Genomic DNA, 253,345 nt, shown 5'->3' with positions numbered 1-253,345 from the left:
CTGTTCACCAGCAAATGCAACCCAGGCAGGGCCTCTAGAAAAGTGCAATACTTCTTACTTAAATACATTTTAAAGTACTTCTACAGCAGAAAGAGATTTCCTGGCAGTACTGGAGACCGGAGCACATGCTATAAGGGCGAGCTTCCCTGCAGGGGTGGGGGATGAAACAAGCTGTGTCCTGCTACTGTGTGCCTGCCAAGCTCTGGAGGGCTTCATCAGACCTTGGAGTCTTAAGCAGCGTGATTCAGGGGCTCCCTGGCTGCCAGCTGTGAAGCACTTGCATGACAACTGCAAGGAAGGGTGGGAGGGACAGCGGCATCTCTGTGGCAGCTGAACCCCTGTGGTGCTGCCTTCAAATCCTAATTGCATGGAGCTAAATGTGTCTTCCTGCCATTTCTTTTCTAAGTAGGGTTATCTCTTTATTTTCCTTTTTTAATCAAAAGGATGTCATGTAATAAGTAAAAAAATCCCTTTATTTCAAATATTTACATTGACATGGGACCTCTTGGCCTATTAAGTAATTGGCCTCTTCGTTGCCAGTACTAACAAAGCACCACTGCGTTCTGAAATGTGGATGTTCCCTGTTACACGCCTCTTCAGACCAGCTACCAGCCACAGCTACAACCAAGCTCAGCAAATAGCTCTGTAACACACCTCTGGTCCTTTGAATCATCTAGACCTTGTCTTGACAAAGCCCTTGAGCCCGAAGCATTACCTTTCTTTAAAAAAAAAACAAAAAGGAAGGTAGGCAAAGGCTTCGAGTCTGCCTGTGAGCTTTCCCTGGGGAAGTTGCATAGACAAAATTCTGCCTCTGAAACCTTATCTGCAGAGGAGCTGTTATTTTCTCATTACAGGAATCAGCTGGAGGTGTTGTTTGGCTGTTTCAATAGCAGGAAAGAATTTTTCATTTCCTTGAGGTTGTCATGTGACTTGAATGTAAAGAGGATTCCGGGTATGGCAGTGTTAATTACGCCCGATTATGACCTGACTGCCCTTCCTTGGCATTAAATAACCCAGCAAAACGAGCTCTGTCCTGGCGGCCTGGCGATTCCTTCCCTCCCTGCGCACACGTGATTCGGTAGCTTTGCTTTGACGTAATAGCCAAATGGCCGAGAATGCGTGAGCGGATACTGTGACAGAATTCCTCTGCCTGCATGTGTACCAGGGCGACGCGATAATTAAAGGAGCACGGTCAAGGCACAAATATTTTAAAGAGCCCTAATGTGTAACACCCTCTTAGTAACACCTTATTAAAACAACAATAGAATTTTAGAAATGTAATTGCCTTTTATTCTTAATGATGCTAAAAATAGCACAGTCATTTTAATTTCCTGATCTCTGGCTGACAGAGTGATTTTGTTTCCAGCAAAGCAAGGGAGTATTAGGAAAAAAAAATGCATTCTTTTGAAACTAAATTCCTTTTAAACTAGAAGGGATGAAAATAAGGCTGTTCATAATAGCTCATAAATCTTCCCCTTCTTTTCCTCCCCTTACCCCTGCAGAAAAAAACCCCCAACAACTTCAGATGTTGGTTGTTTTTTTTTTTAAAATCAGTGGGAAAATGAGCAAGGATAGCTGCTGTAGCACTGTGGCTAGGCAGGACAGCATTAACAGATTTCTGAATTCAGTGGTAAAGGCAGTACCTAAGGTAAAGGGTTGCAGAGTGAGGGAGAACAAACCAAACCCAGAAAGATGCTGAGGATGTTTGTGGAAACAGGGCAAGAGAGGAACTTTGTATTTTTGCACTTGGGAGACGGTTGCTACGGAGAATTATTTAACCAGAGGGACATGGCACAGCTCAGGAAGCGTCTGTGGTCTTTGTCCCTTTTGAAAATGAGCGATAAATTAAACATTCAGTTGTAACTGTTATTGAGAAGGTCCGATTCCAAGTTGGAATGTGACTCCATGATGTGATTTTTCTTGGGAATTCTTCAGAACCAAGGCAAACAGGACGTTTCACAGGCCAGGCAAGCTACCCCTGCTGCAATGGGGACTGCAGTAGCGCTTTGGTCACCGAGACGGATTCTCCCTTCCTGGTCTACTTGTGTCAGCTCTGAGGAAGACACGTGACATGTGGCTGGGAGAGGCTGGGAACACCATTCTTGGTGTCTCTTCCACTCGTCTGGAGCTTTACTCTGCTCGAAAGCTGCCTTATGTGTGGACAGCGAGAGCCCTTTGCAAGTGGCGTCTGTTCAAGGTGATGGCCTTGGACCGTTAAATATGTGGCCTGTGGGTGCCTGTAGCGATTTTTTTCATTTTCCTCTGAACTAGTAATAGGTTTGGTTTAAAACACAGAGTGCGCAGCTGTGTGTGCTGGCAACTGGCACCCTGTAAACACATACTGTGATACAGTATGTGAGAAAAATACAGACACCCCTGTAACGCTTCTCCGTGCGTGGCTGCTTTAGGGGACTACTTGTTACCATGCCCAGGTATCCCCTCCTACCCCAAAGCAAGTGCACTTGTTTTTTCCTCATTGTTGAGTTTTATTTGCGGAATAAAAAGCCTTGTGGCGCTAGGTGAGCGCCTTCAGCTTGCCAGCGGCCGGCTGAGGCTCAGCCTTTGGGGGTGCAGGTGCCTGCCATCTGGCTGTGATCCGGACAGATGCCTGGGTGGCCCCGGGGACGGTCAGTTCCGCCGTTGTCCTACCCCGGGCAGCACGCAACCCCCGCTTCGGGCCAGCCGCGGCGCCGGCTGGCGTAACGGCTGTCCTGGCGGGGCGGGCCGGTGCGGGGCGGGGGTGGCCATGGCCGGGCAGGCCGCGGCCGCCCTGGCGACTACAACTCCCGGCAGGCCCGGCGCCGCGCCCGGCACCGCCCCCGCGCGCACACCCCCTTCGGCTCACTGGCTGAGGCAGCGCACCAATCCGAAGGCGCCGCCGGGCCCGGCCAACCAATGGAAAGGCTGTTGCTAACACGCCTCAGTTATTTTTAGCACGGCCGCCGCTCGCGCACCTTGCGGGTCCTTCGCCTCCGCGGCGGTCGGGCCGGCACTCCGCTGAAGGCGGAGGCTCACAGGCGTGCGGTGACAAAGTAGTGCGCGGGTTCTGAGCCACGGGGCGTAGGGAGCGGTGCCGGCGGGGCTGAGGCGCCCTCCCTGCCTCGGGGTGCTGGGGCACGGGGCCGTAGGGACAGTTGTGCCTGCTCCTGCCCTCCCTGGGGCGACACCGGCAGGCCTTCCTTGGCCGTGCCCCGTTGTCCCCTGAGGAGATGGGCCTGACAGAGGGCTGGGGGTCCCGAGGCCGTTGCAGTGAGGGAAGGAGCCGGGGCTGCCTGTTCTGCTCACACCCTTCTGGGCGCTTTGCCTCCAAACTCCAGCCCACGCCGTTAGCGGCGCTTGGGGGCTCCAGCACGGGAACGCTTTCACTGGGGTTGTGCCGAGGGCTTGACCCCTCGGGAGTCCGAATCCCCCCTCACCCCGGGGCCGCTCCCGCCACGGAGCCGGGGCCTGACAGCACCAGGCTCCCCGGCCTGGTGTGGCGGCTGCTGCCAACCCCTGTCCTGCGTAGAGGCGAAGAAAATGCCGGCCGCTCCTTCCCTCCCCGCTCCCCTTCGATCGCCTCGATGTGGCCCCCTCCCCTGCCCTCCCCCCGCCTCAGGCTAAGCCGCTTGGGGAAATCCTCAGGTCAATCCTCATCCCATCTAAACCCCCTGCTCCTTCCTTCCCCTGGCGCCCAGAGTCGGGGCAGTCCCCGGTGCCACGCGGCTGGCAGCGCCCCCCGCTACGGCTGCTGCACCGGCTGCGAGGCGGGGGGGGAAAAAAGGGGAGAAAAGTGGAATTAAAGCACCCTCCGTCCCCGGGGCGCTGGGGACGGCGGGCTGAGCGGGCGGCGAGGGGAGGGGGAAGTAGTCCCGGCCCGCCCTCCGCGGCCGCATCACGCTGGGCGGGAGCGCGGATCCCTGCGCGGGGTTGCTAAGGGTGAAAGTTTGCCGTGAGTTGGCTCACTTGGGGCCAGGGCGCGGGCGGCTCCGGGCCGGCGGGGTGAGGAGAGGCGGCGGCGATACAGGCACCGGCACCCGCACCCCCACCTCTGGGTGTTCCGCACCACCTCCGGTCCGCGCCGCAGCCCCCGGGCCCGCCCCGCGGAGGAACCGCACCGCCGAGGATAAGGCGAGGGAGGGGACGGGGCAAAGACCCGCACGTACCGCCCGGGCTCCGCTGGCAGCGCCCACGGCCCCTGGCAGCCGCCACCAGCCGCCGGCCCTGGAGCCGAGGACGAAGTAAGTGAGGTCGGGGGTGCTTCCCTCCCACCGCCTTCTCGGGCCGGGTACCCCCCAGCCCGCATAGCCCTTTGTGGGCTCGGCCTGAAGGGGCTCATCGTCCCCGTCCCCGCCCGGGGGAGGTCATTTATCCGTCCGTGGAGCCACCGTGTGGCTGCCGGCCCCCGGGGGGGTCTTAATGGGGCTTCCAGGGAGGGGGGGGTGTGAAAGTCATTGGGTCGGTGACGCTTTGCAATGCCCCAGTTCACCATTTTGTTCAGGTCCCGCCAGCCCCCCCAGTCTGATGGGGGGACGGGGGAGGGGTGCGGCACAGCCCCAGCAGCCCCGGAAAGGGCAGGCTGGGCCCGGGGGCGGTGGCGGGCACCCTGGGCTGCTGGGGCGAGGGCGGAGGGGGGGGGGGGGGGGGGGGAGTGGTCGCCGGGGTGTCTCCCTTCCCGCATGACGGATCCAGCCCCCGCCGGCTTCGGGTGGGGGGAGAAGCCCGGCGATAACAAAGGCGCTGCTGGGGCTGGGCTGGGCTGCACCCCCCCCCCCGATCCTGCAGGCCTCGGGGGCCGCCGCCGTGCCCCGCGGGGTGCGTGGGGCCAGGAGCTCGCCCTTGAGGCGGTGGGGGAAACATCTTTCCCCCCTCTGTCAAAGGGCTCTTTTGGAGACCTTGTTTGCGACCCGGCGTGTCCCACCGTGGGGACGGGGACGCGGGGCTCGTGGGGCTTCCTGAGCCCCGTCCCGCAGCCGTGGGGCAGGGGGGGGTGGGAGGCTGCTGTGGGGTGGGGACGCGCCTCCCCGTCCCTGCCGAGAGGGAGGGGAAGGGAAGAAGGGGGCGGCTGCCCGGCGGTCCCGAGCGCCGGGCCGCGGGGCGTGTTCCCCGCCGTGGGCAGCGCCAGGGCGCATGTGCCGTGGAAAATTTTGTGCCCTGCCCCGCCGAGCAAAGCGCCGGGCCGGGCCGGCCGCGGGGCGCGACGGGAGGCGTAGTCCGGGGGCGAAGTAGGTCGCGGGGCGGGGAGGGGGGGCGAGGACTACGACTCCCAGCGTGCCCCGCGGGGGAGGGCGGGGGGGGGGCCGCGGAGTGAGGCTGTCCGGCCGGGTCACCAGAAATGGCCGCTCTCCCGGGCAGGGGGCGGCCGGTCGCCTGCCTCGGGTGCGTCTCCGCAGGGCCGCGCGCCTCGAGTTGGGGGAGCCCTTCCGCCAGCCGTGGTGTGGGGGGAGGCCGGAGAGGGGGCCCGTGTGCCGGCCGGGTGTGGCCCGCTCTGGGGCCGCGGGTCGTCGTCGTGGCAGCCGTCTTTTAAAGCCCCTGGGAGCGCCGCTGGTGAGGGTGAGGCGGCAGCCCGGCGGTTCCTGGGGGCCAGGCCCCTCTCGGGAGCTTGGAGCGGATACTCGCAAGGTCACCCGCCGTGTTTGCGTAGCGAGGAGCAGAGGGCATCCTTCTCGTGTTTGCTCTCTGATGCAAGTGACTGTTTGGCCTCTCTCCTTCAGCACGTCAGCGTGCTGGTAAACAAGGGGTCTGAGGGGGCTCCCGCGCTCCCTCCGCAGAGCAGAGGAACAGCCCTTTGTTCCCAGCCGGCACCTCAACGTTCTGCCTGTGGTACAGTAAGAAATGCTGGCAATGTGGGCAAGCCTCTCTTTAGGAAAGACTGGTCAGAATACCTTTACAATTGATATTTAGTTGTTTTTCATCTTGGAGTTTTGGTGCTTAAGCTGTTCGGGTTTTTTTAAATTTTATTTTATTACCAACTTATATTTTGGTGCAGCAGAAAGAGATTGAGGGAGTCCTACTGGAGCACACCATATCGTGTCAACAACAAGAGGGGAGTCAGTGATATCTCTGACCTTCTGTGCCTTCTGCAAGTATCACCTATATCCAGATACCTTGGCATCTCTTGGTATTATTACATTAACTAACTCATCTTTTTTATAGTCAAGGCACAGAGTATTTCCCTTTTAGGAAGGGGGAGTACTTCTTAGAGAAAAGAGGCAATGATTCAATGATTTATAATTGTATCTCCTCGCTGTCTTCTGCAGAAGGTTGATGAGGATGTGGGCTCCTCAAAGTATCTTAAGGCATTTGTGTTGCAGATAGGGTGGTAACAAATTTTCACCTGTGCTCCTTTCCCAATCTGTAATTTCTGATTTCTTAATAGATTTTGGACCTGGATTAGAGTTTATCACATGAGATTAAAAGCTTTACAAACTGGCTGTTCTCTTCTTGCTTAATTTGCTGGGATCCCAAGCTGTCCTCTCCCTCGGATGCCTCGAAGCCAAAGGAGTGAGAGGGCTCCATGTAATTCCTGCTTTGAGGTAGTATAGGACATATAAGATCTAGTTAACATTTAGGTGTGCCCTTTCAGAGATTTGCTTCATGCCATTTTCTCTGGAAGAGGCTCCATCTCTGTGCCGAGACTCTTGCCTTCTGAAAATGGCTTCTCCTTCCTGTTCTCTGAAAAACTCTGCCTGTTTATTTCTTTGCTGTTCATCTGTTTTTATTTGAACTTGATCAGGTCTTGGTGACCTACCGAAAGTTGTTACACTACAGTAATTGCTTAGAGCAGGTTTTAAAGGCAGGACTTCTTTCCCTCTTTTCCATCCCCTCATTTCTGTGTTGTTTCTTGTTGCTGAGTCAAACCCGAAGGGGATTCCTTCCAGAACTGACCACCTTGTTGACAGACTTGAGGTGTGGGATTTGCTTCTGGTTACCATTATTCTGAGGCCAAGCCTCTCTGAACTCAGACTAGTACAGAAAAAGCATAGAATCTGCATCCCCTTTTTTTATAATAAAGCCTCAAAATATTTGAGGGTTTCTTTAAAATTTATTTAATCCTTCTTGCCCACTAAACTAGACCAAGCAAACAAGTCTGGTCAGTTTTTTCTTCCTCCTGACCTAGACCAGCATGGATACCTGGTTGTGCTGCTGGGATTCCCGGTTTTTCACGGGAATGCTGACACTGTATGTTTGTACTCCATCCACACCCCCATATAATTGGCACAAGTCATAAACAATGGCTTGAGTGCTGCGTGAGAGCATCCCCAAAGCCCATTTTAGGAAGATGCTTGAACACGGTGTGTCTGTTTGAGCAAGGTGAGGGCAGCTGAAGACAGAGCGGCCTCTGACTAAGCTGCCAATTAAAAACTGGATATTCTGCTTCCCCCTGGAGAGGTGTGGAGGCTACTGGAAGTGTGCTTCCTCTTAAAATATCCGTGGGATTCATTTTCTTTGGATGGGTGACAGAGCATGGTGCTGACCTACCTGGGGGGTTTTTTTGTACCCAGATGAACATTGTTTGCAAATCTGTGTATAATGGGGGAGTTGAGTGTTGTGGGTTTGCATTGTGCTTTTGTGGGTTCTCTCCATTTCAGAAGCTTCTTCACGAGGGAGGGAGGGAAGGAGGATTACTTCAGTCTTTGGCAAGCATTTTCAGTTTTTATTAAGAAGGTACCTGGTCCTGGCAGAGCTCATCTTCCCTCTGCGCAGGGATAAGCGATGTGAACTGTATTGGACAGGCTGTTGGCACGCGTGTGTTTTGTGACCTTGTGCACTTTTCCTGTCCCCCTCTACCCCACAACTGAATTAAACTGGGATTTTAGGCTTGTAGCTAGGCAGAGCCTTAACTGGATATGCTTAATAAGATATGTGCCTGCCAGTCAAGGAGATAATAAACACGGGCTGGCAGCTGGTGCCTCAGCACCCTCCCTCGCTCCTTCTCATCCCTTCTGCGCTTCTGCCAGCAGGACGTGGCACCCGGCATGACCACCCAGCCTCCCGGAGGAGAGGCTGGCCCTGCCGTCCTGAGCACGAGCAGGTCTCTGCACAAGCTGCTGAGTGAGTCACGAGGCTGTTCAGGTGCTGCGCTTATGTTCTGGGGAGGCTGGTGCAGGTGAACTGTGCTGGAAGCAGCTGAGTGCCAGGGCAGAGAGAGGCGTGTTAGATGTGCTGATACAGCTCTGCCAGAGCAGACAGTTGGCCTGCCAGGTTTCAGCAGTGGTACTTGGCAATGGGGTGAGTATAATGTACATACCTGTGTGAAGGTAGTAGCTACACCCTTATTTCTTCTGTGGAGGAGCAGGGAGACTCCTCCCTACCAGCATCTCTCTGGTTTGAGGGCCAGTAGATTTGGGGTGACTCTCCTAGAGGGCATCAGTGCTTGTTAGTCTTTGTGCAAACTGCTCATTCTGCTTTTGTTAATGAAAAAGCATGGCTGTTCACCTCAACAGGTGGAGAGTTGTTGTGTTCTCTCGTCTTCATCCATCCTTTTCTTTTTTTCCCTAGGTCTGTTTGGAGCCAAATCTTGTCTATGTGTGTGTCATTTTGTCTCTTTTAATACACTGCCCTGACTTGCTTGCCGTGAAGGGAGTATGCATCTGGAGATCAAAGTTGCTCTTAACTTCATCATCTCATACCTGTACAACAAGCTTCCTCGGAGGCGGGCAGACCTGTTTGGTGAGGAGCTAGAGCGCCTGCTGAAGAAGAAATATGAGGGTCACTGGTACCCAGAGAAGCCTCTGAAGGGATCTGGCTATCGCTGTGTTCATATAGGGGAGACGGTGGATCCAGTGGTGGAGCTGGCGGCCAAGCGGAGCGGGCTGGCCGTGGAGGATGTGCGTGCCAATGTGCCGGAAGAGCTGAGTGTCTGGATCGATCCTTTTGAGGTTTCCTACCAGATCGGCGAGAAGGGCTCTGTTAAGGTCCTCTACCTGGATGACAGCGAGGGCTGCAGTGCCGTGGAGCTGGACAAAGAAATCAAGAGCAGTTTCAACCCCGATGCCCAGGTATTTGTCCCCATTGGCAGCCAGGACAACTCGCTGTCCAACTCTCCGTCCCCCTCCTTTGGCCAGTCACCTAGCCCCACCTTCATCCCTCGCTCTGCCCAGCCCATCACTTTTACCACTGCCACCTTTGCTGCCACCAAGTTTGGCTCTACCAAGATGAAGAAGGGCGGAGGAGCCGGAGGAGGGGGTGGTGGAGCAGGGGCTGGGCAGCAGCCGAGGATGGTCAGGTCTCCGACCACCAACCTGCTGAAGCAGAAGGGCCTCTCCCTGTCCATGCACTCTCTGAACTTCATCGGGAGTGCTGGGAGCCAAGCCCCGCAGTCGCAGCTCTCCCCCAACGCCAAGGAGTTCGTTTACAGCGGCGGGTCGCCGGGAGCCAGCAGTCTCTTCTTCGATGGGGTTGCCAGTGAGAGCCAGGCCAGCAGCATCCCACCGACATCGCAGTTCAATGCCGGCACGGGTGGTACCTTTGATATGGCTCAGGTCTTTGGTGGCAGCACCAACAGCCTCTTTTTGGAGAAGTCTCCCTTCGTGGAAGGACTCAGCTACAACCTGAATGCCATGCAGTATCCCAGCCAGTCGTTCCAGCCTGTTGTCCTGGCCAACTGAACACAAGGAAGGAGAGTATTTTGGGGTGGGGAGGGAGGGGGGGAAACAAGAACAAAACAAACAAGAGGGAGAGAATAGAAATATACAGAAAATATTCAAATCTTATAAATATAGCTTCTTGGGAAAAGAGAGAGCCCAGTGTTGTTGCGCTGTGCTGGCAACGCTCCTGAAGCACTGACTTGTTTTTTAACTCAGTCCCTGTGCTTTTTTCCTACTCACTTTTTTACTCCTTAACTGAGTCTTGAGATTTTTTTCAGTTTGTGTTTCCCCCAGCCCAGGGCTGGTGCAACCATAGGTCACGATGCTCCTGATTCCCTGCACCCGCCCCAGCGCTGGACACAGGGTCCTTCCACCTGGGTGTAGGGATGTTGTCTTCGTACCGCTGGAGGAGGAACAGGGAGAGGATGAGTCAGTGTCGGTGGAGATACACACGCTCTTCTTGTGTGCTAGCCAGAAATGGGTGGGTGAGCTTGCTTTTTCTGTTACGGCTCTGCGTGTAGACGGAGAGCATCTACTGTGCCCACGGGCGTAGACTGTTGTGCTGTTGTTGCTCCAGCCCGGGCTGGCATCAGCTGTTCTGTCTGTGTGCTGAAAAGCACCAACTCTTCTCCTTGACCGCCTCCCAGCATGTAGCAGGGAGGGCAGAGCATTACTGTGAAATGGCTTCTTCCTGCTCCCTTCCTCATCTGCAGTTCCAGCCGTGGCTCCAGGAGGACAGCACTTTGAACTGACTATGGTCATTGTCCCCCACTCTGCGTGTGGGTGAGAGGGCCTTTGTGTGCCTGCTCGGGCCGGCCAGTCGGTCGGGTGACAGCCCTGTGGCGTAGAGACACCATCCACCTGTCCCTGTGGCCGGGGGGTGGCGCTGAGCCAGGCGGCACCACTTGGATCCTGCCCCCACTTCCCAGACGTTCTCCCCAGCAGCAGGGGCCAGCATCCACCTGAGGAGGTTTCTGAGGTGTGAGTTCTTGTTCCCTGCTGTGAATTCATCTTTTTGTCTCTGAGAGGGAATTCCTTCCTTTTTAGTTAGCGAGGCAGCACTACTTTTGAGGAAGAGAAAGGGCTATGTTGTTGAAGCTGCTCTCTTGAGTGGTAGCATAAGGATTTGTGCTTTTGGCCAGGTACACACCTGACTGGAGGAGCGGGAGGAGGTGGCTCGTCTGGTGCGGAAGGGAAGCACCTAGCATAAACTCACCATTCCAGCCAGATCATGTCAGCCCGGATAGCGGCAGGCTTAGAACAGAGCGGGGACAGGCACTCCGAAGGCAAGCGGATGTCCCGGCGTGTGAATGTGTGGTGCCTCCCCGCCACGGGGCTGGGATCTGGGAACACTCCTGCAGCTTTCCCTGGGATGATGCGCTGCAGTTGGGCTTTTCAGCTAAGTTGCTTCTGTGTCGGGGACTCCAAAACCCACCTGTATGGCAAGGTTGAAGGAGGACTGCTTCTTGCCCAGGCAGGGTGGAGGCTCTCTGGGGGGGAAGGAGGTTTCCTTGGAGGCTGTTGTGGGAGTATGGAAGCGTGCAAAGAGGAGAGAGATGGAGATGATGAGACTCCAGTCTTTGAAGTTCTCAGTTTAAAAGAAAAATAAGCTTTTTGCTGCCTTCCAAACTTGAGGTTTGGTTTTACTTTAATGATGTCTCTGGAGCACCCTCTGAAACCCACTTCTCCTGTATCTGTTGAACCAATGTGCTCTTTCAAGACATCCCTGTTTCAGGGGAGATGGGCTTGAACTCGTGCTTTTCCCCGCTCCCTCCCTTCCAGCCGAGATGAAGGCACTCCAGCCCTCTTGTAGTTGAGTTGCCGATGAGCCTTTGCAGAGGCAGCGGGCTGTCCCAGGGAGACTGCCACTGCCTGGAGCTCTTTCAGGAGAGCTTCCAGCACTCCCTTCCCCTCGCTGGGTGGCTGGTGGGGAGGCACGGCCCCGACCTCCTGCCCAGCGACCTCGCGACCTCGCGCCCAGCACGGGTTCCTGAGCAGGCTGCTCGCCCTCAGGCTATGACCAATGCAGCAGGTGGGCAAGGAGAGCAGTGCCCAGCTAGCCCCCTGAGACTGGTGCCTGCAGCCTCAACCCTGCAGGTTTCCAGACTAGGACAAGCTGCTGAGGAATGGCTGAGCTGTTGGGTTTTCCTTTGGTTTTTTTTTTTTTTTTTTTTTTGAACCCTCCACTTATAGACGTTACCACTGCCACCCCATCCTTCTCCCCAGGAGTGTGCTGCTGAGTGCCAGCCCACTTGCCACGCTGGACTGAGGGGTGTTGAGCCCCTGATGGCAGGACCCGGTCCACTTGTCCCTGCACTGTCCCTGCATCTGGCAAAGCCACCTGTGAGCCACTGCCGCGGGACAGCGTGCTCCCCTCCGGCACAGGGAGGGAGGGGAGAGGTGGGGATGCCCCCGGCCACCCGCTTATGTGTGTGAAGCTTTGATGCCGCTTTGCCCTGCCACACGTGTTATACCTGCTTTAAAAATAGTGGTATGAGTGGAAGGAGGGAAAGAGGAGGGACCAACCTCTGTATCTTAAAAGGAAAAAAGCGTGCTTCAGAAACGTTCCTCCAGCGTCAGGCAGCAATGGAAACTAACGGCCTTTTCGGGTCTTTTCTAGTCTTGGATGTAGGCGTTCAGCTTCAATTTTATTTTTTAAAAACCTGCACTAATTTACCTGGTTTCTTAGGAAGAGAAGAGAGAAATTTTTTTTTAACTTTTATTTTTTATGGGTTTGTGTTCTTTTTGTTGATGTCTGTTTGTATTGAATAATTTGCTACATTTGTAAAATGTAAGAGGTATATATAATATATGTATATTTCTAACGTAAAAAACTGTAATTTTTTTCTTTTCAAGATTTTTTCTTAAAAAGAGGAGAGAAAAAAATATTTTTTCAGGAAAAAAACTTTAAAAAAAAAAAGTGGTGAAGATTCCTTTCTCCCCACTCAGCCTCCCTCCTTTCCCTCCCACCCCTCTCCGAGGAGTGAATTGACAGTTGCCTTGTGGGAGAGAATGAGTGAAAGAGGACAGAAGTCTGTGTGTCTCCCAGCGGAGGGTTTCCATGTGTGCTCTGCTTGGGTTTCTGAGAAGGGGGCTACTGAGAGGGGGAACCCCGGGGGTTGCTGTCTTTTTTTTTCTTTTTTTCTTTTTTTTTCTTTAGCGAAGGAGGAATACAATCAGAGTTTTGTATTCAGAATGTTGTGCAATATTTTGGAACGGGACATTGGTGTGTCTAGAGGTTTAGTTAAAAACAAAACAAAAAAAAAAAACAAAAACAAAAAGGTTGATCAAATCTGTACAGTTTCTATTGTTCCAGATTTTTTTAAGTTTGTATTAAAAGCATGATATAATAACTGGTTGTTGTGTGGTGTGTGCTCGGTGGGGAGAGAACACCTTGGCCATGCCTGTTCCCAGATGAGGAGGGACACGGCTGCCTTCCCTGCCCACCTTCTGCTGAACTGGCCCTTGGCACCTTCCTCTCGCAGGCCAGATCGCTGATTTGTGGCGTGTTCAGCAGCAGCTTCATTGCGTTAGGAATAGCCCGGCACTGCCCAGGCTTGTGCAACACGGCGAGGGCAGCTGTCTCCCTGACCTCTTGCGCTGCCGAGAATAGCAGCAGCCTAGGAAAAAGTGGCGGTGTGCCTAGCCTGCCGGGTCCTGCCGTGATTCAGCTCCCTGGCGAGGGGGGCAGAGCCTCTCTCCCTGGGGGAGTGGGATGCATTTTGCCTTTGGCGCGTGGTGCCTCGGGGGCCTTCAGTCAGTCAACAGAGTTCCTAAAATACCCGGCTTCTGTGGCCACTTGCCAGGGCTGTCACCTGTGAGGCTGGGCTGGGATCTGTCTGGTGTCATTGCGTGGGGTAGATGGAGCCTTCCCTGGCAGTGGTTTTTGCAGAGGGGGTGCTGTTTGTGGGTCAGTTTCTCTCCCCTCTGTGCAAACTCATTTAGGTTTATCCTGGGCTGTCTGGGGTACTTGCTGAGCAAAGGAAGCCTCAAGGTGCCTGTGCAGGCTGTGCCCTGTCTCCTGGGAATGTTCATCTGGGGTGACTTCTAGCAGGGTGGGCTTGAGGCTGGGTATGAGAACAAGCAGTGGGGATGGAGGTCTGATTTTGTGTTGGTTTTTTTTTTCTAACCTTTCATTGCTCAGCTTTAATCAGAGTTTCTGTCAGAGGAAGCCACTCCTTTTGAACAAGATGGGCTGAGGTGGTCCCGCTGTGTTGAGAAAGGTGCTGAAATGCCAGTCCCACACCACGGGTGCCGCATGGCTGCATGACCCAGCTTCCCCAGCCCCACCGTGCTCCTGCCGCCTCCTGATCGAGGGGCGGCTTGTGGCTCCCCAGCTGCCTCCTTAAAAAGCTGTTGGAGTTGCTCTGAATGTACTTGAGGAAACCAAGGGTGGAGCTGGTACTGGTTACTGGCTCCCACTAGCATCCTTGCCCACACCCCGTCAGCCCCTCTAGCCTGAATTTCTTCCTGGAAGACCTTGGTCTGCCTTGCCCTTGGCTTTGCAAGCCCTGGGAGCTGGGCTGTTGCTCGTGCCTGCTTCGTGCCACGTGACTGTCACACTCTGCTAAGCAACAAAACTATTTTTTCCCCTTTGTGTCTCAAACCCCTTGTAATCATTTATCAAGAGCATGCACAAACTCTTACCCTTAGACACGTTTCTGGAAATGGAAAATCGAGGGCAAGTATGTGCCTTCCTGATCCTTGCCCTGCATTTGCTGGGCGGTAACGCGGGGAGGCACAGAGCCTTTCCCTATTTGGGCACAGGTAGGCCGAGCAGTGGGGCCTAGAGTTAGTTTACAACCGATAGCTGTGCAGCCTGGGCAGGGATTAGGGAAAAGGCTTAGTATAGCCTCGCTCCTCCTGAGGTATTTGTCCCTGTGCTGTCTCAGGGAGCCTGAAGAGTGTGGGGAGGTGAAACACCCACCTGAAAGCAGCGTGCAGGGACACAGGGGTCTGCCCTCTGTTGACATGCAGAGAGGGAAAGAGGTGCCGGAGCCCCACACTCGGCTGGTGCAGGATGGTGCCCAGGGTGGTGCCCAGGCGTGGGACTGTTTGCCGGGTGTTTGGGCAGTGACCGAGTCAGTCCCCAGATAGGGTGCTCCAGCAAGGCACAGCAACAAGATGGGACCTGTCTCTTGAAACCTCCAAAGCGAGGGGCGTGGGGGTGTTGTTTAGACACTCGTCACAGGGGACTCCGTTATTAAGAAGGAAACTTGCAACTTGAGTCACCGAGCAGGCGGGCTCCCACCTGAAAGGAGGAGACAGTTTGAGTAGAAAATGCCATGCTTCAGCCTTGGGCTTTTCAGTCTGTGACAGCAGCAGTTTCTGACACGAATCGGGCTGTTCTGGGAGAGGGAGGGGGCTGGCAGCCCAAGGAAAGCCTTATGCAAGCATGAAAAGCTGCCTGTAAGGCAGTCGTGCCCTGGACCGTGTTTTAAATACAGGCCCAGCGAAACAGCCCGAGTTTGCTCCATCAGGAGAGCATCTCCTGCTGCCCCAGAGTCTCCCAGAGACTTGGGATTGTTGAGACTGAATAACACATGGCGCAGGCACCACTGACAGTGAGTGCCTCCCCGTGCCCCGGCACTTGCTGACGTGCCAGGACCAGAAGGTGGAAAAACACCACTGGTGGGGGGCCAGGACCCGCCGAGCCCTTGGCATCCCTGAGGAGTGCTCCTGCCAATGTCACCTGCTCCCCGCTCACATGGCTGCGGCCCTGGGGGCTGCCTGTGGCCCTGGCGGGTGCAAGGCTGATGCCACGGTCGCAGAGGGACGGCCAGGTCTTCCCACCCCATGTGCGTCCTCCGCTGGAGCGCAGGCACCAGCCGGGAGGCAGGCTGTGGCCAAGGTTATCCACCTCCCAAACCTTGTGCTTTTTCCTTCGGTTTCTATGGCCGGGCTCCAATTCAAACACGGCTGGGAACACGCTCGCCCCGGCCCTTGCAGAGCTGTTCTTCCACTGTCCCCCCTGCTGCCACCTGCGTCGTCACCTCCAGAAACCCTGTCTGCTTTTTATAAAGCTGCCAAGAACGAAGCTTTCACCCCTCGACCTCAAGACACCCCGGCGAAGGCTAAGCCCTGGCCGGCACACACAGTTGTACCTGTCAGTGAAGGGCCAATTTGTGTGATGGCCAGTTTGTGTGTGGCCATTGCCAGCGGCAAAAGTGACTCCAGCAGGGTAAGTGCATGTGCTGGGGAGGGACACGTGATTTTTTTTTTCCCCCAGGAAGCCCTCAGAGGCACAGCAGTGGGACAGGAAAATGAGATCTCTGCGAAGAAGGTTCAGGGTCAAATTTTGCCGCTTTGCCTTGAGGAGGGGCAGGGAATGGTGCAGGTGGAAGCGTGGGGGAACTCGCTCCCTCTTCACAACACCAAGGAGGTCAGTGTGGTCCCTGTGTTATTCCGCACTTGCTGAGACTGAGCTGAGGGGTTTTTTTGCTTATTTTTGTTGGCCTCGCACAACCTGCCACGCTGCTGACGCAGCCTGACTGCTGAAGGAAGCAGATCCCTGGGACGGAGTGTGTCCCTCCCACTCAGCAGGGTGTTTCCACCAAGGGCAAAGTTTTCCTTCGAGTGAATCAGCCAGAAACCGCTTGCAGAAGGTGCAGCTGGGGCTTTCATCAGAAAAAAAAAAAAAAAGCCAAACCCAAAATGACCCACACAAGGTGATATGTAGGGAGGTCAATGGGCGATGTTGCTGCAGCAGGAAACGCTTCTTTCATGGGCCTCAGTTGCAGAGCTCGGCAAATTCACGCAAGGGCCAAGTCCAGCTTCCCTCAGCAAGAGGCACTTTTGCATTTCTTGATCTTCCTGCAGTCAGGTTCATTGTCAACACATGCTGCTCTGGGCTCCTGCAGAGGCCTGAACGACGTTGCAGCAGGCCCTGGGTGCCTTTCCAAAATCTGAGGTCACCCTCCATCCCTGCCTGTGCCCAGCATCGCTGTGCAGCGCCTGGCTGCAGCCGGCAGGACACACCGGTGTCACCCGTGGAGCCCGCTGCCTGCCACAGCAGTGTCACTCGCACAATGCACAGGGCAAGTGAGGGGCCGTGGGCACGCAGGAAAACCAGGGGAGGCCCGAAGAGACCTCATCTGCCAGGGTAGCACTGGGGTTTGCATCCTTGGGACAGACTGGCAGCACAGCGGAGAACAAGGAGAAAGGAGCAGCAGAGGTGTCTGGAAGACCACAAACACGAGCCAGGGATGGATTGAGGATTAGAGAGGGAAGGAGGACAGCACCCTGGGGACATCCAGGGTGTTCACACATGAGTGCAAATGTCACGGGGAGACTGGAACTCCCCTCTTCCCTTCACCACCTGGTGAAATGGTGCGTGTTCCTGGTGACCCAACATGGGTGGCAGCTGCACAGGTCTCCTTCCCGGCTGGCACAGCCCAGCATAACCTCTCAAACCCCACCTGGCTCCCTGCTTGTCACACTCTCATGCATGATTATCCTCCAACTCTCCCTCTGGACTGGTCCTGACATGGTGGTTCCCCTCTGGGGTCACCGCCAGCTCTTGAAGGGCGCTCATGTGTCACAGCACTGTCATTGCCTCCAGCACAGACATGGAGATGCTGGGGCTTGGGGAGGGGCCGTGGCTTTGCCATGCTCATGAGGAGCATGAGTGCCAGGGCTGGCACCCATCGGTCTCTCCTGCCGCCCCACGCTGATCCTGCCAGTGCTGGGAGCTGCTCCGAATGGGAAAGGCAACGACACAGAGGGATGGGCTGGAGACACGCCAGGGAAGGACAGCTTATCCCTTGCAGCCACACCATTGCCAGCTATCCACCAAGGAAGGGAAAGGGCTTGACAAACCCAGACAAAAATAGGGTCTAACAAAATAAACCCAGAAAGGGTGCAGGTGGGCTGTGATGCTCCAAGGCAGAGCTGCTGAGGAGAGTTGTCTCGCTGCGTAAGCAGTTGCTGTTGGACAGGGCATTGAACGCTATAACCTACAGCCTAAGTACTAACACATCAGCATGGGGAACCACAAATTGCTGATTTTTTGGAAACATAAGCAAAGGAACTTTCTTATATTCCAGATTATAAATCACAGCACAGATCAAGTATATAAAACCACACAAGAGAGACCTCACTTGTTCCTTCAAACTAGAAACTTGGCCATTGAGACTGATTAATACAAAGCCAGCTAAGAAAGATTATTTTATTCTGATAAGACTTTATTTTTAATCTTGGTGTGATTCTCTTCTCCAAAGGCACAGTGCTCTTTGAAAAATATTATTTTTCCTCCATGGAGATACTTGTTTGGGGAATTTTTTGACCAACCAGTGCACATAAGTAGAAACCTTCCCAAAGTTAATGGTTACAGAAGTGATAGCGGGGACTACAATAGCTCCATAGCAAGCAGAGAATAATACAGCATCTAACCAGCATGTACTCCATCAAAGTCATATTAGATCAGTATTTATTGCAGGAGAAAGCCACTGACCACATCTCTTTGTCATACAGATATTCAGCACACAGACAACATCATAGCTGAGGAGATTTTCCTACTTTATATTTTTAAGAGAAAACTCCAGGCTTCCCAATGTGCACCTTAAAATGCTACAAGAGGGCCTGAGCCCATCCAACCTTGGTCCCAGTGTTTTGTATCGTGGGGTGCCTGAGACCGAAGCGTTGTCTCCACTGAGCTCACGGAGTAACTGCTAAGGGCTGCTGTGGGGACTTGTGGGTCTTCCAGCAGCATCTGATTGATCCCTGCCCCTATCACTGAGCTTCTCTGGAAAGCAGGATGAACTCGTTGAACGAGGTCATCTGAGGCCCACAACAGTAATCTGCAAAGCATGACTAGGAAGTGGAGGTCTGTGTTGGTAACTGTGCTGACCCTTCCCTTGCCTGGCCAGTAGAGCTTCATAGTCCAGAACCGGTTGGGGCTGGACATCTTCCTTTAACATCCCTGGTGTTCTGAAAAGTTGCGCAAGTGTATTCCCCAGAGCTGCTCTGCCCACATAGGGCTGCAAGAGCCGGCGGGAGCTGCCCATTACCACGGGGAAGCCACAAAAGCAAGACCACAGAACCCCACTGGAAAAGCCCGTGTCGCCTCAGTGGTGCAGCAAAGCTTCCCACAAATGGCTGAAGGTGCCTGTTGGCTTCGACAGCCTGGGAGGTAAAAGGCCGGGGGGCGGGGGCGGTCACTGTGTTTGCCTGGTTGAAAAACCCCACTGATTTTATCCAGTGAGACTTGTTGACCTCGACAGAATTGGATACAGGGAGCTGGCTATGATCTCACAAAAAAACGCCAAACACCTCCCCAGGTATTTTTCTGTGGTACGACTCAAGGAAGGTACAATTAGCAAGGGCACCCCCATTTACTTCACTGTCTAATTTTGTTCCCCTCTCCCTGGAAGGTCTGCAGACAGAAAAGGGTCTTCATTGCAGGCTGTGCCACTGCCCTGCCAGCCAAATGCACAGAGAGCTCTTCCTCTCCTTCCGTGTCTGGCGAGGTTGTTGGCCATCCTCTTCTTCACCTGAAGATGTTGGTGGGGGAATTAGTAACTGCTGCTGCTGCAGGGAGTCACGTTTCCTCCTGGAGGTGCTTGTCACTTGGCAGGATCTTACTCATCTTGTGGTGGCAGTGGCTGGCTTTCCAGGCTCTGCCACTGGCAAAGCAGGCTGCAGGGCCATGGCTCTCCACCTCGCAACCACCCAAAAGCCTCTGGCCCAGGGGCACAGCCAGCTTCACTCCTGCCTGGAGCCTACCCTGCCAAAGAATTTGCTTGTGCTGTGTGAATGCTGACCTCTTCACACCTTGCCAAGCAAAGCAGGCTGGACCTCGGGGAGTGAAATGCTCAGGCTGGCCCACAGCTGAGTTTATCTGCTCTCCCTTGTGGATGCTTTTCACCAAGCAGACTACTAAGGAAGGTGGACAGATGCAACTGCATCTCTACAACGTTTTCTGTTACATGCACCTGCTGCCAGAGGCAATAGGAAGACCTCAAGAGTGTGGAAGGGTTTCCCAGCTCTCTGGCTATGATAGCAGCTAATGCCACCATGGGTGCTGGTATTCCCCAGGTAGGAGCTCATGCACCTGAGGAGCTTGGGAAGCAACCTTCTCTAGAGCCCCAGCCTTCTCCCCTCCCTCACCTCTCTACCTTCCTTGCTCCAGTGAATTATTTTCCCTAAATGCTGTGGCCTGATCCTGGGAGCAAACAGCAGCAAGGTACAAGGGAGACTTCTGCCACCACTGAGCAGCCGTATGTCTCCCCCTAGTACCTTTGCCTCCTGGTGGGCCCATCCCCCTGTGCCATTCACCTGTGATCGACTGATTCCCTTTTTTTCCCCTCCACAGCTCCTCCTGATTTTCTTCACTTTCCACACATGCCCTGCCTGGCTGGCAATGGCTGCCCTCCACGCAGTGAAACAGCATTTGCAAAAATATCTGCATGGCACGTAGCGGCAGGAGCTCATCGCTGCACTGTAGCGCAGGGGACTTCAAGCACAGCGAGAGCGCTGGCTGCACACTGGCACGTTTTGGAGCAGTTGGCTTGACTGGCAGAGGCATCCTAGCTCTGTTAGCGCTGCTGCAATAGCCCAATTAGTAGTTCAGGTGTTGCCACAGTCTTTGGCTACGGCCCAAGAGCTAATGACAGAGCAGGTGGCAGATGCGAGGATTGCAGAAGCGTGGCTGGAGATGAGGGGAGCTCATTCTGAACAGCTCATCGAGACCAGTCTCTGCTGACCAGCTGGGATGATGGGTTTTGCAAGGTGGGTTCTTGCTTTGTGGAAGTCTCCAAAACACCCTTCAGCCTTTGAAGGATGCTACAGCTGCATTTGGCTCTGCTATGCCTCCCAGGATGTCCAAAATTATCTTGAGATTACTGGAGTGACCCTACCCATGGCCACTGGTTTACAGCAGGAGGAAAACTCATTAAACCCCAGAGGTGTTTAATCAGAAGCAAAGTGGCAATGGGGCATTGACACATCATGGATGTTGATGCAGTAGGATGATAGAGGGGCAGAAATGTCATTGTCTGATGAAAGACAGGTTTGTCTGTCTTACCAAATTCCTGCGCTGCGTGTCTACCACAAATGGCCTGAGGCACTTGGGAACTACTGGCCCCAAAGCAAAGCTATGGAGGGAGGCTGGGAGGGCAGAGAGGAAAGGCTGAAGACTGGCAATGGAAACTGTAGAAGTATATGGGCAGCGCTGTTAAGAATGTGCAACCTGACACGCAGCAAGAACTTGAGGAGATTTTTCCAAGCAGGTTGAAGAACTGGTTAAGAAGAGGCTTAGAGCTATGACCAAAGAAGCTGTTGATGCAGTTTGACTCCCGCTGTGCTTACAGAAGCAGGAGTTTCTATATTCTTTGTAGGCAAACAGGATTATGTCAAACTACCTAATGCCATCATTCAGTTCGCTTACTAATGGAAACATTGAGTACAGGCTAATTGCTCAAGTCAAAAGGGAGGCAGGTTTTTGTGATCACCACGCTGTGTTATCTACAAGTACAAACTGCTCCTGCAGTGCTCCATATAAAGCAGGAGTACAGATGCAGCTCTGCTTGCTTACACACACAGAGGAGTCAGGATACACAGACCCTTTGAATCTTTTCCGTCACAAGCTCTTGTTATTGCCGTCCTTCCCCAGGGCCTGCTTCTGCTTGTTGCGCTCAGTATCAGAGCTGACTTCAGTGGCAACATTACAGCCCTTGGGTGTCAGCCCCTAAGTGGGCTACGAAGAAAAGGGGTCAAAAGGTCTGTTCTTGAGTCTGTGTCCACTGTGTCGATGCTTTTTTCCCCTAATGGCTCCAAAAACACCTTCAAGACCACCCATTGTTGCTGAAATACAGCCCCATCTTGAAAAGAGCTGTGTGACAGTGGGTGTCAGGGCAGACATTTTGTACTAATAACAATAATTTTGTACTAATACCGTGTTGCAGTAGGGAAGACAGAAATGACTAATTAAAATGTTGGGGAGATAGTCAAGTCATGAGAGCATTACTCAAGTGCAATTTAGCTGGGAAGCTGCAATTCACAGCTCTGCTATTACAAAAATACCACTGGACTTAATTCACCAGACATCGTTGTCAATGTATCAGGTTATCATCCCACCTGAAAGCAGCTCCAGGCTACCTACCACCAGCCCGGCCATCAGTTCAGAGACATCCACAGGGCACAGCCCTGGCTCCTAAGTGGTCGGTGCCATTTCCAGCAGCTGCAATTTTTTCTGGCCTAATACCAGGCAGGCCCAAGCTTGCAAAGAGGCTTGTAGCTCAGTGTGGCCTTGCTCAAGACCAGGGTAACACTATCATCAATGGGAAGCAGAATCCCAAAGCCCTACCTTTGCTCACATGAATACTTCTTTGTGCCCTATATCATTTTGCAACTGTTGCTCTAGGCCAGGCTCAGAGTGACCTCTACGTAGCCCCTGAGTGTGTCCCATCACTGCAGTGAAGGTCCCAAGGTGTGCAGGAGCCTGCAGCACATGGACTTCAGGCAGCGGAGAGGACAGGCAATAAACATCAGCCTCTGCGGGCCTGATGTAGATTAACAGGAGAGCTGGTGCATGAAGCACGTGTTTTAACAGCTACGATCCCTCCCCTACTGTGTTAGTCCCTGCTTTTACAGCTGTAGCAACAAGTAGCGGAGGTCTAGTGTAGTGGAGCTGCATAGGAAGAGGGCTTAGCTGAGAGGGGTTTGAGCTGCAGATGAGCTTAGAGCCCACAGTCTTGGGTAGAAATGGCGTTTGGGGCTGTAACACGGTTTGTAGGAGTTGGAGGCTCTTTTATTGACAGCTTCAGCACTGCTTTGGCTGGTGGCCACCACTGACTGGTGAATGCAGGGGGGGAGAGATGAGTCAGTGGAGGGAGAGGGAAAAGGACAAGGAAGAGGACAGAGCAAAAGAAATGCAAAGATCAAAGTCTAGCCAAGAGAAAAATTAAGCATAGAAAGCAAAGGAGATGGAAGGAGGGGAAATCAAGGAGTAACACAAAGGGGGAGATGGAAGAGAGACAGCAGCCCTCCCAACAGGCCAGAAAAGGGAGGCAGGAAGCTGCTGGGCATGGAGAGGACAACAGCTCCCATACCTGGCACATTTCTCTCCTGCTGTTGCTGTCTTGGAAAAGATGAGCCTGGCTTTTTCTGGAAATGTTTAATGAGCAATTAGCACAAATACCTTCCTTGATACCTTTTGTGACGCTTTGAAGCTCAGTGACGCATGTAACAGGAGAGAAAAGTGATCTCATTTGGGCTCAAGAAGGCATTGCACCCCTCTGAAAGAGCCTCCCTGAGAGGTTAATGCGGGTCCAGGCCTGTGCAAGAGGCAGCAGAAGCAGCCAGGCTGTGGGGAAGGGCTGTTTTGGTCCCCATGTGGTCAGTCCAAAGGAAGGGAGAATTGTGGACACATCCTGGCAGCTTGGTGCCTGCAACCAGTGAGAGCAGCCCTGCGCTTTTGCTGCCCCAGACAGGGAGATAACAGGCGCTTTCCCTGACCTGAGCCAGAGAAAATCACTCCTGTGAGGAAAGACAGCTGAGATCTTCCGTCCCACTGGCCTGCAAGTGGTCCCCCTGCAAAACTCTGCTCTGTTAGCTCCTCACACTGACTGCCAATGCAGACGTCACTCTCACCAGTGATGCCTCCTTTTCCGTATGCTAGAAATGCCTGGTTCTCACCTCAGCTTGGCCAGCAGCAACTTCTCAAACCTCCTGCCAGGGCACAAGGGGAAGGGCTGACGGGTGTTACTACTGCTCCTTAGTGGGGCAGGATGGCATAGCTGTGGTGAGGCTCAGCCTAAGCACGGTGTGTGACCGGGACCTCAGTTGGTGCCAGCAGGACACAGAGGGAGGAATGAGCTTCCCCGAGCCTGGACTCGTTCATAGGCCAGTGGCCTTGCAGCAGGTCTGGCTGAGTAATGCAGAGCCAGGAAGGACATACACTGGGACTTACTCATTGCTCTGGGATGTCAGTCCTAATGGAAAACAGCAGGGAGTAGTTAGAATATGCCATAAATATTTACTAGCTATGACATCCATTTCCCTAACTGTTGTTAAAAGTCCATAGCTGCCTGAAGTTTCAGGGTTGGACTGCGGCTCATGCTCCAGCACCAGGAGAACCCAAGCACCATCCCAGCGCCATCCTGGCGTCTCCAGGTCATGCCTCCTGTGCAGCGGGTGGCTGCACAGCTGCCAAACCAGCCCCAGGCCTGCCAAGCCCCTGGGCAACAACATGGTCACCACCTGTGAAGCAGGATTGGTTTATGGTTATAGAAATAGTTCGGCATTGTTTGAGACTGGGATGAGATGCATTGTTCTCACCAAGGTGGGGGCTGCTAAGAAATGCCAAGGTTTCCCTTTGCTCTGGGAGAAGCTGACCAGGTCTCATCCTTTCTTTCAGCAGCAGGCTCTCCGTGTCCGGCTCTGGGGCCAACTGCGCTTTCCTTCTCAGCCTGCGCAGCACAGGCACGTGGCTAGCGCTCAGAAGACACACTTTAAATAACTGCACCACAGTGACTCATGCCTTACCCAAGGCAGTCTGGCTGCTGGCATATAAAGCATGAAAGCCGGTGATCTTTGGAAGAAGAGAGGATCCTACAGTGAGCAGACATATGGCTCAGTTCCTGGCCAGAAGGTGGGAGGGGTGGAAATGTTTCTAGATGAGATAGGCTGGGAGGCTGAGGCGCAGATGCAGAGTGGTGGCCTCCCCACCACTGCCCAGCTCTGTCCTCCTGACCTGCTGCCACATGTGCAGCCCCTTGTCTCTGCAGTTTCCCTGAGTCAGCAGTTTTTGGCGCTGGGGCAGCTCAAGGAGGTAGGGAAGAGGCATGTGGGAGCAGCGTCTGAGCCCACTGAGGCTGACATGGGGACGTGGAGCGCTCCTTTGCCCTTTGGAGCATTTGGCCTGTAGCACCAAGGAGGCAGGCAAGCATAGGCAGTCCTGATGGCTCCAATGGACCTTCACCTTTCCCTCAGGCACCTGAATTGTCCTGCATTTCCCCAGCCCCCATGGGTCCCAGCGCTGCCCTTCTCACCCTGATCCTTCTCAAACTCTCCCCATCCACTCAGCCCCCTCCTCACACCAGCTCCCCTCAGCACTGTCCCTTCCTGCACCACCTGTCCCTCTCCTCCCTCCCTAGACCTGCCCTCCCACTCCTCCCACTCTCCCCTTTCCAGTTTCTAATCCCCCTGGGGAGCTGCTCTGCATCCCCTGTCCTCTTCCACTTCCCGGTGCCATCTCTGCATCCCTCCTCCTCCACCGCCTGTAGCCACAGACCACTCTGGCAAAGTCACCCCTCGGAACCTACTGTGGCATTTCCCACAGCCCTCCCCACAGCCCCCGACCCCCTCCCACAGCCATTTGCCCCAGAAGCACCACAGTGGCTCTATAGCTCCTGCCAGCAGCCCGTACCAAGAGGCCAGCCTTCACCTTCAGGCTGCACCCTGTTCTCCCTCACCTCCTCGCCAGCCCGTGGCTGCGGCTGGGTTGCCCCTGCCAGCCACGCGAGCTGCTTTCCCCAGCCTGGAGGCTGTTTCCAGGGCTCAGGCTCCCGGGAGCTGCTCATCGGCTTTGGCAGAGCAGCGTAAATGTCATGTCCCTGCCTGTTCCCGGCCTGAAGCGATGCCTGTGTGTCTCCCATTATGTAAGGCGTAGTGTGTATGGGAGCTGGGAGGCCTCGGGCTCACTTATGCACCGTGAATGACAGCTGCAAAAATGAGATAGGGACTATTTTTAAATCTCCCCACTCCCTCCTTCTCCAGCTCTTCCCCACAGCCCCAGCCAGGCTGTGTGGATATCCAGACCTTGCCCCATGGGGGAAATTGGTACCAAACTGCTCCCGAACAAGGCTTTGTGCTACCACAGAGGAACACACAGCACCTCAGCACAGGGCTGGTGGTATCTGGAGGACACGTCCTCTTCCAGTCCTCCTTTCCTATCAACAGTCCTCTGCCATCCTCTCCTTCACCTCTCACGGCCCTGCTTGCCAGCAGGACCCGCAGTGCCCTTTCTTCCCCACGGACTCTCCGTGTAACTTTAGAAAGGTCATTCCCTCCTCCTTGAGCCACAGGGTTATCGCAATTCCTCGGAGCAGAGCGGAAGGGATCTCAAGGGGGGAAAAAACCCTACCTTCTCCTGCGGAAACGTGACACCCCAGCACCACCCTGTCCCTCAGATCAAGGGCAAGGGACAGATGGTCCGGAGCAGTAACGTCTCATCTCCCACTGAAAGCCGCCAGCAGGGGGACAGGCAGAGGAGAGGCAAGGTGGGTGAGGAACTGGCTAAGAGAGAGAGAGAGAGTGTTGGTCACAGGGAAAGGAGAGTTGTCAAAACCAGTAGTGTTTTGCACCAGAATACTGTAAGACAGGCACCCCTCAAGTGATGGAAGAAGACAGGCGGTGAGTGAGCACTGCCCGTGTGCTACCACTTTGGTTCTGAATAAAGACACTCAGTTCAAGGATATGCCCATCAAAGAATTGTCTGGAGATACCAACAAGTATGAGGTACCACTTCACCTGGCATTGTAGATGCTGCTCTAGACATCTCTCCTCAGGAAGGATGGAGCTGACCTGCAGCAAGTACAGAGCAGGCTTGTGAGTGGTCATGGTGAGTGTGCGGCTTGTTTAATCTAAAACAGGAGAGGCTAAGCAGGCACAGGATCCGTGCATCATAAATACACGCTAGGGCAAAAGTCTAATCTGTTCTCCTAGAAGCTCATCTGGAACACAAATATATTTAGACTTAAAATTAGAAAGAAGTTCCTAGCCAGCCATGGTATAAACTTCTGCGACAGCCTGTCAGGCTGGAAGGTGGGCAGAAGAAGCCTAATTTGGTAAGAGATCCAGCCGGCTGGTAGTCACTGCATGGCAGGAGAGGAGGGAGCCCAGAATGAGCCATACACACATCTGAAATAAAGCTTGCAATCGTGTCCCCAAGGTCGTCCCCAGAGGGATTGGTACAGAGCTGAAACCTCAGCGTGTTGCATCCTCTTTAGGTTACATGTTATTAATCTGCATCAGGGTCCTCCCGAATCTTTGAAGAGGCAAGGAAGGGTTCACCTCTTTTCCTTCTGGGTTTTGAGGAAATTTTTAAATTTCTTTCATCTCTGTAACCTCTCTGGCCAGGGCTACCCACAGGGCTGGGGTGAGGCAGGGAGGAGGAATGGGGCCACTCCTGCTGCTCTTAGTCATGCTTTGGGTGTGTTGGTTTGCCTTGCTCACAGGCTCAAGACAAAGCCAGCTCTAGGGACAGTAGGGCATTCCCCTCGGGCTTGGTGTGCTGGTGCAACCTGGGGAGCTTGAGCTGTTGTTCCCTGCAGGAAGCACTGCCCTCTGGGACTCACTGGCTGCGTTTTCCCTCTTGCAGGAGCTCAGGGACGCTAGAGACAACTTTCCTCTCTCCCACTTGCTCCCTCTGCTGTGTTCCTATCTTTAGGCTTCCGTGGAGCTTCACCGTGGGAAGTGAGAAGGTGCCTTCAGGCTGTGGTGCTCAGGATGTTCCCTAGACGGTCCCTATGCGTCCTGACTTGGTCACTGCGCTGTGGTACGTACAGCTTGGAAGGTCAGGAGTCAAAAGTCCCAGGCCTGCGCTTCTGTGTGGTGTGGAGCCTGTGTTACCACGTTACCATGCCAAGATCCTCAGCCTTGTGACCAGCGTGCCAGCTGTTTCTGCCTGCTCCGAGTCCTCCTCAGCGCCAGGGCCGGCTGAGCAGCACACCAGGCAGAGCTGTCCTGAGGTGGGAGCCTCGAGCAGGACTGTGGTGGGGTCAGTTCAGGAGGCTGTGGAGCGCTGTCAGAGCACAGCAGGTCCCTCAGCAGGAGGGTTAAGGCCTCTTGTCTCTTAGAGGTTACTCCCAGGCCGTGACTGTGTCCCCCCCAAGCCCCTCAGCTGATCCTCCCTGTCCTCCATCCGTGCAGAGCTCGCCTGGTTTGCTGCGGGCCGCAGGGACTGGGAGGGAGCCGTGCCCAGCGCCGGGCCGGAGGAGGGCAGCCGGCTCCGTGGCCGCGGGACGAGGGCCCGTTCCCGCCGGGCCGCGGGCTGAGGGGCGGGCGGCAGCGGCCGGAGCGGTGCGCGCTGCCGCAGCGCCACCTGGCGGCGCCCGCTGGGAGGGCGCGGCCCAACCGCCGGCCCGGGCGGGGAGCGGGCGGGGCTCGGTGGCGGCGCTCCGGGCAGCAGCAGCGCTGCTGGGGCTGCACAGACGGTGGCCCAGCTCGCCCGGCGGCACGGGGCTGCCTGCGCCAGCCTTCCTGCCGCCTCCCTGCCCGAGCCGAGCTGGGCCACGCACCCCGCTGGTTGTGAGCCACCGCCCGTCTCCTCACGGCGGGGTGTAGGTATCGAGGCGAGGATTAACTGGGGAGGGAAACGCCAAGGGTTTGAAACGCCGCCCTTTCCCCACGAGCAGCCCTGGCCGTAGCACACACGTACCCTGACGCCTCAAGGTGCCGGTGACGCTGGGCGAGGGGGAGCGACACGCCCCTCCGTGAGCTGCAGCGAGCAAACACACAACCGTGCACAGCAGAGATGGCTCCCAGCTGATACAGTCGCTGCTTTGCACAGTTCCCAGGGTTGTGTTGATTCCCCAGGACCCAAAGGCAGCATAAACCCAAAACACTTTTTCCTTCAAAAACGTAGGGACTGCAAAGGGCTGAACCCTCCGGCAGCGCTGTTCAAACGAGCGCCCCAGCCAGCCATCTGCCCCCCAGACACTGGAGAGGTCCGGCCTGTTCCACCACCTCAGCTTGAGGGCACAGGCTGGTGCCTCAGCCACCCTGTTGGGCACTGCACAGATCCCTCCTCTCCCAGGCAGCAGCACCCAGGGGCTCTCCCCAGGTCTAGACTCTGCTGGAGACTGGCTTCCTGCCCAACTATGAGGCTGCCTCCCCCCCCACTTGGTGGCAGAGCACAGCAGCACGATATTCATCCCTTCTCAGGGTTGAGAAGTGAGAGCAGGGCTCAGTAGTGCAGAGTAGTGAGATCTCCTTGTGGTGAAGCTACTTCTAGGTCATGTGTCCTCAGCTCTGCAAACATCCCTGATCTCAGATTCTGATGAGGCTTGTGCTGCACGAGGCAGTGAACATACGTGACAGCTCCTAGTTGCCAAGATGGGGTGTGCAGCAAGTCCCCAAACCTCATGTGCCTCAGTAGGCCTGCGGTCTTGTAGCTTGGTGAAGACAGCCTTACTTTCAGGATGAGAAGGATTTGGAAATGGAACGTTTTCCTGGGTTTCAGCAGCATCCCAAGCAGGAGCAGGACACTGGAGCACCCATTGGTTGCTGGATTGAGGAAGCACATGAATCTAGAAGATGGTGAGGAGGCTACTTCTCCTCAAATGATGTATTTTAGATTTATAGATAGCATATAAAGCCTTAGGAGCAAACAAGCAGCCAGCAGAATAAAATGAATGCATTGGCTGACTGATGACAAAGACCGAAGCTGGCTGAAGCAGCTGCTGTTTGGGAGCCACAGGCAACCTTCTCAAGCATGAGTGGGTTTAGAAGCACTGCAGCATGGGGTGCACCTGCAGCACAAAGTCTGGAGCAGGGCAGTGCAGGTGCGTGGCCCGTTGCCGCCAGACTGCCACCACGGAACATGCACATGGATCTGGCTCAAAGGCTTGCTGCTCTGGGGCTCAACCAGGCTGGGGTGGTGAGCCCGCTCTCACAAGCTGGAAGCAAATTTCAGGATCGAAGCATTCAAAAGCCAGTTTTGACCATAAACTTGTGATCAAGCACAAAAGGGAAAAGGTACTTCAACTCACCTCTTGCCACATCTGGAATACTGCCAGCACCTTTCCTCTCTACTCCACCTAGCTACCTTCCAACCCAGCCTACTCTGCCTCTTCCCCTTTCCAGAGGGGAGGAAGGCCGGTCCCACATTGCCCTTTTGCAATTACCTTAAACTGCCAACTTCTGACTTGACTCCCTCAGGGTCACTTTGCTCCTCAGTTCCTTCCACTGCCCTCTCACTCCTCAGAAGCCTGTTTAGATCTCACATGGAGCACTGATCTCCCTTCCCGCCATCAGAGGCTGGAAATCTGGGGCAGGTCAGAAGACAGCCTCTTACTCTAAGCCCTCTACACAACTGCATCTCTATCCCTTGTGTGTTCCCTGCTTCCAGGGCAGGAGAGGGGCTCCAGTGTCATACTGCAGGCAGAGGCTATGCTGGCTGGTGGGTCTGGTATACACACAGGGTCTCCAGCAATGTTTCACCCACCTTTTGAGCTGGGACTCCCACCCTGTTGCAGGTCTTGCTACTTCCCCAGGCACACAGTAGACTGCCTCCCAGCTTTGCACATCAGCAGAGGTGTTAGCCTGCTCTTCAGTTGCCTCCATTCCTTCTTGTTTGAACAGTCACACAGGGCTATGAAGCCATAGGATGCCTGAAGGGGAATTCAGGGGCAAGTGGAAGTTGAAACCACTTTTGCAACCTGGTCACCCCTCCGATTTAGGCTCTCAAAGGCCAACAGTCTACCCAGGTCTAAGAGAACTGTATCATTTGAAAGCCACATAAGGCACTTAAAATATTTTTTCAATGGCCATGTCTAGCCAACAACCACAACCAACAGCAAGCAAAAACCCCGAAGAGCTTGGTGGATGTAGCCCTTGCACATTTCTCAGATAAGGCATTCCAGTTGCCACTGAAGAGCACTACAAACCAAACAGGAGCCATATCCTTTCCCCACTCCTTTGTGGATCTGGTGTAGCCAGGAGAAAAAATGAGTACAGATGCATTTGAAGTCCTGAGGTCAGCAGATTCCCCCCAACAAGGGAGATAAACATCCATGCTGCTGCCAGCCCCAATCACAACAGGGAAAAGATACCAAATATCCTCCCCTGATTCTATGTTAAGGCCATGTAACACCAGAAGGATACAAGAAACACATTCTTGTATCCACTCAGTTTCTACTGCAATTCCTTGCTTTGCCCGTCAAGTCCTTGGCCTTCCATACATGGTACAGGTTAAGCCCCTCCCTCTAAATAGGTCCTGTTTTAGCTTTTATACACACTATGGGTCACTAGTTGTGCCATGGCTCTGGAAGATAGCCAGAGAAAAACAACTAACTGACACAATTTATTCCTTCTGCAAAACCATGTGAATTTTTTTCCTAATCCACTATGGTAGGTTGCAAGTAGTCATGTTCATACACACATTTCAAAATTATACTGGTGAATGACCACATGAGTTGCCAACCCAATACCTTCTAATGCCTGGACTAGAAATCTCTTCCTCAAAGGTCAGGAAATGGTCATCGAGTGTCTGTGTAGATGAAAGCCTACCTGCAGGGTTGGATCAGAAATACTATCTTCCCCCCTTCCTCCTGTTTGCAATTTCATTTCCTTCCTATCACCCCCCATCACTAATCATACAAGATACCTTTTACAAAAGCAAAGAACTAACAAACTCTACCTTGCTGTAGTTTCCAGATAAGCTAAGATATTCCAGATAACTAAAACACCAGCGATTTCATTTTCCTTGAGAGCATGTGTCTCAGGTAAAAATATCAGGGACTGTAAGAGGCCAAGGAAAGTGAACACATCCTTTTCTGAAAGCGGTCCTTTCCAGTCAGAAGCAGTGAATGTATAGAAGACATACTTTTCTTACCAGGTTGATCTTCACCTACCAGCCCTTGACAAAAAAAAAAAAAAAAAAGGGAAAAAAAATCCCAAATCAAACAATCAAGGTTTAGGTCAAAAAATGGAAAGGAATGAAGAAAGCTATCCTCGTGGTCAAAACTTACTTACTCTAGACTCTGCTTCTTCCCATGAAAAAAAGAAAACTAAATTCTGATTATTTTGTGGTTGTCAACCCCAAAGTAACAGACAAAGCAAGGTCCGAGTGTCTGTGGCTGACTACTAGTTCTCAGGACTTGTCCCCCTACCTGAAAGAGCTCAACCTATAGTCATTACAGGAGAAATGCAAAATCTAGCGAAGTTTTTGAAATCAATTAATCCAGAAAATAAAAGTGGGGAATTGCATAACTGTTACCAGCACACCTAACAGTTAACACATGGGAAATGCACAGCAAGAACTTAAAGGTGATCAGTTGCTTTAGTGTCTACCAACTTCAATGAAAATCGCAGGTGTAATACTGGCAGTTGAAGTGTACAGCACACAATACGCTATCTAGAGAACAAAAATACTGAATCTCAGCATAGTGGAATATACATTTTATTTCTTAAAAAGGAAGGGTACTAACAGAATTTAATACAGTCAAAATTTTACATTTTAAACAAAAGCTTTTTTTTTCCTTAAAAACCAGTTACGAGCAGAGAGGTGAGAAGATTTAAACTACTCACAAAATCCAAGCTGAAGACTTTGAGAATTCAAATCTGTGGTTTATACATTTAAAAAAGTGTAATAAATGGAAATATAAAATAATACCAACTCTGCAACAGTGAAATGCCCTTTCCTCATTAGATTGCTGTTTAAGCACCTTTATTTTCACCCATCAGCTGCCAGGAGTGTGTAGGTTTATGTACAAAATAAGCAGTTTGGGACAAAAGATTCATATATAAATTAAAACCATTTATGGCAATACAGTTTTACCCAGCCGCTTTACAATCTTTATAATCTCTTTCACTTCTATAGAATCTTTCAGTCAGGATGATCTCAAATGCACTTGATGGACTGCTTCAAAAAGCAGTTACATTTACAGGAAATATATAGACAACCTCAAGGAGTAGACATCCAAGAGATTCAACAACTTAACATGCAGTAACAACTAAGATCGGATTTATATCTTATATAAATACTGTGCAGATTTATCATCCATCCATCCCACTGAATGAATGGGACAGATCGGTGTCACATCTGAAGCCAAAAAAATACTTTTATCCAAGAGGCAACAGAATTTCAGGCCAAATATAGCAGATAGGAGTTCCCTCAAACTATTTAGTTAAAAACTGTATCTCTGAACAAGCTTTACAGGAACAGAGTTTTCTGAATAACTTGCACATATGCTTGGCTGTTTCATAGCTATTTTACAGCTTAGAGACACTTAGAAGGGAGGAAAAAAAGAAGACAAAAAAAAAAAAAGAGATGCCACCATCTCTGCCCACTACAGAAGATGTTGTGGCTTTGTCATTTATGGAACACTGCAGATGCAGCTGTTACCAGAGAGAACACTGCTCCAGTACAGCATTAAAGACAAAGAAGTTACATTATGGCTGAAGAAAGTGTCATCACAGGCTAATCTCTTTGGATGAAGGCTGATGGATCAATCTCACCTCCTCCTCAAAACCCAAGTGTTCATATTTCCTAGCAGACTGCTCATGATTCTCACTCGACTGTTTTGGTTTTTTTCTTTTAACACGAGATAGAAAAGGTCATGAAAGCTGATGAAAGTTCCAGCTGTGCAGCATCCAGTGAACATGTACTCAGCAAAACCTCAAGTCATTAACCACTTTCTCTCTCCACACCACAACAGGATACCTGCGTCATCTATGTACATAATAGAACTAATAAACATGTAGACTATCTAGATTACAAACGAGCATCAGTAACAGTCACTCACTGTTTCATTGCAACTTGCTGCAGTCTGGCTGAAGGGTGGAGACAGATCTATTTGAGCCAAGAGTGAATAGTTTAAAAAACCCCAAAAAACCACTTTAGTTTTCCTCAATCACTAAACTTTACGAATAATTTAATATCGCCACTTTCCAAATGCTACTCACAAACAACAAATCAACTGTCCAGCTAATGGGATGGGAAGAGTACAATTATGAATGTAATCAGTGACTACTGTTAAAGAAAGACTGGAAGAGAATCAATTCCCTCAAATTCTCAGTTTCTCTGCTTAAGTAGCTCATTATTAATTTTAAAACATTTTTTGTTGATAGAAAGCATCACAACTAGACTAGAATTCCACAACATCAATCTTTGTTTTGATTTCTGTAGTTCTCTAGGAAAAAAAATAATCCCAAATCAAGCTACATGAAGCATTAACAATATTCAGTTATTACAATGGAAGCACTTATTTATTACTTCATAGAACAGATTAGTTTTAAAAGTGTATTTACATGTTCTAAGTTATACAAAATACAGTATTCCAATAATCATGTTAATCACCATATTTCAGACAACTTCACATAAAAGTGCAGAGGATGCATCCATCCATGATCCTGGCCAGTAGCAAGCAGCCATCTGCAGCATGACAGATGAAAGCTGCTATTGTGCCCCCTCAGGAAAACAAATCCTTCTCACCATACCTTCTCACTAAGACATAGCTGCAGATCTAAGAAAACATTCAGGCAGGTACACGAGCAAAGTTTGTTGAGACCCACAGACCAAAATCACATGCCTTAATTTACTAGACATATGTGAAGTACGGGGTTTTTTTTTTTTGGTTTTTTTTTGTTTTTTTTTTTTTACAGATGTTGTACAGCAAAGGGCTTCTGCTCATGCCTTAATTGGGAAAATGAAGTAAGAAGGGTTTTAGCTATGTAACAGGCACCCAATTTACACTTAATATCAACAGGCTTATAACTACAACTGATCGTGTGTTAAGGACACAATTCTGCATCTGACTGCCTGGGCAGAGCTTCATGTTCAAGAACAGATCCTGTGAAGTCCACATGTTTCTCTACAGATACAAGGCTCATTCCATGCAGAAGTGACAGCAGAATTGAGGCCTTAAAATATTGGGGCCTCAGATAGTAATTTCTTCACAACACAGCACTATCAGTTCACAACGGCAGGTCAAGTCCTAGTGCAACAGTGCACTTAGTTAAAGCAATAGCTATTTTTTCATGCCTTTCTGCAGTAACTCTCTTCCCTGTCTGTATATTCCTTTCACTTTTTTCCAGACTGTGGAAATGAGATCAAGAAAAGGAAATTCCCAAAAATCTAAATGAGTACGTATCTTTTGTATGATGCTAAACTGAGGGGAACCAAATTGTCCTAAAATTATAAACAGTGAGGCTTCAGTTTCAGCAATCTGGCTGAGGTCAGACTCTTGCATTACTCTTCCTGTTTCCATTCTTTACTCTTCTTGCCAAGTACGTTTATCTATACTGTATGTATATCTTCCTCAAAGAATTCCCTTTCTCCTGTAGCTGCTTGAACTTCAAGAAGTTTGCATTCCAAAAGTGACTCACTAGGGGATAGCACACTATCAAACTAACAAATTACACTCTATATGATAAATTTGCATTATCATGAATTAAATAATTGTAATTAGTGTTATGTTATCATCTCCACAGAAGTTTAGTTAAGTTTATTCTTTCTACCTCTTTCCCAGTCTTTCATCGTGAGTTTATCTATCTTCAGCATGTTACAGTGGCAGATATACAGATCAGAGTAATTATCTGAAAATCTAGAAAGCTAGCCAGTGTCTTGTAGTGCTGCAAAACACTAGCATTAACAAGTGATTTTGCTGTTTACGTATTTAGATGTAGGTTGCTAAAAATATGAGATTTATGCATTAAGACAAATTTGCATTTCTCATCTTGTGCTTAGCAGCTAAAAACCATACAGGTGAACAAAAGCCTATCTGGATTTTACAAAGGTCCAAGATACCTCCATTCTCACTAAAAATGAAGGCATCTGATCACAAGGAACAAAGCCTTGTTATGCTGAAGAGGCTTACAAGGCTGAAGCAGCAATGCTCTCTTCCATGCAAGTCCATTATTTCTGCGGTCTACACAAAAATATTTTTCCACACAAGTGGTTTTATTACAGTATTCCCAAAGCTGCTGGCCTTCCACTGCACCTCCCAACTTGAAATGAATTCGGTACAATCAGTAGCAGTCCTGCAGATAACACTGACAGTGATTTCTACAGCTAGAACACCTTGGGCTTTCAAACAGCACAGCAGGGAAACGGAGAATTGTCAGAAAAGACATAAAACATTACTAGAAGAACTGCAAAAAGCCACATACTTTTTTTCTTTTAAAAAATATTTCTTCTCCCAGTGCAAGTTTATAGTACACAACTTTTTCACCTGTCCATGCAGGGCAAAATTCAGACTATCTGAATATCAAAACTGCCACTAACTGTGTAAATGAACAAGTGATAGAACCAGTTTACCAACATTACACCTGCAATCTGCAATACATCCACCTGGATCCCAGCACTGAATGCTCCAGAGTAAAGCAAAGACACCCAGGACTCCAGTGCTTGCTAAAACTTTATGATACCCATGTGAGAGTAAAGACTTTTTTTCCTGTGAGAGTTAGAGATCTTTGTTACTAGCTTCAGTGGGAGCAGAGCTTGACAACAGGTGAAAGATTAAGCTTCTAGGGAATTTTTAAATACAAAACACATTATTATAAGGAGATATAACTACATGTAGATTAGAAGACCATGTATGAAAGCAATAATGCATTAAATGTTGTGCATCGTTATTCTGTAGAATAAGACAACACTCATTGCCCACAAATCTCATCAACAGTTTATATATTTTCAAAGTTAGTACTGTGAAATGGCTGTTTAGTGTCAATCCACTTCCTAATGAACGTACAGCTGTGTCAAAAACTGCTCCCTTTACTGGCAATCCCTGCAGTGATGCTGAAAGGTGCACTCCCTTTATTCTCTCCCCTTGGAGATGGTCCCTTTATGGCTGGAATGGGGTACATTGGCATCAGGCACACTTATGGCCTCTACAGAGCGTGTTTCAAGGCTAGAGAACTTCAGACTCTAACAGTGTCTATTCAGCAACTTTTAACGTTCAAGTTGAGCTAAAAGAATATTGGTCTTCTTATGACCACTATGAAAATGTACCCACGTTATCACTTATGGATAGGATTGTCATCCTAGTCAAAGAAACAAGATTATATAGTTAATAGTTCTGAGAGGAACAGAATGCTCTGAAGCAGTAAGCTTAACTTCCTGAGACTGCCAAAACTGAGAAAGGAATTCAGCATTGCACATAAATTTTTGTCTGGCAATACCTACACTCCTTTAAATAGTTACTACCTTCTCATCTATCTTTAAAGATGTTGCTTCTTAACAAAAAAAATTCTCCAGCTACAAAAGTTAAGCTGCACTCACCCTAAAGTGCGATTTTCCAGTTTTGCAACCCGTAGACACATGAATCACAGAATGTGCAAATTTGCACTGTCCTACAAGGAAGCACAAGAGTTTGCTAACAGTCTTCTCTGAAAGAAAGAGCTAATGAACATTCACTGTTAGTTTCCATTGTGTAAGCTTTTAATACAACAGAAAAATCTAATAGAATTGCACACACTAATCTCACCGAGCATTTTGCTGTTAAAATATGACATAATGAAAAACCAAATCCTGTATACAATATGTAAGTATTTAAAAGATATTCCTAAAGCAGTAAGACAGCAAGACCCAAATGAAGGATTAGCAACTCCTTGCCCAGTTACAATACCCTTTAGCTTTGTGATTTAAACAGGAAGCATGACTTCCAAGAACTGCCATTCAAAGCTAACAAAATTTAGAAATAACAACTGCAAAAAGAATTCACAGAATCATAGAATAGTTTGGGTTGGAAGGGACCTTAAAAATCATCTAGTTCCACTCCCCCTGCCATGGGCAGGGACACCTTCCACTAGACCAGGTTGCTCAAATCCCTGTCCAACCTGGTTTTGAACACTTCCAGGGAGGGGGCATCCACAGCCTCTCTGGGCAACCTGTTCCAGTGCCTCACCACCCTCACAGTGAAGAATGAAGTTGCTACATTTACATGCTGTCAGGGCTGTTTGTTTTGGGGTTTTTTGGGTTTTTTTAAAATCCAAGGTTTGGCCTTTATCACCAAAATAAAACAACAACAAAAACCAGTACATACCAAAAATATCAGTCCAAATCAGCAATACTTGATACAGATAGAGATATATGCTGACATTTCAGCAATGTGGAGCTACACTATTAATTTGTTGGAAGAGAATACCTCAAGATTATCTGAGAGCTTTGGAATCCCAAATTATAATAATATACTCATATATATATATATATATATATAACTTTTTTGCTGGTTACAAAAGCACTTTCTTGACTTCAGAACATGGTCCATTAAAAATAATAGGTCAATAACTGCATCTAATGTATATGCTCTTTACAAAGGTTATGCCTTCAAAAAACTGGTTATGAATTCTGGGGTTTGAGATTTTTTTATTATTTTTTAAAATTAAGTTTACAACATTAACTGCTTCTTTACACCTTTTTCTCTTTGCCCTTCTGCTCTGAAATCAGGGGTGGAATCCCTTGGGTAAACGCAAAGTCAAAATACTTGTTCAACATAATAGTGTTGAGCTTTGCTGGTAACTAGTTGTGCCTCAATTTCAGCACTTGTGCTTCTCAAAGCTTTCAAGATTATTTTTCTTGAGATGTATGCTGTTTATCAATCTCCAGGCATGAATAAACTCCTCTCTTACAAGCTCCACTTTGGCTACAAGCACGGTCCCTGTACTACCTTCCCAGAAATTAAGCACTCTTCTCACACCAATTTAGCTCTTAAGCTTCCTTAACATAAGAGTAGATTCTTGTTATGCTGATGAAACTCTTACAAAAGGAACTTCCATCCAATTCCTCCATCTTCTACACACAATAAACATCCCCGCAATCTGTCCAAGCTTTCATCTACTCTCCCACACCAGCACAAGGGTCTTGGTACTTAAACTCCCGTTTAAACTGTGGGAAATCATTGGCTGTTTCCGTTAATCTGTTTTATAAAACTAAATACTCTTTCACCACCGCAGTTCTCATGTAGTCAAGAGGCAGAAAATTGTAATATGGCAGCTCATAGCCATTGTTTTGCTGGAGTGAACACTCATTTGATAGTTTCAGACTGCCAAAAGCCATGGGGATCAGCAGCTCAGACTAGCACCTTTTCCATGATTGCTAAATCATTAACAGAAGAATAGATCTTGTTTCAGCAAGACACCATAAAAGAAAGCGAGCCTTGTAAAAGAAACAAAGGAAAAAGCAGGTTATAGCAGTGTAGCTGTGGAGCAGGAAAGCAACCGAAGTGTTTTACTATTACATGGGTCATTTGATAGAGGTTTATTACTACTCTTTGTATGGCACACTGTGGTGCTTTCTGGATTGTTTCAATAAATCTGCTGTACTTTTCTGCACTGGAAATCTCACACATCACAGACTGCTGTTTTCCTGGTGTTTAATTCTGCACTCATAGTACTCCACAAGATGCCACACTGTACCAGAAGTGAGCTGCAGTATTAGATAAAATTCATTCTACTGCAGGGAAAAGAGTCTTAAAATATAGCAGTTCTTAATATATACACTTTCATTTAAAACTCCCTATTTTCTTCTGCTCAAGTGCCAAAACAAAGAGTCACTGTTCACACAGGCTGTCAACAGACTTTGAGACATGAACTTTGAGTGTCTTGACAAAACCCCAATAAGTAAGCTTACTGTAGTTCATAGTTACAGTGAGAAAGACAGATAAGAAAGCCATATACATAATTAAGGAGACTTTGCACTTTTCATCATGCCCAGCCCTGGGTAGTTCAGATGGGGTACTTGCAGGCAAGCAGGCAGGCAGGGTCATCGTCAGTTGTTTGTGTTGGGACACCTCATAGATTTCACTGCTCACTCTGAAGACTGGCGATTCATGTGTGCTTTTTAGTTTCTTTGTTTTTAAAAGTCTTTAAAGTTGCATCACTCGGAATCAGATAAGTCACTTTAAACAAAGCAAAGCGTTAAGTGTGACAATTTATTTATAACATACTTCCCACCATCACCACCACACACCACCCTGTGAAAGAAAAACCCCTGCTGAAAGGTTGACAATTTTCAGTATGTTTGAAAGAAATTAGACCAACACTGCATCAAGAGCCATTCTAGTCAAATTAAATGCATAACAGAGGGGGAGATAGCTCAAAGCATACATTTACTTTAAGTGTTCTGAATTAGACTGCTTCTCTACTTCCTTAAGAAGTCAACACACAATTGGTCTAAACTCAATTTCCACATTATGTTTAAAAGACAAGTTAGGCAAGAAGCCTTTAGTATAGAAAAGAAACCTCAATGGCTTTTTAATATACTTTTCAGATTTCAATAGGGGAACTGGAAACTAGCCTAAACATCTTCTATCCCACATTTACTCCCTAATATAAATATTAGCCCAGGAAGTGTAGCCTAAGAGTTCTGACACAGCCACTATCTTAAGATAGCTTCTCTTGTTAAGAGGACTTCTAGACATATACTTCTGTGAAAGCTTCTGGTTCTTGCAGTTGTAGGTCATGTAGAAGGTCCCAACATCACACACAACATATTTTTTATTTTAACACAGCATACTGTTGAAGCAGCGCTTGGTGCTGAGAATGGATTACTTCCAAGAGGGCAAGTCTTGTGTGCTAATTTTGTAACAGGAAACATGCTGGAGAGAGAACCAGCAGGCATGGAGAGACCAGATATGCTGCTACACAGGAGACAGTGAGGTAAACTGTTCGTGTTTAGAGTGGGTGTAGCTTGTTCCATAGAGTGTTCATGAGACAAAGGACCAAAACTCTTTCTCAAGCTCTTGTACAACAGGTAAGGTGCAGTAAAGTAACAGTGGCTTGTTTGCTTCCTAAAAAAAAAACCCACCTTCTTCCAAACCATAAGGTACTGGCAATTCCTTAACAGATGGGACTCAAGGTTCAGCCTTATGAGCCAGACCTCCTTTTCTAAATCTCCCTTACTTCTCAGTTAAGTGTAACATGCTGCTTTACCAGCAGTTCAAGAGGGAAGTCCCTCTAAGGAAAAAAAGGAGTGGTGGTGGTAGAAATACAGCCTAAAACCCACAGGAAATTATTTTATCCATATCTGTAAAGTGAGAGATCCCCTACTGTTCTTTCCATGGTTTCTGGAAGTTATCCAGGGGTAGAACCTACCAAGATGTTTGAGCAGTATTGTAATCGACACTGCACTGACTCTGGTCTGTATAACACTTGCGCCTCAACCTCCAGATAACTCTGTTTTTACCAGAGACTGAATATTTTCCTATCTTCCTGTCCTAAAGGCTCCCCTATTCCTCTTCAACAGGAATAGAGTTCTATACAACAGGTACTTTCTAGTGCCTCTGAATGGGAGAGGAAACAACTTCATGATGCTGCCCAGCAACATCTACTTATATCTTAAAATTATGTTTTACAATTTGACTGGGAGGGGTGGGCAGGGTGGAGAGGGAGGAAAGAGCAGGAGTTTAAAAAAACAAACAAACAAAAAAACCCAAGGAGAGTCTCCTAGGCTCTTTCTCCACTTAAAATGGAGATTAGAACAGATAGCAAAAGCCCTGTCCAGTCAGGAAGGATCCACATCTACTCCTCCAGACAGGTGAATCTGTTCTATCGTATGACATCAGAAAATGCTCTATCAGTGTTACAAACAAAGTTGTAAATCTGGACACTAATATTTTGAGCAACACAATGATCAGGAAAGGGCCTGAACAAGTTGTGCCAACAGAAACGGGGTTCGGGGGTTTTTTTTGTGTAAATGCAAAATGGCAAAGCCTCCACAAACTTTATTTCTGGGAGTCTCTACAGAAGGCAGAGGAGTCTAAGAGGCTAAAACAAGGAGCCCTAAGAAGGAAAAGGGGTGTGCTTACAAGGGTCCGTATCTGGTCTCGTATTTAGAAACAATGTTCTTGCATCGTCCCACTTCCTTGCGCAGCTCTGCAACCTCCGTCCTCAGGGCTGTATTTTCTTTCTCAAGAAAGGCTGCCCGAATTGTGATCTGATTCTCCTTTAATCGCCGAGCATCACGGGAACGCTTTGCTGCCACATTGTTCTTCTTTCGCCTTGTCCAGTATTTTTCATCCTGTAGCAAGAAAGAAAAAAAAAAATGCCAACCTGACAACTACATCAAATAGACACCTCTTTATTGTATAATGACATTCACACTGACTGTGATATTGAAGAATCTCTTCATTGGTTTGCAGGACTCCGATACCAAAATGCCGGCAAGACAGTACTGTGAGATTTCATCCTTACACGAGTCTTGTTTCACGATAAACCAACTGCTAGAACTAGGGAGTTTAAGAGACTTGGCTACTAAGAAGCTGTCCAACTGAAATGCTCCCTGTACTTAGTTTCAATTTGGGAATGAACTTCCCCAGGAAGCAAGCTGTTCTGTTGTCTGGGCTGCTTAAAGCTGGATCAGACATAGTGCTGGGCAAATATATACAATGGCCTTCAAAAGTGCAGTTGATGACGATGTGATTTGATAGTTCTACTACTAATTTCTCTGTATAGCATGATAAGTTGCTCCTGCCCAGTAATTATCTCATGATACCAAACCAGCAAAACAGCAAGAACAGCAGTTGACTTGCCAATTCTATTCTTGGCAGCGCTTCTGCTCAGTCATGTAGGTATAGCGCATTAGCTTTATGTGTCAAAATGTTTGGGCAAAGAGTCAGAAACTTTGATCAAGGCCTAGAGAAGTTTGTAGCAATAGATCTGTTACCTTTTGCTCATCTGGGACAAAAACCTTCTTGGCTTTTTTAATCATTGGTTGTGGTTTCAGGTCCTCTTCAGTAAACTTGTGCTTGCGAGGATTGAAGAGCTCACCACCAGGCACACTGGACAGCACTAAATCAGCAGGGTCAGGGTTAAAATTCACCTCAACTTCTACGCAGTCAGGATCAATGGGACTAGGAGTATTTCTCTCATTTTGTGGTGGGGACTCTGGCAACAACAGGAGAAGTTACAATACATTCAGCAGGATGAAGAGAATTAACTAAGAAGCCAACTTGGGTATCTCTATTGCCCTACTGTGGGCAGTATTTACTAGTATTATTTGCTATTTCCCTAAGGTGTGCTTGGTGCTGTACAGCTGCAGGTACAGAGAGAAGCTACACAGTCCAGTTTGTAATACAAACTCTAGGAACATATGCCAGACTAACAGACATGAGTAGATAGATGCAGGACAAGAGTTAATACTTCCTCAGCAAAAACTACATGCTTGCGCACTTACGAAGCGCCTTCCACAGCCATAAGAAGTGAGAAACTTGTATCAGCCTGAGCTTTGTGCCATAGAAAGCCTTACGGAAACAATCCTGCCCAAAGACCCCGGTCTCTGGGTCTGTCAGAAGGTCAGACAACTGTATTTCCAAAGAAAGGACTAAATAAAGGTGGGTTGGTTACAAATGCAACAGTATTCTACTTCTTTGCCACATGGGAACAAATGTCCCAACAGATTGTCTGACACTGACAGTGTTCATACAAACTTTGTCCTATTTATCTACTGTTTACAAACTTCATACACACATGCATTGCAAATGTCAATGCAATTTGAAGTAGTGAGTAAATTAGTAAGTTTTTTCATGTACCACCTAGAAAAAGCCACACCCTATGTCTCACTGAAGGAATTCCACATTTTGCCTTTCTCTCACAGATTCACGGAAAAGGCCCCGAGGAAAACGCTTTCTGTAAAGTCTGCTCATAAAATAGTACTGTGAAAGTTTAGTGGCTATCATGTTTAAACTCCAAATCTAGCGCAAACTGAGCTGCTAAGTTCTTTAAGAGAGAAGATCTCCATACTACAAATGAAGAGTTGAAGTTTCCTAGTACCATTTAAGTACAGTTTTGTTTCTTTGTTCCTCCATTCCCACTTCAAAGCATCACAGAACATCAAACTGCATCATTAACACACCTTTTCCAAGTGTCTGTTCTCACATTTTACAGGCTAGCATGAAGATTGCTTCATTGTTTTTGTATTAAGCATTGTTATTTGAGGTACATTAAGTTAGCATAAGTTCACCCAAGCAGACCAAGCCACCAAGGTAGCACAAATGACTTGTCACAAACTATCAAATTTGTCGTAAAACAACCTGAGAAACTATTTTCTCAACATGTCCATCTTTTCACTAGATTAGCAATACCAAGAAAGCAAATACTCTATGTTGGTGTTTCAGCTCTTCTAATTTCAAAAGAAAGACTGCACACTAAGGGACACTCACTCAATTCTTCCAGGAGGGAGGGTGGGGAAGAAGAGAAGAGGCAGCACCTTCATGAATTGACACATGGACTAAGACTGAGCATATCTGTGCTACTTAACCAGCCACAGCTAACATTGACAGGTTAGCATGTCTCCTCTTTGATCTAAAGGGGCACCTTTTAATACAAGAACAACAGAAGTCCCTCAGAGCCCCATATTATTCCCTCTACCTGTGCTGGAGGCTGCTTCTGATTGCTGGTAAACTGCAGTGGAAGAGGATGATGCAGGAGAACCAGTGGAAGCACTGGCAGACTCCTTTCCTTCCAGCTCAGCCACAGGCAAGAGTGGATTCCGGTTCAAATCCAGGTGAGTAGGGCTGGAAGGAATTCCATTCTCCAGCAGGAACTCATCCAGATCCATGTACTCCAGGTGGAAAGACTCGCCATCGTAAGGAATAGTTTTGTCCCAAATGGGTGGCATAAGGGAAGCCGAGACTGCCATGGTGCTGGCAGCTGCTGCCTCATCTTCCTCAAGCTTTATCTTCTCTTTCTCTTTATCTGAAAGATACAAGTAGGTCACTGTACAAACTGCAACACAGGAGAGACTCAAGGTTTAAGAGTCTAACAAAATCCCCCTGAAAGGAAATTCAGTAAGCTGTATTTCTGTCTCATGTCTTGATCTGAAAAGTCAGATGTTGAAAGGCAACATTCACACATTCATATGTAACTCAGCATGGAATGCTCTGGCTCCCCATGACTGGCCGGACCACAGACATTTGAGTAGCCTTGAAGACCAGCATCTTTGCTGTCATAACTTACCAACGTGTGATGTAATACTGCATCTAGCTTATTGTTAACTAGTCACTGCAAAATAGCATGGTCTTCACAGGCTCATCTTGGAAGACAGCAAAAGTGAGCGTCCATAAATAGGATTACATGGGAAGCTGTTAAGAAAACTCTGAGGAAGCAGAGTAGTTTATTCTGCGTACAGAGAAAGAAGGTGCAGAAGAATAATCTAGATACAAACAAGAAAGGAATATTGGGTTTCAGATTACATTTGAAAATTAGTCAAAAGGTCCATAGGACACCAGAGACCTGGATGTCTATTGTTCAGTATTTTAGAAGCATTTATTTCTGAAATGACTCAGCATGTCCACACAAAGCAATAGCTCCAAATGCTGTTCACTATAGATAGCTCAGAGTACCTACATACAATTTTCACTCTTTGGGGAGATGTCTAATAAGGCATATTCCCACCCCCAAGCCACAAAAGACTGATTAAATTTTCTCCATTTACTGTGGTACAGTGCACATATTACAGAAAAATGGCTTTTTCTATGTTCCCCATAGCTACTGAATCTTAACAATTGTCTGGGACAGAATCCAAGCAGAAAACTCAAGTTATGGAATAATTACATAATTTAAGAGATAAAAATAAGCTGGCAGAAAAGAAAAAAAAAAAAATCCAAGTCGTTTTCCTGATCCAGTTCTCCATGTAGCCATGCAGTTCTACCAGCACTGAAGGAGGCATTGCAGAAGCAGTGCTAGCACTGCTGTCAAAAGGAATGGTCACCAGTCGTCATACCCTAACCAACTGCAAACTGGGTCTTAGCATGGAACCTGGCAAATATTTAGTTCAATGGAACAAGGACTCTAGGGACATACACTGGACCAGTTTGGATCTCCAGTATTCACACAGGTTAGCCCAACAAAATGCACACATCTTTGGTATTAGGGTTTTCTAGACTGCCTACAATATGCTAAACGAGTATTTTCCTTTATTGGGGGTGGGAGTGGGGGTGAAGCTCTGCTCTAAATCAGAAAAGCCTATTTATATAAAACCTATTCTGATAGAACTGGCATTCCTTCCGCTGTTGCCTTAGCTGGTGTGGAACTGAGACTGAAAGAGCTTTTTATGGCTTAAAGAACAGTGCTGCCATACAAAGTAAATTATCATTTTAATCTACCATACTGTGAACATTTTATACAAAAGAAGATACCAATTTTAAACTAAACAGCTGAGAAAATATTCACCAGCCTCTAACGTGGGACTAAGAGCAAGTACCTAAAGAACATGCTAAATTCAGAGCAGTGAATTCTGGACCTCAGCTTTGTTAACACCATCTTGCAGCTTTTGGCCTTCCCCCTTGCCACTTTACACTACTGCCTCTGAACTGCCATCTCCCAACTCCTATCTCTCCTATAAACTCCCTCTTGCAGGGAGTTTTGGAACCTTCCTACCTTGCTTGGGCAAAGCAAATGTGCAGGTTAACAGTCATGATCCCAATAACCGGAATGTTTCTAAACCGCTCCTACTTGAAGCTAGTAAAGAAACAACATCCACTCTACTTCACATATAAGGATGATTTTACTTACTATTGAAGCACACCCACCAAATTGGAACCACCATTTTACATCCAACTTGTGAATCAGGGATTGTGCATTTCCCCAAGGTTTGCACAGTGCCCAGCACAACCGAGCCCAGATTTACACTGGGGGTTGTGGATGATATCCTAGTAAAGACATCACCAAAACAAATGCAAGTGACAATCACAAATTCTTTGTAAATCACTTTATTTTATAATCAACACGATAAAAAACACTTGTGAATGTTGAGTCAAAATGTCAACTAAAAAGAAAAAAAACATTCTTTACTCTTGAAAACAGTATTCCATTATAAGTAACGCCAGTTTTAATGCAAGCCAGCAGTGCTTTTGTTTTGCAACATCTAATACAACACCTCCAAAGAAAAGAAACCTTAAGTGATTAGTAGACTAAACATAAGGCTTAAAAATATTTTTCAGAAGGTAGATGCCAAAAAGACTATGCTATGGGCATATGTGGTTCTTCTCAGATCTTTTAATGCCGATTAGATGTGATATACTTGTAGATCCTGCTGTACTTCAGTAACCTGAAGACTGTGGTCTGTCCAACCTCCTTTTGCTATCGTCCCTGGCTTCCCTCACACGAGAAGGCCATCTGAAATGTTTTGTCCTTTTGCTACAAGTTGACAACTGGCAAGCACCGGGTCCCCAGTGCTTTGCTCAGCTATGCTGTCTCTCTCTCCTCCCCTCACTAACAGCAATATCTGAAACAAATTAAAATAGCAGAAGTTAACATGCATATTGGGTGCCCATGTATTTCAAACACGATACATAAAAAGATAAAATTGTTCTATGATCATTTTTGCATTGACATTTTCCCACTGGCTTTCTTCCAATTCATTTAATTTTTATTTCTGCTGCACAACATCCTGCTGGGTGCACAATATCTAATGAAACACTAATTAACTTCTTGCATCTTGAGGGGGAAGTTTCCGCCCGCCCCAGCACAGGGTCCTGAAACATTAATTCTCTTAAGATATTTATAGTGTAAACAGGTATTACCTGACAGCAGAGCTGCAGTATCCTAAGAGGCTCCATTTGCAGTGATTCAAGGTCACCCTGATAAATCTGGACTGTACTTCTGCAGCTGATAGCTCCTGTCTGATTTAGCCCCCTCATTCTGCTACTGTGACCTATTAACTAGGCTGTGCATCTGCTGTTAACAGAGAGGTCACTAGTTTATGCTAAGTAATTTAGGCAAAGCATTCCAGGTCTTGAACTGTTGGAAATACTGCTGTTTTAGCCAAAAGCAGCAGCTTGGAGAGCGCCTTATTCCACATCCTGGTTTTTCCTCAAATAAACCCCAACAAACCAACCAAACCCAGACCAAAATACATTTTGGCCACAACCGTCAAGTGCTCTCCCAGCCACAAACAGAACAAATACTTCTTTGACAAAGTTCCCTTCGTTCATCAAAAAATATTGTCAAATTATACTGAAAACACTACACACAGTAAGACTGATTGCTCCATAAATCTTTAGTTCGACTTGCGACAATGGAATGAGACAGGTTATAGGGTTCTGTATTCCCGATGCCCATTACTGTGATGTTTGTTGAGGCATTCCTCCTGCCACAGCACAACTGGTGATTAAGGCATCCTTTGGAGAGCATGCAGCAGCTCGTTATTAATAGGAGAGACCTACACTCCTGCTCCAGAATATTAATTCTCTTCCCTTACCCCCCAGGACTTTTTATAAAAAGATTATTATTTTCATTTATTTAATCCCTACAATGTACACGACAACAACCTACAGCAAGGCGGGTCAGATATACTTGGTGTATGGCAGGGCATTCAAGATGAAGGCATTCAGTTGGAACTGGATGTCCTCTGTTGCTCAGAAGGATTAGAAAGCCTGCTTGCTTACTGGGTAGTCAAATTACCTACGGCAGTTGGAAAACCCACAGGTAGCTTGGAGACTATAAATGGACACTGCAGCTAGTTGATACCGTTTCTCACTGAATAAGACAGAAAACTGTACTTTTGTCAACAGGCATTCCAGACAAAAGGCATAGCATCTTTTTTCAGAAAGCTTGCTGAAAACATACCACTGTATTAAGTAAATTAGTAATTAGTCAACATTTTGGTTGTGTCACTACAATGTAAAGGAACAGAAAATAAACAAGGATCTTCTGAAGTCGGTTGAGTCACAATTTCACTGACAAGTCTTTTGTAAAATTAGGAGTTAACTACCTCCTAACACAGAAGATGTTCTTTCTTTTGTCTTGCAAATATGCAAACAAGAGAAGTATCAGAGATCAAAACAAACAGAAAGCAACAAGTTCCACAAAGTGTGAAGTAAAACAATACAAGGTGGAATAAGGAAATCTATGTAAAAGTTCTAAGAATTAGAACAATCTGAACTTCATCACAGCATGAATGGAGAGGGGCAATCAAGAGAGCAGACTCACTAGCAAGCTTTAGAGAATCAAGCTGAACACCTTCCCAAACTGGAATAGGGTCATCAAGTAAAAGGAAAAGTATCAAATGTTTCTAAATTTAGAAAAATGCACTACCTCAAAATCGTATTATTTTTAAAGTTTTATATCTCCATAGGCCAGATCACATGATTCTGGACAAGAAAACCACTCCTAAGACAAAGCTGCCATATCTCAGTCAGCTACCATTATAGTTTCCACACATGAACCTAAATTGCTCCTGCTACACTATTGTCTTTAAAAAGGATTGGGTGCAGAAATATCTTAAGAAATAGCATAATGTTGTAGATTCAAGATTCTTATGTACTGCAGCATCCTGCGCCATAGCAACATAACTAAAACCTTTGTCAGAGGTTGACTTTTTTTTTAAAAAACAGAAAGGAGAAAAAAATTTGCCAGAATCACAAGATGGATACATTTACACAGTATTGCGCAATGTTAGACATGCAAAGTAAATGGATCTTAACTAGAACCCTCACTGGGAACAATCTCGCCAACCTTGCTTGCACTGTGGTATACCCTGGATTTTGTCTGATGTTCCAAAAATGATTCTCAACCTCAAAATTCCTAAATGTGAGGGCTTATTTTATTATATACCAGTACACTGGGCATTACAGTGGTGCAGATAAACCTGAGCCTTCCTCAAAATCAAACTGATACTCAGAAAGGCAAAAATACTGCCAGGTGAAAAAAAGAAAAAGTATGCCATCATCAATGGACTATATGCACCAGCACTATTATTTACACAGCTGCTGTCTGCATAATCAGTGGGAGAAAGACAGCTCTAGCCTATACAGGATTGCATGTGCAGGCAGTCATACCCTTATGGATTATCACCAAACCTAATCTGAAGAGATTTGCTGTTTGTGCCTGTCACCGTACAATTTTTCAGCAATTAAGGTCAAGAAAGACTCGAAACCTTTTAATTGCCGCTCCCAACTATGCGTCTAAAGGTAGGGGAGGCTTCAGACAGCCAAGGGAATAAAACCAGCGTGTCACGTCCTGACTTCTACCCACCCCTCGTACCTGCAGCATTTTATTTCGCCCAGCGCGGGCATCTAAATGCACCCGAAAGGACGATGGCAGCAGCTGAATTTTCCAGTCGCACCGGCTCGCCGGGGAGACCCAGCCCGCGGGGCGGCCACCGCTGCCCTCCGCCTCTGAGGCGGGAGCCGGCCCGGCTGCAGGCCGGCGGGCCCGGCGGCCGCCCCGTGAGGCCGAGCCCGGCGGGCTGGGATCCCGCGCTTGGCACAGCCGCCCGGGGCGGGGGGGGGGAAGGGGCGCGGGCCGTACCGGGGGAGGACGCCAGGCCCGGGCGTGCGGCCGCTCCCCCCGCGCACGCCGCAGCCAGTCCCACCGTGACCCGGCGGGTCCCGCCCTCCGAGGGACGGGGCGGGAAGACGGCGGGGGGGGGGGGTGTAAGGAGGGGGGGGAAGGAGAGGGGGGGTGAGCTGGAGTGTGCCGCGCGCTCCCGCCGTCCCCGCGCGCGCTCCCGCGCTCACCCAGGCGCGCTTCCCGCGGCGGGTTCTCCATCAGCTTCTTCAGCACCAGCGGGAAGGCCCCTGCCAGGCCCCGCTGCTCCTGCTGCGCGGCGGCCCCCGCGCTCCCCCCGGCTGCAGTGGGCTCTGGTCCTCCCGCCGCCGCCGCCGCCTCCTGGTGCGCGGCGCGGCCGGGCATACTCCCCGCGAGCTGGCGGGCGGGCGGGCTGTCAACGGTCGCCAGCGGCCGCAGCGCCCGGCGCGAGGCTGCGACAGCTCCCCGGGACCCGTCGGCAGCGACGAGCAGGGAGCAGACGGCGGGGGAAGAGGCGGACGGCGCATGCGCAGCCGGCTGACGCCGCGCGCGTGCTTCAGTATTCATGAGCGCCGGGGCCCCGCCCACCCCGGCAGTGGCGCCCCACCTCGCCCTCTCCGCCTCGCGGATTGGCCCGCGCCGCTCGGGGGGCGGCCCCGCGCGGGCAGGCCCCGCCCTCCCCGCCCCTCAGCCTCCGGCGCGGGCACGCGCCCCCCGCCCGCCGGGGCACGTGCAGGGGCAGGCTCCGGCGAGCCATTAGCATGCCGTGCCCCGCCCCCCGCTCCCCCGGGCGCTGCGTCACCGGCAGCTGCCGCTGGAGGCGGCGGAGGGATGGAGCGGGGGCGGCGGGGGCGGAGCAGCGCCTTGCCGCGGGGCGCGCGCTCGCCGCCTGCGCCTGCGTGGGCGGCCCTCCCCCGCCGCTCCCTCGGGGCGCCGCTACCGGCTGAGGGGGCCGCGGAGGCGGCCCGGGCTGCGCGGCGCTTACGGGCCCTTTCTCGGCCGCAGGCTGCTCCCTGCTGCCTCAGCCCCTGTCCCGGTCCGGCTGGGCTCGACCGGGGGGCGGCGGGCCCGGGCTGGCGGGTCGCGTAACCGCGGCGGCCGTCGGGGGGCAAGGTGGGAGCCCGCCGCTCCCGAACCGGCGCCAGCGCTCCAGCCGGTCCTTAAATATCCTCGTTTAGGATCCCGAGATCACCTTTCCCACATGACCTGGATTTAATCTCCCTCTGTCCTACATCCTGCCAGCAGCAGCCGCAGCGGCATGCCCTATATAACATCAGCAGGGAGAAGGACTCCACTGCGGCTGCTGGCACGGCTGGGCTGCTGGAGAGGGGGAGTCTTTGCAAGTTCTCATGATCACAAGCAATCCTTGTGATTCCTCAACCACCCCCTGTTGCAGCAACAGGAATGCCGTGCTGGGATTTAAGCTTCTGAACACACAAAGGGAGCGAATGTTGCCAAGTTCATCCCCAAGAGCACAGGCGGATACTGAGGAGCTTCTCCTGCAGAATGAATAAGCTCGCAGAAGCGACAGACACTACAGCCACAGTGTTCTCCCGTCAGCAGTCGCTGCCTCTTGCCGCAGAAGGGCCGGCCGCAGCAAACCTACTGCATAGCGCTGCGAGCCGGGCAAGGAAAGGGTGGGCAACCTCCCTGGGATGGCCCCGCCGGCACCCAACAGAGCCACAGGTGCCAGGGCAGAGATGTCCTCCTAAGTGCCAGCAGACAAGGGACCTCTCCCTCCCGGGTAGACACTCAGGTGTCTGCTTGATTCAACTGTCTCTCCACAAACCTCAGACATTTCACTTCGGTGACAAGACACAATTTGACCTGACCCTTGCTAATAAACCCTGGTGGTCTTTGTGACACAAAATCAGGTCTGAAATCCTCCCTACGCGTCCCAGGAAAAGGAATGGATTGGAAGTCGCATGGAGTAGGTGCTTTCCCCCCTTGCCTTACTGCACCGAGGACCAGGGGATGTCTCCATCCAACCCCAGGCAGACAGGGATCTGCCCTACCTGCCAGCTACTTCTCTTGTGTAGGCTGGGAGGCTGAATCTGCTGCCTCCTTCACAGGGGACAGGGGTAGGACTCCTGACACAACTCCCGCGCTTGAGCCTGGAGAGGGCCACGTGTTCATACAGGCTGGAACAGTGCAGGTTAATGCATCGTTTATCAAGGCTGATAAATCCAGCTGCAAGAAGCAGGCAAAACAGGTGATGCTCCGCTGCCCAGCGTGCTCCACAGCTGCCACTTGCCCTCCATGGACTCCCTCTGCCCTGCCAAGCTCAGCTGGCAGAAGGAAAAAGTACATGCATGAAAGGGAGATGCCACTTCACACGGGGCAATGAAACACAGATGTCAGACCACACATGACAGAGGTGGCACACACAGCTCGGCAAGGGGCAGCGGGCTCGCAGCGATGCTTCTGCCTGGGAAACAGCTAGTGGTAGGTGGTAGATAGAGAACACAACCCAGTGAGGTCGGGAAGGAGCAGCTTCTAGGAACAGGGTGAGGGGACGTAGCCAAAGCAGAGCAGGCTGCAGGCTTCCCGTTCAGTTATGGCTCTCATGGTTGCTTTGTTCCATTGTTGTTGATGCTGGAGGCCCCCGGGGATGACACTGTTTCTCGGTACTGTACGGCGCTCCTTCAAGGAACAGGCTCTGTGCGCATCCCCCCTGCAGATCTCAATGGCAACTGCTTGGCTGGGTAACATGAATGGAGGCTATTAAAACCACTCAGCAGCCTTTACTCCAGGGTTTTTCCCTTCAGATCGACTATGTTCTTCCTCCAGCACATTTTCACCCACATTCCACTGTGCTAAGGTTTGTTCTGCACCACCACGGGGTTGTGACTTTGCTTGGAGAGGGTTTAGCCTGTACAGTGTTAGCTGCTCGGCCCGAAGGTGGGAGGGAGGGAGCTCCTGGGGAGCATTCCTGTGGCTTCCCTCTCACATCACCCTGTTCGGGCATCAGCTCTGCCCTGCCAGCTAGGAGGGAGGCTGCTCTGAGAGCTTTTCCTCGCTGCCTCTGGGGATTAGGGGCTCAAGCCACTGCCAGCAGAAAGCAGGCACTGCACCATCAGCTGTACCTTCTTGGTTAAGCTGGGATCTGCCTGGAGTTTTACAATTTCTCTTTTGCTCTGCAGCTGAGAAGAGAGGAATGCAGCGGCCTTGGCTGTTACTGCTGGGAGTCTTGTCAGGGCCAGATGATGCAGAGCAGCCCGGCTCTGATGCAGGAGGGAGGCAAGCAAGAAGCAGCCCAGTGGTAGGCACAGGGTCGGGGGGGACACATACAGCAAACCCCGCTGGGAGGTTTGAATAGCAGAATACATTTCAGACAGAGGTCTGAGATCCAGCAAATCCAGATGAGTGGTGTGTAGGTATGGAGAGCCAGGAGAAGAGAAATGAGCTCTGTGGGAGGAGGGCCATGACGGGAATGCCGGCCCGGGAAGGGAGGCAGCTTAATAAGGACAATTCTAAGGGTTATGGGAGGTGATGCTGAGAGGCAGGGTGGTCCTGGGGCTGAGGAAGAAAGCTACCACAAAACAGCACCCTCAGCTGCCAAATAAGCCACACTGAGTTAAGACTAAATTATTCCCTCTGCAAATCATTGATCTCCCTTCTACGCCTGACTCCAGCTCTTGCCGAACAGATAAATCTTGCCAGCGCTCCTCCCTTGGATTAATTCAATCCACTTGGCTGTGGAGACCAGAGATCCCAAAGAGGCAGCCAAACTTCAGCTTAGCCACAGCAAGGCTCTACACCACGTGAGCCTCCCTTGGCTGTTACTGCCTCCTCCCAGCCAGGTCTGCTTTCTAACCAGGTATCAGTCAGCTCAGAAAACATGCCCTGGTCCCCACACTCAGCTTCATACTGTGTGATACATAAACACACCCATTAGTGGGCAAAGTCTCAGCAAAGGAGGGAGACAGCTCACAGGTGGCAGCAGCAGAGCAATGTGACAAAATGAGCCCCTTAAGGGGTGTGGCAGCTCCCCTTGCCCTATTTCGCTTTCCCACTGGGAGCTGCATGGGTGCCACAGGGCTCACTGTATTCCAGCCGGTGTAGGCCGCTGCCTTTCCTGCCACAAATGCTTTACTGCTGCAGCAGCAGTCTTTTCTCCTGCTGACCCTGGAGCAAGAGCAGGATCCCATTCCACATTGTGCATCTGGCTTTTCTGCTCCCACCTCCTGGATCACACTGCCCCTCAAGACTGCAGACCCGTCTGCGTGTCCTGGTAGCAATTCCCTACAGAAGAGCGAGCTCAGTGCGTGTTCGCTTCTGTGAGTTCGACTTACTTGTGCCTAGACACGAGCTTGTTGAGCCGAGGTGTTCCCACACATCTCCCCAACACTCAACAGCGAACATTAAAACACAAAACCAAAAAGCAGCTTGCCAAGGGCATGTGGCATTCCATCCAAAACCAGAGAGTCCCCCAGTTGTGTGATGGGCACTTGGAGCATGGCCAGCAACAGAGAAGTGATCAGTCCAGCAAGAGCGAAGCATTCAGCACAGCAAAAGCCCAGACTAAATAACCTCCTGAGTCCTTTGCATTTGTTTTCTAGGATGCTGCACAGAGAGCGGGAAAGCCTAGGAGTACAGAAGGGCCCTTGCAAAGAAAAGACAACATTTGCTCTGTCCCCTACCCCAGCCTCCCACTGATAAACAACTGCAGCATCAAACACAAAGTTTGCACGGAATCAGCCTGCCCCAGGCGGGCTGGGCTCCCTGGGCAGGCTGCAGCTGGGAAGAGGCAATGTCTGGAGGCTCAACAGTTATTAACCATGGGACAACCTGGATGGCAATCCTGGAGGTTGCTCCTATGTGAGCATGGAGATTTGTGCCCAAGCCTTCTCTGTGCACAAAGCTTTGAGGGTTTCCAAGAAGTATCTGAGCACAGAGATTAAAAGGATCAGGAGCTTAGCACTCTTGACTGATTTTGTAATCAATCCATTGCTGCCGTTTTTCCTCTTAGCTGCACAACACACTTGGTGCCAGAACTCCCCGTCTAACTTGAACACTTGGGGGAAACACACCCTTGAAGGGCTTACAGCAAAGATCTTCTGCCTCCTTCTCGCCTTGCAACTTCAGGAGGGGAAGGAGAAATCAAAACAGAAACCCCAGCATGCATTCCCCTCCTTCCTACCTGTCATCTTGTTGGTCCAGGGTAAGGAGTACTCCAGCAGGGACTTCAGGACTTCTGGAAAGTCCAGGGCAGCGGGGCCCCCGGCGCTGTTGCAGCTTGACATGTCCTGTCCCAGGACTGTGTAGCACAACTAAGGGAGGGCCAGGTGCCGGGCTGCCAGTGCTACACCCCACTCGCCTGGGCGTTGCGAGAAGGGCTCAGAGGCTTCCAAAGCGGGCTTGCCAAACTACTCCGGCAGAGAAAAAACAAGGAGGAAAGGAAGCAGCCTGGCAGAGATGCAGTTTGCCCGGCTGTCTTCACCTCCCCCTCTCCCACTCTGAAGTGGCCAATTGTGGAAATAGCTTGCAGCCTTGCAGGGCTGGGCCGGGCGGCTGGCCAGCGTGGTCTTACAGGGCCTCTCCCAGCCAATCCGGCAGCAAAGAACTGGGCCAGTTATCTAACTTTGCAAAGGCAGCACCCTTTTCCTTCCCAAGGTGTTATAACAAATATACACATTGGGGGGGGGGGGGGGGGGGGCGGGGAGCAAGTGCGCACTGTCAGGGGTACATGCATCGACTGCAAACACAACAGCAAAGGGATCCTCTGAAGGGCTCTCGGGAGGCTTTGAGGAGCAACGAGCTGCACAGGCTGCCCTGCAGATACACATGCTGTCTGCCTCTGCCTGCTAACTTTTCAGCTCTCTGAGATGCAGATAGTGACAATATTTGTATATGATGCAACACTTACTGCGTGTCCCTCCTAAGTCACTATAACAGCATAAGGCATCTTTCTTAATGAGTGTGCATTATCCCCAAAAAGGCAGGATTTCTCTTCATAAGTGACACCGAGTTTCATCAGGAAGCTGCCAGCCTCCCCTTAGAGCAGTGAAGTAAGGCAAGAGAGTTCATGCACCCTGCAGATACTCTGATAACAGCTGGTTAAGTAAGACCTTGAGCATGTAAAAGCCCCTCCTCTTCTGTTAGTGAAGTTTTTAGCATGGAGGGATTGATACAGGAGGATAAAGGTCTGATCTTCTTTATCAGAATCAGGCTTGGGAAGGAGCATCTTACACACGCTGGGATCTTCTCTTCTGCTGGGTGTGATAATTAGAACAGAATTGCCTTTATTTCTCAGTTTGCTCCTGTCCATTTTGCCAGAGTCAGCCTTACAGCGCCAGTGTGTCTCAATAGGAACCAGGTATTCCCACTCTGATCTGTGACCCCTGGCTACCAGGAACAGCCCAGCAAAACCATGCGTGGCTCAAAACCAAGCATGGAAGTGGCCTGAGTGAAGTCATTAGGACTTTTCTTGTGCCTAAAGTGAAGCATTTCACTGGCCCAGCATTTAGAGTCTTAAAAAGTGATAGGGTTTGCTCGCCCCATGATAGCATGGTGTTTGGTCCAATACAGAAATGCATTTGATTTAACCCATTAGAAACCAAAAAGAAAGAATTACCTAGCCAGGTTGGGTGGTTGGGAATTTCAGATTAGCTGGGAGTTTCATGATCTAGATCTCAATCTAATCAGGCTCAGAAATCACACAGTAGATGCTTTGGTAGAATTCTTAATTATGGTACAGCTACTCACACTACACCCTCTTCGGATTTTCCTTGTGGTTTGCTCTCCCCATTCCCCAGGGAGAATGTAAGAAAACAGCCAGTGATAACCATCGGTGGTGAAGCCATTCAGGGAGAATAGTCCCCTACCAGCCCTCCACCCACACAAAACTGGAGCCAGCAGACAGACCCTGCAGACAGTCAGTGCATTCTGGCTGCTGAGAGCAAGGGAAACAATCGCATCTCTCCCTCCTGGAGCACAGCCTGCCAGCCAGGAGGTCCATATCCTTTCCTGAAATCTTCCAGTCCATTCTGACTGGTCAAAGCAAGCACAGTGGGGTCACTCAATCCTGCCAGGTATCACTAACACTGGGGAGAGCTACCGCCATACATGCTTAGGTCTGCTTCTCACCAAAGTAAAGGATGGCGAAGTGAAGTGACTGTGAACATGGTAGCTGCCCAATGCCAGGTGCAGCTGAACCTCCTGGTTTTGCTCCAGGCTCAAACTTGTCCTGAAAGCTGGACAAACATCTGACTGTGTGTCTGGAGGGACCCAAGGACTTCACAGCAGCTGCTGCAGCAATTGACTGACATTTACGGCTTCAGAAAATGAAGTTCGTTGAGAGGAAATTCATAGAATCATATAATGGTTAGGGTTGGAAGGGACCTTAAAGATCATCTAAATTGTCACATTAGCCTGCAATAGACTTCTACACATTTTTGTCTAGAGATCTGAGAGCACATACCTCATCTTGTGTTTGCCACGTCCACAAAGTCTCCTGCCAACACTGTGTGTCCTTCTTGATTCATAATCCCTGAAAAATGAGCTCCCACCCAGGAGAAGAGCTTGGGTAACATCACTAGCAGGATGCATCAACATTGCCCTGACTTTGATCCTGGGGAAGCAGAAACCGTACTATGAAATAAAGTCATAGCAGTGGGGAATGTCCATCTGCTGTCACGTCCCCGCCACGGAGAGCACTTGAGCTGCTTTAGTGAATGGAGTTGAAATGTTGGCTCTGGAAAGCTGCAGGCATGGCCACAGATTGCATCATTTGTGCTGGCTGCACTGTTATCAGATCAGATCATTATTTATTAGTATTGTAATCCCATGTTAGCGGAGCTCTCAGCAGCTCTGCTCCATCACTCAGAAGCCCAGTCAGCCCTTAACAGCACATTTTCTCACAGACTCAACCAGCCATAGTCAACTTACGCTGGCCCTAAGTGGATGGCACACAGAAGGGGGCACCTAATGTGATGGAGAGAGGCAAACTCCAGGAACACCAATTTAAATGGCAGGGGCCAGGGCTATCTGTCTTTTCTGTAGGTCTCTCGGTGCAGCTACCCACACCGCCCAGCAGTGCTCGCTGCAGCCCTCGGCACATTTGCCCAAGGAGTGTGTCCAGCAGTGCCACGGCCACATGCAGTCCTGAGGGGAGGAGTGGGGGTCCTTAGTCCATGCTCCCCCTCCTTTTAGCTTTTCATTCCAAAGAGTTGCTTTTTTTTTTTTTAAGCACAACCAAATTCTTATCTTTTGCTTCCCCTCCTGCCCCCACCTCTCTGCAGTGCTCAGGTACTTCTGTTGGTACCAGAGCATGTAAATGTCTCTTTTAAAACCCCTAATTCTACTTCTGTCTTTAGAGGGACCTCTCCACAGAGGTCTGCCATCAGGCCCAGAGCGCTGGGGCTGAGGTGTTATCAGTAGGTACAGCCTTCCTGGCAGTTTGAGACTCTGAAGAATCGTTTCAGACATTCAGATCTCTGATACAGGCCTGTTCATTAGAAGGAGCTCTCTGTGCATCTCTCCAAGTTGTCATCTTTCCCTCAGCCCCAGGAGTGCTCCCTCAACTCCTTCACAGGGCCACACCTGCGGTGCTTCTGGAGCTGCTTTTCCACTGCCTCCCCTCCTGACGGTGGTCTTGCAGCCACCCTCAGACCCAAAACAAGAGCCGGTGGCATGCCTGGGGGGTCTCCTTGGTCAGAAACTTCTGAAGATCGTTGCTGTGGGTCCTGTACTTGGTGGTGCCACCTGGCTGCACACTGATTTCTGATACCACCTGTACAGAAGGGAACTTCATTGTTTCTTACATGTATCTGAAAGCACAGCTTGTGGGGAACTCACCAGCAGCAGTGACATTTGACCAGAGAAAGGCATTATTGGTTATTATTGCTAATTGCTGTTATCTCAGCTTCCTCCGATGAGATGAAGGCTTGATAATTTAATGAACTATTCCTCTTAGAAAATAGAAAACATTTTTTGTCTGATTTTCTAAGGACACAAAGCTTACACAACAGTATTATCTATCCATCCATCCATCCATCCATCCATCCATCCATCCATCCTTCCCTCCCCAGAACATGCTACCCACCTTGGCAAAGGGATAAATATATTTAAGTATCCTTTTCTTTTTGAAAGATAAACTAGTAACAAAAGAGTTGAATAATGCCTCCTCAGAGAGAAAACCTGCTGTTATTTGTTCTGCTTGATCTGGGGCACATGCTTTGGCAGTGACACCCCAAAGCATGTGCTGTCCCTGGCAGGCAATAGCGAGAGGACAGGCAGAAGCCAGCAGTACTGAGGAGACTTTGTGGTGACAGACAAGGTAGGTTACTCCCCTGAAGGGTATCTGGAAATAAGGACAAAAATCTGTAGAAATCTCTAGAAGCTTTACAAATTCTGCTGCTCTTGAAGCAGCTTTCTTTTCTTCAGTCACCCAAGACCATTCACCTTGGCAGCACAGCCATTATTTGGAAATTGACATATCTCCTCACACAAGGTGTCTTCTGCTGCAGGTCCCACAAATCAAGCCCACTCCTCACAGCCTGTGTGGAGGCGCCACGCCCACCCACAGTTTGGTTTTTGCACCAAACCCAGCCTGGTAAGTGGTTTCCTCTTTCTTCTTTTATCCAAGCAAACCCTTTGCCAGAGGTCAGTCGCTGCCTCTTTGCAGACATCCGTATTTTTTTTTTTTTTGTTCTTGTACTAGCTCCTCAGACAAATGCACACTCCACTGGCAACTTCCAAATTTAACTATTTATTTGCATAGTGCATTGAGCTTGAGAGGGAATTTTTTTCATCCTGGCAGGGACTGGCAGGCTGAGTTTCACTGTGGCCATTCTGAAAGCAGGCTTGGTCCACATCCCAGCACCTTGACTTCTGTAGGGTCAAGATGCTGCTGTTAGCGGCGGCAGACATCTATGGAGCTGCAAGGATACCCAGAACAGCAGCAACAGGGAAGGCTGTGGCCAGACTAGGGGTGTCTGCATCCACAGCAGATTACTTTAAAAGAAAAGGAGGTGGCAGAAGGAGCGATGAAGCCAGCACAGGCGGGTGGACAGCTGAGGATTGGCAAATATGGAACTGGGGCTCTGTGTTGGCTTAAGACCTTGCCTGGCACCTGAAACACAGGTGTGCGATCCTTTAGGCACTTTTGATGGTATCAACATGGGGCAGAGTCACACAGGCTTCATGAGGCCTTGCACTGAGCCTCCTTCCCAACTCTGAAGGGGCTGCCCCTTCCCTGGGCAGCGTATCACAAGCATACATGTGCCTGTGTACATGTACATGTATGCCTCTCTCCCTGTGTGGAGGAGCAGCGCCGGGATCCCTCCAGCGAGTGCTGCATTTCAGTGGAAGGAACCGCCTGCACCTCCCGCCCGAGGCAAAAGGATTTCTAAAAACTAATTCCCCAAAATGAGTGCCAAAAAGCTAATGAGCTTTGCTTCCCCACACTCCCCGCCAAGACATCTCCCTCCTTCTTGGGGTGCTCACGTGGCAGCCAGGCTCACCGCAGCTCTGTTCTTCCGCATGTGGCCTTCCCTTGTGAAGTGCCCTTTGCCAGAAAACTAGGTGCTAGGCAGGGAGAAAATGTGAGAAAGGCTCTTGGGATCACCAGAAGTTGTGCTGCCCTGGGTAGGAAGGACACCTAGAGCTGCCTTTGTGCATTTCCCTGCTCTGGAAATGCTCTGGGAGCCTGGGCAGAGCTGGCTTTGGGAGCTCTCTGAACAAGCCTTGGCAGGAAGCAGAGCCCAGGAGGTGCCAAGAGCAGCAATAAACCAAGGCGTTTAAAGCAGGATGGGGAAATCCAAGGACAGCAATTGCTGAGCCTCTGCCAGGGTCTGTAGGAGACCATTGAGTGGGACAGCAAGGAAGATAGATGCTCCTCCAGCTGCTTCCTTCTCAAAATGGAGCGGCTGGCTGTAAGGACCTCGGCTGTTCCTTGGCCATCCCTTTCCAGGCTCACTCACCTCTCCTGGGAATGACAGCAGGGGTGCTGCAGCATCATGGCCCAAGACGTCAGAGCCCAGTGGACGGATATGAGAGTCAGCTGAGCCTGGGGAAGGCATGTGGGCTGAAAGACAACAACTGATCCCTTGAGAAGCCTGGACAGTTTGGCTGCTGCTCATCCCCAAAAGCCAAGATATGAATGGTCTTGAACAGGAGAAGATCCAGCCTGATGAGAGCTTCTTTTGAGACACTGCTTCTGTATCAAATCCCCACCACAGCTCCCAGGGGCAACATCCAACTGTGTTGCAGTCATCCTCAAGCCATTTGGCTGGGGAAAACTGAGGCCATCTTACTCCAATGGAAGCAGGACGTTTTCTCTCTGTCTCAGCTTTGCTGGGGTACAGACTGCAGAGCGTGCCTTGGTATTCAATTAAGAGAAACTATGCAGCTCTTCGTCCTTCCCAGTGATCTGCCTGGAGGGCCCCAGCACTACCAAAAGCCCACAGCTAAGGCAGACAAGGAAATCCACAGAGAAGAAGGGAAATACACCAAAGAACACCTCCAGCACTGGGTATTTTTCCAGTTTCAAGCAAGCCAAATCTGACATCTGGGTTTAGAGGTTTCCATCCCAGCCCTGGGTAAATGTCATTTATGGGAGGATTAATCCAGATGGTAACAAATAACCCTACTTCCTGGGACTCTCTGCTATGTCTGTGCCTCTCAAGGCTCTCAGGAAAAAGAAGGAGTTTTCCGGGGTGCTGCCATCCATAAGCTAAACTGCAGAGTGGAGCACCCCTGAAAAAGGGCAGTTTCAGGAGCTGCCAAGGCCAGGCCTGCTGCAGTGGGGAAGGAGTCAGTTGGAGCTGTCATCTTGTCTGATCCCTGCTCTCATCCTTGCTGCACCTGGATATGCTTCCAGGAAACACCACCCCTGCCCTGGGGCCACTGGGACCTGCTGCTCCTACCTGGAGGGGGAACCATAGAGAAGCAGGAGGTGACAATCCAGCTGCAAAAGGAAAGAGGTTATTTGGAATGCATGGACCCTGTCCCCTCCCATCCTGGGGAGGAAGGGGCAAGGCTGGATGAGATGGGACGCAGAGCTCCTGAGCAGTGCCCACAGCTCTGCAGGAGCCCCAGGAGCTAGCTGTCCCCAGACCCTCTGCCCAGAGCCACCCAGCCAAGTCTGTTCAGCACCTTCCTCCGGCCCACACCAAATGGCTGGCTGCTCCAGCTGGTGCTCTTGCAGCCTTTCCTCCTTCACTTCTCTCCCACCAGTCACTCCCACCCAGCCCTCTTTTACTATTTAGCACACTGCTTTCTGCCCAATGTTTTTCCCCTCCGAGTGCCCTACAGTGTTACCTCCTGCGTGCCCCCACCCCAGCCAGTGACCAGCAGACCTCCCCAGCTTACAGCTCCTGCAGGGCAGGAACTCTCTGCTGCTCTCCTTGCACAGGACACGACACAACACAGCCCTGTTCTTGGTTGCAATGGCTGCAGCAAACACAATTAAAAGTGATGACAGCATTTGCATCACCTGCTGTCACTGCCCAGAAATGTTTCCCTATAGTGTGGGCAGGCAGACTCAGTCACAAAATTGCTTAGGAATCCCATCTGCAGCTTACATGATTTGCAAGGCAAAATCCCTCTGCCAGGCTGCTGTGTGGTGGCATTAAAGTTCTTTAGTACGAAGCCTTCCTCCAACCTCTCAGGGGTCTCTACCATTGTCCCTCTCAATCCTCCATTGGAGCTGGATCCTTCCTGGCTGACCTGGGGCTCTCCCCCTTGCCTTAACGTCTGCTGAAGTTCCTAGGAGGAAATGAATACTGAAGTCACCGCTCTTTTCCCTGCCTCTCCAAAATACAAGTTTATTTTCTTCAATGAAGAAACACCGGTGGAGAAACACAGCTGAAGGCTCAAACCTGCAAGGAAAACACTGTTGTTTTTCTCCTCATCCTTTGTCTGCCTCACAGTTTTGGTCTCCATTGTACTGGAAAAGCCTCCCTCACTCTTGCCAGCATGGACTCAATAATCTGTGGAGGGTAAAACTAGTGCTTCTCACATTGTATGTACTCAATAGATGCACCAGAAGTGCACCAGTCTCCTCACTCCCTCTCCACTACAAGCTTGTATTCAGGCCTCCCTCACAATCAGAAGGACATGAGTCCTTGTGTCCGTATCCAGGCACACTGGTGAGGTGCGTAACAAATCTCTCCTCAGGCCTCACTGGATGAGATCTTCTGGTCACTACCAGTTTATACAGCAGTAGCAGTGTGTCTCCATGGGACTTCCTTGCCTCTGCCGCATCTCCAGTTTTGGTTTTATCAAGAATCCCAGATTAATCTGTATCATGATAGATTTGAAAACTAAAGGAAACAGTTTTATTAATAAGTATTTTCACAGTGACCTCTTTCCCCAGGTGTGATCTTCACCACACAGGATCCTCTCCAGAGGGAAATCTGCATGGATGCTGCTCATGGCCCAAGCTGCATGTGACTGGGTGCACAGGGCTAAGGGCATTTTCCCTGGCAGGGTGCACGCTGGCAGGCTAAAGAACTGGCTGACCCAGTTGAACAGAGGAGCCTACACAGCAGAACAACCTCTAGATGAAGGTGATTACAAGACCTGATTACTGGAGGTTTCAAAACACAGGTTACCTAAACACCTGAAATTATGTGTTAATGCAGAGTGTGTAGATTCTGTGTGTTTGGGGCAAAGAAAAAAAAAATTAAAATATCTTAAATACAACTAAAGTTCACCAGAACTGTGCATCTGATGAAGAACTGCAGAATCTGTTAATACACACACATGCAATTTTCCACTCAGCAAGAAGAGCAGTAGATTATACTTAAAGATGGGAGAAAGCAAAAGTGATTCAATGCTTGAAGTGCGCCCTTTGCTTCCCTCCTTACAGCAGGGAAACCTGAAACCAAGATAAAAAGTCTTCGTGGGCTACTTGAAAAATGCAACCACACACTGGATCAGGAGAGGGTTTAAAGTGCACACTTTTATTTTCTATTACAAAGGCTAAAAGAAGCAAGTTTGTTTTGTTTTTTATTTAAGAACAAAAACAAAAATGTTGTTAAAACATCTACATTATTATCCTGATACTAGACCTTATGAAAGATACTAAGTTCTTTTTTAATAGTAAAGCGTGGTATTCTTAAATTATATTAATACAAAGACATATTAAAGGACTCGAAATCATTACTACCCAGCTCAGAACTGCAGCATCCCCTTGCTATCTTTTTCTTTCACTTGCTAAAACCCATCCATTTTTGACATACGGTTTCATACAAGCTAAGCAGGGTATTTTTTGGTTTTTTTACTTCCCCCTGTAAAGGTCAGGTTAACTCCAACACCAGCATCACTTAAATTCCTGCCCCTACCAAAGGATTTGGGAAAAGATTTTCACTAAGTCCTTCAGCATTTAACCAGTTGATCTAAATCAAATTCTGTGTGAGCCTGTGTGTCTGCTGATTTTACAGGATATGAAATTTTCTTCTAATGTTATAAAATCAAAACACCACTTCTTTTGTTAATAAGCCTCAGATTTGGTTCTGTGCTGCAAAATATTCTTTTTCCCTCACATGAATGAAGAAAAGAGAGAGTAACCACAGGGCCTTGTGAACACACCACTAAAGCAGCCCTACAACTTGTCATTTATCTGTTGTAGAGCTGCGAGTGCTGAGCAATTCTGCATAATGTGCTGAAGAAAACCCTCTTGGCTTGATAAAGCAAGCCTGGGAAGTCAAGTGTGAAGCTTCCTGCCTTTCACAATGTCCCTTTAAATAATATAAGCAAAGCTTTACCATTAAAACTTTACTTGCTAGTTAGCAGTATAATACTCTTTCACTGAGACAGGACTGCGAGGACACCCTAGGGGGTTTCAAAAATGTGAACAGGAAAAGCTGTTCCATCTCAAAATTTATACCTATCTATATAAAACCCTTCCCTCTTTGTTATTTCCCTTTCTCTAACCCAAATAAAAGTCTTCATATTTACACCGGAGATGCTGCGTTTCCTGGCCCGAGTCCTTTTCCTTTACCCTCATTTAAAAGATTCCTTCGATACCACACACATATAATATTATATAGAGTGATATATTTAATACCTGTGTATATATGCTTCATGGGAGGGGTCACATATATACACACTAAAACAAGTCTGGTGACAAAGTACTGCAACACCACAGACCAGGTTATCATATCAGGGAAAACAAAAATTGATACTCGACGCAACCCCTGTGACCGTGGGCCTCCCTCATCTCACGCACGCTCGCCCTCTCCCCGCCTCGGCCCCAACCCGAACCTCCGCAGCCCCGCTGAGCAGCTCAGCTCTCATCGCAGAGATGGGCAGAGGGAACAGTGACCCACTCTGTAACCTAAACAAGTTATCGTATGAGAAATCAAGGTGCAGCGAACGCTAGAGTCACACTAGAGATGCAGATTTGTTTTAAAAATAAAAACACATTCCAACGTTCCCCGATAAGATTTGCTTCCTTGGTGTCTCTGCCCAAGAAGAGCAGAACAAGATGACCCAGGAGCTGATGCCTGCCTCCTCCCCATCTCTCTCTGTTTATAAAGTTGACCAGTTGAGCAAAAGGAGCAGCAGGAGAAGGTACGATCCAGAGAGCTACAGCGAAGAGCAGTGGAGAAAATACAGCACCTGACCACTCAAAAACTGTGATGCGTTGGTCACTCTTCCTCCCCACAGCACTACAGATCCTTCTCCATCTCATCCTTCTCCCCACATGTGGGCAGAGATGGAAATAACCACTTCCCTCTCCTCTTCTCCCAGTAAGCCACCTCTGTATCATCAGATGTTACGGTCCTGGCCCGTAACCACCCCAGTGGAGCTGATGCACCTGCCTGGAAGCTGGTTTAGAAAGGTGCCAGCTGCCCCCACAGCATCTCCTGCATTTCCACATCTCCTGTATTTCCACATCCCATCTCTCTTGAAGCTGGGAACCCCAAGGATATGGGAGCAGGGAGGGAAAAGGGGGAGCCAGCAATGCCAAAGCACCAAGCAGTTCATGGCCAGATTGTATTTACCACGGATACAGTACTGTCAGACCTGAGGGCTCTGAGCTTGCTGTCCTGGGAGACTCTGGATGAAAAAGACATCCCCTGCGAAGGCTGGGAGGGAGATGTATTTGTGTTTGAGTGGATGGTGCCATCCATGCATGCAAAACTGCAGAGGCAGCTGGACTGCAGAAGAGAGGAGGAGAGGGAAGCTCAGGACAGGACACACGTTTACTGCTTACAGGATGACACTGCCAGATCGGACAAGGCTGGCATACAGAGCAGTACTGCCTCTCACCACTGCCACTACAGACACCAAAAGTTCTGGCCCAGCACTCAGCATCACCGGTTCCCCCACCGTGGTGCACGTCAGGCAGGACAGGAGCAGGCACATGGCTGGGTCCCGCTGGGCCACTCACCCTCCAGCGCAGTCCCTGCCCTGGCTGCACTGTGCATCTGCAAGCTCCCGGCGCTGAGGGAGAGGGGGCTGCACCTCTGGTGCTGGTAAGTGCCCTTCCAGCTGGATTCCTGTCAGCAAAGCATCGCCCATGCTGCTCACTGGGGTCCTTTAAATTGGGTCCCCTGCCCAGTTCTTCTGGCCGTGCAGGGAAAAACGCAGCTCTAAATAACCAATAACACATGCCAAGTAGAAAGCAAGAAGGGAACCCCATTACCTCCCTCCCTCTCTTCAGGACACAAGGCAGCACAGAAACACAAGCTCCTTTTGGTTACAGCCTTCCTCCTGACAGATACTGCTGCGTGGACTACAGTGACACAGGGTGTGTCACAGTCTCCACTACACCTTCTAGATGGCTTCAGTCTTACTTGCACCAGTCACACCAGCCAAAAAACCAAACCAAAACTACCCACCCTGAATACCTGTCATGCACTGAGAAAGACATCTAATGAGCAGTCACCGACTTGCTTTCTGCTGAAACAGTCTGAAGTCACCTACAGTCCAGTTCCTGCTTCTGCAAGCAGTTTTATTACTTTGCTGCTTTTAGCTACACCCTATACAAGACAGCTGTTACCCTCCCTCAGCACCAGTTGATGTCTCAGAGCAATATAGACAGCAGAAGCTTAAGCATAGATGTTTTAAGCTGGATCTAGTGGTTTTCCTTCTTTTGCACCTCAATTCCTAATTCTGGTACTGAATTCCCAGGAGAGCAAGATGGCTGCAGCAGCGTTAAGTGGGGCTTGCTCTGCAGCACTGAGAAAAGGAGCACATGAACTTCATGGTCACCTTTTCACCAGGTGTTTGGCCTTTTCTTTCATCTTTGTCCTCCAGATCTCTGCAGCCGCACTCTGAATTGAAGGGCAGGAGAATGACACAAGGAGAAGTTCTCTGATTCGCAGCCCAGTACAGACTGTATTCATTCCTTTGAAGGACAGCGAAAACAAAAAGATGGAGAGGAAGGAGAATTTGGGAGAAAGAAGAGAGAGAAGACGGATCACAAACTCAAGTGAGCATGGCGTTCGCTGGCCAAGGAGAATCAAATTCACGATTTCATTCACCACTAATAAATCATCATCTCATAATCTTAAAACAAAAGAAAAGAAAAAGTTCTCTTTGCGAGACACAGATCTCGCTCTCCCTGTTACTGCCACTCTCGGAAAACCCACCCCGTGTTTCTCCAGCCAACAGGCTCACCCCCCTACCCTTACTATACACCATCCCGCAATAGGAAGTTGTATTTCCCGAAGTCGTCATCCCTGGGGCAGAGCAGCATGTCCTTGCGGGCTTTGGCCAGTTTCTGTTTCAGCACCTCCCTCCGGTCTAGCCACTCTGTCAGCTCGTCCTGGCCGTGAGCATAGCGACATTCCTCCCCTTCGGGGCAGGCCTTGCTCTTCTGGAACCTGCCGGCACAAGGAGCGCAATCAGGAGGGCACCCCCAGGACAGGGGTTTGAGGTCCCTGTCTGGGATACTTGATCAGGGCCCACCAAAACATGCCGCGAACTCTCCTTTCTAAGGGCAAAGCGATTCTCCTACAAACCCACGTGCAGCCAGGGAAGGCAACACAGAGGCTGGGCACAGAAACAGAGCAGCAAACAGAGCAACATCCATGAGGGGATTTAGTCAACGGAACAAAAAAATGCGAGATGGAACTGGGCCAGAAGGGATGAGGAGAAACCACCACACAAGAGAGGAAATGCCAGGTAACAGCCACGAGAGACAGAACCTTCTTTCTAACCAAACCAGCATTTCTAACCATCACAAGCCTTCTGAAGACCCCTCAAGGCACTGATTCAGAGGGTGTGAGACATTCAAGCCATTTAATAAAGCACCTGGGATTCCCCCAGGCATTGGGCCAAGCAGACTGTTCAGCAGCCGGAGAGCTGAGAGCATCCCGGCTGTGGAGGGCACAGGTGCAGACATGAAGCTGGCTCTCCTTTTCTAAAGACACGTGCTCAGGAATGGGGTTTTACCACTCAGTAGTGTGGCTGAGCACCTCTGGGATCTAACAGCAGCCTCCCCGTCACCCAAACCTGTCAGCTCGTCCCACTCCTCCCCCAAGCAGAAGTCCCTGGGGACTCTGTGAGAGGAGGAGGTGGTAAAGGAGGAGGAGGGATGGTGGAGGCCTGTTGCCCTATCCCTGCAGCAGCAGCACAGGAGGGAGATGAGACAACGGTACCTTTCACAGAGCCGGAATTCACCCATGGGGAAGCGGTAGCTCCAGCAGCTGGAGTCACTGTCCGAGGTGAAGACCTTCTCCTTGTGCTTCTCCGACTGGATGTGCTGCTGCCATTGCTTCTTGCTGTTGCTGTTCTTCCCACAGAGCCAGCAGTGGTAGCCCATCTAACCAGTGCAGACAGGGCAAAGGGCCAGTCAGTGCATTAACAATCCCACCCATCAGCCTTCCCCATGCTGGCACTGTCTCTCCCCCTCTCCTTCCAGAGCATCCTGGAAGCTCCACTCAGTGTGGAGTGCACTTCCCTGCCATGTCAACTTTAGGGCAATGTGCTGCCACTGAGGGGGAGTGGAGGAGATGCTCTGTCGAGGTCTACCTACAGCTCAAATGGGCTCAGAGAACAGGACAGCTCAGTTCACTGACATGGTCCCCCTGTCCCTGCTGATGGCCCAGGGTGGGTCTGACTGCAAGGCCCCCAGGTGCACAGGGCTTTTCAGGAGCACAAACCCTTACACCAGCTACCACCGCTGAGCAAAAGAGACACATCTGACTCTAGTTTTCTCAGGCCTCTGCACTCCAGACCCAGCTCTTCTCCAACCTTCTCCCTCTTTTCTGACAGGCCAGCAATGGCTTTGCTGGCTTTCCCAGGAGCAGGCAGGAACCCTGGGGAGAGGCTGAGCCAATGCAAAAGGGAACCTAAGGTAGGCTCCTACTGTCTTGAGAGGATTAACAGAAAAGCCATCGCAGAGCCTTGCTGACCCCAGCTCAGTCCCTTCCTGCCTCATCTCTGCTGCTCCAAGCTGTCCGTTTAACCTACATTAGCACAGGCTCTGTCCCACAAGAGCAATGCAGTCCCTGATAGCTCACACCTAGAGCCCAGGAGAGGGTCAGGCTGTCAGCACTGAGGAGGAGGAGGGATGAAGGACAAGAGATCAGCTGATTACCATGATGTCAGCGTAGTCGGTGGGCATCTGGATCTGTTTCTCCCCTTCTCGTGAGGTGAGCGGTGTCCCCTCTCCAGGCTTCCCAGGATTGTGTTTCTTTAGCCACATGTCATAGGTCTGCTGCATATCTAGTACTGCACAAAGGCGACCCGTGAAGTCACTTAGACAACCTCCCACACCGTGCACAAACTATGAGAAAACGACGAACGCTGGGGCAGCCCTCCCCTCCCCTCCCCTGTGCAGCAGCACCTGCCATCAGACTGAAGGCCTGTGCTCAGGAGGCCCAGTGTCACCTCCTCAGATGAGAGCCCTGAGAGGAACCAAGTTCACAGCACACCACCTGGTGTCTTCTATGAGTCGAGGGGCAACCGTGACAGCAGCTACACAAAATATTCAGGAAGGAGGGAAAGTGGCACAAGATCTCCATGGACTTCACCCCACAAGGTGATTCTCCATCAGGCCTGATTCCGCTTGACCTCAGCAGACATCTCACTCCAGCCAGGGAGCTAAGGCAGGGGCTGGATTCAGATCTGTCCCTTCTCTCTAAACCTAAGCTTCATCCTCAGCACTTGAGAAGGAGGAGAGCCCTTAAGCAAGTTGGCCCCAGGAAGCACTGGGGAGGGGAAGAAGACCTAATGATAGCCTGCCCCAAGTTCAAAACCTGCCCAGAGGACTACAGTCGATGTCTCCTAGTGCTTTTGGTTTAAAATCCATTCAGCATACTAGTGGGAAGGGAAGTTTTGGTGGAAGCTTTGACTGCACATCTGCCTTTCCAAGATCAGCTCCTGAGAGGCGCTATGGAAACACAGATGTTTGCAGACATGGATGCAATGCTGTAAGTGCAATGCCTTAGTGATTTACTCCTCACTAAATGGGTACTTGAGGAACTCAAAGCAATTGGGGATAATGAATGCAAATTCCCCCAAACTGAAACAACGCTGTTGTTTGAAGATTCACCTTCGTGCTTGAGCAAACACACCCAGACTGGTCTGATCTGCTTTAAAGGCCTCAGCAACGAAATTACTTGAACTGTAACAAATAACAGTGTTTGGCCCAGCAGAGAGAAAGACCCTCCATCCGTAAAGACTGAACAAACTCAGTGCAGGCCTGAAACCCTTTCCAGCTTTCCAGCATCTCCCAACAGAGCTAGGTGAGCACCTGGACACTGGGCCTTGCAAAGAGAGTCTTTTTTCCAGCTTGCTGTTGGTCTGAATAAGCAAGGATTGCTGCCAGAGAGCTGGCCATCCAGGACATAGGCAACCCCCCAGCTATCCCCCAAAAGGTAACTTGGGAGCCTGCATAATTAATTCCAGACAAGCTCCTCCACAAAGGCACCACCCAATGATGTTCTCATTCAGGATCTCAAATCCACCCTTTTCGAATACAATGCCGTGAGCAGGGAGTGCCGCAGCCCAGGAGCAAGGGATATGAGCAGAAATGGGCAAGAAAGCCAAGGCAGATACAAGACAGACAAGAAAGATACAGGAGCAGCTACAGGTCAGGACTGGTGCTTTGGCAGAGCTCCATGCGGAGCCAGGCCTGGGACAGTATAGGCAACTGGAGGGACAGCACAGGGTGGATTCAAAGAGCTGCAGAAAGGGAGGGCAGCAATGGAGCAATGCAAGACATGGGACCAATGTGCACCAGTCCCAGAGTGAGGGACTCAAGATATAAATGCACGTTTAAGAAAAGAGCAGCTCTAAATTACTGTAGACACACCTGCCCCATAATCCCACCTAAGATCATGGTACCAGCTCTGTCCAGCTCCACCTCTGTGGTCAAGAGTATGTCTTAACAGACCCTGCATCCACTGCCTAAATGTCCTCTTCCTGCTCCCCAAACTCTCTGGCTCATGTTTCCCCCACTCACTTTTATTTTCCTTCATGAAGGTCCACATGTCTCTCTCCTCAGGGCTGTGGGCGAAGGAGCAGTTGCCCACATACTGGCATTTCCTGCCATTTTGTGCATGGATACACAACTGTTAAAAGACAGAGAGCAAAATTTAGTATCTGCACAAACACTCCTTGCTAGAGGGGAAAGCGGGTTCAAAAATACAGCCAGGGCATTAAATTGCACACAGGAGAGGTTGCATGCAGGACACTTCATACATCATTAACTCACGCTTCTTTTCCTCAAGCTCCTGATGACATGAGGGGTAAGTTTTCCCTATAAACACACAGGCAGCTCAGTTCAGCACCTGGCCTCTCTCCTGTTGCCATTTCCATAGGCAACTGGGTGCAGGTACCCACGAGACAGCAGGGAGCAACCTGGATCAGCCCAACAGTGTCTCCTGCTGGTCATGTTGCTGGTCCTCAGAGGTGACTCATTCTCCAGCCATCTCCAAGTGGGTGAAGAGTGGCCTTACGGTTTGCTTAGACTGCACTAGCACACGCACAACTTTACCTCACAGCTACCAACAGCATCATTGCCAGAGGAAATGAGAAGCTTTCCAAGCATCGCATTTACTGACCATCCCTTCTCCCCCAGTCCTGTCACCAGAGGAGGATGGTGGTGAGGAGACCAGCTGGAGAAGAGACAACACTGTTCCTCTCTGGCTGAGGTTGGGTGAGAGCTCAGGCAACACACACACTCTTATGACAACCTGCTTTGCTGCACAATCTGCGACTCACCTGCTGGCCTCGTCTCCTACTGCAGCAGCTGTAAATAACACTTGCTCCCCTCGCCAGTTTCTAGCAACTGGCCTGCAACTGGAGAGCGCTCCAGGTCTCGCACATGGCCTTGCACCTGCCCACGGACTAAGGGGCAGAAGATCCCACAGGGTTGGGAGGAAAGAGCTTTCTCCTTTCAGGGAGAAAGGAAAGAAAAGGGAGAGAGAAACTATCAATCGCCATATTCAGGGCTGGGGTTGGAGGTTAGATATGTGTAGTTTTCCTCACATGTGGCTTTTCAGCCGAGTTCTTAGTTTTGTTTTCAAAACACATCATGAGCAAGTTTCACAATCTACAGCAGCACAGCCACAGCAAAGGCAGGGATAGGCTTCGCCCAAGCACTCCGTCTCGCCTCTCACCCACATTGAGAAACCCTGACCTAAGGGGAGACTTAAATCTCATTCCCAAGCCCTGTGCCAGCCACTTCTTGAGACGATGACTGCATTAACAGCAACATCAGAAACTCGCATACGTGCATTGAGTAGTTTAAACAGGTGCTGCTCCTTTTTCTGCTCCATCCTCTTGCTGGATGTGTTTGAGACCTTGCTGCCATCAGTCTGTCCTTGCCTCCCACCTCAGCCAACAGGTGGCTGCCTCCCTGCCAAGTCTACAAGGGACCAGCCCTCAAAGCACTGCACCATGGTGGGAGGGAAGGGGAAGGGGCACCTGGCTGTGCTGGGCATGGGGCTTACATCATACTGCTGTGGGAAGTTGCGGATGGAAGGCAGTGGTCGCACAGACACCCACTTCTTCTTTGCTTTGGACATCACCAACAGGACACGACGTTCCTTCGTCCAACTAAAGAAGAGAGAATAAATCAAGAGAGGCAAAAGAAAGAGCAGAACAAGGTTTTGTTCTCCTCAGAGACCCTTAAATATTGAGAGATGACCAGATCCTCCAGTCCAGCTTGTGCCTGCACTATCCGGCTCCTCCTAGACACACACACCTGTGACAGAGAAGCCACAAGCAGGGTGTTTAGAAGGATTTCTCCCTGTGCTTATCACATATTTCTTGGGATATCTCCTCTCATAAAAGCACAGAAGATCCCCCCAAAGTCTCACATGGCATCATCATGGGTTACTAAACAACTGTATTCCACCCTTTGACACAGCCAATTCTTGTGCAATCAGATCCATGAAAAACATTTAGGAATATTTTCTGTTTGAAAGGTGCAGTAGAAATGCAAGTCATTACAAGCACTGTCTTATGAACAGGTGCCAGGAAGTATTAATTCTCCTGCAGCACCAGCAAGCGATCACCAGAAGATACTCTGGGAAAAACCCCCAGCTCTATTCAGCAGCTGCACAAAGAGGTGTTATCCTTCCCATTCCAGGAAGTGATCCTCACCTGCTCACCTCCTCCAGCAACTCCTGCTTCTGACACTTTTTCCTCAAAGGTCTTGCATTTGCAATAGGATGCCGGACTGTGCCTTTGTGGCTTGTGTTATGGGAAGTGAAGTCCTATAAAACCTTACATCCTATCCTGCCAGGCTGCCTGCGTTAAGAGGTGCCACACTTTCCATGTTGGAAAGTCACCTAATGGTGACTTCCCAGCTGATATTCTTCTTCTATCACACCGAACATCCTCACGGGCCCCCAGGAGCCAGGAGGTGCAAACAGACAAGACATGTCAGAGAACAGCAATCAAAGCAATGAAAAAGCCAAGGAAATTAATTTGAAAGGAAGCAGAATACCTTGAATCATTGCTAATAGTGACCTGACAGATGTTTGCAAACAACTAGAAGTATAAACAAGTGCAGAAGAGAACTATCTTAGTGACCTTGCTAAGAAGAAATGATAGCAACTGGGAAAAAAGGGAATTGTGGGAGCTGAACTGCACGCACCAAAACAGTCTGCACAATGCTGTCAGCAAATACAAACAGTAGAGAAGAGAGCTGGAAACTGGAAAACAGCTATCTGCAATGCTTGCTATAGTGACAAACACCCTGAGCAGTGAGAGGCTGCTAAGAAACCTACAGCCTCTTCCAAAGAGATGAAGCCCAGGTGAAGGTAAGAGGAGAAATCCCTGCCCTTGAGGAGGGGTGGGGAAAAGAGAAGGTTGCATTGCTCACCAGTGGCGGGCTTTGGCACTACAGTACTTGAGGTCTTTATCTGGCTCCACCAGCTGCCCATTCCTCCAGCACTGGCCACACACAAATTTCATCTGGAGGTCAAAGGTGCTTGACGTGGGAGCCCGGGGAGAAGCCTGGGGAAAAGAACCACAGCCTCAGGCAAACAGAGCCAAAATGCACCCCCCAAACTGCCACGGAGACACTGGTGGCTCCCTGCGTGCCCACGTGCCAGCAACAAGCCAGATTAAACCAGAAACAGCCTGGCTCTCCTTTGCCAGTGTTAGCTGGTGGCCCATTGAGATACCAGACAGGAGCAAAACCACCACTTGCTACAGCATGATTTCATGGGCTTTGACGTCTGGACGAAAGCACAGTCAGCTTCAAGCACTGACCAGGCCTGGTTGTGAAACCTCTGCAGCATATCTCCACGTACAGACAAGCTCTGCGAGACCTGCCCCAGTTCTTAATGCCCACTTCCCTGCAGGGAGGGCAACGCCTGTTGCCCGCGCTACCCATGGCGAGAGCTCAGCCGCACAGCCAAGAGAGCCCCCTTGGGAGGAGGCCAGGCTGTGCCACAGTGCAGGACCCCCCACTCCAGCTGTTGGACCAAGAGGCTCATGTCACATCTAGCATTTGACACACTGACGTCAGAGCTGGGTCCTCTTGTTAATACCCTTCAAAGCCATTTCTGGGCAGGTTTCCATCTCTCCCAGCTCCTTTGCACCAGGCCTCACAGGCAGTTAATCATGATCTCTGGACAGAGGTACAACCGTCAATTCACAGATTTCATATCCTCTCAGCCACTTAACTTCATTGGCCTTCTACCTGTCTCCTCAAGAAGGCTCTTTTGGGATTATGACTAACAGATTGTGGAGGGAAAAAAAATTGAGTCAGTCCCATATCATCACTGCCTTGTGTTTCCTGAGCAAATCTCTGGAAAGCCGTTTACACTTTGTACCACCACTGGAAGACATGAGGCTGGTGTCTCCAGTTCATTTCCAAACCAAAGGTCACGTACCAGTAAAACAGCTCTCTGACTGCCAACCACGTAAGCAGCCCACCCCCACTGCCATGCCTTGACTTCTAACCCTGAGCATCTAATAAGGAGCAGACAGGCAACCCACCACCCCAAGGAGCAGGCTGCTGCCAGCAATTGATTAACAGTAGCGTGGACCCTATGCGCCTCCCTTGGCAAAGGGAAAACAGGTGGTGCAGAATCAAAGCATCTCCCAGGAAACGCCACGTAAGCTATCGACTACCACTCTGCATCCTCCAGACCCAGTCTTTCACAGAAGCAGAGCTGACACATGAAGGGTTCTCCATCACTGTGAAAAACTGACCGGAGACCTGACCTTTGCCTGTGCTGACTACAAGAGGCCATCACTGCTCTGGATGTCCCAGCAAAAGGACCCCTCCAGAGAACCATCATTTCTCTTGAAAAGCAGCGGCAATTCTGGCCTACCCACCCACAGGGCAGCCTTTCTGGTGGCATCCAGCACGGGACTTGTTCATCTGTCAGCTTTCATCAGTGTTGGTGACCACCTAGAGCACATCAAAGTGTCTAGCTGCAGGATGAGCAGGGTCGAGACCTGGGATATCACAGAAGGCAGTAAGGTGCCTCCCTCTCAGATGTGTGGCCTTTGAACAGTAGTTTTAATCTTTACTTGGTCTCCAAAGGAAATTATGCCACAGTTCACCACCGACTGAACAAACCTATAGGCCTAAAGTAACAAAATGGCACTGCTGGCATATTCCCTTTCATCAGCCCAATGTTATCTGCTCTACTTTCCTCCAGGCGACAGATCTCTCAGCACAGACAGGAAGCTTGTCTCAAATCTACTGACCCAGGAAAAAGTAAAACTGAGTAGCTCCAGAAGACACAATAGATTAAAGAAAATGTTTCTCAGGTAATTCTGGTGATCTGGGCTGATTTTTCCACAAATTCTTAACCAAAAGAAGCCCTTTGCATTTCTTCATCAGAGTCATGCAAACTGCTGGTCAATCCAGTGGGCATGTATGCTCCCAGGGGATTAGAAGTCAAGCAAAAAATCAAAGCTGCTGCTGTTGCTGCTACATGACTGTATTTGTAAAGGCAAGACACATACCTGGCAGGCTGCTGATAACCAACAGTGTGGAAATTAGTATCACATGAGGCTCTAGCAGTGAAGCCAGGCAAAAGTGCCTCGGGCTGTGGCACCACCCCTTGCTATGAAGCCAGACAATATAGTGTTAGCTATGCACCATGGCAACCAAATAAATAAATGCCTTTGGAACGACAGCTCTCCACTTCAGGCTTTGCAGAAAGCAACAGTCCCAGCACGGCCACTTGTGTCTCCCAACTTCAGGAACCCCTCTCAGTGACACTGAAATACTCTCTGGAGGAGTCACATGCTTTGGGGACTATATGAAGAGCCCAGGTTACTCAACCACCTAAATGAGTAAGCCGTACTTAGGTACAAGTACCCCTTATTAGAGACTTTCTTTTCCTCTCCATGCTTAAATTTCTGAAGCCAGTTTTTATGGGGGTTCTGCAGCTGGCTAGTGGAGTAGAAACAGAATAGCCCTTGAAAACCAGAAAAAAATTAGGGCTAAAACCCCTCAGTTCCTAGGGATGTGATGGCAGGACACCCAGCTACCTGTAACGGTCTCTCCTGCTGACTGTCTCTTCAATCTGAAGCAAATGGGTTTACTCCTACAGCAGCCTCTATGGGACCAAATCTGTGGGACCAAGGGCGAGATCCCTGACAGGTGTTTAGCAAGCAGTGTATCTTCATCTTCCACTTCTTGTTAAGTCTCCTGACCTGCATCGTCACAGCTGCTGGGTCTCTGTATGCTGCCTGCCTCTTTTCTCCACAACTGGATAGCCCCAGCCACTAACTGAGTCCAACTGGCAGCTGTGACAAAACTGCAGCAAAATCCCTGGGAGTGACTTTGCTTCCGCTGACCAGAGGGCGCCGGGGTGGGTGTGGATCACACAGGATGGTGGGAAGGAGGGGTCTGCTTTTACAGCACTCCTGGGAAGTTGTCTTTGCCAGGCAGCCAACTTCGAAAGCTGGAAGGACGCTGAGAAAACTCTGAGTCACGTTAGCCTGCTTGGATGGGAGAAAATAATAGCAAAAGTAAACATCTCTCAACAGATATGTTAGTTCTGCCCCCGGGGTCTTCGACAGCAAGCCAGTGTCTCATCCTGGAGCACAGCCCTCTGGCTGAGCACGTGCTGATGCCAAAGCCGAGGTCTGCAAACACTTGCGTCTGACTGACTTGACTCTGCCTCCCTGCACAGTGCCAATGCCAGGCTACCAATCCCTACGGACAACTGATGGTGCTGCTGGTAAGCATTTTCGGACTGTACCAACAAGGCTGCTGCTTTGCCTCCGCACAAATTGATGTCCTGGAAGGGTGGAGGGTACAGTCCAGCTTTGCAGCAGGCATTTGCAGGGCACAACCAGACTTTGCCATTGGCCATCAGCCCTAACACTGTCCACAGGGCCCAGAAAATGTAGCTCTCTGCCCATCCCCTAACAGCTGATGTAGCTGGCACTGGCATTTCTTCTCCTGATCCTCTGCCCCCTGCAAGCCCCAACAGCCAGAAACAAAACCTTCACTCAGCACCCAGATCCCACATGCTTCAGAGGACGTGCTCTGACCAAGCCCACTGAACAACTTGTTCTTCCAGCAGCAGCACCTTCAGACAAAGGTGAATTTGAAGCTGCGAAGGCTTACAGGAAAACAGCTGTCCATCTATCTTCTTTTTATCTGCAGATTATGTACAGAGAATGACAAGACAGAGCTTTCTGGAAGATGCAGGCAGATCCACAGCAGGCGGGACAGAACCAGTCACTAGACTTCACTCTCCATGGGGCAGGGATTGGTGATATAAACCCAACTACTGTCACAAACTGCTGAAAATTTACACTTAGTTTTCTGCACTGTGGAAATGCAGGCAGCTGCCTCTGTCCCCACACCAGGTAGAAGGAGATCATAGCCAGATCTGTCTGCAGGGACCATTCAGATCCAGACTCACTTCTCATATAATACAGCCTGTAGGAACTTGTCCTCTCAGCTTACTGAGAGTCTAGAACATATTCCTTAAGCAAGTCAGACAGCTTTGGGAACTAGAGACCTTGGTTACCCTGGACTGCTGCTTCCCATTGCCCTCCCCCAGCCATTTCAGACCACAACAGCAGAACAGGCTGCACAGGTATGTTGCTGAGCATCTCCTCAAAGATGGCTCCATCTCATGCAGCATAACCAGTACATAGGTAGACACAGAGACCGTAAGCATAAGTGCAGTAACCTACATCTTTCCTGTTGGGCTAACCCATCGCCATCAGACCTGCTTTTCCCCAGCATCAGTGCCCTACAGCCTTCAGAACACTTCTGCTGGCCCGTAACCTAGCCAAATAAAAAAGCTGGTACACACCACGTGAGTGACTCAGATCCCTTTCCTACAAAACACGTCCTTCTCAGGGTGCTCACAGGCTGCACTCGCTGCTGGTCTCTGCAGAGGGACTCCTAGGTGAGAGGTACCAAACAAAAGTGAAGCACCCTTGCTCTGACAGTAGAGCACAGACCAAGGGGTGGTGAGCTCAGGCCTCCACAAGGGGAAAGAAATCTGTCAAGTGGGAACAAAAAGGATTCACAACACTTTCCCCCACCATTTTGCCAGGGAGAGAATTGCTCCTACTCCTAGAGCTTGCTAGGAGGTATGAAGTTTCTCAGCCCATCAGACATATCTTCCAAAAGTAATTAAAGAACAAAAAACTTCCTGTTCTAATGGCAAAACTGCTTTAGTTCAACTTCAGGGCTGGGCTGGGAATTGTCCTCACTGGGTGGGCTCTGCTCCTACACCCCTTGGGTAAAAAAAAAAAGAGGTAAGGCAGCACCACCCTTGCCAACAGGTTGGAAGAAAGCAAACAAAGAGGTGCCATTTGCTTATAACACACCTCTCCAGAGAAAGCTCTTGGCAGTGCTAGAGGGTGCAGCCAGAGGCACCTTCTCCCACACTGAGAGACTGGTGGCACAAAGAGAGGCAAAGCTCACAGCCTCCTGGCAAAGTGCCACCAAGATCTCTGCCCAGCTTCAACAGCACCTGAGCTGCAAGTTCCACCCACTTCTGTGTTTAGAGCAGTCCTGTGGGTCATGACTCATTTCTTAGAGTCCTTCGAACTGCCATATCGTCCCTTGGCCACTAAAGGGCAGCAGGACACCTTTGGTCCCCACTCTGTGTGGCCACAGTCTCCAACGTCTCCCAGTTTCACCAGCAAGGTGTCACAGAAAACACCACTCTCTGTGCGTTGCCCTCCCTGCTCTGGAGGCTTTACCCCACCACTGAACAGAGCAGATAACAATGCTGCAAAACAAGGCACAAAGCTCATTGCTACCACTGCAACCAGGAAAGCTCTCAGCTGTCCTCCTCCTCAACGGCCAGCCTGGTCTGCCTGGGACCTGTCAGGCAGAGCAGTGGGAGGAAAAGAGAAAGTGCTGGAACAGTTGGGAGCAAAACCAGGCTGCAAGCCCTAGATGCACCTTACTTACCATGCTGTTGGCTGGTTTGCTGGCATGTGCCTCCATCTGCTGCCAGTACTTCTTTGATTCCTGCACGATATCTTCATGGGTCATTCCTGGGAACAAAAGGAGACAGGACTGAGCTACCGTGCTTTGGCCAAAAGAAGAGAGGGAGGGAAGGGTTACAGGACTTCCTACGTTGGGGCTTAGTAACACCTGTGTGGCTGACAGCTCCCAACACTCCCACCAGTAATGTCAGGTCATGGGTTGTGAGGGGACCCACCACAGAATGTATTTAAGCATAGGCTAAGGAAGCTCCTCTCTTCACACAAGCCAAATGAAAGGGGAACAGTTCAGTCTCCTGGGCTCAGGCAGACCTGGCGTTCTGCTTAGGCTGTCTGCAAAGGACCCAGATGCTGCCTCCAAGATGATGATTCTTGACTAACGGTCATGACCTTTCCAAGGCTGTCCCCCAACAACGTATGAACAGATCCTACCCAAGGCCCTGAAGACAATGCTTTGTTACTGTTGATCTACTGTATATTGGAGTTTTTGCCACTAGCTTGGAAGATCACATCTAGCATCTCCAAGACCTCAGAAGTCTCACCAAATCCCTGCCGGGATTAATTAGCCTGTTACACACTTCAAGTTGTGGAGGCCGCCCATCAATCAATAGGCGAAGTGGAAAGTTGAATTTCAACACAAACTCCAAGCACAACCAAGGTAGCAAGGAAAGACTAGCTAAGGACAGTGGCTAGTATGTAACCAGCAAGGAAAGATCTGCAAGGTTTCAGGAATCAGAAGTGCAATATCAAACAACAAGAAGAAGGGTTCGTCAGACCTTATCTAAGGAATCAGCTCCTGATCAACTCAGGTGGTGAGGGAACAGCCTCTGCCAGCATCAACCAGCTATATGGGTGCTACAATTCGCAGACCACTAAACAGCAGGAGAAAGTATGTAAGAGTAGGAACTGTCCAGTCAATGTGAGGACTCTGTTACAAAAAAGCCACGTTATTTAAGTGCTATAAAGACCCATGATAGCTGCCAAAACAAACTGAAGCAAGTATCTTACAATGACCAGCTGACTGCAACAAGTGGGGTGCTGAGGATGGCCTTGATGCAGCACCCCCAGCACAGAGAGTTTGCAAAACTGCTTGCTTTGCTTTTGCCTACAGCTTTTATTATTGAAGTGAGGTGTTCTTCAGGCATGCCACAGGGGCATGATCTTTGATCTGGGAGTCATGATGTTTCAGAACTTAAGGGCCAGCAAACACAATTTTTCATCTCAGCTTAGGCTGTGAGTAACTTTGGTAAGTCACAGCACTCCTGACCCCAGGTTCCCCATCTGTGATTTCAGCTGTCCAGGCGCTTGCCAGGCAACAATACTGCTGTTTGTACAGGGCTTGGACAGGATGAGAAGTATTCAGGGAACTTTCCCATTCTTCAAGAACATTTGTTCAGGCCTCCAAAATGGCAGCTGCTGCATAGCTGGTACTACTTCCAGGTCAGAGCTGTTCGTGGACTTTCTTCTTCTTAACCATTAATCCCAGAAGAAACTGCGCACAGTTAGAAAAACTGCAACTCCCTCTTCTGTGTCCAAGTATTCCAGGGCTGGACACAACATTGATCTGTACTTCGGGGACAAGAACTGTAAAGCTGGGAAAACCACAGCAAAAAGTTGACGTGCTGCACTGGACCTGGCAGAGAAAGGGCCAAAGCAGCTCCCATCTTCTCCATTCTGCACACCTGCAGTGATCCTCAGGGTGCAGAACCAACAGGAGAAGCATATACAGCTCTTGTCAGAAGACTGAATTTCAAATTAAGTTCTTAGCAAGTGACTGCCTTCTTCCAGTCCCAGCAATCTGACCTAACTCAACAACATGGTCTAGAAATGTGGTGGTTAGGAAAAAAACCCATCCCAAATATGAAAGGATGTTTTCCAACACACCAGCTCTCCAAAGCATGAACGGTCCCAAAAAGATGATCTGGGAACCAGAAGGCCCATGTGTTGATTACTTATAACATTTCAGCATCTTTCACAACATCATTAGTGAGGACAAAGACTCTGTGATTTCCACTGATGGAAGAAAATAGCAAGATATGTCTGTGAAAAGCCACAGTGAACAAGAAAACAGTCCTGCCTGTCCACATTTTGGGAACCTTTACTCCACTAATACAATCCTTTATCCCCATGAACATAATCACAAGCTCTGTAAAAGCTCAAATGGCTGTGAAATGCAACAGCCCACTGATTTCAAATGCAAGCTTCTATGGATGATGCTCCCTTCCTATTCTTGCCAAGCAAACAGTACCCAAATCAAACTCTCTGCTCCAAAGCTAAAGCATTCCCAGAGAATGACAACAACTACCTGTCACCTCTGTTTCCATAACAAGGGCTACACTTAAGAGAGGTAATAACCTACCACTCCAGGAAGGCAAACTCACAAGGACAACAGGCTCACAGAAAAAAAAACCCAAAAACCAAAAAGATGATGCATCTCCCATTGTTGGAAAAGATGGGAATAAGCACAAGGCTTACTGACCACCTCTGCAGCTAAACTCATGGCTTGTTTCACCTCCTCAACCTTCCCTTTGGAAATCACTTCTTCAAGTAAAGAAGTCAAGAAGCAAAAATCAATCTAACCATTTCTTCTACAGGCCGAAGAGGAAGGAATAGGGAGGAAGGGAACAAAGAAAATTTTTCTGAAAAAAAACACCAACAGAAATAAACCAACCATGGGGTGGGGAAAAGAGCAAGATGCTTGAATATTAGAGTGTTCAAAATACTACAGTCACTATCATAAGCATGTAGGGCAGCAATGGTGGCATATGGCTCACAGGCAACATGCTGTCTTAGAAACTCTGGTGGAGTAATTTTTTAATTTCCTTTGGCCACAAGTAAGTGAGGCCAAACGGCATTCCCCACAGTGTGCTACTTGTTCATCACTGTCCCTCATGAGCCAAGCCAAAGCCAAGGACTGCACTGAACAAATGACAGGCGCTTGAAGAATAAATTAAAGAAGTTGCCCCCAATTACAACAAAGAACGGTGAGAAACATCCATAATGTGTTTCCTCTCTGAAGTACTCCCAATTACCAAGCTAGGTCCTGCGCTAACCAAGACCCTGTGGTGAAAAAAGATGTAGGTAGCATTGTGGGCATATCACCATCTACTCCGTTAACAGGAGAGCACCAAGAGAAACCCTCCAACATGTCAGAGAGTGCCAGATGTGGCAGTGACCTGAATATAATTTCTCCAATAACCTCTTCAGAGGCATGTCATCAAATCCTTTTTGGGAAACACCAAGTATCTTGCCATTTCCCACTGTTTGTGAATTTGTTTAGAGAAACTGGAGATGCACAGCCTTCCTTTATATAACTACTTTGTCACCTGCGCATGCTGCCATTCTCACTGCACCAGATGCTCACTCAGGGGCCCAATTGCTATTTAGGGTCTTGCACAGGATTTAAGCACCAAAACACCTCTGGGGATTCAGCCCTACCTAATAATCATTTCAACTTATGCAGCTGGTCCCAGGGTAAAGGCTTCCTGGTCTGCCAACTTCAGTAGCACATATAAAGGGACAAGGGCCAAATCATCTCAGAGAACACCTTGGCCCTCTTTTCTGTGTCCCTGAGGAGACAGAGTAAGTACATGCACAAGTGAGTGACAACTTCTCAGTACTCCAAAATCACCCTCTTCTCCTCTCAGCTGGCCCTGGGTACACACTGGGGGAAACTTGGGTGTATACAACACCAACCCTGCACCAAGTCACACCCACCTGAATACTGCTGCAGCAGCCAGACCTTGAGCTCAATGAAACTATGAGCGAAGTGACAGCTGTCCTCACGCAGGCAGCCGTAACGCACCTCATGTCGGCACACATCGAACTGGAAGTGCTCCTGGAACTGGCGGATCTTGGAGTATTTCAGGGAGGTGGAACGCACGATGTGAACCAGACACCTGCAGCCAGGCCAGAGAAATATGAAGCAACAGAGGATCAAATCTTCACCCTCTCCTCCTTATACGTGACTTTCAGACATTTGACTGGGCAGGCAAAGGACACAGAAAATCAACTCTGGGAGAGGCAGACTCCCACTGGGAAAACCAACCCCCTACCCTCCCACCCCATTGACCCCAGGTAGGTATTTTCAACCTCCTCAGTCCATGGGTGATGCTCTGCTTAAGTTCAGAGATCAGACATTTCAAAATATGCAGCAAAGATACCAACTCCTCTGGTTCAGCAAGTCCCTAAGTCTCAGGTTGCCAGGAACCAGAAGGGGTTGTATTACTGTGTACTTGACATGTTTCTTATACTTGTTTTCCTAAACATTCATTACCAGCCAGTCAGAGGCAGGATCCTGAGCTAGAGGATCTTTGGTTTGACCTTTAAGTAAAGGCCAAACTCAAAGGCAAATTAAGTCCATGGAAAGCTTAGACTGACTCCAAAGGGCTTTGCTGATGCCTGAAATCCCTCAGCACCAGGAGCAAACACACAGGGTGAAGCACACAGTGCTATTTATCATCCTTTGAGCTGCTATGACTGGAACCCACAGGGAGGAACCAGAGAAAGAGACCAGGGCCCTGGAGTTAAACTGGCTGGACTTGTAAGAGATTGCTCCCATCAGCACAAAAAAATGTTCACTCACTTGTTGTCATGGAAACTGTGTTTGGCAGAAAGGTTGGAGCAGACAGATGGTGTGTCCTTGGTCCCTTTGCTGATAATCCGGGGTTTGCTGTCAAAGCAAATCTGAGAAGAGAAAAATTAGCATGCTGGGAAAATCTTAGAGAGCAGTGAACCTGAGCCACTTCACTTGGAAGGGGAAGAAGAACCAGAGCCAGCCTATTCTAATGTTCAAAGTTAGAAGAAGCCTGGTGAAAACTTTGTGGTCGGGCTTTAAAATAAAGCAAGCGAATTTTTAGAAAAGCTTCTGGACAACATTTTTTGGCTTATTCTCAAGAGTACTTTTCCATTGTGGTTGGAAAAATTTTGATCAGAGCCACATATTCTTTCCCAGTTAGCCAACAGAGCAAGAACAAGGGGGAAATGGTGGGGAGAAATAAAAGAACAGCCAGCTCACAGCAAAGAGCATGTCCCTTTACATGTACCACTGGCAGTGTGGGGAACTCTCTGCTGCAGAGCATCAAGTTGGTACAAGCCAATCCTTAACTGACTGACTCAGTAGCTCAGCACAGACATCCAGTGGGAATTTGTTGCATTATGGGGTTCTGATTTCTAAAGTAGCTGGGGCTAAATTACAATTCAAAGCAACATCTCAAGACAGATGAAGAGACCGGTGATCCCATGAGGCTCTGTGCACCTGGGTCAGGTGCAGGGCTAAGGAGGAAAACTGCTTCTCCTTTCTCCTACGCAGCTGGGAGCAGGGCACTGGCTGGGACATATAGAATCACAAAATCATTTAGGTCGGAAAAGACCTTTAACCTTCCCCCATCATACACACTGCTGTTCAGGTAGTTACCTTAGCATAGTCTGGGGGTACTACCAGGGAATCCCCTGGTCTCCAGAAGAAACCAGAATGGAGATGCCTGAGAGGAGTCCTGGGGAGCTACTGAGCATGGAACTGCCTCCAACATGAACAAAACTCTTCAGGTAACTGCCTAGGAGTTGAATGTGTCTTCTACCCAAGATTTCAGCTGTTTCCAGGGAAGTCAGAAACAGTCCTGGAGCTGCCTGGGAGAGGTTCCGGGGAGCTACAGGGTATCGACCTGCCTCCAACATGGACAAAACGCCTTCACTAGCAACCTTAGAGGAGTCTGGGGCTGCTACTTGAGAATTCATCCATCCCCAGAGGAGGCCAAAATAGTCCTGGAGATGCCTGAGAGGAGTCCTGGGGAGCTACCAGGCATGGACCCGAGTCCTACATGAAGAAAACTTTTCAGGTAACTGCTGAGGAGAAGTCTGCAGCTGCTACCCAGGATATTCAGACGTCTCCAGGGAAGGTCAAAACACTCCCAGCCATAAACCTAACACTGCCAAGTCCACCACTAAAACATGTCCCTAAGCACCACATCTACACGTCTTCTAAATACCTCCAGGGATGGTGACTCAACCACTTCCTTGGCATGTTTGACAGCCTTTTTGGTGAACAAATTTTTCCTAATATCCAAACTAAACCTCCCCTGTTGCAACTTGAGGCCATTTCCTCTTGTCCTATCACTTGCTACTTGGGAGAAGAGACTGACACCCACCTCACTACAACCTCCTTTCAGGTAGTTGTAGAGAGCGATAAGGTCTCCCCTGAGCCTCCTTTTCTCCCCCCAGTTCCCTCAGCCGCTCCTCATAAGACACGTGCTCTAGACCCTTGGACTTGGTCCAGCACCTCAATGTCTTTCTTGTAGTGAGGGGCCCAAAACTGAACACAGTAATCAAGGTGCAGCCTCACCAGTGCCGAGTACAGGGGGACAATCACCTCCCTAGTCCTGCTGGCCGCGCTATTTCTGATACAAGCCAGGATGCTATTGGCCTTCTTGGCCACCTGGGCACATGGCCAGCTCATATTCAGCCGGCTGTCGACCAACACCCCCAGGTCCTTCTCTGACTGGCAGCTCTCCAGCCACTCCTCCCCAAGCCTGTAGCGCTGCTGGGGGTTGTTGTGACCCAAGTGCAGGACCCGGCACTCAGCCTTGTTGAACCTCATGCAGCTGGCCTCAGCACATCGATCCAGCTGGTCCAGATCCCTCTGTAGAGCCTTCCTACCCTCAAGCAGATCATCACTCCTGCCCAACTTAGTGTTACCTTCAAACTTATTGAGGGTGCACTCGATCCCCTCGTCCAGATCATTGATAAAGACATTAAACAGAACTGGCCCCAGTACTGAGCCCTGGGGAACACCACTTGTGACCAACTGCCAACTGGATTTAACTCCATTCCCCAAAACTCTTTGGGCCCGGCCAGCCAGCCAGTTTTTTTACCCAGCGAGCAGTACACCTGTCCAAGCCATAAGCAGTCAGTTTCTCTAGGAGAATGCTGGGGGAAACAGTGTCAAAGGCCTTACTAAAGTCTAGGTACACAACATCCACAGCCTTTCCCTCATCCACTCAGCAAGTCACTTTGTCACAGAAGGAGATCAGGTTAGCCAAGCAGGACCTGCCTTTCATAAACCCATGCTGACTGGGCCTGATCACCTGGTTGTCACACACATGACTTTCCCTGGCACTGTGGTCAGACTGACAGGCCTATAGTTCCCCACATCCTCCTTCCAGCCCTTCTTGTAGATGGGCGTCACATTTGCTAACCTCCAGTCAACTGGGCCATCCTGTTAGCCAGGACTGATGATAAATGATGGAAAGTGGCTCGGTGAGCACTTCCGCCAGCTCTGTCAGTACCCTTGGGTGGATCCCATATGGCCCCATAGACTTGTGTCTGTCTAAGTGGTATAGCAGATTGCTAACCATTTCCCCTTGGATTATGGGGTCTTGATACTGCTCCCTGTCCCCGTCTTCCAGCTCAGGGGGCTGGCTATCCTGAGAACAACTGGTCTTACTATTAAAGACTGAGGCAAAGAAGGCATTAAGTACCTCAGCCTTTTCCTCATCCTTTGTCACTATGTTTCCCCCGCATCCAATAAAGGATGGAGATTCTCCTTAGTCCTCCTTTTGTTGCTAACGTATTTATAGAAACATTTTTTATTGTCTTTTATGGCAGTAGCCAGATTAAGTTCTAGTTGGGCTTTGGCCCTTCTAATTTTCTCCCTGTGTCACTTCACGACATCCTTGTAGTTCTCGTGAATTGTCTGCCCTTTCTTCTAAAGGTATAAACTCTCCTTTTTATTCTGAGTTCCAGCCAGGCAGGTCTTCTTCCCCACCAACTCATCTTTTGGCACATGGGGACAGCCTGTTCCTAAGCCTTTAAGATTTCCTTCTTGAACAATGTGCAGCCTTCCTGGACTCCTCTTCCCTTCAGAACTGCCTCCCAAGGGACTCTGTCAAACAGGCCACAGTCTGCCATCCAGAAGTCCAAGGTGGCAGTTCTGCTGACCCACCTCCTTACTTCTCCAGGAATCAAAACCTATCATTTTGTGACTGCTATGCCCAAGAGGGCCTCCAACCATCACATTACCCACAAGCAGGGTGCCTTCCCTAGTTGGCTCACTTACCAGCTGTGTCAGGAAGTTATCTTCCACACACTCCAATGAACCTCCTAGACTGTGTTCTCTCTGCTGTACTGTATTTCCAGCAGACATCTGGTAAGCTGAAGTCCTCCACAAGAACAAGGGCTAGGGATTGTAAGACTTCTCCCAGCTGCTTACAGGATATTTTGTCTGCCTCTTCATCCTGGTTGGGTGGTCTATAACAGACTCCCACCATGATATCTGCCTTGTTGGCCTTCCTCCTGATTTCTACCCATAAACGCCCAACCCTATCATCACCATCATTAAGATCTAGACAGTCAAAATGCTCCCTAACATACAAGGCTACCCCATTGCCTCTCCGTCCTTCCTTAACCCTTCTGAAGAGTTTATAGCTATCCATCATAGCACTTCAGTTGTGTAGTCATCCCATCGTGTTTCCGTGATGGCAACTATCAACAAATCAATGGTCCAGATACATACTGAGGAGACGATGAAGGGTGCATGCTCCCTCCCACCAGCTCTGTACCTCACAGAGAAAGGTGAAGATGCCCTGATGTTCCTTGAGGAGCTTGGCAATGGTGAGGCTGCTCTGTTTGATCCCACCTAGTGGGTCAAAGAGGAGGTCACGGTTGAGGGTCCCCTTCCTCTCCTCCGTCCACACGTCGATCTCTTCCTGGTGGTACGCGAAGGTGCAGTTATCCCCGTACTTACAGTCCTGCTTGTTAAGCATATCTACAAAGCAACAAACAGCACACACCACCACAGAGGGAGGGCGGCCCAGTCAGAAACTAAACTCTCTCTTGTCTCCTCCCACTGCCCACACCTCACAAGGAGCTGAAAGCAAGAAAACACCAAGTTAAAGAAAAAAGAAGACATCTCCCCCCAAGTTTGTCTACACCAAGACATTCAGAAAAGTTAATGCAAACTACTGATTGGTGACAATCTGAAGTAATGCTGTCTGTTGTAGAACCCATCTCAAAATGGAGGCCTGATTTAATTCAGTGTCTGGCCAGGGACAGACCACAACTGAACCAATCTCTTTTAAAGCCAACCCAGATTAAGTTCTCCTAGTGTCCCAGCACTAAGAAGCCCTGTTATCTCGGCTCTTGCAATCTCCCCACCTCATTAGGTACTTTGTAACAACACTACCTCAGGGACCAGTCCACTCACATTGCCTGCACATATGGAGGGATGGGCTGAAGCAAAGGAGCAGGCAGAAAGAACTTTTCCCTAGGCAGAACCATAGCCCTGCCATGGGGCTGCTGGGTGGAGTGGGACTAATGCAGGCACATGTACAGATGGCAGGTTCTCAGCAAAGCCCATGTCAACGGGGCAGCTCTGAGTGCTTGGCTGTGCACAGCACTTCATTATGCCTTTGTAACTCTTCTGCTCCACCACTTTAAAAGTTGCCTGCTCTCCCCAGCATGGGAGCTCATTGCCTTTCAATGAGCCTCCCAGTCCATGGGCTACTGATGGGACATGAAGACCCCAAAGACAGCAGGTGATACCAATTGCAAGTCCCCTCCCAACCTCTGTACAGCACCCTCCCAGCCACCAACAGCCCTATCCTCTCCAGATCACCTTTGCACAGGTAATAGGATCCTACAAAGTTGGTTTTAGTTGGGCGAGGACGGATCCTCTTCCAGGTCTTGTCTTCCGAGTTCTTCAGCCTGCCCAGCAGGATGTCCCGCTTGCACTTGTGCTCCAAGCCTTCCCGATAAGTGTAATCACCAGCCTTGGGCCCTGCAGGAGAGAATAATCCCATCAGCCCAGAAAAAGGCAAACCCTAGCCCATGCCAGCACTCTGGGTGGCAGAGCAAATGCATCACCTGTTTTGGGGTAGCAGATATGACATGCTTGTTTGAAGACGTGAGTAGATGCCAGGGGGTTCTTCACCAGTAGGGCTGTGTTCGGCATTACTGGTTCCGGCTGGGACAGCAGGTGCTCGGTGACTTTGGGCACAGCTGGGTGACTCACTCCACCAAGGCTGACCTAAGTGAAAACACACGTACTTCTCTTTTCAGCTCTGCAACCACATGGCTAAGAAACCTCTCTAATCCCTTGCTCCAGTCCAGTCTCTCAAAAACCTTCCTCATTTCCTCTCTCATCAAAATGTTCACATCTGAAACTACATTTCCAAAAGAGTTGCACGCAAACTTTTCAAGGATAACAAACAGCGCATTATGTTCACTTCAAAGACAGGCCCCTTTCTCTCTTGGTAAGGGACCTCAGTTTTCTATCATGAGCCACAGAACAAAATGCCCCCATCACTCCTTCCCACTCCTTCCATCACGACCAACTCTGCATTTGAAGACTCTCAAATCAACCCTATCCCAACCTGGGAAAAAAACAAACCACTTATCAGTGAGTCTTCAGGGAGCAGATTAATCTGAGGACAAAGACTTGGCTCCGATTGAGATAACAGGGTTAGCAGGATGCCAGGAATTTAAGAATATTTTTTGTTCCAAGCTTGCTAACCATAGATAATCCTCCCCTTTTCCTCCAAGACTGGAAACATGAGACAGACGCAGGACAGTGTATCTGGAAAAGCCTCCTGACAGGGACAGAGAGGAGCAAAGAACCTCACTAGTTTTAAGACAAAGCTGGCTTACTCCACCCCATCCTTCTGTGTTATGTGGCTGCCAGATATAGTGGGTCACTGGCCTCCATGATCCACCATTGAGCCTACAACCTAGGTCACACCATGTTTACCACGGCAATATGCACAGTTGCAGACAAAAATGAAGATGGAACAAATGTCTTCCTACTAACTCTGGGGAAATCTTTACCTGCCTTGCCACATGGGAGGCAACACTCACTGGGGCAGGTTAAGAAGAGGGGCCCAAATTACCTACATCACCCAAGTCACTACTACCTTGGCTCCAGAGCACCTTGGGACATCAGCACGGGGAAGCGGCTCACTCACCACGGGGGATGGTTTTTGGCTGCCAGGTGGGTGTCGCAGTTCCTGAGGGCTAGTTTCTTCTGGGCAAAAGAAGGGGAAAAAAGTCCCACAAAACAAAAACAATCATTTCACTTTCAGAGGCAGTTCTGCTCACAAAAAGACAAACAAATGCTTATTAAATCCATTTGCTTTATTTATTTCATAACATTTTAGTACTTTTTTCCCCAAACCACCTGTCTAAGTCTTGGAAAAACTCCAGGAAAGGCTTCCTTGTTCCCCAAACCCTACTGAACCCAACTCTCTGTTTCTGAGCGCTGGCATTCCCAAGGTGACAACTCCAAGGTAGCCTAATGCTGAGGTGAATCTGAGTGTTCAAAGTGCTGACTGGACAATTGCTGCTCTTCTCAAAATACTTTTGCTGCCACACTGGGGACAAGTTAGCCAAGAGTAAGCCTGGCCTTCCTCCTGGGACAGAAGGGGACCTACTTTTTGCCAACCATCCTCCACAGCTTTGTTCCTTGTGACATGAGAGTGCAGTGCCCCACTCACTGCTCTGAATCCAGCGATGGGAGAGTCCCACCTTGGCCTCTATCATTCCTCCCAGCACAACCCTATATCATCTAAAACAGTCACCAGGATTTTGCTCATTTGGTCCAAAATGTCAGAGTCATTGGGGAGGGTGGAGGAATCATGTTATAGCCTAGGAAATTCTGCAAGGGAGGTGTTCTGGACACCAAGCCAGGTTTAAATCTCATTGCTCGTCATTATATACCTTTGTGTTCCTTTCTCCTCTGAGATTTCACACCATGCACATACTGGTTATCTGGGATTACACACACCTATAGCCTTTCTCATTACTCCTGAGCTAGACATATTCAGCTGCTCTGTCCAAGACATTCTACATTTGTACTCCTGTTCTGCAGCACCGGCAGACAGAGCTATATGACATGTCCACAGCACTGAAGGAAATAATTTTGGCATTCGTTCACAGGTAAAGCAGCACAAAACCCATCAGCCCCACACCTACCAATGGCAAAGGAATCCAAGGCATCCAGTGACCCTCTGCTTGTCCCAAAGGAGTCCAGAGCATCAAGCCGTGAGTCTGTGTAGGGGAGCAGATCCAGGGAATCCAGTGAATCTAAGGTGGAGCCGCCACTTCCTCCCGGCGGGGCCTCGAAGGCATCCAGGACAGAGGAGGAGGAGAGCTGCTTGGTGGGATCCATCACCAGGCCGAAGGAGGCAGGTGGCAGTGGGGTGGAGACAGGGATGTTGGTTGTCATGACTGGGGGCAGCAGTGGAGTTCCCCCCGGAAACACAGGGATCAGCTGGGGCATCTCTGTTGGCAGGTTGGTAGGAATGGTGCCCTGGACCAGAGACTTTGGGGAATCAGGAAGTGGGAGGATAAACAGCATATTAGGAACGAGGAACACAGAATGAGTGAACACAGAGAGCAACAGGCTCCCACTCAGGTGCGTGCTGTATTATCTGAAGTAAAAGAATACCCAGCAGCTCCATCTGCCTGCAGACTTCCCACAGACCATCCAATCTATCTTCACCACACACAGTCTGGACTGAGGTCCCTGAGAAGGTGTTGGGCTACCTGAGCTCATCAGTCTGCAAGGCAGAGTCCTGTGCCAGGCACTTAAACCAGCTCAGGTCAAGAAACAGTGCAGCTGAATACACAGAGAGAAGAGGTCAGGGTAATGACCACTACTTGTGGCACCTCTCCTCAGAGCTTTTTGGCTCGAGAGGAGTCCTTCATGAATATAACTATATTGCTTCCAGACCCAAGTTGTCTCACGTAACATCAGCAACACTGTCAACTAAAATTCAACATAAATATGAATACAGATTGTCTCTACAGCTCCCAGACCTGTTCAAAGAGCTCAGGCTGAATGCAGCCTGCAGAAAATACAAGGAGATCAGAGCATGCCCACTGTATAAAATACATCCATCATTCCTGCTACAGCACACTCATTTCTACTCTCAAGACTGCTTCAACTCCATGGACAGCAGAGGCCAGGGGGAAGGTGATGGCAGGGGAAGGCTATCTTGGGTACCTTTTGAGGGGCAGCTCCATGAAGTTGCACACAGCAAAGCAGGCTTGGAGGCAGGCTCTTTAGATACTAACAAGCCAGTTGCAGAAATAAAGGAAGGAATGAATGAGTTTTGCCAGAGGAATAGCTAGGAGGGAAGAGTGACAGAAAGAGAGAGAGAGGCAACATGCATATCCACGTGCTCCAAGGACCTGTTTGGAACAAGAAGCAATGGACCCATGCAGCACCCGCTCTTACTAGAGGGTAAGGTGACCCTTCGGCGAGGGAGTCCAGGAGGGAGTCCAGTTCTTCCCCAATGATGTCCCCATCTGTGAAGTCCTCCACACTCTCAGGCACTGGCAAGGACACACAGTCTGGAGATGGGAGCAAGCTGGCGGCAGGGAGCGAAGTAGGCAAGCCCTTTGCATCTGAGTCAGAGGGCAAAGGGGCCAGCCCCTCGCTCACAGGGATGGAGGCGGCCACAGGAGCTTGGAGGCACTGCAGGTCCATAGAGCAGTCTGTGATGAGGGAAAAACAGAGCCAGTCACCCAGAAGAGCCTCTTGCAGGGGCAAGCAGAGCACAGCCTGGCAAAAACAGTATTGTACAACTCCATCAAATCGCAAAAAACAATTATGCCAATTTTCTGAGAGGACAGGCTCTCGTCTGAAGAGTTCTTGCCCTTTCATTTTTGTTCCCAGTCTCCAATGGCTCACCAGCAGCTAAAATATGCTCTAAGGGCCAGTGCCCAGACTCACTGTCTGGGTTTAGCAAGCACAGTACAGTAACCAGGGACAACACAGAACCTGTGGCTGAGCAGTTACTGAATTCGCTGTGGCCAGGACTAAAGGCCAGGGGCACATAGCCCAATTTCTGTATAAGCCACCACCTGGTGATGCTCCTCACTAATGCATTTGGCAAAGATCACTGCCTTCTCTGCTCCTTGAACCTTCAATATCCCAGCTGAAAGCTTGCTTACTCGTACACCCTCTCTAAAACCTCAGGCATCCTAAAAGGCAGAAGATAAAAACCACAAGATCCTGCTGGGAAGAGAGTCAGAGATCTGATGCTCAGACCAGGTTGTGCTAACAATGTGTCCCGAAAAAATCCCATCAGACTCACTCAACTGTCTTTACCCAAGTAAATTCCCTGATCTTGAGTGCTTCCTGCTGTCCACAGCTGGGAGGTTGCTGCCCACATTCCCCCTCAACACCTCAGCAGCAAACATCCCCTTGGGAAATTATGTGAGCCAGGGCTGGGGCAGGAGAGAGGCAGTGATTTTCCCTAAGGCTTCTTTGCCTCTCCAGTACATTAATGAAACAGTAAGACGTCCCCATCATGCAATATAAACCTCTGTTAAGTGAAGTTAAGGTTACAAGCACATATTCTTCACAGAAGAGCATTTTATTGTCCAAAAAAATTAAAGGTTAAAAAAAAAAGTTCAAATGTTAGAAATTCAGATAATGCAGCATTACATTTGCAGTTCTCAAACCAAGCACCCAAACTACCTTAATTCTGCCCCTGTGCAGATGTCCTGAAATAAAAGAAAAGAAATAAGACAAAGATGCTACCTTCTCCATCCGCATAGCAGTGGCTGCACTGTAGCTACAAGGTTTGGAAGGAGAGACAATAGCTTTTATTAGAAAGACTGATAAGAACGGGAAAGAAACTAGACAAGCTTCCGATACACAAATCTTGATTCAGCAAGAAATGCCGCATCCTGTCTGCACAAGCTCTGCTCATTCAGCCCCCATGAGAACTCAGTCATTCCTTTCTAACTGGGACTGGGTGAGTGAGCCATGTTGCTATCCTCTACACCACATGTTCACTGACTGAGGACTGTGTTGGTGCCCTTCTTAAAGAGCTCAGCAAATCAGCAATTCCTGCAAACCCCCCAGTCCAGAACAAAACAACAGCAGAGACCACACACACATGGAGGACCCCTCATCTCTAACCCCACCAGGAGCACACCACCACCTCCTGCGACCTTTCCTCTGGTGTTTGTTGTGAGTGGTCCATGTGGATGGACCACAGCCGAGATCACTGTGCAAGGCACCAGAGGCCGAGTCGTGACAAAAGGCAGGGAATGCAGAGGGAAGTGGCAGGAGACAGACACAGGTCCCTCTCCACAACCTCATGCATGTGATCAAATGAAAGTGCATGTTGTACCTTATGGGATTCAACACAGGTTTTCAGTGCTGCAGCTGGACACATTCCCCACAGGCAGCGGCTAAAAGGAAGGCTGTAAATGTCCTTAGCTTTGCAGCTGCCCCTCAGATCAGGCTTGGCTCCAACCCCATGCCCCCTTTGCAATGACTTCTCTCAACTCATCTTCCTTTGGCGCGGGCTCCCCAGCCGCACTTGGGAGCCAGCCATTCAACTTCCTTTGGTGCTGGCCTCATCACTGGTAGCTTGGCCAGATTTCCCTCAGTACAAAGGGACAGCTTGTGCCTTCCCATTTTTCAGATGTTTAAATCTGGAGTATTGTCAAGAACCCTCCAGGGGCCAACAAGAAGTTCAGGACACGCTGGAAGGGCTGGGGACACGTGCAGGGGGGAGCAAAAAGGTTCACAATGAGAGGGCCCCAAAGGATCCAGAAGTTCAGAACTCTGAGGAATGAATGAGGCCCTCCGGTTCCCACTCAGACTGGGAAGCAGAGGAAAGAGGCCCTCACACACCCTAAGAGGCCCAAAACCCTGAAAAGCTGAACACATGACCAAAAGGCAGAGAATGATGCAGGACCCCCCACAGCTCAGTGCATGTGAAGGGCGAGGAGAGGAGGGACCAACACGTTCCACTACTTGAAAGGGGCAGCGAGAAGATGTCTGCTGCCCTCTCCCTGACCACCCAAACCCTGTCATTCCTTCAGCCACTTCCTCCCATTCCCCTCCGTCCAATCTTTTCCCCTATCTCTCCTTTCTCATTCCTGCTTTCCTCAGGACACCCCATCTGCTGACCTCACTCACCAGCCACCATACCCACACCTCATGTACTCCTTCCAGAAAGCTCACACACCTCCTGCAGTCACCTAATATTTGCTCCACCTTAAAAAAATAAAACAGCGTTCTTTGACGAGTGGATCACAGGCACACACCTGCCTCCCTCTGATTTCTGCCACTGCCATGACACTAAGCCCCATGTATTATTATTATAAGCTCAATGAGGGTCTTGTCCATCTGCTCCCCTGAACCAAGTCTCTCATACCCATGACCCCCACCTGGTAGCTTCTCTGGCCATACACCTGCTTGTCCCAGAGGGGCAAGTACAGTGCTTTTGAAAGGCCTGTTTCTAGCTCCGCTTCCCAAAACAGTAGTGGTTCCCTAGTGCATTAGCTGGCCAAAGGCCATACTGAGCCTGATCTGAGCCATGATCTGCACAGGGCAGGGCTGAGTTAATCAGATGACTTTAAGCAAAGCATGGGGGAAGGGGCTTCAGGAGTTTGCATCTTAAAAACAAAACAAAACAACAGCAACAAAAACCTTGCTAAAAAAGCTTTGAATCTGAAACTCTTGAGGTACCCAGCATACACAGCCCTCCTGGTGGCACACCACTCTCAGGGCAATGGGATAACACGTAATTTCAGTGCTTTTGAAAGGATTTCCTAGCAGTAAAGGTTCTCTCTGCCTGAACTGCAGCAAAGGTAGCATGCTGCTCTTACACCAAGTCCTGATTAGATAAAGAGCCTACTGGACACAGCCACTCTTTACTCTGCAGTAGGAGTCCAGTTCATTTTAGCATAGCAAGACAATGTGAAAAACTCTCCTTAATTCACAGAACTGGGTCTCATGATTGCATGCAGCATTCAGTTACTGAACTGGCATTCAACAGAGAACTAATATGTTTTCCAAAGCATCCTAATAATGAAATTAACTTCTTTCTATAAAAAGAGCAATTGCTACTTGCAGTGCTAAGATTTCACACTTACCTTCACACATACAGCTACCTTTCAAAGGAACAAAGACTGATACGCTCAGAGGCAGGAGTTCAATGCTCCAGCACACAACAAAGGGCAAAGCATGCAGCAAGCCTTTCTACAGGGGCAGAGTTAAGGTCACTTGTTTCCCAGCATGAGAAAAGCAATACTGTAGCCCTTCTTCTGCGCCTCCTGGGTGCCTAACCCTGAACATGGGTCTCCCTGGGTCCCCTCCAACTCCCTTTGTTTTCATTTCCTCCACCTCAACATCTTGGAGGACCATATGCACTCAAAGCACAAACAGCTGCCTACAACCTTAACTTCACTTTATCTGGACTGTTTTGGCTGGGAGCAGAGTTTTAGAAGCTTTGCCAAGGCCAGCTTTAAGAAAGCACAACTGGAGAGAGCTGTGTACCTCAGCAGACCCTTTTAATTCCCAGACGTGTCTCTCACTGGGCCTTGACAAAAAACCTTTCTGCGGGAAAAACACTCCTGCTTCCCACCACCTTTTCCCCCCTCCTAGTTACAAAAGCCAGAAGCATGCAAAAGAGACACAAATGAAGACGACGAACCTCTCAGGCCTACCAGCCTGGTCAGATACCTTACCGAAGCTACAAAAAAATCAGTGAAGAGAGATGTCTTTACCTGTTTCGATGTCATCTATCGAACCCAATCCGTTGGAAGTGGTCTGCAAAGAGGGTGTAGGAGAGGGGAGAGAAAAATATCACCAGAAATTAATCTTTAAAAAGATATTCACACTTCACAGATAAGACTCTTTACTACTCCTAAATGCATCTGGCCCCTTCTTTTCTTTTATGGCCTCTTTCAGTATAAGAGCAGCAAACCCAGCAAACTTTAAAAGGCCATTAATCCAAAGAGCCTATTAATTTTTACCTCCAGCAGTGTACAAACCCTGTTTCTGCAAAGGAATACCAGTCCTGCACAATATCCAACTATGTGAGCAAATCTGTACATAGAAAAAGGTTTTTTCACGTGTGGATGAGAACGCCATGTCCCACGTCCCAGGACACATTGATCGGTCAGCACCATGCAGTGTGAGATCTGATTAGCCTGATCTTACACAACGTTCCTTTTCTTAGTTCACATATTTTGCAATCGAACAACCACAAACTTTTACAGAAAACTCAAAACAGGAAAAGGTTTCCGCCAAGACAACTGCTGACTTGGAGCTCCAGGCAAGGAATAAAATAAGCCCATATTTTACAGAAACATAAACAGAGGTAAGTACATGTGCCTTCAGCGTAAGCTTAGAAAGGCACAAGTAAAGCATTACTCTTGAGATACTGCGTCTACTGCAGTAGTTTTTGCAACTTCTAGTTTTTGCGCTATTTTCATTTCTTGCAAAAGGGAAGATTTTAAAATTAAAAGCTAAGCACAATTATTAAAGAAAGCTGTCTGGCCTTCCTAGAAAGATGTGAAGGCAAGTCACTGAATGGTGGGATGTAAACTTACTCTTTAGTATCCCATCTTGTACAAAATGACAATTTTTATGGTTTTATAGTTTGTTTAGTTTAAGGTATAGTATGAAGTACCAAACAGCCTGTAAAAACAGCAAGCATTTCGGGGGTTTTTTTGCCCAGTGGTGGAACAAGGAAATCAGCAATTTCTTATATTTTAGCTTAGTATTTGTACAGTGCCCTGCCCAGCTGTATCTCCCAGGTGACAGGACAATACAAAGAATACATAAACTGGTTATGTACCTTGCTCAGTACATTGCGTGATTTAATTTTGAATGTTTCTTCGGCAGTTGCACTTTCTTTTACTTAGCATCGCCCTAGCTACGTAAAAACTTGAAACCTAAAACTTATTTAAAATGCAAGGGAAAGTAAACATTCACAATACCTACGAAAAATAACTATCTTCAGTGATCTAATTACTGTCATCAAAAATGTTGTCATAAAAATATTTTCAAGGAAATTGATTTCCTTGGCAATATTCCTTAAAAGCAGAAAACACTAATTAATACATTTAAATCCTAAAAGACAGTTATAAATTTGCATGTAAATAAAACTGTGAAACATTCTAGCAGCACAATCCATGAACAGTAACAACCACAGGATGCAAACTCTACCTGGTTTGACAAATTGATTGAAGTGCCATTACTGAGTAGCGAAAATGTTTCCAATTCCTGCTACAAGGAAGAGAGAAGTCTTAGAACAGAGACAGCCCATCAATGCTGGTAAACTAGGTAAATTTGGGTTACAAAATGGTTTCCTTCCAGACACTGCTCGTAAATACCACTGTGACACAAGGGTACAGTTTTCTGAACGCTGAAGGGGCCATGTATTTGTTCTGGACACCTCAGTGCAAAACACCCAACATCCAACACACAGCCAGGAAGCAAAAAAATTCACTGAGGAATGGAAGGTTTTGTCTTTTCATTAAGAAATTACTACTTTGGGAAGGCATTACAGCACTGGAATGAAAGCTGGAAGTCAACACAAGAGATAGCAAGGTGTTATCAAAATACCAATCGCTAAATTTCAAATAATAAAAAGCATTTTGGAGTTTTTTTAATTTTTCTAACATACAGGTGGTTTAAGCCCATCACAGCTGAGTAATGTGACAGCAGCAAAAAGGTGGCAAGGGCAAAGTGAGCAGCTACAAAAAGTATTTCTGCATAAAACTTCCCTTTCTTTTGCAGCAGAAGCATTTCAGAGTGTTGAGAGCTGCTACAATGTCAAGGTTTCTTTTGGGTTAGGCCAATCACATGTGAGGTGGGTCAGGGAGAGGAATAAGATGCTACAGCCAAATTTACCCCAAAAGTTCTCTGCAAACTGGATTCCCACCAATTACTTCAACACATACTGCAAAGGTGTCCCTCTGGAGATGGAACATGCTGGCTGCTTAACACACCACTGCGCATGGGGTCGAGGATGCAAATGCAGACATAAACCTCAACTACTAGCTAATGTTCCCTACCCCTGAAAACGCATCCTGGGATTTTACATGACCAAGGCAGCTTTATCCAAGAGTGCTAGCAGTGGCGTAACGCCCTCTAGCTCCATCCCAGGGTATACATTTAAACATCAGAAGCACTCTAGTTACAGCCGCAGTTCCTTGTAGAGCCACGTTACAGATCCAGCCGCTGGCGTCGATTAATTGGGCCCACGACTCACTTTTTGCTGCCTTCTTTCTTAGCATCTGACCAGATGTGTACCTCTTGTTCTCATGAAGTGCAGGCCCTTCCTCCATCACAAAGAAGGTATATGCCTAGATATGGGGCAGGAAGCCTTCACGACCCATTGCACTACAAAAGCAGCCATGTCTCCAATGCAGCAGAGGATCCCACCCCAACAGGGAAAGGACCGTGATGCAAAACCTCCTTTGGGATCAGGCCACATGTCTCTCTCCTCCAAAAAACACATGCTCCCAGTGCACCAGAGGCCTCTCCTGCAGCACCAGCCCAGCTCTGCCTGGCTTAGCTGGAGACTCAGGAAACTTCCTGGCAGTAGATACAGAGCAGCAATGAGGTTAGAAATGGATTGAGGCAAAGTGAGTCAGAGGGTCAGGACACGGAGGGCAGCCAGCAGTCTGCTGGAGGGATTGCAGAGTAGTGTATGTGTGTCTATACCTACAGAGCAGCACCTACTACTTCTGCAAAAGTAAATCTGAAAGAGCCAAAGGATAGCCTCTAAGAAAAAAGAAGTCATACCTGAGGTCTTTTGTATGCTTTTCGAACCCTCAGTCCCAGCTTCTGGGCAAGCTCCTGTCCCAGTTGCGTGACGCTTTCATCCTGGGGACAAAACCATTGGCAGGACACTTTCAGTTTTGCCTTTGTGGCACACACAATGAAATAAGCAGGAATGCAGTTATCCACACCAGGCCGCACCAAGAAGCCTCACTTGTAGACAGCAGCAGATGGACAACTGCCAGAGCAGCCCTAGGAGAGTCCATGTAGACCTGAGGGGTCTTGTCATCCAGCCCTGCTGAGATATTGAGGTTGCACCAGGAGCGTTCCCTGACACTCTTTCAATGCTGCATAAAATCAGAATCAAATGTCTGCTTCCAAGAAAGCAGAGTTCATGAGTCCTGCTGGCAAGACAGCTGGAAGGGCTGCCAAGGCTGGCTGCTGGGGGCTGATATAGCTTCCACAAGGTCTCCATGTCTGGGAAGGAGCCTGCACGCCTTCCGTCTCTGCCAGCCGCAGAGTTAATAATCAGTTCTGATATGCACACAGTATCCACTAGCCTGTTTTGCTTGTTTGTTTGTTTTTAAAGCTGAAACTAAGTCTCAGTTTCCAACTTATTAGCTACAAGACATTTTCACCATCTTTGGCTATGGGTAAACTGCCTCAGCATAGTCAAGCAGATCCTTCTGCCTTCCCTGCTGCATGCCATTTACCATGCTCACTGCATGTACCCACTCATAGACCACCACAGGCTTTAGACAAAGTTCTGGGCCATGCTCCCTTCCCCCGCTCCAAGCTCTCCAGTTCTGCCTGGACTAACAACCTGCCACAACCTTCTTTGCTTATTTATCATCAGCAACTCTTTCCTTCTGCTTTCCTCTCTCTCCATGTTTGCAAAAATATTGGAGTACTTTAACAGTTTCTTCAAAGAAGAAAAAAATATCTGCCCAACCTATTGTGATATCCCTCCTTAATGTCCCAACATCTCCTCCCTCATCTCCAACCTTGAAGCTTGCTCTCTTCTCTCTATTTGCCATGCTGGTCTTTCCAACCTCATTCTCCCTGCAGGTTAATCCTTTCCCTTTCAACCCCTCACTAGCCTCTGCATTTTCCAGCCCACAGTATCAGTAACTTTTCCCTTCAATTTGGAGTGCCACTTTCTGACAGTACTTGCTCCCTCACACCCTCAACATTGGTCTTGTTACCATCTTCTCTGAACTCAGTGAAGATAAAAATCTATCTCATCCATTTCCTCTTCTCTCCCCATCTGATGTATCTCCTTCTCCTGAAACTGTCCCCATACCCTCCAGAGACCTCTTCTTGGTCAAATCTCCTGTTCACTGCTCCTTCCTCACTCTATTCCACCTCTCAGATCTTTCTAACACCAATCAAGTCTTCATTGCTCTGTTTGCCTCTGGTGATTCTGCCTTTCCAAGCACTCTCTCATACGTCTTCCAAAGTCTGCCATTTTCTTGCTCCCTGTGGAAAATTCACCAGAAAGACCTCTGATGTAATTTCTTTTCATTGATCTCATACTCATATCTACCAGATTTACCCTATGCAACTCCACATGCCAACATAACTCTGAGATGTCTTATCAGATTCCTGGACAAGATCAAGAAAGTATTTCTCTCTAGACTGCCTCCACTTCCCTTCCCAACAACATATAGTTAATTATTGTCCTTTTTGTCAGCAGGCCTGAGATTTAGGGGTGGGGGGTTACCTGCTCTTTGCCATCCCCAACATCTTCCTTTAGCTTTCCCTTCCCTCAGCCAAATGCCACCCTCAGGCGCTTACTACCTCCCACCTAAATGAGGGGATGCTCAACAAGGGCATGCAATATGCTCTCCTCCAACACCCTAAAAAAACCCCATGACATACCAAAAAAAAAGCATGCCACAGAGGAGTATCAATTCCACCATGTCAGGAACCTCTGCAAACTAGCAGCACTGAGTATCTGCACCCAGAAACAAGTTAACTCTACTAGACAGTCAACTGAGTGGCAGATCCTTCATCATCAGAAGTTTTAATACATGCTCTGCTTTGATCACAACACAGTTCTCAGCTGCTACAGCAATGCAAGCTGGAAGTACCCGTGCACTCCAGAGGTGTAATGGGAACAAGAGTGAGGTGATGGACAGCATGACTTGCCTTTGATACAAAGAAGGCTTATGATGAGTCTCTTTAACCAAGTAACAGGTGATAGGACAAGAGGTAATGGCCTCAAGTTGTGCCAGGGAAGGTTTAGACTGGATATTAGGAAGCATTTCTTTACAGAATGGGATGTTGGCGTTGGAATGGGCTGCCCAGGGAGGTGGTGGAGTCCCCATCCCTGGAGGTGTTTAAGAGTCACGTTGACACAGCGCTTAGGCACATGGTGTAGTTAAGAACAGTCAGTGTTAGGTTAATGGTTGGACTAGATGATCTTCAAGGTCTTTTCCAACCTAGATGATTCTGTGGTTCTGTGATTTCTGCTAATCAGGTAATAGGGCAATGGGCTATGTTAATTTACAAGACTGAATTGTTTAGAATAGGGAATGCAGATCACTTGATATGGAGTTTGTAAGGCTGAACCTACCTGCCACAGAGAAGTCTGACAAAGTGTTTGCAGGCCACGATGATTGTAATGATAATAATGGGAGATATGTAAACATAAGCCAGGTTGGATGGGGCTTTGAGCAATCTGGTCTAGTGGAAGGTGTCCTTGCCCATGGCATGGGGGTTGAAACTAGATGATCTTTAAGGCCCTTTCCAACCCAAACCATTCTATGATTCTGTGATAAGTATATGGTTAAAAAATAAATTCAATTAAGTGGCTCAACTGCAATGTGAAATATAGCCAGATATGGCTTTACATGAACACAGATAATAGATGGTTTTCTTTATAAAAGGGTTTGTTTAAAAAACAGTTCTTTAGAACTCCCCTAACATACCTTTAATATGTGTTGGTCACCCCATTCTGCCAAGTCAAAGAAACTAGAATTTACAAGATGTACAAAAGGAATAACTAACTGCTAACAAGGCTTTCATAGATTGCTTCTGTAACACTAATAATAAAGAAAAGTTAACTTCTGCTTAAGCAGATGCATTTTTCTTGTAATAGCATTACTGTAATGGATCAGAACCAAATTCAGCAAAGACCGTCGGTGCTCACTACAATCTATCTAATCGCAGTCTGATTTCCTGTTCAATATTTGGCCTAAAGAACACTCAACAAAAGCACTGTCAGGAAAATATCTATGGACTAGTATACGCAGATAGTCCCCTCTGAATGCAAAAATTTACACACCTGTGAACATAAAAGTAACTATGACGTATGATGCCAAGGACACATTTGTATGTCCCTCAAGAAATAAAAAGCTTTATCAGCTTGCCTTAGCAATCAGTAAGTAAAACACGAGACATTTTTATCTAAACCAGGAAAAGTATACATGTTTTCCTTCCAGTGCTCCAGCTCCCATTTGTCCCATGCTCCTAGTCACTCCCATTAGACATATAAAACCAGCTAATTAAAACAATCTCATGGCCTTAGTTCACATTTTGTTAGGGTAGGATTTTCCTCTTCACAAATAGGCCACCAAACCTGCTCTCACTAACTGGTGTCTCTGATTGGCACTATCTGTAGAAGGTAACTTGGACTGACATGGGAGGTCAAACATCTTCGAGTCAGAGAGACAGAATTTCCGGGCATGAGCATGTTCCCAAGAACAGCCAAGCTTCCTCTTCCACTATTCTCTGGCTTCACACTAAGCATGTTACGGAGGAGGATGGTAGTGAACCACAGAGATCAAGATGAGTTGCATGTCAAAAACTTACATGTGGGAGGGACAGCAAGCATCGGCTATTGCACTCATACGCTTCTTTGTGTCTTCCAAGTTCATTTAAGGAGCGGGCTTTCCGGAAGAGTGCTCGGATGTTCTCCTTGTCAAGACTTAAAGCCTTCTCGCTGTCTTCCAGTGCCTTCTCATACAACCCCTGCATGAAAGAGACCACCTCAACTCAGCTGAGGCACAGCAGACTAACCCCTCTTCTGTGTGAATGCAGACATTTTATCTCTCAGCAGAAAACAAGAATATAAAAGGTAGTTGGAAATACATATATTACCTCATACAGAGACCAGCGTACAACACACAAAACCTACCATAATAGAACATTTTGTTAAGTCTTGAAAAACTCAAACCACTTCAGAGTCAGTGAATGCCAGAGTTAAGGCTGCTTGAGCAATCCTGTCTCCCCTTCTACCTTAGGCATGGTACATTTGACAGTCTTTAATTATGTGACCACTTGCTAATTTTTTTGGTTGTGCCATAAAGGAAAGCTGTTAGATTCCTTAGGAAAACAGAAGCCTGCAGCCTTTTAGAGCCTGAATATTTCATAATCCTTTTCCATGCATGTGCTGAAAGTTCCGCCAAGACCCAAAGCCTTCTCACTGCCTTCCAGCGCCTCACTTGAGAGGCAGGAGCCTCCAGAGCAATACTCAAGCAGTATTTCAGAGAAAGGCACTGTACTGTACTAACTTATCACCAACATGGACCAGAACTGCATTGCCAGTACCTTAGTCCTGGCCCCCTCTCCTTCACATCCTTCCTCTGGTCTCACAAGACACAGTGCAATAGTGGGGAGATATCAGAGTTTTCTGTGTGTCATCGTCTCCTCCAGTGTTGGAACAGGGAGTGGACAAAACCAACTGAAATCCCTCTTGAGATCTTTTCCAACTGCATGGCACTGTAACCATGATGTCCTCCCTGGCCCCTGGAGATGACTTGGAAAGGCACTCACCATGGCAAAGTAGCAGGCAGCTCGGTTGACATGCAGCTTGCACAGGAGTTCCTTTGGGATGGTCACCTCATCGGAGGCTGCGTAATCCGCCACGTTCAGCCCCTCTACATACTGTACCAGCGAAAGCTTGAAATCCTTCTCTCGAAACAAATCATTGCCCTCTGCAAACAGGTTTCTCACCAGCTTCTGCAAAAAGGCCTGGGCAGCAGGGAGAGAGCAAATAGACTGAAATGGATATTCAGAAACAGAAGAGGTTTCCCAATTTCCCATTCCTTTCCATATGTTTTAGCAAACTTCCCGCACACTAAGATTCTCCTGCCTCCACACCCTCCTGTAAAACATCCATAAGTCTTCTGGTAGAAGAGAATAACCCAGAAAAATCTCCTTTCTTCTTGAACACTCAAGTGTCTTCCCCTTTCCCTGAAAGTTGTCATTGTCAGAACCTTAAAACTTTAAATCGCAAATTGTGACAGACCATCCCATGCTCTCCATTTTTGGTATGTAAACTAATGGCTGTGCAACAGAACAAATCTTGCTAACCAGAGGGCTCACAACTTCAGAAAACAAATTATTCATTACCTCATAATCTTCTTGGCTTAGGGGTAATGTGGACCTGAAAAAAAGACGAGAAAATGCTCATGAAACAGGCATCCGTGCAAACAAGGGCTTTTGTCTGATGAAGAAATCATCTTCCTGGCCCTGTGTTGATGATCTCAGTGATTTACTGAACATTTTATCACTTCATAGGCAGCATTACGCTCAGTGATGGTGACAGTGGTGTCAAGAGATGGTCAGGTCCCAAGGGGATTTGAGACTAGAGGAATCTTATTCTCAGCTATTTTCTGCACATACATGATCCTCTGTAACACGCCTCCAGACAGCCACCTAAAAAAAACCATCTTTGAGAAAGTCCCATGAGAGATTGTCATGGAGAATAGAAGCATATTTTAAGTGCATCTGGCTCTAATAAGAGGTACCAGACTGGCACTCCAAGACCTCCTCAAATCCTCTGTGAGACCAAAGACATACAGTGATAAATACAATCACCCTCCTCTTCGTTAATTTAGCCACATGCCTTTAGGCCTACACCACAAAAGGAAGGGAGAAAACAATGAAGGTTCCAGAGGCCATTTAACTCCAGCTCTCTTGACTGCCAGGCTGTGCCACAAAACTTGTAGCGCTTGTGTGGGTAACACCTACCCCAAAACAACACTGAGACTTAGGAGAATGGTTCCGTTCTTCAAATTGGACCATCCAAATCATCCAGGCTTAGCCCACATGTATTTACTTTTTCTCATCAAGGAGAAAACAATAAGTTCTAGAGAAATCCCTAGCACCTTTCATAGCCCTCCTCACCTTTGAAATACAACAGTGTATACATGATCTTATTGTTCAGAGAGTACTTTTTTTAGATTTCATCTAATCTAATCATCATCTGCTTCTTAACTACAGAAAATGCTATGGCTCTATAAGAAACATTCATTCTGCTTATAAAATTGGAATACCCGTCTTCCACATCAAAACAAGCCAAGAAACGACACTGCCCCTGGTTCAGAGTTCAAGATACACTCCAGAAGCATGAACACCTTGTATTTCTAAATTATTTTCTCTCCAGGAATCTTGCATGTTTTTATAAATGTTACCAAAATAAACTTCACAATTACTTCTCTGAAACTGGGTTATCAGCTCCATTTAGGTTCAGACTGGGGCAAAAATCACTGCCATGTCACAGGATATAAATATGTAACATGGAAGATTCGGCTTTTTTTCCTACATAGATGGACAAATTTTAGCCATAATAACTGCAGGGTTCAAAGCAGACCTTAAAAAAAACCCAAACCAATCTGATTACAATCTCGCTACTTCCTTACTCAACATGGAACCTGGACCTGAGTCTGAGGCCTTTGCTAACTTGAACACTGAAGGGAAAAAACACCATTGTGCTTTATAAGGAAGTATTTGGACTTGTAACTACTACATAAGCAACCACTTCAAGCTCTAGAAGGCCACATGATATTCACAGAAGAATGACCTGAGGCACCTACCAGGTTGGCAACTGTAGAAGAGCCCAGGTCATCTATTTCTCCTATAGGCACCATACAGGGTACCTGGCAAGTCATTTACCTTGCTTTCCCCACCTACAAAATAGAAACACTATCTCCCTTCCTAAGAACGGTGGGATAACCTTGTTGAGAGAGCACTGAGATCTTCACGCTGAAGATGAAGTAGAAGGTCCAAGTAGCATTAGCATTATGCTGACTATAAAGATCATCCTGGAACTGCAGTGGAGGGCAAAACCCAAGGAAATGAAAATGATTGAATTTCATGTTTAGAGAGCTGTCAGGACAAGAAGCACCCTGAAGAATCACAGCGAAAATCCTCAGGACCAGTATCTCCTTCCCATGCAGCAGACTCGAAGCGGTGAACAGGAAGAATTCAGTCCCTGCAGTCCTCAATACAAAGGCAACCACCTCCAAAGACACAGAAAACAATGAGGTTGTCCACTTACTGGATGAACTGAAGTCCTTTCTCTATTTCTTGTTTTCTCTTCTGTCTCTCCATTATAGTTGCTGCAGAGGAAGAAGAGAAAGAAACAACACAAAATGAGTCATTTTAGGTCTTGCTGGCAACTAAGCAGCACAGTATTTTGTGTGTGCCTGAATTTACTACTAGCAAAATGTTCCAGACCAGATGCCCAGAACACCGAAGTCCATGATTTACCCACACTGCAGATACAGAACAGCAAGCAGCTCACTATCAAGTATCTGCTTTTTCTCACATGTCACCACCAGGATACATGGGCAAAGAGGAATTACTCAATTTGAGCTTGCTACTGAGGCTACCAGTAAATAAAGCAATGGGAACCAACTGTTATCATGACTGCCTTCTAGGAAAAGAAAAAAAAAACCAAAAATCGACATTTCTCCTGCACTGGCAGTCATTTTAGGAATTTGTGCTGGGACCCTCCCATGATAAGCAATTCTAACCTCTATTTATCTGGGCCGGATTGAAACTGGTTTACTGCACAGCGTATGAAACGAGTAATTTATGTAAGGTGTATAGAGGCCTATCACAAAGAGAGATGTGAAGAAGGAGATGGAATTGCTTGCCGTGGTCCACATAAAAGAACAGCGATGAATCTACGTAATGGGAATTTCGTGCTGAAAATCAGCAGGCAAGAGCAGCACAGACTTGGGAATGGTCCTCTGGAGAGGGAACAGGGCCCCATCCTGTAGTGTTTTACATTGGGGTGCGCAGTGCCTGAGGAAGGCCCAAGAGAGAGTTATCCCTACTTAGTCAGGAACACAAATGAGCACAAACCCACTTGTCTGGGTTTGACCAAATCAGACTGGGTCTCTGCAAGCACAGACAAGTAGTATGATGGAGTCATTTTGGAGTAATGTCCCTTTTCTCAACTAAAATGGGCTTGAATCACACCGTTAGATACATGAGCTTCATCCCCTGCAGTCTGGAAGCAAACTTTTGAATGGCTCCTCCCTGATCTCTCCCCAAGGTACACAGGTCTGCCACACAAGAAAAGAATAAAGAAGGGGAGAAGAGATGGCAGTTTGTGGCAAAACAGAGTTGCTGGCAACAGGAAATTTCCCAGCCTTGCCATCAACCAGCTGCGATCACAAACAACACTCAGCATTTGAGGAATGGTAACCTGGGGACAAAGGCAGCAAGCACAGAAACACTGAGATGAGATGGAGCTGAAGACACTGTGTCTTCCTAGCATGGGATCGCCTCTGAAGAGATCATGAGAAAAACAAAAGTCATTTCTCTACACTACAACAGCTTGGAGAGCATTATCGCCCAGCTCCCTTTTACATGAAGACCACCCCTATCATTCTAAGGTATCTTACAGTATCTATGGCACATTCAGTCTGGAACAGGGTGAAGGGACCTTTAAGATATGTGAAAATCAATCCTGACAACTCATCAAGCCCTTATTGATTGTGCTCTGCGCCATGCAAAAAGTAGAAGAATTGATACCTGCCCTTTACCAAGAAGAAGAGTTGGGGTAAGGGGGAAAGGCAGCAGTGAGAGAAAGACCAGAAAGAAGTGGTAACAGAAGGAAGCAATAGCTTGAATGTGACACTGTGCAGTTTGTAAGTCATCAGACATTAAATATGAGAGCAATCTGGTCCGAGCAGCAGGTAGATTTTAAGCAGCTGCATTTGGAACGGGATGGGCAGTGCAGCAGGAAAGGGAAAGCCAACAGACAAGGTGAGTGATGATCAGCATCTCTACAAAGGCTTTTCACAGAAGCAATGAAGAATAAAGACTTGTAACAGAAGCAATGGAGAAGAGCAGGTAGACTTCAGTACAACACCAACAAAAGGCCTGGAATGATTTATAAATAGCCTGGGTAATGAGCAATCAAGAAGAAAGAAGGAAATTTAACAAGGAGACTGTGAGGTTAATATGATCACTAACGCTACCCGCAGACAGGCTTGAGGTGTAGAGAGAGACAGAGGCAATTCATCTGATATTTCTCCTTGTATGAAATTCTGCAAAGACAGAAGTAAGAGAGAACAGACAAGGTGAAGAGGAGTAGTAGGAACCATTTCCACATAGACAGAGTGAAAGCCATGAAAGAGGACAGAGCAACCCCAGAGCACTGCAGGAAAACTGCGAAGGTCATCAGATACAAGGGTGGGGAAAGAGCCACCCCAGGGAATTTACAAGAGAAACGGGGGGAGTGGAGGGGGCAAAAGAGTCAAGTGGACCCTCACAAAGGCTCATGGGGGGAAAGCACAGGGAGGAAGGAGGAATTTCTAGCTGGCTGGTCCCCGAGTGCACTAACAGGCTTGAAATGCCCCAAACAGCTTTACCTTGGACTGCCACCCATGCACCCTCTGCCTATGGTCCAGGAGCTCCATTTCAGCTCAGGTACAGGCATACTGTCTTGTCTGAGCTATACTGTAGCTGGATCTGTCCTCAGTCCTATCTCCTGGACAAACCTTGGACCTACACTGTAGGCAGCTTGTCTCCAGTCCTGTCTCTGGCACCACATCCTACTGCTGGACTTGCTGGGTGGACCCTGGACCCAATTCACCACCTCATTTTCTTTGGGACTGTTGATGGACCCTTACCATCAGCATGTTGTTCTACCTGTGCTGTTCAGATATGGTGGGACTGTACCCTAGTTAATGAGGGCACTGCTGGTGGCTGTCATCACCTTTGGCTCCTAGCTTGTCCTCCCTGGAGGAGCAGCCCTGCTCTTGCTGCTCCCTGACGTGAGCCACACTGGAGAGAACAAAAGTCAGGGAAGTGAAGCGGCAGCCCACAGATCTGATGAAAAGGGAGATTACTGGCGACTGTGGGGAGAGCAGCTGAACACTGGCTGGTCATCACAAAGTCAATGGCTGCACTCCAAAAATTATGTGGCACACCTTCACAATTGTGTATATCCTCAAAACAGATCATCACCGTGAAAAGCTTTGATGCACACAGCCTACTTCAACCTCTACTTCTGAGCTCAGCTTTTAAAACACTAGTGCAAGGAGTGAAGAAGAGATCAGTACCTGTTCTCATGGTGACCCTGACCCCACTGCTAAAACATCCTCCACAGCAGGATGTGGGCATGTGTTACAATGAGAACTGGTTACTGTTACTTGCCCACAGAGAAGGGCATTCAAACATTACTGACCAAAAACTGGAGTGGAGCCAAACAACTACAGGGAAAGGCTCCAGAATGTCTCCTTCCTAGAGTTACCCAACTCTTCTTGCATCCTGCAGTTCCCCTTCTGTTTTTTTTCTCCTCACCACCATTGCCACAACATCCAACACGAGTATCTCCATCCTTGCTTCATGTGGATGGCTGACCAACCCACTGCATCTCTGCAAGTCCAACACCCAGTTCAGTTTTGATCCTTGCTATAAAACCCACCTTAAAAAAATCCCTCTGTGCCCTGCATCCTGTTTACTCTCTGCAGTCCTACCCTCATCTTCTACAGTGACGTTCTCCAACCCAAGATCCTCCATAGCCTTCTTTAGACATAAACCATAGGCCTCATCTCCCCTCCAGACTGTTGCTCCCTGACATGGCCCCACATTCCTCTTCCCTTGGAAGTGCGTGACCAGCTTCCTCCGCATCACGCCTTTAGGTTTATGTCATGACTTTGCACATAAGACTCATCTTCTCATGCCAACACCCTCAAAATGCATATGCTGCTGCCCTAACAACTTCTTTCACATCTCTCAGGAACAATCATCTTTCCCTTTCGATCTGACTCCACACCAGCACCCTCCTCCATACATGGCAGACCTCTCCCCTGTCCTGCCTGCCCCACCACTGCTGGAGGCTACCAGTGGGACTCCTCCTTTTGCTCCTCACACCTCCTCCCCTGCCACCTTCCCGGAAAACTCAGTCACTTCTGTCTCCCTTTGTCGTTCCAAGGGGAATGTCGTCTCTTCACCATGTCTCATTCGACCGGACCAAGCTGCACACTCGTTACGCCAGCAAACCCAACACACAGCAAACTACCCATACGTGCAACACATCAGTTCTGCTGCACACCATACCACAGCCAATGCATAATTAATTATAACTGCAGAGCCTGTTCAGCTTTTGTTTTCTCGATCTTTTAAATATTTTTAGAAAAACAGCAGAAAACATTTCATGAAGCAGTGTATCTTAGAGTCCTTTTTCTCTCCTCCCACCAAATCTGTCTGTCCAGACTTGACTGCTCAAATCACCAGCAGAATTCGAATCCAGAGTATTTATATCCCCACTACAAAGTTCTTATCCTTTCAGTCCAGAGATGTTTATCCTCTCTGGTCCAGCATCTAGAGAGGACTTTATTCATGGTTTGTTAATGAGTTACAAACTATTTGCCAGACAGAAATAAAATGCTACAGACAGGCAAAATAGTTTTCTTGCCTTCAGAAGGAACCACGAGCTAGTAAAGAGGGTGACTCAATCACTCACTGGGTAGATATGCCCTATGAGACAGTATGAGATGAACAGAAAGACCTGAATTTACCTTATCAAGGACCTGGATGTTATTCTCAACCCTGCCAGAGATGAATTTGGGCAAAGTTTTTCATACTATATTTCTGGGATAGCAACGAGTTCACACTTGACCGACTTCGAGGCTTTGACTGTAACATTTCAGCCAGAAATAAGTGCACTAAGATGCAAGTGGCAGGTTGTACAACTGAGACAGAAGCTCAGCCCCAGGCTGTGTGCGCTCCCCTCCAGGCAAAAGGTTCCAGGATGTGCTAGTCTGCAACATGAAGTATTTCACTGGCTGCAGTTTGGCCACCTCAGTGGTGCAGCAGAACAGGTAACTGGACTCATGTCAAGCAGAGGACAAGCCACTCAGCCCACTACAAACATGGGCTCCCACTCACTCCTGTGGCTGCTCTCTGCCACGTCCCGCTCCCTGGGTTTGAATGCTTCTCACAGCCAACAGCTCTCGGAGTCCCCACCACCATGCTGTGCTCACCAGGTCTGACAACCCTGTCCCTCCACACGCCCCAAAGTACCTCCATGGCCACTCTCCCACATCCCAGCACCTCACTAGTCCCACAGCACCACTGGGGTGGCGGTCACTGGGGTGCCACCAGCTTCACCCAGCAATACCTCCAGTGAATGCAGGGTGAGGTGGAGACAACCCCTTCACCCCCAGCTGAAGATAAAAGCAGTGACCATAAGTTTTCCCGTGAGTGGGACAGAGGTGGTGGCCAAAGCCTCAAGAGACCACCCCAGCCCCCATCACCCCTTTTTCTGCTCTCTCCAGCCTTGTACCCCACACATAACGGCCCATGTACCGCAGGCCACGCCACGCGTAACACCCCCATGTGCTGCAGGCCACCCTTCCTCTTGCTGCGGCCCACCGGGCCCTGCCCGAGGGGCACTGCAGTGCGCCCAGGGCGTGAGGAGGGGGCAGTGGGGTGACGCTGCCTGTTCCCCGGCCACTTGCTCTTGATTTCGTGCCCACCCAGCAATCCCTCTCCTGCCTCGTTTTAAACATTAAATCCCGGGGCTGGTTCCCACACGGGCGGAGCGGGAGCCCCCGCTCACCTTCTCCCCCCCATCCCCAGCACTAGGCCGCCGATCCTCGGCCTTGCCTAGCGGCCGCCGCGGACAAAAGCACCACCTCGGCCGGCCGGGCGGAGAGGGGCCGGCAGCGCCTCCCGCACCCCCCGCGGCTCGGCCAGGCGCCGGCACCCCGGCATCCCGACCACCCCGGTCCTACTGGGAGGGTTCTCCCGCGGCAGGAGATATCCAGGCTTCCCCAGGAAAAGAAAAACAAACCAAAACATACTCTTCCTCCTTCCCCACCCCCCATCCGCTTAAATAAAAATCACACATCTCCAGGAGTCTGGGAGGCGGCTTTAAGATTAAAAAAAAAAAAAAAAAAGAAAACCTCCCCTGCCACCCGGAAACTGTCTAAAGCATTAAAGAATTAAAAAAAAAAAAAAAAAAAAATAATCCCACAACCTTTCTATTTGATAAACTTTACAAGCCCCTACGGAAGGGGCATCTGAAAAGATATTCCACAAGGGCTTCTCTGCTGCTTCATGGGGTTTCTACCAAACAAGAGGGGGAAACTGCAGCCTAAATACAGCCCTGAACACAGCTCTCAAACCTACAAACCAGAAACAGGCACAAACGCAATTAATACTAAGTTTTTCACATAAACCCAGGGGCTTTTCCCCTAGCTATTCACTTTTAGACTACTACCACATTTTTTCCAGGGGGTGGGATTAGGATCTCTGACAATTGTTTTTTTGCAAACCCCACATTTTTGGCAGAAGAGGGGGTTAGCTTCAAAATCTCGCCCATATTATTTTCCACTTTTTTTTTTTTTTTAATTTGCAATTACACAACGTTCCATCCATGCAGTTACTATCTGAATCCTTTACTTTCTAATGAAGCAACATCCAGATTTTCTTGTTTCTCAAGTCCACCCCTTTCTACATACACAAACACACACACATACAGAATTGGTTTAAGACAAAAATAATGCCCCCAAAATAATAATAAAGGACTCACCTCTCCTTGGGGTTTTCCCCCACACACTATGTATAAACTTTCCTTGATAAATGGTATTGTATTACTAGAGATATTATTAATGTATTATTACTAGAAGTAATAATAATAGTAAGTGCTATTTAATTATAGAAGGCAGCATTCTGCTTCTGGATCGGCTGCCCCTGCAGCTCCCTCCATGTGCCTCCTGATCTCTTTACTTTCATTTCCAGGTCTCGCTAGCTCGCTCGCTCGCTCGCTCTCAGCTGCACCAGCAACAGAAAATGCCTCCCTGCATATCCTCTGGGCCCTAGAGGCTACCGCTTTCCATTACAAAAATTCACAGATCTTTCCCTTGTGGTTGGTTTTGAGATTCTTTAAGGTGAATTAGGCTTAAAAAAAAAAATAAAAGAAAAAAAATGAGAGCGCTTAAGCAGTCGAGGCTCCGTTCTTATTTTAACGCATTTTTCTTCTTCCTGGTTGTCTTTGCTGATATATAAAATATACCCCAAAAGAAAGCAAAGCTGCCTCTGCAGACTGATTGCATGCATGTGAAGCACAGCAATTAACTGAATTACAAGACACCCCATGGGATTATCACATATGTGAAGCAGTGACCCTTTTGCCCACCCATATATGTTTGCTGGAAAGGGGCCAGAGTCATTGCTTATGGCAGAGCAATTATCTATACCAGCCAGACCTTACTTATTCCACCCTGGACTGCTGAGGGCGTTCCCTGTAAATAAGATATGAAAACATAAATCTTTGGGTGGAAAGGAATACACAGTGTATTATACACAATTGGGTATTTACAATATGTGTGCATTATTTATAATTTATATGGGCATCTTTATATATTTCTATAGTTATATCTATACATATGAATTTAGGCACTTTTTTTGGAACCAGATTTTTGGCTTGTTTTCATCTCAAATCCCTCAGCATTTCCAGAAAGTGGACTGAATCTCCACGGCAGCCCATGCCGGCAGAGCCCCAGGAACGGAGCTGCCGGTGAGAAGTGGGGGCCCAGCGGCATACGTTGTTCTGTTGTGGGAAATGGTTATGAAGACAGAGATACACAGATACACAGACCACCTTAGATGGGGGGTTCATCCATCCCTGCCCAGCTGCAGCACCATCAACTTCAAATAACCCTCTGAAATGATGAGTTTTATGCTCAGCTCCCAGTCCAGCCTCCCTGGTAGGAAAGGTTTTCCTTTCCCTAAAGGATTCTGTCTACCGTCAGATCATTATTTCCAGACTGACACTGGTTTAAATTAGTACCTCTTTTCCCATGTAATCAGTGACATGTTTACTCCTCAGTGTCTCGCTTCTCTATTTACAGTGACCCAAAAAAGTGTCATTTTCTGCTTTGCAGCTAAGCAACTCTGACAAGATTCAGAGGCAGGTAGAAGGTATCATCTAAAGTGTACTAAACTTGTTTAATATTTAAAACATGTTGATCAGAAAATGAAAGACTTTATTATATTGAGTAGGATTGGCTTCTGGCAGCTCTGTCAACACAATAAACTGATAATTTATGAAATATAGGCTGTGAATTGTATAATGTACAATATGACACTGGAGAACACTGTCTTACGCTCTTCACAATATTTAACCACAATGCACTTTTTTTAGATATTCATTATGATCCAAAGATTGCTGTTATTCATGGATAAGACAATGTTTATTTTTATTATCTCTTCAGCAGATTTGTTACCTCTTATTTTTAGGCAATGACACCATGACAATGAGTAGAGTCTAACCAAGCTGGGCCTCTGCTGTAAAAGCTGCTGTGCAAAATGTACATTAAATGACAATCCCTGGTGAGGGGTGGCCTTGGGCAGAAGAAAGGTGGAGCAGGCCTGGTGGGGGAAAGTAAACATGGAGAGACCTGACATACAAGATCACATTGGGAGGGCAGCATCACGGAGCCATTAAGATCAAATGAGTCACAGAGCCCTGGACGCCTCCAACCCTGCAGCACCTCTGAAAGGCAAGACATCACAGCTAGATGAGAAGAGGGCTTAGGAGGAGCTGAGAAGAAAGAGGAACAAACCCAAAATTTACACACAATCAAGGGCTATACTGGAATAAGCACTCTTTTTTAATTCAAGAACATTAATTTTCAAGACTGCATTTCCCAGTTGAATGTCATGGTATACTTCCCTCTAGCCCAATTTCCTTTGCCTGTAAGACTGAGAGGTGTCCTGCAAGGGCATGATCCAGCATGTACCACTCCTCTCATGACATAACATCTTTTCTTAGCAGCTAACATGAAGATTTTCACACTTTGCAAGCACAGTTATCAAGACCTCATGTGCAGGTAGTTAGCAGAGTCAAAACATTGCAAATCCCTGCTACAAAGTAGTTGCGGTGTCGTAAAAATTACTTTGATTTGTAAAGCTCTTCCTTTAGGGAGAATGAATCAATGGATCTATCCTACAATGTCACAGTACACCTTCATGCCAATATAGCTTCATCCACAGTTAAAGACTTTCTTCTTCTGCCTCTGGCCCAGGTAATTAGCCAATATTTGGGAGAACAACAGAGAAGGGAATCAGATGTATGTGATATGATCCTGTTTATTGCTAAAGAGCATGAGGATCTAATAACAAGTGCCAAATTCCTTGCTTATATTTTCCAAGTTCAAGCTCCTTCTTGAGATCAAACTAATTTATTCTTTCACTTGCTCTATGTTTTCTGGCAGCTTTATGCTTCTCACATACAACCATAATCTAGTTGGTGCCTCAGCTTCTTAATTTTCTCCAGTTAAAAGAGAAACTCCTCTTATGAGTTAAATTTTGCTCAAGTTTTCCATCTGGTTGCTGTACCAGTTTATGGCTTTTATTCTTTCAGCTGTCATGCTCCATAAAAAAAATTAATTGCCTTTTGCATTCCCTCAGAATGAAGAAGGTTTACCATGCCCTTCAACCTCAACACAGTCTCCCAGGGCACCTAGCATTACCAATTACTGACATCTTTTTCTTGGGTCCATATAATCATTTGATATTGTTCCTTAAAACCACAGTTGGAACAATTGTGAAAGAATGATATAAGCCTCTTATATTCTGGGACCAAATGACCAAATAAATCCAGCCTATTACCCACCTCAGTACTGATCTTATTACACATCTGCAGCTGCCACCTGAAACACACTGCAGTAGCAAGCAGGTTTACACACTGCTCACCTTGTCCCATCAGATGTACCTTTATTTCTATACTCGAGAAGGAAATGTCAATCAGAATGTACACATGAAGCTGTCAAGCAATCCGATGCTTTTTGCATCCTTAAGCAAGAATGGCTGCACACTCTTGGATGAAATGCTTTCCTTAGCAGTAAGGTTTGACAATAACAAGTAAGTACAAAAATGAGATCTGCAGAGACATCATCCAAGCGAAGGTTCATAGACAAAGGCACTCGTGTCTCATTTGTGGGTATCTGGGAGGCCTGCAGAGCAACTCAGAGCTCCTCCAGTGACATCTTCCCTGAATGCCTGTGGTGGAAGGCCCTCGGGCGCACACCGCAGATCCACTCGGCCCTCCGAGACCGGTGGCACAGCTGCCGCGCCTCGGAGCCCGCGTGGCAGGGACAAGGGCCGGCGTCACACGGCCTCATTCGCACCGTCGGACACGACTGGGGGAGGCCGAGGCCCCGGCCCAGGCCCAGGCCCAGGCCCAGGCCCAAGCCGACCTCCCGCCAGGCGGATTCCGCGCGACGCATGCCGGGTAACCCCCGTCCCAGGACTACCCGTCCCGGCGTGCCCCGCGCCGGCGGCGCCGCGCGACCCCGTAGCCCCGCGCACGCACGGCTGGGCCGGCTGGCTGCGGCACGCCGGCCGTCAGCGCGCGGCGCGGGGCGGGGCGCAGGCCCCGCTGACGTCACGCCGCGCAGCCAATCCCGGAGCGGAGAGCAAAACTGCCGGCTTTCAAATCCTCCGCCTCCCCCGCCCGCCCCTCCCCCATCGGCCCCGGCGGCGGCGTGAGGGCTCGGGCCGGCGCCGCTCGATCCTTCCCCGGCAGCCAGCGGCCGACGGCGGCGCGGAGGTGAGGTGAGGGCAGGGCAGGGGGCAGCCGCCGCCGTTGGCGGCCGCGGGAGGGGAGCGTGCGCGGGGTGAGGCGATCCCGCAGGCTAACAATCCCCCCCCGCCGCCGCCCGGCTCCCTGCGCGCCCCCCCCCCCCGCGGAGGCGAGGGTCCCCCTCGGGGATGCGGGTCACGCGTGCCTGGCCGCGGGAGCCCCCTCGACGCCCCCGGTCTCCCCGCGCGCCAGGCGCCACGCGGCACAGTGGGGGCCGCCCGCGCGTGGGGCGGGAAGGGGGGAAACGGCGCCGTCTCCCGGGACAGCGGGGCCCGTTATGTGGGGCCGGGGCCGGGGCGGGGGTGTCAAGGGGGCCGCCGCGGAGAGCAGGTGTCGGCGTGGCCGGCGCTCGGCAGCCCCCTCGGGGGCAGAGAGGAGCCCCCAGCAGTCACCGGGGGCTGTCAGGGGCTGGCCGGAGGGTAACCTTGGGCCGTCACCCAGCGCTCCCGCCAGCCGGGTGCTGCGCCCGCCGTTGCCGGGAGAGCAGAGCAGGCTCCTCCTTGGGAGAGCACAGCAGGTGGCCGGTGTGGGGTCTGTTGGCGCGGACAGAGTGTTGTGAATAAAGCATTCAGCTGAACTAACTTTTTCAACGATGGGGAAGCGTACAGCTTCATACAGTCTCCAGGTAACAAGGAGACCGCTCTTCAGGCATTTCCAGGTCTTGGTTTTACTTGCCAAACATACTAACTCTTCTGTTTTATTTTTTTAAAGCTTACCCTGCGGAAGAACTATCAGTGGAAAGACTTCTGGTAGGTTGACAATTGGGCGTGGTTGACATGTTTGCAGTAAAACATGCTTCAGGATGTGATGATGAAGTCGTATGTTGAAATTAGGAAGTAGCCTGTGTGTTAAGGTGAAGAAAGTAAAAGTGGATTTAAGGGAAAGAGAAGCGAAGGGAGTGAGTATACCTGTAGAGTGTAGAAGAGCATCATAGTAGAACAGAACTCTTTTTTTAAACATTAGGGTGATGAGGTATTTAAAAGTAAATTTAATAATTAAACTGGGTGAATGGACTGGCTTCTCTGGATTTTAACTTCTGTTCCTGCCTAGTAAAGCCTTCATGGGTTGGATGATATTCTCTCTTTCTTTCTTCTCACTGTTGGGTTGGCAGAGGTTGGGAATGTCCATCAGCCTGGTATCTATGTGGCCTGGCAGGGGTGGAGTAAGTTATGTGAGCATCTTTCTACTGGCAGCACCTACTTGAGAGGACAGTCATCCGAGAAAAGTGATGTTCATCAACCTTGGGGATGTTTTTTTACCCTCTGTGTCCAAAAGCAATACTAAAGTTAATGAAAACTGAGGAGAGGCTGTACTCTGGGGAAGCTGAAGGCAAATACTTCACAGCTAGGTGTCAGAAGGAAAGCATGTACATACAGCTTTCATTTAGGGGATGTTTTAAAACCAGCACTGTTGAGCTCAAGGAGCTGCAAGAGTGTGGGGCTATTTCTAAGTCAGACAAGAATGGAAGGGAACCAGTTTTCTGTTGTAGGAAGGAACCTTCATCCCTTCTGACACCAGAAGTCTGTTTTATAAGTATGTTGCTTTTAAGCACTAGTTGTGTGTAGTCTTTTATCCCGGTGGAGGTGCTGGGATAAGAAACATGCTCTGTTTATCCTGCTGAATGAATGGAGGCCAGTTATTTCACACAGTGATTGATATTCATTAAATAATGTTATGCAGATGCTACTAGGCATGGCTAGCTTCAAACTTCTGCCTCAAGGCAAAATGTTTGCTAATTTATCATCAGTGTGAGGTCATCCTGTTTAATGTGTGTGATAAATCTGGGGGGGACATCCAAAAGGAAAGAGAACCCACAAACCTGACAGAGTTTTGTATGCAGCACACGTGATGTTTTCAGCAACTCGTGGTTCTAGAACTGTGCTGACAGGGGCACTACTGAGGATATCACTGAAAAGCCAAACCAGTTGTGTTCATTCTAGCTTGCTTTGGAGAACAGGGGAAATGGGCACTGTGTAATTAAAGGATAGGGTTTGGGGAGGGAGGAATGTTACATTTCAGTTGTGTTGTGCAAAGAGTAATGTCTTAATGTGGCCTTAATCCATGGTTTTAGCTACTGGTTATTTATGAAGTGTAACAATTCCATCAAAACCCAAGTCTTATGAGTATTGGAAGAATCAACACCATCTGACTGGCTGGCTTTGGAATATTAATCTAGCCTAGCTGTCATAAGTGAGCTATGGGGAAAACACTAATGACACTGAAAGCTCAGTATCTCAGGAACAAAAACCACATCAGTGTTCAAATAAATATGATTATTCATGCAGATTATGTATTGTACTTTGCTCTTTTTTATGCTGACAATTTCTTTTAATTGACAGCTCTTAACATTTGGAAAAGCAGAAAAATGGCATCAGAAGACATCACTAAACTTGCAGAGTCACTTGCCAAAACCAAAGTGGGTGGTGGACAGTTGAGCTTCAAAGGCCAGAGCCTTAAACTCAATACTGCTGAAGATGGTAAGAGAAAATACCTTTGTGTTTGGGAAGTGTCTCCCTGAAATTCTAAAGTCTTGTGGTAAACCTCCTGTTAATCCTGCATGGCCAAGTTCTCATTAGCTGTGATAGAAGGGTCTTTCAGCTACAGCTGCTTCTGATAGAGACATTTCCTTCCCTTCTTGTACCCTGCTTTGACCTGCTACACTGGCAGTGCTACAGCTGGCAGAGCTGGTGTTTGGCTCTCTGGTGTGTGATTCGTGTTTTCTAGCTGTTCTCTCCAAGTGCTTTTGACAGTCACTGTGCATTAGAAGTCAGTGCACCTTTTAAAAAGCACAAGCAAGTGCATGACAGCACTTGGAACAAGTAGATGCTTCAAAGACCTGCACAGAGGAACAGACTGATATGTTAGTCCGCTGCAGTAGTCCAGTTTCTTCCCATATTCTAATCAACTGGTTAGACTCTTGTTATTTTTCTTCCAGAATATCTCTTGCTGGTGTATGTGTGTTCCCTGATTAAAAATGTCTTACTGTGACTGCTAATGTAGTGAATATCTGGAGAATATGCATATATTCTTAGATCAACATTTCTGCCGCATGCTCTTCAGAGAGGTTATTTGCTATAGTGTGTACCTTTTTTACTGATTCCAAAGGTGGTACTTTTTTTTATATACCCTTTTAGTAGTGCAAAGCCACTGAACTATGGGGAAAGGCTTTGGAGCTTGGGAATGATAACAAGTGCCTATTGACAGGAGAGAGTCTGCAGCCTGCCCCTGTGTCTTGCATAGGATTACTCTAGAGTTAAATTGTTCTGCCCTGACATTTGCTAAACAGACATCTACTTTTGCCAGTCAGTGGGAACTTCCTCCTGTTGATGTGGCACCAATTCCCATCAACTTTTAGCTTAGTCCTTGCATCTTTGTAGACACATTAAGTCTAGCTCCTAAATCATGTGCTGAGTGGCAGAGGAATCATACTTAGGAGTAAGTAAGGAAGTTTACTTTTGCAAATAGGAGGATGGCTATCAGAGAATAGAACTAGAAATAAATTATTAAAAGGCAGGGTGGGGAATGGAGAATATTCTCTCCAGTGACCTGATGTTTTAGTTCTGTTCTCCATTGCTGTTTCAGGATTCTTTCAGATCATGTTGCTCAGCTGTTTTCGCTAAGGGTAGAGTTGAGCAAGTATTGCTGCATCACAGTGTTACTGTGGTACCTAAGATGATAGTTAAAAGGCCAACAAGACTGTCTGTTTTTTGCAGCTGAAGAAGTGATCAAGCAAATTGAGGAATTTGATGGCCTGGAAGCATTGCGCCTGGAAGGCAACACAGTGGGTGTGGAGGCAGCAAAGGTCATTGCCAAAGCCTTGGAGAAGAAATCGGAGCTCAAGGTGAGATCTTCAAGTGGGTAGTGGTGAAGGGGAAGGAGTGATGTAGAAATGCTGAAGGCCTATTTACGCTCTTCCTGCAGTAGCCTGCCTCGAATTAGCCCTAAAGCTTGCTTGGTGGTTCTTCCAGTAGGAAAATATGGCAGGACTTGGGGACTTTGGGATAATGGGAATGCTTCCTGCATTCTTAACTGTTTCTGTTCAGAAGCCTTCCAATCTTAAAGCTGGGAAGCTGTGCAAGGAAGAGCCTCTCTAAACAAAGAACTGTGGCAACAAAACTTAAGTTCTAACAGAAAAACTGGGTCATATCTTCTGAAGAATGATCAGATCATCTGAAGAATGAGTCTTCAGAGAATGTCTGAATAGGGAAGAAATAATGGAGGAAATGCTCCAGGAGGTTTTTCCATGTCCAAGCTATGTTTCCCTACTACTGCTCTAGCCTAACATTAGGAGGATGCTAGAGGCACTGTCCTTTACAGGAGAGGAGTATGAAACATTGATTCACGTTAATCACCCAAGTGCGGCTTTTCAAGCAAGTCCAGATTGTTGAGCCCCATACCTTAGTAAAGCTGCATTCTTAATGTATCCTTCAGTTTCCTGCTGCTTTTTCTTGTGGTAGTTTTCTCAGCAGAAAAGAATTCCAGCTTGAATGCAAGCAAGAGTTCTTGTATAGTTATTTACAATGTGCGTTTCAGTGCCTTTATGTCTTTGCAAGTGAAATAATTGTAATGTTAGTTCTCATAGCTCTTTAGCACAATTAAATGACAAGCCCAAGGGAAGGCAGATGGCATTAAGCTGTCCCCAGTGATGTAATGCAGTTTGTATGTGTAAACCCCTGTACAACTGTGTTGTCCTAAACATTTTTAATGGTTTCTATCTGTATGTTTCTTATTTTAGAGGTGTCATTGGAGTGACATGTTCACAGGGAGACTAAGGTCTGAGATCCCTCCTGCTTTGGTAAGTAAAAACTAGTTCTGAGACTTCTGACTAATATAACTTCTTTTCTCACCTGTCATGCTTTTTGTGGGAGTATGTTTTTAGCACAGAGCTGATCTTTCTGTATGCTGTTAACACTAAGTGTCTCAGAATAGGTGAGTGATTCCTTTTTGCTCCTTCTGTATGAGGTGGAGAAGAGTTGATGAAAAGCCAAATGCAAGTCCATGCTAGTGAAGAAGCTTGTCACTGGGGAAGACATCCTTGTGATCCGATAGATAGAATGGGAACCAAGCTTTCTAAATAAAGGCATATGGCCATCTCTTCCAAGAGCATTACAGAGCTCCCTGCCTCCTTGAGTCCTGTGAAGCAAGAACATAAGATCAACACAATGAAAATGATATTTCTTTCTGGAACTGTAGAGGGGGAAACTCACTTTGAAAAGTGTGTATTTGATCTAAAGAGATGGGATAACTTCTTGGTACTTGCCTTACGGTTATCTTTATCTTGATTTGCGCAACTTCTCTGGCTTTAGCTGTAAAGTTTTATCTTCCCATGCAGCTTTGCCGAATGTCTTCAAAATGGAAATTTTTTGCAGCATCACTGTCATACCTAGCCACTGCAGTGATGCTGTCACTAAAAGTCAATCCACTCCCTCCCTCCTACCCACTGCCATCTGTTTCCTTACAGATCTCTTTGGGAGATGCACTCATCACGGCTGGAGCCCAGCTGGTGGAGCTGGACCTGAGTGACAATGCCTTTGGGCCAGACGGTGTGCGTGGCTTTGAGGCGCTGCTGAAGAGCCCCACATGCTACACCCTACAGGAACTCAAGCTCAATAACTGTGGCATGGGCATTGGTGGTGGCAAGGTAAGGGTTGTTTGCTTTTTGAGAATGAGGTCAGAGCCAGGACTTGGCTTCAGACTGCCCTACACAGAATCACACAATGGTTGAAGTTGGAAGGCATCTTTTGGTGATCATCTAGTTCAACTCCCCTGCTCAAGGCAAATAGACCAGGTTGCTCAGGGCTGTGTCTAGTCAGGTTTTGAATATCTCAAAGGATGGAGACTTCACAGGCTCTCTGGATAGTAAGTCCCAGCGTTTAACAACCCTCACAGTAAAAAAGGGTGTTTTGTGTTTAAATGGAATTTTCTCTGCATTGAGTTGTTTGCATTTGTGTCTGACTCTACCTTCTTTACACCACCTTCTTCCCCCATCCTGTTATTCTGGCTGTTCTTACACATGGATAAGATCTCCCCCAAAGCCTTCTCTTCTCCAGCCTTAATAATCCTAGCTCTTAGCACTCTCCCAGTATATAAAATTCTCCAATTCCTTAATGATCCTTGGGGCCCTTTGCTGGACTCACCCCAGTACGTCCATGTAGGAGCCTGGAACTGGACACAGTACTCAGATGCATTTCACAGGGCTGAGTAGAGGAGAAGGATCACTTCCCTTGACCTGCTGACAGTGCTTTTCTCAAGGTAGCCCAGTGGACTTTCTTTGCTGCAAGTGCATATTGCTAGCTCATAGTCAACTTCTCACCCCCTAGGACCCCAGGGTTCTTCTCTGCCAAGCTATTTTGCCCCCAGGTGACCCGCAGTTTATGCTGGTATGTGGGGTTATTCCTCCCCATTTGCAGGACTTCTCATTTCCCTTTAAACTTAATGATATTCTTGTTGGCCATTTCTCCAGTTTCAAGATCCCTTCTGTCTACGTGTTTTCATGGATAAATTTCTGAGTTATGGAAAGTTCATCTGTTTTTCCAGGATAGGGAAACAGTTCTATCCTAAACATTAGATTCCATGTCAAGAGAGCTAGTAGCCTTGGATTTGGGAGACCAGGATTACAAAGCCTAGCACTGAAGGGATGCCTGTTGGATGAAGCAGAAAACCAGGACTAACTGGGTTGTTATCAATAAGACCCTATATGTTTGCCTGTTTAAGAATCAAATGTTCTTAATGGGGTCAGCGTGTTCTAGTGTTGCAAAATGATCACTTCTTGCCTAAGACTGTGCACATGTTGTAGCTACAGACAGTTTTATTGTATACCCTACTGTAGAAGCAGCAGTGACCAAAGTATTTCTTGAGCTAGATATACAAACACCTTTGGATTCCTTCAGAATGAGATGCTGAGGTAGTATAAACTGCTTGTTTTATCTTTAGATATTGGCAGCTGCTCTGAAAGAGTGTCACAGGAAATCAAGTGCCCAGGGCAAGCCTCTTGCTTTGAAAATATTTGTGGCTGGCAGAAACCGTCTGGAGAATGACGGTGCCACTGCCCTGGCTGAAGCCTTTGGGGTAAGTACCAAACCAGAGCTTCTTGACACCAAAATGGAGCAAGGTGTGCTAATGTGGAAGATAATGCACGCAGAGCTTGTGTCGGCTTGGAGGCAGGGGTGGTGGTTGTTGGTTCACTAAAGTTGTGATGTTGTTTGCTGCTGAAACTGGAATTTTCAACAAGTGCAATTAGAATTGATGACTGAATGTTTCTGTGACCTAAGTTTCTGAACACTAGTGACTGTGTAAAGTAGTTACTTGAGGGAGAAATAGGCATCTCCTGAGTAGATTAATAGTAGTCCTATTCCTTCTCCCTCTGTGCTAATGGAGGTTATCTGGCACTGGGGTAGGTGTGCCAGCTGACCTCCTGAGTGCTTCTCTGCTTAGTTGTTCAATCATCTGACAAAAGCAACCTAGTGTTTTCACTAGGATCATCCTATGAGGGGGCTGTAAATGATGCCTAGATTTCTCTAGCTGTCTCTGGCCAACTTGCACTTTTGTTGGAGGAAGAGAATTCACTGTGGTTGAGGCCACCTACTTTCCTTTTCCTTCCTCCACTGCTGCTAAAAGCATCTTCTGAATTACAATGCATATTTTCAGGTATATTAACAATGATATTGCAGGTTATAGGTTGTTCTTTTTTGTAAAGAGATGTCTGGATGTGACTTTTGACTAATCAGCAATCATGGCAAGAATGAGACTTCTTAAATACTTGAGAGGCACGTAATAAAGTGGTTCATGAGGAATTCAGACTGAATGGCACTATCAAAATGGGATTCATTACTCTGTTTTGTGACATGCTGGTTAATCCATAAACAGTGTTCATACTAATTTTCTTATGGGTTTGCTTCTGCAGTCAGAGTGAAATGTAGACTTAATTAAAAAAATATTCAGTGATGTTCTTGATCTATTTCAGGGTTGTTGAACCACAGTAAAGAACTCTTGTTTTAAGGTATCCTAGACCAGACACGCAGGGCGGATGCTACCTGTGACTCTTAGAATCAGGGGCTTTATATTAACCTGACACTTGCCATGAGCCTGCAATTTCACTTAGATTTGTGACATAATTGCTGGTAAATAGTTCTATGTAGAAGAGCTAATGGAGTTTTGAGTTGGAGGAAGACAATTTTAAGCAAATCCTAAAGAGTGAGCACTATACTTTTGAGCTGAAGTATGTCTCTTAACAGCTTTTTTCATCTGCATCCTTTCCCAGATCATTGGGACTCTAGAGGAGGTCCATATGCCACAGAATGGAATTAACCATCCTGGCATCACGGCACTGGCCCAGGCCTTTGCTATCAACCCACTGCTTAAGGTTATAAACTTGAATGACAACACCTTCACAGAGAAAGGAGCTGTGGCAATGGCAGAGGTAAGTTGTTCAAAACAGTTCCTTTGGGTTTGGCTTCTGCCTCCCACTCTTCTCAGAATAGTTAGCATTAGCACCTCTGAGTTGGTGGAGCCACATGCCACACTGCAGTAGGAAAGAGGACCTTCCAGGATTGATAAGACATTCATTTACTTTGTGTATCTGTAATTTCAAATTTGTGCTACCTTGCAGACACTGAAGGCGCTTCGGCAGATTGAAGTGATCAACTTTGGAGACTGCCTGGTGCGTTCAAAGGGTGCTGTTGCTATTGCTGATGCTGTTAAAGAAGGGCTTCATAAATTAAAGGTATGTCTTCTTCCTGTTCAGCTTTGAATCTCTTTTGAAAATGCCTTGTTTCCAATTTCCTGGGTTTCTGTCCATTCTCTTAGCACTACTGATTATTCTAAAGTGGGATTCACTTCAGTGCAGGCTCTGTGCTCTGAACTCGAAAGCGGTAAGCTGTATTGTAGATCAGTGGCATTGCCGCATCCAGCTAAGGCTATTCTACATGGAGGTGTACCAGTGATTTGTTTAGATACTACTTGATGTTTTTGAAGCTGTTGGTTCAACTCAGCAAGTGCTATTCAAGAAATCTGATAATGGAAATATCTGCTTTTAGAACCTCAGAGTTGTGAGCAGGGACTGAGACATTCCTCTTGACAAACAGTTTGTATGAACTCTGAAATGATGAAGAGATTACAGTTAACACTTTGTTAGGGCATGTGTCAAAGGTCCAAATATTTTTAGTTTTTTGGCAACACCACAGCTTCCTACATCCCTATTTGCACAGGACTTGTGTTTGACAACATTCAAGATGGGCTAGTCAGTAGTGTAAGTAAACTAGGATCTCTAGAAACACCTGCCATGGGTTGCACTGGAACAGATGCTGAACATGTAATTCCTAATCTTGCAGTTTACAGTCAAAGACAAAAATTCATCTGAGTACTAATACTTATGTATATGAACCTAGTACAGTAGGAAGTAGGTGCTCTGTGGTGTGAAGACCCCTTGCTTAGGCTTCTGCTGGTTCTACTGGAATTTATATCTGAATGTCCCAGGAAAACTTAAGTAAGGATTCTAATGGGAGTATTGAGATGAACAGCCAGAAGTTAAATCCTTTTTTCTAGAGCAGAAGTAGTTAAGGGAGGTTAGCATGAAGCAATTGTAGCTGATTCATTCTGTTCAAGGACAACTTCCCTTTTGCTGTTAATATTAAATCTCTTCTCAGGAAAGGATTGATTGAGCACAATGTGGAATGGTGGGGGATGGTGCCTGGCTGTTGAATAACTTTAGTCTTACTAGTCTGTCCACCCTGTTTCTCTTCTAGCTGTGTTTATCAGAGGTAGTACCACTTGTAGTTTGTCTTTTGAAGGCCTTAGCGTGCAACCTAAGTGTTCAAAAGCAAACGTGCTGTCCATTTAGTGTAGTAGCTACCCTTCTTCAGTAAGATTTACTGGTGTGTGAATTCTGGAATGCTCTCATGATTCTCAAATAAGTGAAGATCTCCAGTCAGCTGTTGCTAAGGACTGAATGTCTGCTGCCTTTTAGGTGAGCAGTCAGAATGGTTTGGTCTCTATGGCTATTCTAGTAAAGGGGTTACCTTCAGTAGTGCTGCTCTTAACAATAGTATATTTCAAAATACCTCTTTTAGCTATACAAAGTATTTCTCTCAAATGAGATTCTTTCCAGTATGCTTGTGAGCACATGAAGCTTATGGGGATAATAGATGTTAATAGAAATTCTGCAAACAATGTTGTTCTGCTTAGGAGCTGAATTTGTCCTTCTGTGAGATCAAACGAGATGCTGCTCTGACTGTTGCTGAAGCTATTGAAGATAAGGCAGAGTTGGAGAGGTTGGATCTCAATGGTACGTAAGTTTGCTAGACCAAAGTATGTCTAGTCTGATCCCAATGAGAAACCACTAGGAAGAATGTTGACAGTATCCCATATTCTAGTCTTGCAATTGTCAGCATTTAAAAAAATAGTACTGAGTGTAGCTGAACTTGGATGACCTTGGGACAGGAAACAGTTAGATCCTGAAAGCTTTCTTAAGCCATGAACTCAGTTAATTGTTAAAGTTAAGCAGTTTCAGTACATCTTGTGTGGTGGAAAGATTGAACTGATACCTATACCTGTTTTCAGTAAAACTTTTTAAATTGTTCATTGTGATCTCAGATATTTTGTACTTGCAAACAAAACCATCTTTGTGCATCTCTGCAGAAGAGTGGGAGAACTTTGACTAGTGCTGACTTTTTGTTGTTTGTACCTTGGGTCACTGCATTTCAGTGGTACTGTGCCTTGTTTTAGAATCACTGAGAACGAGGTGTTTATAGAACTAGCAGGAACTCTCTCTGAGACACTCTGAAAAATTAGAGGGATTGTTTGTCTCAAACCGTTGTCATGCTGCTGAAATTTGTTTAACAACTGATTCTGATAACTGAAGTCTGAGTTGTTGCCTCTAAGGTGTTGTGTAGAAATGACATAAATGTTCAATTTCAGAAATAAGAGGTAGACAAGAATATGCATCTAAATCCTCAAGAACAAACTTGTGTGCCTCTGTTAAGTCTACTCCCTTTCTTCAATCAACCTAGGTAACTGTCTGGGAGAAGAGGGGTGTGAGCAACTCCAGGAGATCCTTGAAGGCTTCAATATGGCATCTGTGCTGGGATCTTTGAGGTAGGCAGGGTACCAGAGTTTAAATCAGAAAATTTCCAACAATTTTCATCAACACTTTCATTAACCCATCTATTTTAAAATAAGAACTGTAACATTGCAGATGGATGTTTGTTTCAGTGTGCAGTGTGGAGCACCACTAGGGGATTCCATAAGCAGGATAAGCCTGTGTCTCGTTGTCATCAATAGACTTATCTTAGTGTTATTGATTGCATTCCTCGCTTTTTGCTAGCCATTGTCAACTGGGTGACTGAAGCCTGAGTGTCCTCTTAATCGGTTGTAGATGGAGATGTACTTCTTGCAGTAAGACTTGAGGGAAGGCTGCTTTTTTGTTCTTGAAAAAATGTTTTGAGTTCCAGTGTACAGGAATTGCAAGTGTGTAATTAATGTAACACATAACTCTCAAACCTTAGTGATGATGAAGGGGAGGAGGAGGAGGATGAAGATGAAGAGGAGGAAGAGGAAGAAGAGGAAGAAGAGGAGGAGGAAGAACAGCAACAGCTGAAGGAGAGAGGACAGGGAGAACAGGAGTCACTGACTCCTAAGAAGATAATTGATTCACAGGTAGGCTTACTTCCAGGTGCATTCCTGTTTCCTCAGCTGGAGAAGAGTAAAGGAGGAAATGAGATCTGGAGTGAGTCTGAACTTAGAGTGCTGGCAGGAGTTCACATTCCTGTGTCAGCTGGCACTGTAGTAACAGGGAGGTAACATGCAGGAAATAAAGAAAATGGATGACTTGGAAATATGTTTTGTTAAAGTGTGCATGTGCACACATGTATGTAGGGAAAGGCTGAGTAGCGATTGTAACAAAGACAAGTAGAAAAAGTCTTCCCATGTCCAGAAGATGGAAACCTTGCACATGCAATGCCATGCAGTTGTCCTGGCGTATTCTGGCTGTTTCAACTCTGGAGTCATTCCAGCCTCAAATAGTTTTCAAATAGAACAAATCCTGACCTGGTGTACCTGTGTCCTGACCTGTCCTATATGCCTTTGTTGCTGAACCAATTTACTTACTTCCAAGAGTAAACTTGAGATGGATTCCGCCTGTTTCAGGATTCAACTCCAGTGCCATCTCCTCCTGTGGATGTTGCCACATTCCTTGCTTTCCCATCACCAGAGAAGCTGCTGCGACTAGGACCGAAGTGCTCTGTGCTAATAGCTCAGCAGGTGGGTGAGCCGGTGGTCTTCTGTGCTTGACTTTCTCTCAGAATAATTTAATCCTCAGAGGTGATAGCTTTCTCTCTTGAGACCTGGTTTTGCATCTTCTCCCCAGTGATCCCAAGGAACCTTACGGAAGCAGATGATGCAGTTAATGCTTATACTGGCACCAGAGCTTCTACATAGAGTAACTTTGTTTTAATGTTGCTTATGCCTTGGGATATGGCCAAGGCAAAACTGATGTCAATCTGCTGAAGGCTGTAATTCCCATCACAGCCCTAGCAGAGACCCATCTTCTGTAGTTGGTGAGCAGTGAACTGAATGGTCCCTAAATTATATTTTTTTTCTTGTCTTTCAGACAGATACATCTGATGTAGAGAAAGTAGCTACAACTCTCCTAAGGATATCTTCGGTCTTCAAAGATGAAGCCCCAGTGAAAACAGCAGTGCATGAAACAACAGGTGACTGGGCCTTTCTTCACTTCATGGTGTGATCTGCTTCAGGGTGAAGGACACCAGTGCGAGGCAGAGGAAGGCCCCTTGGAATGGGCCGGGCTGTTGGACTGTTTTGTCCCTGGCAACAGGAGGCCCCAGATAACAAAAGTACCAAGCTGTGCCTTGCTGTTGCGTGGAGTGAAAGTAGAGATTCTTTCTGAACTTAGCATATCTTGTGCTTCCAAAGCTTGATAAGTGTCTGTTGTAGTTGCTCTTTTAGTGGACCTGTGCTGCCCTTACTGCATCTTCTTGATGCTACGCTGTCAATAGCCAGTGGTTCTGTGTTCCAAGGTCAGTTACTTTTTCTAGGCTGTTTATTTAAAAAGTATTTGCAGGAAGTAGCCTATCCAGTGTAGTATTAAGAGAGTGTAAAGAGAGACCTCTTCTTATCAGTCTGAAACATCTTTAATTTCTTCAGGGAGGAGAGATTTGCAACATGGGACAAGGCGCAGAAGCTAATGTACAGTCAAGGGACTGTTCCTCACTGTATATTGTGGGTTAGGTCTGATTTTTGTGTGGACTAATGGTATCCCTTCATGCTCTCACTTGGAAACAGGAATTTCCAAATGCTCCTAGGCATCTGACCACTGACTTTCATCGTTTTCAAATCCCCCAGCAGTACAGTTCTCCCATACCTGAGCTACCTATCAATATTGTGCAAAAGAACTGGATCAATTATTTTTAAGACCACTTAAGAGTGATTTACTGCAAACAAATGTGCATTTCCCTAGTTTGAAATTTCTTAGTTTGGAATACATAGACATGGTGAAACTTTGTTAGCTGTTGTCTGTAAAACAGTAACGTAATAGAGTTCTCTGCAATTGTTTATGGGTCCAAATCAGTCAAAAATAGTCAGCTGGCATCTCCTTGAGCTAGTGCTGGCCTTGGCTCATGCCCAAGATGAATTGTCTCCAACAAAGAGGATATTCCTGTTGTCTGAAGTGTGCTTATGTATGTGTATTTATCTTGATAGCTGTTCCTTACTACTGCTGCTCCTTAGGGAAAGATTGAACCTGGCAATTACTTTCCTTCCAGAAAAGTAACCATCAGGTGACAGTGAGGTCCCTGGCTAATGTCTGGCACTGTTCTACAGCCACTCTAGTGGCTTCTGCCCATTCCAAGAAACTAGAATAGTCAGAGGTCAAAATGGGTGCCTTGCCTACCTTGTAGACATGAGAGGCTAAAGCACTGGTTTGCCCATAGCTTGTGACAGGATATTGGTCCTGAGGGAGCCCAGAAAACAGCTGACCAAGTTTTCTCATTGTGTTCTCATTCTGTGTGGTTTCAAATGAAAAGTGAATTCTTGCTAGCCTTTAAAATGTCAAGGCTCTAACTCTTGCATCTCTCCTTTATCTGATCATATTTATATACCAGTATGGACGTAGCAGACATGTTCAAATGCATTGAGTAGAGCATTTTGTGGTGCATAGGACTGAAATCAAATTGCATCTGAAGCTTGGCAATGTGGGAATTTTGTTTTGTTGATGTTTTTTTGTTTTGTTTTTTTGTTGGAGTGTTTTGTGTTTGTTGTTGGTTGCTTTTTTTTTCCCCTTTGTATCAGGCCTTATACTTAAGGGGACTGGGTTTTACCTGTCTCAGTGTTTCAGAGATTATACCTAGTCCCTGTGAAAACAACTGGAATCTTAATACTTCCCAGAACTCCTTTAACATCTGATATTCCCTGAGGTCCTGTATTATCAATCTTGATCTTAAAATCCATAATAGCCTCCCTTTCTGTATTGTTTAATATGGTGCATTTATTTCTTTTTAGATGCCTTGATGAGAAAAGCTTTCACTTCTGCCACATTTAATTCAGATGCATTCATCACAAGCCTCTTGATCCACATGGGACTACTTAAGGTGAGGAAGCAGGAAAGAGTTAAGTTATGGTCTGTTTAGGCTGTTGAAGACCAGACTGGCTGGGTTTTGGGTAATTACGTTGCCATGGAAGCAGCTGGATGCCTGTGCATGCCTCATGCCCAGGGACAATGGAAGTCTGCAGGCCCAGCAGAAATTGCAAATTGCAAGGTTGCATTAGGATGAAGGAGGTGTCAGCTCTTTGTATCTCTTCTGTTTAATGTGCTCTGCATTCTCAGTCATTCCCTAAAGGTAGGGAGGGTCAGGTAAGGAAATAGTGCTGCTGCTGGACTACGGTGTCTATAAAAAGCCATGTCCAGAAGTCTAATCTACAATATTATTAGTTAATATGGCCCTTTAGGGCACCTCTTAGTAACTTGGCTCAAAAACATATATCCATCTACTCATGATAGATCAGTAGTATTCAACTTCATGCTTTGGAGTATCTTTGCCAAGTACTAGAGTCAAATATGTAGTTTCATGAGAAAGGATGGAGGGTTGGTAGGAAACCTGCAAATTGCATTAGAATTAGCTTTACTTTCAGTGAGATGACTGGGGAAAGGTTCTGTCTGCAAACTTAAGGAGCACCTTTGCCTACTTTTGCTACAAGTGTTAATGTTTCTTACTGCCTCGCGACCCAGAAGCTGAGAATGGAAACTTAAACCAAGCCAATTCTAAACCACAGAATAGCCTAATCTATGTTATAGCAGCCTGCTCTTAATTAGGTTTATAAATTTACTTCTGGTAGTATCCAGCTTGGGGTACTGACAGCTGTTGACATGCTTGGATACATCTTAATTTCCTAAAAATCAGTTAAGCCTTTCCTTGTGCACATTGGACCAATGCTGAGCTTTCCACTTCTCAGACAGTTCAACAGAACTGGAGATGGCTTTCTGTTCTGCAGAATGCTTGTTTCAGGGACTACCACCTACTGATTATCCCATACAGAAAATAGCAAATATGCATGAGGCACAAGTCAGACTTGTGTTCTAGAAGAACTCTTTCAGACCAGGAAGTGGTATTGATGATAAAGCCTTTGAGGATCAGCCAGATGATTTTGTCCTCTGTGATACAGAGGACTGTTGATGAATTAGGCAGATGTGGAGAGGGAGCAGTTTCCATCATTTTCTGTCCTGCACAACTGGAAGCACATGAGCAACAGGTATTCTTAACACAATGAAATACAAGGTCATACACCTAGGAACACAGGTACCAGATCCTGCCTACAGAATGAAGGGCTTTAGTTGGGGTGACAGTGGAAAAATAAATGAAAACAATGTAAGAGTTGGGACATGTAGGTTAACATTACATTAGGAGCAAGAATAACTTGGGCATCGTGTAAGCAGGGGAACAGCAATAAGGATGACTATGAGCTTTATGTTGTACATAACTGAGACACCAGTTCTGGGAATACTACATCAAGTCCATCAGGAAGCCTGACAAAGAACTGGAGGTGGTACAAAAATGAGCTACAGAATAATACTAGAAAATATTGTGTAATTAAGGCAACTGAATTCTTTATGAATTGAAGTGGGGTGAAATTCCTTAGGAGAATGCTTTGACACAGGGCCTCTTAGATTTGGCTGTTTCACTTGCAAGTTTGTTACTTTCCGCATTGTCGTTGCTGTCAATGACTAGGCTCTAATTGATAAGTACTAGAATATTCTTGCTGCTGTTTTATTTCACATGCTGGTGCTGGGAGGCTGTGGAGTTCACTACCTTTGTCTTGGGGAACATTGCACTTACACTGTAGGAGTGAAAGCTGCTCGCTAGATTATGGCAGCACTTCATTCAACAGAGAATTCATTACCTCTGTGAACTAGAGTGGATTAGATAAAATAGTCATCATCTGATGTCTAACTTCCTCCTTCTTGTCCTTTACTCAGAGTGAAGAGAAGATCAAAGCTGTCCCAAGCCTCTATGGTATTCTTATGACCTTGAACCATATGGTCCAGCAGGATTATTTCCCTAAATCCCTGGCCCCTGTTCTCTCAGCTTTTGTCACAAAGTGAGTATTGTGCTTGTCATGCAGTATTCTCCATGGGAGCTAGTGAAACTGAGTAATAGCTACATGCAAGCTGTTCTGTTGAAGCCCACTAAATATCTGTTCTGAAATTAAGGATTAATAGTTTAGTGGGCCTCTACTTTTATCTTGCTTACTCCAGAATGCAAGTTTAGAGTAGTAAGTCTCAATCCTAAAGAAGAAACAGTGGAAAGCTGGCTTTGCAACTAACTGGCTCTGAAACAGAGGCTGATGCCAGTTATAGAAGAGGTGTTTTGAGCTTAAGGAAACCTACTGGTTTCTAGCCACTGCCTGAGTTGAGTGAGTGTATGACTACACTGGATCCATCTGTGCTCTCCAAATCATCCTTCTGAGTATGAGGGTTAGCAGAGTTCTACCTGAATTGTCACGCTGTATAACACTGAACACCAGCAGATCAAAACACTGCAAAACACAAAGATTGAATTGTTCCTAAATGAAACTGTTCCTACTGTGACAGCAACAAGGCTAGTGATTTTTTTTGAGAACAAAATTGGGAGCGTAAGTGTTGAAGAAGCTGCTTCTACTGTCTGCCTCTATTTAATGTTACTTCTAGTATAGGTATAGAATCAACGCCTGCCCCCACCAACTTTAGTTTCTTTAATGTCTTAAAGCATAGATAATGCTATAGCAGTGAAAGCCATATCTCTCCTGGAATTAAGTCAGTGTGAACTCTAGCATTGATGTGATTTAGAAAAAACATCACAAATAGTCCCTTCCTCAAGAGAGCAAGGACTTCGGCAGTCAAGGGGAGAAACAGTCCAAAATTGTCTTTAAGCAAAACCAGCAGAGGTCTGGAATCCCTCTGGGACTTGGTGGTTCTTTGACTCAGCACGAACCACATGCCACATAGGGTGAGAGCAGCTTTTTAATGGGTTCGAGAACAAGGCTTAAGCCTTCCTCATTTTCCTGGTGTGGGGAATATGCTGAAGCTTGGGATCTTCTGCTGATGAAAGATAGAAGCATCAAAAACTTGCGGTCAGTAAAAACATGGGCGATAGGGGTGCAGTCAAATATTGGTAGTCAGTCTTTTCTTAGTTCTACTAGGATTGGAAGCAGGCCTGATGTGATAGGGGAGAAGAGTTTTTCCAAGCGTTGGTGTGGCTGAAGCTGTCAAAGCATAGCAGTGGTACATGTCCAGCAACCAGCCATGCTTAGATCAGTTTTGGAAAATAAAACTATGTAACTAGCTTGTTTACACATGTGCAAATGCTAACCTAGAGGCCCTTCTGGTGGAATAGTTTGTCTCCTCTCTTTGGCTTAATCAGGCTAGAATTAGGCAGTTACAAGCCAATGACCATGATTTACCAACTGAACAAGTATACCTCCAACTCAGTCATTACAGGTTTAAGCAAGAAGTATTGGGACTTGCCATGTGAAGTTGCCCAGACAGATCACTGGATTTCTGCAGTTTCCTACAGTGCCTGTGCCCTGGTTTTGGCCAGGATAGAGTTAACTTTCCTTGGGCTGAGAGGGAGCACAGCTAGAGGGCCAGGCCTGGATTGGTCACTGGGGTATTCCATATCATGTGGCATCATGCTCAGTATATAGGCAGACCTGTGCTCTCATGTCCCATTTTTGGTTTCAGTTTTCAGTTTTGGTTTCCCAGTCGGTGTGGTGGGATTTTCTGGTGTGGTTGGGATCGCTGCTGGGGGGGTTAGGCTGCGTACCAGTTGCTGGTCAGTAACCCACTGCTGCGTTTTACCCGTTTTGGGCTTACTGTTGTTACTAAATTTTTTTTTATTCAACCTACAAATTTCTTTTTTTGTCCCTCCCCTATTTCACCAGAGGGAGTGGGTGTGTGGGGGGTGTGTGTGTGTAAGTAAACAACTGGCCACGTGGTGATTTGCTACTGGCTGAGTTCAAACCATGACAGTCTTTTGGTGCCCAATGCGCCCAACGTGGGGCCTGAGCCTGAGGTTTGAGGTAAGGACAGAACGGGTAATAATGTTGATTGCTTGGCTGCTTAAGATTTTATCGCCTCATTTGCAATATGTATTTCCCATGCTGTTGCTCCCAGTCCGTGAGAGTTGGGTTAAGATTTTGGTTTTGCTGTACTATATAATGTTGATCTATGATAGGGTGCAGTCATTGGCCCTGGGGCTATTTACAGTTGTGTTTGAGGAATTCAGGAATTTCAAATATCCTTGGCATGTTGACATTAACATGGTCATCTTACTGCTAGGAGCTGGTGCATTGCTGCATGTGGTTCAGGTTTTGTTTAGGGTTAAGCAACTATTTAAGAGTATCACCTGGAAATCTAGCCCAAGGTTGGAGAATTATGAGTGGCTGGGGGTGTGGAATAGCATGGGCAAGTACCTAGAACGGTGGGCACCTCCAGTGTATTGGAACTTCACTCCCGAACAGGTGCAGAATCCTGAGGAACTAGTAAAATATTTGGAAAAAGTATGTTGTCACCCGGGTAATTCCAGAAAGACACAGCTCACTGCAACATGGTGGGGCCTAGCCCATGCCTACTGAGTGCTATTAAACACTGTTCAGCACCCTCAAGAGGAAGAGAAGGGCTCTGCACCTGGTAACCAAGTAACAGAAACTGCAGCCACTACAACCCCGAGGACAGGTGTTGCAGCTGAACCAGAGGACCAGCCCGTGACGGTGTCAGTCGCTCCCATACATAAGAAGAAATACACAAGAAAATCCCCTCGCAGCTTACAGGGTGATGATGAACCAGGCCCATCACAACAACAGGAGGAGGAGGAGGAGGAGGCAGAGCCAGTGATAGTCACCTGATCTTTATCCCTGAGTGAGTTGAGACGTGAAAAGATTTCAGCTGCCATCCAGGTGAGCACCTCGTTATCTGGCTGCTGTGGTACTGGGATAGCGGGGCCAGTAGCATGGAATTAGAGGGCAGGGAGGTGAGGCAGCTAGGATCCCTGTCTAGGGAAGGGAGCATTGACAAAGCCATTGGAAAGAAGACAGAAAATCTCAGTCTCTGGAGGCGACGCCTGTTGTGAGGGAGAGGTATTCCTTCAAGGAAGATTTTGTATGTCATCCAAGTAAGTGGACCACTATGGAGAGAGGTATTCAATTCTTGAGGGAGCTAGCTGTGTGGGAGATGGTTTACTATGACCCAGATAATGCGTGGCTACCCACAGTTCCAGATGAAGTCCAATGCACCCGACCCACGTGGCGGAAGTTTGTACGGAGCACACCCTCATCATATGCCAGTGCATTAGCAGTAATGGACTGAAGAGACGAAGAGGGACCAACAGTAAATGAACTGGCTCACCGACCACCACATATGAAGAAAGTCTCCCTTCCACCCTTGTCGTGGCTGTGGAGAAATTATCTCAAGAATTCCAGCAATTTTAAAGAGGACATGTCCTACTCCCCGCCTGCGTCGACTAGAATCTCGGCTATTAGGAGCAGTCGTTTCTTTACTCGAGAGAACCGGTACACACCATGGGGGAAGCTGTGGCATTGACTGTGTGACTATGGAGAAGACATGAAGAAATGGGATGGAAAACCTACTTACCTCCTAGAAGAGCAGGTATGTGAGTTGAAAGGAAGAACAACTACAAAACAGGGTTCTTTTAGGAGAAATGCTGCTCCAGTTTCCAGTAATCAAGTGCCCAGACAGAGCAGAAAGGTTGACTTTGCTCACGATCCAATGAGAAGAACTTCTGACTTGTATTCACAAGAAGTGAGTGATCAAGATGAGGCTGAAACCCGTGCACACCACACTAACCCATTTGTCGTTAGCGGGTATTATGACCAACATTAGAGGGGCCCTGCCTCCAGCCAGGCGGAGGACAGGGACAACCGAGTTTATTGGCCTGTGTGGATTCGATGGCCTCGCACATCTGACCCCCAGCAGCATAAGGCTTTAGTGGACACTGGTGCTCAATGCACCCTAATGCCGTCAAATTTTAAAGGGGCAGAACCCGTTTGTATTTCAGGAGTGACAGGGGGGTCTCAACAGCTGACTGTATTGGAGGCCAAGGTGAGCCTGAGTGGAAAAGAGTGGGGAAAACACCCCATTGTGACTGGCCCAGACACTCCATGTATTCTTGGTATAGATTATCTCAGGAGAGGGTATTTTAAGGACCCAAAAGGATATCAGTGGGCTTTTGGTAGAGCTGCCTTGGAAACAGAAGAAATTAAACAGCTGTCTGCGTTACCTGGTCTCTCAGAGGATCCTTCTGTTGTGGGACTGCTGAGGGTCGAAGAACAATGGGTGCCAATTGTCACTACAACAGTGCACCGACGGCAGTATCCCACCAATCCAGACTCTGTAATCCCTATCCATAAACTGTTTCATCAACTAGAGAGCCAAAGAGTCATCAGCAAGACGCGCTCCCCCTTTAACAGCCCCATATGGCCAGTGTGGAAGTCTAATGGAGAGTGGAGATTGACAGTGGACTATCGTGGCCTGAATGAAGTCACACCACTGCTGAGTGCTGCTGTGCCTGACATGCTAGAACTTCAGTATGAACTAGAGTCGAAGGCGGCCAAGTGGTACGCCACGATTGATATTGCCAACGCATTTTTCTCCATCCCTCTGGCAGCAGAGTGCAGGCCACGGTTTGCTTTTACCTGGAAGGATGTCCAACACACCTGGAATTGACTTCCCCAGGGGTGGAAACACAGCCCCACCATTTGCCATGGACTGATCCAGACTGTGCTGGAACAGGGTGAAGCCCTGGAGCACTTACAGTATGTTGATGACATCATTGTATGGGGTAATACAGCAGAAGTTTTTGAGAAAGGGGAGAAAATAATCCAAATCCTTCTGAGAGATGGTTTTGCCATAAAGTGTGGTAAGGTCAAGGGATCTGCACAAGAGATTCAGTTTTTAGGAGTAAAATGGCAAGATGGACGTCGTCGGATTCCAATGGAGGTGATTAATAACAGCTATGTCCACACTGACTAACAGAAAGGAAATGCAAGCTTTCTTAGGTATTGTGGGTTTCTGGAGACTGCACATTCCAAATTAGAGTCAGATTGTCAGCCCTCTCTATCAAGTGACCCGAAAAAAGAATGATTTTATATGGGGCCCAGAGCAACAACAAGCTTTTGAACAAATTAAACAGGAGATAGTCCATGCAGTAGCCCTCGGGCCAGTTCGGATAGGATAAGATGATAAAAATGTGCTCTACACTGCAGCTGGGAAGAATGGCCCCACCTGGAGTCTCTGGCAGAGAGCATCAGGGGAGACTCGGGGTCGACCCCTGGAGTTTTGGAGTCGGGGATACAGAGGATCTGAGGACCGCTGTACTCCAACCGAAAAGGAGATATTGGCAGCATATGAAGGGGTCTGAGCTGCTTCAGAGGTGATTGGGACTGAAGCTCAGCTCCTCCTGGCTCCCCGACTGCCAGAGCTGGGCTGGGTGTTCAAAGGGAGTGTCCCCTCTACACACCATGCAGCCGATGCCACGTGGAGTAAATGGGTCACATTAATCACACAATGGGCTCGAATAGGCAGCCCCAGCCATCCAGAAACACTGGAAGTGATTATAAATTGGCCAGAAGGCAAAGGTTTTGGAATGGCACCAGAGGAAGAGGTAGCACGTGCTGAAGAGGCCCCACCATATAATAAACTACTGGATAATGAGAAGTGATGTGCCCTGTTTACCAACGGGTCCTGTCGCATTGTGGGGAAACATCGAAGGTAGAAGGCAGCTGTGTGGAGCCCCACACGACGGGTTGCTGAAGCTGCTGAAGGAGAAGGTGAATCGAGTCAGTTCACAGAGGTGAAAGCCGTCCAGCTGGCCTTGGATATCACTGAGCGAGAAAAGTGGCCAGTGCTCTACCTCTATACTGACTCATGGATGGTGTCAGATGCGCTGTGGGGGTGGTTACAGCAGTGGAAACGGAGCAACTGGCAGCGCAGAGGCAAACCCGTCTGAATTATGGCAAGATATTGCTGCTTGGGTAGAGAATCTGGTTGTGAAAGTACGCCATGTAGATGCTCATGTAGCCAAGAGCCGGGCCACTGAAGAACATCAGAACAACCAAAAGCCGGATCAAGCTGCCAAGATTAATGTGGCTTAAGTAGATCTGGACTGGCAACATAAGGGTGAACAATTTATGGCTCACTGGGCCCATGACTCCTCAGGCCATCAGGAAAGAGATGCAACATATAGATGGGCTCATGACCGAGGGGTGGACTTAACCATGGCTGCTATTGCACAGATAATCCATGAATGTGAGACGTGTGCTACAATCAAGCAAGCCAAACGGTTCAAGCCCATTTGGTATGGAGTATGATGGTTAAAATATAAATATGGGGAGGCCTGGCTGATATGGATTATATCACGCTCTCACAAACTTGGCATGGCAAACACTATGTGCTTACAATGGTGGAAGCAGCCACTGGATGGTTGCAAACTTACGCCATGCCCCATGGCACACCAGAAAGGATTGAGTCAGGTAATGGGACATATTTCCGAAACAACCTCCTAGACACTTGGGCCAAAGAACATAGCATTGAGTGGATATATCACATTCCCTGCCATGCACCAGCCTCTGGGAAAACTGAGCGATACAATGGGTTGCTGAAAACTACACTGAGAGCAATGGGTGGTGGGACTTTCAAACACTGGGACATGCATTTAGCAAAAGCCACCTGGTTAGTCAATACCAGAGGATCTGCCAAGCAAGCTGGCCCTGCTCATCAAACCTCCTACATACTGTGGATGGGGATAAAGCCCCCATAGTGCGCCATAGTGTTTGAACTACATTACCCAGACTGTCTGGGTTACTCCTGCATTGGGTAAAGGTAAACCCATGTGTGGGATTACTTTTGCTCAAGGACCGGGGTGCACTTAGTGGGTAATGTAGAAGGACAGAGAAGTCTGATGTGTGCCTCAAGGGGATTTGAAGTAAATGACTGGCCATGTGGTGACTGGCTACTGGCTGAGTTCAAACCATGGCAGCCTGTGATCTTGTGTGTTGATCAAATAGATATGTACAGTGTAAGGATCTAATACCAGTCCTAAAATAAAAGGGTGGGTGAAGAGAATGATGGCTTACTTTGTCTGGCACTAATTAGGCAGATACCCAGCTTGATCAAAACAAGTACCACTTAGGGTCTATCAACCCCAGCCCTCCAGACAGAGGATTTAAATCACTTGAAACTGGGAATACAGAAAAGGAGACTTTGATTCATTTGACCCTTCTGATTGTTATGTCAGATTCCAGTGCCTAGAGTAGCTTCATAACTCAACTTGATTTGTCCTTCCAAACAAATTTGCTCACAAAAGACATTTGTCCCCTTCTCCTTTTGCAGGCTCCAGACCTGCAAAATACCAATAAATGTTTTTTGTCTGTAGATGATGCTGTATGTGACAAAATAAAATTCTGGTCTTAATGAATTCATCAACAAAAATTCCTCTGAATCCATAACCAGCATTTCACTACAAGAGGGGAAAGTCTCTGAAAGTGTGAGATTGTTTAAATGTTCTGTGAAAGTTGTGTGAGAGCCAAAAGCCTCTTGCAGTAGAAGGCAGATCTGTCTGCTGCCTTTGGTATGTAAGGGTGCGAATGCCAAGCCTGCAGTGTCCTTGGTGCTATGAAATTCTTAGTGCTGAAGCTTTCTCTGATTTGCAAACCTCTCTGTTGCAAGATGTGATGTTATCATAGAGACACTTATGTCCTGTGCAGCATAAGGAATACTATATACAAGCAATATACCTTTGGGTTTTTTTAAATATATGTATTTCCTAAAATGCTTTCCCTAAGGGAACAAGGAGAACACCTATTAAATCCTTTACAGTTGCCTGGAGAGAACACTAACAGTTCAGGAATGCTGAAGTCCAGATAAAACAGCTTCTCAATTAACCTACACCCCTTCTCTTTCCTTGGAATTCAATCAGAACAAAATCATGACCTAACCTTAAATCAAACCTCTCACTGGTTAGTCTAATAATCTGCAGAGCTCATTTGGGCTCTGTTTCTGCAACAAATCTACTTGCACTCTGTCAAATCCATGAGTCCATTTGCAGCAAACTGTATGCATTTTTGTCATATTTTCTAGGTTTTTCCTTTAGGATTGCAATTAGCTCCTTTGGGCTTCTAGAGCTGTGAAGTTCTAGTAGCTGCCTAGGCTAGAGCTCTGCTGTCTTTTGCTGCAAGGGGCTTGCTTCTGGAGTAGTCATTCTCCTTTTTTTGGTGACAATTTGTGGTGATGCAGGTAGTGTTCTCCATTCAAAAATAATAATAAAATTATGGATACAGACTTGTAAGCAGCATCCATCTTACTCTGCTGTCAGTCCTTATTTTCTTTTTTTGGACACGAGAGGGTGCTGTGAATCCACATGTGCTTTCCCATAATTTTTTTAGCTGTAAACACTGAAAGTATGTGGATATCTGCCTGCCCACTTGGTGGGGAGTTTTTTTGTAAGGGTTGGGGGTTTTTTTGTTGTTTTGAGGGGAGGGCGTTGCTGCTCTTTGGATTGAATCATATCAATGGCCTCTTTCAACAGGCTGTAGCACAGAGTGGCAGGCAGTTTTAATTCCACAGCAAGTAAGGAGCCTCTTAATGTTAGAGGAGGATTGGTGTTAGGGGTGGAAGCTGAGGGAGGCTGGCTGTGACCAACATCAGCTGTTCACGTTCTCTGTTTCCAAAAATGGGGAGCTGCCTAGACAGAATCACCCTGCTTATTGCAAATGGGGCTGGGTCTTCCAAAAATGACAACTGAAATACCTCACCCAGGTTATTCTGCGTGAGGTAGACCTCTCTATTGCAGGCCCTTTCAGATGATGCTCTGCAGGCTCTGTGGGCTATTTGTAAGGCATGCTGAAAGGTGGCCCAGCAAAGCCAATCAGGTGTTACTTGATCTGAGGGGTGGGGGGGGCAGGAGGTTACACTACCTCTTTTGAACACTTAAAAAGCCTCAAGACCACTGGGTAATAGATAGCAGGTGACTTGGTGAGAAAAGATTTGAATATGAGCAGGCTTGTCTTCTGTGTTTTGGGGCTGTAAACAGTGGATCTATATGGAAAATCTCCTTGCCAGAAGAGAGGGAAGGGGGCTTCCACCCTCACCCACTTTGTTTTACCCAAAATGAGACACCGGACTGCAGAGATCAGCAATCTGCTGCTGATTTTTGTACCCATGCAAATCAATATTCTGATTCTTGGTCATTATCTTACTGGCTTGGACTTGGCAAAGGAGAGAGAGTTTTCCATGGGAAGCAGTGATCCATGCAGCAGTGAGGGGATGGTTTCAGAAGAGATAATCGAGGAGAGGTTATGTAGGTTATGTACTAAATGTAGGCTTTTGGGCACACAAGCCTAGTGTTTGAAATAGTGTTTGTCTGCTCATTCAAATTCATATGAAAGCAGTTCTTAAGTTTAGTATTTTAAATATATCTCTCTTCTCTTTCCACAGACCAAACCGTGCTCTTGACTCCTGTTCGTTTGCTCGCCACATGCTCTTACAAACCCTTCACCAACTGTAAGAGACAAGAGACGTGCTGCTGTGCCCTTACTCCCTTATAGGACTGTTGTCATCAGAGAACTCAGAGCTGCGTGGTGGGAGAGGATCCCAGAGCCCATACAGACATGCTGTTTGTTCTTTTTTCTTTTTCTTTCTTTTTTTTTTTCCCTCCCTGTAGGAGGTCTGTCCTTCCTTCTGCTTTTTAAACTTTGACAAATCCTGCTGAATTTTTTTCTTCTACTCGTGAAGTGATTCCCTGGTCTGTAGGGCAAGTGCTTGTGCTACAATAAATCAGTGCTGCTCTGAGCTCTGCATGAATTGAAAAGAAGAGTTCTCTGCTTTGGTCATGTTGGCAAGGGTGTGCCAAGAGTAACAAACATGGGGCCCAGAAGCCCTCTCATCAGGATCAACTCAGTTGTGCATTTTATTTTATTTTCTTGGACTGCAACTCCTGCCTGATGGTAGCATTCAGCACTGTGCCAGAGGGAGGTGACGCTGCTGCTGCTGCCCCTGCTTCTCTAGGCCAGGGGAGTGCTTGACCCCCTTCTGCTGCTGCCAGCTCAGAGGGGCAAGGTGTGCTCCCCTTTGTTTCTCCTTTCAAGTCCATTTGTCAAAGGCAGTGTGTGGCTGATCTGTATTTTAATATACTACTCCCCTGCTGCTGTGGCTTGGAATATTTGTGTAGTGTGGCTGACCCTGCTGGCCACTGCTTAAGGGAGCAAGCATATTTCTATTGTAAATTTTTTTGCCATTGCCTGTGTTGTTCCTTCTTCCTGCCCTTTCCCTGTCCCTTTCCCTTCCTTCTCTTCCTAGGCTTGGTTTGGAAATGAATACAATCCATGAAATCCCTGTGGAGTATGTTTTCCCTTTCTTCTCTGACAAAACACTGGGACTGTGTGCACTGTTCCCATGTTTGAAAGCTGAGCAGGTGTAAGAGCATGAAGTAGGGCTGTGCTTTTTTTCTTGCACTGAAGGAGTAGCAGGAGGATTGTCTATGTGCCTACATATGTTTGTGGCACCTACCTGTACCACTCCTGAGCACACAAGCTCAGGGGCTGGTCCTCCCCCTTCTTTCAAGCCTGTGAGAATCAACACATCTCTCTTTCTTCAGGCAGCAAAGAGTTGTTCCTTCCCTCTCTGTTTTCAGTTGGAGGAGACTATTTGTCCTGCCTTACCTGACTTTACCGTTGACATGCAGTATAAAGAGGGCCAGGAAGAAGTCAAGGGAATAGAGTTAGGTGTCCCTTTGATGCGGGAGGTGATGTCTACCACAGCTGGCAGGGTGCAGATGCTTGGCCTCAGTGCAAAAAACCTGGTGTTAGTTCCTGGGGTGTGCAGGCAGCATTGACAGAAAAAAGGACTTGGGACGCTGGATTGAAATAAAGTGGGTGGTGTGTGCAAGGCCTGCTTGCGCCCTCTCTGCTTAACGTTCTTCTACGTTGTGGGCCTGTTCAAGGCAACTGCTGGTGAAACTGGGGTGTCTGTGATCCAGCAGGCACAGGAAAGCAGTGTTTTGTCACTCTGGCAAGGGAGGTGCTGGTCTGTGTGTAAGAGCAGTGTCCCCTCATTAAAAAAAGGCTGCCCTAAGGCTAAGAGCAAAATGCATTTTCTCCCAGTTTCTGTGACTGAATCTGGAACTCCTCTCTGTCCAAATTGGTAAAAATCAACTGAAGTGAAGGTACCTACACAAGGAGCTTTAATCACTGCAGGCCCAGCCCTGCCTCCTTTACCTCATCCCATCCTGTTCTTTCAGCTGTCTGTTGCAAAAGCAAATCTGTTAAGTTTTGCCATGAGCTTGAGGGCAAAACCAAGACATAAAAGAATCTGTATTTTCTGTAAGTCTTGAACCTAGCGTAGCTTTCCTCAAAGCTCCCTGGCCTCTTGCTGCTGTTGATGTCCCTGTGCCCTGGAGGAGGGTCATGGAGAAGAGAAATGTGATGCAGAACAGACGCAGAGACCAAGCCAAGGGGTTAACCTCTACAGGAGGCGGTCTGCAGTGGGTCCCATGGGGCTTGTCATGTGTGCACCAGCCTGCCAAGGTCAGAGGGATGCTGCTGCTTGCACAAAGACCTGTGGGCCAGGTCCTGGGGAGAACCTGTGCGGGAAGCTTTGAGTAGCAAAGCCAGAGTAGCAGAACAAGTGTGAGATGTTGATCCGTAAGTTTCTTTCAAAAGCAAACAATATTTAGAAACAGGATTCTCCTGGTCCTGATATTCAGTGTGAAGCTTAGATGTTTATAGGAAAAAGGGGTGTGTGAGGGTAGAAGTGACAGTCTCTGCAGAAGCCAGATTCACTTCTAGGTAGGACAGGGACTCAGAAATCCCTTAAACTTGGCTTATGCTTCAGGATTAGGGAAAAAAAAAAAAAAAAAAAAAAAGAAAGGATGGGAATTGCGAACTCTGGTTTCCATTAGAAGTTGCTCCAGAGGATGACTTTCCCAGCAGTGCCCTGGAGGAACGTGGGGTCATTCCAGTGCTGCTTCAGTCTCTCTTGTGCAACCATCTCACCCCAAAAACACTGCTGTTGTCAGAAGTATTTTTAATTTGAACTTCATTAGTCCAGTAAGGCAGTGGCGGTGCAGAGCTCTGTCTGCGTGGAGCAGTTTTGGGTGCGGCAGGGCTGGGTTAAACCCCACCAAGTGGACGTTCAAGTGTGCTGCCTTCATGTGCCCTGCCCCATCAGGGAGACTGGCTGCCTCCCTAAAGCGGTGATATCATGGCTGGCAAGATACTGCTGGCTGAACGAACAAAAAGCCTGAGGGAGGAAAGGACAGAGGTGGCACTCGGTGCCTGGTACCACACCTCCCTCTCCCCAGGGTCCTCCAGCAGAGCCCAGGCCACTGCTAGGGAGGTGTTGCTGCCCACATGGTTGGCCAGGCAAGGGTAGGGTCTCCCAGCCAGGGGAGATGAGGGGGCAGCCAGGAAGTGGGGAGCAGGGTGGGCTGGGCAGGGGCCGGAGTTGCAGGGCGGGTGATGGTGGCTACGGCGGGTGGTTCCACGTGAGCTGGCGGCTGGGGTTGCCGCTGAGATGCAGCGTGGCCTGCAGCGGGGCAGAGGAGGGTGTAGTTCAGGTGGAGGAGGTCAAGGTTCCCCAGGCCCCTGAAGGTGCCCAGCCAGAGCTGCTCCACCCTGCTGCCCCTTAGGCGGAGGGCAGTGATGTCCAGCAGGTCCGGGAAGAAGCCGGCCTCCAGGTGTGGGGAAGTGGTGCTGCGAGGTCATCTCGGTGGTGGCGCGGGGGATGGCAGTGGTCAGTGAGGACAGGCTGGTGCTGGGGCACCGGACGCAGCTAGCCAGAGCGGGAGCAGCTTGTGGGGGCACGAGGGCTCAGCCACGCAGGCAGCAAGCAGCAGGGGCAGGGTGAGGACCACCAGCCAGGCACCACAGAGCGCAGCTGTAACACAAAACAGGCACCTCTCCCTTCACCTGGCCCTCCCTAAGGCCAGCCACGACCCCGAAAGAAGGTCTTGGTGATTTGGTGTCAGCAGCCAGCTTCCCAGGGTGACTCCTACCAGCCTGGGGCAAGTTCCTTCCCTCTAGACCTACCTCCCCAACGGTCCTTCCTGCGCAGCAGAGCAGAGATGAGTAAGAGCTGGTGCCACCGAGCTGCTCATCACATCAGTGCAGTGGGGCTGTCACCCTGTGTCACGGGAGCAATAAGCATGCAGGGACAGTGGGGATGATGGCCCAAGGCAGTGGCAAGGGAAGCTTTGGCCATCCAGCAGTGGGGAGGCTTGCAGAGCCTGGCCAGCATGTCCATCATCGCCCACGGGTGCCACCGGGATGGGACATACTGGTTCTGGCAGCTCAGATTGTTGACCTGGGAAGGGCTTGAAGGGGAGAGAGACATTCGTGTCAACTCTTAGAGATTTTTGTCAGGCTGCAGATCTGCTCGCATTCCCTGGGAGAGCAAAACACGGATTTCCCTTCCTAAAAAAGGGAAATGACAGTCAGGGAGCAAAACAAAGGCCTCCATGACCTTCTGCAGGCAAATGATGTTTCACAGAGGCACTGCCACCCCTGGCCTCTTCAAAACCAGTGGAGATGACTTGCGGAAAAAAAACCTCTACAACTTTGTAGTTGTAAAGCAGGTATGTTTATTCAGCGCTGGACGCACGGGGGATCGCTCCACCACAGGCATGTGTGCCCTCCCGTAGCCTTTGACCTGCTTATATGGTACAAAGTATTGTTTATTTATGAAGTGCCTATATATATTTATGATCTATCCCCGCTTCGTATGGTAATTAGGTTCCTCCCTCCTGCCCATGTGTCCTGGGCTCCTCAGGTCCTGGGCAGTGGTCGTAAATTCCTGGGCGGGGGTCTCGTTGATGAAGTACCTCATCTTCCTCACCAATGAACTTTTCACCTTGTCCTTCTGCGCAGTCTCAGTTGTTCTCTGCTCCTCATCTGAACCCCTGGGTCAGCTTGTACCGGAATTCCGGGGGATTTCTCTCTTACCTATGTCTCTTCAAGGGCTAGAGGAAGTCTCTGCTCAGACCCGAGAGATAGTAACCTAGCAACTTTATTGACACTTGGTGTTTCTCAATGTGGAGACCCCTTGTCTTTGCACAAGTTCTTTTCTCTTATGTTCTCTGACTACAATGGTTTATATTCCCCCTATCAGAGATGCAAAATTAGGAGACTGAAGAGCTGTAAATGTGGCACAGCCCTGCAGCCTGCCTTGCCAGCTGCCTCCTCCCTTTTGCTCAGGCTTACCTCCACAGTTTTGGCTGGATGTCACCTTTCTGCCCTGCACCTCCATAGCTCCTGTGACTTAGCCAGAAATGGAAAGGCAGAGACAGGGAAACAGTGAGTGCAAAGCCCACATGGGCTGTGGCTGGGCTGGCGCTGCAACATGCCAGACTTCAACTCTCCTGCCCCGGTGCTCCTGGCCCCCTGCGAGGCGAGGGGGAGGCGATGTCTGGGTCACTGCCCTCTCTTCAGGGGTGCCTCCCCCCCCCCCCCCCCTTCTTCTCCTCCTCCCGCATTTCTGGCTCCGTCCGGTGAGCGCTGCTGGGAAAGCAACGCAAAGGGGCCCATTCAGCTCTCGCTTCTGCAAGGAAAGCAAACACCAGCGCAGGAGCTTGGCAGCTGTTGGACGGCGGGGAGAATTCCCCCTCTTTTTTTTTGCCGCTTCTTGAGGAGCAGGTACCCTCCAGCCCCCGGGTGCATGACCCCTCCCCAGGTGTGCAGTTGGGGTGGTAGGGTGGTGCCTGGCTTGTGGCAGCGCCCAGGCACAGGATGGGGCAGGGGGGCTGAGCTGGGGAGGCATCGCGTTAGTGGCACTTGCCGGTGGCTGGGGGTGATGCGGGGGGTGACCCCCGGTGTGTTTGTGGGCTGAGGCAGAGCTGGCTGTGGCGGCGGCAAGAGGGCAGAGTGGGACCATGAGCCACGGCAGGCAAGCGAATGGGCACCATGGTGGCTCCACGGGTTTGAGCCTTGCAGACCCCACTGCTGCTGCTCCCCAGAACTTAAGGGGGTTGTATTGGCCATACCTGCAGCCACGCTGCTCTCTCTGTGCTCACCCCAGCCTTGGTCCCTCTCTGGCACCTCCACCCCAGGCACTCGCTCCTGCCTGGCCAAAACCAACTGGTCCTTCCTGCAGCTAAACAGTGGAGATCTATTCCAAAACCTGCTATGAATAGCATGGGAGCGGGGGGGGGGGGGGTGAGGGATGGTGGTGGTGGAAGCAGGGAGCCTGCAGGGTGGGAGGCACAGAGCTAGGAGGTGGCCAGGATAGCAGAGACGAGACATTTGCAATTAAAAGAAAGGTAGCAGTTCTGAAAGCCAGTGTGATCATGTCTCCTGGGTGGGGAGGGGGTAGTGTGCTCCAAGCCAGTTCCCCATGAGTACCTACTTGCCTTACAAAAAACCAAATCTCAATTGTAGAAGGAATATTGATACCTTGTACAGATCAAGACAATTTTATGGTAATGATATATGAATAAAAAGGGTTGGGGTGGGGGAGGTAGTGTGCTCCAAGCCAGTTCCCCATGAGTGTTGCAATGTTCCTGCCAAGCCCCTCAGAGGTGCTCCCAACTGTCCCTCAGGGAGTTTAGCTAACCCAGGTAAAAGCTGTTTCCGAACAGAGACCTGCTACCTGTGACCTTCGCTTTTCATTCTAAATATTTCTTTTCTCCTTCTTCTGCTCTCTTCCTCATTTATAACCTGTAAAATCATGGTGTGAGAGCAAGAGACGGTGAGACCTGCCCCACTAGGTCACAGCACTGGTCCCCCCCCGGCACCTGGTGCTGGTAGGTGATGCTGTTTGGGGACACTCAGGAGCTTGGCCCCTCTCCTGGCCTCACTGCTGTCTCTCCCCAGCTGCAGGTGCCCCCCGCCATGAAGCTGTCCTGGGGGCTCCTCCTGCTCATGGTGGCCCTGGCTCTGGGGGGGACGGCTGCCACCCGCTGCCCTGCACCCTGCATTTGTGACAACCTCCGTGCCCATGTCCTCTGCCTCAATGGGAACTTGACGGCCATGCCCGGCACCATCCCACAGGTGGGTGAAGGGAGGGGCAGGGGACAGGGGGAAGAGGAGGTGGGGAGGGCAGCCCTGGGATAACGCAGTGTTTTATTTTTGTTGCAACAGCTCACCAAAAAACTGGACCTTCGGGGCAACAGCTTCACAGTCATCCCAGTGGGAGCCTTCCTTGCCACCCCTTACCTCACACACTTGGACCTGCAGCGCTGCAAGGTGGAGAGGCTGGAGGAGGGAGCTTTCCGAGGGCTGGGGAGGCTGGTCTACCTCAACCTGGCCTCCAATGGCATAACCCTCCTCTACCAGGAGTCCCTGGACGGGCTCTCCTCCCTCCAGCAGCTCATCCTGGAGGGGAACCGCATTGAGGAGATCCAGCCGGGTGCTTTCGGCCATCTGGGGTCCCTCGCTATCCTTGACCTGAGGGGAAATGCCTTGGTTTACCTCCCAGACATGGTCTTCCAGGGTCTGCAGGCCCTCAGGTGGCTCCGGCTGTCCCACAATGCTCTCCATGTGCTGGGCAGCGAGGCCTTCGCCACCCTGCCTGCCCTGCGCAGACTGAGCCTAGACCACAATGAGCTGCAGGCACTGCCTGGCGAGGCCCTGGCCAGGCTGGATGAGGCCACCCGCCTGGACCTGGGCCACAACCCCATCACTTACGTGGCCGAAGAGGCCCTGGCCATGGCCTCCCTGAAGCACCTCTTCCTGGACCACGCCTCCCTCCAGGACATGGCGCCCAACGCCTTTGCGCACAGCCCTCAGCTGCGCACACTGGACCTCCGTGAAAACCAGCTGCAGGGGCTGCCACCCCTGGCCGGCGTCAGGGCACTGGTGAGGGTCAGCCTGACTGGGAACCCCCTGCTCTGCTCCTGCCTTCTGCGCCCCTTCCACGACTGGCTGGCGAGGGCACGGGTGCAGGTGGAGGGGGCCTGTGCCGCACCCCCTGCCCTCCGCGGCCGGCCCCTTGACTCCCTGAGGCCCCAAGAGATGAGATGCAGTCACCCTCGGCCGCCCCCCAGCCCCACCACACCGTCACAGCAGCCGAGAGCGGCGGGCAGTGGGCAGTGCCCCCAGGGATGCACCTGTTCCCCCGATTTCCATCATGGGTCCTGCGAGAACAGGGCCCTACAGAAAATCCCCCAGGGCTTTCCTGGGGACACCCGCCTCCTCGACCTGCGCCGAAACACGTTTGGGACGGTGCCACCGGGTGCCTTCCCTGGCCTGAAGGAGCTGGTGTCCCTCCACCTGCAGAGCTGCAGCATCAGGACGCTGCGCCCTGGGGCACTGCGGGGGCTGGAGAGTCTGGTGTACCTCTACCTCACCAACAACTGCCTCTCCACCTTGGCTGCCACCGCCTTCAAGGGGGCCCCGCGGCTGGCCTACCTTGACCTGGACCGCAACACCTTCACCCGCCTGCCCGCAGGTGCCTTCCAGCTCCTGCCCAACCTCATCTCCCTCCACCTGCAGCACAACGCCATTGAGGAGCTGGCGGAGGGTGACCTGGCTGGGGCTGGGGGCCTGCGCTGGCTCTATCTCTCTGGGAACGCCATCGGGCGCGTCGCTCCCACAGCCCTAGCTCCTGCCAAGATGCTGGAGAAGCTGCACCTGGAGGGAAACCGCCTGGTAGAGGTGCCCACAGCGGCCCTGCAGGGCCTGCCCTCCCTGAGCGAGCTGAAGCTGTCCCGAAACCCCATCAAGCACGTGGGGGAAGGTGCCTTCCTGCCGGTGGCCTCCAGCCTGCAGCACCTCTACCTGGACAACATGGGCCTGGAGCGGGTGCGTGTGGCTGGGGACCCGTGGGGGGCAGGGGCACCACAGGGCACAGCCATAGATCCATCTCATTCCAGGGACCAGGGCTGGTGGCCCCTACTAGGGGCATCCAAACAGATGTCCTGAACTCCCAAAGGCTTTAGGAGATGCTCCATAGCCTGGCTGGGAGGAGAGGCTGCTTTGGGCCCAGCTGGAGCTTTGTCTTGCTCTAACCTGTCCCCCAGCTCCCCAGGACAGCCTCGCTCCCTCCAGACCTTAAGCACACCCAGTTTCAGAGGGGTCCAGACCATTCTCCAAACCACGCCCTTCCCACAGCCATTGTCTTATTTCTCCTGCTCTTATTACGAGCTGTCCTGCAGGACTCTTCACCACCATTACCCTGAATTCCTCCAGCCTCTAAAGAAAGTGGTGTTAGTACCACTCTCATAAGGACCATCCACCTTTAACAGCACCCAGGGATTGCTCTAAGACCTCCTGTGTGTCACCTTCCTTCCAGGAAGACTGAGGAGGGTCTAGTGAGTCCAAAATGTGGCCAGAACTGGTTGAGTTAATTAACAGTCCCCTAGCACATGTGCTGCTGCTTAGAACAGCTCTTCCCTGGGGCTGCCAGGTTCAAGACAGGCTGTGTCAGCTCCCCGGGCTGTGTAGGGGCAGAGATTTGCTCCCCTGCCCACATCCAGCCACCCCTGACTCACCCTCCCTTCATTGCAGATTTCCCCCGGTGCCTTTGCTGGCCTCGGTCCCAAGATCAGAAGCCTCTACCTGGAGAGTAACAAAATGAGCAACATCCCTGACATGAGCAGCTTCACAGGGCTGGAGATCCTCAACCTGAGGGATGTGCCTTTCCACTGTGACTGCCAGCTCCTTCCCCTGCGCAGGTGAGTGCTGTGAGGGGGGAACAGCCCCAGGGGAACAGCTGGACCTTGCCGTGCCAGATGCACAAGCCCACAGCACACTGGCTGTTTTGGGTCTTCTCCCACAGTGGCAAGATGGAGCATGTGCCTATGTGCAAGGAGGGAAATAGCCTGGGCTTTCCTGGTGTAGGGAGAGCAGCCACGTGCTGGGGTAGGGAGATTCTCAGATATTCAAGAGTCACCCAGGTGAGACCCTGAGCAACCTGGCCTGGCTTTAAAGTGACCCACACCCACTCACAGGCAGAGTTTTGCCTCTCCCTTTGCCCCTTCCTGTTCCTTTTCCTGATCTCCTGCCATGTTTCCAGGTGGATCGACAAACTCAACCTCCGTGTAGGGGCTACCTGTGGGTCCCCTGCAGAAGCCCAGGGGCTGAAGGTGAAGCTTTCCACCACTTTCCAAACCTGCCCTGGCTGGGGCCAAGGCAAGGCTGGGGGAGCCCGTCCTGACAAGACCAAGGCCGCAAGCAAGCCCAGCAAGAAAAAGAGATCAGGAAAATCACCAGCCAGAGGCTTCAAGAAGAGCAGAGCTTAGGAAATGTGTGCAGGATGCCAGAGGGCCGTACCTACAGTCTGGTGAGAGCAGTTTTTCTAGACCAGTCCCCACTGCGGTGACATGCATCTTGCACAAGGTGCAAAGGAGAGAGCCTGGTGCCACCAAAGCAATGCCAATTTGTCAAAGATGCAGGTGGTTTTTTTTTTTTTTGCAGGACCCTGGAAAGAACTGGTGCAAAAAGCTTCCTAGTGTTTGCAGCATGCTTTGATGACTCAAACAGACAAGCCAAATACTTGCTTTTTCTTCCCAAGGCTCCCTCCAGCCATGTGGAAAAGCTGGAATCCACAAGTCTGTTTTTAAGAGCACTGTGCTTTCACAGCTTCAGAAACGACTGAAGAGCCCTGAGTGGGACTGCAAACAGCACCAGCGCAAGATCCTGCACTGGCTCAAGTCTTAGAGCAGAAAACTTAAAAATTATCATCAGTGAACACATTGCCTGAATTCCCAGCAGCTCCTCACAATTAAAACATAAGCAGATCAAAACCTTTTTATTTCCTGCAAAATTTGATCAGTGGTCCGATTGGTGGAATGGGATCACTGATCCTGTAAGTGATCCCATCGTAAGTGATGTGCCCAACCTATTCCCTGTTGGGTAGCCCAGGTTGGGTCCCCCAGGCCCCATTTTAAAGTCAGAAGTTTGTTCAAATTGAGGAGGCTTTAAAAATAACCACTTCTAGCTATTAAACGACGATGTGGGGCATGGAACTGTTACAGAAAAAAACAGGAGGAAGAAAGTCAAAGGTGTTTGGAAATTACCATCCTAAAAAGACAGGTGGCCCTACAAGGCCAGCTGTTTGGCAAGGCTGGGGAAAGGCGGCAGCCCAAGAGGGAGGGGAAGGGAGAAATGCAATGGCTTTGCCCTGAAATGAGATTCTCCTGCATTAAAACATCTATTGCAAGCTGGAGATAGGCAGAGCTGCCAGGCCAGGCAAGCAGCCACAGGCAGGTGGGCAGGGAAGCCCCATTACACACCTTCAATGAAAAATCCCACACCCCTCCACATTTACCCCATCACAGTTTCCTCAGGAGCCCAGGGCCCTCCCAGGGGGTCAATTAAGGATGAGCTGGGATGGCACAGTTCTTCCGCCTGGTTTGACACAGATCCTCTCCACTTTTTCCACTTGTTTCATTGCTCCCCCACTGCCCTTTCTTCCCTTTCCTCTTAAAGGCTTCATTTGCTTCTTTAGAAGGGAAAAGAGGAAGACTGTGTTAATTACTCCCAGTCTCTGTCCCATGTTTTCTAGACAGCTTGCCAGCATGTTTTTTTTCATCATGAAGCAGGAACTATTTTGGCATCACAAGCTTTTGCCTGGAAGCTTGTGGGGAAGCATGGCCAAGGCAGCCATTTCGTGGCCAAGGCAGCCATTTCATGGCCAAGGCAGGGTCCTGGGCAGCCACCATTTCCCCATAGGGTTTGACAAGGCACTTGCCCTACAGCCGGGCAGGCCCTGCAGTGGCACTGACAGGCTGGGCACTTCCTCACCTGCAGAAAGTTCACAGGAACCTGTTACAGGAGATTTAAACTGTTTCTCATCACTGTTGCCATACTGACCTTTCTGATTTCTGTCCTGAACTTTGATGGCCAGTCTGGGGGAAAAGAGGAATGTTACAGTTCTGCCCTAAAACAGCAAATGGCATCCCCTGCCTTAAGTTATCTAATGTGCTCTTGTGATACTCAACCCTTATGCAGAACTGGCAAGTAGATAGTGGTGAGTGCCCAAAGAAACCCTGTTGTACGCCTCAGAAGAAAACCCCAAACCCAAAACACCCCAAAACACTGTTTACTTACACCTATCCACTTACAGTTCTCTTCTCCTCCCTGTCTTGGCTAACCCTGGTATTTTGGTGACCCAGAAAGCAATTCACAAGCTTTTGGCTTTTTCAAGTTTAATTCACAGGGCTTTAAGGTACATAAATCAAATTTACAGTAGGACTCCTAAAAAATTAAAAATTCAAACTCCTCTGCAGTTCTGGGTTCAAAAGCAGGAAGTGATGACACTCAAAAAGGTCTCTTGCTCCCTCAAGAGGCATCATCACCCCTTTTTGATTTTCACTTTTCACCCTTCCTGTCCTGACTTTCTTTGGGGTTGCAGGGCCTAGACCAGGGAGCACGGCACCAATGTCCTACGAGGGCAGACAATTTCCTGACGCATGTGACCTGCACACATCATCTCAGACTGCAGCTCGCCACCACCAGCCACAGCCGAGAACCCAAACTGCTCCTTCGTGCTCTGGCAGCCTCCTTCCCCATTGGGAGCTCCTTCTCAGAAAGGTGCCTTCAAAGTCTGGCACACACAACCCCAGCAGCCACCCTGGTCATGCTCCTCAGCACGCCTGCGGCCTTTCTGGAGTCTGTTTCCCAGGGCTTAAAATGACAAGTCTGGGGGAAATTTTCTTGCATACCAGGAAAGCAGACTTGTGACGTTGCAGGGTGGTCTGCCTCAAAAAGGGAAGGCCCCTTTAGTCTTCTGCTTTCCTCTGCTAGGGCCTTCTCCAGAGAGCCACAAGGTGAAGCGCAGGCTGCTGTGGGCAGCTGGGGGATACTCCAGGATCAGTCTGAGACCTCCTGCTTAATGCTGCTGATGGGAACAGGAAGCTCTGTGGTTCCAAACTCTACCGAGGGGTCAATGGTTTCTTCTTTCACCTGCACTGCAATGACTAGCAACAGACAGAAAGAGGGAGGGAAAAATACATAAGTAAAATCAACCCATGCTGCTTGGCTCTACATGCAGCACCCCACAAGTAGCTCTGTTCATGCAGACACTCAAAATGCCCCATGTTCCCAGCCCCCTCCTTGAGGGTCCCTTAGCACAAGCAGCCCTGTCTTGCCAGCACAGATCTATCCATGGTCACAGCAGTGATCAGGATGGGATTAAACCCTGGCAACACTGAGCTGCCTGCTCCCAAGAACAACTTCTCCTAGGGCCAACGCAGGAAAAGGTAGTGCGGTCCGTTCTTACCTGCCTGGATTCCCACAGGGGAAATGAAACCTCTGGGAGCAACAGGGACCTTCATGAAGCTCCACCCCCATGTGCACAAAGCACCTCACCCAGGGTTAGCAGGTGACCCAGCTGTCAGATGCTCTTCTGGTCACCACACCTCTTGGTGCTCAGCACAATGGGCTGTGTTCACATGCTGCGGCAGCCTTATGGGGCCTGGGATGTGACAGCACACCTCCGACATGTCCATCTCATCTCTCCTCCCTGACCTCGCAGAACCAGGCTGCTCGGTCGGGCAGGCAGACCCTCAACAGGCATCAGCAGTATCAAGCTATCTACCCTGGTGCCACCAAACCTTCTCAGGAGATAAACCTTCCCAGGAAAAGCAGGCAAAGGCTTTCATCCACTCTCTCTATCTCCGGAGGAGTGGGGAAGGACATTTGTCACAGTGCTGCCTTTCCCTACCTGGGGGCACCCGTGACCCGTGCCAAGAGGCAGCCCAGGCCTCAGGGGCGGGGGGCCAGTGGCATGCAGGGTGTATTAGAGTTGCATGTGGCTGCTGGTTAGATTAATTCACTGCCTTACTCTCATCAGGTGCTGGCTCTGGCAAAGCCTTGCTGGCAGCTTTTGCTTCTCGTTTTGTCTTCAGGGTAGGCTTCTTGACAGTCTGTTTCATGTTGCAGGTTTTGGCAGGTAACTTTTTTCCTTAACAAAGAGATAACAGAGCATGGGGGAAAGTGTGTTTCTTTTCGCCTAGAAAAATCAGCAACCCTGCTCCACTGAGAAACCACAGGCCAGGGACCAGCACAACTGACCAGCAAGCTACACGGTCATTAGCTGCCAACTGGTAACTCAACAGAAATGGCCTACTGGAGAAAAACTCTATAGTCATCTCAAAATATGCCCCTCCGTGTTCTCCTTCATTAAAGGCAAGGCACTTCAGCACGTGCTTAACTTCCAAGGAGCAGGTCCTGTTGAAATCAGTCTGGAGTCAGGTTTGCTTACCTGTCTGGGTCTAGTCCTAGGCAATGGGCATGTTGGCTGCAAGGCACGGACATTGTAGCATTAATGTTTTCATTTCTAGTTGACGTTTTATTTAGGTTGAACGTCTTTATATTCTTTAGATGTCCCTTCCTCTCCACCCCCCAGAAAGGAATTTCTTGCTTGTCTACACATGATTTGCCACAGCTACTGCAACAATGACGACAATGACAAAATGGAACAATAACATGGTCCAGCCCCACTACTGGCCTCTTCAGCCATCTTAAGGCCTTCCTTCCCTCAGCACAAAGCAGGCAGGGTTGCTCTCCAGCTACCCTCCAGCTGCAACAGACAATCCCCCTCTGACCATGGACACAATAGGGTAAGTAACACAACCTCACAGCTGGAAGCAAGTGCCATCTATACCCTGGCCAACAGAAAACAGACTACAAAACAGATCCTTCCCACACACAGAGCTCTGCTCTTTCAGGTAATAGGGCAGTTAAGAAAGATGAAGCTGTGTTGTCAAACCCACAGGTGACTGAGGGCATCCACAACAAGACAAAGCCTCTCTCTCCTGCTCTGATGGGACATGGACAGAGTTCCTCTAACTGGGCCCAGCCTGCGAGCGAGCGGGAGGGCGCTAATCAAACATCACTCACTCTTCTTTCCATAGGGTTTCCTCTTCTTCTTGGGCACCTCCTTGGCCTTCACTGGAGTTGTGGGCTCTGTCATGGAGACGAGAGGGAAACGAAAGCCAAGTCCCATAACCAGTAGGTAACTGGGATGAAGTGACATAAGCGAGAAACAAGATATACCCGTCCCCCCGAGCCAACGCCCTCTTCCCAAGACAACCAGCTGAGGGGAAAGCAAGGCTCTAGCGCAGTTGCTGCCTGTGCTTCCAGGCGAGGGCCCAGGGCGGCAGACTGGGGCAGCATAGGGGAGAGAGGCCCAGTAGAGATTTGGCAGGGGCAGTAAAGAAACAAGAGTCGTAGCTTGGGACAAGAAGGAAAACATCTGCAAAGGTGAGGCAGTGGCCTCCCTGTGACAAGGGAAGGAATAAACTCTTGAGAGGGATGCTCTTGCCTTTTACAGACAGAGTCAGTGCATTGATGAGAAAAGGGAGCAGGGGCCAAGCTCCCCCTGCTACCTGGCTGAGGTTGTAGGTACGCTTAGTAAAAGGGAGCTGTGCAGGGACAGGACCGCCTGGAACTCTGCCCGACTTCATCAGGAGCAATTCTCTGTTGGTATGCAGGTGGGGGAACAGAGGGAAAACAGAGCCAACCTCAAATCTCAGGCTGTTTTCTCCCACCACAGACTCCTCCTCCCTCTGCCAGCTGCTAGAATGTGTGGCAGCAGAGGAGGACCTATGGTAGCCAGCGCAAATCAAGGAGGCAATTTTCTCCTCCCTACAAGGCCCAAAAAAAGGAGGAGCCACTCACAGAGCAGGAGGAAGGAAACCTTTGCCTCTAGCATTAGAAACCACAGTAAAATCTTTACTCACCTGGAACAACAGGTGGTTGAAGCTGGTAGCCTGTCAGCTCGCACCACCCCACAGGATAAATGTCTGGAGACTCACAGTCCACCCACTGGTCATACTCATTGTCCCAGCCATCAAAATGGATGCTAAGGAGACGGTGGACTACACGTTTCACTGTGGCCACGCAGATGAGTCGGGGCTCCATCAGGTCCACTGCTTCCACCTTCATGCCTGCCTTGAAGCCATGGTTTGGGCAGTCCTGGGTGCAGAAGAAAAGAAAAGAAAACCCAAGGCCATTGTACCCAGTCCAAACCCACATCTGGCCACCAGCACCCTAGAACAGGCTTGTCTCCAGCTTAAAGTAAGCAGAGAGAGAACAAGCCCACAGACACGCAACAGAACCAGCCAGGCAGATACCAGAAGGGGGTACACATGACCAGATTCAGGGTGAGCTGTGTCCTTAAGGAATCTCAGCCCAGCCTTTGGAAACATGATCCTGACCTAGGGGAGCAGCAGGCAGCAGTTAAGGGACACCAGATCAAACCTGTTAGCCTGAGATAGCCCTGGGAAATCAGAAAGACCAGCACAGGCCCAGGTGCTGCAGCAGTGTTGCTGATGCAAAGCAGACCCCCTCCACCCACACGTCCACAGGCAGTAAGCGGTGCAGAACCCACCAGGAGCCTGAAGCTCCTGGAAACACTAGAGGATCACAGGTCACACTCAGAGGGACCAAGATACCATTACATCCACAAGGGCATGATGCTGCTTGTCCTGACTAGCCAAAAAGGGCCTTTACTTAGAGAATACATACTCCTGTGCCTTGGGGTCTCCTTAGAAGTGCTGACAGCAAAGAGCAGCCCAGTAGAGACACTGGATATTGTCTATCCTGACTTCAGGAAGGCTTTTGACAATGTCTCTTATAAGAGCCTCATAGAGGAGCTGATGCAAGTATAGGCTGGATGAGGAGACAGCAAGGTGGACTGAAAACTGGCTGAGTGGCTGGGCCCAGAGGCATGAAGTCTAGCTGAAGGCCAGTAATTAGTGGTGTACCCCAGGGGTCAATACTGGATCCAATCCTGTTCAACATCTTTGTTAATTATCTGGATAATGTGACAGTGTCATGTCAAACTCAGCAAATTTGCTGGTGGTACAAAACTGAGGAGAGACTGATATATAGAGGGTTGTGTTGCCATCCAGAGGAACCTCAACAAGGTGGAGAAATGGTCTGGCAGGAATCTCATGCAGTTCAACAAAAGGAAGTGTAAAGTCCTGCACCTGAGAAGGAACAAGCCCAGGCACCAGCACATGTTGGAGGCCGAGTGGCTGGAAAGCAGCTTGGCAGAAAAGGACCTAGGGATCCTGGTGGACACCAAGTTGAACATGAGCCAGCCATGTGCCCTTGGGACAAAGGCAGCTAATGGTGACCTGGGCTGCATTAGGAGGAACATTCCCAGCAGAGCAAGGGAGGTGATCCCTCCCCTCCACTCAGCTCTGGTGAGGCCACACCTGGAGTGCCATGTCCATTTCTGGGCTCCCCAGTACAGGAGAGACATGGACATACTGGCAGAGTCTAGCAAAGGGCCATGAAGATGAGGAGGGGACTGGAGCATCTTTTATATAAAGAGAGGCTGAGAGAGCTGGGGCTGTTCAGCCCAGAAAAGAGAAGGCTGGGGGGGATCTTATCAATGTGTATAAATGTCTGAAGGGAGGGTGCAAAGATGGAGCCAGACTCTTCTCAGTGGTGCTCAGGGATAAGACCAGAGGCAATGGGCACAAACTGAAACACAGGAGGTTCCCTCTGAACATCATGAATCACTTTTTACTGCAAGGGCAACTGAGCACTGGCACATGTTGCCCAGGGGGCTTGTAGAGTCTCCATCCATGGAGATATTCAAAAGCCATCTGGACATGGTCCTGGGCAACCTGCTATAGGTGACTGTACTTGAGCAGGGGTGTTGGACAAGATGACCTCCAGAGGTCCCTTCCACCTCAACCATTCTGTGACAGCCAGGGCTCTTGTGCTCCTCTTTGCTGACTGTAAGCACCCCTACACATCTCTTCTTCCTGGCAGCACTCACTGTGTTGAAGAGCCGTGCTGGAACAGGTCTTGCTTTAGTCTCTTCCAGGTAACTTTCCCAGTTGAAGGTCTTTGCATCATGCCCTGCAGCAGGAAGAAACAGTAAGAGGGGAAAAAGGCAGTCACTGCGTAGACGAGCTGGGGGAAAAGGCAGAATAGGCAAGAAGGAAGCATAGCAACTGGTTGCAAAGTAATTGCATGAACCAGCATGTACAGCCTGATCTTGGCCATAAAATCTAGTGCACAGATCCCATGGCAGTCCAGCACCCCCTCCAGAGGGCAAATACAGAAGCTGCAACTCTGATCATCCATGTTAGTCATATATCCAGACCACAGAGAAAGATGAGGAGAAGCAGCAGGCAGAAGAATTATATTCAAAACACACCACTAAGACCAGTCTTTCTCCCACCAGCAGGAACATCAAAGGAAGACAGAATAGCACTGCACAGAGGTGCTGCAACACAGAAATTCAGAGCAGGCCTTTTTGGGTATGGCCAGATGAGGCAGTAAAAACATTCCAATGGTGATTGCCTCTCAGGATCTTGCAGAAATATTGGTCTCAGATTTATTCATACAAGAACAGAGGTGACTCTGACCACTTTTAAGTACTGAGTCACGCAGCAATGGCTCTACTTATTCCTTCCCATCCTCCTTGTCCTTCAAACCTTTGATTCTGTTCAGTTTGAGGAGTGTACTCCTCTCCCACTGATCCACCAGGAGCTAACCACCATGACAATAAAGCCCTCTGGAGATGTCACTTCCTTCCACAAAGTACCAAGACTTGGTATACAGGCAGAGCTCAAATCGACTGGCTCTCTGAACCAGCCCTATCTCCCTGAAAAACAGGCAGATTGGGACCTTGTGATTTTGCTTGATCTGAACCTGACATCTCTCAGAAAAGCAACGCCCAGCAGATTCTGCATGCAGGTTTGTACTCCAGGGCAGAGTCCAAATCTCACCTTTTGGAGGGGTCAGTTCAATGCTGTTCTTCTGACAGAAGTTGACAGGGAAGATGGCGTGCGAGGAGGCATGATAGCAGAACCAGTCAGAGCCATCATCAGACATGGTTCCATCAATGCTGATCATGAGATACCCGTCCAAGAGGACCTGAGATGGGAGTGAAGTGAATGAGTGTAGAGCTTCACTTGCTCTAAAGCCTCTCCTCTCAAAGGATCCCCCTCAAGAGTCCCCACAGATGGATCACAGTTGCCACTAGATAGTAAAATGCAATATTATATGCTTCAGGACAGGTAGTAGCTTCTCCTGGTATGTTAGACAACACAAGCTAATCCCCAAAGCAGCAATTTCTGCAGGACTGGGAACAACACTAATAGTCCTGTGAAAAGGACTCAGCCATAAACGGTCAGGAGCTCTGTTCTCCCTCAGAAACAGACTTTATTGGCAGCCCAGAGACCGTCTACACCAGCCAGGTCATTTGTTACTGGGCAGAAGGGAAAGGCACCACCTTCAGACCTGCCACTTCCTACAGCAACAAGACTTGTCCCATCCTGTCACTCACTGGTAATTGGTGCCTACCAAATCTGACAAGCATGTCTGCCCCAACTGCTTCACATTTCCAAGCAATGGCTGAAGGGAATATTTTACAGACACAAAGAACTTTCCTAGTACGCTCCTGCCAAACCCCAAGTGTCAAAGTCCTCTGCTTGGGTTCTACGAGGGCAAACAGCTTCTTGAGGGAGCAGTAAAAGCTCAAGTCGACGCTATACTTTAGGACATGCAACTCACCTCACTGAGGAAACCTGGCCAAGCAATTTACTTCCCAACACTAGTACGGGAGTAGAACTCATTACCCCACCTCATCAAGAGAGGCTGCAGGAGACATGTCCATCCTCAGCTTCCTACACCAGTAAATGCTGCCCATACAGGTACACCCCATTCCCCACATAGAGGTCACGTCACAACTCTTCCTCTCCTTTCTCTCCTCAAGGCAGCACTACAGAGGCCTCTCTCTACGCACACCAAGAACTGGAGAACAAATCTTCCCTACTGCATGCTCAAGGGTGAAGGAAGGGTGGCTGTCAGTCACACACACTGGAGAGTTAGCTTGCAGACCAAGCATGCTCATCTTCATGCTGTCCGCTTACGCACACATGGACAACTGTGGGTCTCATCAGCTTCTCAGACCTCCAACTTCCAACACCCCAACTTCCTCCACACATCAGCTGTCGGCCCTCTCCTCTCCCTCATGCACAATCCTACCTGGTCTTATTCATTTGCAAAGACCTGAGGAGAGACTGGGTTATCTCAGGTTCACAGTAGACCCACTTCTACACACTGAACTTACCTTGCAAACAGTGGCCACACAAATGTTGCCCAGATTCAGGGGGTCAATGGCCTCCAGTTTCATGCCTTCCTCAAACCATCCACCTTCAGCATAGACAGCTCGTACCTAAGGGAGACTCTGGTATACCATGTGCTTTTAGGGGTATGGGACAGTCCCACCCTGACACCAAGTATGCCAAGTGCAAACAGGATTAGAGCTTCTTGGCTCAATCCAAGTTGGGAGGGGATAGAAGAAATATTACAAGAAATACAAAGAGGCAGCCAAACCGATGCTGTGTTTGTGTCAGCAACCTCCTGCCAAGGCTCTGGGTCAGTCAGAGAGCCAGGCTCAGCCACTGCTCCACAGCAAAGCGAGCCTCCTTCTCACCTCAGTCCTTACTAGTATGGTCCAGCTCCTTGTTGGAACTGGTTTCTCCCATGCAATCATCTTTCCTCTCCAACTCAAAGCTCCAAGCAACAGCTTGACCTTCAGTGGAGTCCCTCAATCTGTTACTTTTAGTTCTTTAATCTTCCAATTTTGCCCTGCCCCTGCCCAACCCCAGCCTTGACACCCCAAACACTCCACTGCCCTATAGCTGCAAGAGAGACAAATGAGCCAATCTCAACAACCCACACAGCAGCATATATGCCCAAAGAAGGAAGCAGTATCATTGCTTCCTCTGCTGTGGCCAACACACAAAGGCAGACTTGTCCTACCTTCTTAAACAGATAGGGGACAGCATCACAGTAAATCTTCCGGAAGGTGGGATGGTTTACCATGTCACTTCGTTTTTCTTCTGTGAGGAATAGAAGAAACAAAGACAGGTAAGAAACCTGCAGCAACTGCAGTAAGAAAACACAGCAGTTATTAATTCCCTGGTGAGAGCTCAGCTGCTATAAAAGACCTAGATCAAAGACCATGAGAACAGGTCAGTCCCTCTACACTTTCTCATAACATGGGCTGTGAAGCAGGGCCTGCTCAAAAGCAGATGGCTGAGCTTCCTGAGCACTACTGATAACACCTCTACCTACAGCTGTAATCACCAGGGAGAGGCAGCAAGGAAGGGAGGCACAATCACAATGATCAGCAGGGCTTGAGTCTTGGTTTTTTCTGCCAGTTTAAGCTGATCAACAATTCCTCTCTGTGAAGTCCAGAAAAACATAACCTGATGGCATCCAGTCTTACAGAAGTCATCATGAGACTCAAAAAGACTATAAACATCTGTGATGTTGCAAACTGCATTCTCACACTGCAGGGATAGACTACCCGCTTTGGGTAAGAAACCCTACAGTCCCCCTGTCCTGACCTGTGGCAGCAGATCGCTGCGCTTTTATTTATCCAGGGGAAAAAACAGCAGACATGTGACTACTTAGACTTCATCTGTCAGATCCTGGGGCAACGGCCTGGCTCCCAGCATGTCAGGATTGGTGTAAACAGCAGGGTCCAAAAAGTTCATAGCAAATCAGAAGATGCCTGTGGGGGCCTGATCCCTACCTGCCCTCTTCATGCTGTGGCCCACTCTCCGTGACCAGCCTACAGGATGGATGAGGGGACTCCACATGTGGCACCAGAAGTCATCATCGCTGTAGCCATCCTCATAGAGGAGTCTCAATCTGCCCCCAATCACAGTGTCCACCACTGCCATGCGCGTCCGGGACACACAGATCTTATCCACGACCTCCACGCGCATGCCCTGCCGGAACGGGTACTTCATGCTCTCCGCCATCTGGCAACAACCAACAGAAGAGGTGAGATCAATTGCACTCAGTGTTTTTCTTCTCCAAACACTTCAGAGAAGAGCTTTCCCCACAGACATGCTGGCCAACCCCCTGCACTGCCCAAGTCTGGCTGGGAGACACCTCTGGGAACAGATGCATGGTAGTGGGTTCAGCAGGGGGACAGGGAGCTGCCAGCCCCATGCTTGACAGCATGGTTGGACACATGCACCCTAAGTCTCCCCTGTCCTGGAGCCCCATAAGTGCTACCCCCACTCCAGCCCAGCAGTTTGCTCAGCCAGCACCTTGTGTGAATGTTCTGAGTGCAAGAAACAGATGTCACTTCTGTTCACCAAAAAACCAAGTGAGGAATTGTGCACCTTTTTCAGTCATGAAAGAGACTGTAAGGGTTTCAAGGCTGGAAGCAGTTAGAGGTGTAGCTTCCCAAAGGGCAACAGGATTTTCAGTTGACTTTAAAAGAGGTCAGGCCCTTATTTTTACCTTTTTACTCTGATCAGAGGTTGAGCAACATGATCTGCCAACTCCACCTCCAATGCCAGAGTTTCTCTGCAGACTGACCCAAAGGCACAGGCACATAAAGAGTCACTGGCTGCCTTCTAACTGTTTTGTTGGGGGTTTTTTTTTGGGTTTGGTTGGGTTTTTTTTTTTTTTTTGAGACCTTCAGTTTGCCGATACAGCCTAGCCCTACTCATCCACAAATACCCAGAGGTGTTTACAGAACACCTGACATTTTGGCACTGTGATCCCAGAATGGTGTGCAGCAAGTAGGAACCACGGCTCAAAACAGACTCAGCCACCCAAATCAGCCTACACCTGAATCCAGAAGAACTTTTAAGGTAATGTCTTCCCTTTCCACCTCCTGTTCATTAGGTGGGAATGGAGATGCAGAGGGGAGAAAGATACTGACACCATGTGTCTCACTCTACCACTTCCCTTCCATGGCATGAGCTTTCAGCTACAAGTTGTGGCCCAGGAGCAAGCAGCTATAAACATCCTCTCACCTTTCTGAGAAGCAACAAGGGAAATAGCAACTACATCAAGGTCTCCAGCTCAGTGTCACCAATTACCTCGCACACAGGAAAACCCATCACCTGCCTTTCAGCCTGCACTCTCTAGGACCATCTTTCTTATCTGTAGTTCCCAAAGCTGCCAGCCACAGAAGAGCCTCTTTTCCCCAGCAAGGTCTAACCTCAGGGTGGGCTACATGAAACTCTCACTCCCTGCAAGCTGTTGTGTTACCAACACTTAAGGGAAAGGTTTTTGACTCTCAGAGCCATTCCCGGACAACAGAAACAGGGCAGAGAAAGGCCAGGTTGGAGCGGCATTGGCCTCTCCCTTCCACAAATGGGAAAACCTCACCCCCAGTATTTTCCAGCAGACTACATGACAACAGCTTTTAAAGCCCAAAGAAGAAATAGTTGTGCTGACAGGGTATGGAGACTGACATTACCCACAGCACCATGACAGGTATCTTAGGAGCATGGGGAAGCACTCACTGCCCCCACCCTACCCAAGTTTCAAGCAGGCACATAGGAGTTGCACAGATCAAAACCAGAAGAGATGTGTTGCATGCATATCTCTTGGCTTTGGCTTCATTTCCACACATAAAATGACAGCCTCCCACATTTACCTTGATGTGGAAATCCACAGGGATGGTCCTGGCTCCCACCAGTTTTTTCATGAGGTAACTTCTCCAGTCAGTGTACTTGGCATGGATAGCTACATACACACAGGGAAAAAGCACAGGAATTACAGCACCATACTACACCTTTCTTCCTCTCTGAGAGTCCATTTGCATTAAAAGGCCTTCTTCACATTCAGATCCTGTACCTGCTCTCACGTAGACCCTGTTCTGCAAGCTTGCCCACACAACTGGCTGCAAAGGATCACCATTACAGAACAGCCTGGGCCACACAGACACCCAACTCCACTGATCTAGATGTGGAAGTGGTATTACAGCAAAAACATGTGAGCCATACCAAGCAAATCTTAGCTTGCCAGAATTCTGCTAAACTGGCATCCCTCTCTGAACTGCTAGCTGAGCAGGGACTGGAGCCACTGCACTCCCCAGAGACACTGTCCAAGATGTGGGACCAAAGAGTTCCCCCACAAGTTAAGCCTAGCCCCCATGTGGGTCAGAAGGAGGAACAGCCACCTGCATTAGCCTCTGTCCATAGGTCTGACACCAGCTCTGCATCCAGCACCCCCAGTGTCAACCACAGGGGAGATGCAGAGGGAGCAGTCCAAGCAGTCTCCAGCTTCCTGAAGAATTAACCATTCCTTGTAACTCAGAGCACAAATGGAGCTGTGGTCCCACATGCAGTGGGAGCACCTGTCCCACTGTGTTAGGCATAAACCAAGGCTCCTCCATGCCCAGGTACATGCTGGCCCCTCTTGCCCCACACTCACTTTGTGGTGGTACCAAGATTTTGCTGTTGATGGCACACCAGCCAATGGGGTGAATATCCACTGTGCCCAAATTGCACCAGAAATCATGGCCAGCATCATTCTCAAAGCCCTCGTATCGCAGAAGGGCCCTGTACCCTGTCAGGATAGAGCAGACAACCAGAGAAAGGCATTAGAAACCAAGAATTTCTCCTCTCCCTGTCAGGCACCAAAGGCTTAGTCCCTACACCATGGCCTTCAGAGCTCTGCATAGGTGATCAGAGCTTCTCCAGCCATTCTGGAGGCAGAACCATCCTCGCAAAGAGCCCCGCAACCAGAAGAGGAACAGATACTGGTTTTCTCCCACCCCTACACCGTAGTATTTCCTGTTCCAAAAATCTCTCAGCAGCTGCAGAGCTCCAAAGAGCTGATGTTTTGCTTGACCAGCTAGACTCTGCTCTCTAAAGCTTCCCTCAGAGGTTAGCCATCCCCAGCTGTCAGGAATTACATTGGAGACATACCTACAGTCTGGATGACGGATGCAATCCAGTACACACGGCTGGGGAGCACGGCATCATTGTTCAGCACTTCCACTTTCATACCTTTCACCACATCATCCCACTGATCAAAGAGTGGCACCTGAAGGATTGAGGCAGCCATGTTGGGAGAGGGATGTTGACAGTTAGATCGGGGCTCAGGCCCTTGTTCTAACTCTCAGAGATATGTTTTAGGCAATTACACTTTCTCCTTAGGCCCAGGTTTGCATACCTTACCCTTCATATATATATATATATATATATATATATATATGCACCAACAGCTTGAAATGCAACTGAACTGTCCCAGTATCTCACTGGGGTGTTCACAGAGGATCCCAAAAGGCAGAACATTGCATAGCAACACTTAAGTATTTCACTGCCAGCTGTCCTATTATCCCAAAGTAGCTGCTCTCGTTCTTCTACGGTATCAAAATCCCTAACCATCAAATTGCCATGTCTTCCTCAAGAAAAATAAAATTTGGTTAGTGTTATCACAGATCACAACTCAAAAGGAACATAACAAATGAGTTTTAATATACAGAGAGGCTGGGCATGCTATAATACCTAAGAACTGCCATTTTTCCACCTATCTGCCTTGGCTACCACAAGGACTGCAAATCAGTGTGATAGGAACCACACAGGCTGGAGGGACAGCTACTGCCAGGCCCACATAAGCTGAGTTCCTCCCTGCACATCACCCTGGGCTGTGCTCACCCACACAAACTGCAAAAGCAACCGGGAGCTTTCTGCTATCCCCCCCCAGTCATGACTAATTCTGTCCCCAGCCAGCACTGGGCCATCACCACCAGCAGTGCTTTTATCAAGTCCCTCTCTGCTTCTTCCCCCAAAACTCCTGGTCCCTCTGTGGGACTCCCATTCTTAGCTGTGAGAAGCCCCAACTTCTTTCCTTGCATCAGCTAGGGCTCAATAACCAGCTCCCCAGGCCTCTCCCCACCACTTGTCACAGGAGTACATGGCCCCATGAATACAACATGCCCTGTGCACACTGCGAGGCACAGCAAAGAACTCACGTGTTTGAAGCAGCTGACAGGAGCTGCCTTGAAGCCGTGCTCCTGCAGGTACTTTCCCCAGTCAAAGCCCAGGACAAGTGCTATAAGCAGACATGAAAGCAGAAAATCAGGTGAGATTATAGAAAAGGCACAGAATACTCAGTTACCTCTGGACTACAGCTTGCAGCCACATTGCCACCTGCTCTGGGACAGAGCCCTCTGCCCCAGCACGCAGGGACTCTGCATTCCAGTGCATTTTCCCTGGTGGGGAACTAGATTCTACGAGTGCACAGGGACCAGGCCCCACCAGAGGCACAATATATTATTAATCAACCCTTGCTGTCACTTGCTTTTGAAAAAGGGGGGGGCAGGAGGGGCAAGGAAAGGGGTCAAATCCAGCCCAGGGCTCAAGCACTCCACAGAGAGTGGAGAATGCATCCTGTCAGCACTAAACCACTTAGCAGCTTTGCCTCTCAGCGGTGACACTGCAGGGTCATATCAGCAGCACTTGCTTCCCCAGAGGGTGTTGGGAAAATCAGAGTGAAGCACTGAGATACTAATCCCACGGTCATGCCTGATCCAAGGCTACAGCTCTACTCCAGCATCAGTCTCCGCTGGGGCTCACTTTTGCCCGAACACCAGCTTCTACTCCTTCAGCTGCAGTGACTGGCTGTTCCTCAAGCTGATCAGTGAGTGACTCGGGTTAAATATAACTCCCCACAGGCAATGGGGCAGCAAATGGCTGGGAGCAGCAGGACACATTTAAGTCAGTTTTGCCAGCAGAAGAGTCAGCACCTCATGCGACTGACTACAGAGGTTACACTCCAGGTCAAGTTGCATGAGGAGTGAGGACGAGGCTGCGATAGTGGATGAGCAGGAACCCACTAGGGCTCCATTAGCACCAGCAGAGAGAGGGAGAGAGACATGCCCTCTGTCCCGCTAGCCTGTGTCAGAGCAATCCACACACATTGTTTCAGTACAAGGCAGCGTACAAGAGGTGAAAAAGAGGACTGTAGAGCTTACAGCCCTCCAGGTGTCCCCAGCTGCTGTGGATCCAGCAGCTGCACCTCCTCACACCTCACCTACACTCACCATCTTGGCCTGTCAGTGTCCCATCTGCCAGCTGCCCTGTACCCTGCGAATGGAGGAAGGCCCCGATCTTGGCCGACCAGGCTGCCTTGTGCAGAACTTTAGCTTTCTTCGTTGGTGGCTTCCCCTATAAAAGAAGGAACATTAGTGGCACGGGAAAGGAAGCCAGTCCCTGCAACTGGCCAGCAGGGCACGCCTCTCTTCCTTGGGCAATTTTCAGGTTACTACAATTTTTACCAACACTCACAGGAACAAGAAGAAACAGCAGGTAAAATATCAATATGCCCTTCCTCAGCTTCTAGGGAGCACTACCTTTCAGCTGGCATGCATTCTCTGGGGACTTCAGGCAGGAAGAACAAGCCACTGGTAATGGCAGTCTGATCTTTAACTACAGAGCAACCACCCACTCCTGTGCACTGGCACATCCTTCTCTATCTGCTGGGAAGAAGGAAGGGTTTTGACTCACCTGCAGTCTGGCCAGGATGCTGGCCTTCTTGGAGTTTGAGGAGTAGCTTCTGGAGCAGGAGACACTGCAGAAACGTTTGGTCTTGGAGAAGAAAGCCTCCCTGGTACCCACAATCCCACACATCTCGCACACAGCTGAGAGAAGGAAGGCACAAAAATGTAAGCAGTTGGCAGGGTCAATGCACTACAAGGACAGAACTGAGCCCAAGTAACCTTCTTTACAAATAGCAGCTCCCCCATGTAGCCCAGAAAATGCACTCTCAATCCATTGCTGTTCCCAAAGCATAATCAAAGACCATACACCCTTCAGCTCCCCCAGCCCTTGTTCTTTCCATCGTACATGTGCTTTAGGTAGAACATGCAGGCAGTGCAGTACCTGGCTCGGAGCCACTGTCCTCTGTGAGCCGGCCTGTGGACAGCTGGGGCACAGGAGAGGTTGGAAGCTCTCCAGCTTCCCGGTCTGCCACCTCATCATCACTAGATTCATCCAGACAGGAGCTGCTGTCACTGCCCATGCTGCTGTTGTAGCCCCGGAAGCTGTCATAACCCCCAAAGATGTCCAACTCATCCTCCTCCTCCTCCTCATCCTCATTGCCTTCCTCCTCCATCCGCTCCAAAGATGAAGTTTTGTGGCACAAGGTAGACACTGACTGAAAAAAAGAGACAGTCTATTTTGAAACAGACATTTTACACCACACTCCACAACAAACCTGCCTTCATTGCCAGGGGGGCCTCTTGGACCAGGCAGAGGCCTTGGGGTAAGCAATGAGTCCACATAACAACCCCAAAGGAGGGAGTCTGAATCCCTAGCAGGGAAGCTATTACCACCACAACAGGTCTCTTTACAGACATTTCACAGGCTGCATTCTGCTACCCAAGAGAAAACAGACAGCCATAGAGCTGCAGCTACATACAAAAAAACTTGGAGGAATGTGGAAAGAATACAGGGAACTACACTGCCATGCTGATGAAGACAGACGGGACTGCATCTTCCCAGACACTGTCTCTCCCAATATAGTTGCACAGCACAGCAATGCAGACACCATCAACATTAAAGTCACTGCAAACTTCTAGCGCAGAGTGCAAAGCTGTACACTCTGGCCACCACAGCTCACAAGACCAATACAGCCTGGATGTCAGCAGGACAAACTCAACTCTGGAGAAAGTTCATGTTCTTTGGGAACTCCATAGTCCAGAGCTGACCTCCATTCAGAAGCTGCATCAGCAGGATGACAGAACAACATTTGTTGAAGTTTTTGCCTACAACCAGATGTCTCCACAACTAAACATCTACACTACCTCTTCGTACTTGCTGTTACAGCAAGATTGCAGAGAGGCAGCGACTGAAGAAAGAGTACAGAAGTCCAGTGACTCTTTCTCAGACTAGAAAAAAAATCTTAAACTGAACTCCAGTTTAAGCTGGGAAAAGGTGTTAGCAACTCATGAAAGAGCAGCAAGGAGTCATCATCAGCACCGGGAGTGATGGAACAGAAAGGTAGACTGGAAGAGCCACACGCACGAGGCACCAGGATACAATTGTTCATCCAAGCAGGCAACAAGAAAAGATCAGCAGCAAGTCCATCACCTTCCAGTGCTAAATTCCCTCCGATCCCTGGCTCCTGGGTATTATTATAGACACATGAACAGTAAAATCAGACATCACTCACTTCTGCCTCACCACATCCTCCCTGGCTTTCACACAAAACAGACCCAAGGTACCCAGGTTGTTCCCTGAAGACAGAGTTGGTCTCCTGCAGATCCACATCTTCAGACAGCACTCCTGGCATCTGAAAGCCTGAACTCCTCAAAAAAAAGCACATTCATCTCTTTCTCAACATTATCTGGCAGATACACCTTCCTTCCTCGTAGAAAGTGATTATCTTTGGCTCGTTACTCTTCCATGAAACGCGAATGAAACTTGGGACATGCTACAAGTTCCCAGGGCTGACAAGCAAGGACAGCACCACTCGCATCTTGCTTAGAGAGACAAGGGGGAGGCAGAGGCCCCGGTCAGACCCATCATCCCCTCCAGCACTAGCCCGGCCCCCGGCAGCGCGGAGGCGGGGCTGGCGGCCACAGCGGGCACCACCACAACACGACGGCCGGGAGGAGGCGGCCCAGCGCTCCTCGCCCCCTCCCGGCCAGGGGCAGCCGCTACCCCCAGTACCACACCGCAGCCGTCACCCCGCTAACACAGCCTGGGCCTCTCGCCCTCCCTCAGGGCAGCGGGCGGCCCAGCCCAGTATCCCAGGGCTTTCCCCAGCACTCTGCGGGCAGCTCCGCGGCTATAGGAGCGGCCAGCCTCCCTCCGGCCCCGGTCCCGGAGGAGCCCCGGCCCCGGAGGAGCCTCGGCCCTGGCCCTGGCTCTGGGCCCGCAGGAGCCCCAGCGCGTCGCCGCTCACCTCCCCACGATCCTGTTCCATGGCTCCTGGGACGCTGCTAGCCCGCCTCACGCGCGAGGAGCACGTCCCCTCCTCAGCGGAACATCTGATTGGCGGGAGCCGAGAAAAGAGAGCCAATCAGCGAGGAGTTTGTTCTCGCCGCGCTCCCCGCGGGGCACGACGGGAGCTGTAGTTCTTTTCCCGCCACGGCGGCGGTGCAGAGCGGCCATGGCGCCTCACGGCGGTCCCACCCAGGGGCGGAGGAGAGGCCGCGCCCCGCTCCCCGCTCCCCGCTCCCGGTGGGCGCACCCCCTCCATTCTCGTAGTTCTGGATTAGCTCTCAATCCCAGAAGTTTAGGTAAACAACAAAACAAACGAAAAAACCCCAACAAAACCCAACACTTCAGCCCCATGGATGGATTTGACACCCAGTAGCCATCAGCGTGTGGGTGCCAACACGGTGTCCGTGAAACAACGTGAGCCCCGCAGAGACGCACAGCTGGAGCTGCACGTCTTAAACATAAGAGAGGACACACACGGTTTCCTAAAAACCTTGGTAAGTGGGTGAGGATTTGGTTTTAGATGGGAGGAATGCCTTTAGCGTGGCAGGTACCAAACATCACACTAGCAATGCCCTTGTCCCTGTCCTGCACTGCTGACATCACCAGTGTGTCACTGGGTGCTGGTTAAGTGCTGCCAGGCAAGCAGGGTGCAGAGGGCAGAGAACTCGCTTCTTCCCTCCCACTCTGCTCTGCCCTGAGAATCCCACGGTAAATAATCCACATGAGTTACTGCTGCTGCTCCCGCTGTCCTCATATGATCAGTTTCTGAGATTTCATGCTGTGGTGGTGCAGTTCCTACCCCCCCCCCCCACCCCCCCCCCCCCCGCCTTTGTTGAGCTGCTTGGTGCTAGGTGCGATTCTACCCACATCCCCCCAGCTATACACCAATCTGTGGAGATAAGGACTGATAATGTTAAGGAGCCTGGCTCCTGCCCCTCCCGATTGCTCGGAAACAGCTGTAATGGCCCATCAACTCCTAAGGGCCTGGCACACCTGTGCCTGGGATGTGGTCAAATGGGAACAATAACAGAGTTGCACATTAATCAAATTCTTTTATAACTACTGGAAGGCACCAGAAGGTATTTGACAAAAGTCAATTATCTTGGACCCTATAAATGGCGACCACCAGGGAGACCCTTTGAGCTCTCCTGGATTGCAGTGGGCCTGTGACCAGCATCTCCCCTGAGCTGGGACGCCTCTCAGGTACCAAACCCTTAAGGTGTCGTCTGCTCCAGACGGAAGGCCAGGGCGAAGTTCCCTGCTCGAGTCTCAATTATTGCCCATTGAGGAATGCCAAGGCATTGTGAGTATTTGCTCTAAACTCGAGAGGGAAATTTTCTTTGAGCTAGCTTCTCTTTACTCTGTGTGTGTGTGTGTGTGGGTACATACCCTTGTTTCTGTGTGTGTATGTCCGTTCTGTGTTCCTTCTACTGAATCCAAACACCTTTGTTTCTGTATGTTTGTCCATTTTGTTATGTGCATGCATGTATATATATATATATATAGGTACCGTTAAGTAAGTTAGTGTGAATCTTGTCATTTTAGAATCTGAATAAGTCGCTTTTCTTTCTTTTAGTATTTCTGAATTATTTTATAATAATAAATTGCTGTTAGTTATTAATAAACCTAGATTTCTTACTAAATATTACCATGTCAATACTTTCATCCATGACACAGGCATAAATAGATGTTTTATTTGGCAAAGAAAGTATTACCTATGCAAAACAGGCCTTGCAGTGTGCTGTGCAATTGGTTTAAAAAATCTCTACACATTTATAGCATAGCTTCTTCATAACACAAATACTTCTCTACCTTTTGGCTTTTTTTCCCCCCATGGAAAAGTAGTGTGGTCTTAGCAGTACTGGTAGCAACATCCCTCACCCCAGTCAAGAACAGCCAGGAAGCAACTGTCACTCCGTATGTCTCTGGCATTGATTCTCTTCTATGCAAAAGGTACGTCCCCTGGAATTAGTGAATGATTTCCCATTCTATCCCTTTTACTTCCTTATCACCTTCATTGTGTTGACATTGTAAAAAGAAAAAAAGAAAAGCCTGTCCTGAACCTTCCTACTCTGTACAGACTGAGTAGTGAGTAGCTAAACAAGTAATGCGTTAAGCACACGCACAGTTCCTCTCTCGTGGATATAGTATGGCCTTGGTTGCAAGGGACAGTAAGGCAGCATGGAAGAGGTTCAGTCCGAAGGCTTACCTACATTACAGATACACATGGATTGCTCTTCCAGACAATCCAAAAGTGCTAAAACACAGCTCCAGCCTGTCGCTCTAAACACAATGGAGTGTCGCCATCATTGTGAACCATGCTGAGAATCCTAGGTAGCGATTGGGGTCACAGCCAAATTACAGAGGGACAGCGGCGGGGAGCTTGCAAAGCCTACTGAGTGCAACCTGATCTGCAAACTTCCGTAGCGTCAGGGGTCCTCCAGGTTCAGGTTTTCCAAACAATCCTCCAGCGCTGTTTAGAAACAGAAAATTGCTTTTAAAGTATTTAAATAATGTAGTTGATAATTAATTATAAAGGCTGTCATTCCCTTGCAAATACTGCTAGTGCACTGTGTGACAGACAACAAAGCTGCTTCCAGAAAAGACACAGATACAGAATTAAAGGTTGTGCTGGGTTTGTGTGGCAGGTTTTTGGTAGCGGGGGAGGGGGCTACAGTGGTAGCCCCTGTGAGAAGCTTCTTGAAGGTTCCCTGGCTCCAAGTCAGACCCGCCTCTGGCCAAGGCCGAGCCAATTAGCAACGGTGGCTGTGCCTCTGCGATAACGTATTTAAGAAGGGAAACCTGGGAGGAGGAGTTGTGAGGAGGACACCTGTGCAAACACCAGGGTCAGGGTAAGAAAAGGAGGAAGGGCGGCAGCGGGGGGGTGGGGGGGCGGTGTGTGCCAGTGCAGCCCCCCTGTATCCCATGGTGAGATGGCATGGCTGCCCCTGCTGCCCCCCTTGCCACCCATGGAGGGTCACCAGAAGAGCAGAGATTCGCCTGTGGAGGACCCCACAGCAGAGCAGGCAGCTGCACCCAAAGGAGGCCGAGACTCTGTGGGAAGAAGCAGCCCTGCTGTTGTAGTTCGGCGCTGGGAGGGCTGCAACATGCAGGGATGACCCAGGCTGGAGCAGCACGGGAATGGCTGCATCCCATGGGAAGGACTCATGCCAGAGAAAGTTCATGGAAGACTGTCTCCCGTGAGAGGGGAACCACGCTGGAGCAGGAAAGAATGAGAGGAGTCCTCCCCGTGAGGAGGAAGGAGCGGCGGGACTGACCATAACCCCGCCTATGCTTCTGGGGGAGAGGAGGTAGAGATACTTAGCCAGGGAAGAAGGGAGGGGTGGGGGGAGGTGTTTTTAAGATGTGATAAACTTCTCACTGTCCCACTCCTGTCTGTTAACCGTTGTTGTTGTTAAGTGTTTGAATTAAAGTGATGTTCTCTTTTTTCTTCTCCTAAGGAGCCTGTCTTTTGCCTGTGACTGTAATGGGTGAGCCATCACTCCCTGTCCTTATCTCAATTCCTGAGCCTTTTGTTTCATTTTCTCCTTCCCATTCCTGAGGGGGAAGGGGTGAGTGAACTGCTGCGTGGTGCTCGGTTGCCCTCTGGGCTCAAACCATGACAGCACAGGAGTCCAGGATGCAATGGGAGGGATTATTCCTGCAGGACAGAGGCCAGGCTGCTTCTCAGAGCTAGATACAGGTGCCCAGCTCCAAGTTGTGTGGCTAGAGCAGCATCTTATACTTCAGCACCAGCTCTGTCCCTCATCACCACACCTTCCTTTAGGAGCACTGGCACACTAGCTCTTTGTGCCTGTCTACTGGGACTGTCCCCTCACCCATGCTGAGGTGGGGAGCTCATGCTCCAGGTCCCCAGGCTTCATAAATTCATCTGCTGCTCCTCCAGAGCCTCCTTTTTAATGTTCTACTCTCTGTCATTTCAAAAGCTCATAAGAATCCTGGCAGTCCATGGGCCTAGTTTCACTTCCAGCACCAAGTGGCAGCCATTCTGGTTACAGGATCAGCTTCCAAATCCTTGAGTGCACTGGGAATTGGCACACAGCTTTAGTAATGCTTCTCCTCTCACCTCCTATGCTGACACCGTAAGAAAAAAAAAAAAAAAAAAGCATTGCAAGGGTTTAACTTCTGTCATCAGCCCTGGAGAAGGCAGCCATTTGAAGAAAAAATGTTTATAGACTTGTAACCCTTGGTCATACATTCACCATACTGCCTTTGAAAAAGGAAAGTAAGGTAGAATAGCTCAGCAAACCAACAGGTGAACAGAAGAAAATAAAAAATGTGTGCTGCTTAAGTTTTGGCAGTCTAATTTTACAAAGGTAACTGTGAAATTAAAAGAGGGAAATGGTCACCAGCCTGACCATGATGACAATGACAGTACAGGATTCCCTGCACCAGGTAGTCAGTAACCCAACTGTTCTTACTTGCAGACATCCCTGGCTGCGGCTGTCCCATGTTGGGCCCTTGATTCATGGGAGCCTGTGGCATGCCCGGAGCATTTGGGATCATGTTTTGCTTCTGCAGCCTGATTCTTCGTTTCTCCTCCAACTCCTTCTGAATCTTATAGATCTTCTCCGCCAGCAAGTGATAGTACTCTGCCTGTTGGGGAGGAATACAAGGCGGGAAAGATGACGACACACACATTAAGAAAAGGCAACAGGTCACAGTGATCCAGGCACAGAAAACACGTTTTGGCTTGGGTGGGGGCGGCTCCCCCTTTGCAGGGGCTGCCGGGCAGATAGGAGAGCAAAAAGGGGCACTGCTCGGGGCACTGCTGGCAACCATTAGCCCAACACCAGACATTTCTCTTCTCATGTGCTTCTTTGGGAGAACTACACACCCCGACAGGCGACACACACACAGGCGGTCCCAGGCCCCATCCAGCAGCCCCTCAACACACGCTTCCTCGGCCTGGGGCTCTCATCTGTGCTTTCACCCCCCTTCCTCCCCAGCCACTATGGGATCAAGGCAGAGATACACGTGACTGGATGACGGAGGATCGCATCTCACCCTGCTGTTTGCCGATTCATACATATCTCCTTCCACTTTCCGAGCATACGCCACCAGATTCTCCATACGCCGATCCTTCAGTGCTGCAGGGTCAGGAGTGGGAAATATGGCTTGGACTCTGGGGAAGAAAAAAAAATAAGGCACACAAGTGATTAGGATGTTCCCAGATGGGAACATCAGCACTAACCCCGGTGATCTGAACGCAAAGCGGCAAGCAGATCTCCCCACAGACTGCAGCACTGCTACTGCTCCTGGGGGACGCTGCCCCGGGGAGATGGCTCGAGTACAGAGTGGGACACTCCCAATGCAACAGCCCCAGACCAGCAGATGCAGCTCCATTAACGACCAGGAAAGCAAGAACGCAGCTTCCAGGTTTCTGCTTTCCCTTCTCACACACCCTGATAAAACTTCCTCCCTGGCCCCCCAGTTTTGGAAGCCAGGCCTCCTCCTGCCCCACACACAGACCTCAAATGCAACAACTCACCTAACAGGAGACTGTTTTGGTATCAGCTACTCACAATTTATGAACAAGGTGGTTTCGGAGATCCTGAGTAATGTCTTCATGCCACTGCTTCCGGCTGCCCCCTGACAGGACGGAGCCTCCTGGCCCCAGGCCGAGTATCTCGGGGCTCATGGCGGCCTACGCTGCTGCAGCTTACCGAGGAAAGCACCGACTGCACAACACCCCCCGGAAAAACGACGAAAAAAATCTTCAGGGCGGGGGTTTTCCCAGAGCGGGGGGTGGGCGGGAGCGGAGGCCTAATGCGCTCGGCCCGGCCCGGCGTGCAGGCGGGACGGGACGGGACGGGGGAGGCGCCGCTCCCTCAGGGACTGGCAGCCGGGGAGGGCGCGCGGGGGCGCCCAGCGGCCGGCACCGCCTGTGAGGCGGGGAGCGTCCCTCAGGGTACGCAGTTGTTATTATTTTGTATTTTTTTTAAATATCCCGTGATTCGGGATCCTCGGGCAGAATCTTAACGTCGCAAGTGCGACGCCGCCAGCGTGCCGGCTGCGTTTGTTCCAGCGGCGGCACACCCTGCACTCTGTAAGTGCCCACGCAGAGGGAGGAGATTTAAGCCGTTGCTGTTGTCTAGTTCGTTCTCATGGGCTGCGGAACTCACAAGAAAAACCTTGTCAGATCATCCTTAATGTTACCTTGATGGTCTTAGGTATTTACAGCAACTTGCCATTAAATCACACTGTGCAATAGCCATAGCCATCAGTTCCTGTGGTGAACAAAAAATCCCACCCCAGACCCAACAAGCATCCCAGTTAAGGGCACAGACACTAAGTTAGGCTCTAAGTATATGTCAACACAGCTCTACATACAAATAATAATAAAAAAGTAAAACAAAAACTGTGTCCAGATTTTAAAAACAACAGCTATGCCCAATTCCAAGGCTGTCCTGAAAAGGGCAGAGAATAATTAACTGTCTAGGAGATAAACCTCAGTTTTAAGTACTTAGCCTGTCCCAGTCCTCCAAGAAATCTGGCTTTTGAGTGCTGAGCTGTGCTGCCTGTTTGATTCCTCTGCAATCCTGGGAAGATGTGGGGCATCACAGTGTCCTGCCAGGTCACCTTCCCCAGCAGCAGGGGCAGCCTGGAGGACCAGTGAATCCAGGTAATAGCAGAAGACCAGATGCTACAACGCTCATCTGGCCTGGCACATAATATGCAGTTAAAGGTAGAAACCCTTTTACATATGCTTTCCCATGTAGCAGTTAAGGGCTCTCTCTCATAGTTTGTGGTGACACCAGGGAACTGGGCCCAGGTGAGAAAAGAGAAAGAGAAAAGAGAAAAGGCTTGAAATCCTTCAGTACAAGCTCAGACTGAGAAAACAGCGAGCAAACAGCACCAGAAGTCTTTATTTTTAAACTCATGATTTTGGGGTCTAACTTCTGGCGGCTGTAACCCAGCTGGTGAATGTGGTTACAGGCTGTTAGACCCAGGTCACACCTCAGGCCTTAGGCTGCCCTGGCTTTCAATCAACAGGCCTGGCGAGATATGCGTTCTGTGGCTCCCAAACCCCTGCTCTCCAGGGAGTCATTGCCTGGGAGTTCCTTTCAGTGCCACACTCCAATCTTCACACCTTATTGATTGAAAAAGGAGGAGGGAAAACCTCACAAAATCATCCTGGAATTAAACCTTCTGATTTTAACTCCCTACCCTATCCCAGTGCTGGACAAAGAATTGCTTTGGAATAATAAATCTTGTTCTCCCCTTGATTCTCTGGAGCCAGCTGAATTGTGGGAGAAACACCTATGAGCTTCTGTAATCAGAAAATCGCTGAGTCTAAGAGGGAAGGGAAATGCTTTAGTCTCACTCTCCTGCCACCCCCACCCACCCACGCCTCAGCAGTATGAACACATTAAAAACGTCCATAAGGCTATATAGGTGCCTGACAAAAAGCATCACAAGTACCAGAGTGTGGCCTAGAAGCCTCTGTCATGGCAGAACAATGCATGATCCAAGGAAGAACCTGGCTTTTAAACAGTGCACTTGTTTTATTGCACAGTTTATCATCACAGGGTGGATGCAGAGACCAGATTTCCTGAATTCCCCTTCAAAATAGTCACAAGAGAACAAGGGTGCCATAGGTACCTGCTTTGAGTCACTTGGGGGGCCATTTATATTCAGCTTCTCTTCTCCTCCCCACCTCCTCCAGCATTCATTCCACCCCCACCCCAGTCATGTTGAGAAGTGGCATCTCTGGGCTGGCTGCTTTGGGGCCCTTGTCTCCTACACCAACATCACCATCTGCACACCACTGGCAGAAAAGCAGTGATGGAAGTCCTGCTGCCTGAGCACGGTCCTGGAGGACATTCATACCAGTCCCGTCTGCTGCTTCCATCGTTGTCTTCCACCTTGTACGGGGCAGCTGAAGCTGCAGGGTGGCTCCTAGTGACTCCAGATGAGCACAAGTGGGTTAGCTCATCTTGTCTTGCAGGTTGCAGAATGCCAGCTGGGCTGGGTGGTGTGTGCTGCAGGTTTCAGTGGCAACACTGAGCAAGGACAGAGACTTGTCTTGCCTGTGGGTTTGCATGACTCAGTGTAGACCACAGACTGGAAGCTGTTTGGGATACCAACTTAAAAAGCCAGTCCCAATGTTTGGCTGGACAGATGTAATCTCCACCGCAGCTGTGATCAAAGAAAATTAAATTCTTCGCTTCAGCACAGCACTGATCTAGCACCACAGTGGGTAGCTAGTGCCTCTGCTACGACCTGTTGTCAGCTCTCCTTTCCCCAGAGGAACCTTTCAGATGTTCTTAAAACAGAAAAGAAAATGTGTTGCTCCATGAACCAAGCAGGCTGCATGAGTTGTGTAGGGACGGGCATGCTTTTTGTCCCCCACATCCCCCCCACATGCCCCTGTAATACCTTTTCAGGCAAGATACAGCACATGGTCCACAGTCCAGGAGAGGAACAGCATGGGTTATAGTAGGTGGACTAAAAAAAAATGTCCAAAATACCTGCCCCAAGGGTTTTCTTTAGAGAAACTTGAAGTTACCGACCTGCTGCCAGAAGAGCGGAACACATCTGCACAGGAAGAACACTGTTTCCCCCAACTGCTGCTGTTGCTCTCACTGCAATCTCAAGAAAGCACAGGAAAAGCAAATGCCTGAAGGACCTTCAGCTTAGGGAGCTGGGGTTGCTATGAGTGCAAAATGAGACCCTGGCTTCCAGTGCTATGTTTGCAGACCCCACTCCTGCCCACCCCTGTGGCCAGTACCCATGGCAGAAGCACAGAGGGCTGGGCCCTGTCTTGCCAGGCCTCATTTCCCAGACAAAACTTGACACCCAAGCCCTGCCTTCCAGCCCTTGGAGATCCTTTCTATATCAGCCCAGGGATGCCCCTACATTTGAGGCCTTGCTTCACCAGCCCCAGAGTCCCATGCTGCTGTGACTCTTCCTTCCACAGGGTAGGCAGCTGTACCTGCATTCTTTCCCCATTTTAGTAAGGCTACAACAGTGTGGGGCAACAATGACAACAAAAGGGGAAAGTGAAGAAGGAAACAAACCTAAGTGAAAGACTCCTCACTTTTCTGGGCAGCCTATGCCCTTTCATCCAGAGGAGCAGGACTGGCAAAGGGCTTTCTTCTTGTAATGCCACTGTCACTACCTTCCAATTCCTGCTGTTGCCCTGGGGACTGCGGGGGCATGGGGAGAAGCAAAACACCCACTGACATGTAGCTCTCTGCTCCCAAGATACACCAGAGCCTGCCACCACCCAGCACACCTGGGGAAAACAACAGTCTGAGCCATGCCAACTTCACCAGGAGCTATGAAGAGCCCTTCATAGCCCTTCAAAGATGGCTATGGGAGATGGTGCCAATAGCAATTCTTCCACCCTCCCTAAATCCACCACACTGCCTACAACAGGGAGCGTAGACTGGAGCTGTGGCTGATTGCCCATCAGTTACCCACAGCACCAGTTACAGAACAGGTTTCCCTTTCAAACATCCACCATGCGCAGGATTCCTGCTGGGGAATTACAACCAAGATCCTGTTCTAAGGGAGTGCAACTAAGGCAACTCAAGCAAATCATCAGACCCCTGTTTTTCTAAATGGAGTGCCAGATCGAAGGCGGGCAGGCAAATGCCAATGCACACAACATGCCTTCAGGGCTGATGTAGCATCTCAGTGGCTTTTCAACTGTGATGCAGGCATAGAGGCTGCCGAAACCACTGCAGATGGAACCCGTTGTGCTCTCGCACTTTCAGGGGCTGGGCTAGGCCAGGATCTATAGCATGTGATCTGTTTTGACAAGGTGAGGGAGGAAATGGTTCCTTGTGCAAACTGACAGTTACCCAAGGGTTGTGTTGTATGAAGGCAGCTGCTAAGAGGGTTTATAAAAACAAACATTCCCCAGCGAGGGCAACATATGGCTGTTCTTCAAAGAAAAGCTCATTTTAAGGGTAGGAGGCCTCTTCACACACTTAGGCAGAATCACCCACTCCAGACTCTCCAGAGAGGCTGGGCCAGAGTCCTTGAGTTTGGTTGGAACTGGGAGTAGCACAATCAAGAACATGGTGTTTGTAAAAAGACCATCTTGGAAACAGGAGGTGGAGTTTCTTGCAGAGGAACTAAGTGTGTATCAAACACTGGAAGAAGCACTGGAAAAGAAAGCAGAAGCTGGAATGGCTGTCACTGTCACATCATGTACCTCAGCCTCCACCTGCCAGCACTCGTAAGAGGCCACAAGTTCTGCACTATGTGAATAACTTGGGCCCTGTCAGGATTTGTCTGGACTTTTCTTGGCCTTCCAGGAGCTGCGTTGTAGCTCGTTGCACTGTTACAATTGTCTAATGACCAGGTGACTGGTCTTGTTCTCTCTCTCTGTCTCCCTGCCGCCCCAACATTGTTTTAGTTTTTGTACAATTATCTGGTGTGACACTGACTGTGTATATATTATTGTGACTAATAGTCATCAGGTTCTAGGGAGAAGCCCATTGTAACTGCTGGGCCTAGAGTGCAGCTCCCAGAGAGCAACTAACAGATGCAGGGGTTTGCACAGTGGGGTGCACAGAGGGGGTCAGGGTCCCCTGCGCTCAGCAATGGCAGTGATGTGCCACATGGCATGGTCTCCCACAGACGCTGGAACGGGTCTCCCTGGGATGTCTGAGCCTCCACCCAGACTGAGCTCTCCTGTGGGAGGATATGCAGTCTTGTGCTGCAGGGAGTGTTTGAGGCTTCTCGCTTTGGCTGAGGCTGGGACAGAACAGGATCTTCTTGGAGACCCTGCAGTTTCAAGAGCCTGACCCCCCCATCTGTACTAAAGGCAGAGTCTATGCTCATTGGGTTGGGACTCAGTAATGAAGGCTGGAAGCCTGTGCCTTGTGGCACCAGGAGGATGTTTCCCGCTCTACCTGCACGTGTGCAGGACAGCAACAGAATCAGTTCAGTGCCCTCACAGCAGATGTGAGGCTGGGAGCTGTGTCCAGTGAAACGTCTAAACTGCCTGAGCCTGGGCCTGAGCCACGCAACAGCACCACATGGAAGTGGTGGGTGCTGGTGGTGGGAGACTCCCCACTGCAGGGGATGGAGGTCACCGTCTACCAACCTGCGTAAGGAGACGTGCTGCTTGCCAGGTTCTCAGATCTGGGATGTTATGGAGAGGTTGCCAAGGCTTGTCCAGCCCTCACTGTTACCAGCCCCCTGCTTCTCTTCATGTGGGCATTGACGATACTGCCAGGGGAGACTTGGAGCATATCAAGTGTGACTTCATGGCTCTGGATGCAATGGCCATGAGTATGGGGGCTGAGTCATCCTCTGCTGGTGAGGGGAAACAGATACAGCCTGCAGGTCAACAACTGGTGGTACAGCTGGTGTCAATAGGGATTCAGCTTTTATTATCACAGGACCCTCTTCAAGGATCTTCAAGGACTTCTATGAAGAGATGGGATCCACCTGCCCAAGGGGGCAAAACCATCTTTGCTAAGCAAAGGCTGCCCAACCTGTGGAGAAGAGCTTTAAACTAGGGACAACAGGTGAGGGACAGGAGAACTGACAGTCAAGTGAGGAAGTGATGGACTAGCTTGTCAAGCAAAGGTTGCAGTGTGATGTGGACAGGAGAAATCTTGATACGTGGCAGATGGGGGCCCAGCCCATGTGTATGCATGTAAACAAGGATGTGCTGTGAGGACAGCATCCTGGGGAAAGCTCTCATAGCTCTTCTGGGAAATCAGCATATCTGGTTGCCTCTTTGAAGTTCCCTGCTTTCAGCAATCCCAGCTCCCTGAGATCAATGGGATTATCTGGAGCAAGGGAGACATTCTCAGTGAGGTAGAATCAGGTTACAGAACAGTTAAACAAACTAGACATGCTCAAGTCGGTAGGACTTGACGGTTGCACACCCAAGTGCTGAGGGAGCTGGCTGATGTCTTTGCAAGGCCACTCTCTACTATCTTTGATCAGTCATGGTGATTGGGTGAAGTCCCTTAGGAGTGAAAGAATGAGATTCCTGTCTCAAAGATGGAGAACCTGGGAAACTACAGGCCAGTCATCCTCACCTTAATCCTTAGGAAGGTGACAGAGCAAATCTTCTCAGAAACCATTTCCAAAGACACTGAGGACAAGAAGGTGAATGGGAATAATCACCATGGATTTATGAAGGGGAAATCATGCTTAAGCAACCTGACAGCCTTGTGATGACTGGCTTGGTGAATGAGAGGAGAGCACTGAATATTGTTTATCTTGAACTTACCTAGGGCTTTTGACACCATCTCTGACAACTTCCTCACCATCTGAGGAAGTATGGGCTAGATAAACAGATAGCAAGGTGGATTGAAAGGTTGGGATCATTGGCACAAAGTCCAGTGGACACAAGTCTCTAGTGACAGACCCCAGGGGTTGGTACTGGGGACAATACTGTTTCCCATCATCTTCATCAGTGACTTGAATGATGGGGCAGAGAGTACATCCTCAGGAAGTTCATAGATGGTACAAAACTGAGGGGAGTGGCTGATACACCAAGGGGTTGTGCTGCTATCCAGAGGGACCTCAACAGGCTAAAGGAATGGACTGACAGGAACTTCATAAAGTTCAACAAAGGGAAAAATAAAGTCTTGCACCTGGTAGGAACAACCCCCTGCACCAGCACATGCTGGAAGGCAGCTTGGCAGAAAAGGGCCTGGGGGTGCTGGTGGCAAGTTGAACAATATTCCAACAATGTGCCCTTGTGGCAAAGGCACCCAACAGCCTCCTCAGCTGCATCAGGAAGAGTATTGCCAGCAGGTGGAGGAAGGTGATCCTTCCTCTCAGCACTGGTGAGACACACCTGTGTTCAGGTCCCCAGTACCAAGAGAGACATGGACACAGTGAAGTGAGTCTAGCAAAGGGCCAGCAAGATGATGAGGGAACTGGAGCATCTGTCAGATGAGGAGAGGCTGAGAGCTGGGACTGTTCAGCCTGGAGAGGAGAAAGCTCGGGGGGATCCCTGGAGATACTCATCTGGACATGGCCCCATGCAACCCACTTTAGGTGACCCTGCTCTGAGCAGGGAGGTGGACTAGATGATCTCCAGAGGCGCCTGCCCACCTCAGCCATTCTGTGCTTCTGTAATAACAAGTGGCTCTGCAAAGAATAGGATATCTATGATGCTAGAATAAATTAAAAAAACCCAGTATTACAGTCACAGCACGATACTGCAGGCCCAGAGCTATAAGCAATTCACCAATGGTCGTCAGAGTAACCAGGAGCTGGGTAAAACCAGTTTTAGGGGTAAACAAAGAACAAGTATGCAACATATGTAAATCACTCTATAAATGGTAAATTTGTACACAGTGTGGAACAACGATCTAGGAGAGACCAAGGTGTAGAATATTTTTTACAAACAGATGACCCCAAGACTGAGGGAGAAACCATAAATGTTATACTCCTCCCTGTGACAAACTGACTATAAGCCTGCAACTTCAGTCATTGACCCTAGGACTCAAAGGAGCATCAGAAGGGATAGACATTAGGAAGTTTACATCACTGAGCTGCATTAGCATCATTGTAATCAGACAATAAATCTGACTGGATTGCTAAAACTTTGGGTGCGAGTTCTTTTTGCTGGTCTGAGTCTAACAAATAGACAGGAAGTGAAACGACCTACTCTTAACTTGCATGCAACTGATTGGCAAGACGACGCAGCAGTGATACAGATGACATCCTGATTTTGTTGCCATCCTAAAGTCCTACCAATTCCCCAGTCAGCCATAGTATTTCCCCAACTGGTGGGTTCTGGTTCTCCAGTAGAATCAGGGAAAGCAGAGGCAGAAGGATGTAGGGGAAAGAAACCCCATGCGGTTTGTTGACATAGCGCTTAGGGATATGGTGTAGTTGGGAACTGTCAGTGTTAGGTTAATGGTTGGACTGGATGATCTACAAGGTCTTTTCCAACCTAGATGATCCCATGATTCTGTGAAATTCAAGACCATTGATCATCCACACCACCTCAATAAAATGTTTGAACTTGGCTCAGAGACAGCATCTACAAAGGGACAGAGCAGCTGTGCTGTCACATAAAATGCCTCCTGGCATTGTTTAAGCAAGTCACTACGTTGGCATTCAAACTTAGAAGATCTGTAGCCCTTGAATCAAAGCTGCTCTGCAAGATCTAGAGGCTTCCCCCCTTCAGCGTGGGTCAGATACTCCCATGCAGGCCTGGACAAACTCAAAACACATTTTGTGTGCTAACACATAGGCACAACTGAAAGCTGTTTGCTAAGTTAGGATGCACAAAAAGCATACAAGTAAGAAAGCTGGGCACACTTTACACTTTGCTAGCCAGTATGTGATCAGAAGGAATTTTATTTATACCCCATCCTGAGAAGCAACCCAAGGCTGAAAGTAAAGTTGGGTTTTGCTGGGGTGAGGGGAAGGAAGAGGAAAGCTTGCCAGGCTTGGCATGGAGAACACAAACTAAAGCATCCCAGGCTGCTGCCCTGGCATTCAACATGGGGGTTTTTGTTTTCTGCTCTCCTTTAGAGCAGGTCAACAGCAGCCCCTCCCAGAGCAGAGGAGGTAATTGTGGGCTTTGTGCAGAGCTGGTCTGTGCCACACAGGGGCAATCGGGATGAGGATTATCTGAGGGAGAGTACCAAAGCACAGACTGCTTTCCTTAAACTTCCCAGGAACCGTCCACTACCTGGCTGAAGGCTTGCTATCAAAAAATCTCTTTTTAAATACAAGATTCATTGTCCTACTAGTGTTTATATCCAAATATCAAACATTTTACTCCCCTGTTTTCTAACAGCCTCCAATGTCCGTTCACACTGCGATACACCATTACTTTTGTTTGGCACTTGGCTGATCCATGCATGCAGGTTTGCCCTCAATCATCTCCCACCAGCAGTTTCCTGAGGGCAGCTTGCTCATGTTGTTACCTGTCTGGGAGTTGTGGCTATGCTGATGCTCACAACACAGTTGTGTTAGGCAGATGTGCTCTGTGACATCCCTGGGCACATCTGGGTCTTGCAGGTATGTAAGGCCCCGGTACAGCGTTAGTCCCTAGGCAGCCAGTGCTGTCTGTACATGCACAGGGGAGGGCTGTATTTTGGGAAGCCTTCAACGAAGCAGCACATAATGTTGGTGCCCAGCCAGCGCACACCCTGTTCCTACATGGCAGGGGTTAATGTGCACGCAGCTACGGGCAGAACACAGAACTGAGTTTACCACACACGTGCTCCACAGCTGAAGCATTTCTATTCAGGAAATCCATATATAAAATATATGGTAACCAACCACACGAGCCCTACATCTGGCAGATCACAGGGTGATGGGGCACCCACAGGCCATCCTGGTGCAGTGGCTAAGGGACATCCACACAAGCTTACCTCATGCTCACACTTCAGTGCCAAAAGGTGTACAATATATTCCAAGTGAAATAGGATCTTTTAATATCACATATCCAAACAATAGTTCTCATTTCAAAATGCAAAATAGGTCCTTTGAAGATCGGCTGCTCCCAGGCTGTGTGAGCAGGGTGGGGCACAGCTGACTGGCACAACTGTTGAGGTCAGACCTCATTTCTTTGGTAAGATACATGCCGGGAACAAACGCGAATGCAGAGCTGTACCAAAAGTGTCCATTTAGAAGACTAATTATTATTCCACGTCCCTTATTAGAGATTTGCATTTTAAAACAGTCATGTACATTAAATAGCTCTCCGACATCTAAATAGCAAACATTTGAAGTAGCATATATTCTGCTACCCCCACCATTTTAAGAACAAGCAACAGATGTGGGAGAGAAGGGAAACATTAAAAACAAGCTGTCTGTCTCACACAGTTTATTTAACAATAGGTAATAAGAAATCAATTTTTAACAGTCTATACAGTGATCGAAAGTTCATATTTATAAGTAATCAACTTTAATTGCATGATTTACAAGATTTGAGGGTTTTTTGCTTTCTATTTTCAAGTTTTACAGAAGGTGGAAGAGGGTGGGAAGGGGGCATGGGAGAGAGAAAGCAAGCATAAAGAAGAAACCCTAGGGACTTTTTCTCAGGTTAAAAGCATCCCGTTGGAATTGTTTCTTACCCTCTTTTTTATTTTTTTTCCTTTGTTAGATGTAAAAATAACGAAAAAAAATTCTTTCAAGAAAACAGAAACCACAATATATATACTACATCCATTTGGCAGCTGCCCCTGTGTATTTGCAAAAATGTCATCTTCTCTCTACATGTACAAATTATTTTAATACTTGAAGTTTTTTTTTTAAGCTCAGACTCTTGTATAGAAAATTCTTGGAGGACAAAAGTAGACTTCCAGGAGGGGACTGAGTTATTTAATATTTTTACATTTTTTCAAAGAATTGACACATTTCCAACCAAAGAGGAAAAGATCAGTATTTATTTTTATATATATATTTATATACGTAATGTATTTTTAAAGCAACATTAAACCCTTTTGTCCTCCGGTTTTAGGAAAAGGTTCTCCTGTGGTTTTTTTTTTTGTTTAGTTTTTGTTGTGTTTTTTTGCAGTGACATGAAGAAAAACCAGAACAGGGAAAATGTTTACCATCTGCCTCAGTAAATAATAACTATCAATATTACATATTTTCATTAATTTAAAAAAAAATAAAACCTATTGGAGGCATGAGTAGGGCATCCTTTGGTGAACAGCCAAAAGACCACCCGCTTCCCCCAACCTCCCCAACACACACGAGGAAAAAAAAAAAACCAAGAAAAAGGACTGGTTATGATTCCAGCCATAACAAAAATATATTCTTTGTACTCTACTGTCCCTCAGGTTCGTTGTTGGTTTGTTTTTAAAACCACAAACTACTGCTGCAGAGTTCAGATGTGTTCCAGGGAAAAATGTTGTTTTAGCTAAGAAAGATTCAAAAAAATTTGTCTTCAGTAGAAAAAGTCTTGAGAAAATAAGTTTTTTTTTCTTTTCTTTTTTTTTCTTTTTTTTTGCTCCCAAAATGCTACAATGTGTCTAGTGTATGTCTAGTGTACTCTGTGAAAGGTTTGAATTCAAGTCCGAGTTCTCGGAGCTGAGCCCCAGTTCTGTGGCGCTTGTACCATGGAGGCCTGCCATGCCAGGATTGCTAGCAAGCTGGGAGAGCATTGCACTCTGGTCCGGGCTGGCAAAGTGCCCCTGATCCATGGGGTTAGCCTGGGCAGCTACCAGTCCTGGATGTGGGGAGCTGGTCTGCGGGGAGACGTGGTGCGGAGAAGGCTGAGGTTGCATCCGAGGGGACGGGCTGGAATGGGGGGGCTGGGACTGGGGCCGCGGCGAGGGTACAGGCTGCGGAGAACGCACTTGATTGGTGAGCGATGAAGGGAGCTGCTGGCCCTGTAGGTGCGGGGACTGGGCCTGATTGGGGAGCATGTGCTGTTGGGGGCTCATAGGATTGGGCTGAGCTGGGGACCCCATCTGCTGCTGAAGTAGCCTCTGCTGGAAAGCCTGCTGCAAACTGGCTCCCGTCTCTGCACTCATCGCCTGCGGAAGCTGGCTTATTTGTCCCATGTTTCCTTGCTGCATCTGCTGCATGTGATGCTGCATTCGCTGCTGCTGTTGCTGCTGCTGCTGCTGTTGGGGATACCCGACGCCCTGGGGCTGCTGAAACTGGTTGTGGTTGGCCATCCCCGGCCCCAGTGCTGGTCCTGCTCCCTGCTGCTGCTGTTGCTGCTGGTGGCGCTGCTGCTCAATCATCTGGTGCCGTCTCATCAGGAGGTCTCGGAACTGGGGAGCCATCCCCGAGTGATTCATATTCATCTGCTGCGCCTGAGGATTCATCCCAGCCATGGCCTGCTGCGGCTGCTGCTGCGGCTGCTGCTGGGGCATGCTGGGCCTCTGCACTCCTGCTTGCATGGGGTTCATGTTCTGCATGGCTGGGTTGGGGTGCACCCCTCCTTGCTGCCCTTGCATGGCCTGCTGCGGCTGGAGGCCCGGCTGACCCTGAGGGATGCCCGGCTGACCCGTCATCCCCTGGGGGTTCTGGGACCCTGCGTACTTGGCAGCCCGCTGCTTGATGAAAGCGGCCAGCAGCTGAGGGTTGGAGTGAAGGATGTTAAGCACCTGCTGCTGCTGCATGGGTGAGCTGGGAGACCTGAGAGTCCGCAGTAAGTTTTGTAAGGCCGCCTGGGGCAGAGGTGGTTGTTTGGGCTGAGCAGCGCCAGGTACCTGACCCATCCCTGGCTGAGGTGCCATATTCATCGGCTGACCTGGCTGGGCTACTGACATCATGGATGGCCTCTGCATTCCTGGCTGAAGCTGAGCTTGGGGTAAGGCCCCCTGCACCCACGGTGGCTGCTGCTGGATTCCCGCTGGCCCCATTCCTTGATCTATATGACCACCGGGACCTCTGCCTATCTGCGGAGGGTTCATTCCCATAGGCGGCATCTGGGGCATCTGGTGCTGAATCGGCCTTTGGAAGATCTGGACCTGGGCCATCTGACGCTGGGTCTCTGCTGCCCGCTGGATCTGCATGGCCATTTCCACTGCTGCTGGGGGAGGACCCTGAACTGGTGGTTGAGGTGGCTGGGGTGGAGTTGGAGGAGTCACCTGGCCACCTGCCTTGCCCTGGGACACAGCGCTGGGGGGCTGAGTTCTTGGCATGGTGTAGGGTGGCATACTGTTGGGAGGTGCCGGTTGAGGCTGCGAGGCAGGCTGGGGCGGAGGCTGGGGTTGCGGGGTTTGCGGTGTTGGGGGCTGCTGGCCCGTTGGAGTCGTCGGCGTGGCTGGCGTGGGCGAGGGTAATCCTTGCTGCTGGCCTACCACACCGGTCCGCTGCATGCTCGCCATCCTCCTTCGGAGCATCTGCGCCTGTTGCAGGCGGTGCTGAAGTTGTTGTTGACGGAGCTTGTGTTTAATGTTGAGGCAGAAGGGCACTGGGCACTTGTTCTCCTGGCAGTGCTTTGCATGGTAGCAGCAGAGAGCAATGAGTTGCTTGCAGATGGGGCACCCACCGTTGGTTTTGCGTTTGCAGCCTTTGGTGTGTTGGACAACCCGTTTCATCTTCTGACAGGACGGCAGTGAGCAGTTGGCATTACGGCACTGGCAGGCATGGACCAGAGACTGGATACAGCGCTGAATGCTCAGGCGGCGGGAATCACCGGGGCTCTGCGTGGTTGCAGTCTGCTGGTTGTTGCTCTCATCATCTAGACCAAGGCCTAATTTTTCCATCTTGTGGTCATGGTTTTTAGTGTTATAGCAGGTGATGCACAGGTCATAATCCTGGAAAGACAACGAAGGAAAAGTTATCAGTGTTCCTGAAACTCCATACAATAAATAGATGATGTCATGCCACCTTAACAAATCACTCCCAGTCCGTTCCAGGCAAATTATTGCTCTAGGGAAAAAGTCAATCTTTCATGCCATGTTGAGGTTCTAGAGAAGGAATAAATCCAAATTACATCCAGGGAAAGTGTGTGGGTGCAAGGGTGTCTGAAATCTACACAAATATATATAGCCTGAAAAACAAGTTTGCTCTGAGCTAATAAGTCACACGTTATTCACCTGGGCCAGAAAAATCCCTTTCTTTCCTAATAGGAAAGGAGAAGAAAAAGGCAAGAAACAAAGAGCTGCCCATGGACCGCTGCTTCAAAAGAAGAGGGCAAGAGTGGCAGGAGAGGTACCAGTTCTCAAAGAAGAAAGGAGAATGAGAGCTGCATTTTCAGTTTTCAGGTGAGTTAAACAGCAAGAACAGAACAGAACCTCATTTACAACAGCACATGAGTTTGGGCTCAATAATTGATCTTTAAGAAAAAGATCCAAGTCCTCAAGATTCATTAATCCATAGGAAATTTAGAATTTATTTTCAGGTATATACAAGGGCATGGGAGCATCATATTTTCATCAGACCTTTTCAGAACCTAATCTGGAAAGAGTCATTTACTTCCAGCAGGTTAAGAAAATAAGTTACAAGCCAGATTCAAGGTTAGTCCAGCTTCTGGAGGGCACAGCATTGACCCAGACCACTGGACTCGATCTTCAAACACACTGGTATTGCAAACACTTTGGAAGACAAAAATGCTGTCTGCAGCATTCTACAGAGAGACAACAGGGTAGCGGAAGAGCCACCCAAGTATAGGAATCTGGACCTCTAGCACAGCAAAGCCTCTGTGCCAGTAAATCAGTGGAGAGCCCTGTTTACAGAAATACTGCAGCACAACACTTCTGACTCCGGAAGAAGAAAGGATGCATTGCTCTTCAGAAAAATCAGCTACCATTACAGCTCAAGCAGTTGCTACAGTTCCCAACTACTTAAGCAGCAGCACCTTAAATGAACTACAAGAAATACAATTCTACTTCAGTTCTCCATAGCTTGAAAGGAGGAGACAAAAATCACACCAAGTAGCAGATTAGCAGAATTGCTTGTTACAGAAAACATTTCCTCTCCTTTTTTTCTGACTGCCAGAGAATGAGCTGCACAGATCATCTTCCATCAGTTAATACTGAGAAATTAGCTCAGGTAAAGAGCACTCTGGGCACAAAGATACAGGGACACAAGTAGGGAAAACTTCACCAAGCATACCTCACAAACAGTGCAGTGCCATCTGGTCTCCACATGATGCTTGCACTCATTGCAGGTGTAAACAAAGCGGTCTTGGCTCTGGGTATGCAGTTCCACCAGCATGCACATGGTTGACCACTGAGCCCTCCGTAGCGAGGAGAACTCCAGGTGCTTGTCTCTCGCAAGGGTTAGGAAAGCATCGCGCCCATCCATCAGGTCACACGGAATGAGTGGGTCAGGCTCAACGATGGGGGGCAGGGAGTTGGCTGCAGGGCCAGCAATGAGACGGATGACAAAGAAGACCTGAAAAGTAAAAAGACTTAATATGCCAGCGCTTATCAAGATGTTTTGGTTGCCAAACTTCATTATGCAGAGTGTACAATTCCAGGACCAACTAACACTTGAATGATGTGATGCCAGGGTGGTATGCTTGTTAAAGACTGGGAAATTTCAGACCTCTGGGTGCCCTGCAGGTTCACCTTCTTCAGCAGCACTGGACTGAACTGTAACAGTAAAACTGTTGTGGCAATCTGGACTGCTAGAAAGTTCTGTATGAGCACAGTTGTATTTATCCCCACTGCCCTCACAGCAAAGAGTGCCTGGATTTACTGGTACTTATCTGGTGTGCCACTCAATTCTCCAGCCAAACCTGTATAATTTACAGGGCACGACTCTGATGTATCAAAACTTTGCACACCTTGCTACTTCAGTAAAATACATATTTCTCACTCCATCAACTCTTACCTCTTTGTGCTTCTCCATAGTGGCATACAGCTTTTGGGAGAGGTCATTGGACACATTGGGCATGCCAGGCTTTTTCTTATTGCCACGACTCAAGCTGCTCTTGTTCTTACTTGTCTTCTTATTGTTCTTCTTTTTGGCATTTTTGCTGTCTCCCTTGCTCACCTATTAATTTTAAAGGCATTTTATGTCAGGTATCTATGACACACCCCATCAGCATTTTATTACTTTCACATCTTCTGCAACTGCAGGACAAAAACACACTTCACAACAATTTACTCTGGAGACACTTACCAAGGTCCCCTGAAACATTAATTTAATTCCATTAGAATCCCTCCAGAAGATACCAAGAGCAGCAATACATAGTTCTAAACATATTAAACGCATAAGTGCTCAGAAGGTGCAAGGGAAATGTTATTTACTGAAACTTGTTTGTCTGCTATAGTTGAACACTGAAGAACCTCTTGGATTATCACAAAGGGAGGTTCAGCAGATGGCTTCTCAGTGCAATTGAAAACTAAAAATAACTGAAAAGTACAACTAATACTGCATTTAACCAGAGGTAAGGAAGACCTAATCCACCTAGATTTAGTTTGTTACAAGTGATAGATTTATTTTTAATAGACTGCATTAAACTGATTTTGATATGAAGCTACTGTTCTGAGTCCAAAAGGCACTAGTAGTACAATTTCTAGTATGCACCTTCCTCCTGTCATATCCTGCAACAGTGGAACAAAACACGTCAGCTAAATTTCAATTATAATCAATTAGCAATGAACAGTTTATTCCTCTCTGTGCTTCTCAGAGGGCCCTTCAAAACACTACAGCATATGATGATCAAGGATCAAAGCAATTCTTATCCAAATAAGCATTTTTCCTACGCTTAAAATAAGTTCGTCAGGATGGAAATTTCCAGTGAACATGAATGACTATCACTTCATTTGAAAGGACAGTTTATTATTGCCTCATTTTCAAGAAGTGAAACATTGGGTCAACGAAGAGTTAAAACTATTTTTAATAATAAGGGTTAAATATTAATATGCTGCAAGCTTTCTCCATCGCAGGATTTTCACACTGCTGTGAAGGATCGACTAAGTGTTGACCAACCTCACACACAGAGCTAGGTGATTCCTTACAACTGGTTTCTGGTATATTAGAGAGATGGGAACTTGCAGCTATGCCAAGTGGAAAACAAACCTTTAAATAATACCTTCTTAAGATGTTAGTTAATGTAAATTTGATATCAAGTTGCCTAATTCCCAAGTTACTCTTTATTCAAAGTCCTTGAAAGGAGGTATTGCAAAGAGCAGCACAGGAGAACTGCAAGTTTTAGTTGTAATTTTAAATCCCAAAAAAATCTAGTATCTAATACAGCGATGAAGCAGCAGTGTTTAAACAGAGTTAACTGACAATTACTACTGTATGAGCGAAACTGCTAACCTTATCCTAAATTTACCACCTCTTTCATAAAAGCTCAGAAGATCCAAGATGGGCAGATGCATAAATTCTGCATCTGTCCATTTTCAAATTTATTGTTGAATTAAGAGGCATACCTTTTTTGTCCTTTGTGGAATGTGAAAGCACAGTTGTTGCATATTCACCAAAAAAAATTGCACAAGATACCAGCAAGAAATTTCTCTAGTTTAAGTAGCCTAACAACAGTTCAGCTGTAATTTGTGCTTCAGATCCTCAATGCCTTAAAGCTTTCTACTGAAAAAACCTACACCAAGTAAACTACTGAATCACAGTGCTTTGTTACTTTCTCAGAACGTTCTGCTAAGGTTGGTGTTATAACATCTCAGTTCAAAAGAAAAGAGTTAGCCAGTATTCAAAAGCTAAAGCTTAAGGGAAAAGCTTCCAAGTCAGGCTGAGATTGCACTATAAACATTGGTAATAATTGGATTCAGCAGCAAAATATTCAACTAGCAGCTGTTTCTATCTAATTGACTTTGGTAATTAGTTAGGTTTATAGCCATATGAACAGCCACCATTCATACGAATGTAGCTTAGTGGTATTTTAACAGCTCTAATTTATAAAATGTAAAATTGAAATTTATATTAGAGTGAAGCTAGAAAGGTGAAAAAGCCAGTTAACCAAAGTGCCTAGGCTGCCACTTTTTTTTAAATTAGTCATATGTAATGACAACCTTTGCATTAGATCATGAAATAGCAGAAGCATTCTTACATCTGTGCTTTCATTACTAGTGTTTTCTTCTCTCTTCCGTTCTTCTTCCTCTTGCTCTAGTTCCTTAATGCTCTCCTCTAGAACGTTAGGCCAGAAATCTCCTTCAAAGTAAGGTAGCTCTTTTGCACTTGTTAGACGATCTTCTGTTGCCTGCTTAAATATATCCTGAAAAAGAGCAGAACACTTGGTTACCACTACTACAAGTTACACAAGTAAAGGCAACCTTTCCAATAAGTAACAAAAAAAGGCACTAGCAGATCAAAGGAGAGCTTAATATTTCAATTCACTTTACAAGAGCGCATTCTAAGCACAAATTTAACACTGCATCAGTTACAGACAGTTTGTCAAATACATTTCAAATATTCCCACTCTGAAGAAATAAATCCTTACCATGTGGCTGGATTTACTTATGCATGCTTACCAAATGGGACAATATAATTGCTATATTGTCGACACTAGCTGAAGTCCTGATAATTCCAAAGATTTTACATATTTCTAAACTGCATCAGCAGCTTAACTCTGCAATTTTATTTAACATAGGAAGATTAAAGTTTCCATGTATTTTCTTTGTATTACTGAAATAAGATTTGCTCTTTTACAGTACTCCTCAAAAATTTAGTTTGTTCTACGGAATAATTTCAAATCTCTTGCTAGAATGATTTCAGAAGCTACATGCTTTGAAAAAAAAACGTATTTTAACTCTAAACTTTTAGTGCTCAATTCTCTTAAAACTCATACAGTAAACTCCAAGAATCAGGCACAATGCATAAGACAAGGAAGAAACCAAGACAAGACCGGTCAAAACCCTGCCCCCCAATACAAACAGACACTTAACAAACCTTGTAATCATGGACAATGCGCTCCGACACAGATTTGTCCAGCATCTTTTTGTACCACTCTTGAAGTCGTTTGGGTTTGGGTATCTTTTGGTCAGGAGGATGGCAATGGAATATGTAGTCATCTCCTTCGCTAGGTGGGCATGCCCAGATATGTCCAGTAGTATACCTAGCATCATCAGACAAAAAAAAGTACATGTGGGCTATGATGAGGAACACTAGAGATTGCTCTCCTCTCTGCCACGAGATGGAGCCACCACAAAGTTGGCTGGTGTTACCAGATGGACAATAATTACAGCTCTCCAACACTTTAATTCTAGTGTTCATTCTGGCTTCATTCATGCAATAGCATTACCATCTTTGCACTGTTTTTTTTTAAATTCAGCACTATACGTGGAGCAGTTTACATAAAGCATGCATGTTTTCCAGTCTAGATAAAAATCAAAGCCTGATATAGACCTGCAACTGACACCTCCCAATTAACTAATGTAAAAGAAAGATGGAGACTAGGTAATTCTGGCTTTCACTACTGAAATCTTTCTCCTTGAGGCAGTGCAGTCACTCATTATCTAGCAACATTTTAAAACCAGATTTACTTGAACACACATTCACTTTTCTACTGTATATCCACTGGTTTTTAAACTCTGAGGATCAGTTTAAAAGGTTTCACAATTATATCTGGGAATAAACAGTCACTGTCAACCTATGCTGCTGGGTGTACAATTTAAATCCTATGAAGAGAGATGACATCCAAATAGTAGCAGCTGCAGAGAATATAATGCCACAAAGATCACTTTTTCATCCTCAGTTCTTCTCTATTAGTTTTTGAAAAGAACTCCAGTAGGAGGAATAATCAGACCTCAAGTTAGAGAAAAATGGCCATCCTTGCCATGTTGAGAAACAGCTCAGCAGAACCCTACCCAAACCCTGGGAACTGCAGACAGTTGTCATTCCTTCTGCCTGAGAGGGGAGAGATGATACTGCATGACCAATATTGTTTTCCCAAAATGAGAACCTGATGTTACCCATTAGCACAGAAAACAGCATTAAGTAAAACTGAGGCTTGAGCTCTATGCGACAATTTTACAGACTCACAGGTTAGAAAATACACAATAGAAAAAAGCAGGAAGAAGTCTAACATATACCTCAAGTACTAAGGAAAATATCATCTCACTGAGGTACCACCCACCTCCATTCTGACTCTCCTAATCTTTCTCATGCAACTACTCTAAACATAGTCCCTAACAATTTCTTCATGAGTAACTCTGTCAAGCTGTACCAGCTACCTTTGACAACAGATTGATGTTTATTTCACTGCCTTCTCTACTTCAGTAATCATGGTCATGTATTTTCCACCTTTCTCACTTCTTCAGTTATTCTGTGTTCTCTTCTATGCTGTCCCAAGTATATTCTCCTCTTTCTTTTCTAGCTTTTCAGTTTCTCACAATTTCAACGACTCATTCTATAATAGATTTCTTAGTGGCCTTGCACAGCTGTTCATCAGTACAGACAGAATACACTTACCTTTCTCCTTATAAACATGGGTAAGAACTTACTTGTCAGCCCAAAGGAACAACCCAATTAAAGCAGTGGCATTACACATGGACTGCACTATCAACAAGGCCAGCAAGATTTTATGGTCCAGATGAAAAGGCTCACTTTCTACTTAGACTTAAGGAAGTTTTATATAAGTTTAGAAATCTAAAAATATCTGAAGCATAAACCTCTCTCGAAAAGCCTGAAATCCCTTTTTGTCTTTCCTCCTTTTCAACTATACACAGTTGTTGCCAAGTTATTCTATCACTGGTTTTAGGCACCATATTCTGTACAACAGGATGCAGTAATTTCACTTGCAATAAGAACCACCTAGCACAAATGCTGCACAGAAGAAAACATTAAAAAAGACTTACCCTAGTTTCTTGACGTATTCTAAATATCCAATTAGTATTTCGTGATAGACAGCAGTCCTCAAGCATTTAGGGCGGAAGAAATGAACACTGTCAAGGTAAGATATATACACTCGCCTAAAAAAACCAAAAAGAGGCATGATGAGTTCTACAAGTTTCATGTTATTTTATATAGTTGAAGCATCCAATACAACAGCAATCTTCAAAGCCCCTGATCCTAGTTTACCCTTAGAAACTTAGCTTTCTTTTAGAGAGATGAGGCTAGAATATCAAAATTACCCAATCCCTTCCTTGAGAAAACCAACAACTGATCCTTAAGGCAACACTGTGTGCCAGCCAGCACCCCCAGTAAGAAGCAGCTCAAACTGACATATTCCCTTACAGAAGCTACTTTGTTTCTAGACGCTCATAGCACTAAGAGTCTTCACATACGCAACACTGAAGCTCTAGACAGATCTTCAGAAGGTTCACCCAACTGAGACAGTACCAAAATAAAACAGACTTTCATGCAGCTCCTCACCTTTGATTGGGTGGAGGACAGTCTGAGCCATACTCCTGTACATGCATCCCAAAGAAGCATAAGTCCACACCATCAATCTCCTCAAAGGCGAAAAGCGCTTTTGTTCGGTAAGGGAAAGACTCAGCCATCTCTCCGCTGTCTACAAACCTGCAGATGACAGAGGGTAAAGAGGAATACCAAATATATTCACATATTGGAGAATACATGTAAAGGCAATGATGAGGTCCACTCAGTGTAATTTTAGTGTGATTTTAAGGTTAAATGCTTACAGACCACTCAAGATACAAGGCATCCACTTTTTACTATGAAGATAACACTCATCACAACTAATTAATCAGCTGCTGTAACATCTGTTTGTCAAGAGCTGGTCAGTGGTGATGTTTTGAATACAACAGTATTTTTCAAAATAGTGGCATATAAGTAAATTCAAATAGCTTCAAACTCCCCCAAGAGAAAGCACAATTAGAAATGGAAAGAACATACCTTGCTTTCATTCCTGGTTTTACTTCAACAGTTTTGTCAGATGCATGTACCACCCTAACTGTAACCTCTCCTGCCTCAGGGTGATTCTGTCGTCTTAGGAAATCATTGACTCTGTTCTCCAAGAAGGTACCAAGTCTCGTAGCTGGTAACCCTGCAGGAGAAAAATACAGATCTAAACATATACAAAACTGAACTGTTAAATGTGATTTCTCTATTCAGATGTTAAATGAAAAGTTTATGATAAACACTAACATTTCTAGATGGGGTGAGCTGCTTTTCACCTGCAGACATGTTTATGGTTTATACATTATTTAAATGAAGAAAGAATCTGTATTTCAACCCGATTTCTACCTGTCTTAAAAGTCAATCACAATTAAGACTCCTCCTGAATAGAAGCTATTAATTACTTAAACTGGGCTACAAAACACTGCTGTCAGACAGCTTCAAGAGCAGATGTTGCATTTGGAAGTATATTCTGTCTATAAAGCCACACTAGCCAAGTTAGTCTCTCCACTTACCAAAAGAACATATTTCAATAATGGAAAGAACAACTAAATACAACTGTACCTGCAGGTAATGTAGTTAGCTTAGAAGTTTCTCATTTTCAAACAATCTTCATACAGAAGAATTAAAAGCATAACATTAGCTGACAAAAAACTAAAGCTGAAAAGGAGGTGTTTAAGAGTTCTGGTGTAACAGGGCCTGTCTCATTGCTGTCTGTGACTTCTGGCAGAGTTATGTATCTGCCAATCAGCTTTTTGTTTTTCCAATTTGACATTAAGTATGCAATGCATACAGGTTGATAGAAACAAAACCTGATAAAAACTGTTAAAAAATCCTTGTATTCTTCCTGTAATCTTGGTGAATCCAGGGAGTTTTGATTCTTAAAAGAGACTCAGATGTTGAAATCATTCACTGAATGGTTTGCTGAATCTTTATGCTATTGGTTGGCCAGGGATTTTTTTTTTTTATGTAGCAGAAATGTAAATACTCACTATTTGTAAGTACACCAACCTAAGAAACTTCTGAAAGACTTATTTTGTCTATAGACCAGAGGGACAATGGCTGCACAAATTTCCTCCTACACTGCTTTCAAATCAGCTGCCCTAATCAAGAGGAAATGTCTATAGAAAGTTTTGTCATTAGGTGATGCAACCTTTACCTCCATCAAAGCTTTTAAGAGCAGCAGTAGTCACAGTGACTTGAACATGTTATAAATTTAAGTTAGACTTCAGTCACACAGCAACTATTTCCCAGTGCTATTAATACTGCAATTGAGATAAAAGGATGTGTATCTTCCATTACCAGTGCTCTGAAACAGTACATTAAACCTCTACAACAGACTATTAACCAGCAACAACACCTGTGAATGCAAACATTCACTTCAGACCAAAGGTATCCTACTTTAACTCAAAACAACTGAAATAAATGCAAACCAATCATAAAACCCACCTCTTCCCCACTCTTAACAAGTTATTTAAGATTTTTTGGTGCAAGTGTCAAGCTTACTTTTAGCAGAGAATTTGTTCTCTTTCCTGGTTCGTCCTGTTTTCTTCAGGCAGCCATCACAGACAAAGCTGAAGCAGAAATAGGAGAAAGTGAAAAACCACCCCAAGTCAGACCATGAAGTTCCTTAACATCTCACCATTAGAAGCAAAATCTTTCACCAGATTTTATCTGGTGTGGAAAATACCTTAACTGAAATTTGAAATAAAAGACAGCACAAAGAACAGTGCCAGCAGAAACAGCCCAACTGTTTCAGAGTTGCAGAGGAGGATCTAAGTTCCAGAGGGTGCATCACCTGTCAGTCACCCATGTTACCACCTGCAAGCTCAGGAAACAGGGCCTCCACTAGGTCTAACAATATTGGCTTAAAGTATTCTTGGAACAAATAGTCTCAGACTACTGTTTCTGATGAAGATGAGATACTGCAACACATAAAGCAAATGGCTGATTTTTTCCTAAATGCCCAATTATACTGTAGCCTGAAATGACAGGCAGATTCTTCCTCAGTTGCAGGATGTCTACCCTCTTCTGCAGCAACGTGGATGGAACAACAGAATGGTAAGTCATAGCTTTCTTGTCAAGAAAAGGAACATTTGAGCTCTTACAGAACTTTACCTACGTATAATTTATCAGCTTTTTTAAAAGCAATTAGACAACAACCTAGTCTGTTGATCACAAACTATGGAGTATCTAAAGACTAGATTGGTTTTCGATTTAATCTGATCGCTCATTCAAAAAAGTGAATTTACCTGTTAAATTCTTTAGTTGTTACAAAATTTTTTTTGAAGATGACAAAGCAATATGATTTGTACAGAAAATAGATCAGTATGGAATTGTTACCAAAGCAGAAACATCTTTTCATATGTTATGAAAGATGTTATCTTTAAACATATATTTAAACATATCTAAGTTATCTTTAAACATAAAAGGCTGAAACACAAGACTGAAAGGCCCTTTTCACACAAAGGAATGTTAGAAACATTTAAGATTAGAAACAAATTTACACACAGCACAGTAAGATATGATGTCTAAATTTGATACCCCATAGATTCTGTAAAATTTTCAGGTGGGAATGCAACTTCTTCCATTAGACACTCTTTCAAATATAACCAATATAAGGAAGTTTATGCACTAACTAGTAAATCAATCATATACTCTCTACTTAAGAAGGAGAAATTCCTCACCCAGAAGGCCAGATTATCTCATTATGAAGAACACAGATCTGGTGCATTTTTCTTCCACACTCTATACATTCAACAAATCTGTAGAAGGAAAAAAAGGGGGGAGGGAAGCAAGGTTGGTATATCATTACTTGCTTGTATATTTTATAATATTTTATTAGAGGGGTTCTAGCATTTAGGCTCTTGAGCGTATTTAACATAGAGGGCACATTTATGCTGAGAACAGTCTCTGAAATGAATTAAGAATGTCAGCTCAAGTCAGGTAGACTATGCAGGGACACATTATGTTACCATTTGCTTGCCTTACTGTCATCCACTTCACTCATTTTCTAAAGTGAAACCCTTCTAAGGATAAAATCTGTAAACTGCTTGTTGCTATAATGTAGAGGAAAACGGGATTCACAGGTATCAGAAGCAAAGAACCAGGAGAAATAGTTGGCTGTTAGTTGCCCCACTATGCTTGAAGCCTGAGGTACATGGCAAATATACTACAGAAAGGCAGGAAGGAAGAAAACATAAGCTATATCAAAGTCACTTTTAGAAGACTAAGAGATTTAAGGACAGCTGAGGTGACGTGATCTATTTCACAGATGTTGGTGAATGTAATTCTCAAAAATACCTAAAGTTGCTTCATGTTTCAGGACAACCTGACTCCTTTTGAACACGTCTATTAAGAGTCTGAGACTCTGAACAAATAGCTGTCATTTATGTAGAGCATATGGTACTGTACTGTAAGTTAGGCCTGTATTCTAGTGTTAGTCTGTACCTTCACTATAACAAAGGGAAAGAAAAGTTACTATTCTTTCCTTCCCACAGCCCTTGTAAAACAGAAGAACTAGCTGACCCTGAGGTCCTTCGAAGGATGGTGTGGAAGGAATACACATCCTTTTTGCTCATTCATTTGAGAATGAAGATAATGTTTGCAGAGTAGCAGCACAGGTGTGTAATACAGGACCACATAAAGTGGCTTCAAAAAACCCCTCAGGAATATAAAGAAAAGCGGCCAAGCCACCATCATCTTAACTTTACTGATTGTCTACAGTTCTGCTTCCAGAGCAGTGTAGAAGAACGGCCCGATTCAAATTTAACAACTTTTCCTTCTACTACAGCTGCCTGTAAAATATGACAACTAGAAAAGCCAATGCCACCAAGACAGCTACTGTCAAATGACTCAAATCAGTTCTGAGACTTGAGCACTTGCCACAACAGTGTTTCAAAGCAGAGTTTGCATTCATCCTTCTGTTGAATCCACATTCAAGACAACAAAATGCACTAACTTCGGCCCATACATACAACACTACATATTTCTCAAGTACAGCTGTGGCAGTTGGGTTCTCAAAACAGAATGCCAGATACACTGCTTACTGCACAGCCCCTGCCAGCTGAGCTACATGAAATTCGGAAAACATTGAAAAACAAAGCTGATGGTGAGTGAACAACATGTCTTTTACAAAATAATTATAATAAAATGAGGATCATTCAAAGTGTGACAGCATTACTTACAGTTCAGGGTCCAGTGTATCATTTTTCCTTTTTGAAAACTGTTCTTTGTTTATCGTGCTATGGAGAAACAGGCAATAAAACTCAGTTTTAACACAAGACAACATACATTTGTGCCATACCACACATATCCAACACACTAAGACAAAACCTTCAAGCAGATTTTTTAAATGCTCACTGGCACTACAAGGAAATGAGCTGTATTTCACTAAGGGACTCTGCCTTTGGAAAACTTTCTTTTCTATGGGACAATAGCTTGCAGAGAACCACATTGCTCCCTTCTTCAGTTTTACTCAAGATAAATGGTAAAACTTGCTGACGTTCAAGTTTTGGACCAGTCCGATCAGTGTTTCATAGTGAAAGGACTATTTGATATGCCTCTGTGATACTCTGAAGGCAGAGAATTCCAATTATCTTTGATTACTGAGAAAGGCAGGTTATCTTATTTCAGATTCCTCTAGTCCTCCTCCTAGAATAACTTCAAAGGATAAGTTTCAGCTTCCGAATGCTGCAACCCCAGTACTAAACTCCTTTCCTTTGAGAAAGCCCTACAGATCATGATGCAGCTTATGAATGCACAGCCCAAGCAAACAATTAACTCACGTTTGAGGTTGTGATGGGTCATCTCCCAGAGAAACGCTCTCCCCTTGGATTTCGTTGAAGCACTTCTCACAGAAATGATACCTGTCAGCAAGAAGGCCATATTTGGGTGAACTGCTCCGTCCACACAACACAGCCCAAGTCAAGCAATGGAGCCACCAATCACAGCAGGCCAAGGAAGGGACAGGAGCAGAGAGCAGGTCATCAACGGCGACAAGGATATTCAATGATGCAGATTTATGGGCCCCACATTGTGTTTGGTTGGTTTTTTTGGGGGGGGTTGTTTTTGGTTTTTTTTGCGCAATCAAAGCCAAGTGCAGACAATGACAAGCATGAAGGAGAAATAAAAAAATAACATACATACGAACAAAGAAATGGGGGTTTGCAGGACAAAAACAAAAACATAGAAGCAGGACAAGACAACACAAAGCAGAAAGCCAAGGCAAAGCACAGATTAGCATTAAATCTCTCAAATGGGTTCACAAGCAGCAAATGATTAAAGCAAATTAAACACGAGTACTCCATTTTACCATACCCATACCCTCTTCATTTTAATAATCCATGCCACGTACAGCAAAGAATTAAAATGAGAAAGGGGAAAGAGCCGAAGGAAGAAAGAACTGCTACTCTGACTTGTACATCAGGACAGCAGTTCTGCTAGCAGGAAGATCTACAGGAGATCAATGGAAGAGGGATAGTCTTCCATCTTAAATGTATAAATGCTGAAAGGCCACAGGATTCTCTCCCAGTTGAAAGGGAAAGCTAAACATCAGAAGCTTCCAAAAGAATAAAACTTGTCCTCAAAAATCTTAGAGACATTAATTACAAAACTGTCAAACTGTCTGTGAACTAAATACCTAACATTAACTACACACATAATGGTCTACATTGATATGATTCTGCCATAGCCCAGTTTGAGTGCAGAACCGTCCAGGCATCAGTACAGCAAGCATTACAGATAAAGATTTCATTTATACTTGAATAAAACAGAGATTATTTCAAGATTCTACCCCAGCCCTCAAAAATGTTCTAAAACTGTGGCCTCTCCATTACAAAAGCATGTTAACTGAGTGCACAAGACATCAAAAAAAAAAAAGAAAGAAAAAGAAAATTCAACCAAGTTTATTATAAACCCACACAAGCCAACACTATAGCAGCTGATAGGCTAAAAAGCCAGGTCTCTTAACCCTCTCTCCCACTTTTCATCTGAGATAATGCAGAGAACAGTACTTCTAGAACTGTACATTTCTGTCTATAGATATGTATGCATGTGTGTATATGACATAGTTTACAAATCACATGTATACACCTGTTATAGTGCAAACATTCCCTCCTAATGTTTGAAAACACATAAAGCATGTCATATTTTTGAATAACAGTCTTTTGGTCCATCTAGTGCTTGTCCATAAATGTAAGCAGAAGATACTGACATGATATGAAAAGCTCTACGCTATGTAAGTCTAAAACTACAACAGTTACCATGGGACACTATAAGCTTATTTTATACTTCTTCACTCCTAAAAACCTCCATTAACTGTTACAAACGTTTATGAAGCCTTAGAAGGTTAAGATGTAACTCCTGTAGTTCTTTGATTGCTTTTACCTGACCAGGTACTTTAGAAAACTACAATTCTTGCAAAATCTTCCTGGCTTTCAGATAAAAGCCTTAGTGTTTTCATTGTTCTGGGGATTTTTTGTTTGTTTAAGGTGTTGGAAAGAATGGAGAGCAGGAATTAAACTAATGGGAGGTGACAAGTTTGGAGGTTACCAGCCCTCTACTTTAGCAGGTGCATTCTGCTGACAGGCCAGGGCACATGAGAGTGTCAAAGCATGAATTTCCTTGCTTCTTCCTGCCTTGCTTCCCCAATTGGCAAAGAGATGCCTAGCAAGAAACCTTCTTTCAGAAGTCAAATAGGCTTAAATCCTTTAATAAACCCCAAGTCAAAAATAATTATTCAAAAGAGCTGTAGAAGTGACAGCACTTTACACTGATGCTGACAGCTACTGTGAGACAACTCCCTTAAGGAAACATAGGGAGAAAAAGCAAGCATCAATCTACTGAAGATCTGAACACACAGATCTTCCAATGAAGATTTGCATCACAAAAATAAGTTTGCTCTTCAGTGTTAACATCAGAAAGACTTGCCAAGTATAATATGTATTATGAGCATTAATATACTTGCTGCATAGTTAATTCAGTGTTCTGCATGAAAAATACTGCTGCATAGTAGGAAGCAAAGACAGACTTGTCTATATTATTTGTAGAGAACTGAAGATTTAATTAACCACAGGAAAAAAATTTAGTAAAACATCACATTTCTGCAAATAAAAGAGGAAGAGCAAAGGCTGTAGTGAACTTTTGCAGAAAAAAAAATCATTATCATAAGGTAAACTATTCAAGGGCACTTCCAGCAAATTTTCATCTTAAAACACAAAGGTATACACATATAAAGAGGGTATATATATAAATACATGCACGCCTTTAACAGATTGATTGCAGCATGCACAAAACTGCACCACGTGAGTTTTCCTTACCTGTTCTGGTAACTGTAGTAAGTGGCATCTCGAGGGATTGTGCATAGCTGTTTGCCATAGCAACACAGAGTCTGTGGTGAGAACTCCAACTGCAAAGAGGAATGGGTTGCCTTAGTACTCGTATGTGCTCTCACTTGCTCTCCATGGGAAGCAAGTGTAACCCAGACAGCGATCATTTCCACCTTATTCTGTGCAAAGATCTCAGTACAGCAAGTGTATGAAGTAATAGTCATAAAAAACATTCAGTGGGCTGTTATTTTCAAGTTAGTCCTTCTCCAAAGATAGAATGCATATCCAAACAGACAATGGAAATACACAGTCTCAATATACAGTGAACAGAAAGCACTTTGGCAGTAACACATCTGTTTAATTTGCAATAGCAAACAGGCTAACCCTAATCAAAGTAAGCTTCCAGTTACTGACTTCTTTACCCCCAAGGGCTTATTTATATACAAATAGATGATTTAAGCACTAGATAGAATTAGAAGATCCATAAAAACCTCAAAATCAGATTACTCAGCATTGCTAAATCCTGGTAAACTTCCAAAATTTGACACACCATAACTGCTAACAACTGCAACTGCTGTATTTTTCCCCCTTCAACACCAGGAAGCAAGCAGCAGACTAAAAATATTTATTTTCTTACCTTTCTTCCACAGCAATAACCAAGGCTCTGCATAACCGGGTCAATTTCTTGCTCAAACACCTCTGCTAGTTTGGAACAGTACTTATACACCCGGGATGTTTTGCGGTTATACAGCCAGGCATTATTGAACATGAGCCAGATGTCATCTACATATTGCCACGGTTCTTGATACTGTCCTGTGTCTAGCTTCCTCTTGATAGTAGAAAGGTCCATGGGGTTCTTCACTATGTCAAAATAATCCTGCAAGAATACACAGTGTATCAAAACACTACTACAGAACTATGTTGTGACATGACAGCATGCGCATTCTCAGTATATGAATTCTTCTGCAGTACATCAAGAAAAACAGGTTCCTCCCTGACTTGACTGTCAAACTGCCTGTGACATACAATGAAATCTCTAAGTAATACCACATCACTCCCCAGTGCTTTCTTTTCGTTATTCCTTTATTTCTCAGGCTCTATTGGTCTTCCACTCCTGATGAAATAAAGCCACTCTAAGCTTAGTCAGCAAACCAACTATTACAAAAAGTAGGAAATGGTAATGTTTTTGCAGCCACTGAGATCTTGGGATATACATGATGGCATTAATAGAAAGCGACCATTTTTAGTAGACCAGACAACGTAATAAACAGAAAGAAATAACTTTATTGGATGATAAAAGATATCATGTCTCCTCTGAAGAATGCCTTTTTCCAATCTCCTCCCATCAGTTATGGGACCACTTCTACAAGAGACCTCAGGATATGCCAGCCAATTGACAGCTTGTTAAAGAATATTAGCAATATTTATGTCTGCTTATAGTACAGCAGGCCTTGAATTTTCGTAGTATCTATCCTAAAAAAACCCACAACAAAACCAAACAAAAAAACCTTTCAGGTTGCTCAAAGCACTTAAGTAGGAATTCTACGTATACATATTTGTGTATAAATATTTAACTTGTGTGGTCAAATCCACAGAGTTTAAAAACACATATCCTTGAAGGATAGTCATGTCTTCTGAAGACAACTGTAAAACAAGCAGAAAATTCAACCTAAACAAGAACTGTAACTTGAATAGTCTCTTCCTTGCTTATAACAGATTAATGTTCCATTGCCTAAGCTAAACCTCTTCAAATGCATCAACATAAAAACATTAAGACAAACTTAAGCTGTTCTCAAACAGGTATGTCATAATACAGTAGTTTTGAATTAAAGCCAGAAAAGTATCTTGCTAAGACACTCACAGGAATTCCTAGTAGTTGGGGATCTACAGGCTGTCGAAATGGAAGAGACTCTGGATCCTGACGGTAAAGTGCCTCCAGTGTTGGCATAAGTGCCTGCCGCAACTCTTCTGGCTTGAAAACTTTGAAAAAGTCAACATTAGAAAGACAGCAGAAACAGCTGTAAGAAACAAACCTGATTGAAAATGTGAGGTCTGTGGAAAAAGACCACAGACAATGGGTTTAAGGTACTTAGCATGGCTTGTTTATCCTCTGCAACACTGAGTTCTGAGGATATTAAAATGATCACCTGGACACAAGGAGATGGCCAAAATATTAGAGAATCTTGTTTTTATCACAGAGGAGACTGCTAAATTTAATAGAGCCAGTTTACATTCCAGATACAGCCCCTCTCTGAGGTCCCAAGAAAATACTTGTCTAGAAAATCTGTAAGTAAAGAGTATTTCAAATCTCTATTGTATTGACAATTTTACTAAGGCTTAATGGCTAATACTAAAGCCTTAAAGAACTTGCCCAAAGCCAGTTACAAGCACCATGTATTATTAGATATTCTTATCCAAAAGCCACAAAGAACAATCCATATAAGCCTACTGAGTATCAGTGAAGAAAGCTCAGCTTTTCCCCCCCCCAAAGATTTCTCTAGGGAGATGCAGTGAATTTCAGCCAAAACAGTGTTCCTGCTTACTTTTTTTCTTAGACTGCCCAGCTGCCGGAGAAGACTGAGTAGCTGGAGTAGTTGGTCTTTCTTCCCCCTCTGATACTTCAGTCTTCACTTCGGATTTCTTCTCTTCTTGCTCCATTTGGTCTGGTTTACATTCTTCCACGGCTGGTTCAGCTTTAACCTGCAAAGTAGTTTGAAGGCTGTCACTTATGTCTCCTGTGAAGTCGCCCATCCAATCTGCCATCCTGCCCACCACTCTTCCCTAGGATTAAAGGGTACCTACTTTGTAGTCAAAGCTTGCCTAAAACTTGAGCAGATGGGCTAGAAAGCATCATTAAACACTGCAGTAGTAGTAATGATGAGCTGCTAACCATTCTGAGCCGCAAGTAGACACACAGGTACTCATCCAGCCCTTCAGGTAAGTCCCACAGTGTCTCATACACTGGGGCTGCCAGGATGACTCTACTGGCAAGCACACTCCTAGCTGTCCTCAGTGACAAGTTGTCAGAACCCAGTAAAGCAGACCATCACATACATATAGAATCATTTAGGTTGGAAAAGATCTTTAAGATCATCTGAGCCCAACCATAAACCTAACACTGCCAAGTCCACCACTAAATGTCCCAAAGCACCACATCTATACATCTTTTAAATACCTCCAGGGATGGCAACTCCACCACTTCCCTGGGCAGCCTGTTCCAGTGCCTGACAACACCTTCAGTGAAGAAATTCTTCCTAATATCCAATCTAAACCTCCCCTGGCGCAACTTGAAACCGTTTCCTCTTGTCCTAATAGCTGCTATTCTAACATTTAACAGCTGTCATCAACATTTGAAAGACTGACCTGAGTGCCCTCTTACACTGGCATTTACCAAAAAGCCTCACAGCTGCCACCACATTATCATGGTCCTTCCTGTGGCCACTGGCTTCTACTACTTCACCAAGAAACAGAGACCCTTCTTTAGAAGAAGTGGAAAAAGACACACTCAAAAGAGCAGCAGCAGGTAGCACCCACAGCTCTCATTGAACTCTGGAAGGAATGGCTTGCATGGAGACAAAGCATCTAGCAGCACTAGATAAAAGATACTCTACCCAACAACTGGCTGACAATCTCACCTCAGGTTTCTCATCTATTTGCATCTCTGTTTGTTCTGGCTCCCCTTCATCTGTTTTAATATCCATTTTCACGTCCTGCAAGGGTGGCTGCTGCTGCTCTGGAACAGTCTGCTGAGAATTCACCTCTGTGCTGCTGGTGGATGGAGGGTTGGATACCTGCCCATCAATGCTTACAGCTGGCTGTGAAAGCTGAGGGAACAAAACACACATTATAAACAGACTTCTAATGAACTTTTTTTTTTCTCTCTAATCTACCTTTTACCTATCCTACATTTCCACCAAGTTTAAATGCACTCTAGTCCTTCTATTTGCTTTACCTGAAGAACATACTGCTGCACAACTCCAATTATAGAAAAACATGAAACAAACATGCACTGGAAGCCCTAGTATACAGAAAATTACCTACTGTTTCCCTATTGTACACCATCACTATACATAAAGACGTCATCCATGTTTCACAGTGAATTTCAAAACATGTACTAGAATTCTAAAAAATACTCCCTCTCTGGAAATACTAGATGATCTATAGACTTGTCTTGATGCAAAAACTGTTACTTTCCAAGTGCAAAACCACCTATTTTGATATTAAACATGCCAGGAGTTACCTCCATTATCACAGACTTGAACCAAAATAAAAAAGATAAACCTTACACTTAAACATTTGCAGGGAAAGCACAATTACAGTATTTCCTTACAGGTGTTGTGGGGTGCTGAGGCTGCAGTGGTGCCGTTGGTGTGGGAACAGACGCAGTCGTGCTCTGCTGTGACAAGGGTTGCTGCTGTTGCTCTGCCGATGGGGTGACTGGGACTGGAGGCTGGACTTGTGGAGGCAGCTGTGCCTGCGGGGGTGTTGGAGTCTGCCTTTGAGGGGGGTGCATAGTTTGCGACTGTGGTCCAGGTGGCATTGCCTGAGGAGTAGGTGTGGGGGCAGTAGTGGCAGCTGCTGCCGCCTGCTGTTGCTGTGATCCCAAGCCTGGGGGCGTGTGGTGAGGTGTTGGGGTTCGGCTAGGAACTGGAGAAGGAGAATTTCGGTGCATGGGAGGCTGTGGAAGAGGTGGGCAGTGAATATGGCTCCCTTGAGAACCTGGAGCCATTGCAGGAGAATTCACAGGGCAGGAAGCGCTGGTCATTTGTGCCTGTGGGAAAACAAGTACACATCTGCAATGACTTGAAATAGAAAAGCAAGAGAAATAATTGTCAAATGGCTGCTTTCCCACAGTTACTGGCATACTTTTAAAAAGTGTGACAAACTATCTGTTTTGGTTTTAGAAACTATTTCAAGAGGAGAAATGGTCTACACAATGCTCCACACAAACACAAAGCTGTTCTATAACTTATTCAGCTCTAAAGGAGAAGTTCTGACAGAATAACTTATACTTGTTGATATATTTAAAGAATGGCACACCTACACTACCAGTTTGCAAAGCATTTCTTTCTGAAACTGCAGATTTGTACATCCTGAATATGGGACAATGCACCACAGTGGAAAATTGCATTCAAATACACTTAGTGTTCCCAGGCCCCCACTCCCAAGAGTAGAAACTGAATTTATCATCAGAAAGTACAGCTGTAACTGTACCATTATTTCCTTGGTCAAGGAAAAAAGCTGTCACTCCACAATAATCTTGCCTGCAAACTAGGGAGAAGCATCAATGAGAAGCAAACTGACGTTCGTTCCCTACTTCTTCCTGGCCTGAAAGGTTCTTGCTGAAAAGGGAGAGGGAAAGGCAGAAAGGAAACTGCTACACCATAAGTTCAGATCTTTAGTAGTGATAACCCTCCTATCCCCCAAAGCCAGCAACACACATTGGTCCTGGACAGACATGCCTTTTCACAACTTATTCCACCAGCTCTTAATCTCTCAGACTCTGCTGCTTCCCTGTTCAGCAAGAAACTCTTAACTACTGCAAGCTAAGTAACAATTTCTTTGCTCCATAAAAACAAACTTAAAAAAAAAGACTGTCACACGAACTAAAGCCTGAGAACAAGTCAACAATGTTTCACCCTTGCCATTCCCAGTGCTACATCAGGAAAACGGAGAGTCTCAATAAATGAATTTGGTTGACTATAATTCTGAAAGCATCTTAAGAAAACAAGTTGTTCTCCATAACTACAAACTGAACAGTGAAACCAGTATATGACAGAGCCCACTGACACCACTTCCAGAAATCAGAACTTACTTGAGAAACCGGTGTCTGACTGCCAGGCTGAGTCATAGGCATGCTCGCTGTGTTCATTCCTGGGGAAGAAGCAGGGAACTGGGTCTGTTGTAGAAACTGATTTTGACCAGAAGGCTGGCCAACTCCTGGTTGCTGCATACGTGAAGGAAACCCCATCTGTTGGAAAAGAAAGGAACTCATTTTACACAATGTGCATACACCTCCATAACATTTTACAAAAAACCCATTTATCTTGTTGTAGAAATTGATGCTTGCCTCTTATCTTGTAAGATACAATATGAAAAGCCTGCTTATAGCTCCTCTCAGAATACAGAAATAATTTCCCTTGTAAGCTAAAGAAAAGGATATTGATTTCAGATTGGGACTGTGACTTAAGATTTTTGCTCCTTGTTTTAAGGATGCAACAGCCTAAAAAAGCACTTAAAACTTATTTTTTAGGCAATTTGTACCATGAAGATCTAAAGACTTACCATAGACCAGACAAATCTTTCAGTGGAGATGCAAAAAGAGAAACCCAAAGGGTCAACAGAACGAAGAAATAATGCTTGATTTTTAAATTTCTTTTTATTTAAGGAAACCACAGCCAACAGAAGCAAACATGAGAGCTCAACACCCTGGACAAAACACACACTGACCTGGTTCATGGCCCCAGCCTGGCTTAGCTGTCCAGGGTGCTGAAGAGGAGGGGTTTGCCGGGGTCCCATTGGTGACAGCTGCATGTTCATCTGGCCAAACTGATTCATTCCTGCGCATTAGTGCCAAAAAAACACTTATAAACAAAGGCCTGAATTCTCCTTTGGGCACCATTCAACATTTGGAGAACAAATGCTGTCAGTTTCTTCTTAACTTCTTTTTCTAGCAACCATTTTTCAAGCATGAAATATTACAAAGGAAGTAGTTCCTTCTATCAACCAGTGACACAGAAGAATTTTAAATATGAAGTGTCCAAGCTACCATATTCCTTTAGAATACGGACTAGTTTTTTTTTTCCTCCCGAAAGACTTTTTTCTACTGTTATCAAAGCTCTAAAGTTTGAGAACTACTGGAGTACATGATAAATACCCCAAAGTGTCACATCTACTGCTGAAGACCAACTCTCTACAGAAAGTTGCATTGTCCTCATTACATATTAGAAATTCACTCATTGAATCCCAAACTGTATCTTTAATTCTTAAAATACTCTGTACGTTGGCTACAATACTTCTTGAATATCTAACAAAGGTTCTCCCCCTTCCTTCTGAGCAATAATTCTCACCGTCTTCCCTCTGCCACCAACATGTCCTAATCTAAGATGGTTAGGCCTACCATGTTTGACTGACCCCACCATCCTATGTTCACACAATCAGAAGTTCCAAAAGCATCAAGTTCCTTATTTAACAAAGCAAGCAGCTAATGTGCAGCTCAAACTGACAAGATCATGAAATGCTACTAGAGAGGGATATATAGTTCTTTATATACATAATATATATATAGTTATAGAAGTATTAGACCATACAGATAGCTATTCTCTTAATCAAACGGGAAAACTGCAGGTGAAACAAGGACTATGACACTTCAGCAAGAGCTGCCCAATTCCAAGATTCCTTCAAAATCACAGTAGTGAATTTTCTTCAAATATTTACCTGGCTGTGCCTGCATGCGATTCATCATCTGGTTTGGCACATTGGCACGTATCAGGGTTGGGTCAGGAAGAGGACCATCTGAAAAAAAAAGATATTGGAATAAGATGATGGCATTTAGAAGACCACCAGGTTTTATCCACCAAACATTTTAGTGAGAATTACACACTAAAACCCATGTGTAAAAAACAAAGTATGGACACAGTCCAGTAACTAAACACTCCTGAAGAGTCCTCAAAGTGTGAGGCAAAAACCAAAAACTTCCTCGAAAATATAAGCATGTCCCATTGACAGAAACATCCTCTGACTTAAGAGCCAGCTTTCAGAAATAGAGAACAAATTTGAAGTATGTTATCGACAAACTTAGTAGCTCAGGAACATTCCACACCACAAGAACTTCTACAGACCACTCTACACTGTTACTGCACCTCTAGAGTTAAAACACTATGAAAACTATATGGTTCAACAGAGTATCAAAGCTCTCAAGAGAGCTACTGGATCACATAAGTAACCAAAAGTGTCAGATCTACCACTGATCAACTTCCTACAGAAGTTACAGCAAATGAAGTCACAGCATCGACCTTTAAGGATCTTTCTTGGATCTCGGCAACGCATCGTGGTAAATCTTGTTCTGACTTCAACCACAAAAAAAACCCCAGAACTGGATTTACCATGATACATTCGAATTTAAGCAGGAAAAAAAAACCTCAGATGAAGATTCTTGTAGCATATGCCAAGAGCTACTGGATCTTTTTGCAGTGTTATAAAAAAACAGGAATTTTTTGTCTCTTGACTAATTCAAATTTTGCCCCATCTTCTTAAATAACTTATTACAGTGTCACTGACAGCTATACATCTGCTTCCATGAGGCATCTTAAGAACTCCATTCTTAACTGTTAAGTATCTAAGAACATTCAAGACTGAAAGAATCAAGGAGAAAAATCCTTCTCTTCTGAGAAGGAAGCTCTCAAGAGAGTCGGGGGGCAGTGCTCTAGAAAATATGTTTGCAGAACTGTTGCACTTAGTTTTAAGAAAGACTACTTCAGTTTCCAGAGCTGTCAGTCCAGCATCACAGAGGGGAAAAAAAAAAAGATTGTGGCTAGAGTAGTTAAAAAAAAAATTACTATTTCTGTTTTACAGTTAAAATCATCGTACGGGATGCCATTTTATTTAGAGATGTACAGTTTAAAATCCTGTATTTCAATTATTTACTGGACTTAACTGGAAATACAATATTACTATGTCAGCAGATGCCTCTCTCCACTTTCTAACTAGAAATATCACCCACAATAATGTGTTACCTGTTTTTATCTGTTACCCAAATAAAAATATACTAGATACCTGACAGCCTACAGCACCCTGACCCTTCCTGATGTTGTAAAGAGACATTTACACTCTTCAGCAGGCATGATAGTTTTGATCATTAACTTCTCTCCAAAGTCAATTTTATTCTAATATACAAATGCATGGTTAGCAGGGAACCTGATGGCAATAATCATAATCTGTTTAGCATTAGGAAGGTCAATTCAAGTAACAGAACTACTGCGAAATAGAAGACAGCTGCAAGGGGAAAAAAGTGAAATCTGGTTTTCATTGCATCCTGGAAAGGCCGTTTGTCTGAAAAACAAATGTGGCACAGAACAAGCACTATCTAAACTTTCAATGGCATCAATACCTACGCACTCCAATCATACTCTCTGCTTAGCAACAATAGTAATACGGATGATAATTTTAAACACCACACAACATTATGAAAATAATTTCTCTTATAGTAGCAGAAGTTATCTTTACAGCAGTTAACTCTAGAGGTGAACCTAATGAGACTAAGTTCTACAATGTTAAGGATGCAAATTATCTTCATTCCCTCCACCCTCAAAGTGTAAAGGTTTACAATATTTCAATTTGTTCAGAAGACTAAATGCTTTTAGATAATCTATGGCCATTAATTAACACATAAGCAAAGATTTTGCAAGTACTTCTGAACAAAGAGGAGAAAGTTCCGTTTAACTTTGAACCTGTGAAACAAGAAAGGCAAAATGGTCACCAGCCTGACCATGATGACAATGACAGTACAGGATTCCCTGCACCAGGTAGTCAGTAACCCAACTGTTCTTACTTGCAGACATCCCTGGCTGCGGCTGTCCCATGTTGGGCCCTTGATTCATGGGAGCCTGTGGCATGCCCGGAGCATTTGGGATCATGTTTTGCTTCTGCAGCCTGGTTCTTCGTTTCTCCTCCAACTCCTTCTGAATCTTATAGATCTTCTCCGCCAGCAAGTGATAGTACTCTGCCTGTTGGGGAGGAATACAAGGCGGGAAAGATGACGACACACACATTAAGAAAAGGCAACAGGTCACAGTGATCCAGGCACAGAAAACACGTTTTGGCTTGGGTGGGGGCGGCTCCCCCTTTGCAGGGGCTGCCGGGCAGATAGGAGAGCAAAAAGGGGCACTGCTCGGGGCACTGCTGGCAACCATTAGCCCAACACCAGACATTTCTCTTCTCATGTGCTTCTTTGGGAGAACTACACACCCCGACAGGCGACACACACACAGGCGGTCCCAGGCCCCATCCAGCAGCCCCTCAACACACGCTTCCTCGGCCTGGGGCTCTCATCTGTGCTTTCACCCCCCTTCCTCCCCAGCCACTATGGGATCAAGGCAGAGATACACGTGACTGGATGACGGAGGATCGCATCTCACCCTGCTGTTTGCCGATTCATACATATCTCCTTCCACTTTCCGAGCATACGCCACCAGATTCTCCATACGCCGATCCTTCAGTGCTGCAGGGTCAGGAGTGGGAAATATGGCTTGGACTCTGGGGAAGAAAAAAAAATAAGGCACACAAGTGATTAGGATGTTCCCAGATGGGAACATCAGCACTAACCCCGGTGATCTGAACGCAAAGCGGCAAGCAGATCTCCCCACAGACTGCAGCACTGCTACTGCTCCTGGGGGACGCTGCCCCGGGGAGATGGCTCGAGTACAGAGTGGGACACTCCCAATGCAACAGCCCCAGACCAGCAGATGCAGCTCCATTAACGACCAGAAAAGCAAGAACGCAGCTTCCAGGTTTCTGCTTTCCCTTCTCACACACCCTGATAAAACTTCCTCCCTGGCCCCCCAGTTTTGGAAGCCAGGCCTCCTCCTGCCCCACACACAGACCTCAAATGCAACAACTCACCTAACAGGAGACTGTTTTGGTATCAGCTACTCACAATTTATGAACAAGGTGGTTTCGGAGATCCTGAGTAATGTCTTCATGCCACTGCTTTCGAATTCCAGTATTGGATGGTTGAGCTGTTGGCATGGCTCCCAAACTGGCAACGTTGGCGCTTTCACTCATCATGGGGCTTCAAAAACAGAGCAAGAATTGAGGGCAAAAGTCTAGCCCAAGCTTAGTCATCTTATAGTCATAGCCTCTTTTAGAATAATGTTAGGACAAAGTGCTAGTTCAGCCATTCCCTAATCAATGGACAAACTCTGCAGAAATAGCTTCACAGACACCAAAACAACGCCGTGAAAGAGTACATGCTGTCCTACCCAAGGATTTGGAAAACTGCAACAAAAGCTACAAAATCCAAAAGGGAGAGATAGTCATCAATGGCATTTACCCCACTGTTTATTCAAGAAGTGCCATGAGTTCAAAACAAAATCACTGGGGTGCAAAGAATAATTCAACTTACTTTTGAGAATTCATGGTTGAATGTAACATTGAGTCAGGCAGCAGATTAGGGGTTTGAACCCCTACTCCTCCATTCACTCCCATTGGATTTGCACCTAGGAAAGAGTAAGTATTCTTAAGTCAACAGCCCATTTACTGTGCAAAATCAGTAACTGCTCAGCGTTAACAAGGGTCTAGACTTTCAAGTACTTTGACATTTGTGAAGGGAATTTAATTACTTGTTGCTCTCTACCCTCTTCATACACAGAAAAAGTCTGAGGCACAATACTAGTGTCTTCCAGGTGAAGCATCACACCACATGACTCCTCACATACTCCTAAACCTCTCAAGCAAGCTATTTCAATTTGCTGCAGATGTTATGTACCAGAGTCCTTTTCTGTGACTCTCTAACTAAAGATTCAGCATTACCGACAACTTCTGGTTCTTTGTTTGGAAATGGTTGGGTTTTTCTGTCATTCAGGGGCTTAGGATATATATTCACAAAGGCTTCAAAAACTTGTAACGTCAGCTACCACCTACATCTGACAAGGTCCCCTCTCACCCACTCCATACTTAAGGATCCTACAACTAACTGCAATGTTTGTACTAAGAAGGAAAAAATCTGACAATTCTTTGCAGACAAAACCTCCAGTAATTTGTTACGTACCAAAATCTGCTTTTCTGAATCACAGCAGATCTCAATCACCATAAAAAATTACCTATTTTCTTCACATGCTACAGTTAAGACTCAAACAGTGAAGAAAAACACAGCATTTTCTGTCTGGAGCTTCTGAACAGATCACTTTGTGAAGTTGAGTGTAGCATGAAAGTCATTACCAAGCTTCACATGTATCTGGGACATCTGAATCCTACAGAATCTGTATTTCTGAAAGTAAGTATATTAAGACTAATACATACCTCTAATATCACAACCAAGCATTTAACAGTCTTTTCATAAAGCTGTCCCCAGTCTCCCTTCCCTTAAGTCACTTTCTTCTCCTTCCCAAATTCACTTTGCCATCTGAGAGCAAGCTGGTGTAGAAGACAGCTATCGACCTGTGCCTTAACTCTCTTTTTTCAACTGCCAAAACCAACCATTTGTTTCATGTACTGAGGATTGCATCTTTTCACATGGCAGTCCTCACCAAATCCTGCTGTTTCTCCTAAACCAGCCCTGCTGTCATGTTAGCCATGACCTGATAATTCCTATCTCACCTGCTGCAATTCTGTCCTTAGCCACTCACTCCTAATAATGAAACAACAGTCAAAAGTCTACACCTTCCGTGCTTATCCTTTCTACGTTAAGCTTCAGTTCTTCACCCTCCAAGAGCTTTTCAACCCCATCTCACTGGATTTTCTTATCAGTGCTACAAGGAGCACCCAGTAAGAATGTGCAGACCAAACTCTGTGTCTATAAGTAAAAAACCCCCAGAGAACTATTTTGCTTCAGAAAAATGGATGATACATTCCTTTCAACCTTTCACAGCCCTCACTATAACATTTTGGAGCTTCTAGAAATCAATTTATTTGTATAACACTAATACACAGTAAAAAACCACTATTATTTTAATCTAATTGTTTTAAGACTAAGCTCTCTGGACCCTTCCCTACACTCCTTTTTTGAAGGCTTTACACACTGGACAGCAAAGTTTTAGCAGTTCACAGGTCACATGCAACTTACGAGGACCAGTCATCTCATTAACAAGTCTACTCTACCCAACAGCCTTTTGCTGAGTAACTCAGTAGCAGCATGTCCTTTGGTGCAGAAACAGAACATCAAACTGCAGCCTGCAACCAATTGCTACTTTCCTCTGTAATCTCTCAAGTCCTTCCCCAAGAAATTCCTGTGCATACACAGCACTCATTCTGTACACAAGGTTGCCATGGGGCATATAGGCAAGATCACTACAATCCCATACAAGCTCATGATAAATCTCTACCAGCCCATCTTTCCTCTTTTCCATTAAAAAGACCCACCTCTACTTAAGCAACTCAAGCAAAGAGCTTGGGGTGAGAAAAATTCCTGTAATGTAATCTCAAAGTATCAAAGTTAGATTTAATGGTTAAAGGTTACTTCCTTTGACACCAGTGATAGCCATGTTAGAATTGCACTTCAAATTAGAATTCTTATGTAGTCTTTTGTGATTTTGCAATAGGCCACACAGACAATTTACAGTTATGTGAGTCCATGTGACAGGATTCAGAAAGCCTGTTGCTTACTACTATTCATTTTGAAAACAAACATTACATATTTGAGATACAACTGCTGCAGTTTGAGTGACAAGGCAGTACACTTAAATACAGGCATTCCAATGCATGCATTTCCAATTAGAAACTCCTAAAAAGCTCAAAACTTGCATTACAGTACAATTATAAAGCTACTAAACATTAAATAAAATACTTCAGAAAGCTGGTTCTCAAAAAAATCATTTTTCCAGATAAAATACTTTTCCGAGATAACTTGTTTTCCAAGACAAAGCATCTCAGCCCTCTAATGTTCCTGTTTCACTGAGTAGCTTAATATCTCAAGTCTAAAATATTGCAAAGCCATAGCTTTTGCAAATTAACTAGCAATATTAAGCTAGTAGGTTAAGAAAATTTTCATTAGGTAGCATGGGAAAGTTGTCTGTAGTTTGTATTTTAACACAAGCAAACTTACTCATAGGATTCATAGGACGCAGACCCTGAGGTGACTGTCCTTGCTGCTGATTCTTCACTTGAGCCTGAGGCTGTGTCTGCATCTGGTTCCCTTGATAGGTCAGTCCGAGGGCTGCATAGGCTCTCTCAATGGAGCTGGGGTCTATCTGACTGGTAGTGTTTATGCTGGGTGTTGTCTGCTGCCCCACACCCACAGAGCCAGTATTTGCAAGTCCTACTGCAGCTCCGCCCAGCAGCGCTAGAAGAGACATACCAAGTTAGTAAGGACAGCAGGAGGCAGCCAAAAAGGTCCATGAAAACAGGGAAAGAACATGAAGAGTGCACTGGTTGTTCAGAACTAAAGCATCTCCTAGGAGCATGCAGAGGAGAGTTCAGGTCTGAAAAACCTGTCATGAAACAGGGATACAAGTTTTGACCCAACCAGCCATTCCAACAACATGCCGTTTTCCCTTTGAGCTGCTGAGAGGAAATCCCACTCTAAGTATTTAGGACACATCTGTTTGCTTCAAACTGAAAACAGAGACACAACATGTCATAGATGCTAAAGGCAGAAGGGTACATACAGCTCTTCAGCAGCCATTGTAATGCTTTTTTTTTTCCTTCCATTTTCTTAAAACAAGAAATAGCTCATATTAGTCATGAGAAGAGTCCAAAGTAACATTAAGAAAGGAGGAAAAACCCCATACAGGTAACACAACAACAAACACCTTGCCAAAGATTTTGGCAGGAAGACCAAGGGGACACAAAGAGGAGAGGGAAGAGATATCTGATACAAACAAAGGATGAAGACAGAACCAAATACCATCAGGGCTGAAATGACACAACTCTCTGTGTGAGTGCACATCTGTCTCCAGAACTGGGCCAGCTGGAAGAGGTGGTAGTGAAAAGCCAATCATTTGGTTAAGAGAGCTATGACTTGTTCACCTTTACCACTCTCCTGCTAGGAAAATCCAATGAAGTTAGAAAGTGTCCATAAGCACTAGCTGTCAGAGACAGAAAAATACTCTGCGACTCTAAAGCAAGAGGAAAATCATATTAGGTGTTCCCAGGTTCAAGAGCATCACCACTATCACCTGGGCGCAAGAAAGTTAACTCTCAACGCGCATTTTATGGTTTATCCAATATACAGAACTCCCCAGTAGACTTACATTGTTGATTTCTTTTGTCCCCAGCATTTTTCAGAGGCAAACATACAGGACAATCATGTCTCGTACAATTCTTCCAGTGCGAGATGATTTGTCGGGAAGATGCGCAATGTGCCACTGAGAAAGGGAGGGGAATAAAAAACTTTCATGAACTACTGCCAGTATCTCCACATGGTCAACCCAAACTGGGTAGGGTGCAACTCTTTCTCTCAGGGCATACATGTATATCAACACAGGTCAGTAAGCTATTACTTGAAATAGTTCAGCACTAACTAGGCCTGAAAATGTAGCTAGATTTCTTCAAGTACTGGCTCAACTAAAGCTTCCTTGAAAGCTCTGTATTATACATGCAAGCCTATGTCTCCCTGACTTGAAGGGTAACACCATATACATCAGGCAGACTGTACCAAGTAATTGAGATGCCAGCAACTGGCACAATCCAGACAACGCTAAGCTACCAAAAAGGTAGCATATACTTTCCTTGGCTAGTATGACAGACTAGAGTTTGCCAGTGGCAGTAGCAGCTTAATTCCTGGCCAGCTATCGCTTGAGATTTGTCTCTTCTCTAAGGGAGGCAGGTAGACTCTTGCTTGCAGATTCCTGCTTTGTGTCTACCCTTATCAGGAGGCAGCATCGAAAAGATCTTACAGTGAGTTAAGTTAAGCAAAAGATCTTCACTTGTCTTTGTGCTATCTTGTCCCCTCTAACTTGCCTAAACTTTAAATGCTCAGTACTTGTTTATGATTTCCATTCTTAAGGGGACAGATAGAATCTTTTTTAACCTACTTCCCAAGCCACCCACTAGTTCTTCATCTCTTCCTAGGAGCCCTTCTCATCCTGCAAATGTTGCGCATGTCTATATAACCACTTCTCCACTTACCCTGGCAAGATTTGCCAGCCTGACAATGTGTCATGTGGTTCAGGACATTCTTCATGGTTCGACAATGAGGGAGGTTGCACTGTCGCACCTCCCCGTTGGCCTGTTCTCGCCGCTGACACTTGTGAGCATGTAAGAGGAGAACTAGCTGCTGCTGGATGAGTTTGCGTTTTTCTGGATCTGCTGTCGGTGCTCCAGATCCCATTCCTTGAGAAGCTGCTGGCCCCATCCCAGCTTGCTGAACTTGGGGAGCCTGCTGCTGGCCCTGGAGAAGGTGGAAAGGAAATTCCCAAAAATAAATCTATTTTTGAGATAATCCATTTAGCACATAAACAAACAACAACAAAAATTGAAGAAGAGAAACAACTTACTACATTCTGTGATTAAAGGGGTAGCTCACCTATCTGTAGTTCTGGATGACTCATATTAAATATACCCCTTAGCAACAGTTCTGGCAATAATTCTCTTTCCAGCCACAATTTCTTCCCCGTATCACTTCCTAGTCCTAGCTCTTGCCTTATCAAAGACCAGCAGAACTTTGCACATGCTCACAGGTTAATTTGTGGTGCCAGACCACCCAGAAAATATTAATAGAATTTAGACCTCAAATCTCCTCCTCATTTTGGAGCCTAGAAAGTTGCATTCACAGTTCTTTCATTAACAGAAGAAAGCAACTCTTAGAGTGACAAGAGTTTTCGTCCTATTTCAGTATAAGGTGCCTCAATTTGAATGTTCCTAGAAAAGGAGAATGAAGTACAAGTTCTGGGAACCTTTTTCCATCAGGAAACTTGCACACAGGCATTCGAAACAAGCATCTCCAAGTCTGTCTCTGCTAGAGATGAAGCACAACTTCAGGATAACGCCACAAAACTAATGTCAAGTATGGCAACATCTAGTACTTCTTCTGTACTTCTGTTTATTTCTTCAGACTTCTTCCCATTTCTTCCAGGTGACATTTAAGGAGTACCCAGCAAAGAAGAGAAGTTGAGGGACTCTATGTTGCTTGTATCACTTCAGTTCAACAGCCTTCAGTTTCTAACAGACTCTTCACAGAGAGTTTTAGAGGATGTTTCTGGAGATCTCCAGGTTTTTAGATCTCAGCTACCTGCTTTCCTAAACCCCAGTTCTCCCGTAGCTCTTCAATACTAGCATTAACCTTTCATTTTACAAGGAGACTTCACCAATTACCCAGTCCCCTCAGGGTTTGTATATGTTCCAATATGACCGTAACTGCCTTGTTTGCAGCCTGTCATTCTAAATGACAACTGAGATAGCAGCAACTTTTCATTCCTAGGTTCAGCTGGGTAGCAGTTCAACTTCAAAAGAGTTATATACTCTGCACTGAACACATGCTTGACAGCTGGGGTTCTGAACAGCAAGTTTTGGCTGCTTCCTCATTGGTTCATACAACCAACTGGTTTGCTAGACTTTCAATGTTTCATGCTCAACTTAAAAAACATTAAATAAAACTCACAGGATTGAGCTCTTTTTAATTCAAAGGTATAAAAGTTACCAGGAAATGTTTTTTCAGCAAGTTACTAAGATCAAGAGACTGACCCTCCCAGGGGGTGGGGTGGTAGAATCTGAAGCAGGGAGAAACACAAGCTGTATTCAGAAATGTGAATTTGCTTCCCAAATTTAAAAAAAAAAAAAAGATGTAGGGGGGAAAAAAGGCTGGACATATTGCATGTCATACCCCTGATTTAAGCTTCTAAAATAGTGAAGCAAACACATTCAGCCACCAGTGTTAAGCTCAAGCTAGGGAACCTAATGTTAAAACCGGTCATTTATAGGCTTGGGCCATCCACTTTTCGACCACTTTTCCCACCACTCTTATTTCCCCTTTCCTAAAGTCCTGCTGCAATAGCTGGGTGAGGGAAGGTGGGGAAGAGGGAGGCAACAGGGCTACTACAGTAACAACTGCCAGGGAACCTCCAGCATCAGGACTGTTCTGTGTGTTCATGTAATTCAGAACAGGAACACACACACTACAGGGGCTTCTAAGCCCTATCATAGCTAATACCTGTTTAAGAATGGATACTTGTCTCTCCCAAAAGCATCAGGGAAGACAAGCAGGAAAACAATCCTCAAGACAAAGCCACACTGAGGAGAAGGGGCCCAATACACACACCAACCACAACAGAAGGTACAGGAGAGGAGAGGCAGAGGTGTCCAAACAGGTGGCAAAGCTCACTTCAGTTAAGAAGCTCCATTTCATTTCTTCTGCTAACAGTGTTTGAAGGGCGAAGAGTGGAGGTGCAGCTTATCAACAGAGAAAGCACAACTCAGCCCTCTCCTTCATATCATCCTATTTAGGAGTCGAAACAAGTGCATTATGTGTGGATTCAGGAGCATGCACTCACAGTGGGTATGACAGCTGCAAAAATTTAAAACATGGCAACACCAGAGTATATTGCTCCACTTAGGTCTACTACAACATTTTCTGGAGATACATTTCATTCTACTTACCATGTTAGGCATTCCTGCCCCAGGAACTGGCTTCTTGTCCATTGGAAACTGTGGCAAGCTATTCTGCAGTCCAGCTTTATTCTGCATCTGAGGCCCAAGTCCACTGGCTCCGATCTGCTGCCCAGTATTCTGACTATATGGCTGGCCGTAAGGGCTGGGATTGCTCATCATTCCCATCTATGAATTAAAATGGTAAGATGTTCAAGTAAGATAGCTTAAGTTCACAATGTAGAAGGCAAAGCAATACTTCAGAGAAGCAAGAGTGATCACAGCCATGAACCAGTTGCAATGCAATACTGATCCACATACCTCCCCTGCTCCTTTACGTGCATGTATTTACCCATCACACAACATTAACTCCTCAACCAAACAGTTCCTATAAAGTTAGCGAAGCCAACTTACCAGCCTTTGAGGTCAGTCTGGTCAGAATTGACCTGATTATTTCTTTATAAAACATATTCTTCAACAGATTTCTCATTTCAGCTTTCCCAATCACAAATTGGTACCACGGACTATATAACTTACAAGCCTGGAAGAATTTTTCTGCTCCCTACATCTGTGCAGACTCCAAATGGAGGCAAATACCACCTTCATTCATATCAGCAGGGTTTATCCCAAAACTCTCCTACCCAACTGTCAGCACTCCCACAGCTCCCCTGCAGACAACCATAACAATGCATGTCTGCCTTTCCAGTACACAATCATTTTCTATTTAAGAATAGACCATAGGCATAGGTAACACCACACACACAGTCACAGTAACTTGTTTGCAGTGAGCAGTACTAGAGGTCAAAGGAGATTGTAGGAAGGAACTCTGCAAACAAAAATCTATTGAACCATTCATCCACAGGGGAAGTAGATTCTTATGTCATACAAGCTATATGCATATTAAACTGTTTTAGCATACCAGAATATACCGTTTGTTGCCTTGGAATGCCCCAGAACTTAAAGAACAGTTAGGAGCAATCTTGCCAATAAAGTTGTCCTCTGACTTTTTTTTTTCCCCCCATTCCTTGCACTCCCATCTATTTTTCACAGGAAATCTGGCCTTCTAGGACCAAAACAGCTAGCCATAGAGGACCAGAAAAACTGGAGATCTTTGTTAACATTACCAAGTTCTCACCACTTACTACTCAGGCAGGATCCTCGAGGAGCTATAACTTAATAATAAAAGCATGAAAATACTTTAAAGAGCTGCATTGTTTCAAGTCACGTCAGCATTTGACTAGACAATGTTCAGTCTCCTCAATGCTTTTTGGTTCAAGTCTGGGCATTTTCCTGCATCCAAGCCACACAGAGAAGTAACCTACATGCCCAGAGATTACCTGCGATTAGTCAAACACTTTCCTTTTTCAGGTTGTAACATCTGCCAATCCGTTATAATATCCTTCAGTTTGTCTTTACAAAATAAAGCAGGATCAAACCCAAGCTACAGGATGAGGAACACAAAATTCACTAAAGAACCTGCCACTTTAGACATCTGATACATACAAGTGAATTCCCTTGAGGCCAGCCCCCCTCCTCCACACACAAGCAATAACCATAATCACACAGCAGTAATACATTAGAGAGCAATGAAAAGAATCTACACATGGCAGATGAACAAACTAAGCAATGATCAGGCAAAACTAAAAAAGCTTCCTTTCCTCTCCCTTCTTTTGGCATCATCCCTGCCATGTCTCAACTGCGATGAACACACATGGTGACCGATCAGGCAGCTGCTGCCAAAACCAGAACAGGTAAGACTCAAACCCTTCCTGCTTCTCCCTCAGAAGACTAATAAGAGCTTATGTGCAAGCTGAGCAGAAGGTAATGGGAGAAGAAAAACGTAAGGAGTCAGCAAACACACTGTCAGGACTCTTCCCCATCATCACTGCTGCCTCAAATTGACCAACAGGTTCAAGGAGTGACAGTGGGAATTATTTCCTTAAGAAAACAAGGTGTTTTCCTGTAAGATAGCCTGATCCCTTTGGCTCCACAAAGGGTTTTGAAATCAGGTATATGCCCAAAACCAGAAATTTCTGAGCAAAGTTTTCAAGTGCATTAACAATCATAGCTCCCAAAGTTAGCTGACACCCAAGAGTACACTAAAACAGATTATGTTGGCCATCACTAACACTGCCCCCATATGACTTCCGCAACTTATGCTGCTATTAGCCTTTAAAAAAACCTAGCCAAACAACTCAATTGAAGGCTGAAGGCACATTTTCACACCCTGGTGTCACATGGAGAAATCAAGATGCCCAACTCAGCTGGGGACTTCACACATTTATACTGAAGGATTCAGAGTAACTGTGGGCTTGTGCTGGTGAGCCAGCTCTGTCCCGACTGCAGGGGGAGAAATCCAAACCTAGACTTAAAAAAGCACCTTTGCTATGTCACCCAAAAAGCAAGCTGCTTAATTAAACACAGGGATGAGGTTTGACCATGCCAATCCTTTTTATGCGCAATGCAGCTGGACACAAAATTTATGTGAAGCATCTGGCATTTTCAAACATATTAATCAAGTTGGCCCAGCAAAAAGATCTCTGATGTTTTCTCAAGCATGAGCCATTCGCACTGTTTTGGGTGCAAAACCAGCCCCCTCAAACAAGGTTGTCCCAGGACAGAAACACAGGGCTCTACTCTCCCTAGGGCTGAGAACCATCATCCACCCCAAGGGGACTTCCTCCACCCTGCCTATACCCAGGGACCTGGCAGCAGAAGAATACATGCCCAGTTCAGCCCAGCTGCTCCCAAGACGGGTAATCCTCAACTCCCCATCTCAACCTACAGGAGAGGCAAAGACCAGAGAAGCACAGGCTAGGTTGTAGGGCAAGCATGCCAAACTGGCTCTGAAAGCCACACACTCAAGCAACACCTAAAAAGGATGCTAAAAACCAAATGCTCAAGGTCTCCTGGAACAAATCAGCAGCCATCACTTGGTCCAGGTGAGACTGACACCTGCCAGATCCACAGCCAAAACTCACAGCAATGCCCCCTGGTCCTGCCATCACAGACCTACTAATCTGACCACACCAACCTGCACACAACTCTAGACTGGGTCAAGAGAAGGATCATTTGGGATATTCTTCACCTGGCACGAGGTCGCCTTGTGACCCTGGCACAAGAAGCAGGAGCATGCTCATGTCATTTGCTGTGACATGTTGAGAAACATGAATAAAACATCAAGCAAATGATGACTTCATGACTACAGAAGGAAAATAAAAATAATTCTGTATAATTTTATCAGTAAGAAACAACCAGAAAGACTAACATATAGTTCATCACCGTATTAATGATCTATTGGGAGTGAGGGGTAGATAAACAGTCGAGTGCTGAACCACCCACCAAAGAAAGGTGGTGTTAGCACCACTGTATGAGACAAGTACAAGGCTGTATCTGCAATACCATGAAAAAACATACATGGCTGAAACACAATGTTTTAAGACACCTATTACAAGACACTAGCATTATTTCACTGCCATCTGTGCAAGAAACTCCCCTATCCACCCCAGAAACTTAGACTCAAAGACAAGTCTTTACAGCTCCATTTTTCCCCCATAAACAAACATTCCTCACTTACACGGGGATAAAGTGAGCAATTACCCATTTTTTCACATTAGTTCACCAAAGAAGAAAAAGCAAAAGTACCAGAACACACAACTACACTTTTAATGAATTGCTGTACTTGATTGGATAGTACCCTTGGTCACGATAAAACCAAGTGTATCCATTACAACAGGGGAGAACCCTCAAACAGTAAGCCAAATGACAAAGAATTATTACTGGAACTGTAAACATTTCCAGTAATTTCACATGCAAGTGAACTATGCACATAGCAGAGGCAGCAGTAATGCCCTTACTAATCTGAACTGCCTTCACATCCATTTCATTACTCAAGTAACAGAATATTTCTTGAATCAGTGGGAGGTGAAATCTAAATGACCCGAAGGCCAGGTGAACCAGTCACTTTTTGATAGAGAACTGCTATCACAGAAATGCACACACCAACTTATATGCAAAATGCCCTTATCCCCTGATAAGAGGCTGGACAATAAGACCATAACTGGTAACTGGGCACTCTCATCAGGACTCAGTGGAATAACCAACCAAAGGTTTTAACTAGATATAATTCCAAATGAAGAATGGTTCAAAACAGGAAACATGAATTTGTTCTTAACTTATTATGGAGCTTGAATTTGCTGATTACTTTTAAATTAATCAAAGCTGTAAAACTATCTAGTGAAACAAAAAGCCCCCAAAATGCTTAAACACTGAAAGAATCAAAGCATTCCAAACAATTTCCAAAACTCTATTTTAAGAGTAATAGGCATGTCTGTCATCCTCCTAACTTGCACACAACCAAGCACATAGAAAACAAAAAGCTATTCAAGAAAGCAAAACTCGATACAATTCCCTTCCCCTCAAAACTTCTAACAGTTCGTTTCAGGCTAGACTTTCACATGCATTTTTAAGCTGGTACTGTCACCAAAGCAGGGTCCACACCCTCCTCTGACTGGCAATATCAGCTCCTTTAATATGTCCCCTCCTGAATATCAGCACTAGCTATCCAACCCGTGAGTATAAATTGGACCACAAAACCAATTCAAATTAAAACTTATTTTTTTAATGACCATATGAGTCTGGATTAGTTCCGCTGAGCCTGTCATGCAACTGGCACAGAGATGGCATGCGGACAGCATTGCTTCTTTTATGTCAGTGACTGCTTACATCATACATAAAACTACAGCATTAGACCACAGGATGTACGGGGCAGATTATGACAGTACAAGTTTATGTATACCAGGTGACCCCAAATAAATTATTTACATTGACATTTGAGATTGAGTCCTAAAAAGTAACATGCACAACTAGAAGTTGTGAAGTACATGGCTAATGTGTAAAGCAAGTGCTCCACTTTATTGCTAGCCAGTGTTTTGGAGGAGAGAAGGAAAATGCTTCAGTAACTTCACAGGACAACAGAGCAAAGCAGAAGCGTAACTGATTTTGCTTTCCAAATTGACTAGCCACTTGGAGCTCATCTTTACTGTTAGACAAGCATAATATCCTCCCTCCCAAGTAGTTAACCTCAAAGGAAACCTGAGCTCTTTCTCCATACAAACCATTGCAGACAACACACCTCTTTTACCAAGAAAGAACTCAGACGCAAAGGGGCTGACTTTGGCAAGCTAGCATAATGAAGTTGAAAACAACCAAAGTGTCTGGTCTATTTTTTCCTCCCACTGAAGGACAGCTCCTAGATAATGCACATTTTTTGCAGCGATGAAGGAAACCGACAGAAGTTATTACACAAACTCCCACATTAACAGCAACATAGTACTAAATTTGCCAATTAAAAAAACCTGTCTTTTAAAAACAACTGCTTAGGGTCTTCTGTTTTCATCTACTTTTTGAAGATTTGTAGGTGGGAAAAAACAAAAGCAGATGGGTGGACAGATAAAACGGTCAGACATTACTGTTGTCAGATTTTGCTAACTCCACTGCATGAAGTGAAACACAGGCTCCCTGCCAACAACCAAACCAATTGAAGACATTCTGGAATTTCAGCCTCCATTTCAGACTGTTCTTTCTCATCCGGCAGTTTCAACTCCTTTATGAGGGCTATACCCACTGTACTTACACTAGAAGTTTCAAGGTTTTTTATCAGCAATAAAGAACTCTAAGTATTTTTAACCAGTCTGGGACTATGAACTAAAAAACAAAGTTATAATGTATTTGGTCTGAATATTCCCAGAAGCACAAAATGTTCTTACTTTAAATGTAGAGCACATTTCAGAATTCAAGCAAGGAAGACAATTTAATTTTGGAGTACATCAGTCAAAAGGTTGATTTTATGTCCTTTCTTTACTTCTTCCAGATAAATGAGTTTATTATAGTGCATAACCCTACTTTAGCTCTGATAAGTAAGGATTAAGAAGTTGCATTTCACCCAAATACCCCATACATCAATTTTTGACCTCTGAATACAGTTTTCTGAAGATCAATTTTTTTTTTTTTTTTACAGCCAAGGAGTAATGAGACATTATATAATTCCAATACGAGAATACTTTTAAGTAGATACATATTTCTTTCCACTGTAAACTGCATACAAATTTTCTACTGTAGCAATCAAGCTTTGCAACAATTTTCCTATCAGGCAAAAATATCTGAAATGACAAGATCACAAAACCAACTCCTTACTAGACATATATATATGTATGTGTGTGTATATATATATATACACGTGAACCATTGTTAGCAACACATTGAGCTTAAGCAAACAGCTAAAATCAAAGATCTTCATAATTAATAACATTCACAAGACACTAAAACAATTTTGCTTAATACATTAAAGCATAGCAAAACCATTAATACAGAGCATAATTTTAATTTCTGTTTCAAATACATTTATAGACTATGCAACTTATCATTTCAAGTCCTCCAAGTGAACTGACTTCAGCACTCCAAGATAGATCTATTCAGGTATTGCAAAGCACCTTGGAAAACCTTTCTGCTCATTAGCCAAGAACCACAAAATACCAACCTAAAGTGAACCGAAACAGTATTTTCTAGGCTTTTAATCAAAATGCTAAAACTTAAGAAACACCCAAGTGGCTCCCTACTCTAAAAAAGCTAATTGTGCATGACAAAAATTAAATTTAGACATCTCCTTGTCACTTAAACCACTAGGTCTTCTCATCTTTTCAGTGACTCATGATAACAACTTTCTTCCAATCTCCTAAATTACAGAAGCATATCTACTTTCCTCTCCAGTATAAAAATAAAGTATGTTTTTCAGCTTTCTGGTTTACTCTCCTATAGACAAAGCCTTTGTAAATTTTAAAACTACAGTTGAGTTGGATTAACAGTCTTTTAAGAATCCAACATTTGTCTTCAGATGTTTATATGAGCATTCATTCTCCACCATTAACTCAAATACCTATTTCTTAACAAGGCCAATGTATGTCTTAGCACATACAGTGTATCAGTCCATTCAAACCTGTATGCGTCTCTTGGCAGATGCTAGAGCTGATCTCAGACAACAAATACTCTCATTAAATGTCACACAGAAAAAAGCACCACATCTAAAAGGTCCTGATGGATTCTGCCAGCATCACATTAGATGGGAAAATACATTTGCAGACAACGCATAAAACAGAATAAAATACAATCAAGTTAGTTTTCAGAGCTGTTGATAATCTATACTGTCACAAGATTTCTAAAATAGGCTTTTTAATCTAGCAATTGTCTTGCTTGTTGTGAAAGACTCAATTTTCGCCTCCCATGACTGCCACAAATTCCACTTTAGCAGCATATAAACTATTTACCACATGATCCAGGACTCTTAAAAGAAAAAATTCTGTTCTATAGAACCGATACTGCAGAGAAATAAATCCTACAAAACAAAGTCAACCACAAGAAGGAAGGTAATAAAGTCAAGTTTAGCTTGTCTTACCTTGTTCATGGCTCCAGGCTGTGGCCCTCTCAGTCCAGCCTGTCCTCCCATCTGCGGAGAGCCTTGCTGCAGTGTCTCAGCCAGCAAGTTACCAGCACTACCCATTCCTGGGTTTGGATATGGCATATTAGGTCGCCCTCTGCCTGCTCCAATCGAACCGTTCATGACTTGCCCCTGCATCATCCCCTGTCCATTGCCTGCTGCCAACATCCCAGGATTCATGCCAGCATTCATCCCTGTATTCATTCCCATGCCAGGCTGGTTAACTGGACTGTTTACTGTTGGCATCATTCCTGCTGTGGATTGGGCTGAAGGACCCTGGTTTGGTCCGCTTGCACCCATCGCCATATTGGGAGACGTCAACCCAGCCTGTGCCATGGGGCTTTTCACCATGCTGTTTAACATTCCCATTCCAGGACTATTTTGTTGAGTTTGACTGGCCATTCCCTGGCCAGGTCCACCAACCCCCATATTGAGATTTGGGGAGCTACCGGCCCGTAAAAGTTCAGAAAGCTGCTTGTGTTTAGAGGCAGCATCTTGTGCCAGGCCAAGGCTGGTCTGCAGCTGGCTAATGTCACCACCGTTGGTGAGTCCCAGTTCTGTGGAGCTGATCAGTTCATCTGGCAAGTCATGTTCCAGATCAAAGAGTGATCCAAAATCTGAAAAAAAACAACCAAAAACAACACAACAAATTTTATGTGATGTCAGAGCAATCAGTAGTGTCTTGAAGAAAAATCTTCATTAGTTTCTATTTTTTATTTCAAGTAACTACTAAAACTTCACTTTCTATGTTCCAGCAAAATTCCTATATCAGTCATTACTGAAAACTAGCCAATTTGTCATGATAAAGGTAATTTCTCAACTTCAGAGTCTTAACTAGAGAAGACCATTTTACTTCACTCTCCTACAGCAGTTTATGTTGAAAGATCACTGGGTATCTCAGACTATGTCGTCTCAACTTGATAAATTTGACAAGGAAGGAGAGGAAAAATACTGTATTAAAAAAAATCCCACAGAGTTAGACAGTGGAATTAGACAACAATTATTACAAAGAAATAAAAGGTTGATGGGAAAGCACTGTCTTTGATTTTTAACTTTCACTGAACTCTGTCACTTTTGAAACAGACATAACAAATATAGTAATATAGTTCAGCATTAGATGTTTACTATTCATAAAATAATAAATAGTGGTTTGGTTGTGGGGTTTGTTTTGGTTTTTGTTTCTTTGGGGGGGGGGGGCGTTGTTGTTGCTTTTTTTTTTTTTTTTTTAATCTTCCACATTCAGTCATTCCCAGCACAGAATTGCAAAATTCCACTGAACTCCACTGGACAGTCAGTGCCTTCCCACAATGAACACTGTCAGAAAACAATCAAAAATAACTCTTCTGGCCACAAAACTGTGAAAAAACACTAACATGAAAAATCAAATTCACACCTCAAGAGCCCATGCAAAGCAGTCCCCAAGGTAACCAAGTGAAGAAAGGTTACTATTTGGGATATATAGATAAAAGAATATTACACAGTACCCAGAGTCAATTTGCTCAAGAAAGCAAGCAGTTCTTATGTCCACAGAAGCAGCATGCACCCTGATCTGTATATTTAATCTATGGTAGTTAAAACAAAAATAACCTAGAAAGTTTATGGCTAAAAACTAAGACACATAGCTACGCACAACTAGTCTGTAAAGCTTAGTATTTGGAAATCTGATAATACCTAGTAAAGGAGGGTTTTTTCAGTCTTAACTATTGGAACATTTCAGCACCACTTCTGTCAGAAAGGTCATTTCATGGATGCTCTGTAGGAGGTATTGCACTGCATTTTCAAAAACTTCAGATCTAGACAATGACCTAAAATATCACTCTATCTCAGCAACTGCATTTAAAAGGAAATGTCAATTACACTGAATTCTAGAGAGGCCAGCAAGATGACTTGGTCTAAATATTAATGGAAAAAGACTACAGTTGAACAGCACGTAAATCAGAAAAGCTCATCAGCATTAGAAATCTGTTCAAAATGTTTCACACGATACCATACTCAAACTGCCAAACTCCAGTACTAAAAGAGTTTCAACAACTTTGCAACTGTTATCACAGATAAGATCATGATTTAAGAATTCTGAAAATATGGTATGAGGTTGGTAAGAATGCAGGTATACCACAACAGAGACTTTATAACTCCATTTATATAATCTTTATTACTGCAAAGCACCAGAGACAGAATGAAAATTTCCACTGAAGAACTACGTTTTAAACTATTAAAATCAGTCAGCCCATTCTTCATTAATGGAAATCTCATCCTAGAAGTTACGTTTTGCAACGCTTACTAAGGACTGATCTTTCATTTGCATCATGAATACTCTTCAGCATGACCGGTATTTTTGAAGATTTAGAAGTGAAGGAAGAATCAGAAGAATAAAGCTTTGTCCAAGTTCTCCTCCATTTAAAATGATGGATTTAGAGTTTTGTGTCAGTAGACTTATCTCAAAACACACACTCACCAAAAAAAACCTTACAGTGCTCAGTGGTTAGCTTAAGAATTAAATACTGATGAACTTGGGAACAGTTACAGTGGAAGGGACCCTCAAATTAGAGGGGAGATCAAGGAAATGGAGAAAACAATCCAAAACAATACATGACAGTTTGAAATAGCTTCAACAGACATCTTAAGACGCCTGTTAGGATACCTTTAACAGGCAAATGCTGAAGCACTACATCTAGAAAACACTCTGGCTAATAACCTGATGAACAGCCCATGAGTAAGGAAGGAATAAAAAATACCATCAGTAATTCACAAGTTAGTCTGCTGTCCAGAAAAAAAAAAAAAATCTCCTTAATGATGAGCAAACAAAACTTGAAAACAAAAGTTAAGTGTCTCGGAAGAACATCAGCCAGTATAAACCCTGTACCTACCACATAAACATAATGGCAGCATGCAGCAACCTCTCATCTGCAAACTGGGAAACAGCTGTTGAAGCAAAGATGCCCACACAGCTCAAAGGCCAGTTTTGTGACTGACTAACTGGGGAAAAGAACCTCTGCTCTTGAAGATACAGCTTCCAGGACAGGGCAAGTCCCAAAAGAAAAATCCCCACTTCACCTTTCTTGAGGTCAGACCATCATATATTAAGTTATTCACAAAACCACCTGGAAAGTGATCAATAAATGTCTAAATATGAAGTACTAATTCGGTTTTTTCTCAGAAAGACCCATTTAGATGATTTCAGATATAACACTGCAAAGGGACAGTGCAATTCTTTTGAGACACAAAAATTTGCCCATCTTTCTTCACAAGAAAATATTAATCTGCTTCTCTGAAGAAGTTTTTTTTAAAATTCCCCCTCCTCGTAAATGGGCAGATAATTTCACCTTTAAGGCTTACTTGCTCATATCCAACTGGAGTGTCCAGGTACAAGCTATCTGAGCTCCTTGGCCTGGTCATTCTGTGCCACCCATAAACAGGAAGAAAAATGTCATAAAAACTCAAGTGTTTTTAATTCTTTTTATTAATGTCTCAAAACACACAAATCGACAGCTACATTAAAAAAAGCAAACACCTAAAAGGTTGAGATAATCCAATCAGATTAGTTCTTTGCATCAAAAAAATGTAAACTGTACTTTCCATATAAAACTAACTTCTTAGGATTTTTAATCCTAGAGAATACACAACAGAAGATTCATCATAAAAGAATATTATCAGCTACAAATCAAAATCTTTAGTAAATGCCAACAAGACAATATTCTGGTGTGAGATTGCTCTTTCTAGAAGTCTTTTCCAAAAACAAAACTTCAAATTCTTCCTCATCCAGTCTATCAACAACAAAACTAGAAGAGCTTCCAGTTGTCTTATCAACTATGAAAATTACATTTTATTCAACTGTCAGGAGGCAGAAGTTTTCAGATACAGGACTGAAATGCAGACAGTCTCAAAAGGCCATAAAGATCAGTAAAACTTTGTGCATATCTAGCAAAAGTTGCCATCCATTTCACTGTCTTTTACATATAATATGTATTCTAAAGCCCACTATAGAGAGTTCTACCTTGACCAATACAAAAACTGGAAAGGCTGAGCCAAAGGCACAGCTTAAGACAATGGTAATAAATATCCAGGGAAGAGACTGACTTTCAAGTACACTGAGTTCACTGCTAGCTTTGCAATCTGTTTCATTAAGGATACACATGAAGATTTCTTACTAACAAAATAAAGCTTGTGGGAAGGCAAAGTATGCAGATTAGTCCCGCAAAGGTTTGTCTACCCGATTCATAATCCCTAGAGATCGTAGGAAAATTGGGATGTAACAGGACAGTATCTGGCCTAAGAGCTGAAAAATATCCAGTAACGTGCAGGCAGTAAGTGGTAGAGCTAAATCTTGATCTCAATAGAGTGGCACAGAGAGATTCCACATTATGTTACTTACGGTATTATTAGTGTATTTCTTTCCAGAGGTAACAAGAAGTTACAGAATAGATTGTTACTGCCACCTAAGATTCAAAGGAAAGATAAGTACCTCCACAAAACATCTAAGTAGGTAGTCAGAAAGTCTTAACCTGAGGTAGTCGCAACATGCAAAGGCATATAATATTTCCTTTTAGGAACTGTACCACTACTGAACACTAAGGCAAGTTCATTTTTTGTAGAGTCAAGGAACCGGCCTGACTTGCCCTGGCTACATTAAATCTGTAGTGAGAAAGTGGGTCAGAAAAGACAGTAGATGGAGAGGTCCGTTTCTTTCAATGGCAGTCCAGTTAGTCTAGATTAAGCAATATGAACTGCAGCCTAAACTGAGAAAGCAACTTCAAAAAAATCATTGTGCTAACTTGCGTTGCATACTGTGGATTATTTTCTTAGTTTTGAACCCTCCTTCTAAGAAGTCTGTCTTTGACAGTGTCTGATCTGCAAGATGCAAGGAAACTGCTGGCCTGGAATGGAAACCTACCTGGCACCAAAACAGACTTTAAACTAGTACAGATTCAGAGTGTGCAACCAAAATCCTAAATCAATTAACACACTGGTGCCTTAACAAGTGATCAATTTTCAAATGAGTTACAAAGTATTTATTTCAACCCAGTTTTACTGCAAAAGCACCTGGCAGAACCAGTGATGTAACAGTTCTCAAAGCATGCAAGGCAAGGTAGAGATTTCTGACAATGCTTACAATACAAGGAAAACATTTCCATACTAACTACCTAGTAAAGAAACTGACATGTGGGTTCAAGTGTCACATGCTAGTTTCTTTTGCATGCTTTCTAGCCTACAGTCATGATTCAGTTTTCTCATTTCTGGATTAAGACAACAGACCTCTATTCACCTTTCAGAATAAAACAAGCATTTCTATCAATATGGAGATTATCTGGTTCCAGCAAATAGGCTGCAGTGAATAATACTCTTTTTCTAAGAACTTGCCCACATGCTATAAAATAGCAAGAACACTTTACTCTCATGTGTATGTACCCTCTGACTCAATACGTTCAAGCATTCAGTCTCAAAGAACAGTTGGTATATTTGAAGAAACAAACAGCATCATGTGCTAACAGTGACGCCTGAAGAACCCTGCATGCCAGACATGTAAGACAACTTACTCCAGTGCTCACCCTCGCTTGCTGATCTTAGAGGTAAGAAACTTTACAGTTCCTGTCCCTGCATCGCATTTATTATATTATATTCTGAACACAGACATATCAAATTAGAAAGCTGCTGACCAGTCACCTTTTTGCAAATATTTCTGGGCTCCAGAAACCTATCAGTGGATCAAATTACAACACAGTCGTTAGGTTCACAATGAAACAAGTGGACAAGGCTTAATACAGGACACTGAATACAAAGCATGCATGTGACAGGGTTGACAGGAGCCACAGATGATGTTGGACTACACAGAAAACATGATACCTTTGCTGCGCTTTCAGACAAAGAATAACAATAAGCTGCGGAGGTCAGTATCTTCCCTGCATGGCGACATGAAAGCTATCCAAGAATTGAACAGGGCCTAGATGTAACAGAGGAAGTGCCCAGAGAATACAGCTAATATTCCAAAGAAGCCAGCCATTCAAGTTTGCATTGTCAAGCACCAGCATTACAGGCCCTAAAATGTATTGTCTGAAGTGACCTTAAAAAAAAAACAGAACTCAAAACAAGAATAAAAGTAGAACAAAATAAGGAGACACATTCTCACAGATGATTCTCATGTATCCATGAAAACGCAGATGCAAAGATGAAGCACAGACTTGAAACAAAGTGCTAATAAAGTCATCAATTCTCAAGGCAATGAGTAAATCAATTGTCAATGGCAAAAAGCGAAGCTAGACACGTTCAGACACGTTCAGACAGTTGGGGGGGGGCGGGGGGGGAACGGACAGATGAGCGACAGACCACGTGTCTAAGAAAGAAGCAAAACCTCTTAAAATTCTTACCAGGTGGGTGTGAGAGAACTTTGCTATACAGCATTTTGGAGATCAGATTTATTCTTACCATTAAAGCCCATTAAGAAGGCTTTTCATGGTGATCCCCTATGAAGCCACAATTACCCAACAGTAACACAAACTGCCAAACCATTTTGTCCTAATGTAAAATGTAGAGTTAATTTAAATTAATCCACTGATTTGATTTGCCACAAAGGGGCAAAAATTCAACATCAGCCTAAAATATTAAGATCTAGATTCATCATTGCAACTACTGTTTCCAAAATCCTAGGACATCAGTCCCTATACAACCTTAATCATCACTCACCCCCGAGTGGAAGTGTGATGCAGAGGCCTTCACTATTGCTTACGCAACAGCTACTGAGAACTCGTATTCTGTATTATGCTATACGGGTAACAAAGTCTGCAGCATTAGCCTTCAATATTAATACTGTTTCCTGCAAGAAACTGGGGAAGCACTGACTCCTTCCTTACCTGCTAATCTGGAAAAGACCTGGAATTTGTTCACTACACCAAGAAACTTGATAATTTGAAGACTGCAAACAATATAAGCAGAAAAACACATCTAAAAAGGACATACTCAAAACCCCTGGAAGACAACAAAGGCAGAAAACAGTAGCACATCATGGTAGCACACAACTTCAGGCACAGATTTTTTAAAAACAACCAAATGTTTGTTGGTCAAAGTCCAATCCACCATCCAGAATGCACATGGTTTCATTATTAGTTGTAACAACCAGGTATAAACTTAAGTATCTCACAAGTGTAAACAAAAAAATCATTCTAAAGAAGCAACAACTTACTGTTCAACATCTACTGAAAGTTCTAAAATTAGGACCTTTCTCCAATTTTAAGCTAGCCTAATTCCTATTCAAATACTGGTATCAAACACATCAACTCTTGCTTAAGGAAAAAAGTCTTAATTTTGCAAAGTCTCAATAATCTGCAAGTTTAAATCGTACTTGTCCCAAACCAATATCAACAGAAAGCTTATTTCAGTAGACTCTGGTTGATGCATATTTTTTGCAACTTCAGAAGAAAATTGTATTTATAACAGTTTCCAATTATCATATTTAAAGTTCTTCAAAAACCAGTATTTAGAGATACAGATGACAGCAGGTGTTTACCACTGAAAACCATAGTGAAAAATTCAATGGTTATGATTCTGGAATACAGAACCGTAGCTGTTCTAGGGAAACAGAAGTGGTAATCATATGGGAAAGACTGGGTGCAAGAATCAAGATAAGGTACTTTTAATGTTTTAACATGACTTAAGGGGGAATTTCAGAGACACTGGTGTTTGCGTAGCTGCCTATTCACACTGTTACCTAACACAATGCAAAGGTACTGGTCTTGCCATCACTGGTGACCCAAATAAGATGGACTTTTAACATTTTAATTCCAAACTAAAGTCACACAGTTTATTTCCTTGTGAACACGTTGCTATCTGTGTAAATTTCACTGGGTTACCTTTACTGAAAAGTCTCTAAATTAGTATTCTTATTCCCAAGACTATGCTGTGTATATGCCACCAAACTCCCATAAGACCACATTAAGTTACCTTGGTCTGCGGTATTGTTAAATATTAAGAATGGCATTTCACTTGGGAGTCTGGTAAATTGTAGACCACCATGCATACAAGTCTGGAAAGTTAGTGATGCCTTGCTGGTCTGCTATTATGTGCATAAACACACTGAATCAGTTTCATTTTAGAAGTGATTACAAATCAGTTTCAAGAAAAGAGTGAAGTTCACCACATTGTCAAGTTAACAACTTTGAAATGATGCAATCTGAATATACAATTACTAAAAAGTCAAGTCAGTTTTCTGAGTATTACTGACTTGAGTTCATTCAATGTTACTCCTGAGTAAAACCAGAAAGCAATGCTGAATTCATCTACCAAAAAATATACAAGCAAACTAAAAACAGAAGTCAGCAGATCAGACTTTTCTTTTCTTGAACCAGTAATTTCCCAGAGCTCCTGAAATTATATTCAGGAATATGTAAAAGGCTTCAGCAGAATTTGTACTGAGCAAGCCATATACCAGCATTTCACCAGAATTTTATTTATTAGAATTCTAAAAAAGAAAAGAGAATTAGATTATTTTAATTCATTAACACAGTAAGAATATGTTGTAAAAGAGATTAGCTATTCATTGTATTTGGGAGTTCTACAAAGCAACAAACAGTAAATCGTGATTCCTCAGGCAGATATGGTTCAAAACTCTACTTGTATGTCTTATGGAGATGCAACAAAAGGTGCAGCATAGAAGCATTTTGCAATCAAATGAAAAAAAGCAAAACCTTCTCTGCCCCATCTCACAACCACCAATAACAGAAAGTGGCCTGCACTGTTTTTGATGGTCCTGTACCTAAGTTGCACTTTTTAATGAAAATCCTAGTTTGGACCATGATTTCATCCTCTTACTGTTCCTGTAAACACACCCAACACCAACCAAACCACAAGTTACTGTGATTTCAGTTAGTCAGAATTCAACACTCCTTTTTCTGATTTTCTTCAAAAACTTTTGGAAGAAATGCATGCTTGAAAAAGAATATAGCACATCAAGTTTTTAAGAGAATTTTAAATACATTCATATGCCAATTCATTTTAAGGAAACTTGTTGCTATTTAGGAAGATGACGGAGACATGTTGTCAGATCGCTTACTGCTCAGGGAGAGGATTTCTATGAATTGCCCTAGTTCAAGTCCTACTTGAAGTTCTACAAATTCAAGGTAATCACAGAAGTTTTTTGTCAGTGCATACAACCATATGCAGAGACAGATGTATTTTACTTGAGCCTGCTGCTACACTTTAAGTAAAAACAGAAAAGCTAAATCCTTGGAGACAGGTGTGCATTGTTTATCTGTCACTGAAATCTACATAGCAAAATTACTCCATTTGTCAAATATTAAATCTAAATTATTTTTGGCCAAGCCCTGTCAGAGGGGGCACTAGCTTGGGTGATGAGAAAGGTTAAAGCAGTATCATTACATTGTTGGAACAAGCACTGAAAGGCTGCTCCTGCTAGAGCAGCTAAGCAAGACACTGAGGTGACACTCTGGACATAATCAAGCAGCCTACAAAGAAGGTGCAAGAAATAAACACTAAAGCATACCAAATCAAAATCTAAAGTAATTTTCTCCAAGTTGTAAAGGTACAAGAAACCAAAATTTCTACTGAAGTTCAGTGTTTACCCCCAGTACCTTATGAAACCTACGTCCCCCTAAAAAGGTACAGTACCCTAGAGTGTGTTAGACCCTTCCCAGATAAACTTTGGTTTTCTGCAAATACACAACTGACCAATAACCTGAACTAAGGACCCTTTAGACTAAATCCAAACCCTGCTCTAGGACTGTGAGGGTCAAGATGCAAAAATTAGTAGGTTTGGTGGTTTTTTTTTTTCAAATCTAGGATTTAAATTCCCAAGTTCAGCAACAAAGGTCTTCCCTGCAATACCAAACTTGTGAATCTGTTTAAGTTGCAACTGTAAACCAGTTTTCTAGTCTCCAAGTTTTTTTATTTGTTTGCACTCAAGATTCAGTTTTACATCACAATATGTACAGTCCTTGTGTTGTAGTGGATACTTCTTTTTTAAAAAAAATTAGGTACCTTTCTAACACTGCTCAGAAAAAGTACATACATGTGTCAGACACACACAATCCACTTGGTGAAAGGGGCAAAAAAAGCAGAGATGTATCAGTTTGGAAATCTATGAGGTTCAAAAGCCTACAAGATTTTCTTTAAAAAGTTACTAAGCACCATATGAATGATCACTTCACTTTTTAAAGAAAATCTTGCAGGCTTAAATTATTTTAATTTAAATTTATTCCCAATGCAGTTACTTTGAGAACCTACTTAGCTACAAGGCAAAGATACCCATTTTTGCCACACAAGCATCCACCACTGCAATACTTGATTTACAGCAAGAAAAAAATGTGGCTCTCAACAAGAAGGGATAAAAATATTTAACTGATGACTGTAAGTTAGATGTAACTAATGACTTGGTCTTAAACATTAGCCAGAAAACAGATTTGTGAAAAGTATTTGAAAGTAGTATATACAAACACTAGGAAAAAAACAGCTGTCTGAAAACAGAATCGTAAACTATGCATATACCTCTGGAAAAAGCAGTGAGACAAGCTTAATATGATTAATTTTTTGCAAAGAAACATCGTGATACATTTGTAATGAAAGGTGATTATCAGTAAAAATTGCAGTAGTCCAGGCAAGAAGTTTTATTACAAGTCTTAAGACCTTTGATGTAAGGGACAGTAAAGTTTTAATGGCCAGAAGCAGTTCCTGTAAATAAAAAAAAAGGAACATACAAACTCTACTAAAGATGGGTACTGAAAAGGAGATTGAAGATGTGCTCTTACTCTGAAAAATGCAACATTAGGGTATAGTAAACTGAAGGATGTTAAGGTACATACCACTGATCTCTGACGCAACACACATGCCAACTACTTGTAGAAAACCAACTTCCAACGTTACAGCAAGCCAGAAACACTAAGCACTTAAAATCCTACTTTCTGATCAAGCAACTCAAAGAAATGATATCATACAACCATGCTGCAGCAGAAAGTATACCCCATTTTTATTCCTTGACAAAACACAGCAGTTCTGAACACAGAGCCCCAAAAGCTTTCCTAGTTCACAGAAAACAGGTTCTAAGCGGGGACTGTAAAACATGATTTAACTCTCCCTTCCTGAATATACCACACAGAAATCTGTATGTGGCAATTTCAGCACACCTGTATTTACTGCAGGAAAAACTGACAGGTTCACAAATTAAAAAAAAAAAAAAAATCACTGGTTTAAGGCATCCAGTTAAAATTGTATCTTTACAAAAGACTTCCACCCATTTAGTCGAGGAGATAACTATTGAGGATGCACTCAAATTAGTCGGGGGAGTCGGGGGGGTGGGGTGTGCAAAGTAGACTGGTGCACACCAGTTTGCTGATACAATAAGAAAGTCATGTTAGAGTAGGTGCAACATACCAAAACAGTGTTTCTATCAGTAAGGAACTGTAAGCAAAACGAGCTACACTGGCAAAGTACAGAAGAGTTGTACTAGCACCCAGTGTCACAAACTCAAATCCCATAGTAAGGCTACTGTACCAACAAAAGGAGACCCCACTGTAGAGCTGTAAAGGCCCTCAGACAATTTAACATCTGGACAAGATGTACGCATAATTACCGTTCTTCTCTGCAGCAAATTTAACATTTAAATAGGAAACAAAAGTTGTACAAAAACCTCTGGCAGTTTAAAGGAATCCACGCAGTCCTGCTCCTGAAGCTATTCTAGAACTACACAACATTTAAAAAAAAAATGAGACCATTCAAAAATTCCAATATACTGCACAACACTTTCTAATATACTGCACAACACTGACAATACCAAGACTTTCTAAATTACTTCAAAATATTTATTACAAAATGAGCTACAAACATTTCAGTTTCCCTGTAAGTCTACATTATTCTTACCTCTTGAAGAAGGAATTGGTATTAATAAAGTAACTCAAAACTACGCTAGTACTTATATTCTATGGCAAAGCAAATTCTGAGCAGAGAACACATGAACCATTTAAGATTAAGGCAGACGAAGGTGCAGCATTGCAACAACAGTGGGAAACGCAGCTGTATTTGGCTGCTGTCAAGAAATCAAGTGAATTAGGACAATCTTTGCCAACTTCTTTTTAGAAGAAAATCACCAACATTTGAGTTTAGTACATTCCAAGCCCAGAATATCAGTATCATCCAGGTCTACAGTGAAAACATAAGTGAATTAGAGACTCAACTTAGTCTTCAATATAAATACACTTAACATCTGCAACTTTGTAAGTTAACTAGAGTCAGTCATTGTTTTTAGGTATCTAACAGGCTAAAACAGTATTTCAGATTAAGAAATGAGTCAAAAAGTTAACAGCAAGAGAAACACATGGAAAGATCCACTATGCACGTGCTAGAAAAAGTTTCATCAACAGTGCAAGTTTCTTACCCTTGTCCTTCCCTCTCTCTAATGATGCTATGAATCTAAGAGTTTTAAAAAGAGTGCTTGAGTAAGTACATAAGCACCATGCTATTTATTTTCTATAATTAACTAAGGAGTGGGGACAATACAACAGATTCTAAAAGTGGAATTTACTCAATGAAAACTGCTTGCACTATTTCAAGGAAAATTTAAGGAGCAGATAGGTTAAAAAAATGTAAACTTCAAAGCAGTTTCCCACAACAGCAGTTAGACAAAAAATTGCAGTCTCTCAAGCAGCAAATAAAATATAACCCTCAAAACACGCTTATTGGTTAAGAGGTTTGATTTTATTTAATTAGAAACAGACATAAGATCATGTTAAAAAACACAGAAAATGAAGCTGTCCCAAATCCAGGTAATAAATTGTCAAAAAAATCCAGAAGAGTAAGAATCCTTTAATAGTTTTTAATGTAGCATATAAAGGTGATGACAATCACTTTGAGAAAAGTTATCCCATTTGTGCACTACTGAAACTGTCCAACAATCCCTAGTGTTTCACCATAACTGTAAAGAGTTCATTTAGTGAGCTGCCCAGTAAGGTAACAATTAAAACAGACTAAGTATTCTGTGAAAATCTGCACCTGCTAAATTGAAATACATTCACAAATTATCCAAACCTTATTTGATCACAAATGTCTTAACTTTGATACGTGTGTTCATCTGAATCAACTTTCGTATTTTCAAGTATCAGGAATTCTCTTACAAAACACATTTTTATTTCACCTCTCTAAAAAGAGCAAGATAACCACTGTCAAGACAAATTAAAAATGGTTACTACTGAATACAGTACTGGTTTCCACGTCTAGCACAAAAACCACAACTAGCAAGAAGCAGCTTCTCCAACTCTTCTACTCTTCCTAGAGACCTGTTGATATTAGGAATAGTCACGTCCTTCAGTTACAAAACAACATTGCCTATATCTAATATGCTCTAAAAGTTACACACAGACTTTTCAAAACTAATACATCATTCACCAAGAATAGAGAAGGCAAAAATCAAAATGTTGAAGATGATTCCAAGTAGAATCACATCCACTGCTCGACCAAAAACCAGCTATTAAAGCCTTCTGCTTACTGTCAGGTGAGGAGCTTTTTTTTTTTTTAATAAAAACCAAACAAACAACTCTTTTTTTTTTTCTTGCCAGCTGTTACCTGCACTGAACAAGACCACCGGTGGCTTCAGAAATGCCACCACTCACTGGCCTCTGGCAGGAGAAGGCCTCCTCCATATCCCATAGGCTAAGAAGATCTAAAGTGAGTTCAAAGAAACTCCTGTGGGACAGGTAACCAAGTACTCTCATAGCAAAATGACACCGAATACTCATCTGCTTCACAAGAAGCATTAAAAAGCTGAACAGTCCTTTGTTACTCCCTCCCCCCTTCCAGTACAACCAGTTCATATTTGCTAGGAATTGGGACACCTAAGATTTCAAACCTCTAGCTTGCCTTCACAGCAGCACCGAAGACCTTGGCAGGACTGCAGAAAAGTCCCTTTATCTTCATAGCCCTTAAGTCTGCAGGGGAATTTCAGACATTTTGGTCTCGCAGCAAAGAAATGGGAGATGCAAGATGAACTACACTCCATATTGATTCTTAATGCAAATAAGGTGAAATAACATTTCATTGCTAAGAAGAGTCTCGATAAACCTTATGCCCCAAGCTTGGGATCTAGATTTTGGTTTTAGCTGTTTTTCCCTAAAGTCGATGGTCTATTCGAATCATCAGAAAAACAGTTTTTAGATATCCTTCTACAAGAAAGAGTAAGAAGAATTGTAAAAAGTAAATCAAATAAGCAGACTGCACGTAAGAAGGAAAAAAAGATGGAGAAATAAATCTCGTTTCTAAACGAGCTGTAAAAAAACCTTGTATACGCAAATAAAATAAGAAACAAGACAAATTTGTGTGTACGAAGGTACACACGTAACTCAACAATAAAGCGTACAAAAGCATCATCTTTACCACTGTTTTGGATTTCTGCAACTGCCATTAAAGGTATATGATTAGCAAGAAGCTTAGTAATAACTACTATTGTGAAAGACACGAAAATGACAAACTGTTAAGTCTTATCCGCAGTTGATCAAAAGCACAATAAACTCAACAGCTTTGCTTTCAATCACTTCCAAAAACCCAGAAGGGCAGAAACATCCGAACACCCTCCCCGTGCGATTAACGCAAATAGGTTCAAACGGAGCGAAAACGGGAGAAACAGACAGACAGAAAGGCTGAAGGCAGGCACGAGTTAACAGCAGCAAAAGGGAGGAGATTTAGGCAGAAGAGGGGAGAAAAGGGCAGTAATTGCGGCACCGAGAAGTGGGGAGGGCCTGGGCCCCCGAGACTGACCTGTGCCGTCGCTGGCGGACACGGAGAGCGCCGGTGAGGAGAGTTTAGGCCGCTTGGCTGAAGGCGGGCCCGGCTCCACCACATTCTCGGCCATTTTTAATTCTTTTTTAGACAATCACTCAGAGCAGAGACGGTGCAGGGTGAACCCCAAAACCTTCACCTTCTTCTCGGGCCCCGAGTCAGCTGAAGAACAACAATAATGCCGAGAGCGAGCGAGGAGGATCTGGCGGAGGAGGGGGGCCAAGTTCCCCTTTTTCTGCCCCTCGGGCTCCGGGAGGGCGGCAGCGGAGAAGCAGGGAGAAGGTGGGAGCTGGGGCGGGGGGGAAGAGGCCTCTTCCCCCAGGCGAAAGGGCTGAGCGAAGATGGGAAGAGCTGGTAGAGCCCCCGCCAAAAAAAAAAAAAAAAAAAAAAAAAGGCTGGTAGGGTTGGTTTTTTTTTTTAGTAAAATTAATCCCGGCTGTTGTGCTGCTGATGCTTCCTCGCCGCCGCCACCATCATCATCTTCATCCTTCGGGGGGTCTCCTCCTCCTGCTGCCTCCTCACCGCCGCCATCAGCCTCTTCCTCCTCGGCGCCGTCCTCCTCCTCCTCATCGCCACAAGGAGGCGGGCGAAGGAGGGGAGAGGAGGAGGAAAAAAGAAAAAAAGATCACCGTCCTCTAGCAGCAGCTCCTTCCCCCTCCAACACCACCCAGCAAAAAAATACCCACCGCCAGCGACAGGGCTGGGGGGTAGGCGGCGGGGAGAGAGGCAAGGCGTGCGCGGGGTCCCCAGCTCCACTCGCTTCTTCCTCGCCCGTCGCTAATGGCTGCAGAAACGGGAGCTGTAAGGATGAGGAGGGTGAGGATAAGTCCCAGGAGTCTCCGCTTCACATCTTGTTGTGCAGGGAAGGAGGAGGGGTTGTTGTCCTGATGGAGGCAGCACCGATCGCGGGATGGGAAGGTGGGGGGCGGGTTTCAACACCCTCTCTGCCCCCCCCCCCCCCTTCTTCTCTTCTTTCCCCTTCCTCTTTCTCTCGCTCTCAGTAGCGGGCTGCCCCCCCCTCCGGCGCAGGCAGAGGGGCCGATCCCACAGCAACGGCAGGAGGAGGAGGAGGAGGAGGAAGAAGCCGGCCCCTCCCCCCACTTCTCTGCCTACCTTCCCCCCTCCCGGGCGGCCGAGGACGGTTGAGAACGCTGGCGCCGGGCAGGGAGGGGGCTGCCCGTCTCCGCTCCCGCGGACCCACGGGCTATGCGGGGCGCGGAAAGCGAGGGAGAAAAACCTCGGCCGCTGATCGGGCGCGGCGGGGACTCCCTCTTCGCCTCTGCGAGGGTGGGGAAGGAAGCGAAGAGGTTGGTAGTCGGGGGAGGGGAGGGGGAGGCCGGTCAGCGACCCCTCCGAGAAGAGGAGGGGGGGTAAAATTAAAATAATAAAATAGAAGAAAAAATACGCCGGGGGAGGGTCAGGGACTCGCCCCGGGGTGGGTTAAATGGCCGGGAGGGGGAGGGGGTCCTCGGCGCTCCCCGGCGGGGGGGGTGGGGGGGTGGGGCGGGACGGCGCAGGCAGCGCGGGGGCCGAGCGCAGGCTCCCTACTGCCCCTGCCTGGCGCTCGGCGGCGGCCCGGCTGCGGCCGCTCCTGTGGCGTGTGTGGCGGAGCGGGCAGAAGCGGGGGCAGAGGGGAGCGGGGGAGAGAAAGAAGTCGGGGAAAAGGAGAAGAGAGAAAAGGAGAGAGAGAGGAAAGAGAGGGGACGGACAGGCTAGCGCGGGGGGGGGGGGGAGGGGGGGGGGCGTCTCGGCTCCTCGCTGCTCTCCCCGTCCCCTGGCCGGGCCCCTGAGTCTCTCTGCGCTGCCCTCCCCCTGGCTCGCCCCGTCCGGCTCGGCCTCTCGCTCTCGCTCCCTCCCTCAGTCGCTCACACACAAACAAAATGGCGGCTGTTGTTTCTTCACTCTCCCGAGTCCTCGGAGGGAAGCGAGCGGCGGCGGCGGCGGCCGGAAATGAGCCAAGAGAAAAAAGGGGGCGGGGCCAGGCCTGGGGGCGGGGCCTGGCGGCGCTCGCGCACACAATGGAACGCGGGGGGCTTGGCGTGCCGCGAGGGGGGGTGGAGGGCAGTGCAACCGCCCAGCCGTCGTCACGAGACCGCGCCCGTCCAATCAGCGCCCGCCTCTTGCCGGGCTCTTCCGCAAACTCCCCTGGCTCCGCCCCTTAAAGGCAAAGGGGTTTTTTTCATTTAAAAAAAAAAAAAAAAAAGCGCTCCTTCCTCCTCCTCCCCTCACGCTCTTTTCTGTCGGCCGAAAAGTGCGCGGCGGCGGCCCGGGGAAGGCTGGCCGTCACCTGCGGCTCAGGACGAGCAGGGAGGCGGTCTCCCCGCCGCACTCCCCGGTGCCCGCTGCCCAGCCCGGGGGGCTGAGGGGCTGGCGGGCGGAGCGGGTCTCTCCCGTCGCGGCCCTCCCTCACGGGTGTCGGCGCCCGGTCGGCTCCCCGCGGTGCCGGCGGGCGGGACGCTCCGCCCGCCGGTCCTGGGCCTTGCTGCGCCACAGACATGGCAGCCCGGGCCGGCAGGCAGGGCCCGGGGCGGCGCGGTGCCTGGGCGGGGGTACGCCACCGCCCCCCCGGCTTGGTAGAAGCGGGGATGGGGAGCAGCACCCCCGAGCAGCGGCCGCACAGACCCCCGAGGCCCGGCGGGCGGTGGACGTACGAGATCTAAAGACGCTCCTTACGTACAGCTTAACTGGGGAATGCAGGAGCTGCCGGAGGTTTTCATCGACGTTACAAAAAATAAATACCCCCCCACACTTTACGCCAGTGTAAATAAACCCACAAAAGCCACCATTTATGCCAATAAAAAACCCCGTGTGTGCTGGGGAAGGAGGCAGCAGGCGTTACGTGGTACAGCAGCGTCCTGAAAATACACCCGCTCTCCTGCGCTGGGCACGGGCCGACTCTCGGGCCGCAGGTAGGGACAGGTAATATCGACGTGGTCCTTCGTAAACCTTCACAGCCCCTGAGTCGCTTTACACCTTAGTGAGGATTACTGACCTGCCAAGAGTTTTCCTCAAATCTTTAAGGGCTCATCGGTGAGGAAATACCCAATCCCGGCTTTTCCCTTTGGTGTGTTTGTGCTCTTTTGGGTCCTACACCATTACGGGATAGGAGTGGAAGGGAAAGGCGGGCCTGTGTATGTTTTTAAAGGAAAAAGCAGTTTTGTTTGATCCAAGTGGGACGTTTGCAAGGACTTCTCTCACCATCCACCTTCAGGGCTGAGTTCTCCGCGATCCCATGTGTAAGAACTGAAGCAGGTATTTGGGAAGAGCCTAGCCTAAACAGCAGAATAAACACCACAGGCAATGAGAGAAAGCATGAGTGGAGATTCACAGCTCTGGAACAGTTATCCACCGGCTCCCTCACGTACTCCCACACTTCAGCTTCCCTTGTTTGGGCTTTATTTCCAGCAAGATTTTTGTGGTCTCCCCCTGCACAAAAAGGAAAATGCAAATAGGGTTACGCTCCAACTCCTCCAAAAGTGCTTAAAGATTGTACATGTATAAGCCTTCTGGAAAAGTCTTGGAGCCATAGGCAGTGCACAAATCTGTATGTTTTAACACAGAGGTGAAGGGAGGCTTGCAAGGACAAGTAAGTGATAGGAAAATAGTCTGGAGAGCAGAAAGTCTCAGAACTAAAGCTGTCAGGATTAACAGTGTCAAACCTAACAGCATCACCTTAGAAACCATGTTATGGTTCTCACAGGTTTTTTGCCTCTTATTGCTACTAAATTCCCCAAATTATTCCAGTTATAGAAGTCTTGTATTACCTCAATTTATTTGTTTTGTCAGATGGACTGTTTCCCTTGCTTGTGAAGCACTTTCTTTAACACAGCTGAGACTAATTTTAACTTTTTTTTTTTAAGTCTCCTTAGAATTAAAAGTTGACTGAAATAAGTCTATATAAGGTTTTCAGGCTCTCTAGAGGCCCTTAATCCATAGTTCAATAAGGAATTAGTGCCAGGTTTATAAAGACACCAAGGTGCACATAAACACCTAAATGCTTTTAAAACTCAGGCCCTTACTAAACAACAAGTTTGGAGCAAAGCAGATGTTTCAAATAAGAGTTTCGTGACACTAGTTCCTATCTAGAGACTTGATCCTACCAATAGTTGCATGTGTGCTTAATTTTATACAGCACATAGTTCCACTGAAATCGCACTGTACTACTCACTGTAGAAAAACTAAGCACATGTGTGCTTGCTGGAGCACAGCCTGAGAGATAAAAGTTAAAGAACTGGGTAGTTATTTGCTACTCCAGAGTGTATTGTATGGATTGGTTAGTTTTGTTAAGTACCAGAAAAATTTGATAAACAAAATAAAGTCCTTTTTTTTGAGTGCAGCTTCCTCTCTGCTCTGGTTACCTGTCTATCTACCCTTCAGATGAGTTCAGGGAAGCACACCTGAACTGTGGGAAATTTATACTCTTTGGTAAATGCTACCAAACCAGCATCTATCTTCTGAATATGAATTACAGATATGAGTAATTAACCAATAAATTAGGAAAACCATACCTCTGCCCTACAAGCTTTATAACCAGTAGAGTATCTTAGTTCTTTACATATTAGAAAGTCATATTCAGTTAGCTTTTGATATTAGAGACTTAAATGCAAGATGGAGTATATGGAAAACAAATATAAAAGAATGCTACTTGTGTTTTCTTCTGAAAAAGAAGGTCATCTGAAACAAGAGAAGGAGGAAGAAAAAGGAAAACCCAGGAAAATAGGGTTAAGATAAATCATATATACATAAACAACACCACCACCAACAAACCCTTCAGCATTCGTTAATTTTTCTAGAAACACTGCAGTTTTCTTAAATGAACCCTGGTACATACACACAACCAACTGTTGCTAAATGCTACCTGCCAAAACAATAACATACAAAATTGCTGGAAAGCAATAATAGAACACAAAGCATACTGGGAAGCAAATACATAAACCTATGGATTATGCTATTAAAAGAAACCTATTCATCCAACAACTGCTCCTTCTTGCCTCAGTTTCCCCATTCTTACAGCAAGGATAGTAGTATTTATCCCTTGAAAATAATACCCAGAAGAATTAGTTTGCTCATTATTGCCAGTAATTACAGCAGTCATTATGTACTTTGAGATAACTGGATGAAAGTACCATAAGTCCGATTAAAATGAGAATCCGCTCAGGAAAGCAATAAGAAGAGGAATGCAGGGCCTTGAACTTTTATCATGGGATCTCGTTTGGCCTTCACTGGTAGTTACTGAAATTTGTAAGCATGCTCAGCTGCTTCAAGGGCTGCAAGGAACAAGATAAGATCCTCTTGTACTGCGAGGGTCAGTGTGATGCCCAGAGCTCCGCATCCCAGCTTCAGCAAGATGAGCAGGCAGAGAAATAATCATCTCCCTCATCTCAGAGGGAGCTGGGGCTGTGGCCTTCCCCTTCCAGCTGCTGGACTGAGAAGCGGTGTGTGATCTCAAAGTCACCCGACCAGCATCCTCCCCTCCCTAATGCTGCTCGAGAAATCACTTACACTAAATAAAACTTCCCCA

General features: G+C 46.9%; 8 protein-coding genes across 30 annotated transcripts; 3 read left to right on the top strand and 5 right to left on the bottom strand.

Moving 5' to 3' along the window:
• The first annotated feature begins 3,708 nt into the window (after positions 1-3,708).
• TOB2 (transducer of ERBB2, 2) lies at positions 3,709-12,922 on the top strand. Of its 6 annotated transcripts, none has more exons than XM_074826778.1 (3): positions 3,709-4,220; positions 8,482-8,652; positions 8,749-12,922. In XM_074826778.1, the coding sequence occupies exons 2-3, from the start codon at positions 8,568-8,570 to the stop codon at positions 9,588-9,590; spliced, it is 927 nt and encodes a 308-aa protein (XP_074682879.1). In that variant the 5' UTR covers positions 3,709-4,220; positions 8,482-8,567; the 3' UTR covers positions 9,591-12,922. The 6 variants fall into 6 exon arrangements, with proteins under 6 accessions (XP_074682879.1, XP_074682878.1, XP_074682875.1 ...); XM_074826777.1 differs by adding an exon at positions 7,944-8,034 and having other exon boundaries at positions 3,711-4,220; positions 8,482-12,922; XM_074826774.1 differs by adding an exon at positions 7,941-8,034 and having other exon boundaries at positions 3,711-4,220; positions 8,482-12,922.
• An 18,754-nt stretch (positions 12,923-31,676) lies between these two features.
• Positions 31,677-54,928, bottom strand: TEF (TEF transcription factor, PAR bZIP family member). Of its 2 annotated transcripts, none has more exons than XM_074826780.1 (5): positions 54,625-54,928; positions 43,599-43,925; positions 41,896-42,116; positions 41,039-41,250; positions 31,677-39,130 (listed from the first exon to the last, which is right to left on the bottom strand). In XM_074826780.1, exons 1-5 carry the CDS (start codon positions 54,725-54,727, stop codon positions 39,109-39,111), a joined length of 885 nt encoding a protein of 294 aa, XP_074682881.1. In that variant the 5' UTR covers positions 54,728-54,928; the 3' UTR covers positions 31,677-39,108. The 2 variants fall into 2 exon arrangements, with proteins under 2 accessions (XP_074682881.1, XP_074682880.1); XM_074826779.1 differs by lacking the exon at positions 54,625-54,928 and adding an exon at positions 49,691-49,996.
• An 8,442-nt stretch (positions 54,929-63,370) lies between these two features.
• Positions 63,371-117,288, bottom strand: ZC3H7B (zinc finger CCCH-type containing 7B). Of its 10 annotated transcripts, none has more exons than XM_074826762.1 (23): positions 116,785-117,286; positions 107,117-107,177; positions 105,187-105,220; positions 104,608-104,805; positions 103,645-103,803; positions 99,853-99,933; positions 98,269-98,328; positions 96,822-96,864; positions 92,524-92,783; positions 91,257-91,605; positions 90,197-90,309; positions 89,154-89,316; positions 88,906-89,067; positions 87,851-88,056; positions 83,881-83,981; positions 83,013-83,194; positions 79,261-79,346; positions 73,723-73,856; positions 72,344-72,449; positions 70,852-70,960; positions 68,983-69,116; positions 68,042-68,205; positions 63,371-67,264 (listed from the first exon to the last, which is right to left on the bottom strand). In XM_074826762.1, exons 1-23 carry the CDS (start codon positions 116,792-116,794, stop codon positions 67,072-67,074), a joined length of 3,108 nt encoding a protein of 1,035 aa, XP_074682863.1. In that variant the 5' UTR covers positions 116,795-117,286; the 3' UTR covers positions 63,371-67,071. The 10 variants fall into 10 exon arrangements, with proteins under 10 accessions (XP_074682863.1, XP_074682865.1, XP_074682870.1 ...); XM_074826764.1 differs by having other exon boundaries at positions 90,200-90,309; XM_074826769.1 differs by having other exon boundaries at positions 90,251-90,309.
• A 248-nt stretch (positions 117,289-117,536) lies between these two features.
• Positions 117,537-144,561, top strand: RANGAP1 (Ran GTPase activating protein 1). 2 transcript variants are annotated; one of them, XM_074826761.1, is made up of 17 exons: positions 117,537-117,640; positions 118,385-118,422; positions 120,013-120,150; positions 121,387-121,514; positions 122,409-122,468; positions 123,135-123,314; positions 124,607-124,741; positions 125,934-126,092; positions 126,282-126,395; positions 127,856-127,955; positions 128,680-128,764; positions 129,175-129,325; positions 129,815-129,928; positions 130,278-130,380; positions 132,185-132,273; positions 134,157-134,278; positions 143,667-144,561. In XM_074826761.1, the coding sequence occupies exons 3-17, from the start codon at positions 120,039-120,041 to the stop codon at positions 143,734-143,736; spliced, it is 1,722 nt and encodes a 573-aa protein (XP_074682862.1). In that variant the 5' UTR covers positions 117,537-117,640; positions 118,385-118,422; positions 120,013-120,038; the 3' UTR covers positions 143,737-144,561. The 2 variants fall into 2 exon arrangements, with proteins under 2 accessions (XP_074682862.1, XP_074682861.1); XM_074826760.1 differs by having other exon boundaries at positions 117,557-117,645.
• Positions 144,562-148,716: 4,155 nt separating this feature from the next.
• On the top strand, positions 148,717-153,906 carry CHADL (chondroadherin like). The gene is made up of 4 exons (XM_074826759.1): positions 148,717-150,211; positions 150,302-151,963; positions 152,669-152,835; positions 153,177-153,906. The coding sequence occupies exons 1-4, from the start codon at positions 149,972-149,974 to the stop codon at positions 153,400-153,402; spliced, it is 2,295 nt and encodes a 764-aa protein (XP_074682860.1). The 5' UTR covers positions 148,717-149,971; the 3' UTR covers positions 153,403-153,906.
• Positions 153,907-155,293: 1,387 nt separating this feature from the next.
• On the bottom strand, positions 155,294-172,899 carry L3MBTL2 (L3MBTL histone methyl-lysine binding protein 2). Of its 3 annotated transcripts, none has more exons than XM_074826758.1 (17): positions 172,811-172,899; positions 170,785-171,058; positions 170,410-170,543; positions 169,947-170,070; positions 168,876-168,955; positions 167,827-167,944; positions 167,330-167,464; positions 166,551-166,639; positions 164,679-164,910; positions 163,901-163,980; positions 163,206-163,310; positions 161,860-162,007; positions 160,902-160,984; positions 158,848-159,082; positions 158,006-158,071; positions 156,948-157,067; positions 155,294-156,081 (listed from the first exon to the last, which is right to left on the bottom strand). In XM_074826758.1, exons 1-17 carry the CDS (start codon positions 172,829-172,831, stop codon positions 155,975-155,977), a joined length of 2,151 nt encoding a protein of 716 aa, XP_074682859.1. In that variant the 5' UTR covers positions 172,832-172,899; the 3' UTR covers positions 155,294-155,974. The 3 variants fall into 3 exon arrangements, with proteins under 3 accessions (XP_074682859.1, XP_074682856.1, XP_074682858.1); XM_074826755.1 differs by lacking the exon at positions 172,811-172,899 and adding an exon at positions 172,076-172,786; XM_074826757.1 differs by lacking the exons at positions 158,006-158,071; positions 172,811-172,899 and adding an exon at positions 172,076-172,787.
• Positions 172,900-174,525: 1,626 nt separating this feature from the next.
• On the bottom strand, positions 174,526-178,722 carry LOC141924360 (histone acetyltransferase p300-like). Its single transcript, XM_074826754.1, has 4 exons — positions 178,398-178,722; positions 177,880-177,997; positions 177,294-177,468; positions 174,526-175,324 (listed from the first exon to the last, which is right to left on the bottom strand). Exons 1-4 carry the CDS (start codon positions 178,511-178,513, stop codon positions 175,281-175,283), a joined length of 453 nt encoding a protein of 150 aa, XP_074682855.1. The 5' UTR covers positions 178,514-178,722; the 3' UTR covers positions 174,526-175,280.
• A 9,911-nt stretch (positions 178,723-188,633) lies between these two features.
• EP300 (EP300 lysine acetyltransferase) lies at positions 188,634-249,786 on the bottom strand. Of its 5 annotated transcripts, none has more exons than XM_074826751.1 (32): positions 249,696-249,786; positions 247,804-248,623; positions 233,017-233,675; positions 225,579-225,755; positions 223,113-223,374; positions 222,236-222,349; positions 221,089-221,325; positions 218,452-218,545; positions 217,984-218,118; positions 217,466-217,583; positions 216,880-217,054; positions 214,767-214,844; positions 213,780-213,889; positions 213,145-213,300; positions 211,660-212,100; positions 210,965-211,153; positions 209,873-210,029; positions 209,191-209,309; positions 207,967-208,206; positions 207,321-207,409; positions 204,789-204,869; positions 204,189-204,245; positions 202,689-202,766; positions 201,508-201,575; positions 199,999-200,149; positions 199,516-199,662; positions 198,999-199,112; positions 197,092-197,257; positions 196,253-196,417; positions 194,071-194,232; positions 193,348-193,629; positions 188,634-192,047 (listed from the first exon to the last, which is right to left on the bottom strand). In XM_074826751.1, exons 2-32 carry the CDS (start codon positions 247,895-247,897, stop codon positions 189,804-189,806), a joined length of 7,359 nt encoding a protein of 2,452 aa, XP_074682852.1. In that variant the 5' UTR covers positions 247,898-248,623; positions 249,696-249,786; the 3' UTR covers positions 188,634-189,803. The 5 variants fall into 5 exon arrangements, with proteins under 5 accessions (XP_074682852.1, XP_074682853.1, XP_074682851.1 ...); XM_074826752.1 differs by lacking the exon at positions 249,696-249,786 and having other exon boundaries at positions 247,804-248,389; positions 248,511-249,684; XM_074826750.1 differs by lacking the exon at positions 249,696-249,786 and adding an exon at positions 248,938-249,684.
• Positions 249,787-253,345: the final 3,559 nt, after the last annotated feature.

This window comes from Strix aluco, chromosome 5 (assembly GCF_031877795.1).
Source record: "Strix aluco isolate bStrAlu1 chromosome 5, bStrAlu1.hap1, whole genome shotgun sequence".
Classification (NCBI taxonomy): Eukaryota; Metazoa; Chordata; class Aves; order Strigiformes; family Strigidae; genus Strix; species Strix aluco.
The sequence above is the reverse complement of the archived record's forward strand: the minus strand, read 5'-3'. Positions and strand labels throughout refer to the sequence as shown.

Excerpts from the sequence above, each read along its gene's own strand:
- TOB2 (XM_074826777.1), top strand. The coding sequence starts at position 8,568 with ATGCATCTGGAGATCAAAGTTGCTCTTAACTTCATCATCTCATACCTG.
- TEF (XM_074826779.1), bottom strand. The coding sequence starts at position 49,865 with ATGCCCGGCCGCGCCGCGCACCAGGAGGCGGCGGCGGCGGCGGGAGGA. Across the intron at positions 43,926-49,690 it reads GCCGCGGGAAGCGCGCCTGG|ATAAAGAGAAAGAGAAGATA; the intron begins GTGAGCGCGGGA and ends TGTATCTTTCAG. Across the intron at positions 42,117-43,598 it reads AGAAGCAGCCTCCAGCACAG|AGTCCCCACCACAAAATGAG; the intron begins GTAGAGGGAATA and ends TGTTGTTGCCAG.
- ZC3H7B (XM_074826762.1), bottom strand. Across the intron at positions 72,450-73,722 it reads AGTGCCAAAGCCCGCCACTG|TTGGACGAAGGAACGTCGTG; the intron begins GTGAGCAATGCA and ends TCTCTTCTTTAG. Across the intron at positions 67,265-68,041 it reads GAATTCCGGCTCTGTGAAAG|GTTCCAGAAGAGCAAGGCCT; the intron begins GTACCGTTGTCT and ends TTGTGCCGGCAG.
- RANGAP1 (XM_074826761.1), top strand. The coding sequence starts at position 120,039 with ATGGCATCAGAAGACATCACTAAACTTGCAGAGTCACTTGCCAAAACC. Across the intron at positions 126,396-127,855 it reads AAGGGCTTCATAAATTAAAG|GAGCTGAATTTGTCCTTCTG; the intron begins GTATGTCTTCTT and ends TGTTCTGCTTAG. Across the intron at positions 127,956-128,679 it reads GGAGAGGTTGGATCTCAATG|GTAACTGTCTGGGAGAAGAG; the intron begins GTACGTAAGTTT and ends CAATCAACCTAG.
- CHADL (XM_074826759.1), top strand. The coding sequence starts at position 149,972 with ATGCTGTTTGGGGACACTCAGGAGCTTGGCCCCTCTCCTGGCCTCACT. Across the intron at positions 150,212-150,301 it reads TGCCCGGCACCATCCCACAG|CTCACCAAAAAACTGGACCT; the intron begins GTGGGTGAAGGG and ends TTGTTGCAACAG. Across the intron at positions 151,964-152,668 it reads ACAACATGGGCCTGGAGCGG|ATTTCCCCCGGTGCCTTTGC; the intron begins GTGCGTGTGGCT and ends CCTTCATTGCAG.
- L3MBTL2 (XM_074826755.1), bottom strand. The coding sequence starts at position 172,228 with ATGTGCTTTTTTTTGAGGAGTTCAGGCTTTCAGATGCCAGGAGTGCTG. Across the intron at positions 170,544-170,784 it reads GGACAGTGGCTCCGAGCCAG|CTGTGTGCGAGATGTGTGGG; the intron begins GTACTGCACTGC and ends TCCTTCTCTCAG. Across the intron at positions 156,082-156,947 it reads AGAGCCAGCACCTGATGAGA|TCATTGCAGTGCAGGTGAAA; the intron begins GTAAGGCAGTGA and ends GTCTGTTGCTAG.
- LOC141924360 (XM_074826754.1), bottom strand. The coding sequence starts at position 178,513 with ATGAGCCCCGAGATACTCGGCCTGGGGCCAGGAGGCTCCGTCCTGTCA. Across the intron at positions 177,998-178,397 it reads AACCACCTTGTTCATAAATT|AGTCCAAGCCATATTTCCCA; the intron begins GTGAGTAGCTGA and ends TTTCTTCCCCAG. Across the intron at positions 175,325-177,293 it reads GCAGCCAGGGATGTCTGCAA|CGCTGGAGGATTGTTTGGAA; the intron begins GTAAGAACAGTT and ends GTTTCTAAACAG.
- EP300 (XM_074826751.1), bottom strand. The coding sequence starts at position 247,897 with ATGGCCGAGAATGTGGTGGAGCCGGGCCCGCCTTCAGCCAAGCGGCCT. Across the intron at positions 214,845-216,879 it reads GCAGCCAGGGATGTCTGCAA|ATGGTCCTCTTCCTGACCCA; the intron begins GTAAGAACAGTT and ends TTTTTTTTTCAG. Across the intron at positions 199,113-199,515 it reads TGTCCTCCACCCAATCAAAG|GCGAGTGTATATATCTTACC; the intron begins GTGAGGAGCTGC and ends TGGTTTTTTTAG.